Source organism: Leucoraja erinacea, chromosome 4 (genome assembly GCF_028641065.1).
Source record: "Leucoraja erinacea ecotype New England chromosome 4, Leri_hhj_1, whole genome shotgun sequence".
In the NCBI taxonomy this organism is placed as follows: Eukaryota; Metazoa; Chordata; class Chondrichthyes; order Rajiformes; family Rajidae; genus Leucoraja; species Leucoraja erinaceus.
Window position 1 is genome coordinate 8,952,538 of NC_073380.1, and position 288,358 is coordinate 9,240,895.

At 45.2% G+C, this 288,358-nt stretch overlaps 1 protein-coding gene across 3 annotated transcripts; it reads left to right on the forward strand.

Annotated features, from left to right (window-relative positions):
- The first annotated feature begins 11,342 nt into the window (after positions 1-11,342).
- Positions 11,343-220,327, forward strand: LOC129696137 (matrix metalloproteinase-16-like). 3 transcript variants are annotated; one of them, XM_055633637.1, is made up of 10 exons: positions 11,343-11,730; positions 75,050-75,096; positions 107,165-107,287; positions 120,784-121,088; positions 158,819-158,980; positions 165,773-165,969; positions 199,419-199,557; positions 207,686-207,836; positions 213,109-213,224; positions 219,692-220,327. In XM_055633637.1, exons 1-10 carry the CDS (start codon positions 11,587-11,589, stop codon positions 220,024-220,026), a joined length of 1,719 nt encoding a protein of 572 aa, XP_055489612.1. In that variant the 5' UTR covers positions 11,343-11,586; the 3' UTR covers positions 220,027-220,327. The 3 variants fall into 3 exon arrangements, with proteins under 3 accessions (XP_055489612.1, XP_055489611.1, XP_055489614.1); XM_055633636.1 differs by having other exon boundaries at positions 11,344-11,730; positions 75,050-75,198; XM_055633639.1 differs by lacking the exon at positions 75,050-75,096 and having other exon boundaries at positions 11,593-11,730.
- The last annotated feature ends 68,031 nt before the right edge of the window (positions 220,328-288,358 follow it).

Here is a 288,358-nt window from a genome sequence, read left to right on the forward strand (position 1 = left end):
TGGATAATGTGTATCTGATTACACCTACATAACGTTCAATTGTTAGCCCAAAGGTAATTTGCCTCTCCCTGCAGGTGCAGGAGTTGGACATTCGGCCCTTCGACCCAACACCACCATTCAATATGATCATGGCTGATCATCCAAAATCAGTGCCCTGTTCCTGCTTTACCCCCCATATCCCTTTAGCCCTAAGAGTTAAATCTAAATCTCTCTTGAAAACATCCAGCGATTTGGCCTCCACTGACTTCTGTGGCAGAGAATTCCACAGATTCATAATTCTCTGGGTGAAAAAATGTTTCCTTATCTCAGTTCTAAATGGCCAGCACCTTATTCCTAAACTGTGACCCCTGCTTCTGGACTCCTCCAATATCGGGACTTTTTTTCTTGTGTCTAGCAATGTCCAATCCTTTAAGAATTTTACATGTTTCTATAAGATAACCTCTCATCCTTCGAAATTCCAATGTAAAATAACATGTATTAGAACAAGTTGAGTCCCAAGAGTTGTTGCCTTACAGCGCCAGGGATCCAAGTTTGATCCTTACTACGGGTGCTGTCTGAACAGAGTTTGTACGTTGTCCCCTTGACCTGCATGGGTTTTCTCCGGGATCTCCGGTATCCTCCCACGCTCCAAAGACGTGCAAGTTTGTTGGTTAATTGGCTTGGTATAATGGTAAATTGTTCCTAGTGTGTGTAGGATAGTGTAAATGTGCGGGGAATGCTGGTCGGTGTGGAGGGCCAAAAGTCCAGTTTCCACATTGTATCTCTGAACTAAACTAAACTAAACAAAGAAATGAACATACATTAGGAACAGAAGATGACCACAAAAAAGCTGAAGTAACTCAATGGGAAAGGCAGCATCTCTGGAGAGAAGGAATAGGTGACGTTTCGGATCGAGGCCCTTCTTCAGACTGAGAGTCAGACTGAAGAAGGGTCTCGACCCGAAACGTCACCCATTCCTTTTTCCAGAGATCCTGTCTGACCCATTGAGTTACTCCAGCATTTTGTGTCTAATACACAGAGATTGTTGCCATAATTGTTAATGCACAAGAAATTATTTGGCTCTAAAAGCCCACTCCGTGATATTAATAATAACTTACTTTTAGGGAATTCTTCTGGCTTGCTAATTTATTGAAGGGTGGTGTCAGTTTAAAGGAAATCTGATACAGACTTTATTAGCACAGTGACATATGAAAGAGAAGATTTCCATTTATTCCTTGTGTAGAAAGGAACTGCAGATGCTGGTATAAACTGAAGATAGACACAAAATGCTGGAGTAACTCAGCGGGACAGAGAGTATCTCTGGAGAGAAGCATCATCATCATCATCATCATCGTTGAAAACATCAACGGGCACGGTGCATTACAACGCTATGTACGACAGCGATCGCAACTTCTACTGAAGTGTGGATGGCCGTTGGCTCGCTAGGAGCTCATCCGCCCTTTGACAGGTCTTGTTTTTGTTCCTGCTGGGGGTCCACAGCCCCCTCCGCACCTGGCAAACCAGGTGGGGGAGACGGTTTAGTCGCCGACTATCTGACCATGGAGCAGGTAGCACGTGATTACATGGTAACCGTGTCGGGGGGGGGAACTCCCCCTCCCGACCTGCTCCATGATGGGTTAGGTAATATTTCAGGTCGGAAGAAGGGTCTTGACCCGAAACGTCACCTATTCCTTTTTTCCAGGCATGCTGCCTGACCCGCTGAGTTGCTCCAGCTTTTTGTGTCTATCTTCCCTTCATTCCTTGTTGTTCCCGGAAATGACCTGTGCCAATCCAATCAACGATCACCTGGTCTTTGTCTTCTTTAGTAACTTTCTTGGGCACTTATCCACTTACTTCAAACGCAGCCTTCATCTCCGGATGCAGCTTAGATTTCCCTCGCACTTTCTCTTTCACTATTTCTATGATTATCTGCTTAGTTTAGTTTAGAGATAAAGGGCGGAAACAGGCCCTTCGGCCGGCTGAAGTCACACCGACCAACCATACCCGTACACTAACACTATTCTACACACACTGGGGACAAGTTACAATCTTTACCAAAGCCAATTAACCTACAAATGTGAACGTCTTTGGAATGTGAGGGAAAACCGAAGTATCGATGAAAACCGCGCAGGTCACGGGGAGACCGCACAGACACCACCCGTAGTCAGGATCGAACCCGGGTCTCTGGGGCAGTAAGGCAGCAACTCTACCGCTGTGGCACCATGCCGCCCCAGTTCTGATAAAAGTTTGCTGGTTATTAAACTTTCCTTTGACTTCCAAGCCCTTACGCACTTTAAGTGATTCTGCTGTCCACAAGGCAGCATGGAGTGTAGATGGAGGAGATGGCGGTAGGGGAAGGCTGGCTGATGTGATGGGCTGGGCTGCATCCACAATTCGCTGTGATTTTTGGCAGGCTTGGACAGAGCAATTTACTAAACCAAGCTGTGGTGCATCCCGATAGGATGTTTTTTTATGGTGCTTCTGTAAAGATTGGTGGGATTCATTGGGGACATGCCAAATTTTCTTGATCTTCTGAGGAAGTAAAGGCATTACTATGCCTTTTGTGATTTCCTGGTAATCACAAGATACGCCCAAATACTTCCAGATTTATGACTTCTTTTTTTTTCATTGTTCTAGGCTTAAGGATTTCCCTTTTAGTAATATTTACCGAGCCTTTCATTTCCTGACCACTACCTCAATATCTCTGTGTACCAACGTGCCTTTTCCAACTTTAGTTTAGAGATACAGTGTGGAAACAGGCCCTTCGGCCCACCGAGCCCGCACCGACCAGCGATCCCCGCACATTAACACTATCCAACACACACTAGGGACAATGTTACATTTATACCAAGCCGATTATCCTAAAAACCTGCATGTCTTTGGAGTGTGGAAGAAAACCCACACGGGAAAAAAGTACAAACTCTGTACAGACAGCACCCGTAGCCAGGTTCGAACCCGGATCACTGGCGCTGTAAGGCAGTAGCTCTAGTGGAGATAGGTATATTCTTGATTAGTACCCGTGTCTGGGATTATGGGGAGAAGGCAGGAGAATGGGGTTAGGAAGGAGAGATAGATCAGCCATGATTGAATGGCGGAATAGACTTGATGGGCCGAATGGCCTAATTCTACTGCTATCCCTTATGACCTCTGCCGCTGCGCCATCTTGCCGCCCCGCGGTTCATTTATATACATCTTCCCTTCTTGCAAAACTAAAACAAGAATTCTGGCATTTAAACAAATGAAATAAAACTGAATACTTAAATATAACTGATTGACAAAGATACATGTGATTAACTCCTGGGAAACTGGTCATGAATTTTTAATCAAAAACAACTACATCAAGGAAGGTCTTGACGTGTAGGAAGGAACTGCAGATGCTGGTTTACATTGAAGATAGACACAAAATGCTGGAGGGAAGGACTGGGTGACGTTTCGGGTCGAAGCCCTGCTTCAGACTGAGAGTCTGACAAGGTCTTGAGTCAGGTAGGAGCTTCCTGCCCACAGATTCAACTTCCCGCTGTCATGATTTATGTAATTATTTTCTGTCAGTATTTTCCTTTGTTAAATTGTTGATTCACTATTTCCCATTGTAGGTCAACTGTCAAGATGACGTTTTAAGGACTTCAACTATGAATCACGATTCTGAACTCTTCGAACATTGTTCTCATTTTTGCATATAACAAGGCAGAAATAAATTTACAGACCAAAGAAACATGCCTCCTTTATAATCGTTATAAACAGGTTGCCCCAGGATGATATATTATAAAATGCCCAAGCAATACTACTGGAAATTCATTATTACAAAATAAATGTTCTCTAGTGTGGGCTTATGTTCATTTCGCTGAACACCTCCACTCAGTCCATAGTAACCTATCTGATCTCACAGTGGTCCAGCACTTCAACTCCTCCTCCCATTCCCAATCTGACCTTTCTGTCCTGGACCTCCTCCATTGTCAGAGCAAATTGGTGGAACAGCACCTCATAGTTCGCTTGGGCAGCTTACACCCCAACGGTATGAACATTGACTTCTCCAACTTCAGATAGCCCTTGCTTTCTCTCTCCTTCCTTCCCCTTCCCCTTTCTAGTTCTCCCACTAATCTTACTGTCTCCGCCTACATTCTATCTCTGTCCCACCCCCTCCCCTGACATCAGTCTGAAGAAGGGTCTCGACGCGAAACATCGCCCATTCCTTCTCTCCATAGATGCTGCCTCATCCGCTGAGTTACTCCAGCATTTTGTGTCTCCCTCAGATCAAAGCACACAAGCAGGACATGTACAATGGTTCATCGTTGGATGAGGGAAATGTTTTTATAAACATTGTGATAGTACCTGCCTCAGCTACCTCCTCCGGCAGCTCGTTCTACATACCTACCACCGTTTGCGAAATAAAAAAAGTTGCCATGTGGGTTCCTATTAAATCGTTCCCCCCCCCCCTTACCTCAAAATTTGTCTTTAAGAACACAGGAAATCTGAAGTAAATGCAAAGTATGCTGCAAATGCACAATGTTATCTGTAAAATGACGGCTGGAGTAAGTGATGGAGTGCTCATTGCTTTCTCATTAGGACGGAACACTGAAAAAAGAGGGTGACCCTTTCTATAAAAAGAGAACTAAATGTTAACTAAACCTTTGGGAACCCGAGGACATAGGTTTAAGGGAGGGGGTGGAGGGAGGGGGTTATGGGGAGATGGCAGGAGAATGGGATTGAGCGGGAAAGATAGGTCAGCCATGGAACAGTCTTGATTAGGCCCGAATGGTGTGTTGGGAATCTGAGGGGTATATTTTTTTACACAAAGGGTGGTGGGCATAAGGAACAAGCTGCTGGAGGAGGTAGTTGAGGCAGGTACTATGGCAACGTTTAAGAATCATTTAGACGGGTACATGGATAGGACTGGTTTAGAGGGGTTTGAAGAAGGGTCTCGACCCGAAACATCACCTATTCCTTTTCTCCAGAGATGCTGCCTGACCCACTGAGTTACTCCAGCATTTTGTGTCTCTCTTAGATTGAGAGGGATATGGGATAAAAACAGTCAGGTAAGACTAGTGTAGATAGGGCATGTCGGACAGCATGGGCAAGTTGGGCTGAAGGGCCTGTTTCCACGCTGTATAATTCTAAAATAGCGTGTGAAGTTTACCCCAAATTGATTAAATGACTTGCACAATGTGCATTTCTGATGGTTTTCTAACATTATTTTAATAGTCCCATTTCAATTCACACAGCAAACATTGTGCTTGGCCTCTCCTTATACAGTGCCCCCACATAATATTTGGGACAAAGACCCATCATTTATTTATTTATTTGCCTCTGTACTCCACAATTTGAGATTTGTAATAGAAAAAAATCACATGTGGTTGAAGTGCACATTGTCAGATTTTATTAAAGGTTTTTTATACATGTTGATTTTGCCATGTAGAAATTACAGCTGTGTTTATACATAGTCCCCCCATTTCAGGGCACCATAATGTTTGGGACACATGGCTTAACGTGCATTTGTAATTGCTCAGGTGTGTTTAAATGCCTCCTTAATGCAGGTATAAGAGAGCTCTCAGCACCTAGTCTTTCCTCCAGTCTTTCCATCACCTTTGGAAACTTTTATTGCTGTTTATCAACATGAGGACCAAAGTTGTGCCAATGTAAGTCAAATAACCCATTATGAGTCTGAGAAACAAGAATAAAACTGTTAGAGACATCAGCCAAACCTTATGCTTGCTAAAATCAACTGTTTGGAACGTCATTAAGGAGAAAGAAAGCACTGGTGAGCTTACTAATCAATCACGAAGGGACTGGCAGGCCAAGGAAGACCTCCACAGCTGAGGAGAGAAGAATTCTCTCTATAATAAAGAAAAAAAACCCACCTGTCTGACAGATCAGAAACACTCTTCAGGGGTCAGGTATGGATTTGTCAATGACCACTGTCCGCAGAAGACTTCATGAACAGAAATACAGAGGCTACACTGCAAGATGCAAACCACTGGATGGCTGGGTTACAGTTTGCCAAGAAGTACTCAAAAGAGCAACCACAGTTCTGGAAAAAGGTCTTGTGGACAGATGAGACGAAGATTAACTTATATCAGAGTGATGGCAAGAGCAAAGTATGGAGGAGAGAAGGAACTGCCCAAGATCCAAAGCATGCCACCTCATCTGTGAAACACGGTGGTGGGGGTGTTATGGCCTGGGCGTGTATGGCTACTGAAGGTACCGGCTCATTTATCTTCATTGATGATACAACTGCTGATGGTAGTAGCATAATGAATTCTGAAGTGTATAGACACATCCTATCTGCTCAAGTTCAAACAAATGCATCAAAACTCATTGGCCGGTGATTCATTCTACAGCAAGACAATGATCCAAAACATACTGTTACAGTAACAAAGGAGTTTTTCAAAGCTAAAAAATGGTTAATTCTTGAGTGGTAAAGTCAATCACCCGATCTGAACCTAATTGTGCAGTCTTTTATATGCTGAAGAGAAAACTGAAGGATCTAGACCCCAAAACAAGCATGAGCTAAAGATGGCTATAGTACAGAGCATCACCAGAGAAGGCACCCAGCAACTGTGAATCGCAGACTTCAAGCAGTCATTGCATGCTAAAGATATGCAACAAAATACTAAACATGACTACTTTAATTTACATGACATTGCTGTGTCCCAAACACTATGGTGCCCTGAAATGGGTGGGACTATGTATAAACACTGCTGTCATTTCTACATGGTACCTTGCACGTGGTAGTCAATATTTCCGAAGAGTCCACCAGGAACTATACCGGAAGTTGGACAATTTATACTGGACATTTTTTTAAATATTGATCAAGCCAATAAACCTACAAAATCTATAGAATTATTAAAATCTGACAATGTGCTCTTTAACCACACGTGATTTTTTCTATTACAAATCTCAAATTGTGAAGTGCAGAGGCAAATAAATAAATTGTAGCGGCACCTGCTGGTGCTCATCAATATCGATCCCTGCGGTCGGAAGCCGCGCGCACGTAACTCTGGGAGGGGTCGTGTTTTCGCGCGGTTTCTGGGCTCTGCCCATCAGTCGTTGAGACCACCGTGGTGGTCGGTCGCATTTCAATTACAGAGTGTTTGATCAGTGAATCTAATGCTGAATAAATTCTATTACAACCTACCGACTATTGGCTTTGTTTCGCCAAATTGGTGACCCCGACGAGTCTAACCATTGTTAGAAGTTGGAACATGCAGTGTAATTATTTTCCCGTAGGCGCCCAACAGGACTCAGTGTGCCTTTGGCTTCCTCTGTTTTGGCCTGATCAGCCACAGGTTTGGTTTGCGCAGGTCGAGGCGCAATTCGACCTGCACCACATCGTAGGCAACGAGACGCGGTATTTCCATGTGGTGGGGGCCCTACCACAAGAATCGGCCTCCCGTTTGCTGCCTTACCTGAGGGACCTACCTGCGACGGCCAAGTACGATGGCCTCAAGGCCTTGTTGCTGCACACCTTCAGACTCTGTTGTCGAGACCGCGCAGAACGAATCCTGCACATGGACGGTATGGGTGATCGAAGACTCTCTGCCCTGATGGCCCAGATGCTGGCCCTGATGGATGCAGGCTTTTCTCGAGCAGATGCCCGACGACGTCCGCCTGATGCTCGTTGGAGCTGATCTCAATGATTTCCAATAGCTAGGTATGTCACAAAACTTACCTTCAGCGGCGTTGCAGTTCTGCCACTGGCCGTGTGCATGACTTTAGCTCCTTTGAGAGGGGGGCAGGATTAAAATGCCGTTTTCTCCTGCCTGTTGGAATCGATCTTTCTCAGGCTGTTCAGCTGCTGCAGAGAAATCGCTCCGACATCCGTTCTATGAAGTTTTTTTAAAACATCGCTGGATAATTTAATCGCAGGAGTAAAATAAAAGTCGACTTCTAACGCCGTCAACGCCGACAACGGGACGGATCTCACGTACGGGACAAATAAAGGTAAGCCGTTTATTTTACATATAAACTTGCTTCTTAGGATTACTTTAATCCAAATTTTACGTTGCGAAAAGGTGATTTAGGCCCCATACGAACTGGCAGTGTTTTTCCTGCCGATATGGGGTTTAAATTCACCGCAAACCGCAACGTTCCAAACGATCGCGTTCCACAAAATCCCACTCGCAGGATGATTTAAATGGCCATTAATTTACGGGAATTAAACACTAAATTCCTTCCATTTGGCCTATAAATTCATGACAATGAGATTTAAAAATCACGTTATATTGTGAATTCTTGTGTGAATGTTATTTGGACAATTAGGCTATTTAAAAATGTTAACCTTTTCTTAAGAAATGGATAGATGTTTAGATCTAGTAATTGAATTTTGTACTTAGCTACAATTAGGTAACTAACTAATTATATGCTTTAATTTCAGATCATCCAAGTAAGATTGTTTCATATTTGTTTCAAAATGCTTCAATCAATAATAATAATCCATTCAGTTCTTTTAATTTTTAAGAAAGTTATGGGCTTTTGACTGTCCTCGATCACAGCTTTTGAGTTAAGTCAATGGAAAAGCAAAAGGGAACAAGATGCCAATTTCAGAGTATGAAAATGGCCATAATTTTTTTAAAACTGATGATATGAAAGTGAATTAGGTGACAAATTAAACTTCTTTTTATGCTTTATCTGATGGGATAAATTGCAGACTTGATTTTTAAAATCTCAAAATTTTGTAACATTGCTACAATAGCTTGCGGATAGGGCCAATGAACAGTGGACCACGAGGTACCAGGAGGTCTGCGCGATCAGCCGCCCGGCTGCACTGGCTCGACTACCGCCGCGGTGGTTGTGCGAGGAAGGTCCGCCACCGGCCCCCTCTGAGGATCCGCAGCAACACCCGGAGGCTTTTGGTAGACGCCGTTGGCATTACTACCATCTCCGTTTCGGAGCGGAGATTTGACACTGCCGAAGTTCGTGTACGTTTCAGGGAAATGCCTCAGCTGATCGCATGAAGAGGCGACCGCGATCGGCCCGAACGAAGACCTCTACATCAGTGACACCGCTCTGGCCACCGTTTTCTTGTGGACTCCGGGTCCAACGTCAGCATCCTTCCACCGACCGGCCGTGATACCCGCGTCGGTAAGATAGGCCCATTAACGGGACTGACATCCGAATGTACGGTACGTGGACCCTTAACCTCACCTTCGACTCTCACCCGTACACGTGGAAGTTTATCATTGCTAACGTCGCCCAGCCGATCTTGGGTGCTGATTTCCTGCGCATCTCCCTCCTCATCGATGTGCAAGGTGGTCGTATGGTCCCGTAGCCAGACCTCCGCCCCGCCGAACCGCGCAGCTCGCCCCGCCCGAACAACAACGTGACGCCATCGCGGAGGTTGAAGGCCCTTTCGCCGCTCTGCTGTCGGAGTTCTCCGAGCTCCTTACACCCTGTTTCAACGGGGCCGTGCCCCGTCACAGAGCGGTGCACCACATCCCTACCGAAGGCCAACCAGTGCACGCCCGCACGCGCCGTCTGCCACCGGACAAGCTACGCATTGCCCGCGATGAGTTCCAGTTGATGGAAGACAATGGCATTGTTCGGCGTTCCGATAGCCTGTGGGCTTCCCCGCTCCATATGGTCCCAAAGGCATCTGGGGGTTGGAGGCCGTGCGGTGATTACAGGCGGCTTAACGCGGTAATCACGGCGGACTGTTACCCGGTGCCCCATATTCAGGATTTTTCGGTGCATCTCGAGGACACCAGTTTTTATTCGAAAGTGGACTTGGTCCGGGGTTATAACCAGATCCCTGTCCACCCCGACGATGTCCCCAAGACGGTCACCATCACCCCGTTCGGCCTGTTCGGATGCCATTTGGCCTGAAGAACGCCGCTCAGGCATTCCAGTGGCTCATGGATCAGGTCGGACGGGGATTGCCTTTTGTCTTCATTTATTTAGACGACATCCTGGTGGCCAGCAGTTCGCAGGCGGAATACGTTAGTCACCTTCACCTTTTGTTTGAGCGCTTGCGCGACCACGGCCTAGTGATTAACCCTGCGTAGTGTCAGTTCGGCCTGCGCTCCTCCTTCTTAGGGCATCAGTTTACCCCCGATTGGGTGGACCAATTGCCCTGGGTCCTCCTTGGCATCAGAATGACACCTAAGGAGGACCTAGACGCCTCCTCGGCCTAGCTCGTCCTTACGTGTACCTGGAGATTTTCTGCCCACCGCCCGTGGTCAGGGGGTTTCGGCTTCAGCGGTGGTAGCTGAGCTTCGTGAACGGGTGCGCACGTTTGCTCCTGTTCCCACTTCCAGGCATGGGTCAGCCTCGGTGCATGTGCCAGCGGCATTACAGAATTGTGCTTATGTTTTCCTTCGCAGGGAGGCTCAACACTCGCCACTGCAGAGGGGCCGTTTCGGCTGTTTCGAACCGGAGTCGCCAGGTTCACGTTGGACGTTGGTGGCCGGGAAGAGTTTTGTCTCCGTGGACGAGGACAGCCCAGTGGTAGTGGCTACACCGCGGTGTAGAAGTCGTCCGCCGACCGTTCGGTTTTCCCGTGGCCCTACTGTCCCCGGTTCTGTTTCACCGGCCCCTGTTGTTACGCCCGTCCTGCGTTTGAGGACCGTACCATTCGGCTCCTGGTTCGTTTCCGTACCTCGGTTTCTGGGGGGGAGCCATGTGGGGTGAAGCCGCACGCACGTGACTCTGTGAGGGCTCGTGTTTTCGCGCGGTTTCTGGGCTCTGCCCATCAGTCGTTGTGAGACCACCGTTGTGGCTGGTTGCATTTCAATGACAGAGTGTTTGATCGGTGAATCTGATTCCGAATAAATTTGATTTGAACCTACCGACTATTCTTTGATGTGGCAAAAAATAATAAATAATATCCCAAACATTATGGTGGGCACTGTATATCATAGCTGAGGACTTGGAATTCAATAAAAGGAAGGAGGTGGGGTGGTATTAGACAAATTATTTTCCATCGAAGAAAATATAATAGTGGACTGTGATAACAATGAATTAAGGCTGCCTGTCCCGCTGAGTTACTCCAGCATTTTGTGCCTATCGTCAGTGTTAACAGCCAGCATCTGCAGTTCCTTCCAACACAATGAATTGAGGATTGGGCTTCGAGTTAAAGATCAGTGTCAGTTATTTTTTAAAAAAAGCTGTTCGGATTTAAGACGTTTTTATCACTTGGGCGGGAGCTCAGTTTTGCATTTGTTTTAACCAGTGGAAAATAGACCATTCTTTCGCCTCCCGGAGCACAGGGCGAGGCATTCGTAGTAATCTTCTGCTCAGCTTCCGTCTGCATAATGACCAGAGGACTGAGTGTGTCTGTGGCAGACTTTGAGCTCTCGGTGGGGGTGGGTGGGGGGAGTTTCTCTCTCTCTCTCTCCCGCGTAGTGAAAGGGGAGGAGGACTGACTGTGCCAGTTGGACGGGGGTAAAAGCTGGTTAGCGAGTGCGCAGGCTCCTCTTGGAGCTGTTACACACAGTAGGAAGCGAGAGGATGCAGAGAGTGGAACCGCTCCCGGGGAATGAACAGCGTCAGTAACATCAGCAGCAGCAGCTCGGCGCAGCTCCCCGGCTCCAACCCCACACACACACATACACACTCCGCCACTCCAGACCCAGCTCAGCTCTCCTTACAAATGACCTCCTCCTTCTCTGAAAGATGGCAAACGGCTTCCCCAAACCTTTAGACACGCTGTACAGAGAGAGGCTACTCGCGGCTGTATATACCGGGGTTTTCTATTTGCAAACCTTGCTGTGGATTGTTTGTTTCGTCTGTGGCGAAGAACACCCGTTCAGCGTGGAGGTAAGTTTGTAAGACTTGATTTTTTGTTCCTATGCTGCTAATATCTCGCTGCCTGCACAATGCATTTTGAATCCGCTGACGCTCCTATACCGAACCACACACACACACACACAGGCTTCTTGCCCATATATTACTGAATGAAGTAAGTAGGCAAAGGTTCTTCCCGATGCATGCATGCCTGGTTTTCATTTGATTGGGGCTATTTTTGTTTGTGAATTAGAAGAGCTAAGAATGAAGGCGGCGGTCGGTGTGGAAGGACTTTTATTCTCCCTATTCAGCCCATACTATTACTTCGTGAATGCCTCTATCTTGAGCAATTCTGTGCACATGTGTGTGTGTGTGGGGGGGTTCCAACGGATTCATAATTCAATATTCCTCTAATGAGAATCAACCGGATTTGGGAATGGGTCCAATCTATACGAGGAAGACTGTGTAAGTAGGAACAGCAGATGCTGCTTTAAACCGAAGAATAGAGTCCAAAGAAAGGTCTCGACCCGAAATGTCGCCCATTCCTTCTCTCCAGAGATGCTGCCCGGCCCGCTGAGTTACTCCAGCGTTTTGTGTCTAACGTTTGTATGAGGAAGAGTCGCGTTTTTGAACCAACAACTAACTCGACTACAATCACCCTTCAACCCTCTCCAGAATCTGTGGGGTTTAGGATACACTCCCAAAATCACTCTTTGTGTAACTTCAAACGATTTGGCAAGGGAAACCTACTTCAAGAACTAACCGCTTTTTAAAAAATCTCCTTGCCACCACCCCCCAAAAAAAACACTTCAAAGATTTCTTAAAAGTTGCCACAGTAAGTGCCTTTGTAACTACCATGCACGTAATGCTAATTGTTCCGTTCTTTGGCTCTTCTGTCTGGAGTCCTTTATGTTTTACTAAAATCACCCATTTGTAGGGTCAAATCCAATTGGCATCAAGTCCTTAATGTTGGCTCGTTGTGTCCACGTTGTTTAATCTGACGATTGATATATATATATATATATATATATGGCAAAGTGACGGGTCACACTGAGTTCAATATCTTGGCGTGTCGCTTTTTTTGTGACCTCGATAATTTAAGCCAGATGTATCGTCTTTTTGCATAATTACCCCCCTATCCCCCTCTTCCCCCCTCCTCCACTTTGGATCTCCCGGCCTTACTACATTGAGTCGGAACATAACTGCCCCCTCCATCGACTCCTTTAAGTCGAGACTGAACTCGTCTTTACTCTCAAGCCTTTCTTGACGTCCTCCGAGTGAGGGCTATGTATTTATGTATGTACATAATCTATGAACCAATGTTGTATAACGTTAGCACCTCCACCAGTGTAAAGCACTTGGCAAACGAGAGTTGTTTTTTAATTGTGCTATAGAAATAAAGTGACTTGACTTGACTAGGAAGGAACTTCAGATGTTGGTTGAGACAGACAAAAAAAACTGGAGTAACTCAGCGGGACAGGCAGCTTCTCTGGGGAAAAGGAACAGGCGACGTTTCGGGTCGAGACCACCCTTCAGTCTGAATCGTCACCTATTCCTTATGTCCAGAGATGCTGTCTGACCAGCTGAGTTACTCCAGCTTTTTGTGTCTGTCTTGCTACATTCAGCTTTGTCGGTAAGGGAATAATAACAGGCTGCGAGGTGATTCTGAACCTGCCCCGGGGCAACTGAACAGCAGTTTGAACGTTTGCCTCCCAAGTTTGAGCGTACAGCGTTATTATAATACATATTCCAAGCAGCTCGGGAGAACCCGCTTTCCATTTTTATTTATTTTAGTTTAGAGATACAGCAGGGAAATTGGCCCTTCGGCTCACCGTGTCCACACCGGCCATCGATCACCCATCCACACTCGTTCTGCGTATATTATCCCACTTTCTCACCCACTCACTTCAGTACTAGGGAACAATTTACAGAGGCCAATTAACCTACAAAGCCGGAGGAAGGAACTACAGATGCTGGTTTCTACTGAAGGTAGACACAAAACGCTGCAGTAACTCAGCGGGGTCAGGCAGCATCTCTGAAGGAAAGGAATGGGCCACCCTTCTTCTGACGTCTTCGGGATGTGGGAGGAAACCGGAGCACCCGGAGGGAAACCCCTTGCGGTCACATGGAGAAGGTGCAACCTCCACAAACAAGATAGCACCCGAGGTTGGGGGCTCGAACCCGGGTCTCTGGCGCTGTGGTTGCCGACTCAGCAATCCCACGGTGCAGTCCCAACATAGCAGGGCGCCACTACTATAGAACCTAAAATTTGTCAGAGGCGATCTCAGTGGAGTCTGTGCATAGATCAATATATCTTTATTTTTCAGAATTCAGACAAATATGGCTAATTAGTCTTTTGGGGGTTGCTTGATTTCCATTCACGATAGAATTAGGGTTAGGAAGAAGGATCTCGACCCGAAACGTCACCCATTCCTTCTCTCCAGAGACGCTGCCTGTCCCGCTGAGTTACTCCAGCTTTTTGTGTCTATCTTGGGTTTAAACACAGCATCTGCAGTTCGTTTCTACACAATAGAATGAATGCGACTGACTTCCGTGGTTTACGCGTGAAATGTTATTGTGAGTGCAGGGCATGGGAAAATATACCCACCAAGGGTTTTCTATTATGATGAGTGCCACCATCCGTCCCTATGTGTCACTGCCGGACCATTGTCCTGTGCATTGCAAAATAAAGGAAGCAAATTCATCGTGTTTTAAACTAAGCTTCCACAATTATTTTTGGCTGACGGGTGGGCAATTTTTTTCCCCCCAAATTAATTTATAATTGAAATGTAACTTCTTGACACTATCGAATGTCCTCGGGTAAATGGTTATGAGCTGCCTGCCTCCGGAGCTCGTGTATACAAAGTAATTGGATGGTGCTGCTACTATAGCTCTGTGTGTTCGGAGACTGATTCCCTGTAGACCTTGTGTCGGAGGGCAGGAAACTCAGCGGGTCAGGCCGCATCCCTGGGGAACATGGACATGCGACATATAACATATAACATGCTTAAGGGATTGGACAGGCTAGAGGCAAGATCAAGGTAATGTTCCTCGTGTTGGGGGAGTCCAGAACCAGGGGTCACAGTTTAAGAATAAGCAGGTAGGCCATTTAGGACTGAGATGAGGACAAACTGTTTCAGCCAAAGAGTTGTGAATCTGTGGATTTCTCTGCCCCAGAAGGCAGTTGAGGCCAATTCACTGGATGTATTCAAGAGAGAGTTAGATATAGCTCTTATTGGTATGACTGTATGGCAAATGAAATTCCTCATATGTTTCCAAACATACTTGGCGTGTAAAATATGATTATGATTAGGGCTAAAGGAATCAAGGGATATGGGGAGAAAGAAGGAACAGGTTACTGATTCTGGATGATCTGACATGATCATACTAGATGGCGGTGCTGGCTCAAAGGGCGGAATGGCCTATTCCGGCACCTATTTTCTATGTGATGTCTCGGGTCGAGACCTTTATAACAACAGGGCAAGCTGGGGAAAACAAAGAAGGTGAACCAGACACAATTGAATTGAATGGAATACTTTATTGTTACATATTTTGACAGGTCACAACGCAAAAAGCAATGATAATCAATCAATCAATAATAGGCCATTGTGGGCTGTGGGGTAGGTGATAACGAGTAAACAGAGGAACTCAACAGGACAACAGTAAAACTAGTATGACGATTAGGGTGGGGAGGGATGAAGAGAGAGGGGAGGGATGCAAGGCTTACTTGAAGATTGAGAAATCAATGGTCTGAAGAAGGGTCTCGACCCGAAACATCACCATTCCTTCTCTCCAGAGATGCTGCCTGAGCTTTTGGGTTATTCCAGCACTTTGTGTCTACAATTGTTCTTTCAGCGTTATCAAGAAAACCCTTCAGTATTGTTTCCATAATTTATTTAAATGACTTGCGTGTCACTGACAAAGTAAACCATGCTAACATGCTATTTTAACAACAATTTGCTAGATTGTTTACTTATTCATAATGCATGGTTTAACATTTTCTGTCACATTTGTATTAAAGTGAGTATCTTTGTTGAGTGTAGCCAACTAGTATTGAAGATTGCCAACTTTGCCTGGAGGTGGTTAAAGCAGTTTGACTGTGTGCCATTCTGATCACCTAATAACAGACCACATGTAGCCTGACGTGTGTGTGTGTGTGTGTGTGTGTGTGTGTGTGTGTGTGTGTGTGTGTGTGTGTGTGGTGTGTGTGTGTGTGTGTGTGTGTGTGTGTGTGTGTGTGTGTGTGTGTGTGTGTGTGTGTGTGTGTGTGTGTGTGTGTGTACTTACATACACACTGCACTTTTTTTCACTTGTTTATCATATTGTTTACAGTGTACAATGTTTATATATTCTGTTGTGCTGCAGCAAGTAAGAATTTCATTGTTCTACCTGGGACATTTGAGAATAAAGCACTCTTGACTCTTGACATTTGACTGCCCTTTTTGGGTACCATTGGCTCCAAACATCCTGGCAGCGTTATTTCACGAGGTCAATTCCCGGGATGGCAGGACTGACATATGATGGAAGAACGGGTCGACTGGGCTTATATTCACTGGAGTTTAGAAGGATGAGAGGGGATCTTACAGAAACATATCAAATTCTTAATGGGTTGGAAAGGCTAGATGCAGGAAAAATGTTCCCTATTTTGGGGGAGTCCAGAACTGGGGTCAAAGTTTAAGAATAAAGGGTCGGCCATTTAGGACTGAGATGAGTAACAACGTTTTCACCCAGAGAGTTGTGAATCTGTGGAATTCACTGCCACAGAAGGCAGTGGAGGCCAATTCAATGGACGTTTTCAAGAGAGAGATTTAGCTCTTGGGGTAAACATAGAAATATAGAAAATTGGTGCAGGAGTAGGCCATTCGGCCCTTCGAGCCTGCACCGCCATTCAATATGATCATGGCTGATCATCCAACTCTGTATCCAGTACCTGCCTTCTCACCATACCCCCTGGTCCCTTTAGCCACAAGGGCCACATCTAACCCTCTTAAATATAGCCAATGAACTGGCCTCAAATACCTTCTGTGGCAGAGAATTCCAGAGATTCACCACTCTCTGCGTGAAAAATGTTTTTCTCATCTCAGTCCTAAAAGATATTCTTAAACCCCCAGTTCTGGCCTCCCCAAAATAGGGAACTTATGGACTCCCCCAAAATAGGGAACAGTGACCCCTTGTTCTGGACTTCCCCAACACTCCGGGAACCAGTTCTTCCTGCATCATAGCCTGTCCAAGAATGAAATTGTAAGTTTCTATAAGATCCCAAAAATCAATCTGTCAAGAGTCAATTCTAGCGTCCCAGTCCCAATCCTAAAAGTCTTATCCCCCCTGTGACCCCTTGTTTCTGGACTTTCTTCATATGAAAGTCCTGACATCCCAGGAATCAGTCGGGTGAACCTTCTCTGTACTCCCTCTATGGCAAGAATGTATTTTCTCAGATTAGGAGACCAAAACAGATTAGGAGACTAAAGAGATATGGGGGAAAAGTAGGAATGGGGTAGTAATTTTGGATGATCGGCCATGATCATATTGAATGGCTGATCACCCAAGGGTGGATCAGCTTTTGGCTTGAAGGGCCGAATTGCCTGCTCCTGCACTTATTTTCTATGTTTCTATGGAAGAAGTGGCATTTGTGGTGCCATTTTACCATTCCAGCTAGCCACAAAGGTACGTTGGCCCACTTCAGCCCGTGTTCGCAGGGGGGCACCACCCGCAGCCAACCTTGAGGGCACAGAAGGTAACCCCCCCCCCCCCCCCCCCCCCCCCCCCCCCCCCCCCACCCATTCTTACCTTTGTTCATTCCTACATTATGCTCCGACTATTTTCCCGGGCCTCTCTTTGCCCCACCAGCCTCTCTTGCCCCCTAGCCTCAAAGCAATCCTGTTTGCAGATAACCCCTCAATACAGAGCCCTCAGAAAACCAGTGACTTGCCAACCGAATACCTAAGCCTCCCCTTGGCTAACTCCCTAGTCTCCCTCTTAACTAGACTCCACATGACCATGCCTCTTTCTGGCAATGCTCTAGTGATATCACTGAGACACTGTTTTCAAGAGAGAGTTAGATTTAGCTCTTAGGGCTAAGGGAATCAAGGGATGTGGGGAAAAAGACGGAACGGGGTACTGATTTTTGAGGATCAGCCATGGTCATATTGAATGGTGGTGCTGGCTCGAAGGGACTCTACCAACAATAATTGGCTATGTACATCTGGGGTTAAAGGTTTGGGAAGAGGGGGGTGGAGATGGCATGTGGACTGTGATGAAACAATCCAACTTTGGTAGAAACCAGCAAAAACAATTCTTTGTGTCCACAATTGTTCTTTTAGCCTTATCAAGAAAACATTTCAGTCTTGTTTCCATAAATTACTAAAAGGACTTGCATGTCACTGAAAAATAAACAAAGCTAAAATGTTATTTTAACAGCAATTTGCTGGATTGTTGTCATATTCATAAAAAGTGGTTTAACATTTTCTGTCACAGTTGTATAAAAGTGAGTGTCTTGGTCGAGTGCAGCCGAGTAGTATTTAAGATTGCCAACATTGCCTGGAGGTAGTCATGACACTTTGACCATGTGCCATTCTGATCATCTAATAACAGAGCACATGTGGCCTGACCACATGACATTTGACTGTCTTTTCACCCCTGAGTTAAAAGTTTTGGGCTCCATTTCCAAGAAGCAAGCACGACAAAACATGTCAAAGTCAAACACCAGTGAATTAATGAGACGGCGTTAGATTGCCAGTGGTCCTGTCTTTTGGATGGAGGGTTAAGTCAATCTCTTGTCCTCTGGCCAATCCTTCAAATGAGAAGATTAACTGTATGTAATCACGTTTCTGCATGTGGACTGTGGTAAAAAATCCGAATTGCGCACTGCTAGAGGCAGAATTTGGGTAAGACATCGTCAACCCAGATGTGCTGGTTATCTCCAAGAGAGTTGGGAGTTCTATGTTTAGCTTAGAGATACAGTGGGGCAACAGGCCCTTCGGCCCACTGAGTCAATGCCGACCAGCGATCCCCATACACAAATGCTATTTTACACACACCAGGGACAATTTACAATTTTACCAAGACAATTAGCCTACAAACCTATACATCTTTGGAGTGTGGGTGACTACTGACGACAATAGATGGCGACATCGCGGGGTGACGCTGTATGGTCGCGAGTAGTCGCCCAAAGAGTCGTACCTTTTCCTGGTCGCCGCTGGATTTTCAACATGTTGAACATTTTCGGCGACCTGCTGCGACTGTGACGGGTGCCGGCATTCGCCGAAAAAAATCGCGTAAGTGGGACAGGCCCTTTAGTATTTCATTTAACGTGTCTTCCTTTACATGGAAGACATGGAAATGGTGTCAGGCTGCACAATGTCTAAGTTTGTAGTGTGTCACATTCAGCATCCTGTATGTGCAGTGAGTGATTGGGATGTCACTGGAAGGTGATTAGAGACAGGAACCAAGAGTTCTGAATACAACACTGAATCAACATGCTTCCTGGCCTAAGTTGCTGATTGCAGTATCTGTTGACAGTACTAGTGGGTAACACCCAATAATTCAAGGATTCTGTTTTAATTCTTCCCCAGGAAGTCTGATGACTACCATGTCATTAACAGACTCTTGGCTAATTGCAGACTTCCCACCGAGCTGTATTCTTTGCTTACAATTGCATGACCAGAGAGATAAATCTTTTGACCGGCAGCGTAGTGCAAACATGTGGAATCCATTAAACGGAGACGATTGTTTTAACAGCAATAGTTGGAGCTGTAAGCATTGCTAATTAACCAGAAGATAGACACAGAATGCTGGAGTAATTCAGCGGGAAAGGCAGCATCTATGGAGTGAAGGAATGGGTGACGTTTGCGGTCGAGATCCTTCTTCAGACTGAGAGTCAGGGGAGAGGTCATGTTGCAGTTGTATAAGATATTGGTGAGGACACATTTAGAGAATAGTGGTCGGTTCTGGGCACCATGTTATAGGAAAGGTGTTGTCAAGCTGGAAAGAACATAGAGAAGCCTTACGAGGATGTTGCCAGGACTTGAGGGTCTGAGCTACAGGAAGAGGTTGAATAGGCTGAGACTCTATTCCTTGGAGCGCAGGAGGAAGAGGGGTGATCTTATAGAGGTGTATAAAATCATGAGAGGAATAGGTCTGGTAGATACAGTCTCTTGCCCCGAGTAGATGAATCGAGGACCAGAGGACATAGGTTTAAGGTAAAGGGGGAAAGATTTAATAGGAATCTGAGGGGTCTTTTTTTCACACACATGGTGGTGGGTGTATGGAACGAGCTGCCAGAGGAAGTAGTTGAGGCAGGACAATCCCAACGTTTAAGAAACAGTTAGACAGGTACATGGATAGAACAGGTTTGGATGGATATTGAACAAACGCGGGCAGGTGGGACGAGGGTAGCAGGGACATGTTGGCCGGTGTGGGCAAATTGGGCCGAAGGGCCTGTTTCCACCTTGTATCACTATGGCTATGAGAGGGAGACACGGAGATAAGGAAGGGTAAGGTGTGAAAATGAGACATCAAAGGGATATGGATGAAGGAAAATGTTGAATAGATCATTGTTATGGAATCTTTTAGCTTATGAAAAAGTTTATAAATGAAATGTCTCATTTGTGAAGGTGCTTTGTTTGCCTACATTTGGGAAAATACTGTATATTCAGCACTCCCGCACATTACTTGAATCAAATTATAGAGGCTTCTTTGTTGGCACAGCTTTTGCCTTTCTGCAGAAACATCGTTAGTTGTATTCAGTTAAGCGTTCATGAAGACACGTTCCAATTAAACTGTATTTATTAACATAATAGAATTAAGCATGGTGCCATTCGATAGCCAAGCTTTCAAATGGCACAATCATCAACATTAATTCAGATATTTGTTATTGTGAAACCAATAACAGCAAGTCTGGTCTAACCTGATTTCTGTATTTTGTTGTTTATCTGATTTATAATTGCATTAAATAGATGTGGGAAGTAATGTAAAATATACATGTGCTCATTCAATTATATAATTGAATCGTTCAATTGGATTATTTTATTACCGCATGTACCTAGGGGTGGTGAAATGCTTCGCCTTGCACGCAACCCGGTAAACTCGTACAATAGGCCTCGCCACGTTTCTGGTCCCGATAACGTTACAAAATTTCATTGAACATTCCTATCTACTGCCTGCCCATGTTCATAAGTGATGGGAGCAGAATTTAGGCCATTCGGCCCATCAATTCTATTCCACGTGGCAGCAGCCCCTCACAATCCCTGCATTGTCCCCCTTGAATCTCAGCGTCCCCTTTGTTCTCGGCAGTTCCCCCCGCCCACCGGGTTCTATTTTGGATCTCGGCGGCCCCCATTACGGGTCCCCCTTCGTTATAGACGGTCCCCTGCTGGAACCCCCACATGTTGTTCCCGGCGGTCCCCCCTGCCGAGTTCCCCTTCATTCTCGGCGGCCTCCATTCCCGGACCCCCCTCGTTTTCGGGTGGCCCCCATTCCGGGTCCTCCCCGTTCTCGATGGCCCTCCTCATTCTCAGGCCCCTCCTTGCTCTCAGCGGCGTGGGTCCTCTCGTCGCTGGTGGCTCGGGGCCGGGTTCCGAGTCCGCAGTGGGAGAGCCGGGCCACATGGCGGGTCCTCCATCGTCGGTCCGTCGGACGGGTCCTTCTATAAAATTAATCTTGTGGACATGCAATATTTTATATTTCACCGCACTGACTGTAAACTTCACAGCTATTACGCAAAATAGAACATTCACGTTTCTGGAAGTTGAGTCTGAATATGATACTTAGTTTTTCGTTTCATTTAGAGATACAGGGTGGAAACAGGCCCTTCAGCCCACAGAGTCCGTGCCGACCAGCGACCCCCGCACATTAACACTATCCTACACACACCAGGGACAATTTACAGTTATACAAAGCCAATTAACCTACAAACCCGTACGTTGTAGGATTATAAAGGTGACTGATAGTCAATCAAGTGAGAAGAGAAAGTTCTAGAAGTTATCAGCAGGGCGGTCAGTGGCCGTGGAGAGAGAAACATGTCAGGTCAATGACCTCTCATCAAAACTAATGATGGGTGTTCTGATATGCAAATGAAAAGTAGTCAGCCTGAATTGGTAATGCAGCTATCTCTCCGCAGATGCCGCCTGACTTAGTGTATTTAAGCATTTTCTGATTTTTGTTTTAAATGTTTAAAACATCATAGTTGTTTGTCTGTGTTTCAAATGTTGAAATCCTTCCTGCTGTGTCCCTGCTTTAATTTCCAATAAAAAGCAACTTGCAGCATAGCAATTATATTTCCAACAGATTCATAAAAATAACATTTATCTATTAGTGTTATATATGCTGTAAGCACATTTAGGATGATGCTGCTCAGACGTGTTTGAATTAATTGAAACACACAGCTTGGAAACTGGTCCTTTGGCCCACCGAGTCATAGAAACATAGAAACAGAGAAAATAGGTACAGGAGAAGGCCACTCGGCCCTTCGAGCCAGCATCACCATTCATTGTGATCATGGCTGATCGTCTCCAATCAATAACCCGTGCCTGCCTTCTCCCCATATCCCATGAGTCCACTAGCCCTAGAGCTCTATCTAACTCTCCCTTAAATCCATCCAGCGATTTGGCCTCCAATTCCACAAACTTACAACTCTCAGGGTGAAAAAGATTTTTCTCACCTCAGTCTTAAATGGCTTTCCCTTTATTCTAAGACTGTGGCCCCTGGTTCTGGACTCGCCCAATATAGGGAACATTTTTCCTGCATCTAGATTGTCTAGTCCTTTTATAATTTTATATGCTTCTATAAGATCCTCCACCCCCTCATCCTTCTAAACTCCAGTGAATACAAGCCTAGTCTTTTCAATCTTTCCTCATCTAGTCCACGCCAACTATCGATCACCTGTTCACACTAATAAAATGTGATCCCATTTTCATATCCACTCACTGCACACTATGGGTAATTGAAACATGCAGCGTGGAAACAGGCCCTTCGGCCCACCGAGTCCGCGCTGACAAGCGATCACCCCTACACTAGTTGCGTCCTACACCCGAGGGACAATGTACAGAAGACAATGAACCTACAAACGCACATATTTTTGCAATAAGGGAAGAATCAAGAGCACCCCAAGGAAACTAACCTGGTCACAGGGAGAACGTGCAAACTCCAACCAGACAGCACCCGAGGTCAAGATCGAGCCTGGTCTCTGGTGCTGTGAGTTGGCAGTTCTACCAGCTGCACCATTGTGCCACCCGAGAATATTTTGTACTTATTGTATCACATAGAGTTCATAAGTTCATGATTGATGGGAGCAGAATTAGGCCATTTGGTCCGTCGAGTCTACTCCCCCATTCAATCATGGCTGATCTATCTCTCCCTCTCAACCTCATCCTCTTGCCTTCTCCCCATAACCCCTGACACTCGTACTAATCAGGAATCTATGCATCTCTGCCTTAAAAATATCCACTAACTTGGCCTCCACAGCCTTCTGTGGCAATAAATGCCACAGATTCACCACCCTCTGACTAAAGAAATTCCTCCTCGTCTCCTTCCTAAAGGAACATCCTTTAATTCTGAGGCTATGACCTCTGGTCCTAGACTCTCCCACAAGTGGAAACATCATCTCCACGTTCACTCTATCCAGGCATTTTACTAGTCAGTTAATTTCAATGAGAACCCCCCCTTCTCCTGCTAAACTCCAATGAGTACAGGCCCAGTGTCGTTAAAACGAGTTGGTTGGGATAAAACTTTCAAATTGATAATGCTAAGTAATTTACCATATCTTCAATGGAAAGGCATCACTAGTTTCAACTGCTTTGAGGAAGAAACATGTACCATAGTTAAAATTACTCAAATTATTGCTGCTTCTTGTGATAAATTGAATTGGCTAGGATATTACACAATGGATTCTAAGTGTCATTTCAATGACATTTTGTTTTGACAATTTTTTTCTAAATCCTTGTTTAATTTGTGGTTAATACATCGCATGGAATGCAAGTCATGAGATATGAAAGTCACAATCCGTCATCTCCAAAATATTATATTAATTAACAGCTTTGAGTACTCCTGGCATCTTGTTCAAGATGAACAGTGTGGTCCTAAGGACCTGCTCCTGTGATGTACTTTTTCTATGTTCTTAGTTTGAAAGCACATGTCACCAGATTGCACTAAATGTTATTCCCTTATCCTGTATCTAAACACTGTAAATGCATTGATTGTAATCATGTGTGGCTTTCCGCTGACTGGTTAGCACGCCACAAAATATTTTCACTGTACCTCGGCACACGTGACAATAAACTAAGCTGAACTGAAATACAGAACATATTCCTCCCCGCTGTTATCAGACTTGAAAGGACCTCCCAAATGCTAAAGATATGTTCTCAATCTTCCAGTCAACCTCGTTGCAGCTATTGTACTTTTTTAACCTGCACTTTCTCTATAGCTATAACACTTTATTCTGCACTCTCTTTATTTTCTCTTTTGCAATCCCTGTTGTACTTGTGTATGGTATGATTGCACTTGTGCATGGCATGATCTGTCTGGAGAGCATGCAAAACAAATGTTTCCAATGATTCTCGGTACTCATGACCATAATAAAACAATACCTGGACAATAATATATCAAAGGTAGACACAAAATGCTGGAGTAATTCAGCGGGTCAGGCAGCATCTGTGGAGAGAAGGAATGGGTGACGTTTCGGGTCGTGACCCTTCTTCAGACATTTCCTGCACAATAATCTATCTCTATACCTGTACTTGTAAAACTCTGATCGTGTGTGTGTTCGTGTGCGTTTCACATCTCCTCGAAAACACGACACGCTAACAGTGAAATTTTTACATATTCTGATAGAGATTTACGCCATGATGTCAAAAATTGCCTTATCTGAAAATTTCATGCATTATTTCTCGAGATTCATGAAAATGTTCACAAATGAGCAGAAACTTGGAAAAAATAACTGCTTTTTCCCTGTGCTTACAGTTGTGACGTCACAATGCGATTGTAGCCCTGCTCGCCACATTGTTGCTATATAAGTACACTGTTCTGCATGTGCAAATGTATTTTTTTAAGTCACAGTACACCGAGTTCTGTTAGCTAGCAAGTGCAATTGTTTTTTTTAAAGTTTAAAAATGAGGGAGGGTGCATAGAGTAAAATGAGCAGCCCCTGCGCAGTTGTCGGCTATGGGTGGTGGAACATTGCGTTGGGGAACAGGATATGTTGGGGGACCAAGCCTCCCGTGGGGGCTATGGGTGAGTGGTGGAATATTGCGTTGGGGGACCGGGCCTCCCGTGTGACAGGAACCCAACGGGTCCCACTTGGTCCAGTATATCAATAAAGCTATTGGTCTCCAGTACCAATACCAATTACTGCTTTACCAAATGAGTTCAATAGCTTGTACACAAAAAAGCTGGAGAAACTCAGCGGGTGCAGCAGCATCTATGGAGCGAAGGAAATAGGCAACGTTTCGGGCCGAAACCCTTCTTCAGACTGATCGGGGGGGCGGGGACAAGAAAGGAAAAAGGAGGAGGAGCCCGAAGGCTGGGGGATGGGAGGCTGCACCCGCCGAGTTTCTCCAGCTTTTTTGTGTACCTTCGATTTTCCAGCATCTGCAGTTCCTTCTTAAAAACGAGTTCAATAGTTTATTGTTTAGTCAAGATTCCAGCATGTGCGGTCTCTAAAGTCAATACTAATATACAAATTGAATACAAAGTATAATTTCTTGCACTCTGCATCACCTATTTAAAATGTATGCAAAACTTTTCTCTGAAAAAAGCATTAAAAATATTTTTTTTCTAACAACCAATGCTTTATAGAATTTGATTTAGCAAGGTTCTGCATGGTAGGCTGCTCTGGAAGGTTAGATCCTATGGGATTTAAGGAGAGATAGCTGAATGGATAGAAAATTGGCTTCATGGAAGGAAGCAGTGGGTGATGGTGGAAGGTTGTTTGTCAGACTGGAGGGACTGGTGGTGTGCCTCAGTGTTCAGTGCTGGGCACATTGCCGTTTGTCATCTATATCAATTGTTTGGATGAGAAGATACATGGTATGATTAACAAGTTTGCAGATGACACAAAAGTCGGTGGTATTGTAGATAGTGAAGATGGCTGTCAAAAATTGTAGCAGGATCTTGATCGGTTGGGCAGGTGGGCTGAGGAATGGTTGATGGAATTTAACACGGAGAAATGTGAGGTGTTGCGTTTTGGGAACACTAAAGGGCCTGTCCCACTGTACAAGGTAATTCAAGAGTTCTCCCGAGTTTCCCCTGATTCGGACTCGGAGAATTATGGTAATAGCTGCTTGTAGGTACTCGTGGCTCTGGTGGACATTTTTCAACATGTTGAAAAAACTTCACGAGCTTACCGCATTTCCCGAGTACCTGCCGTTAGTGTTACGAACCGCTAAGACACGTCCCGAGCTCCGACGTATCCGCTACGTAATTCTACATATTTACCACGAGTTTGATTTTTTTTTCATTCGGGAGAGCTCTTGGGTAAACTCGTATAGTGGGACAGGCCCGTTACAGGGGCAGAACCTACACAGTAAACAGTAGGGCTCTGGGGAGTGTTGTAGAGCAGACGGATCTAGGAGTGCAGGTACATTGTTCTTTGAAAGTGGCATCTCAGGTAGATAGGGTGATGTTCCATTATATAGAGTTTCAGATTGAAATGTTGTTGTCAAAACAAAATTTAATGATCAATTTGAAATAAATAGCCATAGAATCATTGTCATTAAGTAATTCAGTATGGAAACAGGCTCTTCGGCCTAATTTGCCCACACCGACCAACATGTCACATCTACACTAGTCCCACCTGCCTGCATTTGGCCCAAATTCCTCTAATCCTGTCCTGTCCTTGTACCTTCCCAAATGTTTCCTAAATGTTGCAATAGTACCTGCCTTAACTACCTGCTCCGGCAGCTCGTTCCATTCATCCACCACCCTTGCTGTAAAAAAAGTTATCCCCCAGATTCCTATTAAATCTTTCCCCCCTCACCTTGAACCTATCTACCTGTCTAAATGTTTCTTAAACATTGCTATAGTACCTGCCTCAAATGTTTCTGAAAGAGCTGGGATTGTCCAGCAGATAAATCAAATACAATATATAATATGTTATTGCGTAACAAAATCGTAATTTATTTAAAAACATTCAAGTTGAGAACAACCGGTTTTTGTTTATTCCTACCCAAATGGGCATATATTTGAGGACGTGAACTCAATGAGGGCAAAGTAATAGTCAAGTTGCTGCATTTGGCTGTCTGACCCGCTGAGTTACTCCATCTTTTTGTGTCGGGTTTCATTGGCTGTAACTCGTTTTCAACCAGTCCACAGCTAACAATAGCCTGTTTCCTTTACCACTGTTACCTTTTTGCATATCTCTCATTCATTTGTTCTATATCTCTCTACATCACAGTCTATATCTCTCAGAAAATGCTGACAGAAAATAATTGCATAAATCACGGCAACAGGAAGTTGAATCTGTGGGCAGGAAGTTCCTCCCTGACTCACCTTGTCTGACTCTCAGTCTGAAAAAGGGTCTCAACCCAAAACGTCATCTATTCCTTTTCTCCAGAGATGTTGTCTGACCCGCTGAGTTACTACAGCTTTTTGTGTTAAAGCTGTGTTACAACTTTACTGAATGTTTTTCCTTCCAATATTTAATATGTAAAAGAATATGTGTGTGTTTATTATTGTGTTTATACAGGTGCACAACCTTTTATCTGAAAGCCTTGGGACCAGACACTTTTCGTAATTCAGAATTTGTCGGTCTTCGGAATGGAAATTTTTTAGCGTAGATTTTAATGGCTGGCTCAGTGGTAGAGTGTTCGGCTCATATCCGCAAGGTTGCGAGTTTGCGCCTTGATCCCGGCAGTTACTCGGTCGCGAGTTTGAGTCTTCAATGTCGTTTTTTCTTGCAGAATAAATGTTTGAATGAAATGCAGTGTAGGAGAGGTGTACTGACTGTGTGGGCAGAACTTTGGAAGTGATTGCCCACCAGTCTAAAAAGCCGCTGTGTCTCCCTGACCCTGGGATAGCAGGGGGCGATCAAACAGTACAATACCCCCCTCCCCCTCCAATTCCAGAGGAATCCGCTCCCCGATGGGCGCTACGGCGACAAGTGGCAGTTTGCCCACAGCCCGAGCTGCGCCACCCCAAGAACAAGAAAGACGTACCTTGCACACCATCAGCTTCTGCCCCTACGTGTTCCTCTGGAGTTGGAGCGGGGCTGGGCTGGAGTTGCTGCTGGCTGTGGGTCTCTGGGATCTCCGTGCTTGCAGTGGGCCTGGGGGTCGCTGTCCCGTTGGTCCTGACGTCTCCGGCCACCCCCCTGGACTGGAGCTGAGACTGGGAACTGTACCGGCCTTGCCCCCTCCCTCTGCAACTGCAAACAACCCCACTCTCCTGCAAGGGCGGTGCAGTTCCCGGAGGATAGCAGGTGGCCGGAGACGTCAGGACCAACAGGAACCCGCTCCCTGATGCGCCCCTACGACGCCCCGAGCTGCACCCCGTCATCCGCAACCCAGGTTCCTCTGTAGTTGGAGCGGGGCTGGGCTGCTGCAGGCTGTGGGTCTCTGGGTTCTCCGTGCTTGCGGTGGGCCTGGTGGTCGACGTCCAATTGGTCCTGACGTCTCCGGTGACTGCACTAGCCTGCTGGCTGCCATCGCCGACGTGAAGACAGTACAAAGCCCCCGCGCCGGTGCAATGAGTGGGGAGCTGGAGAGGGGAGGGATGGGGTCACACACATGGCCGGGGAGCAGAGAGGTGTAGGTGGGGTGAAACTGAAGGGAGCGACAATCTGCTGCTGCCTGCACGCTGAATTAAAAAGTTCCCACGCAAGACTCACGATACACTGTGTATCGTGTCTACCGTGGGAACGTTTTAACTCAGCGGGCAGGTAGCAGCAGATTGTCAATTATTAACCCTCCCGCGCAATATACCCTCACCTTCTCTTTTATGGATGGCGATTTAGTTCCCCTTTCTTCGAGGACCGACCGGAGGTTCCGCTGTCACCTCTGCGGGCCGCCCTCGGTGAACGTCCTGTCTCCCTGTCCCTGGAATAGTAGGGGGCGATCAAACAGCACAATACCCCCCTCCCCCTCCAACTCCAGAGGAATCCGCTCCCCGATGGGCCGCTATGGCGACAAGTGGCAGTTCGCCCACAGCCCGAGCTGCGCGACCCCAAGAACAAGACGTACCCCTTGCACACCATCAGCTTCTGCCCATACGGGGAGCGTGTTCCTCTGGAGTTGGAACGGGGCTGGGCTGGAGTTGCTGATCTGGGATCTCCGTGCTTGCAGTGGGCCTGGGGGTCGGTGTTCCGTTGGTCCTCACGTCTCCGGTGACTGGCATTGTATGCTGGCATCGCGACGTGAAGACAGTACAAAGCCCCCGCGCCGGTGCAATGAGAGGGGAGCTGGAGAGGGGAGGGAAGGGGTCACACACATGGCCGGGAAGCAGAGGGGTGTAGGTGGGGTGAAACTGAAGGGAGCGACAATCTACTGCTGCCTGCACGCTGAGTTAAAAAGTTCCCACGCAAGACTCACGATACACTGTGTATCGTGTCTACCATGGGAACTTTTTAACTCAGCGGGCAGGTAGCAGCATATTGTCAATTATTAACCCTCCCGCGCAATATAACCTCACCTTCTCTTTTATGAATGGGGATTTAGTTCCCCTTTCTTCGAGGACCGACTGGAGGTTCCGCTGTCACCTCTGCGGGCCGCCCTCGGTGAACGTTTTCAAGGACCTTTCTTCAAGGACCGAAAAAATGTCGCTATTCGGAGGTTTTCGTTATTTGGATCTTCGGATAAAAGGTTGTGCACCTGTAGTTTGTTTGGTTGTTTGTTTGTTTGTCTTTTTGCACAAAGTCCGTGAGCATTGCCACTTTTCATTTCACTGCACATCTCGTATGTGTATGTGACGAATAAACTTGACTTGACTTGTGTCTATTTTTGGTGTAAACCAGCGTACTAGTTTTAGTTTTAGAGATACAGTGCGGAAATAGGCCCTTCAGCCCATCGACCAGCGATCCCCGCACTTTAAAACTACCCTATGCACACTGGGGACAATTTTACATTTATACCAAGCCAATTAGCTTACAAACCTGTATGTCTCTGGAGTGTGGGAGGAAACCAAAGATCTCGGAGAAAACCCATGCAGGTCATGGGGAGAACGTAAAACTCCGTACAGACAGCACCCGTAGGCAGGGTCGAACCCGGGTCTCTGGGACTGTAGGTCTACCACTGCGCCATCATGCCACCCATCCTGCACATCAACTACATTGGCAGTAAGATGTAGAGCCTTGACTAAGAGCAGTAGGTTAATAGCCAAATAACATCTTGTTAAATCTTGTTCTTGTGTCTATCTTCAGTTTAAACAAGCATCTGTCCTTCCTTCCTGCACATTCATGAAGCAATCAATGGCAGGCCGTTGGGTTATAGGACTGCTTTAAGGATCAAATGTTGCGAGTTAAGTTCAGAGCTCATACAATGAAATAAAATGTTGGAGGAGACTCAATACATAATGCCCAGGGTTTAGTAATGAAGGAAATCCAAATCCGACATATCAGCTGTCGTGTTAGGTTTAGCATCACTCTCTTTAAAGTAAAAAAAAAAAAAGCACTGCCTTATTTTAAGCGCTTTATTATACTTGACTACTGTCACAATGATTAGTACTAACTCTGGATTAACCACAGTTTCTGTCAGATAAATCACTCCATACCATGGACCCAATGGCCTACATATTGGAGCACAAGATTATTCATTACTATCGGTAGCTCTCTTGTGGTGAAAACTAATTCATTTTAAGTGATTCATATTTTAGCCATTCAGAAATCCAGCCCCAGGGTACAATAAACTATTGTTCTATAAACTAAATGTACGCCAATCATTCCTCAAGTGAGTAGTGGTGAATGTTTGAAGTGTGGCTGAATTTCTGGAGAAGGTTAGTTCACCAGGACGGCACGGTGGTGCAGCGGTAGAGTTGCTGCCTTAAGGGCCTGTTGGGCTGTTGCCACATGGTCGCCGGTGGGTGTCGCCTGTATGGTCGTGAGTCGTCCCCTCAGTCGCCCAATTACTCGTAGCGTCTTTCTGGTCACCGCTGGATTTTCAACATGTTCAAACATTTTCGGCGACAGTGGGTTGACGCCAATGAGCGTAGCTTGACTTCTCCTGACGTAGGAGCTGTCGTAGGTTGTCGCCAGGTGAAGTAGGTTACCGCCAGTGCTGACCAGAAAATTCCATTGGCGACTACCTACGTCAATTGTCGACAGGTACCGGCGACTGAATTGTCTTCAGTTGTCGCTGACAGGGTCGTAGTTTGTCGGGGGGGGTGGATGTAGGTTGACCGGTTGTCGTAGGTTGTCGCCTGTGTGGTGTAGGTGGATGTTCTAATGGGTAACCAGTTGTCCGTAGCTTGACGTTGACTAGGTGGTAGGTTGTTGTAGCTTGTCGTAGACATTGTCATAGGAGGTTCCAGTTGCCGATTTTTCAGTGACCTGCTGCGATTATGACAGTCGCCTAAAAAAAATCGCCTAAGTGGGACAGGCCCTTTACAGCGCCAGAGACCCGAGTTCAATCCTGACTACGGGTGCTGTCTGTACGGAGTTTCCACTTTCTCCCCATGACCTGCGCGGGTTTTCACCGGGACCTCTGGTTTCCTCCCAAACTCCAGGGACGTACAGGTTTGTAGGTTAATTGGCTTGGTATAATCGTAAGTTGTCCCTAGTGTGTAGGATAGTGTTAGTGTGTGGGGGATTGCTGGCCGGCACGGACTCGATGGGCCAAAGGGTCTGTTTCCATGCTGTGTCTCAAAACCAAACTGAGCTAAACTAGATTGTTTGGAGGTCAAACCAAAAAAAGCAAGATGGTTGTTATTTCACATGGGGTTCAACAATACTTTGTGGGGACTGTTACAAGATTGAATCATTACGTGGTTAACAGGTTAAATAAATAATGAACTTGAATTCCATGGACTCAAACTAAGTGGTAGTAACAGATTATGTGTATACTGCCCGTTCCAATAGAGGACTGCCTGAATGATTGATGGAGTTTGCCTGAAAGATTGATGGACTAGATCTTTAGTCCTGTCCTTCAGCTGTTGGCCTGTGCTCAATTGGGCAAACTACACACAGGCACGTCAATTAGTTTTGAGATAATTGCTGGCAAACAGAATAAAGCATTGCCTCTGGTATGATCCACCGAGTGCAGATTAAAAACTATCATTTGTATTAGTGAAAGATCACTTCGAGGGTCAATATTCGGCTGCAAGACTAATCTCCCTTTGGAAAATGCGGTGTTCCTCACAAGATCAACACCCTAAGGAGCACGTGTAAGGTCAACTTGATTATGGATTTGGAAAGAATGATCATTACAGTCAGTACATCAGAAAGATCAAAGCAATAGACTACTAATATGTAGAATGAAGTTATCTTTGGGATCATAAACATTTTCCAGGAATAGTCGTACCTCTTTTAGAATATACACTGTGCCTCATTGCCCAATGATGCTGAGGATACAAGCTCGGAGTGTATCCTATTTATTCACATCACTGCATGTCATTTACATTCAAATTCAAAATTAGGAGAGCCAGGAAAATTTCTGTCAATTTGCATATGAAAGATCTCCCCATCGACTTCAGAGATTTGACTCTTAAAGATGTCTTGCTGAGGTTTAAAAAAAAAACAGTGCGTATATAAAGAATTTATGGTTTATTTTGGTACTGAAGTCGAGGATGTGTTAACAATAACCTTAAGCAGTCTGCCCGCTGATAAGTGTAGGAAGGAACTGCAGATGCTGGTTTAAGCCGAAGATAGACACAAAAAGCTGGAGTAACCCAGTCTGAAGAAGGGTCTCGACCTGAAAGGTCACTCATTCTTTATCTCCAGAGATGCTGCCTGTCCCGCTGAGTTACTCCAGAGCTTTGTGTCTATCTTCTGCCCACTGGTAAGGTTGCTCACTGAAAATCGAGACCTTGTGTCAGGAGCTCGGGAAATGTTGACCAATGCACTCTTGAGCCCAAACACAAGTAACTCAAGTCTGGCAGCATCTCAATCATATAACCATATAACAATTACAGCACGGAAACAGGCCATCTCGGCCCTACAAGTCCGTGCCGAACAACTTTTTTTCCCTTAGTCCCACCTGCCTGCACTCATACCATAACCCTCCATTCCCTTCTCATCCATATGCCTATCCAATTTATTTTTAAATGATACCAAAGAACCTGCCTCCACCACTTCCACTGGAAGCTCATTCCACACAGCTACCACTCTGAGTAAAGAAGTTCCCCCTCATATTACCCCTAAACTTCTGTCCCTTAATTCTGAAGTCATGTCCTCTTGTTTGAATCTTCCCTATTCTCAAAGGGAAAAGCTTGTCCACATCAACTCTGTCCATCCCTCTCATCATTTTAAAGACCTCTATCAAGTCCCCCCCTTAACCTTCTGCGCTCCAGAGAATAAAGACCTAATTTATTCAACCTATCTCTGTAACTTAGTTGTTTAAACCCAGGCAACATTCTAGTAAAAATCAATCAAAGACATTATTGGCATTCAAAAATACACCAATAAATGCAAGTCTGAATAAAATTTTGTTGCATCTGGCTCACCATGCAACATAAAATAACAAAAGGATAAAAAGATAAAATAGAAAAAAAGATAAAATAGATAATGGTGGCGGCACATTATATGGAATTCAAGAGACTGATGGCTCGGGAGAAGAAGCTGTTGCAAAACCTGGCCGCTCTGCTCCTTATACTGCGATACCTTTTGCCCGAGGGCAGCAGAGTGAACAGTCCGTGATGGCGATGTGTGGGGTCTTGTATAATGCTGTTGGCCTTGGACAAGCAACGTTTGCAAGCAATGTCCCGGATTGAAGGAAGAGAAGTCCCGATGATTTTTTTTCAGCCGTCCTCACCACTCTCTGCACGGACTTCCAGTCGGAGGCTTTGCAGTCCCCAAACCATACAGAGATGCAGCTGGTCAAAATGCTCCCTATGGTGCCCCTGTAGAAAGTGGTGAGGACGGGATGGGGGAAGTTGAGCTCTTCTCATCCAGCGCAGAAAGTGCAACCGCTGCTGCGCTCTCTTAACTAATGATGCGATGTTTTGTGACCAGGTCAGACTGTTCGTGATCTGCACCCCCAGGAACTTAGTGCTACTGACCAACTCCACATCGATGTCATTAATGTGTAGTGGTGTGTGACTGTGCCGGTTTCTCCTGAAGTCAACGATGACCTTTGTTTTGTCACCATTCAGGATCAGATTGTTCATGTTGCACCAGTGAGGGGAACCGGCCACCTGTTGTTTCAACCTGACCTCCCTGTAGCCAGTTACACCGGATAAGGCCCCACCACTGTTGTGTCATCTGCGTACAGGTCACCTTTTGATCCGGTGGTTTGTACTAAAAACTGGCACAGAACAGTCGCGTGGGAATCAGGGTAAACAGCAGTGCCTCCTTCCCGGAGAGGACGCAGCTTAAATGTTAGCCTGAGGGGGAACCAGGGGTAAACTTTAATTCGTTCAGAGAGATGGGTCGCCGTGCAGTTGGAGCGGTGTTGTTTCCAATCCGCACTCTACCCCTGCGGTCCGTCAGTGCGGGACGCCCCAGCTCCCAGTTAGTCGCAGCGCTTACACAGCGGGGGGTCGCCGTGCGGCAAGCTCCGGAGCCGCCCAATCGGAACCCAATAGAGTTGCTCTGAAGGACAGGTTGGGGTCGCCGACCAGGTGGAAAGTTAAAATCCCTCCCCACTGTTGAATTACTCCAGACTTTTCAAGCCGCCCGGTGTATACTTCCAAAGTTCCTCGTCGAAGATAAATTAATTGGGATTACCTGAGAGCATCATCCAAAGTTCCTCGTCGAAGATAAATTAATTGGGATTACCTGAGAGATCATATAAACGCAAGTCTTTCTTTCATTTCTTACTAGTACACCCCCAGTTTCATTTGTTCAAATATTAGCAATCTGACTTCAGCAACTTTGCCGTTTGTCTCTATAATTCACTAAAACATTATATCTGTTTATCTCATCACCTTATTTTAAAATACCGTAAAATAGCAGCACAAAATCGCAAACGTGCCTTTGCTGTCCTAAGAAGTCCTGTTGTGGCTTAATATGTTTTGTTTTTTAAGGATTCTACTAAGGATTTTGGGATTGGCATTGGTATTGGTTTAGTGTTTAGTCTAGTTGATTGTCACGTGTACCGGGATACAGTGAAAAGCTTTTGTTGCGTGCTATCCAGTTCAGGAAGACAATACATGATTGCAATAAGCCATTTACAGTGTACAGGTACATGATACGAGAATACCGTTTAGTGCAAGGTAAAGCCAGCAAAGTCCGATCAAGGATAGTCCGATGGTCACCAATGAGGTAGATAGTAGTTCATGACTACTCTCTGGTGATGTTAGGATGATTCAGTTGCCTGGTAACAGCTAGAAAGAAACAGTCCCTGAATCTGGAGGTGTGCGTTTTCACGCATGGTTTTTATTGTTGTCACGTGTATCGAGGTACAGTGCAAAGCTTTTGTTTGCATACTTAGTTTAGTTTGGAGATACAGAGCGGAAACAGGCCCTTCGGCCCACCGAGTCCACACCGACCAGCGATCCCCGCACATGAACACTAATCTACACACACTAGGGACAATTTACACTTATACCAAGCCAATTAAGCCACAAACCTGTTCGTCTTTGGAGCGTAGGAGTAAACCGAAGATCTCAGTGGAAGCCCACGCAGGTCACGGAGAGAACGTACAAACTCCGTCCAGACAGCACCTGTAGTCGGGATTGAACCCGGGTCTCTGGCGCTGCAAGCGCTGTAAGGCAGCAACTCTACCGCTGCGCCACTGTGCCGTCCTGTCCAATTAAATCTGACCAAACTACACATAAATACAATCGTGCCATACACAAGGGCGAAAAGAAACAAGATGACTGCAAGAAAGATGTGGAATAAATCCAAGATATTACTATTTAAACTATTCCTCATTTGTGTGCTAAAGTTATACCATACAAGTTCTTCAATTATACCAGTTTCACATAAGGAACATTTGAAATAAGAGCCATTCATCAAAGTGATGGCTAATCCTCTCCACATCAGTTTTCTGCACTATTCCTATATATCTGGATTGCCTTAATATCCAGAGGTCTATCAATCACTTAACTCAATTATTAAGGTTCTGCAGCTCGGGCGGGATGCAGAATTCCAAAGATTCACCGCTCTCTGAATGAGGCCACTTTCCCCCCATCTCAGTATACCCTTCATTCTGAGACCAGGAACCCTGGTTCTGGATTTCTCAACTAAGGGAAACATTTTCGGGGCGGTACAGTGGTGCAGCGATAGATTTGTTACCTTACAGTGCAGGTGAGCCGGGTTCGATTTTGACGATGTGTGCCGTCTGTGCGGAGTTTGTGCTCCCTATAACTGCGTGGGGTTTCTCCAGCTGTTTGGTTTAGTCTCGAGATACAGCGCAGAAACAGGCCCTTCGTACCAGCGGACCTAAGAGGGCCGAAGGGCCGGTTTCTGCGCTGTATCTCTAAACTAATCTAAACAAAAGGAGGTTATTTGCCCATCAAATCCATGTTGACCCCCTGATAGAGCAATTTCATCAGAGCCTTTCCTCTTTCAGTAGCCCTTCAAATTAAACCCTCTCACTTACCTCTCAACTCTCCATGGATTATTTTGCCACTTCACCACATTAAGGGTTTAGTTTAGTTTAGTTTGGAGATACAGCGTGGAATATGGTTGCCAACTTTCTCACTCCCAAATAAGGGACAAGAGGTCAAAATTGGGGACAAATTCCTGGTGGCATTTCGTTGACCGACTCGGCCGTGGCTGGGTGAATGCTGAGTTGGCCCGGGTGCTGGACTGCACACAAAGCCCCAGCCAATGGGCCAGCTGAGGAGTTTTGGCCATGCACCCCATCCAACTCATAAAGCGATGATCGGCCATGAGAAGGAGGGTTGGTGGTGTCGGCGGTGAGCTAAAGTCCGAAGGTCGGACAGCTGGCTGGGCTGCTGACTGACGGGCCACGGACAAGGTGCTGCTGATACACTCCATGGGCTGCACTACGTCGGGATGGGTGAAGCGTGGCTGGAGACGGCGCTCTGACCCGACAGTCCCCTCGACCCGAGTAGTAGCAGTCAAATACATGACAAGGACGGTCCCGTTTGTGACAAACCAATTTAGCCCAATATACGGGAAGTCCCGGCTAATACGGGACAGTTGAAAACCCTAGCGTGGAAACAAGCCCTTCAGCCCAACAAGTCTGTGTCCCCGCACACTAACACTATCCTGCAGATAAGGGGCAATTTACAATTAATATCCACACTGATCTGTTCGGATAGCATGCAAAACAAAGCTACTGTACTGCGGAACATGTGACAATAATAAACCTAAATATGCTGACAGCATCCAAGTATGAGAATGGAACCCAGGTTGCTGGAGTCTGTCAGTCACACTTCAGATGAGATCAAGTTCTTGGAAGCTCTCAGGATTAATCATTGTTTCTTCTGTGTGTTTTCCCATAGAATGAGTGTAGATATGTTCTAGGCACTGGGCAATGAGGATTCCCAGCAGTGAATATGTCAACAGGCATTGTCAAAGTGGCAGAACAAAAGCTGATGCAAAGCTTTTGTAGATTTTTACCATCTTCCACATATACTTTGTAGCTCAGTTTAGTTTATTGTCACGTATACTGAGGTACAGTATTGCATTCTAACCAGTCAGCGGAAAGAGCGTACAGTTACGTGATAAAGGGAATAACATTTAGCGCAAGAAAAAACTAGTGAAGATAGTCTGAAGGTCTCCAATGAGATGGATGATAGGTCAGGATCGCTGACTCGGTGTTGGTAGGATGGTTTGGTTATCTGAAAACTGCTGGGAAGAAACTGCCCATGAGTCTGCCTGGAAGTGTGTGTCTTCACACTTGTGTGCCTTTTGCCCAATGGGAGAGGGAAGAAGAGGGAGTGGCCAGGGTGCAACTGGTCCTTGATTATCTGCTGGCCTTGCTGAGGCAGCGTGAGGCATAAATGAAGTAAATGGAAGGGAGGTTGGTTTGCGTGAAGGTCTGGGCCTCGTCCACAATTCCTTGCAATTTCTTACGGTAGAGGATGGAGCTGTTCCCAAACTATGGTGTGATGCATCCTGATAAAATGCTTTCTACGGCGCATCTGTAGAAGGTGGTGAGAGTTGCCGCGAACATGCCAAACTTACTAAACCTTTCTTAGCCATTGCTTTGATATATGTGGTCCAGGACAAGTTGCTGGTGATATTCACTCCTAGGAACTCAAAGCTTTTCAACCTTTGAGTTAGATTTAGCTCTTTGGGCTAATGGAATCAAGGGATATGTGGAAAAAGCAGGAATGGGGTACTGATTTTGGATGATCAGCCATGATCATATTGATCTGTTCTGGAAGGGCCGAATGGCCTACTCCTGCACCTATTTTCTATGTTTCTATCTCTGCTTTGGCACGATTGATGCATACCAGGGTAGATCACCATCTCCTTTGTCTTGCCGACGAGAGAGAGGTTGTTGTGTTGGCACAAAGTCACGAGGTTCTTGAACATGTGTATGAATATGCCTTTTTGAAATTTTGGTGTGATGAGAGAAAAAAAAGGTTTTATGGTACAGCCAACCAGGCAACCAAGTGGAGAAAATATGATCAGTTTGGTGAAAAGGACATGTCCCACGAATTAAACAGGATCTATTGAATAGGTTTATGTATTCTATTGATTTGGCAGCAATCAGTGAGAAATGGTGCATCATATGTCAAGTACTGTGGGAGGTCACTGAAATTTAAACAGGTGTTTTATTTAATCGTGAGATGGACTTGACTTGGTCCAACAGACACAAAATAATTTTAAGTAAGTGTGTTTTAAGTCCAATTATAAGAAATGCTTCTCATTTCCCCCCTCTCTTTTCCCTGAGACCCCCTTTACCCTGGTACACACCCATTTCTCACCCTATCCAGTCCCTCTTTTTAGGAATAGAGAAAGTGGGTTTAATTGTACTTTATTGCCACATACACCTAGGTAGAGGGAAATTTGTTTTTTGCTTATAATTCAGTAAAATCCTACCACATGTGACGTTTCGAGAGATTCAAGATAGATTTAATTGTCACATGTGCCAGATGGCACAGTGAAATGAATTCCCATACAGCCATACAATAAAAATAAACAGGACTCAACACACTATAGAATTTAACATAAAACATCCCCACACAGCAGGATCAAAATTTCCCACTGTGTGGGAAGGCACTAAAGTCAGTCTTCTTCCTCCACTGTTCCCCGTGACATCGTCTTGCGGATATCAAGTGCAACTTGTGCCGATGAACTGTTTTGGGCGGCACGGTGACGCAGGGTTAGAGTTGTGGCCTCACAGCACCGGAGACCCGGGTTCGATCCTGACTTCGGGCGCTGTCTGTACGGAGTTTGTACATTCTCCCCGTGACCGGCGTGGGTTTTCTCCGGGTGCTCCGCTTTCCTTCCACACTCCACAGACGTACAGGTTTTTATAAATTGTCCTTAGTGTGTAGGATAGTGCTAGTGTATGGGGTGATCGCTGGTCGACATGTACTCAGTGGGCTGCAGGGCCTGTTTCTGCGCTGTATCTGTAATCTAAACTAAACTACCTGTCAAACAGCATATAAGAGAGAGAAGTGCTTTACTCCAAAGACGTTCAGATTGTAGGCTAATTGGTTTGGTAAAATTGTAAATTGTCCCTGGTGTGTGATAGTGTCAGCGTGCGGGGATCACTGGTTGGCATGGACACAGTGGGCCGAAGGGCCTGTTTCCACACTGTACCTCTAAAGTAATCCCCCAGAGAAAACCCAAAGAGAACGTGCAAACTCCATACCGCCAGTACCAAAGGGTCTGTTTCTGCGCTGTATCTCTAAACTAAATGACAAAAAAAGTAGATCAATCGATCTACGCATCAGTATCCCAATTAAGTCTGAAGTGGATTAAGATCGCAAGGAAGGACAAGTCTTTCATTATTTAAAATGACCTTGGCACTGCCTCGTTGCTTTCTGTTTTGTCTGTATACAAAGCCGAGCCGCACCGCACTAAATTATTTAAACACATTGTGGGGGAAACAAATCGCATCAGAGATCCAATATGTAATCGGAGAGAGCTCCAGCATGACGTCAAAAAGACTTAACTGGTGTCAAGTTCTCAACAACCTCATGTGGTTTGGTCGGGTATTGTGGCTCCACTGATGTGTTTGTTTTCTGACAGTATTAGTACCGCCCTGTGAGCACAATATTTTATAGATTACAAAGTTGAGTACAAGATACATCTCCTGACATTCGTCCACAATTGTCAATTCAATCGTGTTGTGAAAAACGAAACTGTTTCACATAATGATTTCAGTCTATGAATTTGTATTAGGTTTTCCCACAGAGATTAAATACATGAGAAGATAGTAAATGGGGACCAGTGTTGCACAGTCTACCGCGGCTTGCAACGGAAGGGAGATGTCTATTAAAAATAGTGGAGCCAGGGGATATGGGGAGAAGGCAGGAACGGGGTACTGATTGGGTATGATCAGCCATGATCACATTGAATGGCGGTGCTGGCTCGAAGGACCAAATGGCCTAATCCTGCACCTATTGTCTATTGTCTATTGTATTGTAAAAATACGGACTGTTCAAAAGAAACAGAGTGCATTTCATTGTCTCTGTACTGTACACTGACAATGACAATTAAAATTGAATCTGAATCTGAAACACAAAGGTTACCAGTTTATTTTAGCACAGTCAGCACAACATAGAGATACAGTGTAGAAACAGGCCCTTCGGCCCACCGAGTCCACGCCGACCAGCGATCCCCACACACTAACACTAACCTACACACAATGGGGACAATTTACAATTTCACCAAAGCCAATTAACCTACAAACCTGTACATCTTTGGAGTGCGGGAAGAAACCGGAGCACCCGGAGAAATCCCACGCAGAGAGCGTACAAACTCCGCACAGACAGCATCCGTGGTCAGGATGGAACCTGGGTCTCTGATGCTGGAAGGCAGCAACTCTACCGCTGCACCACCAGACTTTTGTCTTTTATAATTCAACGTAACTCTTTCACAAACATAATTGTTCAAAGACAAAGTCTCTCAACCAAAAAAATGTATGGTACTTTATTATATACCGATGTACAGGGAGATTCATTTTTGTACACAGATTAGTTCAAGTATTACTAAACAAGAGCACTTAGATACATATTAAATAAGCATCTCAGATACAGTACAAGTGTGTACAGTGCCCTCCATAATGTTTGGGACAAAGGCCCATCATTTATTTATATGCGTCTGTACTCCACAATTTAAGATTTGTAACAGAAAAAAAATCAGATGTGGTTAAAGTGCACATTGTCGGATTTTATCAAAGGCCATTTTTTATACATTTTGGTTTCACTATGTAGAAATTACAGCAGCGTTTTGTACATAGTCCCCCCCATTTCAGGGCACCATAATGTTTGGGACACATGGCTTCACAGGTGTTTGTAATTGCTCAGGTGTGTTTAAATGCCTCCTTAATGCAGGTATAAGAGAGCTCTCAGCACCTAGTCTTTCCTCCAGTCTTTCCATCACCTTTCGAAACTTTTATTGCTGTTTATCAACATGGGGACCAAAGTTGTGCCAATGGAAGTCAAAGAAGCCATTATGAGACTGAGAAACAAGAATATAACTGTTAGAGACATCAGCCAAACCCTGGGCTTACCAAAATCAACTGTTTGGAATATCATTAAGAAGAAAGAGAGCACTGGCGAGCTTACTAATTGCAAGGGGCAAGGAAGACCTCCACAGCTGATGACCGTAGAATTCTCTATAGTAAAGAAAAATCCCCAAACACCTGTCCAACAGATCAGAAACACTCTTCAGGAGTCAGGTCTAGGCTTGTCAATGACCACTGTCCACAGAAGAGATCATGAACAGAAATACAGAGGCTACACTGCAAGATGCAAACCACTGGTTAGCCGCAAAAATAGGATGGCCAGGTTACAGTTTGCCAAGAAGTACTTAAAAGAGCAACCACAGTTCTGGAAAAAGGTCTTGTGGACAGATGAGATGAAGATGAACTTATATCAGAGTGATGGCAAGAGCAAAATATGGAGGACAGAAGGAACTGCCCAAGATCCAAGGCAGACCACCTCATCTGTGAAACACGGTGGTGGGAGTGTTATGGCCTGGGCATGTATGGCTGCTGAAGGTACTGGCTCACTTATCTTCATTGATGCTGATGGTAGTAGCATAATGAATTCTTAAGTGTATAGACATAGTATCTGTTCAAACAAATGCCTCAAAACTCATTGGCCGGCATTTCATTCTACAGCAAGACAATAAACCCAAGCATACTGCTAAAGCAACAAAGGAGTTTTTCAAAGCTAAAAAATGGTCAATTCTTGATTGACTAAGTCAATCACCCGATCTGAACCCTATTGAGCATGCCTTTTATATGCTGAAGAGAAAACTGAAGGGGACTAGCATGCCTACTATGTTCTGTTGTGCTGAAGCAAAGCAAGAATTTCATTGTCCTATCAGGGACACATGACAATAAACTCTATTGACTTGACTAGAAAACAAGCATAAACTAAAGATGGCTGCAATACAGGCCTGGCAGAGCATCACCAGAGAGGACACCCAGCAACTGGTGATGTCCATGAATCGCAGACTTCAAGCAGTCATTGCATGCAAAGGTAATGCAACAAAATACTAAACATGACTACTTTCATTTAGATGACATTGCTGTGTCTCAAACATTATGGTGCCCTGAAATGGGGGGGGGGGGGGGGGGGGGGGGGCTATGTATAAACAGTGCTGTAATCTCTACATGGTGAAACCAAAATGTATAAAAATTGCCTTTATTAAAATCTGACAATTGGCACTTTAACCACATGTGATTTTTTTTCTTTTCTTTTTTTTTCTTCTTTTTTTTTTCCCCCTTACCAATCTCAAATGGTGGAGTACTGAGGCAAATAAATAAATGACGGGTCTTTGTCCCAAACATTATGGAGGGCCCTGTAGCAGTAGTACACTAAGACAGTGTACAGAGTCGCCAGGTTTAGGGGTAGAGTGCATGATTTGTACCACGTTTTTAACGTCAGGAAAATCGTCTGCCTGCAGCTCTCCAGCTGCACACTTGAGTTGTGCATTTTCCTGTTGATGGCAGAAGAAGGGTCTTGATCCGAAACGTCACCCATTCCTTCTCTGCAGAGATGTTGCCTGTCCCGCTGAGTAACTCCAGCTTTTTGAGTCTATCTTTGGTTGAAACCAGCGTCTGCAGTTCCTTCCCACACATTCCTGTTGCAAATGCAGGGCTCTTTTGCTCTCACTCCTAGCCGATGGGAAAATTCAGTGACTTGTGGGCTCTGGCTGTCGGTCTCAATTTCAAGCCACTTCACTAACCTTACATAGTTTTTTTTTTCCAAATTTGGATCAAATTACATTTCCAATGCTGGAAGGTTGCGGTTTTCTTTTGATGGCCTTTGTGTTCCGCAGAGTGAGGGTTGTTTGCAGGTATCTACTAAGGAAGTCTAGTGGTAAAATTGCTGCCTTACTGTGCCAGAGACCCAGTTCGATCATGCTACCTGTACGGAGTTTGTACGTTCTCCCCATGACCTGTGTGAGTTTTCTCCAGTATCCTCCCACACTCCATAGACGTGCAGGTCTGTAGGTTGATTGGCTTTGGTAAAATTGTAAAAAAAAAAAATTGTCTCTCATGTGTAGGATAGGGTTAGTGCACAGGGGGATTGCTGGTCGGCATGGACTTGGTGGGCCGAAGGGCCTGTTTCCACGCTGCATTTCTAAAGTCAGAGCTCTTTCATTTTACAAAGCTCACTGTTGATATTTGAGTCGGTCAGATGCAGAATAAAGCTCTTTTTTTTCCCTCGGCTTAATAGCATTCCTTGGCCTCTTGCCTCAAAAGTGCATCCCTATTACACCCGTATCACAGTTTCAATTTCCCACATCAATGATCCGTCCTCTCCAAGTGAGTCGGCCAATTCTAGGCTACAGGTTCGGAATGTGCTGTTTCTACTGAGCGCCAGGATCAAGCATCACAAAGTAACATCCTCGCCTCTGGAGAGTTTATAAACATTAATCGGATAAATGGGGAATTGTGGGCCCAAGAGTGTGTGACATTTGCTGCAGTGAATGCCCCCAAGCAAGAGCGGAACTCGCTATCAATACATGGAGGGGACATGTCCCCTCTGGCCCCCCTGAGTTTTCCGTCCCTGCCCCTAAGCATATCATGTGGGAAGATTCCTAACTCCTAAATATGGACACCTTTGCCGTATCTGAGGAATGATGTGTTTGGCTCTGGAGAGGGTCCAGAGGAGGCTTACAAGAATGATCCCAGGAATGAGTGGGTTAACCTATGATGAGCGTTTGACAGCACTGGGCCTGTACTCGCTGGTGTTTAGAAGAATTGGGTGGGGTGGGGGGGCGGGAAACCTAATTGAAACATACAGAATAGCGAAAGGCTTGGATAGACTGGATGTGGAGAGGATGATTCCATTAGTCGAAGAGTCTGGAATTAGACGTCATAGCCTCAGAATTAAAGGACGTTCTTTTAGGAAGGAGATGAGGGGACATTTATTTAGTCAGAGGGTGGTGAATCTGTGGAATTCTTTGCCACAGAAGGCTGTAGAGGCTGTCAGTGGATATTTTTAAGGCAGAAATAGATAGATTCTTGATGAGTACAGGTGTCACAGGTTATGGGGAGAAGTCAGGAGAATGGGGTTATGCGGGAGAGATAGATCAGCCATGATTGAATAGCAGAGCAGACTTGATGGGCCGAATGGCCTAATTCTACTCCTATTCCTTATGACCTTAAATGGCTGGCGTAGCCGGAAGTGCTGCTGCCCCACAGCGCAGGAGACCCAAGTTCGATCCTGATCTTGGGCGCTGTCTGTGTGGAGTTTGCACGTTGTGGCTCCGGTTTCCTCCCACATTACCAAGACGTGTGGGGTTGGTATTTTTGCCTTTTGTAAATTCCCCCTGAAGTGCAGGGAATGGATGGGAAATTGGGATAACGGAGCAAGTGTGAATGGGTGACTGATTGTCGGTGTGGACTCTGAGCCAGAGGGTTTGTTTCCATGCTGTACCTCTAAAACTGAAACAAAAAACAAATACTAATGATGGTAGTATTTAATCATTGTACTCTGTCCATTTCATTCACATATATGGGTCTCTGGCAGTGCATTCTGGAAGGGGAGGGAGAAGAGCCCGAGGTTGCAATGTAGACCTCGTTGACACTCATGACAACGTTAAGTGGAGGCTGCACGGTGGTGCAGCGGTAGAGTTGCTGCCTTACAGCTCTAGAGACCCGGGTTCGATCCTGACTACGGGTGCTGTCTGTACAGAGTTTGTATGTTCTCCCCGTGACCTATGTGGGTTTTCTCCGGTACATTTGGCTCATCGAGCCTACTCCGCCATTCGATCATGGCTGATCTATCTTTCCCTCTCAACCGCATTCTCCCAATACCTTTTGACACTCTTACTAATCAAGAGCCCATCAATCTCCCTTGCAAAAATACCCAATGACCTGGCTTCCAACGCCTTCTGTGGCAATGAATTTCACAGAGTTCACCACTCCCTGACCAAAGAAATTCCTCCTCAACTCCATTCTAGCCGCACGCCCTGTTTGTTCTGAGGCTGTGGCCTCTGGTCCAGGATTCTCCCACAAGTGGAAACATTCTCTCCGCATTCACTCTATCCAGGCCTTTTACTGTTTGTTAAGTTTCAATGAGTTCCCTCTTCATCCTTCTAACTCCAGCGAGTACAGGCCCAGAGCCAACAAATGCTCCTGCTGCATTAACCCAACCATCCCTGTGATCATTCTCGTAATCCTCTTGTGGACCCTCTCCAACACCAGCACACAACCTTCCTCCGGGAAATATGGGCAATGTTTTTTAAACGATTATTTTTAAATCAATGATGTTGTCAAGCTGGAAAGGGTACAGAGAAGATTTACAAGAATGTTGCCTAGGCTAGAGGATGCGAGGATGAGGGAGTGATCTTATAGAGGTGTATAAAATCGTGAGAGATACTGTAGATCGTGTAGTCTCTTGCTCAGAGAAGGTGAATGGAGGACCAGAAGACTTATGTTTACGGTGAAGGGATAAATGTGTAATAGGAATCTAAGGGGTAACGTTTTCACACAAAGGGTGATGGAACAAGCTGCCAGAGGAGGGAGTTGAGGCTGGGACTATCCCAACGTTTAAGAAACGGTTAGACAGAATCATGGATAGGACCGGTTTGGAGGGATATGGTGGGATGAGTGTGGATGGGACATGTTGGCCGGCGTGGGCAAGTTGGGCCGAAGGGCCTGTTTCCATGCTGCATCATTCGATGACTCTGATTACAATAGTGAAAGCCTCTACGTGTATTTCATCTTCATTTCCGTTCATGAGATTGGACGCACTTCATCTCGAGCCCTGGAGGCTCCTCTGTAGCTGTGTCCTTGGCTCCTTTGGATTGAAGGATAGAAAGTTTATACCCAAGGCTGTTGAGTGCTGCTTGTAATTAAGGTTTTCTTTGCATGAGAATGAGACTAATTAAAATAGTGATTAATTTAGAGTCCCCTGTTTTTTACTCTCCTCAATGGACTCCTTCAATGGAACATTTTTTAGTTTAGTTCAGAGACACAGCGCGGAAACAGGCCCTTTGGCCCACCGTGTCCGCGCCGACCAGCGATCCCCGCACATTAACTCTATCAAGGTTTCAAGTTCTGTTTATTGTCACGTGTACCAATGAAGGTACAGTGAAACTCGATTACCATGCAGCCATACTAAAAAAAACAAGACACACAACTACATACAAGTTAACATAAACATCCACCACAGCGGATTCCCTACATTCCCCTCTGTGATGGAAGGCAATAAGGTCTAATCTTCTTCCCTCTTTATTCTCCGCGGCCGGTCCTCCACTAGGGACATTTTCTATACTCATATCAAGCCGATTAATCTACGAACCTGTACGTCTTTAGAGCGTGTGAGGAAAGCGAAGATCTCGGGGGGGGGGGGGGGGGGGGGGGGGGGAAGGGGGAAAACCTGGGAGTCAAGAGTTACGGGGAGAAGGTAGGAAAATTGGACTAGGAGGCAGAGATCAGTTATGATTGTTTGGTGGAGTGGACTCGATGGGCCGAATGGCCTAATTCTACTCCTATAACTTGTACATTCTCCCCATGCGCAGGTCACGGGGAGAACGTACAAATTCTGTACAGACAAGCACCCGTAGCCAGGATCGAACCTGGGTCTCCGGGGCTCTTCAGCAGCAACTCTACCGCTGCACCAACATGCCGCTGTTTGGCTCCATCTATACATTCACTTCTTTCGAAGCATCTTGAATCTAACCCAGGTACATTCAGCTGGGTCTGACTGCTGTAAATTGAATTCCATATGTGTGCACTCTGTTCAATCCCACGTCGCTTTAATCTCATGTCCTTTTGTAGACGTTACCTCTCCACCTGCAGTAATGCGTATGTGGCAGATAGGCTGAATTAAATCAATAGCAATGGGGAAATAGGTTTCATTTGTTTGCTTCTGTACAAAGAGCTTGGAAAGGAATGAAAGGATTGTTGTAACTGAAGTGTACCACCTTTGAATGGTGGCAATGTTGTTTGCAGTTATCAAAAAAACATTTATCGGCCATTGGCCCTAATATGTACACAGAGGCAACGGGAGAAGCCATTTGCAGAGAATAAACTCGGAGATCTGAGAGGATTTTTAATGGCAGGAAATCTTTTAACCTCATTTTAATAGAGGTGTCCAGAATCTCGAGGGGAATAGATAGGGTAGAGGCACTGAGTCTCTCGCCCAGAGTAGGGGAATCCAGAACCAGAGGACATAAGGGTTAATGTGAGGGGGGTGGTGGGGGGGAAGATTTAATAGGAAACTGAGGGGTAACCTGTTCACACAAAGTGTGCTGGGTGTATGGAACGAGCTGCCGGAAAATCCGGTTTTGAACCTGACACGGTTGCTGGCTGTTTGGAGTTTGCACGTTCTCCCTACGTGCAAACGATCCCTACGACCGCGTGGGTTTTCTCCAGGTGCTCCGGATTCCTCCCACACTCCAAAGATGTGCAGGTTTGTAGGTTAATTGGCTTCTGTAAATTATCTCTAGTGCATAGGCCAGAATTAGTTTACCAGGCGATCGCTGGTTGGCATGGACTCGACGGGCCGAACGGCCTGTTTAAAAGACATTTAGATAGGTATGATAGATAAGAAAGATTTTGAGGAATTTGGGCCAAGTTAGAAGGAACATGATGAAACCTCCTAGTTTGTGACATAAGATGTGAGCATGGTGCCTTGATATTGATACATTTATCCTGTAAAACACATCCGATTCCTGGAATCTGTTGCTGAGCAGAGATGATGATGCTGCTGGGAGATGAGGAACTTCTCCTAATTATCTGTTTCTTGAATTCCCTGTAGCCTGTCTCTCCGTCAGATATAACTACTTTAGACCATAAGATTATTACTCGTATCCCTGTAGGGCTATGGAAGGAGATTCAGGTACCTCGACAATTATTGGATTCCTGCAATCTTTACTTACAAAGAGGCTTTTACAGCAGACTTTATACTTTATGGATACAGAAACAGCTCACCGAGTCCGTGCCGGCCAGCGATCACCCCGTACACTAGCACCATACTACACATTAGTGACAATTTACAATTTGATCGGAGCTCATTAATCTACAAAGTCTAACAAGGCTCCACAACTGTCATATGAGGAAAGATTGGAAAGATTGGGCTTTTATTCACTGGAATTTAGTTGGAATCTCATAGAAATGTATAAAATTATAAAAGGACCTGGACAAGCTAGATGCAGGGAAAATGTTCCCAAATGTTGGGGGAGCCCAGAACCAGGGGCCACAGTCAAAGAATAAAGGAGAGGCCATTTAAAACTGAGATGAGAAAAAAACAGGGAGTTGTGAATTTGTGGAATTCTCTGCCACAGAAGGCAGTAGAGGTCAATTAACTGGATGAAATTAAAAGAGAGTTAGATAGAGCCACAGGGGCTAGCGGAATCAAGGGATATGGGGAGATGGCAGGCACGGGTTATTGATTGTGGATTATCAGCCATGATCACAATGAATGGCGGTGTTGGCTCGAAGGGCACGTATTGCACGTATTTTCTATGTTTATGTCTTTGGTGTGTGGGAGGAAAGAGGAGCACCCGGAGAAAACCCTACGCAGTTACAGGGAGAACGTGCAAACTCCGTACAGACAGCACCCTTGGTCAGGGTCGAAACCCGGATCCATGGCAACTCTACCACTGCACCACTGTGCTGCCAGTCATGTGTTGAAGATGGGTCTCGACCTGAAACATCACCCATTCCTTCTCTCTAGAGATGCTACCTGTCCCGCTGAGTTACTCCAGCATTTTGTGTTCATCTTTGTTGAATATTACCCAATATCTTGCAATTTTATTAACATTTTGGCTATGCATAAATGAAAATGATACAATATGATAGAACTTTATTTACCCTAGGAGGAAAATTGATCTGCCAACATGTCATAAAACACAAAATGCATGAAATGTGAAATTAAAGCGATGAGTGGAAAGGATTGGGGATGTGCAAAGATTGGGGAGGGGGTACTCAGTCTACCCCACAAGACAGAAGGGGGAGGGGTTGTACAGTTTGATAGCCACAGGGAAGAAGGTTCTCCTGTGGCGTTCTGTCCTGCATCTTGGTAGAACCAGTCTGTTGCTGAAGGTACTCCTCAGGTTGACCAGTGTGTCATGGAGGGGGTGAGCTGTTATTTATCCAAGATGCTCCGCAGTTTGCTGAGCATCCTCCCCTCCAAGATCACCTCCCGTGAATTCAACCCCGCCCCCATGACGGAGCCAGCATTCGTGATGAGTTTGTTAATCCTATTGGCGTGCGCGCCCTTCGCCCTGCCGCCCCTGCACACGGCAGTGGTGAAGATGGCACCAGCTACCACCGATTGGTGGAACATCTGCAGCATCTTACTGCAGATGTTGAAGGAGCAGAGCCCTCTCACAAAGCACAGCCGGCTCTGTCCCTTCTTGTACAAGATTAGTGCAAGTAATACCTACATTCCAAATTTTCACTCAATAATTATTCTATATGCCCCTGTTTTTTTCACTGTGTTACACTCAGTTAATAACTAAATCATTCTTAAAGCACACAGAGGATGGAGGGTGCATGTAATGAGCTGCCGGTGGAGGTAGAATCTATAACATTGAAATTACATTTGGACAGGTGCATGGATAGGAAAGGTCAAATGCGGACAAATGGGACTGGTGTAGATTGGTCAGCTTGGTCGGTATGGGCAAGCTGAGACGAAGAGCCTATTTGTTCCATACACCTACCACCCTTGGTTTAAAATAAAAAGTTGCCCGTCGGGTTCCAATTTCCGATCAAAACAGCGTTCAGTCTGCCCATTGCTGGAGTCACTGACTAAAACAGAAATTTTACTTCGGAGTCACTTGAGTGACTACATGAAGAACCCGTCCAGCACGCATGCGTGACATGAGCGTTCACTCAGTGCAACAGCGACGAACGGGAGTACAGTCGCTCCTGCTACAAGCTTAAAAAGGCGGACCGTCAGGTAAGTACTTACTCTGAGGTCGTAGTTACAAAACTTTGCTCTGCTTTGTGGTCTTTTTGGGTTGGGGGTTTGCGCATCTTCCAGAAAGGCCGGTCTGGGCTATGGTCTAAAAGACCGCTGTCCTGTATGCCCGGCCTTTGAGCTTTCACCAGCTTCTCTTGTTCTGCTGGTGGGTGCATAAGGGTGCTGTCTTTGGCTGTAGGAGATCCTTAATGTTGTCGCCTTTATGAGCCCCAGGGCTTTCCTAAGTCCTGCTCCGACATGTTTCCAGATGCTATTTCCACGACTGGAACATTCAGGGATGCGCAGTTTCCTGATCCCAAGTATTTTTGCAGTGGTGTCCATCGTGGACTGGCTGTATGTATTTGGACACCATGACCAGGACACCATGCAGCGACTGAACCCTCTGAGCTGAGACAAGCGCCATGAGCATGAGGGTCTTATAAGTGGACTGTTCCAGGCTCAGGGATCCCACCGGAGGCCAACCTCGAAGGTGTGACAATACTACACTTACATCCCACATATGGGTGTATCTAGGTGTAGGGGGTTTGGTGTTATAGATCCCTTTAAGGAGTTTGATAACCAGAGGGTGGGATCCCACACTATGCTGTCCTATGGGCATAAGGTATGCGGACAGGGCGCTCCGAGCTGTATTGATGGCACTGTAGCTCATCTTTAGGTCATGGTGCAGGTGGGCCAGGAACTCCAGCACATCCGAGATCGAAGCCGTCTTGTAGGATGTCCCTGCTTCCAGACAGTACTGTTCCCATTTCCTGATGTAGGTCAGGTACTGTTTTTTTGGTGGAAACTCGCAGGGATGCCGACATGGTGGTGATTGTTCTCTCTGATAACCCCAATCCCCGGTAAGGTCTGTTCAGAATCTGGAAACCAGGAGGTTCAATTTTTGGTGGCATGGATGACTAATGCCAGTTACTGCGGTTGAGTCAATAATTGAGGGTGGTTGTGAAGGACCATAGGTGTCTCTACCACCATGTCGTTTAAACATTGGGAACCATGGTTGGGTAGGCCAGTCGGGCACGACCAGATTCCGGCCGGAGGCTGAGTCTGCCTGAATTTTCTGGAGTACCCGACTGATGAGGCAGATGGGGGAGGGAAAGCATAGAAAAAAGAATTTTCCCCAATCCAGCGTGAAGGCATCTACCGCTGCTGCCTCTGGGTCTGGTTCCCAAGCCACATACATGGGTAGTTGGTGATTTAGTCTAGACGCAAACAAATCTATATCTGGCGTTCCATATTGCTTGACAATTCTAGCAAATAGTTTTGGGTCCAACATCCATTCGATGTTGTCATTGAATTTTCGTGACCTGGTGTCCGCCACTAAATTTAGCTTGCCTGGTAAATAGGCAGCTGATAGCCAAATATGTCTCTCGACACACCATTGCCAGATTATAGCAGTTAATTTGTCGCATGATACTGATTTTATGCCACCCATGTGCTGGATATAAGATACCGCCGTAGTGTTGTCGATCATAATCCTAACATGCACATGCCGCATATCAGATGTATATGCTTTTAGCCCATAAAAGGCGGCGAGCATTTCCAAGAAGTTAATGCCCAGTGATTGTAGTAGCGATGCCTCTGAGTTAGTCCATCTGCCACCTGTGCTGTCTATGGAGTTAGTAGCTCCCCAGCCTAAAGCACTGGCATCCGTTGTAATGGTTATGTTAGGATTGGTTACGGCGATAGGACTGTGACTGTGCCAAATATTATCAACCCACCACTGAAGTTCTAATTTGGCTTCAGTGGGTAACTCCATTTTGCGGTCATAATGCCCCCTATTAAGACGTAATACATGAGTCCTTGCTCTTTGCAAATTTTGATAATGCAAGGGCCCATGTTGGGCAGCCGGGAATGCTGCTACTATAGAGCCAATGACTCTGGCTACGTGCCGTATCCTTGGTTGCGGTGTAGCAATTAAATGGTTGCAAGCTTCGATGAGTGAAACTTTTTTGTCTCTGGGCAGAGTGACAGTCATATGGACAGTGTCAATAGTGAAGCCTAGGTAATCCATGTTAGTAGTAGGCTCCAATATTGATTTATCTGGGTGAAGGATGAATCCCAAAGTTTCAAGGAGTTGTTTAGTGGCTAAAACTCCTGCGACAGCTAGTTCCCTTGTTCTCCCTAATATGAGAACATCGTCCAGATAGGCCACGACTAAATGTTTTAGTTCTCTCAATTTTTTCATGGCCACTTTGAGAATTTTTGTAAATAATCTGGGAGCTGTCGTTAAACCATTGGGCAAGGCTCTGTACTGCCATAGCTGGCCCATCCAGATAAATTTCAGATATTTGTAATAATCTCTATGAATGGGTACCAAATAGTAAGCATCCTTGATATCTATGCTTGCCATGTAGTATCCCTTGGAGATCAGTTGTCTGGCAGTGACAAATGTCTCCATTTTGAAATGTTGATACTCAACAGACTGATTAAGTGACGTCAGATCAATAATAATGCGACATCCACCATCTTTTTTGGATTTGAGAAAAATATTTGATACAAATTCTTGCGGCTCGTGTGTGGTCATTTCTATGATGCCTTTAGCCACGAGCCGATCTAGTTCAGCTTGTCCTTCTACCTTCTCAACTGCTGAGGGAAGGAATACCCTTTGGGGCATGTGCTGAACTGGCGGTTCTATGCCTGGTTTGAATTCAATTTTGTATCCACTGATACTGTTGAGTATAAACTTATTGTTAGTAAGGGAGCACCAAACATGCTTGAAGAACCTCAAACGTCCTCCCGTTAATACAACACCCTTTGTCTGTGCATGTTGGCAGGAACCAGACCCACCTACCTCCATGTTTATTTGTGGGGCCGTTTTCGGTAGGTTTGGCCCAAGGTTGTCCGTGTTGGTGCTGCGGTGGGGCGGCGCATCTTCCCATGGCTCCGCCCTGGGCCCCGCTCTAAAAAAGAGCTCTGGGGGTAGTGGGAGGCGGTCACCAGGCTTTCACCAGCTCGGTACCTGCTGGTGGATGCTGAGGCGTGCTGCCAACTGGGTGTCTTCACCCTGCTCGGTCCTGGCGCTGCCCTCATGAGGCCTACAGGTTTTGCCGCCTCTTCCAACTCTTTTAGTTTTTTGGCCAGGTCTGCACCAAATAGCAGCGCCTCCCGTTCGGGCGCTGGGGCTTTGCAGAGGCCTGCGTATTTTGGATTGAGGGCAGGCCTGATGTTATCCCGCCGTAGGCTGTTAAGCTCGTACGTGGTGTTGCACATCAACGCCAGTGCATCCTGCTGGGGTATGGAAAGCTCTTCGTTCCCGACGGACCGAGCTAAGGCGGTGACGGCTGCAGAGTGGAGCTTCAGGACCCGCTGCATTTTTACTTCTTGAGTCCTTATCTGCTGCCCCAGCTGGTTCCATATTTGCCCGTTGACTGTTTTCACCCGCAGCGCCTCGCAATTCTCTGGCGCTGTATAGGTTTCAAGGGCCTGCTGTACGACCTTCTCCAGCAGCGGCTTGTTGGAAAGCCTATTGATGCTGGCCGCCAGTCGAGGTGGTAGTACCATCCCGGTCGTTGGGGGCGCAGCGTACCGACCCACTACACCCAGTAGCTCTTCTTCCAGCACGCCCGGCACACTGATGTTGTCGTCCGCCTGCCCTTGGGATAGGCCAGCCCAGTCCTGGCCTCCCTTACTGCCCTCGAACATAGAGGGTACAGAACGGTGTGGAGATGGTAAGGAGGAGGCCAAAGCCCGTCCTCCTGGGAGATGCCTAGCCTGCATCTCCTCATCGATCATTTGTTCCACCAGCTGCCTCATGCAGCTGATGCGGGCGTCTCCCCGTTTCGGCGGTGGAGAGCGTTCCCGTTCCTCCGACGAATCGGAGGACACCGGCCGGTCCGTTTTATGGGTCGCCTTCCTCCCTGTGCGGGGCGTTGATATCGGCAGCACAGGGGGCGGCTCGGTGTCGGGTGAGCGGGAGCGTTGAAATGGCTCCTCTGCTACGAGTGGCTGCCGCCCAGCTATGGACCCCTCCTTGGGTGGAGTAGGGCAGGCAGTCCTTCTGGCTGGTCGCTTTCTGGTGGCCATATTCTCCACCGTTGAGCGACTCTGTAACACAAAAAAGGCACTTACCTGAGGTCTTGACTTTATGCTGCCGCTGGAGAGCCTGGCTCCAGCTGCTGCCACTGTTGCACTGCTGACGTAATGCCGCGCCTGCGCGCTGGGTGGGTTCTTCACGTAGTCACTCACGTGACTCCGAAGTAAAATCTGTGGCACTCATTGTCACAGAGGGCTGTGGAGGCTGTCAGTGGATATTTTGAAGGCAGAGATAGACAAATTCTTGATTAGAACAGGTGTCAAGGGTTATGGGGAGATGGCAAGAAAATGGGATTAGGAGGCAGATATCAGCCACATTTGAATAGTGGAGTAGACGCAATGGGCCGTTTGGCCTAATTCTACTCCTAAAACATGTGAACTTGTTCAACATTCCAACATCTGAAGTTCCTTGTCTCCAGATGTTGCCACAGTAAAATGTTGCTTTTGGAAATTGTCCAAATATTAAAACTTGCGTTTCTCAGCACTATTGTTCGTGTGTGTAACTACCTACACGTGCTAATCTCATGGTCTTCTTATTTGCTGGGCCTTTTGAATATCTCTTGATTGAATTACTTAAGCTAATAAGCGCTTATTAGAAATATGAATGAATTTATCATTTTAATGAAGCTCTTGGTTCATTCAGACCCTGGCAATTCATCAGCAAAATTGTAGGCGTGAGCAATAAATGAAATTGTAATTTAAACTGAAGAAGCATTGCAGTGATTTTTAAGGGTTTCGGCAATGTGGAAATAGCACAGCAGTTCACCATTGATACCACAACTGTGGCTCGTGACGGCGTCCAGATTCAGATTGTTTTCTTTGTACTTTTGGAGGCAGAAGTTTATTTAAAATTATGAGAGGCATTAGGTCATAAGTGATAGGAGCAGAATTAGGCCATTCGGCCCATCAAGTCTACTCCGCCAATCCCATCGTAACTGATCTATCTCTCCCTCCTAACCGCATTCTCCAGCCTTCTCCCCATATGAGGGGGGTCAGAAACAGGGAAGAGCATCAGATAGAGGGGATTGCTGTGCGGCCAGAGGCGGGCACGTTTCAAGGTGAGGTGCGGGGCAAGGCATTGTTTTACACGGAGAGCGGTGGGTGCCTGGAGCGCACTTCTAAAGTAGGGTTGCTATCGCTCTCACTCCCAAATAACGGGTCAAAAGGTCAAAATACGGGACAAATTCCCCACGGTAATTCGTTGACCGACTCGACCGTGGCTGGGTGAATGATGAGTTGGCCCGGGTGCTGGACTGTGCGCACACAGCCCAGCCAGCTGAGGGGTTTTGGCCCGGGTCGCGCGACGTCGCTCGGAAAGTCCGGCACCCCATCCAACTAATGAACCGATGATCAGTCTTTTCAATTCAATTCAATTTAATTGTTTTGGCCGGTCCAAACGGCCGTTTCCAGCGCGATTACATTTTACATAAACATCCATCACATCGCTGTGAAAGGTCCGGCTCTCCCCCCCCCCCCCCCCGATGTCAGACTCATGGCTGGCGATGGCGATGATCAGTGGTGCTTGAGAGTCTTGGTGGAGCCCCCGGCGTGCGGCGGCGGCCGGTGATGTCAGGCCCGGCGAGCTCTTCAACCCCGCAAAGAGAAGTCGCCGTGCAGGAGCCCGAAAAGGTCCAGGGACAGCTGGCGCAGTTGCGCTGCTGCTGCTACTGCTGCACTCCGGATGGGCTGTACTACGTCGGGATGAGCGAGGCGGGGCTGGACGTGACGCCCCGACCCGACAGTCCCCTCGACCCAAGTAGTAGCGGTCAAATACGGGACAAGGGCGGTGTCGTACGGGACAAACCAATTTAGCCCAAAATACGGGATGTCCCGGCTAATAAGGGACAGTTGGCGACCCTACTTCCAAGGGTGGTGGTGGAGGCAGGTACCATTTGAGAGGTTTTTAGATGGGCACATGAATAGTCAGGGAATGAAGGAAAATGGATCATGTGCAGGCAGAGGGGATCTGTTTAACTTGGCATCATGTTCGGCATGAACATCATAGGCTGAAGGGCCTGTTCCCGTTCTGTGTTTCAAAGAGGATCCTTCAGCTGTGTTTCATGTCAGGGAGTTGAGGAGGAACAAGAGTTCACATTATAACCCCTCATGTCCAATGCTGGCAATTGCTGCTAAATCTTCCCCTTGTAGGTCAAAGCCATCGGAGGGATCTCACATTGCCCATTTTGGACCAACTCCAATCCAGTGGTTCAGGCAATGTTGGGGGAAGTCCAGAATTAGGGGTCACACTTTAGGAATAAGGGGTAGGCCATTTTGGACTGAGATGAGGAAAAACATTTTCACCCAGAGAGTTGTGACTGGAATTCTCTGCCGCAGAATGCAGTGGAGGCCAATTCACTGGATGTTTTCAAGAGAGTTAGATTTAGCTCTTGGGGCTAATGGAATCAAGGGATATGTGGGGAGAAAGCAGGAACGGGGTACTGATTTTGGATGATCAGCCATGATCATATTGAATTGCGGTGCTGGCTCGAAGGGCCGAATGGCCTACTCCTGCACCTATTTTCTGTGTTTCTATGTTTCTATGTCATACAACGTGTTTGCAATCTGATCATCTGTTTAGTTTAGTTTAAATTAGAGATACAGTCCCTTTGGCCCATCAGGTCCGCACTAACCAGCATTCCCAGCATAATTACACTATCCTTAACACACTAGGGGCAATTTTACCTTCATACCAAGCCAATTAACCTACAAACATGTACGTCTTTGGAGTGTGGGAGGAAACCGAAGATCTCGGAGAGACCTCACGCAGGTCGGGGGGGGAAAACAGACAAACACCCGTAGTCAGGATTGAACCTGGGTCTCTGGCGTGGCAAGGCAGCAACTCTACCGCTGCGCCACCGTGCCGCCCGAATTCGCTTCTTCAGCATAACAACCTTTTTTTCCCTTTTCAAGCGCTCTGAAATAGCCTGAAGCTGTCTTTGCAGCTGAAAAGTGCTGACGCTCATATTTCTCAATGATCCATTGAAGATGATTTGTTCTGAGTTTAAAAAGCGTAGCGTTTAGTGTGATCAAACACAACGGCAGACACGCTGAAGATTTCATTTGCTTTCTATTGGTAGCAAAAAGAATCATGTACTCCCACGTAAAGAATGTGTTATTAAATGTGCCAGAAATGGTGAAGGGAGACTGAATGATCGTTGTAGCAGGGAAATTCCTGAGTTTGCTTTATCTTTTCCTGAAACATGTTGGGCACATTTAGGCCTCATTCACAGAAGCAACACCTTCCTCCTGTCGGAAGTTTTCCATCCGTTTGCCAAAGCCGACAAATACCTTGTCAAACTGTCAGCTCTTTAATTAAGCCTCTTGGGTGAGATGAAAAATGAGTGCAAATGTCTGTTGTGATGGTGACAGTTTTTGCAAAATCCCTGACTCTATAAACTAGACGTTGGGCGAAAATAACATAGTGACACATTGTGGAAACAGGCCCTTCAGCCCAACTTGTCCACATCGGCCACCATGTCCCAGCTACACTAACCCCAGCTGACTGCATTTGGTCCATATCCCTCCAAACCTGTCCTATCCATGTACCTGTCTAACTGTTTCTTAAACGTTGGCATTGTCCCTGCCTCAACTACTTCCTCTGGCAGCTTGTTCCATACATCCACCACCCTTTGTGTGGAAAAAGGTAATCCTCAGATTCCTATTAAATCATTTCCCCTTCACGATAAACCGATGTCCAAACTATCCGACAACATTCAACAAGACTAAAACACACACACACACACACACACACACACACACACACACACACACACACACACACACACACACACACACACACACACACACACACACACACACACACACACACACACACACACACACACACACACACACACAGGAAACACCCCTTCGGCCCACCAAGTCCGACCAGCGATCCCTGCACACTAACACTATCCTACACACACTGTGGACAAATTTACATTTATACCAAGCCAATTAACCTACAAACCTGTACATCTTTGGAGTGTGGGAGGAACCCGAATATTTCGGAAAAAAAACCTACGCAGGTTACGGGGAGAACGTAAAAAATTTGGAAAGATAGCACCTGTGGTCAGAATCGAACGCAGATCTCTGGCGCTGTCGCCCAGTTCGGGAGTGAATCAGTCTGGCAGCATCTCGGGTGAACGTGGATAGGTGACGTTTTGGGTCGGGACCTTTCTTCAATCCCAACCCGCAACATCACCTATCTAAATAATCCCAATGTTATTGTGTCAACGGTTATGGGGAGAAGGCAGGAGAATGTGGATTGGAGAGGGAGATCGATCAGCCATGATTGAATGGCACAGTAGATATGATGCTCGTATCACTTCTGAACATGAAATAGAACACAAAGAGTTGGAATAAATCAAAGGTTTAGGTAGCATCTCCAGAGAACATGGATAGGCAAATCTCAGATCGGGTGCCTTTTGCTGTCTCAACTCAAACTATCGTTTATTCAAACCATGCCAACATTGTTAAATTGGACACTAAGTGTTGGAATAAATGAACGGGTTAGGCAGCATCTCTGGAGAACGTGAATGGCTGATGTTTTGGTTCGGGACCCTTCTACAGTCCCAACCCGAAAAGTCGTCATCCATGCCCTCCCAAGATACCGAGTGACTTCAGCACTTCAACAAGATTTCAACAAAACACCCCTGACCCACAAATATACCTCTCCCGTGTCACTAAAGCACCATATACTGCAAGAAACTTGGCAAAAATTAAATGTAAATGACATTTACAGCGACACTTGCATCTCTTACACGGGCAGCCCAGTGTGGGAGGAACCCGGAGCACCCAGACAAAAAACCATGCAGGTCACGGGGAGATCGTGCAAACTCCGTACAGTCAGCACATGTAGACAGGATCGAACCCGGGTCTCTGGTGCTGTAAGGCAGCAACTCTACCGCTGCGCCATCGTGCCACCCCAAGCCTTTGGATGACAGTTTGACAGCACTGGGTCTTTACTTGCTGGAGTTTAGAAGGTTAAGGGGGGACCTCATTGAATCTTACACAATAATGAAAGGCATAGATAGAATGGATGTGGAAAGGATGTTTCCACTGGTGGGGAGTCTAGGACCAGAGGTCAAAGCCTCAGAATTAAAGGGCGCTCTTTTAGAAATGAGGCGAGGAGGAATTTCTTTGGTCGGAGGGTAGTTAATCTGTGGAGCTCATTGGCACAGAGGGCTGTGGAGGCCGAGTCTAATGTGGATATTTTTAAAGCCGAGATTGGCACTTTTTTGATTAAAATGGGTGTCAAGGATTACGGGGAGAAGGCAGGAAAATGGGATTAGGAGGCAGAGATCAGACATGATTGAATGGCGGAGTATGGGCATTCGATGGGCCGAATGGCCTAATTCTACTCCTATAACTTGTGCACTTGTGAAATGTGACACCAACAGGGGATGTCTGAAGGACACAAATGCATTAGCGTAGTCCTGTACCCCACCTGCTCACTGCAAGATAACCCCCCCTGCAAACAGCACTGCACACATGCAACCGTACCACATAGAATAGTACAGCACGGGAACAGGCTCTTCGGCCCATAATTTCAGTGCCAAACAGACGTCAAGATAAACAATGTATAGGAAGGAACTGCAGATGCTGGCTTAAACCAAAGGTAGGCACAAAAAAGCTGGAGTAACTCGGTGCCATTTCAAGCTATCAAGCCATTTACAGTGTACAGATACAGGAAATAACATTTAGTGCAAGGTAAAGCCAGCAAAGTCCGATCAAAGATAGTTCGAGGGGTCACCAAGAAAGTGGTTCAGGACTGCTCTCTAGTTATGGTAGGATGATTCCGTTGTATGACACAGCTAGGAAGAAAGTTCTGGGCTTATGTTATTTCCTGCTTTCTTTGTATTCTTCAAAGGTCCTGTCTGATCTCATGTTCCTAAACCTTGCATATGCTTCCTATTATTTTGTTAACTAAATTTACAACCTCTCTTGACATCTGACTTTGCCTTTCCTTGAACCTCCTACTTAGTAGAACATGCTGATCCTGAACTCTGAACAGCTGCTTTTGAAACAACTCCCACATGTTGGACACAACAAGCCAGAGTAGCTCAGCGGGTCAGGCAGCATCTCTGGAGAGAAGGAATAGGTGACGCCCTATTTTGACAAACTTTTCAAAACGTTTGGTGAGGGCAAGGCCACAGACATTGTCTATATGGACTTCAGCAAGTCATTTGATGGAGTTCCACATGGTAGGCTGCTATGGAAGGTGAGATGGCATGATCCATGTCATCGACTAGAAACATCACCTATCCATGTCCTCCAGAGATGCTGCCTGAACCGATGAGTTACTCCAGCACTTTGAGTCTTTTTTTTGTAGAAATCAGCATCGGCAGTTCCTTGTAATCCATTATCTTGTACACATTTTACAGAGTTTTGCATTTAATCCCTCTTTGCTGATATTTTTACATTTATTTTGAACATTCTGCAATTAGCAGCCAATTCTTGTTGAAGAAGAATAGTTAAGAGAAGCTCTAATGCACTCCAGCGTATTTAACTAAAGCAACAAATGCTCCTATCTGCACTCATTGGTCTTTTACTTAAGATCGAGACAAAAAGCTGGAGTAACTCAGCAGGACAGGCAGTATCTCTGGAGAGAAGGAATGGGTGAAGGGCCTGTCCCACTTGCATGCGATTGCGTGCGTTTGGCGCGACCAACCGGAAGCGCAGTTCGCGCTAAGTACGCGCGTGACGTAATCTACGTCATGCTTACCAATCAGCTGGGCAGGAGGCGGGTCGACTGAATTTGGGCGTCGCACTGCGTCGGGCGGTGACGTCATCGTTAAAACGCTAGGCGTACACCGTCGAGACGCTTCGTACGCCGTCAAGAAGCTGCATCCGACGTCAAGCCGCGTACGACTGCAATGCGCCCGCGTGCCGACAGGCCGTTGGCGCGCGAAAATTTTGGTCACTGCAAGAATTTCGGAGCCCCGCGCTATGTCGGAACCAGCCCCGCCCAACTCAGCGCTTCTAAGTGTGACCGGCCCCGCGCTGCCAAACGGTGCCCGTTCGCCTCAAGTGACCACGAGGTCACGTAATTTGCGAGCCAAGGTCGCGTGAGGGGGACAGGCCCTTGACGTTTTCGGGTTTAAACCAGCATTTGCAGTTTCTTCCTACACATTTGGTCTTTTAGAAACATAGAAACATAGAAACATAGAAATTAGGTGCAGGAGTAGGCCATTCGGCCCTTCGAGCCTGCACCGCCATTTAATATGATCATGGCTGATCATCCAACTCAGTATCCCGTACCTGCCTTTTCTCCATACCCTCTGATCCCCTTGGCCACAAGGGCCACATCTAACTCCCTCTTAAATATAGCCAATGAACTGGCCTCAACTACCCTCTGTGGCAGAGAGTTCCAGAGATTCACCACTCTCTGTGTGAAAAAAGTTCTCCTCATCTCGGTTTTAAAGGCACAACCTTAAGGGATCTTGTCCAGGACTTCAACATCGGAAACAATCTTTTTCTGTGAAGTAGAATTTTGTTTTCTTGTCTGCCCTCTCAAGATCCTAGACTGCTAGAGAGTATAGCCAAGTCTATCCAGTCTCGGCTTCATAAGACAGTCCTGCAGAGGGAATGTCTGGTGAACCTTCTAGACATAAAAAAACTTTGGCAGTAATGTCCTCCTAGATTTGGAGACCAAAACTGCACGCAATACTCCAGATGTGGTCTCACCAAGACCCTGTACAACTGCAGTAGAACCTCCCTGCTCCTATACTCAAATCCTTTTGCAATGAAAGCTAACATGCCATTCGCTTTCTTTACTGCCTGCTGCACCTGCATGCCTACCTTTTACTTTTACTACGACTTTAAAACTGGCCTAAATTTATGGAACCAATATCATTTTACCACTTGAAATGTACTTGGGTTTTTTCTTGATCTATAATATATAACACTGCATCAGAATTAATAAACAGTCTCACAGGACTCATTGTGACATAAGAAAATGTCACATTTTGCACAACCAGGGATCTATCAGCATTCAAGGAGAAAATAATTTTTTCGTGAAGTAATTTTTTGTTCTTGGCTGCCTTGGAAGATTAGATTGCATGGGAGTGCTAGCCGACTGGATAGAGAATCGGCTTCATGGAAAGAAGCAGAGGGTGATGGTGGAAGATAGACATTAAAAACTGGAGTAACTTAGCGGGTCAGTCAGCATCTCTGGAGAAAAGGGATAGATGACCTTTCGGGTTGAGACCCTTCTTCGGACTGATTGTCAGGGAAAAGAGTGCAGCGTAGGTTCACAAGGTTAATTCCCGGGATGGCGGGAATGGAGCGGCTGGGTGTGTATACTCTGGAATTTAGATGGATGAGTGGGAATCGTATTGAAACATATTTCTTAAGGGTTTGGACGTGCTAGAGGCAGGAAACATGTTCATCACATTGGGGTAGTCTAGCAGGGGCCACTCCAACATGAGGGGGTAGTCCATTTCGAGGCTCAGTCAGAGTGGCGACTCGCCTGCAGGACTTTTCCTTCGTGTGTGTGTGTGTGTGACTTCGGTCTCCGTCTGCGCTGTGGCCTGCTGGGGCTGGCGGCCCTCCTTCTGAGCCTCGGAGGCTTCGGCCGCGGTCCCAGTGGACGACAACATTGAATTGAACTGAATCCTTTATTTGTCATTCAGACCTTTCGGGCTGAACGAAATGTCGTTGCCTGCAGTCATACATGTAATAATAAACAACACACAATTAACACAAATTAACATCCACCACTGTGAGTTCACCAAGCACCTCCTCACTGTGATGGAGGCAAAAGTGTTAGGGTTACTGTCTCTTCTCTTCTCCCTCTGCGCTGAGGCGATACCCCACCAGGCGATGGTAAGTCAGTCCTGTGGTTCAAGCTCCGCGGCCCGGGGGTGGTCGAAGCTGCTGCCCTCCAGTCCAGCGGACGTAGCTGTTGCCACGGGAGCTCCGGAAAACAGGCATCAGCCTGTGACCTGCGAGCTTCTGACGATGTTGTCCACTGGCCCGCGGCCGAGCCCCGGTTAGAGGTCGCCGCCGCCAGAACGCCGCCTCAGCCATCGGAGCACAGTCTCAGCCCCGCACCGGGCCGCCCACACGGGAGCGTCTCAGCCCCGCACCGGGCTGCCCGCACGTGAGCGTCTCAGCCCCGCACCGGTCCGCTCACACGGGAGCGTCTCTTCCAGCCGGGAGTCGTCAGTCCGCCCTCACGGGAGTGTCTCAGCCCCGCGCCGTCCGCCCTCATCGTGAGCTCGCAGGTCCCAGGTTGGTGACTGATTCTCCAGAGATCCCGCAACAACAGCTTCGTCTGCTGGACTGGAAGGTGGCAGCTTCGTCCACCCCGGGTCGCGGAATTTGAACCGACCTGTTCGCGGAGCTTGGATTTGGCCGCGGGACTTACCATCACCCCGCGGGGGGCCCCAACATCGAAAGCCTGCATCGCCTCAAAGCAGAGGGAGAACAAGGAAGGAAGAGACAAGGACTAAGACTTTTGCCATCCATCACAGTGAGGAGGTGCTGGTAGACTCACTGTGATGGATGTTAAACTGTATTAATTGTGTGTCTGTTATTTTATTTTTTTGTTGTGACTGCAGGGTATGCAATTTCATTCAAACTGGAGACAGTTTGAGTGACAATAAAGGATACTTTCCTTTTTTCTCTGTATATTTTCAAGAGAGCGCTAGATAGGGCTCTTTAAGATAGCGGAGTCAGGGGATATGAGGAAAAGGCAGGGACGGGGTACTGATTGTGGATGATCAGCCATGGTCACATTGAATGGCAGTGCTGGCTTGAAGAGCCGAATGACCTACTCCTGCACCTATTATCTATTGAAAGGGAACCGAGGGATATAGGGCAGTGATAGAACAAACTAATGGAAGATATGCAAAACAGTAATGATGATCAAGTAAACGGGTCCATTGTGGTAATGGGCTGGGTGATAACGAGTTATACAGGGAATGGAACAACCGGACGACAGTGAAACTAGTATGACGATTAGGGTGGGGGAGGGACAGAGAGAGAGAGAGGGGATGCAAGGGTTACTTGAAGTTTGAAAGATCAATGTTCATGCAGCTGGGGTGTAAGCTGCGAGGTGATGCTTCTCAAATTTGCGTTTGGCCACTCTCTGACAATGGAGGAGGCCCAGGACAGGGAGGTCAGTGTGGGAATGGGAGGGGGAGTTAAAGTGTTTGGCAACCAGGAGATCACGTGTGCCAAGGCGGACTGAGCAAAGGTTTTCAACAAAACGATTGATGGAAGGTTATTTTTCGGACTGGGGGCATGTGACTAGTAATATGCCTTGGGGATCGGTGCTGAGCCCATTGCTATTTGTCATCAATATCAACACTTTGGGTGACAATGTTGAAAGCCATTGGGTGGGGACCCTTCGTTAGTCTGATGAAGGGTCCTGGCCTGAAACACCACCTGTGCATGGTCTCCTGAGATGCTGCCTGACCTCCTGAGTTAGAAACATAGAAAGTAGGTGCATGTAGGCCAATCAGCCCTTCTAGCCAGCACCACCATTCAATATGATCATGGCTGATCATCCAGAATCAGTACCCAGAGTTACTCTAGCATTTTATATTTTTTTATTTTTTGTAAACCATCATCTATCTGTATTTCCCTGTAGTCCATTTTGAACTCCAAAAATGAAAGACGAGATCTTTAGCAGGGTTAGCTACTTTAGATTTTTCGCTGACTGGTTAGCATGCAACAAAATGCTTTTCACTGTACCTCGGTACATGTGAGAATGATAAACTCAACTCAACTGTCCATCTTCCTGACATGGTAACACCTTCACCTCTCGGTCAGGGTCACTGCTATCTAGAGGTTCTGCCAATTACTCTGAGAAGTTACAGCAGTAAAGTAGGGCACAAAATGCTGGAGTAACTCAGTGGGGCAGGCAGCATCTCTGGAGAGAAGGAATGGGTGATGTTTCGGTACTCCTCTCCAGAGATGATGCCTGTCCCGCTGAGTTTTAAACCAGTTCGATTTAAACCAGCATCTGCAGTTCTTTCCTATGCAGTAAAGTAGGAATTCCATTGCTGAGTGAATAACTCAAACTGACCTGAAAAGAGAATAAACAGACTACAAAATCGACACGCTTGTATATCTTCGACACAGTAGAGTTGCTGCCTCACAGAGCCAGAGACATGGCTTCCATCCCGACTATGATTGCTGTCTGTGCGGAGTTTTGAACCTTCTCCCCGTGACCTGCATGCATTTTCTCCTGAATCGCCGGTTTCCTCCCACACTCCAAAGACGTAGAGGTTTGTAGGATAATTGGCTTGGTGTAAATGTAAATTGTCCCCAGTGTGTTAATGTGCGGGCATCGCTGGTCAGCGCGGACTCGCAGGGCCGAGTGATCAGTTTCCCCGCTGAATGTCGAAACTAAACTAAACTAAACTGATGCATGAACCACCCCCTTTCACCACTCAACATTCACCGAACTATGCCAAGCTACAAGCATCCCTGAGAATAATAATGAAATATAAGGATAGGACAAGGTCAGGTAATGTTTGAGTCAATGTTCAGACCATAGGATTAATTATATACTTGAGTACTCTGCAGAGCCTTGACTTTGATAACTTTCACGTTGCTCCCATTTTGCAAATGCTGCTGAGAACTGAGGAATGCAGCCAACTTGGCTCTAGCCATGTGTGGGATTAATGTTGAATATAACAAACCTGTAGAACTATCTTCTTTGAAGCTTGACATTGCATTTTTGGCAAGGGGAATGCTTTAATGGAAAATACTTTATTTTCCACCACCAACCTATATCATTGGCATGTCCTTTAAAACAGCAGAACAGCTCTTAATTGTTGTTTATTATATATTTGAGTCGTACAAAATGGAAACGGGCCCTTCAGCCCAACTTGTCCATGCTGACCAAGATGTTACCAAATGCTTGTTGGAACCCCATTAAACATATAAACCCTACATTTCCATAATCTACCTAGTGGGTCACTTCACACAAGATCTGTTAACTTTGACAAACACAATCCAATTTGATTATCACCAATTTTAATTTTCTCCACTGGAACTCATAACTACAGTTCCTAAGCCATAGGTTCTGGAGTTATATCTCAAAACTCATTATCACAATCCCTCTCCATCATCGGTTTAGTTCAGTTTAGTTTATTGTCACGTGTACCGAGGTACATTGAAAAGCTTTTTGTTGCGTGCTAACCAGTCAGCAGAAAGGCAATACATGATTAAAGTCAATCCATTTACAGTGTATAGCCTTTAGTGCAAAGTAAAGCCAGCGAAGTCTGGTCAAGGATAGTCTGAGGGACATCAGAGGTAGATAGTAGTTCAGCACTGCTCTCTGGTTGCGGTTGGTTTAGTTTAGAGATACTGCGCGGAAACAGGCCATTCGGCCTGCCGAGTCCGCACCGACCAGCGATCCCCACACATTAATACTATCCTACACACACTAGGAATAATTTACACATACAGCAAGCCAATTAACCGACAAACCTGTACATCTTTGGAGTGTGGGAGGAAACCTAAGATCTCTGAGAAAACCATCGCAGTCACGGGAAGAATGTACAAACAGGCAGCACACGTAGTCGGGATCAAACGCGGGTCTCCGGCGCTGCAAGCGCTGTAAGGCAGCAACTCTACTACTGCGCCACCGTGTCGCACAATGGATTACCAATGGAAATCTTCAATTATGCAATGCAAGAAGTATGAAATAAAGTTAGTTAGCTTATTGTCGCATGTACCGAGGTCCAGCAAGAAGCTTTTGTTGCATGCTAACCAGTCAGCGGAAAGACAATACATGATTACAATCAAGCTGTCTACAGATTCATGATGAGGTTTGGGCACCATCTTAGATCATTCTGAGATGCAAACTGACAAAGATTTTCTTCAAACAATACATTTTCTGAGTAAGCAGGTAGATCGAAGCTATACTGACATGTAAGCTAGACATGTCATAAACATTAGACTGGCATTGAAAGTGATAATGAAAACCTTTCCAAAATCTATCAGGATCGCAAAAGAGTAAGACGTCTAAAAGGAATTGTAAATAAAGGTCGATAATATAAAAGAAATAAAAAGAGCTCTTAAAACATAGTACTGAAAAAGAAGTTAGGGTAGACTGAGTTCATAAAGTGCGGAGGAAGGAATCAAAATAACGAGGACAAAATTAGCCCAGTGGTCAGTATAAATGTTTTAACTAATTGTCACATATGGTAGGAGACGACACAACATCGGAGCACCAAAGGAAAATATGAACCAATTTACTGACCCCCAATAGATTTTTCAATCATAAAGGAATTTGGGGGGATTTTGGGTTTCGTGCAGAAAAGCAAATTGGATCTGAGGTAAAAATTGAGCCATGGTTTTATTGATTGAGAAAGCCAAAGAGGCCAACAGGTTGTAGTTGTTGCACCACTCAACCAGGCACTCTGTCTCTCTGTGTAGGAAGGAACTGCAGATGCTGGTTTAAATCCAAGATAGACACAAAATGCTGGAGTAACTCAGCGGGACAGGCAGCATCTCTGGAGAGCAACAATGGGTGACGTTTTGGGTCGAGACCCCTCTTCAGAGTGTCTGACTTCAAAGAGTCTGAATAAGGGTCTCGACCCAAAACATCACCCATTCCTTCTCTCCAGAGATGCTGCCTGTCCCACTGGGTTACACCAGCATTTTCTGTCCACACTCTATCTCTCTCCTATGCACTGACTATTGATTAGTTCATAGAAAAATAGGCGCAGGAGTAGGTGATTTGGCCCTTCGAGCCAGCACCGCCATTCAATATGATGCGGCTGATCATATAGAACCAGTACCCCGTTCCTGCTTTCTCCCCATATCCCTTGATTCCTTCAGCCCTAAGAGCTAAATCGAACTTTCTCTAGAAAACATCCAGTGACTTGGCCTCCACTGCATTGCCTCCATTGGCAGAGAATTCCACAGATTCACAACTAAGTTTGTCCTCATCTCAGTCCTAAATGGCCGACCTCTTATTCTTAAAATGTGACCCCTGGTTCTGGACTCCCTGTGTGTCAGAGGTTATGGGGAGAAGGCAGGGGAATGGGGTTAGGAGGGAGAGATAGATCAGCCATTATTGAATGGTGGCGTAGACTTGATGGGCCGAATGACCTAAGTCTACTCCTGTTCCTTATGACCTTATCACCTTATGACCCATCACCACCTGGGATTCAACACCGAGGTTACCACGCCAAGCACACCTGAGGCAAAATGGCAAGTGGCGATGTCTATGATTTCTGCCACCCACTTTGCAGCACATCACCTCAGCTGCTGTTTTTCTCTTCTTTTCTTTCCTCCATATTTCACTACAATGCCTCACATTTTCTTCTGCTTAATTTATTTAGTGTGAAAGAGCATTTTTTGTCATTCAAGACTGCGCTACCTATGTAGTTTCCGACATATTAAAACAAATCTGATGATCCCTTGTATACAAAAACCTGTCTTTGTAAATAGCTCACTCTAAGCTTCCCCCCAGTCAAGTTTCAGTCAATAAAATACTGAGTCAAGCACTTGCACATCTAAACTTTATTTTGGATAAACACAATAACAGTTCCCCACTACTATATCTAACCACCACGGGTTTGATCCTTGTATCTGCCTGGTCAAGCCTTCCTAGCCTCGTGCAAGCAGACACTCCAAAAGGTCACACAGTCCAGGGCATTCTTCCAGAAGATCGACATTGAACCTCGTGGAAGCTACCTTTTATAGGTCCCTGAACCTTGAGGGGCCGAACCACATGAGGGTGGTCTCTATACAGTTCAATAACAGATATCGATTAACACAGTACATGATAGACATTTCCCTAATGCAATAATATAGTAACTAATACATTGTATTCAAAAGGAGCTTCTGGAAGGAAGCAAACATAGCAACATTTGCCTAGATATTCATGAAACCCAGACAAGGCTCAACACTTAACCCAATCAACATCTAGCAAAGTAAAGCTTTGCAACAAGATTTACAATGTCTGGTTTGCATTCACCCAATCCGTTTCATGCATTTGACACCTAATTATAAGAATCTGCAGATGTCCCATTCTTTCCCTGCAACTCTTATCTGGGCTCCAGACCAGCCGACACCATTCTGCAGCTTGTCCGATTTCTGCCGAAGGCATATTTAAATTGAACAAATGGCCTAGCACAGAAGCCTTTACTCAACTTTAGTGTCCTGGCATCTCCAATTTGGCCAGAATTATCATTTTCATCTACGGTGCTGGCTTGAAGGGATACAGTAGAGAGCCCATTGACTAGTTGGATCCCAGTCTGGTTCGGCAACAGGAATAAAGAAGACTGCAAAAAAAATGGTGAACACTGCCCAGTCCATCACGGGTACTGACAGCCCCACCATCGAAGGGATCTACAGGAGTCTCTGCCTCAAAAAGGCAACCAGCATCATGATAGACCCACACCACTCTGGCCATGCTCTCATTTCACTCCTGTTATCGGGAAGAAGGTACAGGAGACTGAAAACTGTAATATTCAGGAACAGCTTCTTCCCTACAACCATTAGGCTATTAAATGCTATAACCTCCAAATAAACTCCAAACTATATAGACTTGGGGACATTATTTTTGATTTTGCTCTGATATCTGTCTGATTTTTTTTAATATATCCAGAACTTTTTGCTGTTGTTTATTAAGGATTTTACAGAGTGCTGTCTTTACTTATCTGTTGTGATGCAAGTAAAAGCTTCATTATTCCAATTAGGGACATTTAATAATAAAACACTCTTGACTCTAATGACAGGTTAACCTATGATTAGCGTTTGTCGGCACTGGGCCTGTACCCGCTGGAGTTTAGAAGAATGAGGAGGGGCCTCATTGAAACGTACAGAATAGTAAAAGGCTTGGATAGAGTGGATGTGGGAGTAGTCTAGGACTAGAGGTCATAGCCTCAGAATGAAAAAAATATATATTTTTACGAAGGGGATGAAAAATTTCTCCAGTCAGAGGGTGGTAAATATGTGAAATTCTGCCACAGGAGGCTGTCAGTGGATATTTCTAGATCGATTCTTGATTAGTACAGGTATCAGAGATTATGCGGAGAAGGCAGGAGAATGGGGTTAGGAGGGAGAGATAGATCAGCCATGGCGGAGTAGACTTGCTGGGCCGAATGGCCTAATCTACTCCTATCACATGACCTTATGACACTTGGGACTAACTCACAATTCCTATAGCGGAGAGAATTTAAAAAATTCCCATGGGTAAAGAATTTATTTTCTGGCTGGAATGTGCGACCCTTATTTTGAAACTGTGATTCCTGTTTCGGAACACTGCTAGTAGGGTTTACATGGGATGCATATATCTATCCTTCAACCCCTAAGGAATTTTGTACGTTTCTCCTCATTATTCTTAACTGAAAAGATGACAGAACTCTTTTGTGTAATCTTCCCTCATCCAACAAAGCTGCCACGCCAGAAATCAATCTGCTCACCCTTCATTCCCTCGTTCGTAATAGGAAAAGCCCAAAGGAAAATAATGGCAGTCCTACAATAAATCTCTACCTCTTTTTGTCTGTCATTTGCACCTGAGAAGTGAATAATTCGTGGTTAGAGATCGGAGGAAAATCACTTCTGATTTATATCTTTTCAGCCCTTTGAACATGTGCAACGGTGAAGCAGATCACCATTGAGTATTTCTTAAGAAACATAGAAACATAGAAAATAGGTGCAGGAGTAGGCCATTCGGCCCTTCGAGCCAGCACCATCATTCAATATGATCATGGCTGATCATCCAGAATCAGTACCCCGTTCCTGCTTTCTCCCCATTTCCTAAGAGCCATTTATCTAACTCTCTCTTGAATACATCCAGTGAATTGGTCTTCACTGCCTTCTGTGGCAGAGAATTCTACAGATTCAAAACTTTCTCATCTCAGTCCTAAATGGCGTCCCCCATATTCTTAAACTGTGACCCCTGGTTCTGGACTCCCCCAACTTCGGGAACATTTTCCTGGCCTCTCCAATCCCTTAATAATTTTATATGTTTCTGTAAGATCTCCTCTCATCCATCCAAATTCCAGTGAGTAAAAAGCCAGCCGATCCATTCTTTCATCATATGTCAGTCCCGTAATCCCGGGAATTAACCTGGTGAACCTACGCTGCACTCCCTCAATAGCAAGACTGTCCTTCCTCAAATTAGCAGACCAAAACTGCACACAATACTCCAGGTGCGGTCTCACCAGCAAGGAGTATAGGACCTCCTTGCTCCTATACTCAAATCCTCGCGCTATGAACAGATTGACACAAATGTAGCTACAAATGTTGTTAAGATGCCCTTTCAAAAAAATTAATCACTGAATCTTAAAAACCTTGTTGCATATATTGAGCCATGGTTTCAGGGACATAGAGTCACACGGCACGGGAACAGGCCGACAAATCCCTGCCGATCAAAGATGCAGCATCTAAAGGGCCTGTCCCACTAACGCGACTTTTCAGCGAATGTCTTCGACCTTCAATCTCGAGGGCACTCGCCTGAAAAACCTCGAGCTGGATCGACCGTCAGCGATGAAACCGTGAGCCGGATCGACTGCCACACACAGAGACACACAGACAGACACACACCAAAGGCAGGGGCCAGGGAAAGCGGGGGAGCGCTATCTGAAATTCACACCCGCGATGAACAGGAAGGTAAAAGATGGCTGGCACAGTTCGGTAAGTCCTTTAGAGAGCCTGGTGAGGGGAGGGTGGTGGGAGAGAAGTGGGGGGGAAAGGAGTGGAGACACTTTTAAGAAGCCAGACAACGTTTAATAAAGTTTAGCGGGCATTTAACATTACCAGTCGGTTTACTTACCTTTTTTCTCAACAAGCTTTACCTTCGACTACCTTCGATTAACTTTGATTAACTTCGACTACCTACAAATAGCATTATGACCTACTAGGACCTACCTCGACTAAACCCACGAGTAAAGAAAATATTGTTTTTTTTTCCATGACGACCTTTTTTTTACTCGCGGGCATTTTTCAGCATGTTGAAACATACGCCGCGACCTAGCTGAGGCCTGACGTATACGGGGACTATTCCCGAGCATGAAGGAAAGTTACAAAGACCTCCTAGGACCTCGTGTCGACCATGCTGCGAATATGAGTCGAGGGCAAACTAGACTAAACTCGGGAATTATGTTGCCGCAGTGGGACAGCCCCTTTTGTGTGTGAAAACGCACACCTCCAGATTCAGGGGCAGTTTCTTCCCCATTGTTATCAGGCAACTGAACCATACAACTGTAACCAGAGAGCAGTCCTGAACTACTATCTGCCTCAGAGTGGACCCTCTGATAGCTTTACCTTGCACTAAACATTAGTCCCTTATCATGCGAATGGCTTGATTGTAATCATGTATTGTCTTTCTGCTGGCTGGATAGCACGCAACAACATGTGTACATGTGACAATAAAATAAACTGTGACAATAAAATAAGTTATTCCCATTTGCCCGAAATTGGCCCATTTCCCTGTAAATGTTTCCTATTCATGAACCCAATCAAATGGTGTGAAAAGGCTACCCCTCGTGTTCCTATTACATCTATCCCACTCACCCTGAAGGCGGCATGGTGGTACAGTGGTAGAGTTGCTTCCTAATGCCCCTGTCCCACTTAGGAAACCTGAACGGAAACCTCTGGAGACTTTGCGCCCCACCCAAGGTTTCCGTGCGGTTCCCGCAGGTTGTGGAAGGTAAGACCTCCCTGGTGGAATAAAACTGGGTGAAAAAAAGTCTTACCTTCCACTACCTGCAACCTCCGGCAACCACCTACAACCTCCGGCAACCAGCTTCAACTAGCATCGCAACCGGCTTCGACTAAAAAATCACCGATTTTTAAAACGGCAACCTATTTTTAGTTGAGGCCGGTTTTTAATTTTTTGAAATAATCGCCGGAACATAGAAGAAGCGGAAACCACTTTCGACCATTAAGGAGACTGACAAAAACCTCCGGGAACTTCCGGGAACCACACGGAAACCTTGGGTGGGTCGCAAAGTCTCCAGAGGTTTCCGTTCAGGTTTCCTAAGTGGGACAGGGGCATTAGAGCTCTTCCAGCTATAGAAAACCGGGTTCGATCCTGGCTACAGGTGCTTGTCTGTACAAGGTTTGTATATTCTCCCTGTGACCTGCATGGGTTTTCTCCGAGATCTTCGGTTTCCTCCCACACTCCAAAGACGTACAGGTTTGTAGGTTAATTGGCTTGGTATAAATGTAAATTGTCCCTAAATTGTAGGATAGTGTTAATACGCTTGGATCGCTGGTCGGCATGGACTCAGTGGGCCTGTTTCCACTCTGTATCTCTAAACTAAACAGATCCTCTGGTTCTTGATTTTCCTACTGTGTGTAATACATTCAGGGCATCCACCTTATCTATTCCCCTTGTAAAGTTTTACACCTCTACAAGATCACCTCTATAAGATGCATCTCTATAAGATCACTTCTCATCCTCCTGCACTCCAAGGAATAAAGTCTCATCATTGGATGAACACTTGACATTATATGGAGTAATATTTGGTTGTAATCACAATTGTAGGTTGACCTTACAGAAAGGTGGAATAAGCTTTTTGGTCTGAAGCCTGAGACCCATTTTGTTTTCCTGGTATTTAACTTTTAATGCCAATTCCATATACTTTCTCCAAACCTATAACATCTTCCTTAACTAAGTAATTCCATTTTAAACATCAGGAGGTGATTTTCTTTGGAGTAGGGCGGAGCGGCACGGTGGTGCAGTGGTAGAGTTGCTGTCTTACAGCGCCAGAGGCCCGGGTTCGATCCTGACTGCAGATGCTGTCTATACAGAGTTTGTACGCTCTCCCCGTGACCTGGTTGAGTTTTTTCCAGGTGCGCCAGTTTCCTCCCACACTCCAAAGACGTACAGGTTTGTAGGTTGATTGGCTTTGGTAAAATTGTAAATAGCCCCTAGTGTGTAACAAAGAATTAGTGTACGGGGTGATCACTGGTCGGCGTGGGCTAAAGAGCCTGTTTACACACGTTATCTCTAAACTAAACTAAACTCATGGATCTTGCCTAAAGAATAAGTTTTGGGCTTGAATCTGATTCAAAGATTGGACTGAAACAGTCAGGAACACATGCTTCTAGAGGGGAAGAGAGACAAACCATCTGATCACTACATTGGATCCTTCTGGGCTTGCTTTTGTATCTTCAATGCTGTTATCTATGATCTCTAGTTTCCACAGCATTCTGTCTCTCTCATCCAACAATGGTTGATGTTAGATAGACATAAAATGCTGGATTAACTCAGCGGGTCAGACAGCATCTCTGGAGATAAAGAATAGGCGACGTTTCGGCTCGGAAACCCATCCTAAGAAGGGTTTAGACACGAAACGTCAACTATTCCTTTTCTCCAGAGATGCTGCCTGACCCGCTGAGTTACTCCAGCCTTTTGTGTCAACCTACAAACCTGCACCTCTTTGGAGTGTGGGAGAAAACCGGAGCACCAGGAGGAAACCCACGAGGTCACAGGGAGAAGGTACAAACTCCGCACTGCCAAGCAACCTTACGGTTTAGATTGGCATCAAACTGAGTGGAGCCATGATGAAGTTATTCCTGTGCTGCACTCTTCTATGTAGTTAAACAAAGGAGGACTCGGCGTGGGAGTACTTTGTAACTTTGTCAGTGCCCTTTATGGGCGACTATTTGCATACCTTGGATATGCGAGCAAAGAATTTCTCTGTGACAATAAAGTATTCCGTTCAATTGCAATGTATGGGTTTTTGTTTTCTAATGTGATTACGTTGAATGCTTTTTGCTGTGCATGTCATGGGCTGACCAACCTGCATCTCTTATTTCTTCGCAGATATGGTTGCAGAAGTACGGCTACCTTCAAGCTAGTGGACCCAGAATGTCAGTATTGCGTTCTTCACAGTCCATGCACACAGCTGTAGCTGCTATGCAGCAATTCTATGGAATTAAAGTTACGGGGACTTTGGATGAAAACACAATAGAGTAAGGAATGTCTGTTTTCCTCTTCAACCAGCACCAGCTCCTAAGTGCTGCACACGTCTGCTTGAAGAAGCCAAACAACTCCTGCTTGTAACTCACAGAGCACCATAGCCGTCATTTACAATAACGTCAGAAAATATAAGGTTTCTCCACTCCGCATTAAAGGAAAATGCCACCTCTTAACGTGGCGGCTACAGTGTTTGGAGCTTGCATGAAATGTAAAATAATCCTTTGTATTCAGAAGGTACCTTTCAATTGCATGGATAGATAAACTTACTGAATAGTGAAAGGCATAGATAGAGTGGACGTGGAAAGGATGTTTCCACTGGTGGGAGAGTCTAGGACCAGAGGTCGTAGCATCAGAATTAAAGGGCGCTCTTTTAGAAAGGAGGTGAGGGAGAACTACTTTAGTCAGAGGGCGGTTAATCTGTGAAACTCATTGCCGCAGAGGGCTGTGGAGGCCAAATCAGTGGATATTTTTAAAAGTGCTGGAGTAACTCAGCGGGTGAGGCAGCATCTATGGAGCAAAGGAAATAGGCAATGTTTCGGGCCGAAACCCTTCCTCAGACAGAGGCAGAGATGGACACAAAGTCTTGGTGTCAAGGGTTATGGGGAGAAGGCAGGAAAATGGGATTTGGAGGCCGAGATCATCCATGATTAAATGGCGGAGTTTCTCGATGGGCCGAATGGCCTAATTCTACTCCTAAAACTTGTGAATTTGTGAATGGTCTCTGCGATTCTGATGCATGGTTCTGTACAGCCATCCTCTAGATGGGTCTAAATGCTGATAAAAACATATAGAGGTGAGGGGTAAATGTGTGCAATTCAAAGAAGTTTTGACTTTGTTGAATCTGCAGAGCGTGCCGTTGATAACGAGTGAGAACATTCATGGTGTCGGAGAGGGTCCAGACGAGGTTGATGAGAATGATCCCGGGCATGATTGGGTTAATGTATGATGAGCACTGGGCCTGTACTCGCTGGAGTTTAGAAGGATGAGGGGGACCCTCATTGAAACTTATCGAATCGTGAAAGGCCTGGATAGAGTGGAGAATATGTTTTCACTTGTGGGACAGTCTAGGACGAGAGGCCACAGCCTCAGAATAAAAGGACTTGCCTTTAGGAAGGAAATGAGGAATTTCCTTAGTCAGTGGGTGGTGAATCTGTGGAATTAATTGCCACAGACGGTTGTGGAGGTCTAGTCAACGGATAATTTTAAGGCGGAGATTGTCAGCTTGACTAATGCGGGTGTTAAGGGTTGTGGGGAGAAAGGAGAACGATAGATCAGGCATGATTAAATGGCAGAGTAGACTCGAAGGGCCGAGTGGCCTAATTCTGTTCCTCTGTCTGATGAACTTTAGAATGCTCTTTTGGACCAAGGCTGTTTCCAGTCAACAAGGACGAATCACTGACAGTGGTGTTGGAACTAACGAACAAGGTCATATTTTTGGCAAACAACTCAGTGTCCTAGACGGCAACATAATCAGCGGTATTCATTTATATTTATTCCAGAAAGGTATTGAAAAAAATCCTTTACGAATCCCAGTAGTTGAAACAGCTCTTGCAATTAGAGAAGTGTTTGTTCTTGGTGCTACTTTCCATTCGGCACATGGGCCACAGGTCATGTGAAGCAGCATTGTGAAAACTACATTTAGATATATGCACTTGGAACCTTGCCAAAACCACCATTAAGGTAATCTCCGAGCATGGATTAATGCTGTCTTTTAATAAAGTTGATGGATTAAGGATTGGAAATGTACCTGCCTGGAGCTGAGTCAACGTTATTGCAGCGATACGGTACACAAGAGCCCAAATGTGCTGCATAACAAGGTGATAGAACGTAGTTCTTTGCATTCACTGATCGGCCCATCTCATCAACAGGGAATTACCGACCACAGTTCACAGAGGAAGTGGGAAATCAGGTTTTAATCAATCTCAAGTGTTTCTTACTGCTTATATTGTGGGCTGGCGCGGTGGTAGAGTTGCTGCCTTACAGCGCTTGCAGCGCCGGGGACCCAGGTTCGATCCCGACTACGGGTGCTGTCTGTACGAAGTTTGTACGTTCTCCCCGTAACCGCGTAGGTTTTCTCCGAGATTTTCAGGTTTCCTCCCACGCTCCAAAGACATACAGGTATGCAGGTAAATTGGCTTGGCACTTATACATTGTCCCTCGGATAGTGTTAATGTGCAGGGATCGCTGGTCGGCGCGGACTCGGTTGTCTCCGCGTTGTATCGCTAAACTAACTTTCATTGCCAGCCTTACTATACAGCATATTAAGAGTAAATACAAAATAATTGCAAAGAAATTAGATAAATTACAGCTTCTTGTGCTTTGTAACATTGATCATTTAATTTAAGGGCAGCACGGTGGTGCAGCGGTAGAGTTGCTGCCTTACCATGCCAGAGACCCGGGTTCGATCCTGACTGTGGGTGTACAGAGTTTACATATTCTCCCTGTGACCGCGTGGTTTTTCTCCGGGTGCTCCGGTTTCCTCCCACACTTCAAAGACTCACCGATTTGTAGGTTAATTGGCTTTTGTAAATTGTAATTCGGCCCTCGTGTGTGGAACAGTGCTAGTGTATGGGGGGATCGCTGGTCGGCATGGACTCAGTGGGCTGAAAGGCCAGTTTGAGCTCTAAAGTGTTTGAGCAGATTAATTTCACTCTTGATGGCCCTGATTTTTATCGATAAAGGCTGTTGAATGCATCCACTGAAATCTACCTTATTAAATGCATGCAAATCCTTGCATGTAGAGTCCAAAGCTGCAATCCCAAACATACTTGAAACAAGGGGTTACAAATGCAAAAGAAGTCTCAAAGTGCTGGAGTAACTCATGTCGACACAAGGAACTGCAACTAGGAAAACAAGGGAGAGTCCAGGACCAGAGAATTAAAGGACTTTCCTTTAGGAAGGAGATGAGGTTGATAGCCCCTCCTCCTCCCCTCGGTCATGACTGACCATGGGTGATGCATCCTAGCTGTTGGCTGCTTGCTCCAAACCTCGGCTAGAGCAGCGTTGCTTGTGGCTGAAGAGACCAATGCGGGAGTGACAGTCTCTGTCGCAAAGGTCACATTTGTATGTGGTCTCTGGTCTTTTGAAGTTGCTGCGCTCCTTTCTGCGCGCCCGCTTGTCTGCCGCTGTGTTCAACAGTTTCTCTTCCCCCGTTTTGAAATGCTGGTTCAGGGTATGGAGATGAGGGGGGATTTCTTTATAGTCAGACGGTTGTAAGTCTGTGGAATTCATTGCCACAGAAGGGTATGGATGCCAAGTCAATGGATATTTTTAAGGCAGAGGTTGATAGATTCTTGACTCGTACGGTTGTCAGGGGTTATGGGAAGAAGGCAGGAGAATGGGGTTGGGAGGTAGAGATAGATCAGCCACGATTGAATGAGTAGATTTGATGAGCTGAATGGCCTAATTCTGCTCCTATCACTTTTGAAAGAACGAACTTATAAACTTTGTATCTGTGCCATTTCCGCTGAAACAATCAAAACTAAATTTTGCTATCACACTCTGTGGCTTGATTTGGTTGAGAAATTTTGGCTGTTAAAAATTGCAGCAGGACTTTGATCAACTGGCCAGGTGGGCTGAGGAAAGCTCGGTGGAATTTAATACCCGGCGGTGTAGCGGTAGAGTTGCTTCCTTACAGCGCCAGCCACCTGGGTTCGATCCTGACTATGGGTGCTGTCTGTCTGGAGTTTGTACGATCTCTCCGTGACCTGTGTGGGTTTTCTCCGAGATCTTCGGTTTCCTCTCACACTCCAGAGACACGTAGATTTGTAGGTTAATTGGCTTGGTAACAATGTAAAATTGTCCCAAGTGTGTGTAGGGTAATGTAAAGGGCCTGTCCCGCTATCACGGCCTAATTCATGACCTCTGTCGAGTTTGCCCTTGACTCGTACTCGCAACATGGTCGTCACAAGGTCGTAGCAGGCTGCGATGCAGTGCCGGATTTAGATGAAGAGAGGCCCTAAGCTGTTCCACTTATGAGGCCCCCTCCGCGTTGGTTTGCAGCGCTGGCGGCCATGGCGGCCAAATCTCCCACAATTCAAAGCGAGGGAGAAAGTGCCCAGCGCCGACCAGTTGCCGTTGCAGTGCGCATGCGCAGGGCGGCCGATGCTGTGCTGGCCGTGGTTGTGCGCATGTGCAGGGGGAGGACGTGTAGGCCGCAGCAATGCGCACGTGCAAGGCGACCTGCCGTGCCGGCGGATGAAGAGCAAGTGGAGCCCGGCGGCCCGGACACGGATAGCAGGGGGGAGATGGAGAGAGAGAGATAGAGAGGGGGGCCGCCCAGAGTTGAACAGTAAGTGTTCTGCCTTGGCCGGAGGCCCCCCTAGACCTCGAGGCCCTAAGCTTAAGCTTGTCTAGCTTATAGGTAAATCCGGCCCTGCTGTGATGCTAGTGGTAGGTAATCACTGCATCAAGTGGGTCGGGGCGTTTTTTCTAGCCTGATGAAAAATGTCCACGAGTAAAAAAAGTCATGAATTAGGTCGTGAAAGTGGGACAGGCCCTTTAGTGTGCAGGGATCGCTGGTCGGCGCTGTGAACCGGTGAACCGAAGGTCCTGTTTCCGTGCTGTATCTCTAAACTAAACTAAAAGCAAACTATTTCATCAGGCAAGCAATAAAAAAACCTGTAGTCGCATACCACCAGATTCAGGATCAGCTTCTTCCCCGTTGTTGTCAGGCTACTGAATGAACCTCTCTTATGCAAAGATAGACACACAGTAACTCAACGGGACTGGCAGCATCTTTGGAGAGAAGAAACGAGACCCTTCTTCCGATGCGCTCATAAGCTAAGGGCATAGTCCTGATCTCGCAACCTGACCTCATTGAAGCTCCTGCACTATTCTATTGGCACTTTCTTTGCAGCTGTAACCCTGTAACATCATGTTGTGCACGCTGGTCATTTATCCCTTTACATAACCTGTTGTATGTGCATGGTTTGAATGTACTCATGCATTGTATGATTTTATTAGATAGCATGCAAACACAGTTTTTCGCTACATCTGGGTACATGTGACAATTATAAAAATTTTTTTTTTTTTTTTTTTTTTTTTTAAATTTTACGGCGGAGAAAGTGTTCCACCGGGCAGACTGAGTGTCGAGATGCCCCCGGGGTGTGAATCCCGGCACCATCTCGCTACCATCCCCCTGCTGGAGCACCGCCACCACGGCAGCCCACCAATTATAAACAATTTCTAACCTCCCAAAGTAAGACGTTGTTCTCAATGACTAGTGCTGGAGGATATCAGCCGGTCAGGCGGCATCTCCGGAGAATATGGATAGGCGACATTTTGGGTTCCCTTCTTCACACTGATTCAAGAGTCCCAATCCAAAACCTCACCTCTCCATGTTCTCCTGCGATGCTGCCTGACCCGTTGAGTTACTCCTGCACTTTGTGTCAATATCTGTGGAAAGAGTTTTGACTTGAAGCATTAACTCAGTTTCTCTTTCCGCAGATACGGGCTGACCTGCTGAGTGTTTCCAGCAGTTTCTGTTTTAATTTCAGATTCTCAGTGTCTGCACTTTTTGCTTGTTATCGTCATTGAACACTCATTATTGAAGCAGGCGGGAATATAACTGATCACAAGGTTAGGAATTGTAGCAAAATACAATTCTACTACTGCTGATTAGTGATTTCATTGTGGAGACTGAATTTGTCAGCAGAATGACTGTGTTGTGGTCACAACTACCAATGCAATCATGGACAGTGTATTGGAATAGATTAGTTTAGTTTAGAGATGCAGCAGGGAAATAGGACCTTCGGCCCACCGAGTCCACACTGACCGGCGATTCCCGTAAACCAGCACCATCCTACACACTGGGGACAATTTACAATTTTTACTGAAGCCAATTAACCTACAAACTTGTACGTTTGTGGAGTGTGGGAGGAATTCGGAACACCCGGGGGAAAACCCACTTGGTCATGGGGAGAACTTACAAACACTGTACAGACAACAACCGTAGTCAGGATCGACCCGGGTCTCTGGCGCTATAAGGTGGCAACCCTACCACTGCTCTACCATACCACCTCAATCATGGAATGGTGAGATGAAGTTTAAGATTTACCCTCTATGTTGGTAGACAAGAATGCTGGAGAAACTCAGCGGGTGAAGCAGCATCTATGGAGTGAAGTAATAGGCGACATTTTTCGGGTCGAGGTCCTTCTTCATAGAAGAAACATAGAAACATAGAAATTAGGTGCAGGAGTAGGCCATTCGGCCCTTCGAGCCTGCACCGCCATTCAATATGATCATGGCTGATCATCCAACTCAGTATCCCGTACCTGCCTTCTCTCTATACCCCCTGATCCCCTTAGCCACCAAGGGCCACATCTAACTCCCTCTTAAATATAGCCAATGAACTCTGGCCTCAACTACCCTCTGTGGCAGAGAGTTCTAGAGATTCACCACTCTCTGCGTGAAAAAAGTTCTTCTCATCTCGGTTTTAAAGGATTTCCCCTTTATCCTTAAGCTGTGACCCCTTGTCCTGGACTTCCCTAACATCGGGAACAATCTTCCTGCATCTAGCCTGTCCAACCCCTTAAGAATTTTGTAAGTTTCTATAAGATCCCCTCTCAATCTTCTAAATTCTAGAGAGTATAAACCAAGTCTATCCAGTCTTTCTTCATAAGACAGTCCCGACATCCCAGGAATCAGTCTGGTGAACCGTCTCTGCACTCCCTCTATGGCAATAATGTCCTTCCTCAGATTTGGAGACCAAAACTGTACGCAATACTCCAGGTGTGGTCTCACCAAGACCCTGTACAACTGCAGTAGAACCTCTCTGCTCCTATACTCAAATCCTTTTGCAATGAAAGCTAACATACCATTCGCTTTCTTTACTGCCTGCTGCACCTGCATGCCTACCTTCAATGACTGGTGTACCATGACACCCAGGTCTCGCTGCATCTCCCCCTTTCCCAATCGGCCACTATTTAGATAATAGTCTGCTTTCCTGTTTTAACCTCACATTTATCCACATTATACTGCATCTGCCAAACATTTGCCCACTCACCCAGCCTATCCAAGTCACCCTGCAGTCTCCTAGCATCCTCCTCACAGCTAACACTGCCCCCCAGCTTAGTGTCATCCGCAAACTTGGAGATATTGCCTTCAATTCCCTCATCCAGATCATTAATATATATTGTAAATAGCTGGGGTCCCAGTACTGAGACTTGGGGTACCCCACTAGTCACTGCCTGCCATTGTGAAAAGGACCCGTTTACTCCTACTCTTTGCTTCCTGTTTGCCAGCCAGTTCTCTATCCACATCAATACTGAACCCCCAATGCCTTGTGCTTTAAGTTTGTATACTAATTTCTTATGTGGGACCTTGTCGAAAGCCTTCTGGAAGTCCAGATACACCACATCCACTGGTTCTCCCTATCCACGCTACTAGTTACATCCTCGAAAAATTCTATAAGATTCGTCAGACATGATTTACCTTTCGTAAATCCATGCTGACTTTGTCCAATGATTTCACCACTTTCCAAATGTGCTGCTATCCCATCTTTAATAACTGACTCTAGCAGTTCCCCCACTACCGATGTTAGACTAACTGGTCTGTAATTCCCCATTTTCTCTCTCCCTCCCTTCTTAAAAAGTGGGGTTACGTTTGCTACCCGCCAATCTTCAGGAACTACTCCAGAATCTAAAGAGTTTTGAAAGATTATTACTAATGCATCCACTATTTCTGGAGCTACTTCCTTAAGTACTCTGGGATGCAGCCTATCTGGCCCTGGCGATTTATCGGCCTCTAATCCATTCAATTTACCCAACACCACTTCCCGGCTAACCTGGATTTCACTCAATTCCTCCGACTCCTTTCACCCGCGGTCCCCTGCTATTTCCGGCAAATTATTTATGTCTTCCTTAGTGAAAACGGAACCAAAGTAGTTATTCAATTGGTCCGCCATATCCTTGTTCCCAATGATCAACTCCCCTGTTTCTGACTGCAAGGGACCTACATTTGTTTTAACTAATCTCTTTCTTTTCACATATCTATAAAAACTTTTGCAGTCAGTTTTTATGTTCCCTGCCAGTTTTCTTTCATAATCTATTTTTCCTTTCCTAATTAAGCCCTTTGTCCTCCTCTGCTGGTCTTTGAATTTCTCCCAGTCCTCCGGTATGCTGCTTTTTCTGGCTAATTTGTACGCATCATCCTTCGCTTTGATACTATCCCTGATTTCCCTTGTTATCCATGGATGTACTACCTTCCCTGATTTATTCTTTTGCCAAAAAAGTGTAATCCAGCATATCTCATCTATATTTGTATGGATGTTTTTACCATCAGGGCTAGGAATTTGAGTACAGGAATTAATCTTACTGAAAATCGTGAGGTAAATGGTCCATTTTTTGGCTGTTTGTCCATTATTAGTTAGACTTAAAAAAGACAGTGGTGAAGTAACTCAGCAGATCAGGCAGCATCCCTGGAGAACATGGATAGGTGAAATCTCTGGTTGGGACACTTCTCAATGCTGTCTGACCCGCTGAGTTACTCCAGCATTTGGGTCTTTTTTGTAACGGAGACAAGGAAACACTTTTTCTCACAGAGAGCAGTGAGTCTGTGGAGTTCTCTGCCTCAGAGGGCGGTGGAGGCAGGTTCTCTGGATGCTTTCAAGAGAGAGTTAGATAGGGCTCTTAAAAATAGTGGAGTCAGGGGATATGGGGAGAAGGCAGCAACGGGGTACTGATTGGGGATGATCAGCCATGATCACATTGAATGGCGGCGCTGGCTCGAAGGGCCGAATGGCCTACTCCTGCACCTATTGTCTATTGTGTATTGTAAACCAGCATCTGCAGTTTCTTGTTTCTACATTAGTCAAAAGATCATAAGTGATAGCAGTAGAATTCGACCCATCAAGTTACTCTTGCCTTCTCCCCATAACCTCCGACACCTGTACTAATCAAGAATCTATCTCTGCCTTAAAAAATATCCTTTGACTTTGCCTTCACAGCCTTCTGTGGCAAAGAATTCCACAGATTCACCACCGCCACTGACTAAATAAATTTCTCCTAATCTCCCTCCTAAAAGAACGTCCTTTAATTCTGAGGCTATAACCTCTAGTCCTAGACTCTCCCACTAGTGGAAACATCCTCTCCACATCCATTCTATCAAAGCCTTTCACTATTCTGTACATTTCAATGAGGTCCCCCCTCATTCTTCTAAACTCCAGCTAGTACAGGCCCAGTGCCGACAAACGCTCATCCTTTGTATGCTTAACCTACTCATTCCTGGGATCATTCTTGTAAACAGTAAGACTTATAAATCTTGTATTTAGTGAGACTTACCCCCTGAAGTAGCGAAAATGTGGACTGCCTGCTGAATTGTTGAATGTAAAACTAATAACTTTGTACGGAGGTGATATATCGGAATGGACAGAACTGCTTCCTAATCGAACAGTGAAAATTAATTGATGCAGTTAGAATATGGCTTTATTCAACGGCTAATCAAGTGCTAAAATGAGATAAAGAAAGGGAAATAAATTTTGGCTTGAAAGGAACCAGAAAGGAAAGGCAAAAATGTATTTACATTTTTAATTTTATTTAAGAGAATTTCACAATTATTGTGCCTCCATGCCTGTTAAAGTTAATTTCAGTGTCAGTGCATGACAATAAGAATATCATATCATATTAATAAAGTTCTTCCAATTGACTTGACTGGAATTAATGTTCCAAGTCAGTTAATCAATTTCCGGACCTCCAGTATATGTCAAAAATGAGGCAGATAACAAATTGCCTTTTTGTAAAGCTACTGAGAGAGTTGGGCAACTCAGCAATTTTTTGAAAATTGGCAAAGAACACACATCCGTTCTTTACTCTCTCGGAGTAAAATTGAGCACTTTTAGCCTTTCAATAGCAGGGTTCAGGGGCTGTCCCACTGCGGCGACCTAATCCGCGAGTTCAGAAGAGTGTCTTCGATCTTCAAGCTCGAGGGCACTCGCCTGAAATAGCTTGAGCTGGATCGATCGTCTGCGATGAAACTGCGAGCTGTATCGACCGACTGCGCGCGCACACGCACGTGCACACACACACACACACACACACACACACACACACACACACACACACACACACACACACACACACACACACACACACACACACACACACACACACACATATCACAAAGGCGGGGGCCAGGGAAAGCGGGGGAGCGCTGTCTGAAAATCACACCCACGATGAAGAGGAAGGTAAAAGATGGCTGCACAGTAAGCCTTTAGAGAGAGCGCGGGGGGGGGGGGGGGGGGGAGAGGGGGTAGGGGTAGAAGGAGTGGAGGACACTTTTAAGAAGTCAGACAACGTTTAATAAAGTTTAGCAGGCATTTAACCTACCGGTCGGTTTTCCTGGGTCCTGAAAACTCCAGTGAGCCAATTAAAATGCCCGGTCAGCGAAGGAGATTGCCTACGGCTGTTGTCGACTACATAGCAACTCCACTCCACTGCACCACGAGTTCAAAAGAACCATGCCGACCAATTTTTACTCGCGGAAACTTTTTCAACATGCTGAAACATTTCCCGCGGCCTAGCTGAGGCCGTGAGTATTCGAGAACTTCTCTCGAGCATGAAGGAGAGTTCCAGTGGCCTCATAGGACCTCCTAGGACCACATGTCGGCTATGCTGCGAGTTTGAGTCGAGGGTAGTGGGACAGCCCCTTAAGGTTCAATGAGGATTTCTGACTCTCACCGGGAGTTGAGGCAGCTAATATAATAGTAAGGTTAAACGAGAACTTACTAGTTCAAAGTTTGATCGTCATTTTATGAGGAGTAACGTTGAGGGATTACGTGAAGAACCTGCCAGGACGCACGCGTGTCATTCTTCAAAGCAGCGGTGTGAAATCACAGATAACAGCAATGACTGAACATAGTAAGATTAGAGAAGAGAACACCAGTTGAACTTTATGATCAAGGGTGGGAGCGGAGGGCACGTAATCCCTCAACGTTACTCCTCATAAAATGACGATCAAACTTCGAACTGGTAAGTTCTCGTTTAATCTTACTATTTTACTTCGGAGTCACGTGAGCGACTACGTGAAGATTTCAAAGCTCTGTGATTTCATGCCGTGGAAACGAGTCCATGCATCACATCTGCCTTAATTGACTAAGGGAGGAATTGTGTTAACATATTTAAACATGAATCCGACATTGAAAACCCATGATAAATGTATTAACAACAATTTATAGCCCCTATTTCATGGGGTGAAATCATAATACAGAACTTAAAATTGTTTCTGCAAAAGTTCCAGGTTTAACCACTGGTTTATAGTAGAATTGTTGGAACGTTTTTTCCCTAGACCATCCTGCTGTCTCCAGGATTTGGTCCATCGGTACGTCCAATTCCATAGCTGCCGATGTAGCTGCAGCCCTGGTGGAATGAGATTTGAATATGTTAGTATCCACCCCAGCTGTTGTTAAAACCTGTTTCAGCCATCTGGAAATAGTTTGAACTGACACCTTTTTGTGGGGTTGTTTGTGGCTGATTAGTAGTGCCATCTCATTGCCTCTGATATTTTTGGTGTTCTATATGTATAACAATAAATGTCTTATTATACAGAGAAGATCATCTATAGGGTAAGCACTAAATTCTATTTTGAGGCCTGATGATCCCGGTCTGTTCTGTTTGACTAATTTGTGAATATGAAAAATTATATTTCTTGTTGAAGAAGTCATATCGTCCAGCCTTAACTTATGTAAAGACTGTACCCTTTGTGCTGAGACCAAAGCCATCAGCATTCCTGTTTTGTGCGTCAGTTTTTGCAGGGACAGAGCTGTTGCTGGAGACCAGTTCCTTAGCAACGTTAGGACAATACTCACATCCCATATATGAGAGTACCTGGTTCTTGGGGGATTGGTATTAAAAATTCCCCTCATAAGTTTGGTTACCAGGGGGTGAGTCCCAACAGAATGACGCTCTGATCCTCGCCACAGATATGCTGAAAGGGCACTTCTGGCGCAGTTAATGGCACTGTAACTGAGCACCTCATCATAATGGGGGCCTGCCAGGAATTCCAGAACAGACGTTATGTTCATCGTGCTGTAAGTGATGTTGTTTTTGAAACAATATATCTCCCATTTCCTGATGTATACCAGATATTGTTTTTTGGTGGACTGCCTGTGAGCCGCTGAGATAATGTTCAATGTTCGGTCCGTCAGTCCCAGTTCCAGTAGAGGTTTCTTTAGACTCTACAAATTAATAAGTTTGTCGTATTATGACATGGATGGCTATCCCCCGTTACGGGATGAACCAACAAATCTGGTTGTTTCAGGATGGTGATACATGGTTCTAAGACCACATCGAGTATCACAGGGAACCATGGTTGAGTAGGCCAATCGGGCACTACCAAAATACCAGACGCCGAGTCTTGTTGTATTTTGCGTAATACCCGGCTGATGAGGCAGAAAGGAGGGAATGCATAGAAAAACAATTTCCCCCAATGCAGCGAAAAGGCATCTATCACTGATGCCCCAGGGTCTGGTTCCCAAGAAACATAGTTTGGTAATTGGTGATTGAGTCTAGATGCAAATAGATCGATATCTGGTATTCCGTACCGTGCTACAATATCAGCAAATACTTTTTGATCCAACATCCATTCGATGTTTTCATTCAATTTGCGTGACCTGGTGTCTGCCACTGAATTGAGGTTACCTGGTAGGTAAGTAGCTGATATTCAAATATTTTTCTGAATACACCATTGCCAAATTGTATTAGCCAGATTGTCACATGATGTCGATTTGATTTCACCCATAGAGTTAATATATGCTACCACGGTGGTATTGTCAATCTGTAGTCTAACATGGTGATATATTCCAGAACAGTATGATTTTAAGCCATAGAACGCACCCAACATTTCCAGGTAGTTTATGCCAAGTGTCTGAGGTAATGATGCCTCCTGTGCATTCCATCTACCTCCACAGCTAGAGATGGAGTTGGTAGCACCCCAACCAAGTGCACTGGCATCAGTTTGTAGCACCACTGAGGGGTTGCTGACAATGATAGGGTTGGAACAATGCTGAATGTTATCCCTCCACCATTTTAATTCCATAATTGCTTTGATTGGTAGCTTCATTGGTCTGTCGAAATGACCAGCATTAATTTTGAGTGCTTGTATTTTTGCCCTTTGTAAATATTGGTAATACAAAGGTCCAAATTGTGTGGCTGGAAAAGCAGCCACTATTTTGCCAATTACCCTTGCTACCAATCTGATAGATGGTTCACTGATGTCAATGAGGTTGTTGCAGGCCTCAGTTAAGACTGTAGCCTTGTCCTCTGGTAAAGTCACCGACATGTGAACTGAGTCATTTGTGAACCCCAAATAATCCATTATGGTGGAAGGCGTTAGTTTAGATTTAACAATTAAACCCCAGTTTCTCAAACATTGTTTGGTGGCTGATACAACTAGTTTAGCTAATTCCAAAGTTTTGCCCACAATTAATATATCATCCAGGTAGGCCATGACCATATGTTTTTGTTTCCGAAGAAACGCTAGGGCTGGTTTCAAAATTTTGGTAAACAGCCTGGGGCTGATGTAAACCCATTGGGAAGAGCTCTATACTGCCAGAGCTGCCCCATCCAGTTGAATTTTCAATAACGTCTGTGATCAGTCCGTATAGGCACTGAATAGTAAGCATCTTTTAGGTCAATGCTAGCCATGAAGTAGCCTGTGGAAATCGATTGTTTGGCAGTAACAAAGGTTTCCATTTTGAAATGAATATACTGCACAAATGTATTCAATTTGGTCAAATCTATGATGATGCGAAAACCACCATCTTTTTTGTTTTTGGTAAAGATATTAGACACAAATTCCAGAGAATCGTGTTAGGTTTTTTCAATAACCCCCTTAGCGTGGAGTCTCACCAGTTCAGCATGTGCTTCCAATTTTTCTTTTCGTGAAAGTACGATCGTTCGGTTCGGTACATGCTGAACTGGGGGCTATTTTTGTGCACAAATTCAATGGTATATCCCTGGATACTGTTTAGGATATAAGTGTCTGTTGTTAATGCACTCCATGCCTCCCAAAAGAAGTGTAATCTCCCACCGATATGTGTATTATCCACACTTCCTATAATTTGTAAGGGACCAGACCCACCTACCTCCATGGTTACCAGTGGAAAGTTTAATTCTTCCTGTGTAGTCTTCAAGGAGGTTGAGGCGCCGGTGTCTGGGTTTGGGTTTGGGGTTTGCGCATTTTCCACGAAGGCCGGTCTGGGCCATGGCCTAAAAAAGACCGCTGTCCTGTATGTCCGGCCTTTGAGCTTTCACCAGCTTCTGATTGTCTTGCTCTGCTGGTGGGTGCGTAAGGGTGCTGTCTTTGAGTGCAGGATGTCCTTCCTATTGTCGCCTCCACTGTGATCAGCAAATGCTGTGATCCCTGCTGTTAGTAATTTTAGTACTTTCTGGAGTTTTACATCCAGGCTTCTAACTCCTGCTCCGACGTGTTTCCAAATACAATTGTTCACCACTGGAACATTCAGGGATACACAATTTCCTGGTGCCAAATATTTGGCAGTGGTGTCCATCGCAGCTTGTTCCTGTAGTTGCTTGAATGATAGGAAGTCAATGCTGGGTGCTAGTTTTTGTTCTAGATATTTTCCAGTCTGATCTGGCTGTATGTAATTGGACACCATGTCCAGTAGGTTTTCTCCTTCCTGCACCCCCTGCACACTTGTTGTTTGTTCAGCAAACCCCCCTTCAGAGTCAGCCCAGAATTGACCCCCAGTACTCCCCTCTGACGAGGGAAATGCACTGTGCAGCCCTACATAAGGTGCTGCTGTGGGTGTTTTGTATAACCCATGGTGACTAGACCCCATCTCCCGGAGTCTGTCACGTTCTTGCAGTCCAACTTGTCAGAGTCAACGGCTCTGTTCTGTATAGCCTTCCCGCCCGGCCGTGATGTTGATCTGGCCGGCGCGGGTGCCAAGTCGGGCACAGCTGATCCCACTCACGGTGATGCTGGTGCCGTCAGCCGCTGCTAGCTGCCCGCAACTCCGCGGTTCTTCCCAGCCAGTGCAGCCCTTGTGGACTCTTGTCCATAGTTTCCCCTGTGAAAAACAGCACAGGAAACAACCGCAGAATAATTCCCATACCTGTCGGTCTCGGTTTTAAACTTGCCGCTGCGGGGGAACGCTCCCCCCGCCTGCCGTTTCGACTTGTCAGAGTCAACGGCTCTGTTCTGTATAGGCTTCCCGCCCGGCCGTGGTGGTGATCTGGCCGGCGCGGGTGCCAAGTCGGGCACAGCTGATCCCACTCACGGTGATGCTGGTGCCGTCAGCCGCTGCTAGCTGCCCGCAACTCCGCGGTCCTCCCCAGCCAGCTTAGACGCAGCCCTTGTGGACCCTATTTTTGTCCATAGTTTCCCCCTGAAAAAAACAGCACGGGAAACAAAGAACGACCGCAGAGTAATTCACTTACCTGTCGGTCTCGGTTTCAAAATTACCGCTGCGGGGGAACGCTCCACCCCGCCTGTCGTTTCGCAATGCATGAAGCGATATGACACGCATGCGTCCTGGCGGGTTCTTCACTTAGTCACTCACGTGACTCCGAACTAAAATGGCATTTAAAAGACACTTGGACTGCACATGGATAGGAAATGTTTCGAGGTATATGGGCCAATGGTATTAGCTTAGATGGGGCATCTTGGTCAGCATGGACTATTTGGGCCGAATGTTCTGATTCCGTGCTCGTGCCTTTAGGGCGGCACTGTGGCACAACGGTATAGTTGCTGCCTTGCAGCGCCAGAGACCCGGGTTCGATCCTGATGAAGGGTGCTATTCAGTGTGGAGTTTGTACGTTCTCCCTATGATCATGTGGGTTTTCTCCAGGTGCTCCGGTTTCCTCCCACACTCTAAAGACAAACAGATTTGTAGGTTAATTGGCTTCTGAAAAATTGCAAATTGTACCTAGTACTTTTTTAATTTTATTTAGGAGAATTTCACAATTATTGTGCCTCCATGCCAGTTAAAGTTAATTTCAGTATCAGACTGCATGACAATAAGAAATAGCTATTTCTTTGTGTCGGATAGTGCTAGTGTACAGGGTAATTACTGGTCGGCCCTGACGCAGAGGGCCGAAGGGCCTGTTCCCACACTGTATGTCTAAACTAAGTTGTGCTGACTGCGCTAAAATCAATTGATGACCTTTGTGTTTATTTTTCCCAGCTTGGGAAAATAGTGGATGATCAGCCATGATCACAATGAATGGCGGTGCAGACTCGAAGGGCCAAATGGCCGCCTCCTGCACCTATTTTCTATGTTTGTGATATCTTTGTAACCTGGTAACTTTGTAACATCTTAGCAACTTGGTAAAGTTATAGATATCTTCTATCTTAGTGATTAATTCAGCTGTACACTTGGCCTACAAGATTTTTTTTGCAATTTCAATGCCTGTCTCACAAGGTATGAAACCATATGCCCCGTAGATCTTACCTATGCCAAATATCGAATGTTTAATCAAGCCCTGTGTTCTGCTATGGATGGTCTTGGCCCAAAACATTTTTAGAACATTGATTATCCTCAATTTGATCCTTAGAATGAACTATTCCCATCTTTTCAGCCTGAATGGCTTCAATATTTTCAGCACTTAAATGGATGTTTTGCCATTATTGCATTGAACTTATCGGCTATTTTCCCACTTTTAAAGACTTTTACTTTGTTACTGCATTAAATCTCAACAATTGTTTTTAAGTTATGAAGTTCGTAAGACATAGGAGCAGAATGAGGCTATTTGGCCCATCGCGTCTATTCCTCCATGGCTGGCAAGTCATATCTTTCCCTCCCAATCCGATTGAATGAATGAATGTATGAATGAATGAATGAATCAATGAATCAATGAATCAATGAATGATGGAATAAGTTTATTGGCCAAGCATTCACATACAAGGAATTTGTCTTTATGCTCCGCCCACAAGTGACAACATGACATACAGTGACAGTTAGGAATTACACGTTAAATATTAATAATAAAACATTATGGATTAAACTTGTGAATTAAATAAAATACCAGAGCAAAAGGAGGCTACAGATGTTTGGTTATTGAGTAGAGCTACTACTCGTGGAAACAAATCTGTTTTTATGTCTGGCTGTGGCAGCTTTAGTCCAGAGTCACCTTCTGGGAGGAAGTGATTCAAAGAGTTTGTGGCCAGGGTGAGGGGTCAGAGATGATCTTACCCGCTCGCTTCCTGGCCCTTGCAGTGTACAGTTCGTCAATGGAGGGAAGGTTGCAGCCAACAACCTTCTCAGCTAATCGGACGATTCGCTGCAGCCTCCGGATGTCGTGCTTGGTGGCTGAGCCAAACCAGACAATGATGGAGAAGGTGAGGACAGACTCTACGATGGCCATATAGAATTGGACCATCATTGCCTGTGGCAGCTCGTGCTTCCTCAGCTGCCGCAGGAAGTACATCCTCTGTTGTGCCTTTTTGACTGGAGTCGATGGTAACCCCCATTTAAGGTCCTTGGAGATGATGGCTCCAGGAACTTAAAAGACTACACAGATTCTCCTAACTTCTCCCATAATAAGGTCATAAGTGATAGGAGCAGAATTAGGCCATGCGGCCCATCAAGTCAATTCCACCATTCAATCATGGCAGATCTATCTTTCCCTCGTAACCCCATCCTCCTGCCTTCTCCCCATAACCCATGACACCTGTATGTCCAAGGACCTCAATGTCCCTTAAGATCCTCTGAAATCTCTCCCCTCTTAAATTAAACCCATGGCATGTAGTTCTTGATTCTCCTACTCTGGGGAAATAAGGACACTGTGCATTCACCCTATCAATTCCTCTCATGATCCATAATCTTAGACACCGTTACTAACCCAATAAACTATCATGATGCAAGTTCTATGCCCTTAAAGGTCTTGGTGGGATGATTTTCTTGGCTGCAATGTTGAAATGCAAAATAGTTTCCTGAGTTCACATCACATCTTCAAGTATTTTATGGAAACAAAAGGAAATAAGGCGTGAGTCTGTTATTGTCTGGTTTACAGGCAAAACCACCCGTCTTTGTACTGGCACTTGCCCCTTTATACCAGAGGGTAAAACAACTTAAATTTGCTGGCGACACAAGGAACTGCAGAGGCTGGAATCGAGAACAGAACACAAAGTGCTGGAGGATGTGCAGGGACATGAGGAATGTGGATCATATAACATATAACCATATAACAATTACAGCACAGTAAACAGGCCATCTCGACCCTACAAGTCCGTGCCGAACAACTTTTTTCCCTTAGTCCCACCTGCCTGCACTCATACCATAACCCTCCATTCCCTTCTCATCCATATGCCTATCCAATTTATTTTTAAATGATACCAACGAACGTGCCGCCACCACTTCCACTGGAACCTCATTCCACACCGCTACCACTCCCTGAGTAAAGAAGTTCCCCCTCATGTTACCCCTAAACTTCTGTCCCTTAATTCTGAAGTCATGTCCTCTTGTTTGAATCTTCCCTATTCTCAAAGGGAAAAGCTTGTCCACATCAACTCTGTCTATCCCTCTCATCATTTTAAAGACCTCTATCAAGTCCCCCTTTAACCTTCTGCGCTCCAGAGAATAAAGACCTAACTTATTCAACCTATCTCTGTAACTTAGTTGTTGAAACCCAGGCAACATTCTAGTAAATCTCCTCTGTACTCTCTCTATTTTGTTGACATCCTTCCTATAATTGGGCGACCAAAATTGTACACCATACTCCAGATTTGGTCTCACCAATGCCTTGTACAATTTTAACATTACATCCCAGCTTCTATACTCAATGCTCTGATTTATAAAGGCTAGCATACCAAAAGCTTTCTTTACCACCCTATCTATATGAGATTCCACCTTCAAGGAACTATGCACGGTTATTCCCAGATCCCTCTGTTCAACTGTATTCTTCAATTCCCTACCATTTACCATGTACGTCCTATTTTGATTTGTCCTGCCAAGGTGTAGCACCTTTATCAGCATTAAACTCCATCTGCCATCTTTCAGCCCATTTTTCCAAAGGGCCTAAATCACTCTGTAGACTTTGGAAATCCTCTTCATTATCCACAATCTTGGTATCATCTGCATACTTACTAATCCAATTTACCACCCCTTCATCCAGATCATTGATGTACATGACAAACAACAAAGGACCCAACACAGATCCCTGAGGCACCCCACTAGTCACCTGCCTCCAACCCGACAAACAGCCATCCACCATTACCCTCTGGCTTCTCTCATTCAGCCACTGTTGAATCCATCTTGCTATTCCTGCATTTATACCCAACAGTTTAACCTTCTTAACCAACCTTCCATGAGGAACCTTGTCAAAGGCCTTACTAAAGTCCATATAGACAACATCCATTGCTTCACCCTCGTCAATTTGCCTAGTAACCTCTTCAAAAAATTCAAGAAGATTAGTCAAACATGACCTTCCAGGCACAAATCCATGTTGACTGTTCCTAATCAGACCCTGTTTATCCAGATGCTTATATATATTATCTCTAAGTATCTTTTCCATTAATTTGCCCACCACTGAAGTCAAACTAACAGGTCTATAATTGCTAGGTTTACTCTTAGAGCCCTTTTTAAACAATGGAACAACATGCGCAGTACGCCAATCCTCGGGGACTATTCCCGTTTCTAATGACATTTGAAATATTTCTGTCATAGCCCCAGCTATTTCTACACTAACTTCCCTCAGTGTCCTAGGGAATATCCTGTCAGGACCTGGAGACTTATCCACTTTTATATTTTTCAAAAGTGTCAGTACTTCTTTTACTTTGAAACTGATAGTATCCATAGCTACTCTACTCGTTTCCCTTACCTCACATAATTCAATATCCTTCTCCTTGGTGAATACCGAAGAAAATAAATTGTTCAATATCTCCCCCATCTCTTTTGGCTCTGCAGATAGCTGTCCACTCTGTCTCTCCAATGGACCAATTTTATTCCTCATTATCCTTTTGCTATTAATATAGCTGTAGAAACCCTTTGGATTTACTTTCACCTTACTTGCCAAAGCAACCTCATATCTTCTTTTAGCTTTTCTAATTTATTTCTTAAGATTCTTTTTACATTCCTTATACTCCACAAGCACCTCATTTACTTCATGCTGCCTATAATTATTCTAGATCTCCCTCTTTTTCCGAACAAGATGTCCAATTTCCCTTGAAAACCATGGCTCTTTCCAATTTTTACTGTTTCCTTTCAACCGAACAGGAACATAAAGATTCTGTACTCTTAAAATTTCCACTTTAAATGTCCTCCATTTCTCTTCTACATCCTTCCCATAAAACAAAATGTCCCAGTTCACTCCTTTTAAATCATCTCGCATCTCATCAAAGTTAGCCTTTCTCCAATCAAAAATCTCAACCCTAGGTCCAGTTCTGACCTTCTCCATAATTATATTGAAACTAATGGTATTGTGATCACTGGACCCGAAGTGCTCCCCAACGCAAACCTCCGCCATCTGTCCCGTCTCATTTCCTAACAGGAGGTCCAGCACTGCCCCTCCTCTAGTAGGTACCTCTATGTATTGCTGCAAAAAACTATCCTGCACACATTTTACAAACTCCAAACCATCCAGCCCATTTACAGAATGTGTTTCCCAGTCTATGTGTGGAAAATTGAAATCTCCCACAATCACTACCTTGTGCTTACTACTAATATCTGCGATCTCCTTACATATTTGCTCTTCCAATTCTCGTTCTCCATTTGGCAGTCTATAATACACCCCTATAAGTGTTGCTAACCCTTTCCCACTTCTCAGTTCCACCCAAATAGCCTCCCTAGATGAGCCCTCCAATCTATCCTGCCAAAGCACTGCTGTAATATCTTCCCTGACTAGCAATGCAACACCTCCACCTCTTGCCCCTCCAATTCTATCACACCTGAAGCAACGAAATCCTGGAATATTTAGTTTCCAATCACAGCCCTCCTGCAACCATGTTTCACTGATCGCCACAACGTCATACTTCCAGGTGTCTATCCAGGCTCTAGAAACATAGAAATTAGGTGCAGGAGTAGGCCATTCAGCCCTTCGAGCCTGCACCGCCATTCAATATGATCATGGCTGATCATCCAACTCAGTATCCTGTACCTGCTTTCACTCCACACCCCCTGATCCCCTTAGCCACAAGGGCCACATCTAACTCCCTCTTAAATATAGCCAATGAACTGGCCTCAACTACTCTCTGTGGCAGAGAGTTCCAGAGATTCACCACTCTCTGTGTGAAAAAAGTTCTTCACATCTCAGTTTTAAAGGATTTCCCCCTTATCCTTAAGCTGTGACCCCTTGTCCTGGACTTCCCTAACATCAGGAACAATCTTCCTGCATCTAGCCTGTCCAACCCCTTAAGAATTTTGTAAGTTTCTATAAGATCCCCTCTCAATCTCCTAAATTCTAGAGAGTATAAACCAAGTCTATCCAGTCTTTCTTCATAAGACAGTCCTGACATCCCAGGAATCAGACTGGTGAACCGTCTCGGCACTCCCTCTATGGCAATAATGTCCTTCCTCAGATTTGGAGACCAAAACTGTACGCAATACTCCAGGTGTGGTCTCACCAAGACCCTGTACAACTGCAGTAGAAACTCCCTGCTCCTATACTCAAATCCTTTTGCAATGAAAGCTAACATACCATTCGCTTTCTTTACTGCCTGCTGCACCTGCATGCCTACCTTTAATGACTGGTGTACCATGACACCCAGGTCTCGCTGCATCTCCCCCTTTCCCAATCGGCCACCATTTAGATAATACTCTGCTTTCCCGTTTTTGCCACCAAAATGGATAACCTCACATTTATCCACATTATACTGCATCTGCCAAACATTTGCCCACTCACCCAGCCTATCCAAGTCACCTTGCAGTCTCCTAGCATCCTCCTCCCACCTAACACTGCCCCCCAGCTTAGTGTCATCCGCAAACTTGGAGATATTGCCTTCAATTCCCTCATCCAGATCATTAATATATATTGTAAATAGCTGGGGTCCCAGCACTGAGCCTTGCGGTACCCCACTCGTCACTGCCTGCCATTGTGAAAAGGACCCGTTTACTCCTACTCTTTGCTTCCTGTTTGCCAGCCAGTTCTCTATCCACATCATGTGCAGTCTCATGTGCAGGCAGATGAGATTAGTTTATCTTGGCATCACTTTCAGTACAGCCAAAGGGCCTGTTCTAGTGTTGAACTGTTCTACGTTCTACGTAAACCCAATAAGTGGTAGTTTTGTTGAAGTATAAGACAATTTCAGTGCAGTTCAAACAAAATATTTCTCTTTATAGTTCAAGAAAATCGGAGATAAATCCATTTTTTCAGCAGCATAAATTCTCAATCCCATCATCAGTTGTCATAAGCGATAGGAGTAGGTTGACACAAAATGCTGGAGTAACGAGGGCCTTCTTCTTGCGTATGGTGTGCACAGCCTAAAGTTGTTCTGTTTGATCTTTTGTTTGTGCTCGGCAGGTTGATTGCATTCATCAAAACAGGGTGGACCACGTGAAGGTTGCAATCTCCCACCTCACAAAGAAGGGTCAGGCAGCACCACAGAAGAAAAGGAATAGATAATGTTTTGCATCAAGATCCTTCTTTTGACATCACCTATTGCTTTTCTCCAAGATGCTGCCTGACCCGCTGAGTTGCTCCAGAATTTTGTGTAATCCGGCATCTGCAGTTCCATCCTACATGTTAGTTAATTGGCTTCTGTAACATTATCCCCAGTGTGTAGGATAGAACTAGTGTCTGTGGACTGAGTGGGCCAAAGGGCCTGTTTCCACGCTGTATCACTAAACTAAATACTGTGGGATTCGGAGTATATTGTTGTAAAATATTGTACTTGTCTCGCCGACGAAACAGACTGTGCTCAAAAATTAAAAGACATTACAGACAAGCACTGTTCTATTTGACAATAGATGCAGGAGTAGGTCATTTGGCCCTTCAAGCCAGCACCGCCATTCAATGTGATCATGGCTGATCACAATCAGTACCCTGTTCCTGCCTTCTCCCCATATCCCCTGACTCCGCTATTTTTAAGAGCCCTATCTAGCTTACTCCTTATTCTTAAACTGTGGCCCCTGGTTCTAGGCTCCCCTAACATCAGGAACATGTTTCCTGCCTCTAGTGTGTCCAAGCCCTTAACAATCTTATATGTTTCAATGAGAGTCCCTCTCATCCTTCTAAACTCCAGAGTGTGCAGGCCCAGCTGCTCCATTCTCTCAACATATGACGGTCCCGCCATCCCGGGAATTAACCTTGTAAACCTACGCTGTACTCCCTCAATAGCAAAAATGTCCTTCCTCAAATTAGGGGACCAAAATTGCACACAATACTCCAGGTGTGGTCTCACTAGGGCTATGTACAACTGCAGAAGGACCTCTTTGCTCCTATATTCGATTCCTCTTGTTATAAAGGCCAACATGCCATTCGCTTTCTTCACTGCCTGCTGTACCTGCATGCTTACTTTCATAGACTGATGTACAAGGACCCCCAGATCCCATTGTACTTCCTCTTTTCCCAACCTGACGCCATTTAGATAGTAATCTGCCTTCTTGTTTTTGCTACCAAAGTGGATAACCTCACATTTATCCGCATTAAACTTCATCTGCCATGCATCTGCCCACTCCCCCAACCTGTCCAAGTCACCCTGCATTTTCAAAGCATCCTCCTCACAGTTCACACTGCCACCCAGCTTTGTGTCATCTGCAAATTTGCTAATGTTACTTTGAATACCTTCATCCAAATCATTGATGTATATGTAAATGGCTGCGGTCCCAGCATCGAGCCTTGTGGTACCCCACTAATCACTGCCTGCCATTCTGAAAGGGACCCGTTAATCCCTACACTTTGTTTCCTGTCTGCCAACCACTTCTCTATCCATGTCAGCACTCTACCCCCAATACCATGTGCCCTAATTTTGCCCACTAATCTCCTATGTGGGACCTTATCAAATGCTTTCTGAAAGTCCATGTACACCACATCCACTGGCTCTCCCTTGTCCATTTTCCGAGTTATATCTTCAAAAAATTCCGGAAGATCAGTCAAGCATGATTTCCCCTTTGTAAATCCATGCTGACTCGGACCGATCCTGTTACTGCTATCCAAATGTGCAGCTATCTCATCTTTTATAATTGACTCCAGCATCTTCCCCACCACCGATGTCAGGCTAACTGGTCTATAAGTTCAGAACCTGGTCTATTTGAAGTTCAGAATCTGGAAAATGGGGATACCTCACGGCCAATTCGAACATTGCAACACTATCTTGGTCAGAGAACTTGAATGTGCTCCCATTGCCATCGCTGCCCTGGGTAAGACACATTGATTGGTCAGGAGATGGAAGGCTCAAAGCACAGGGCAGTGATTCCACCTTCTTCTGAAGGGGCAAACTGTGGGAGGCGTGCTGATTTCATGGGATTGGTTTCTCCATTGAGAATGAGTTAGTCTGGTGTTTTGGTGACTTGTCGGGTGGGATAGGTAGGAATAAAGGCAAAGACTATTTTCTGAATGGGTTGAAAATCAGGAAATCGGAGGTTTAAAAGGACTTGGGAGTGCTGGTGCAGGATTCCCATAATGTTAATCTGCAAGACGAATCAGTAGTAAAGAAAGCAAGCTCAATGCTAGCATTTATTTCAAGAGTCAAGTCAAGTCTAGCAAGTTTATTGTCATGTGTCCCAGATAGGACAAAGGCATTCTTGCTTGCTGCTGCACAACAGAATATTGTAAGCAAAAATACAGAACAGTTCAGTTCAATATACACATAAATAAGCAGATAAAGTGCAATAGGCTGTTATAGTTCAGAGTCTGTTTGATGGTGAGTTTAATAGCCTGATGGCTGTGGGGAAGAAGCTGTTCTTGAACCTGGATGTACCAGTTTTCAGGCTCCTGTACCTTCTGCCCGATGGCAGCGGAGAGATGAGAGCGTGGCCAGGATGGTGTGGGTCCTTGATGATGTTGGCTGCCTTTTTGATGCAGTGACTGTGATAGATCCCTTCGATGGTGGGGAGGTCAGAACCGATGATGGACTGGGCAGTGGTCACAACTTTCTGCATCTTTTCCGCTCCTGGACGCTCAGGTTGCCGAACCAAGCCACGATGCAACCAATCAGCATGCTCTCTACTGTGCACCTGTAGATGTTCGAGAGAGTCCTCTTTGACATACCGACTCTCTGTAATCTTCTCAGTAAGTAGAGGCGCTGATGTGCTTTCTTTATAATTGCATCAGTGTGCTGGGATCAGGAAAGATTTTTGGAAGTATGCACGCCCAGGAATTTGAAATTCTTGACCCTTTCCACCATCTGATGTAAACCGTTGATGTAAACAGGATTGTGGGTCCCTATCCTACCCCTTCCAAAGTCCACAATCAGTTCCTTGGTTTTGCTGGTGTTGAGAGCCAGGTTATCATGTTGGCACCATTTGTTCAATCGGTCGATCTGACTTGTGCTTATATACAAAAACAAGAGTGATTATATACAAAAATAGGGATGGAATGTTGAGGCTCTATAAAGCGCTGGTAAGGTCATAAGGAATAGTAGTAGAATTAGACCATTTGGCCAATCAAGTCTACTCCGCCATTCAATCATGGCTGATCTATCTCTCCCTCATCTTAATAGGAACCGGTACAGTATCACCATCAGGCTAACCATCTGACTCGTGGAAGGCGAGTATGGAAAAGGGGGAAACTACTCTAACCTTGGGGGGGGGGACAATCTTGCCTCTGACTGTATGAAGTTCATGCACTTCTGAAGATACCTGATTGTGCAGGCAGGATTCTTGATTAGAACGGGTGTCAAGGGTTATGGGGAGAAGGCAGGAAAAGGGGATTAGGCGGCAGAAATCAGCCATGATTGAATGTCGGAGTAGACTTGATGGGCCGAATGGCCTAATTCTACTCCTATAACCTGTGAACCTGTGAGTAGTGAATGTGATCTCCAATGGTGTCATCCACCAGACAGCACGAATGGCAATCCGATATTTCTTCAGCTTAATGTCAAAGGCATCAAACGTGGCCAGTATTGAATCGAGTGCTCTCTCACACTGTTGAGCAAACTTGCTCATTTGAAATCTGACACATTGCCTGGTGTGATACTTTGAATGAAAAGCATTTTACTCACACAGCTAACAATTTGCCATTTGCCATTAACTTTGAGCACTTTGCACAATTATTAGATTGTCTTGAGAACTTCTCTTCATCTAGATTAAACTGTATTTGCATAACGATTAATGAATGATTATATTTATTTGCAATAATAGTTAGCCACAATGAATCTCATGTTATATTAAGGTTATGTGTAACGTCACCTATCCGTGTTCTCCGGGGATGCTGCCTGACCCGCTGAGTTACGCCAGCACATTGTGACATTTTAATGTTATATTAAGCTCTGATTTATTCTAAAAAGTGCGTCATCTTGGCATTTAAATGTGTTTAGTTTAGTTTAGATTAGATCAGTGTAGATTAGTTTAGTTTAGATTAGTTCCGAGACATAGCGTGGAAACAGGCCCTTTGGCCCACTGAGTCCATGCCAACCAACAATCACCCATATACTAATTCTATCCCACACCTTAAGAACAATTTACAGAAGCCAATTAACCTTGAAATCTGCATGTCTTGCAAGGGTGGGAGGAAACCGGAGCACCTGGAGAAAACCCACACTGTCAGAGAGAGAACGTACAAACTCAGTAATCAGGATCGACCCGGGTCTCTGGTACTGTGCCATTGTGCCGCCCGTTATTTAGTTATTTAAGATAAAGAGGAACATGAAATGAATATAAAATCAAGAGCTTTTCAAATTCAATGCACGACCAAGAAAATTAAGAGGTTGGAATGATTGTTTCCCTGGGATACAAGTGGTATATTAATTCAGTGCCGAATCTGTCTACTTATTAAAATGAATAAACAAAGGCTGATACTGCACAAGGCAATAGAAAGTTAGGCAATTGGTTTGAAATAAATTTGGTGCTTGCAAAGTTTACTTTAGTTCACTTAACTTTGTAATAATTACATCTTAATAGCTTTATTTTTTTTGTTCTGTCCCTTGCTTCTATCACGTGATGTAGCAATATCACATTGAGGTGAGAGTTTGGAGTGTGTTTTAAATTTCTCCTCAGTTTTTAAATTACGTTTTAGTTTTGCCGTGGTGTGATCTCAGTTATTGTTAACTGTAACGCCTGCCTTTAACTCAGCGGGTCAGGCAGCATCTCTGGAGCGTAGTTGAGGCCAGTTCATTGGCTATATTTAAGAGGGAGTTAGATGTGGCCCTTGTGGCTAAAGGGATCAGGGGGTGTGGAGAGAAGGCAATACAGGACACTGAGTTGGATGATCAGCCACGATCATATCAAATGGTGGTGCAGGCTCGAAGGGCCGAATGGCCTACTCTTGCACCTATATTTCTATGTTTCTATGAATAGGTGATGTTTTGGGTCGAGACCTTTTGACTGTAAACGCCACCTATACCTTTCCTCCAGAGATGCTGCCTAACCTGCTGTGTTACTTCAGCATTTTGTGTCTATCTTTGGTGTAAAGCAGCATCTGCAGTTCACAAATTGATAGATGATTAGGAGCAGAATTAGGCCATTCGACCCAACAGGTTCATTCCTACACATTACGCCTGCTTCTAAGACGTGTCGGTTCTCCAGGTATATTGTGTTTGGAAAACTGCCAATAATGAACAAACATATTTAGGAGAGTTAGAGAAATTTTACCCTGAAGAAGGGTTTCGGCCCGAAACGTTGCCTATTTCCTTCGCTCCATAGATGCTGCTGCACCCGCTGAGTTTCTCCAGCTTTTTTGTGTAAACATATTTAGGATCTGGTCAATGCTTTCAATTCCAAAATAGTGCTAGAAAATGCAAGGGGATTGGATCAAGAAATCTGTCCAGAAAGTATGATTTTTTTATAAATCAATTTAACACTGCAAACTTTTAGCTGTAGCAAATTGGAAAGTGGTCATTAGTGGGTGATTAAAGCACTTAGTCCAGGGTCAGGAAGGATTAATTATGAACTGATCATCCTGCTAAATACACTACTTCTGAATTACACTGCATGGTTATTTTCTGTCAGGTAATCAGTAGCAATGTTACAAAATTTTGAGATTTTAAAAATCAAGCCTGCAATTTATCCCATCAGATAAAGCATAAAAATAAGTTTAATTTGACACCTAATTCACTTTCATATCTCAAGTATTTAAAAGGTTATGGCCATTTTCATACTCGGAAATTAGCATCTTATTCCCTATTGATTTTCTATGGACAAAACAAAAAAGCTGTGATCGTGGAGAGTCAAAAGCCCATAACTTTCTTAAAAATTAAGAGAACTGAATGAAATTTTCAGTTATCATAGATTGAAGCATTCTGAAACAAATATAAAATAATATTACTTGGATGACCTGAAATTAAAGCATATAATTAGTTAGTTACCTAATTGTAGCTAATTCCAAACTTCAATTACTAGATCTAAACATCTATCCATTTCTTAATAAATGATTAACATTTTTAAATAGCCTAAGTGTCCAAATAATATTCACAAACAATTCACAATAAAACATGATTTTTAAATCTAATTTACATTAATTTATAGGCCAAATGGAAGGAATTTAGTGTTTAATTGCTGTAATTAAAGTCAATTTAAATCAGCTTTCTAGTGGGATCCTGTGAACGCGCTGGTTTAGAATGTTCACATTGCGGTAGATTTGTGCCCTCAAATGCCCAGAAAAATACTGCGAGATATAATGGGCCCAAAATTAGCTACTCACAACATTAAACTTTGTATAAAGGCATCTTAAGAAGCCCTTTTTAACGTGAAAATAAACAGCCTACCTTCTGTTTTCCCCTGTATGAGATCTGGCCCGTTGTCGGCGGTTGGGGGTTTAGAGGTTAATTTTTAACCTCCTATAACAATTAAATAAAACCCTTAAAACTAATAATAGCTCAAGCGAGGGAATCTTCCAGCGATTTTTTGTTAATAATTAACTAGGCTGAAAAACCTCCATTAGAACAGCCTAGGGAAAATCGCGTTTTAAACCTGCCCCCCTCTAAACGGCGCCAAAATCACACACACGGGGCTGGGACAGATTTTCAGCGACGCTTCAGGTACGTTTTGCAACATACCTATAATCAGAATTAATATTCAGACCGTGATTACTAAAAATCCTGCTTTTGGCTTCCGTTCTTTATAATTCATCCTTTATAAGAATTTATAGTGGCTAGTGGGGTGCCTCAGGTATCTGTGTTGGGTCCACTGTTGTTTGTCATATACATCAATGATCTGGATGATGGTGTGGTAAATTGGATTAGTAAGTATGCAGATGATACTAAGATAGGTGGTGTTGTGGATGATGAAGTAGATTTTCAAAGTCTACAGAGAGATTTAGGCCATTTGGAAGAGTGGGCTGAAAGATGGCAGATGGAGTTTAATGCTGATAATTGTGAGGTGCTACATCTTGGCAGGACAAATCAAAATAGGACGTACATAGTAAATGGTAGAGAATTGAGGAATGCAGTTGAACAGAGGGATCTAGGAATAACTGTGCATAGTTGCCTGAAGGTGGAATCTCATGTAGATAGGGTGGTAAAGAAAACTTTTGGTGTGCTGGCCTTTATAAATCAGAGCCTTGAGTATAGAAGCTGGGATGTAATGTTAAAAGTGTACAAGGCATTGGTGAGGCCTATTCTGGAATATGGTGTACAATTCTGGTCGGCAAATTATAGGAAAGATGTCAACAAAATAGAGAGAGTACAGAGGAGATTTACTAGAATGTTGCCTGTGTTTCAGCACCTAAGTTACAGGGAAGGGTTGAACAAGATAGGTCTTTATTCTTTGGAGTGCAGAAAGTTAAGGGGGGACTTGATAGAGGTCTTTAAAATTATGAGAGGGATGGACAGAGTTGACGTGGATAAGCTTTTTCCATTGAGAGTAGGGAAGATTCAAACAAGAGGACATGATTTGAGAATTAAGGGACAAACGTTTAGGGGTAACATGAAGGGGAACTTCTTTACTCAGAGAGTGGTAGCTGTGTGGAATGAGCTTCCAATGGAAGTGGTGAAGGCAGGTTCGATTTTATCATTTAAAAATAAATTGGATAGGTATATGGACGAGAAAGGAATGGAGGGTTATGGTCTGAGTGCAGGTAGATGGGACTAGGTGAGAGTAAGTGTTCGGCATGGACTAGAAGGCCCGTTTCCGTGCTGTAATTGTTATATGGTTCTATGGTTATCTCCACTTTCAACCGTGAAGTTTAGTTTATTATCACGTGTACCGAGGTGCAGTGATAAGCTTTTGTGGCGTGCTAACCAGTCAGCGGAAATACAATACATGATTACAATCGAGCCATCCACAGTTTACAGATACATGATAAGGGAATAACATTTAGTGCAAGATCAAGCCAGTAAAGTCCAATCAAAGATAATCCGAAGGTCACCAAAGAGGTAGATGGTAGTTCAGGACTGCTCTCTAGTTGTGGTAAGATGGTCAGTTGCCTGATAATGGCTGGGAAGAAACTGTCCCTGAATCTGGAGTGTGTGTTTTCACACTTCTATACTTTTGTCGGATGGGAGAGGGGAGAAGAGGGTGTGACATCCTTTATTATGCTGCTGGCCTTGCCGAGGCAGTGTGAGGTGTGTGTGAGTGTGAAAGATACGTCTTCTAGATGCACTGGGATGCATCCTCAATAATGTGGAGTCAATGTGGAGGTTGGTTTGTGTGATGGTCTGGGCAGCTTACCATTCCACACAATTTAAGCTTTTCGACCTGAAGGCCTTTCTAAGCTTGTACATAAGACAAAAACGGAGATGAATGTAACAGCATTAATCAAACAGAGTTTAGAAATTGAGCTTCAGTTGCATGCATTCAAAGTACAACAAGCTTGGCTTTTATACATTCTACCCTGCTTCTAAAGTTCATTATCATTAGTGCCCAAGAGAGCAGAATTACAGCGACAGGGCCCAACATTTATCCCATTTGACTGAGGTTGGAATTCTAACTGGGAAGTTATTATTAGATTTAATTTAACAGAGCGAAAAAACACGTTATTTGCAATAATGTTTAACAGATACAGATACTCAAAGTCTCATGACGACTCACAAATAAATTCATGAAGAATAAATAGCAGATAAATCTTGAATCTGCTGGAAATATTTAGTTGATTGACAAATGTGATGTAATTACAGGCAAGGCCACTGCATCAGTGAAGTCTTAAATCTGCACAAGATTCTTGAGATTTCCAGGTATAAGTTCATGTGATAGGAGCAGAATTAGTTCATTCAGCCCATCACGTCTACTGCGCCATTCAATTATGGCTGATTTATCTCTCTCTCTCTCTCTCTTTCTCTCTCCCCTGACCCCATTCTCCTGCCTGCTCCCCATAACCCCCGACACCCGTACTAATCAAGAATCTATCAATCTTTGCTGAAACCTAAAATTGATCAAGTTTATTTTAAAATGTGACAACCATTGTGTGGGATGGAACTGCGGATGCTGGTTTACTCCGAAGATAGACACAAAATGCTGGAGTATCACACCGGGACAGGGGGTGTCTTTGGAGAGAAGGAATGGGTGTCGTTTCGGGATGGGTCCGAAGAAGGGTCTCGCCCCCCGAAACATCACACATTCCGTCTCTCTAGCGATGCCGCCTGCCCCGCTGAGTTACTCCAGCATTTTGTGTCTACAACCATTGTGCCTATTGGAAGTCACGGGGCTGATGTGAATTGTTCGCAACAGGTAGCAAAGGTTGAGTACAGTTTTGTGCCATATTTTACCATTAACTTCACTGGAAAGAGGAACGGAGTGAGAATCGTGTCATGCAGAGAACGCAACGCTGCCTATTTCCCATCCGGAGAAAGCAGTTCAGATCCAGTGCACGACTTCTGTTGAAAGAGCTGGGAGATTTTGTTCTGTCACAGTCTGCATGATCTGTGCAGCGGAGATTTTTTTAACATTACAAAGAAATGAAGCAATAAATCTCATTATGTATAAAATAATTACGATGCAGCAGTTTAAAGCGTGTATTCTTTTATCTTTCACAGTTGGATGAAGAGACCTCGATGTGGCGTGCCTGATCAGTTGGGCAGCAACGTTAGATTTAACATTAGACAGAAGCGGTACGCATTAACGGGCCAGAAGTGGCATCACAAACACATCACTTACAGGTAACTGCGTTCATACGTTGCTTTGCTTAATGTGCATTAGGAAACGACTTTTAGTTTAGTTTAAGAAAGAACTGCAGATGCTGGAGAAATCGAAGATAGACAAAAATGCTGGAGAAACTCAGCGGGTGAGACAGCATCTATGGAGCGAAGGAATAGGTGACGTTTCGGCTCGAGACCCGCCTTCATGCTATTTAAGGGTCTCGACCCGAAACGTCACCTATTCCTTCGCTCCATAGATGCTGCCTCACCCGCTGAGTTTCTCCAGCATTTTTGTCCACCTTTAGTTTAGTTTAGAAATACAGCGCGGAAACAGGCCGTTCGGCACACCGAGTCCACACCGTCCAGTCATCCCCGCACACTAGCACTATCCTACACGCATTAGGGACAATTTAAGCTTATACCAAGCCAATGAATCTACAAACCTGTACGACTTTGGAGTGTGGGAGGAAACCGAAGATCTCGGAGAAAACCCACGCAGGTCACAGGGAGAACGTACAAACTCCGTACTACAGTCGGGATCGAACTCGGGTCTCCGACGCTGTAAGGCAGTAACTCTACCGCTGCGCCACTGTGCCACACACTTGTAAGATAAAAAAGGAAAATATCTAGACGTGAAATAGAAAATTCAGTAACGCATATCTAGACTTTAGAGATAGAGCGAGGAAACTGTCCTTCTGCCCACTGAGGCCGCGTCTACAAGCGATCCCCATACACAAACACTATCCTACACACTAGGAACAATAGAAATTCTTGATAAGTATAGGTGTCAGGGGAGAAGGCAGGAGAATGGGGTTAGGAGGGAGAGAGATAGATCAGCCATGATTGAAAGTCGGAGTAGGCTTGATGGGCCGAATGACCTAATTCTGCTCTTATCACATGATCTTATGACCTTATGATTACTATTTGCAAAGGGCTTATCATTGAGTCCACACCGACCAGCAATCACCCTGTTCACTATCACTATCCTACAATTTACAATTTTACCAAAGCCAGTTGACCTACAAACCTGGATGTCTTTGGAGTGCGGGAGGAAACCGGAGGAAACTCACATGGTCACAGGGAGAACGTACAAACTCCATACAAACAGCACCCATAGTCGGGATCGAATCCGGGTCTCTGGCGCTGTAAGGCAGCAACTTTACTGCTACGTCAATGTGCTGCCCCTAAACTTGAACTCGAACTTGAAACAAATGTTTCTATCCATTTCCGCCTGTCCCCTAATTTGAGGAAGGACATTCTTGCTATTGCAGTGTAGTTTTACAACGTTAATTCCCGGGATGGCGGGACTGTCATATGCTGAGAGAATGGAGCGGCTGGGCTTGTATACTCTGGAATTTAGAAGGATGAAAGGGCATCTTATTGAAACATATAAGATTATTAAGGGTTTGGACACGCTAGAGGCAGGAAACATGTTCCCAATGTTGGGGGACTCCAGAGCCAGGGGCCACAGTTTAAGAATAAGGGGTAAGCCATTTAGAACGGAGATGAGGAAACACTTTTTCACACAGAGAATTGTGAGTCTGTGGAATTCTCTGCCTCAGAGGGCGGTGGAGGCCGGTTCTCTGAATACTTTCAAGAGAGATATAGATAGGGCTCTTAAAGACAGCGGAGTCAGGGGATATGGGGAGAAGGCAGGAACGGGGTACTAATTGGGGATGATCAGCCATGATCACATTGAATGGCGGTGCTGGCTCGAAGGGTCGAATGGTCTACTCCTGCACCTATTGTCTATTGTCTATTGTCTATTGACCTATTGAGTTACTCTAGCACTTTGTGTCGTTCCTTTGAAATGAAGGTCCTACTTAAAATGTTATTCTATTCTTCAATTTTTGGCGTTAACTTGGTATTTTCCTAGCTATTATCAGTATATTTTTTGCTGGGACGTTAGGAGCCTGTTTGTCTCTGACAAATGCAAATTGATTTTCTTTCGCATTCTGTGGGTAATGGTGAATGGATGCCAAACAAGATTTATATCAAGTTTCATATTTACTATTTTAAGAAGTAAATAAAATTGTCAATTGCCAGAGTAAATATATCATTGCTGTCCAGCTTTGCTGCTGGTATTTCCATTCAGTTGTGTGAGAATGAAGTTGTTTGAGTCATTTTCACAAGAAGACATAGCATGACACCACGGTGGCGCAGCGGTAGAGTTGCTGCCTTACAGCGCTTGCAGCGCCGGAGACGTAGGTTCGACCCCGACTACGGGTGCTGTCGGTACAGAGTTTGTACGTTCTCCCCGTGACCGTGTGGGTTTTCTCCGAGATCTCCGGTTTCCTCCCTCACTCCAAGTACGTACAGGTTTGTAGGTTAATTGGCTTGGTGTATGTGTAAATTGTCCCTAGTGTGTGTAGAATAGTGTTAATGTGCAGGGATCGCTGGTCGGTGTGGACTTGGTGGGCCATGGGGCCTGTTTCCACGCTTTATCTCAAAACTAAATGACCTATCTCCCAAGACTAGAAGCTGTGTAAACCATTGACATCTTTACTTGGAGAGTTGTTTTCTCACTTTGCATTCCCAGCTTGAAGCTTAATCTGCTGTTAGTTCATAACGGAAAATTTCATGTGCAATTTTGAATAAATTAAATTCATAATCATATTTTCATAGCCAAGTATGTTTTGCAATATACGAAGAATTCGATTTGCCTTATAGTCATATTAATCAAAAGCAACAGAACACACAAAATACATTTTAACATGAACATCCACCACAGTGACCCCTCCACATTACTCACCGTGATGGAAGGCGAAAAAAATTCAATCTCTCCCTTCTATGTCCTCCAGCGGTTGTGGGCCTCTGAGCTTCAGTTGACGGGACGATCTTACTCCCTCAAGCTCCTGCATCGGGGGGGGGGGGAATCTCAGCTCCCCTGTGCTGGGCGATATATCCCGGGTCAGGGCTAGTCAAACATCATGCAGTTTTGGAGCTTCCCGACTTCAGTCTCTTACCCAAGACCGCGAGCTGCTTGATGTTAATGTCCACAAGCAGGGGTTGGAGTGTCGACCTCAGGCAAGGGATCGGCTCCGATGGTAAGTGGGGCTCAAATTCAGTCCTGAGCAAGGACTCCAGCTCCACGATGTTAGAAAGGGAACCCAATGAAATGGATGTTCAGCAGTCAATAATTCTTCTTTAGAGTAAGATTGCGCATCGAACATTGGTCCAACATGGCTAGTAAACTGTCAACTTTTTTGACAGGCTTTTTAGAGATACAGGGCAGAAACAGGCCTTTTGGCCACCGTGTCTGAACTGACCAGCAATTCCCGCACACTAATGGTATCAGACACACTAGGGACAATTTACAATTATACCAAGCCAATTAGCATATAATCCTGTGCAGGAAGGAACTGCAGATGCCGGTTTACACCAAAGGTAGGCACAAAAAGCTGGAGTAACTCAGCGGGTCAGAGCATTTCTGGTAAATGGAATAGGTGATCTTTTGGGTCAAGTCTGAAGAAGAGTCTCGACACAAAAAGGCACCTATTCCTTTTCTCCGCTGAGTTACTCCTGCTTTTTGTGTCTTATCTTCAGCCTATAAACCTGTACATCTTTGGAGTGTGGGAGGAAACCGGAGCTTCCTGGAGAAAACCTATGTGGTCACAGGGAGAAGGTACAAACTCCGTACAGACAGTACCTGTAGTCAGGATTGAACTCGGGTCTCTTGCGCTGTAAGGTAGCAACTTTACCACTGTGCCACCATGCTGCCCTGTGTGGTACATTTTTTTCCGAAGTTCCAGTGTAAAACAGATCATTCTATGGTTGTGGCTGACCACGGGTGTCTCCAGGGTGCTATTCCCTATATGGAGGACGCCTGTTTAACGTGAGGAGACTGGTGCACAGACAGCCACCCCACGGTCCTTGTCAGATCTGGGTTAGGATCCAGTGGCATGGAATCCAAGACGACCGGAGACCCTTTTCTGCTGCAGCCTTCATCCGCCTTCCCAGCCGTTGTGACGCTCCACTAAGGTCAGCCATCGTCCTTCGCCTATTCCACCGTTGAGGTCTTGGTAACAGATTATTGTTTCAGTACGTGGTATGGTTGAGAAAGGAAAATATAAATTAATGAAATATCTGAGGTGCTTTTTATCGATAATGGCTAAATCCAAACCATTATGGATCTTTCTCTCTTAAATCAAGGGAGATAACAAGGAAGGCTGTCATAGGATACATGATACATACCATTGGTATATAAAAATAATGTGAGACATAGACAGGGAGGATAGTCAGTACTTTTGTGTCCCATGCTGGAGAAACTCAGTGGGTGCAGCAGCATCTATGGAGCGAAGGAAATAGGCATCGTTTCGGGCCGAACCCCTTCTTCAGACTGATGGGGGGTGGCGGGGAGAAGAAAGGAAAAAGGAGGAGGATGAGCCCAAGGGCTGAAGGATGGCAGGAGACAGCCCGAGGGCTGAGGAAGGGGAGGAGACAGCAAGGGCTAACAAAATTGGGAGAATTCAATGCTCATGGCCGCAGGATGCAGACTCCTCAAGCGGAATATGAGGTGCTGTTCCTCCAATTTCCGGTGTTGCTCACTCTGGCCATGGAGGAGACCCAGGACAAAGAGGTCGGACGGGGAATGGGAGGGGGAGTTGAAGTGCTGAGCCACCGGGAGGTCAGGTAGGTTCTTGCGGACCGAGCAGAGGTGTTCGGCGAAACGATCGCCCAACCTCCGTTTAGTCTCACCGATGTAGATCAGCTGACATCTAGAGCAGCGGATGCAATAGATGAGGTTGGAGGAGATACAGGTGAACCTCTGTCGCACCTGGAACGACTGCTAGGGTCCTTGAATGGAGTCGAGGGGGGGAGGTAAAGGGACAAGTGGTGCATCTCTTGCGGTTGTGTCCCAAGGTGGCAATGTCAGACTGGGGGGGGGGGAGGGGGGCACACCTTAAGGTAAAAGGAGCAAAGTTTAAAGAAGATGTGTGGTTGTTTTACACAGAGGCTCTATAAGGTGCTGGCCAGGCCGCATTTGGAGTTTGTGTGCCGATTTGGGCCCAACATCTGAGGAAGGATGTGTTGGCTTAGGAGAGGGTCCAAAGGACGTTTACAAGAATGATTCCAGGAATGAGTAGGTTAGCCTAGGATGGGCATTTGAGCGCACTGGACCTGTACTTGCTGGAGGTTAGAAGGTTGAAGGTTGAATTCATTGAAACTTACAGAAACGTACAGAATAATGAAAGGCATAAATAGAGTGGATGTAGAATGGATGTTTCCACTGGTGGGAGAGTCTTGGACCAGAGATCAGAGCCTCAGAATTAAAGGGCTCTCTTTTAGAAAAGAGGTCAGGAGGAACGTCTTTAGTCAGAGGGTAGTTAATCTGTGGAACTCATTGCCACAGAGGGCTGTGGAGGCCAAGTCAGTGGATAATTTTGAGGCAGAAATAAACAAATTCTGGATTAGAATGGGTGTCGAGGGTTATGGGGAGAAGGCAGGAAAGTGGGATTAGGAGGCAGAGAATTCCACAGACACCTAAAACTTAACTTGTGAACTTGTGAACAGAGGGTGGTGAGTCCCTGGTGTGGATGGTAGAGTAATTGGTCTGTCCCACTTAGGCGATTTTTTGGGCGACTATAGGCAATTGCCGCAAAATTTTCAACATGTCGCAAAACCAAGGAGCTGATTGTGGACTTTAGAAGGACTCAACATTCGAGGACGTACACACCACTGGAGACTAAGGGAACTACTGTGGATAGGGCGAGCACATTTAAATACCTGAGAGTCCACATCACAGAGGATCTGACATGGACAACACACACTGCCGCACTGGTGAGTAAGGCAAGGCAGCGCCTTTACCACCTCAGGCAGCTGAGTCTCTCTGACGATCCTTTACCTTCTACTGTGGGGCTGTAGAAAGTATCTTATCCGACAACATCTCAATCTGGTTTGGGAACAGCTCTGCCCAAGACAGGAAGGCTCTGCAGAGAGTAGTGCGTTCGGCCAAACGCACTATGGGAACAACACTCACCTCCCTGCAGGACCTATACACCAGGAGGTGCAGATCCGGAGCCAGCAACAGAATGAGGGACCCCTACCACCCCAGCAAAGTTTATCATTTATCATTTAAAAATAAATTGGATAGTTATATGGACGGGAAGAGAATGGAGGGTTATGGTCTGAGCGCAGGTATATGGGACTAGGGGAGAATACGTGTTCGGCACGGACTAGAAGGGTCGAGATGGCCTGTTTCCGTGCTGTAATTGTTATATGGTTATAAAGGATTATTCCAGCTGCTACGGTCAGGCAAGCACCTCCGTCGCCACGCTGTGAAAACAGAGAGGATGAGACGGAGTTTCTTCCCACAGACCATCAGGACTGTAAACTCTTATCTCACCAGGGACTAATTTACTGTTGAGTCAAGAGTCAATTTAATTGTCATTTGGACCCCTTGACGTCCAAACGAAATGCCGTTTCTGCAGCCATACATTACAAACAAATAGACCCAAAACACAACATAATTTACATTTTACATAAACATCCATCACATTGCTGTGATGGAAGGCCAAAAAAAACTTATCTCCCCACTGCACTCTCCCCCCCCCCCCCCCCCGATGTCAGAGTCAAAGTCAAAGCCCCCGGCTGGCGATGGCGATTGTCCCGCGGCCATTAAAGCCACGCCGGGTGGTGCAAGATCGCACACCGGGTTCTTAATGTTGGAGCCCCCGGCGTGCGCTCGCAGAGTCCCGCGGCCATTCCAAGCCGCGCGGGGCGGTGATGTTAGATGATGTTGCGTCGTGCCTTTAAAAAAACAAAACATCTAAAATGTAAATACTGGTTCTGTTCTATTCTGTTCTGTTCTGTTGTTTTTGCACAATCCGCAGGCATTGCCACTTTCATTTCACTGCACATCTTGTATGTGAGAAGCAAACTAGACTTGTTGAAAACTTTTCGGCGACAGTGGCGACAATTTTTCCTGTCGTAATTTGTCGCAGTTTGACGTAGGTGCTATCGTATGTTGTCGCCATTTGTCGTAGGTGAATTCCATTAAAACTAGTTCCTGGCAGTCGCCTAAAGAGTCGCCTAAGTGGGACAGGCCCTTAAACAGATACAAAAGTGGAGTTTAAAGGGCTTTTATATATCCAATAATAATAATAATGAACTTTATTACGGATTCGAGGTCCAGACAAGGGGCAACATTACATTAAAAATACATTGCATATTAAATATCATAAAGTACATATAAAATCTTGGTATATCACTTATAAAAGCATCATAAATTATATATTTTTTTAAAACACAATACATAAGTTAAAAATCCAGATTAAAAGAATGATCAATGTCCTACAATGAGACAACGATACCAGTGTCTCCACAACTGGGGTTCGTAGCGTGTAGTGCTAACCCTTATGTTTGACAAGGCCACAATAATTACATTTTTAGAGTCATTTATCCTGCAAATGAATTTATACATGTGATGTCTTAGGATAGCTTCTAAAGTACTGACTCCTGCAGCCACAATCATATTACTGGCACTACACCATCTAGGTTTCCTTAGCAGTGTTCTCATGGCATCGTTATATGCCACCTTTAGTCTCTGCAAACTTGTCTTTCCATAGTTCAACCACAGGTGCGCAGTGTAGAGTGGTGTGCAGTATGCTCTAAATAGCGACATCTTCACCACATCTGCACACGCACCAAATTTACGCAAGAGAATATTCGCCTGTACATACAGCATGCGTCGTTGCCTATAAATATCCTCATCATCTGTCATTTGTTCTGTAATAATATGCCCTAGATATTTTGCCTTATTACAGTCACTAAGATTATTGTCAGACAATTTAAAATCAGGAAATGTTAGACATTAATCCTCTTTGGTTCTACAGAGCATAACAGCACTCTTACAAACATTATATTTAATGTCGTTCCACACCATACACAGAACATATAGTAAGGAGCTGCTGGAGACCAGCGTTAGATGGACTAAAGACTACAAGATCAACTGCATACATAATATGGTTCACTAAAATATTACCAATCATGCACTCAGTGTTACAGGCTTTCAATGGTTCAGATCATCAATATCTAGATTAAAAAGGACTGGGAACAAAATTCCCCCTTGTCTAACACCATTGCTAACCCCAAATGGGGTTGAGACCCTATTGCCCCATTTTATTTGCATAGTCTGGTGGGCATACCAGTAGGCCAGAATTCTAACAATGTATTTGGGCACCCCTCTTTGACTCATTTTACCAAACAGCTTTCTGTGATTAACACGGTCAAAGGCTTTGGAAGCATCAATAAAGCACATTGAAGAGTTTTTGCCTCTATATTTGTTTACAATTTCCTTTATGGCATATATGCATGTCAGTGCCATGTTTAGCTTTAAAGCCAAACTGGTTATCTGTGGAGTTAACAAACTCACATATGGCGGGATATGGATTGCATGCAGGCAGATATTTGTTGGACTTGCACGATATTGTAGGTGAAGTTTGGCACAATGTTCCTGCTCTGTACTGTCTCAATGTTCAATGGTTAGTGAGCATTTCTCTTTTACGATCTCTGCTATTTTGGGAACTGTAAAGGAATGCAAGAAGCTTAGTAAGAAACTGCAAATGGATTGAGATTACAACGTTTTTCGTGAGATTTTGCTCCAACTTTAACAAATTTGTTAATGCACAAATGTAGAAAAATACCTTCATTTGATTATTTAACATATTAACCACCAGCATTACACAGTCCAATTCTAAATCAATAGGTTCATCTGGTTAATGCTATCAACAGTTGGCTCCGAGGGCGGCTGGTGTTTACTTGAAGCTTAACTCTATTTAAATGAATAGCCGATAATGAGAAAGGTATTCCTGGAAGGCTACATGCTGAGTCCTAGCCATTTATTGAAGTGGAGTCATTGTTGTTCGGTAAACATACACAGCTCACATTTTGCACACACAGCAAGGAGCCTTCAGCACCAGTCATCCAATTAGTTTCACTTTTACTGGAATTGAGGGATAAATGTCGGCCAGCACGGTGGCGCAGCGGTAGAGTTGCTGCATTTCAGCGCCAGAGACCCAGGTTCGATCCTGACCACGGGCACTGTCCGGAAGAGTTTGTACGTTCTCCCCGTGGGTTTTCTCCAGGATACGATACGATACAACTTTATTCATCCCCGGAGGGAAATTGGTCTGCCGGCAGTCCTAACACTCGACAACGTACACGGAAACTTGAAATTAAAATTGAGTTAAAAGTAAACAAAAATGAAAAAGGCAAGCGATTGTTGGCTGGCTGCCGTGTGCACAGCACCTTAACCGGAATGAACGAACAAACAAACAAACGGATGCATGCTTATCCCCCGGGCAGAGGATTCTAAACTAGAGTGCCCCCCCCCCCCCCCCCCCCCCCCCCCACACCGTCCCTCACGACAGTGCCCCCACACCGGGTCATCCATTGTTCTTCATGATGGCCCCCCCTCCACTGTCGCCCCCTCCTGGATCTCCAGTTTCCTCCCACACTACAATGACGTAAAGGCTTGAAGGCTAATTGGTTTGGTATCATTGATATAATCGTACATTTTCCCTAGTGTATATAGAATAGAGTTTGTGTGCCGGGTTGCTGGTCAGCGCGGACTCGGAGGGCCGAAGTGCCTGTTTCCATGCTATATCTCTAAATTGAATATTAAAAGTACAAATCAATAAAAAAAACAACTATAAGATTTTATAGAATACTAGACCAAGTGGGACCCGTTGGGCCCCGTTCCCCCAATGCAATATTCCACCACTCACCCATTCCCCCAACGCAACCCGTTTCCCCGAACGCAATATTCCACCCCTCACCCATAGCCCCCAACTGCACAGGCGCGGCTCATTTGCACTCATCCCCCAACACTCCCTCCCCCTCCTCTTCACCCTCCCTCGTCTCTCCCCCCTCTCCTCTCCCTGCTCCCCACTCCTCACCTCTCCCTTATCGCACTTCCCCCCCTCTAAACACAATGTTTAAATAACATTTCTCCTCCTCCTCCCCCTCCTTACAACAACGTACACATCCCTCATTGCACTGGGTTGAACACTGTAGATGGGCAGTTTATGTAAATGAACAATACAGCACAGGATCAGGCCATTCAACCCACACAATGTCAAGACTATTTCAAGACATGATGCCGACCGACTTTATCTGCTTACACATAATCCATTCTTCTCCATTCCCTCCACATCCAAGTGATTCCCTGCTATACATTTGTACAACTGTTACTTGCAAGATGACAATAAAGGTTGATTGATTGATTGATATACCCTTTGGATTTTTTGCATATTGATATGCAGTGGGAAAAATGAATCTTACACTGCAGGAGAGAAATTAATCGTTAACCATAGGTAAACACAAATGCTGGATTAACTCAGTGGGTCAGGCAGCAATTGGTGGCGCCTCTCACCCGTTGCAGCGGCCCCTACAGCCTGTCTGTCTTTTTTTTAATTTTGTGTCTAGTTAAATGTAGTGGTGGTGTTTTTTAATACTGGTTTTAAATGTGTATATGTAGGGTGTGGGGGGGAGGGGGAAACCGTTTAAAATCTCTTCACTGTCCGGGAGACACGACCTTTTCCCTGTCGGGTCTCCGTTGTCGTTGGGGCCTAGCACCGTGGAGCGGCCTCCAACCTGAACGACCCGGGGGCTCGGGAGACGCGGAGCTGCGGACTACTCACCATCGTGGGGCTGGCCGGCCTCGGAGCGTGGGGAGCGGCGGTGACTCGTTGCTGCGACTCGACTCCTGGGGCTCGGAGGCTCCAGCTGCAGCTGCAGGTCCGGTGGACTGGGACATCGGGAGCTCGCGGGTCCGGGGGGAAAGAGACCGCATCCCGGAGCTCCCACAACGCGACTTCTCCAGCCCGTGTCACGGGGTTGGAACGACCCGGAGCGGGGACGTACATCGCCCGGCGCGGCTTCATGGCTGTGGGACATTCCAGCGCCCGACGGGGGCTCCAACATTGTGACATTTAGACCGGGAACGGGGCCGTAAATCGCCCGGCACGGCCTAAAATGGCCGTGGGACTTATCATCGCCCGCCTGGGGCTTGGACATCGGGAGAGAAATGGAGAACAGGGGAAAGAAAAGACTTTGCCTTCCATCACAGTGGGTTCACTGTGATGGATGTTTGTGTGAATTAAATTGTGTGTATGTCTGTAGAAATTGTCTTTGTTTGTATGGCTGTGGAAGCGGAATTTCGTTTGAGCCTCGCTGAGGCTCAAATGACAATAAATATTGTATTGTATTGTATTCTGGAGAGGAGGGGTCTGTGACATTTCGGGTAGGAACCGTTCTTTAGATCCTGCAGATGCTGATTTAAACCGACGATAGACACAAAACGCTGTCGAAACTCCGAGGATCAGGCCGCAACGCTGGAGAAAAGGAGCAGGTGATAGGTCCCTTCTTCCGACGTCCAACTTGAAACATCACCTACTCTTTTTCTCCAGGGGTGCTGCCTGATCCTCCGAGTTACTCCAGTGTTTATGTCTATCTCCAGTGTAAACCAGCACCTGCAATTCCTTCTTACACATATTAATATTTATTTACACATGTATTATTAAATATCATGTGCAGACAGCTTGCATTAACGTATGGGTCACGTGCTTGAAATGTAGCGCATAATTCAAAAATGTGTAAATTAAACGTATACGCTGTCGGTAGTAAATTAGAGCATGTTATTCCAAAAATAACAGCATTTAAATCAAGCTTTTGTATTATGGGAACAAAGTGCGGTATCTTATAAATGCATAAAACACGAGGCAATTATTATTATAAACCATGATGTCAGGACGCTGTTTGCATGGTGTAACACCAGAAAGCACCATCTGAAAAAGTACCATATCTGGGGAAGGATGTGCTGGCTCTGGAGAGGGTCCAGAGGAGGTTTACAAGAATGATCCCAGGAGTGGGTTAACCTAAGATGAGCGTTTGTCGGCACTGGGCCCGTACTCGCTGGAGTTTAGACGAATGAGGGGTGGGGACCTCATTGAAACGTACAGACTAGTGAAAGGCTTGGATGGAGTGGATGTGGAGAGGATGTTTCCACTAGTGGGAGAGTCTAGGACTGGAGGTCGTAGCCTCAGAATTAAAGGACGTTCTTTTAGGAAGGAGAAAATTTCTTTAGTCAGAGGGAGGTAAATGCGTGGAATTCTTTGCCACAGAAGGCTATAGAGGCCAAGTCAGTGGATATTTTTAAGGCAGAGATGGATCGATTTTTGATTAGTGCAGGAATCAGAGGTTGTGGGGAGAAGGCAGGAGAATGGGGTTTGGAGGGAGAGATAGATCAGCCATGATTGAATGGCGGAGTAGACTTAATGGGTTGAATGGCCTAATGCTATTTCTTTTCCTTATGTAAGGGTGCTTAAGTAATAGTCATCAGCCTCAGTAGCTCTCTCTTTTTGGTTACCTTGGGCAACCGTCTCCTCCCCGCAGCAGCCGTCCTGAAGACAGGCATGACAGACACCATTATATGCAGATGCCGAGAAGTGTGTTCAGGTCTGGCTGAACAATTTCTAATCTTGTGATGTTGACTCGATAAGAAGAAGAAGCAGCCAATGAGTTCAGAACAGGTCCACCCAAGACCACACTAAACTGTAGGGAATTGTGGACGCAGCCCAGACCATCACACAAACCACAAACCAACCTCTCTTCCATTGACTCCATTTGCACCTCACGCTTCCTCGGCAAGGCCACCATCATAAACAAGGACCAGTCTTACCCCCGCCACTCCCTCTTCTCCGCTCTCCCATCAGGGGTCAAAATACCGAAATGTAAAGCGCACACCTCTAGATTCAGGGTCAGTTTCTTCCCAGCTGTTATCAGGCAACTGAACCATCCTACCAACAACTAGAGAGCGGTCCTGAGCTGCCATCTACCTCATTGGAGACCATCTGACTATCTTTAATCAGACTTTACAGGCCTTTTTCTTGCAGTAATTCACATTGTTCCCTTGATCATGTTTCCGTAAACTGTGGATGGCTCAATTGCAATCTGTGTTGTCCTTCCGCTGACTGGTTGGCAAGCAACATAGGTTTTTCACTATACCTCGGTACACGTGACAATAAACTGAACTCAACTCAAAATCCAAAAGAAATGATTTTAAACAGTGCCAGAGTTGTGAACATTTTACCATAGCATGGGCGGCACTATGTGGTAGAGCTACTGCCTTACAGCGCCAGCGATCCCAGGTTCGATCCTGTCGAACCGACGGGTGCTGTCTATACGGAGTTTTTACGTTCTCCCCATGACCTTTTTACGTTCTCCAGGATCTTCCGTTTCCTCCCGCACTCCAAAGACTTAGAGGTTTGTAGGTTAATCGGCTTGGTGTAATTGTAAATTGTCCCGAGTGTGTGTAGGATAGTGCTAGTGTGTGGGGATCGCTGGTTTGGAGGTTAATTGGCTCAGTATAAGTGTACAATTGCCCTGGGCGTGTGTAGGATAGTGTCAGGATTGCTGGTCGGTGCGGACTCGGTGGGCCGAAGGGCCCGTTTCCGTAACTGTATCCCTAAACTCATCTAAAACAATCGCCTTCTTTTTCTTTATTTGGCCGTCAGCATCAAGAACTTCACCCCTAAAGTAGGGAAGATGGAGACACACAGAGCGATTCGGCGAGCCTTTGACGTTTGGCAGAACGTAACTCCGCTGACCTTTGAAGAAATCGCCTACGACGAGCTGGGGAACAAGAAAAGGGACGTGGACATTACAATTATTTTTGCGTCTGGCTTCCATGGCGATAGCTCGCCCTTTGATGGAGAAGGTGGCTTCCTTGCACATGCTTATTTCCCGGGGCCTGGCATTGGCGGGGACACTCACTTCGACTCCGACGAGCCTTGGACGCTAGGAAACCCGAATCACGACGGTAAGAATCTGTTTCTCATATTTAATCTGCAGAGTTTGTTGAGGTTCCACATGCATGCACAGGCTTATTATACCCAGTATTGAAACAGCCATGACCAGGGCGGCACGCTGGCCTGGCGGGTAGAGTTGCTGCCTTACAGCGCCGGAGACCCGGGTTCGATCCCGACTATGGGTGCTTGTCTGTACGGAGTTTGTACGTTCTCCCTGTGACCTGAGTGTGTTTTCTAGAGATCTTTGGTTTCCTACCATACTCCAAAGATGTACAGGTTTGTAGGTTAATTGGCTTGGTGTAATTGTAAAACAAATTGCCCCTAGTGTGTGTAGGACAGTGTTAATGTGCAGGGATCACTGGTTGGCGCAGACTCGGTGGACCGAAGGGCCTGTTTTCATGCTGTATCTCGAAACTAAACTAAAAAACGTTCCATGGTTTGAATCACACTTGATGTTTATGTCATGCCTTGCAAACTGCGATGAAACGGATGTAAAAGGAGGACACAAAGTGAAGTGTTTAAGAAGGAACTGCAGATGCTGGAAAAATCGAAGGTAGATTAAAATTTACGGTGGGAACTCACTCTGGCCATGGAGGAGGCCCACGCCACAAAGGTCGGATTCGTAAATGGGAGGGGGAGTTGAACTGCTGAGCCACCGGGAGATCAGGTTGGTTATTGCAAACTGAGCAAAGGTGTTGGGCGAAGCGATCGCCAAGCCTACGCTTGGTCTCACTGATGTAGAGCAGCTGACACCTAGAGCAGTGGATGCAATAGATGAGGTTGGAGGAGATGCAGGTGAACCTCTGCTGCACCTGGAAAGACTGCTTAGGTCCTTGGATGGAGTCAAGGGGGGAGGTAAAGCGACAAATGCCAGGGGAGGGGGTGGTTTTGGTGGGATGGGACGAATTGACCAGGGATTACGGAGGGAGCTCCCCCTCCCCTGCTCCCCCTCCCCAGGGGAAAGCCGAAAGGGGAAGAGATGGGAAGATGTGGCCAGTGGTGGGATCAGCTGGTAGGGTGGAAGGTGAGAACAAGAGGGACTCTGCCCTTGTTACCAGTAGGGAGATGGGGAGTGAGAGCAGAGTTGTGCGGGGTATAGAAGAGACCCTGGTGAGAGCCTCATCTATAGTCGAAGAGGGGAACCCCCATTCACTAAAGAATGAGGACATCTCAGATGCCCAGGTGTGGAACACCTCATCCTGGGAGCAGATGCAGCGTAGACGGAGGAATTGGGAGTAGGGGATGGAGTCCTTACAGGAAGCAGGGTGGGAGGAAGTGAGTCCAGATAGCCATGGGAGTCAGTGGGTTTATAGTATATGTCGGTCTGTAGTCTGTTACCTGCGATGGAGATAGTGAGGTCTAGAAACGGTGGGGAGATGTCGGAACTGGTCCAGGTGAATTTGAGTGCCGGATGTAGCAATGTTACAAAATTTTGAGATTTAAAAAATCAAGTCTGCAATTTATCCCATCAGATAAAGCATAACAATAAGTTTAATTTGACACCTAATTCACTTTCATATCTCAAGTAATAAAAAAGTTATGGCCATGTTTATACTCGAAAATTAGCATCTTGTTCCCTATTGATTTTCTATGGACACAACAAAAATGCTGTGATCGTGGACAGTCAAAAGCCCGTAACCTTCTTAAAAATTAAGAGAACTGAATGAAATTTTCAGTTATCATAGATTGAAGCATTCTGAAACAAATATAAAATAATCTTACTTGGATGACCTGAAATTAAAGCATATAATTAGTTAGTTACCCAATTGTAGCTAATTTCAAACTTCAATTTACTAGATCTAAACATCTATCCATTTCTTAATAAATGATTAACATTTTTAAATAGCCCAAGTGTCCAAATAATATTCACAAATAATTCACAATAAAACATGATTTTTAAATCTCATTTACATCAATTTATAGGCCAAATGGAAGGAATTTAGTGTTCATTTGCTGTAAATAAAAGTCAATTTAAATCGGCTTTCTAGTGGGTTCCTGTGAACACGCTGGTTTAGAACGTTCACATTGCGCTGGATTTGTGCCCTCAAGTGCCCAGAAAAATACTGCGGGATATAAGGAGCCCAAAATGAACTACTCGCTATAGAAAACTTTAATAACAGGGTTATATACAAGCCCCATTTAATGTAAAAATAAGGTACATACCTTTAATTGTTTGCTTTATAAAACCTTGGGGCTGCGAGAGGTTGCGGAGTGAGAGAGTGATTTTTAAACTACTATAAATATTATACAAGGCCATAAAAACTAATAATACCTTTTGCGACGGAGTCTTTCAGCGATTTTCCGTTAATGATTTACTAGGCTGAACATTTTCGATTGGAACAGCCTAGTAAAAATCGCGTTTTAAACCCGCCCCCTCTAAACAGCGCCAAAATCGCGTACACGGGGTAGGGCAGATGCTCAGCCACGATTCAGGTAGGTTTTGTAACATACCTACCGGATGGAAGTTAGTCGTGAAATGGATGAAGTCAGCGAGTTGTGTGTGGGTGCAGGAGGTGGCACCAATGCAGTCGTCAATGTAGTGGAGGTAGAGTTCGAGGATAGGGCCACGGTACATCCCGAACAAGGATTGTTCGACGTACCCTACAAAGAGGCAGGCATAGCTAGGGCCCATGCGTGTGCCCGTAGCTACGCCTTGGATTTGGAGGAGATGGGAGGAGTCAAACGAAAAGTTGTTGCGGGTAAGGACCAGCTCTGCTAGGCGGAGGAGAGTATCGGTAAACGGGGATTGGTTGGTTCTGCGGTCGATTAAGAAACGGAGGGCTTTAAGAGGGTGGTGATTCTGTGGAATTCCTTGCCACAAGCGGCTGTGGAGGCCAAGTCAACAAATATTTTTAAGGTGGAGATTGACCAGTAAGGATGTCAAGGGGCGAAGGCAGGAGAATGGGGTTGAGAGGGAAAGATGATTGAATGACGGAGGAGACTTGATGGGCCGAATGGCCTAATTCTGCTCCTGGAACTTATGAAGTTCGGAACTCCTGACACCCCAGCACTTTGTTACTCTGGCACTTTGTGTCCTTTTGTGTAAACCAGCACCTGCAGTTCTTTGTTTCCACATACTTTAAAAGGTGGCTTGACCTTGCAGGTAGTTGATAAACCATATTAGGAATTGATCCTATAAATACATCAGACACTGACTGACTGGGTTACTTTTTAATCTTGAGGGACAACACTAAAATAAAGAGAAAACCCAGGCCACAGCTGCTTCATTTCAAAGGATGCTGTTCATTAAGATGCATTACCCTGACATCTCTTTGATGCCTACATTATCCATATATAGTCTCTTCCACAATTCACTTAACTGGGAGGCATTGCTGCATAGCCTGACCAGTTTAATTGATATATCAGAATAAGAAAGTCCATAAGGTCATGAGTAATAGGAGCAGAATTAGGCCATTCAGCCCATCTAGTCTACTCTGGCATTCAATCATGGCTGATATATATCGCTCCCTCCTAACCCCATTCTCCTACCTTCTCCCCATTGTCCCTGACACCCATACTAATCAAGAATCTATCCATCTCTGCCTTAAAAATATCCATTGGCTTGGCCTCCACAGCCGTCTGTGGCAAAGAATTCCACAGATTCACCACCCTTGGACTAAAGAAATTCCTTCTCATCTCCTTCCCAAAGGAATGTCCTTTAATTCTGAGGCTGTGACGTCTAGACCAAGACTCTCCACTCGTGGAAACATCCTCTCCACATCCACTCTATCCAAGCCTTTCACTATTCGGTAAGTTTCAATGAGGTCCCCCGTCATTCTTCTGAACTCCAGCGAGTACAGGCCTAGTGCCGTCAAACGCTCATCACAAGTCATCCCACACATTCCTGGGATCATTCTTGTAAACCTCCCCTGGACCCTCTCCAGCGCCAGCACATCCCTCTTCAGATATGGTGTTCAGTATTGCTCACAATACTCCAAATGCGGCCTGACCAAAGACCTATAGAGCCTCAGCATTACATCACTGTTTATGTACTCCAGCCCTCTTGAAATAAATGCTAGCGGTTTGACATGATGAAAAGCTTTTTACAAATTATTGCGCATGTTGATGTACCTGATATCTTTAGCCACAAGGGCCACATCTAGCTCCCTCTTAAATATAGTCAATGAACTGGCCTCAACTACCTTCTGTGGCAGATAATTCCAGAGATTCACCACTCTCTGTGTGAAAAATGTTTTTCTCATCTCGGTCCTAAAAAATTTCCCCCTTATCCTTAAACTGTGACTTCCACAACATCGGGACAATCTTCCTGCATCTAGCCTGTCCAACCCCTTAAGAATACTCCAATCCTTGGATAATGTATAATTTTATACATTTATTTTACACCTCAACCCATACACTTCCTTTTCTCTGTATCTCCCTCTCACCTGACTCTGTCAGAAGAAGGGTCTCGACTTGAAACGTCACCCATTCTTTCTATCCAAAGATGCTGCCTATCCTGCTGAGTTACTTGGGCATTTTGCGTCTATCTTCGGTGTGAACCAGTATCTGTCGTTCCTTCCTACCTATTATTCTGCATGCGATTGGGATCACCTGCAGGAAGTCATGTTCAGAAATTCGTAAGTGCTAGTAGCAGAATTAGGCCGCTCACCCCATCAAGTCTCCTCCTCCATTCAATCATGGCTGATCTATCTCTCCATCCTAATCCCATTCTCCTGCCTTCTTCCTATAACCCCTGACACCCGAACTAATCAAGAACCTATCAATCTCTGCCTTAAAAATATCCATTGACTTGGCCTCCACATCCGTGCCAAGATCCAGTCAAACAAACATTAAAATAAAAAATGTGAAGCCATTAAGGTGTCATTATCCACGTAATAAAATGAAGTGAAGCGAGCTCGACACACACCGAACAACTACGTCCAACTAATAGCAGTGAGAAACAGTGCAAACTGATGACCTTGAGGAAAGCAAGAGACAAAGATCTGATCATCTCTACTGTGCAAAAGGGAATCTCTGTTGCACAGTGGCGCAGCGGTAGAGCTGCTGCCTTACAGCGCCAGAGAACCAGGTTCGACCTCGGGTGCTTGTCTGTACGGTGTTTGTACGTTCTCCCTGTGACCGCGACGGTTTTCTCCGGGTGATCCGGTTTCCTCCCACACTCGAAAGACGTGCGGGTTTGTAGGTGAATTCGACTCTGTAAATTGTACCTAGTGCGTAGGACAGAACTAGTGTTGCACGTTTAAACCGAAGGTAGACACGAAATGCTGGAGTAACTCAGCGGGACATGTGGCATCTCTGGATAGAAGGAACAGGTGACTTTTCGGATCGAGACCTTTCTTCGGACTGAATCAGGGGAGAGGGAGATACAGAGATAAGGAAAAGTAAGGTGTGAAAACGAGTTAAAGGAACATGTAGAATAGATCATTGTTAGCTAGGAGAAGGTAACAACAAAGCAAAGAGATTAAAAAAATGTAAACAAGGACAGTCAGTCTAGTCGGAGAACTGGTAAGGGGGGAGCGATGGAGAGAGACGGAAGGCATAGAAACATAGAAAATAGGTGCAGGAGTAGGCCATTCGGCCCTTCGAGCCTGCACGCCATTCAATATGATCATGGCTGATCATCCAACTCAGTATCCTGTACCTGCCTTTTCTCCATACCCCCTGATCCCTTTAGCCACAAGGGCCACATCTAACTCCCTCTTAAATATAGCCAATGAACTGGCCTCAACTACCTTCTGTGGCAGAGAATTCCAGAGCAAGGGTTACTTGAAGTTAGAGAAGTCAATATTCATACCGCTGGGGTGTAAGCTGCCCAAGCGAAATATGAGGTGCTGTTCCTCCAATTTTCGCTGGGCCTCACTCTGACAATGGAGGAGGCCCAGGACAGAAAGGTCAGTGTGGGAATGGGTGGAATTAAGGTGATTAGCAACTAGTTCCGCTGCCTGTTCCTCCAGCATTTTATGTCTATCTTTGGATAGAACTAGTGTATGGTTGATCGTTGGTCTGTTCAAACCTGGTGGGCCGAAGGGCCTGTTTCCACGCTTTATCTCTAAAAAAAAAAATCATCAGGTAAGAATGTTCAAAGGTACTATGTAGAAACCAGTCTAAAGAAGGGTTCTGACCCAAAACGTCACCTACTCTTTTTCCCAGGAGATGCTGCCTGGCCCGCTGAGTTACTCCAGCAATTTGTGTCTATCTTCGGTGTTATCCAACATTTATGGTTCCTCCCTACACAGTACAGATGCTGGTTTAGGACACAAAGTGTTGGAGTAACTCAGTGGATCCGGCAGCATCACTGGAGAACCTGACTAGATGACGTTAGACATTAGACTTTAGAGATAGTATGGAAACAGGCCCTTCAGCCGGTGTTGTGCCTGTGTGCTGGAGTAACTCAGCAGGTCAGGCAGCATCTCTGGAGAACATGGGTAGAAGAGGTTTCGGGTCAGGTCCCCTTCTTCAGATTGATGAGGCACGGGGCGAAAGCTGGAGGGAGGTGGTGGCAGCACAAAGTCGGGCAAGTGATAGGTGGATACAGGTGCAGGGGAATGCCTCTTTGCACCAGGGAGACCAATTGTAGATAGAAACACAGAGAATAGGTGCAGGAGGAGGCCATTCGGCCCTTCGAGCCAGCACCGCCATTCATTGTGATCATGGCAAACTTTTACGTCGAGCGCGGTCCACCAAGGCCTGCTGGTTATCCGGGTTGCAAACCATTTTAACTCCGCTTCCCATTCCCACACTGTCCCTTCTGTCCTGGGCCTCCTCCATTGCCAGAGTGAGGCCCAGCAGAAATTGGAGGAACAGCACCTTGTATTCTCCTCGGATTAGCTTATAACCAAATGGCATGAACGTTGAATTGTCCAATTTTAGGTAGGAATCTACAAATAACACCCCCCCCCCCCGCTTTCTCCTCCCCAGTTTTCTCCCATTCTAGATCCACACCCATTTCTCTCCGTCCTCCTCCCCCTGCCCCTTCCACCTCTCTTCCTGTTTAGTTTTGTTTCATTTTTCCATCTGCCACTTCTCTGCCCACTCTCCCAAGCTGTCCAAGTCCTTCTGCAAGAGTCCCTGCTTTCTCTACGCTACCTTCCCCTCCACCCTGTTTCGTATTATCCGCAAACTTGGCCACAAAGCCTTCAATATCGTCCTCATTGATGTCAAGTAATGCAAAGAAGAATGAATTGAGCAGAAAAATGTGGTCATTCTGGAGGCCACATTTCTGAGAGAGTTAGTTTAGCTCAGTTTAGAGATATATAGCGTGGGAAACAGGCCCTTCAGTCCACCGAGTCCGCACCGGCCATTAATATTACCCAACACACACTAGGAACAATTTTACATTTACATCAAGCCAATTAACCTGCAAACCTGTATGTCTTTGGAACGTGGGAAGAAACCGGAGGTCCCAGCGAAAACCCACCCAGGTCACGGGGAGAAAACACAAACTCCCTCCAGACAAGTCAGGATTGAAATCTGGTCTCGGGCATTGTAAGGCAGCAACTCTACTGTACACCATCTTTTTCTGCTTTCACAATTTGCACCTGTTCTATCCTCACCTCCTTAGCTCACCTTTTTTGTCTTTTGATTTCTGGCCTTTGTCTTACCTTTTGCCAAACCAAACCCTCATCACCTGTATTCACCTAACACTCCCCACCCAGGCCATGCCGTGCCTCCACCTCTGTTCTAGCTTTCCCCACCTCTTCCCCCCCGCCCCTTCCTGACCACATCAGTCTGAAGAAGGACCACGAACCGAAACGTCATCTATCCATGTTCTCCAGAGATGCTGCCTGATCCACTGAGTTACTCCAGCACTTTGTATCTATTGTTATGAACCAGCATCTGCAGTTCATAGAAACATAGAAAATAGGTGCAGGAGTAGGCCATTCGGCCCTTTGAGCCAGCACCGCCATTCAATATGATCACACGATACAATACGATTCGATAGAACATTACTTATCCCAGGATTATGCTAATCGTCATAAAAACACAAAATACATGAAACATGAAATTAAAGTGACGAGCGGAACAGATTGGGGATGTGCAAAGATCGGGGGGGGTGGGGGGGGGGGGGGTGAGAGTCACTCGGTCTACCCCATGACCGAAGGGGGAGGAATTGGATAACCACATCTCCTATGGCATTCTGTCCTGCATCTTGCTGGAACCAGCCTGTTGCTGAAGGTGCTCCTCAGGTTGACTAGTGTGTCCAAAATCATACAACATCAGTAAGTGTACTCATGCTAGTTCCTAGTGAAACCATTTCTATTGTATCTCTAGCAGTATCTCTACAGACCTGGGCAATTTGTGACATTAAGTGGCTAGAACTATACTAATGCCGCTGCAGTCTTTGCGCTGATTGCTCTTTTTCTGTTTTCTGTCTGCCTTGGATAAATAAGCACCAAACTTAATGTACGCAGAAGATATTTTAATTCCCTCAGTCTGAGGAAAGTAATCCCATGCTCCCTGTTATTAACTGAACTGATTGCTAGCTAGAGCACTCTGCTTTTTGTTGAGCTATCAGCTTCATTGTTGTCTCATTTCAAGGCCAATTACTCAATCTTGGTGGATGCTGAGTTACAAAGCAGATTGTGATTTTGAGATAAGCAATGGGAATGAAAGCAGAAAATGTAATTTTTTTTTAATGCACTGAAATGGAGAAAACTATTTCAGGCCATTGTCACTCAATAGTTCCTTGAAAGGTGCGTCACGGTGGCACAATAGTGGAGGTGCTGCCTCACAGCGTCAGAGACGATCTTGACTACGGGTGCTCTCCGTATGGAGTTTGACTTTCTCCCTGTGACCACGCAGGTTTTCTCCGGGTGCTCCGGTTTCCTCCCGTCTGCCTGACCAGCTGAGTTAAGGGCCTGTCCCACTTCGGAGACCTAAACAGCAGCCTCTGGTGACCTTGCCCGCCACACAAGGTCTCCATGAGGTCACAGGAGGTTTTGGTCACTCTCCCTAATGGTCGAAAGTGGTTTCCGCGTGGTCGAGGCTTCATCTAGGTTGCTGCTATTTTTTCATCATGATTCAAACCGGCCTCGACTAAAAATAGGTTGTTGCTGTTTTAAAAATCGATAATTTTTTAGTCGCAGGTCTAGTTGAAGCTGGTTTTCTTCATAATCGAGGAAGGTTTTCAACATATGCGTGGGAGGTGGTAGGAGGTTGCAGGTAACCTCGACCTTGATTTTTTTTTGGGTGGTGGGCAAGGTCACCAGAGGTTGCTGTTTAGGTCTCCTAAGTGTGACAGGCCTTTTACTCCAGCATTTTGTGCCTATCTAATGTGGGAATTAAGCCCAGCTTGTAAACTCAAGTTGCACGTGTGAAAGTCAGGGATGAGCTGTGTCAAAGAAACTACTGATCATTACATTTTGTTGGCATTTACCGTATATATTAAGTTGTTCTTGTAGTCCTTTCACGGATCAGTATCATTACATTATTGCCAAGAGTGAACAATACTCTTTCCTTCAAATACGGGCTATATCATAAGATCATAAAGTCATAAGTGATAGGAGTAGAATTAGGCCATTCAGCCCATCACGTCTACTCCGCCATTCAATCATGGCTGATATATCTCTCCCTCCTAACCCCATTCTCCTGTCTTTTCCCCATAATCTGACACCTGGACTAATCAAGAATCTATCTATCTCAGCCTTAAAAATATCCACTGATGCCTGCACAGCCTTCTGTGGCAAAGAATTCCCCGGATGAACCTTTTGGGAATCCTGGACCAGCACACCCAAGTCCCTTTGCGCCTCCGATTTCTGGATTCTCTCCCCATTTAGAAAATAGTCCAGGCCGTTATTCCTCCTACCAAAATGCATGACTCCACACTTTGCTACACTATATTCCATCTGCCACTTCTCCGCCCACTCTCCCAAGCTGTCCAAGTCCTTCTGCAGACTCCCTGCTTTCTCTACACTTCCTTCCCTTCTACCTAGTTTCGTATCATCCGCAAACTTGGCCACAAAGCCTTCAATATCATTCTCATTAATGTGAAGTAATGCAACGAAGAATGAAGTGAGCACAAAATTTGGTGTCGTTCTGGAGGCCACATTTCTGAGAGAGTTAGTTTACCTTAGTTTAAAGATATGTCATGGAAACAGGCCCTTCAGCCCATCGAGTCCGCACCGTCCAGTAATCCCCGGACATTAACACCACCCTACACACACTAGGGACAATTTTACATTTACACCAAGCCAATTAACCTACAAACCTGTACGTCTTTGGAGTGTGGGAAGAAACCGAAGATCTTGGAGAAAACCTACGCAGGTCACGGGGAGAACGTACAGTGCTGGATTTACGTATAAGCTAAACAAGCTATAGCTTAGGGCCCCCACTTTCTAGGGGGCCCCCCGAAAAATTTGATGGGCCTCGAGGTCTAGGGGGTCCTCTGGCCAAGGCAGAACACCTACCGTTCAACTCTGGGCGGCCCCCCTCTCTATCTCTCTCTCTCCATCTCCCCCCGCTATCCGTGTCCGGGCCGCCGGGCTCCGCTCGCTCCTCATCCACCGGCACGGCAGGCCGCCTTGCGCATGCGCACAACCACGGCCAGCACATCATCTGCCACCCTGCGCATGCGCACTGCAACGGCAACTGGTCGGCGCTGGGCACTTTCTCCCTCGCTTTGAATTGTGGGAGATTTGGCCACCATGGCTGTCCGGTCGTTGGGGGCCTCACAAGTGGAACAGCTTAGGGCCTCTCTTCATCTAAATCCGGCACTGGAGATGTACATACTCCGTACAGACAAGCACCCGTGACCAGGATCGAACCCGGGTCTCTGGCGCTGTAAGACAGCAACTCCACTGCTGCACCACCGAAAGGTATCAAGTTAGAACACCATTGGCAGATTTCGGTTTTGCAATATAGTTACCCGCCTTGGAGTGGGGACATGAAATATAATCTGTCTGAGTACAAGAAGAACGAAAGATTAAGTTTCCAGAATTATTGCTAATAAGCTTGTATTCTCAGATGATAACCACAACACCAATTTGATAAGCAATATCAATGTATCAATAATAAGCCACAAGGATCTGCAAAACTACCAGCCAACAATCATGCCAATTTGTGGGTACTTTTCAACAGCATAACAGAGTTAGACCATCAAAACTGAAATACAGGAAATGTCCACAAGTTACTGGAGTAGAATTAGGCCATTCGGCCCATCGAGTCTACTTGCTATTCAATCATGGACAGACAACCCGAAATGTTGTCTGTCCATTTGTCTGGGCTTATATTCACTGGAATTTAAAAGGATGAGAGGATATCTTATAGAAACATAAAATTCTTAAGGGACTGGACAGGCTAGATGCAGGAAAAATGTTCTCAATTGTTGGGGGAGTCCAAAACCAGGGGTCACGGTTTAAGAATAAGGGGTAGGCCATTTAGGACTGAGATGAGGAAAAACCTTTTCACCCAGAGAGTTGTGAATCTGTGGAATTCTCTGCCACAGAAGGCAGTGGAGGCCAATTCACTGGATGTATTCAAGAAAGAGTTAGATTTAGCTCTTTGGGCTAACGGAATCAAGGGATATAGGGAGAAAGCCGGAACAGACTACTGATTGTGGAGAATCAGCCATGATCATATTGAATGGCGGTGCTGGCTCTAAGGGCCAAATGGCCTACACCTGCACCTATTTTCTATGTTTCTATGTTTAATTTCCCTCCACAGAGGCTGCCTTGCCCGCTGACTTCCTCCAGCACTTTGTTTTAGGACCTGTTGATCAGTCATAGAGTGATATTGTGTGGAAACAGGCTCTTCGGCCCAACTCGCCCACACCACCACCGATGTCCCACTTGCCTGCGCTTGGTCCATATACCTCCAAACCTGTCCTATCAATGTATCTGTCTAACTGTTTCTTAAACAATGGGATAGTCCCAGCCTCAACTATCTGCTCTGGCAGCTCGTTCCATACACCCACACTGTGTGGAAAAAGTTATCCCTCAGATTCCTATTAACTCTTCTCCCCTTCACCTTGAACCTATGTCCTCTGGTCCTCGATTCCCCTACCCTGGGCAAAAGACTCTGAGCATCTACCCGATCTCACCAACGTCTTGTACAACTGCAACATGATCTCCCAACGTCTGTATTCAATACTCTGACTAATGAAGGCCAAAGTGCCAAAAGCCTTTTTGACTACCTTATCTACCTGCGACTCGATCTCCAAGGAACCATGCACCTGTACTCCTGGATCCCTCTGCTCTACAACACTACCCAGAGACCTGCCATTTATCGTTGGGTCCTGCCTTTGTTCGGCATCCCAAAATGCAACACCTCACACTTCTCTGTATTAAATTCCATCAACCATTCCTCCGCCCATCTGGCCAATCGATCCAGATCCTGCTGCAACCTTTCACAACCATCTTCACTATCTGCAAAACCACTAATCAGCAAACTGTGTCATCAGCAAACTTGCTAATCGTGCCCTGTATGTTCTCATCCAAGTCATTGATCAGTGTGGGCAAGTTGGGCCAAAGGGCCTGTTTCCATGCTGAATGACTACGACTCAGGGACAGCATCACTGTTCTTCATCTGGTAGAGCTGGACAGGAGCATATACAGTATACAGCTTGACTTTTATGCCGTTGCAATGTAGTGACATTTATTGTCTACCAGGCAGCAAGGAACTGCAGATGCTGGCTTACATTTTTTTAAAGTGCTGGGCTGGAGACTCTGCGTCTACCCGATCTATTCTTCTCATGATTTGATATAACTCATCATCCCTAGATATTCATAACGATGATTGTATTGAATAGATGTGTCAGCTACGTTTAATTTTTTTTAAATCTTTCCTACAAAAAAACGATGAAATCCAATTAATTGTTCTCAAGATCATACTTCATATCAGTACTGACTAGAAGCAACAGATAGTTATTACTAGTATAGACAATTCAATCATATGTGCTTTTTTTTGTTCATAATTACCATTGATTCTCTTTCTTTCGTTTTAATTAGACTGAGATATTGAATATCACACTTTGTTGTAGAGTGGAGTAGTTCATACTATGTTGCTTATGTTACTTCATTAATTATCATTTATAATTTGGAGAGTGCTCAGCTGTTTTTCCTCACAGTGGCAATTGTGGCCAGACACGCTAGAGGCAGGAAACATGTTCCAGATGTTGGTGGAGTCCAGAACCAGGGGCCACAGTTTAAGAATAAGGGGAAGGCCATTTAGAATGGAGACGAGGAAAAACTTCTTCACCCAGCGAGTTGTGAATCTGTGGAATTGCCTGCCTCAGAAGGCAGTGGAGGCAAATTATCTGTATGCTTTCAAGTACGTTAGATGGACCTCTTAAAGATAGCGGAGTCAAAGGATATGGGGAGAAGGCAGGAACCGGGTACTGATTGTGGATGATCAGCCATGATCACATTGAATGGCAGTGCTGTCTCGAGGGGCCGAATGGCCTACTCCTGCAGCTATTGTCTATTCTATTGCAACTGAGGAGGGAAAGAGTTGGAAACATGTACAAGGTGCAGCTTTTTCTTTAGTTTGATAGCAACACATAAGTGCAGCCATGCAGAGTGAAGGCACACGAGTGCTAACGACCTTATCACCGATCATTAGCAGGCTGTTCGGCCCAACTAGCCCACACCAACCAACATGTCCCATCTGCACTAGTCCCACCTGCCTGCATTTCCCACATATCCCTCTAAACCAGTCTGATTCAAGTACCTGCCTAATTATTTCTTAAACATTGCAATAGTCCCTGCCTCAACGACCTCCTCTGGCAGCTCGTTCCATACGCCCAGCACTCTTTGTGTGAAAAAATTAAACCTCTCAGTTTCCTATTAAAACTTTCCCCCTTCACATAGAAACATAGAACATAGAAAAACAGTTCTATGTTTCCATGTGAAGGGGAAAAGATTTAAAAGGAATCACCAATTCACCTCTGGTTATCGATTCTCTTACTCTGGGCAAGAGACTCTGTGCGTCTACCCGATCTATTCCCAAATAGATCGCACAGTTTAAGAATAAGGAGTAAGCCATTTAGAACGGAGACGAGGAAACACTTTTTCTCACACAGAGTTGTGAGTCTGTGGAATTCTCTGCCTCAGAGTGCGGTGGAGGCGGGTTCTCTGGATGCTTTCAAGAGAGATCTAGATAGGGCTCTTAAAAATAGCGGAGTCAGGGGATATGGGGAAAAGGCAGGAACGGGGTACTGATTGGGGATGATCCCGGTGCTGGCTCGAAGGGCCGAATGGCCTACTCCTGCACTTATTGTCTATTGTCTATTGTCAAATAATTGGGACAAATGGGAAATTGACTGCACGGAAGAGTGACACATGGGAATCTTGCTCCTTACACAGGAGTTTGGTGATTGTCAAATGGAGACTGCGTGTTGTGCTGTTGTTCATTGCATAGTGTGATAGCTGAATCATTTGCCAGTAACTTAGCTATTAGTCACGAAGATCACTCCCTTTTGGATTGAGCTAATTAGCGACTAAACAATTCAGTTAATTCCTTTGGAGAAAACTGCAGTCTCTTCGAGCGTTATTGAGCATCCCAGTGAAATAGCATCTGCTATCGAGGAGAATGAGTCCCTCAGACAGCCGAACCCCCTCTCAAACGGAGGTCTTCATGTGTGTGATGATGATACTTTAATGTCACTGGGCACCTAGGTAGAGTGAAATTCTTTGTTCTTCCAAACAAAGTACACAAAGACGTCACCACAAAGACACCTGAAAAAGTTACAAAAAGTACTGTGTAGGAAGGAACTGCAGATGCAGGTTTGCACTGAAGCCAGAAGCAAAATGCTGGAGTAACTCAGCGGGACAGGCAGCATCTCTAGAGAGAAGGAATAGTTCTGAAGAAGGGTCTCGCCCGAAGCGTCACCCATTCCTTCTGTCCCGAGATGCTGCCTGTGCTGTTGAGTTACTCCATAACAAAAAGTACTCATCCCTTCTCCATTTCCCCCCCCCCCCCCCCCTGTCCCCACCCCAGCCAAGTCCCCAGATGGGGTTAGGAGGGAAAGATCAGCCACGGTTGAATGGCGGAGTAGACTTGATGGGCCGAATGGCCTAATTCTGCTCCTATCACATGAACGTAGGGAGGGTAAAAAAAAAATATAGCATTCATTACGTTCTGTTAATGCAATGCCCTTGCTGATAATAGTCACTGAAGAACCCTTTGGAGAAATAACAAAACGCTGCAGAAGTATAGCAACAGGCCCAAATCTCACATTTGAGCATTAGCATTGACAATTCACTGCTTTAGATAATAAATGATGATGGTCAAACATAATGAACAGTATAAATAACACGACACCACTCGCTCTTTTGGATGGATTGTAAATATTCTACATCATTCCCGGCCTGCGCGGTGGCACAGCGGTAGAGTTGCTGCGTTTGCAGTGCTTTCAGCGCCGGAGACCCAGGTTCGATCCCGACTACGGGTGCTGTTCTGTATGGAGTTTGTACGTTCCTCCCGTTACCACGTGGGTTTTCTCTGAGATCTTCGGTTTCCGCCCACACTCGTATAGGTTTTTAGGTTCATTGGCTTGGTGTATGTGTAGGATCGCTGGGCGACGCAGACTCGGTGGGCCGAAAGGCCTGTTTCCACGCTGTATCAATAAACAAAACTAAACTAAATCATTCCTATGTAGTAAGTCTCATGGGATTGCTAGTGTATTGAATGATTGAACTAATAGTCAGTTTAGGACAGCACAACGGTGAGTTACTGCTTTACAGCCACAGAGACCCGGATTTAATCCTGACTACGGGTGCTGTCTGCACGGAGTTTGTATGTTCCCCCTGTTACTGTGTGGATTTTCTCCGGGTGCTCCGGATTCAATAGACAATAGACAATAGGTGCAGGAGTAGGCCATTTGGCCCTTCGAGCCAGCACCGCCATTCAATGTGATCATGGCTGATCATCCCCAATCAGTGCCCCGTTCCTGCCTTCTCCCCATAATCCCCTGACTCCGCTATTTTTAAGAGCCCGATCTAGCTCTCTCTTGAAAGCCTCCAGAGAACCTGCCTCCACCCCCCTCTGAGGCAGAGAATTCCACAGACAGGCAGAGAATTCCACAGATTCCTCCCAGATTCCAAAGATGTGTAAGATTGGAGGTTAATTGGCTTCTGTAAATTGCCCCCAGTGTACAGGATGGAACTAGTGAATGGGTGATTATTGGTCGGCGCGGACTTGGTGGGCCGAAGGGCCTGTTTGCACGCTGCATCTCTAAACTAATAGCCAGTGTCTAGCATTCGTGGATATCCATGACAATAATCTATGCAGGGCTCTGATCTTACTTTGGTATGAAAGATGAGACCATAAAGGATTGAGATGAAAAGTTGATATATTTACTGGTTTCTCCGGCTCAGTTATTGAAGAGGGAAATTTATCCCAATATAATTTTGAGTGCATTGTGACAAGTCTTCATTGATTAATAGAGCTCTGCGTATTTTCTTGGTGAATCCAGATAAAGCAGAGATATTATTTATGTATTTAGATCCACAGAGCTTTCTTTAATATAAATACAGAACATGTTTGGTTTAGTTTAGAGGTACAACGCAGAAACAGGCCCTTCGGCCCACCGAGCCACGCCGACCAGCGATCCCCGCACACTAAGGCTAAGTACAATTTTGTTGTTTTACCAAGCCAATTAACCTACAAAACTGTACGCCTTTGGAGCGTGGGAGGAACCCGGAGATTGTGGAGAAAACCCACGCAGGTCACAGGGAGAAAGTACAAACTCGGTACAGACAGCACCCATAGTCGGGATGGAACCCGGGTCTCTGGTGCAGTAAGGCAGCAACTCTATCGCTGCGCCACCGTGCCACTCAGCAGGTCAGCCAGTCAGCATCTAAGCAAGGGTTGGAATAAATGATCTAGGTCTAACGATGTTTATCAGAACTAGCATAGCGAAAAGAAGTTAGTTTTAAGTTGCAGAGGGAATATCTTTGAGAGAGTGAGGTCAGGGGTAAAATGTGGAGGTCATAGCATTGTAAATATGATAATAATTTAGTTCAGTTCCATTTATTGTCACGTGTATCGAGGTACAATTTAAAGGTTTTGTTACGTGCAAAAAACAGTCAGCGGAAAGACATTACATGATTGCAATCGAGCCATTCACAGTGTATGGATCCACGATAATGACGTTTCGAAAACGTAGAAAACATAGACAATAGGTGCAGGAGTAGGCCATTCGGCCCTTCGAGCCAGCACCGCCTTTCAATCTGATCGTGGCTGATCATCCACAATCAGTACCCCATTCCTGCCTTCTCCCCATACCCCTTGATTCCGCTAGCCCTAAGAGGTCTATCTAACTCCCTCTTGAATGCATCCAGTGAACCGGTCTCCACTGCCTTCTGAGGCAGAGAATTCCACAGATTCACAACTCTCTGCGTGAAAAAATGTTTCCTCATCTCAATTCCAAATGGCCTACCCCTTATTCTTAAACTGTGGCCCCTGGTTCTGGATTCCCCCAACATCGGGAACATGTTTCCTGCACCTAGCCTGCCCAATCCCTTAAGAATTTTATATGCATCCACGATTTCTGGAGTCATCTCCTTGCATACCCTGGGATGCAGACCGCCAGGCCCTGAGGATTTATCAGCCTTCAGTCCCATCAGTCTACCCAACATCATTTCCTGACTAATGTGACTTTCCTTCAGTTCCTACGTCACCCCAGATCCTCTGTCCCCTAGTACATCAGGTAGATAGTTTGTGGGTACACAAAAAAGCTGGAGAAACTCAGCGGGTGCAGCAGCATCTATGGAGCGAAGGAAATAGGCAACGTTTCGGGCCGAAACCCTTCTTCAGACTGGAATAGGCAACGTTTCGGGCCGAAACCCTTCTTCAGACTGGATAGTTTGTGTCCTTCTTAGTGAAGACAGAACCAAAGTACCTGTTCAACTCGTCTGTCCTTGTTACCTATAATAAATTCACCTGTGTCTGTCTTCAAGGGACTCACACTTGTCTTAACTAATCTTTTCCTCTTCACATACCTAAAGAAGCTTTTACTACCCTCCTTTATATTGTTGGCTAGCTTGCCTTCGTACTTCATCTTTTCTCCCCATATAGCCTTTTTAGTTATCTTCCATTGTTCTTTAAAAGTGTCCCAATCCTCTGGCTTTCCGCTCATCTTTGCTATGTTATATGTCTTCTCTTTTACTGTCCTTGATTTCCCTTGTCAGCCACAGTCGCCTCTTACTCCCCTTAGAATCTTTCTTCCTCTTTGGAATGAAATGATCCTGCATCTTCTGGATTATTCCCAGCGGAGCATTTAGTGCAAAGTAAAGCCAGTAAAGTCTGCTCAATGATAGTCCGTGGTCACCAATGGCATAAATAGTAGTTCAGGACTTCTCTCTAGTTGTGGTAGGATGGTTCAGTTGCCTGATCACAGCTCTCCACAGCATGGTTCAGATAGGTCCAGAAGCAGCAATAAATTGTGTCGGAAGGAACTGCAGATGCTGGTTTAAACCGAAGATAGACACAAAATGCTGGAGTAACTCAACCAGGACAGGCAGCATCTCAGGAGAGAAGGAATAGGTGACGTTTTGGGTCGAGAAAAATGGTCTGAAGAAGGGTCTTCACCAGAAACGTTACCTATTCCTTCTCTCCAGAGATGCTGCCTGTCACGCTGAGTTACTCCAGAATTTTGTGTCTACCTATAAGCAGTTATAAATTCCTAGATAACAGATCATGAGATGCAGGTAAGTCAGAAATCCAAGCAGGCCCTATCATGTTCAATATTGTCCATAATTCACAGTGAGAATTCTAAATCTCTTTGGTGTATCCACAGATGTTGAAACAAGGGGATTACTCTTGTCCTGTTTTCCTCCAAGATAAGGTTTCTGCAATGGTCATTTTTCTCCAACTGACCCAATATTACCATGGTAACAGGATCCCCTTCAAGGATGTTATATCAGTTACTGCACTTGGCTAAAGGCGCATTATATTCTCTCAGTTCTTCCTCCGCACTTGGCTTAAGATATGGTCAGGATACAATCTAAATGATTCCAGCATAGGGAGCAACATGAAATCTTCCACATCTCTTTAAAATAGAAAGCAGTTAACTTTTCAACGAAAAAATGTACACATGCCAAGTTTTTACTAATGTAAGCACTTAATGCATAACAAGTTTTGAATATACAAGCAACATTATAAATCAATTACAGACACAAAATACTGGAGTAATTCAGCGGATGTAACTAGTAGCGTGGATAGGGGAGAACCAGTGGATGTGGTGTATCTGGACTTCCAGAAGGCTTTCGACAAGGTCCCACATAAGAGATTAGTATACAAACTTAAAGCACACGGCATTGGGGGTTCAGTATTGATGTGGATAGAGAACTGGCTGGCAAATAGGAAGCAAAGAGTAGGAGTAAACGGGTCCTTTTCACAATGGCAGGCAGTGACTAGTGGGGTACCGCAAGGCTCAGTGCTGGGACCCCAGCTATTTACAATATATATTATTAATCTGGATGAGGGAATTGAAGGCAATATCTCCAAGTTTGCGGATGACACTAAGCTGGGGGGCAGTGTTAGCTGTGAGGGGGATGCTAGGGGACTGCAAGGCGACTTGGATAGGCTGGGTGAGTGGGCAAATGTTTGGCAGATGGAGTATAATGTGGATAAATGTGAGGTTATCCATTTTGGTGGCAAAAACGGGAAAGCAGACTATTATCTAAATGGTGGCCGATTGGGAAAGGGGGAGATGCAGCGAGACCTGGGTGTCATGGTACACCAGTCATTGAAGGTAGGCATGCAGGTGCAGCAGGCAGTAAAGAAAGCGAATGGTATGTTAGCTTTCATTGCAAAAGGATTTGAGTATAGGAGCAGGGAGGTTCTACTGCAGTTGTACAGGGTCTTGGTGAGACCACACCTGGAGTATTGTGTACAGTTTTCGTCTCCAAATCTGAGGAAGGACATTATTGCCATAGAGGGAGTGCAGAGACGGTTCACCAGACTGATTCCTGGGATGTCAGGACTGTCTTATGAAGAAAGACTGGATAGACTTGGTTTATACTCTCTAGAATTTAGGAGATTGAGAGGGGATCTTATAGAAACTTACAAAATTCTTAAGGGGTTGGACAGGCTAGATGCAGGAAGATTGTTCCCGATGTTAGGGAAGTCCAGGACAAGGGGTCACAGCTTAAGGATAAGGGGGAAATCCTTTAAAAACCGTGATGCGAAGACCTTTTTTAACACAGGGAGTGGTGATTCGCTGGAACTCTCTGCCACAAAGGGTAGTTGAGGCCAGTTCATTGGCTATATTTAAGAGAGAGTTAGATGTGCCCCTTGTGGCTAAGGGGATCAGGGGGTATGGAGAGAAGGCAGGTACGGGATACTGAGTTGGATGATCAGCCATGATCATATTGAATGGCGGTGCAGGCTCGAAGGGCCGAATGGCCTACTCCTGCACCTAATTTCTATGTTCTATGTTTCTATGAATGGTGGTACTGGCACGAAGGGCCGAATGGCCTTCTCCTGCACCTATTGTCTGTTGCCATTCACTCACGCCTGATCTATCACTCCCTGTTAACTCCATTCTCCTACCTTCCACCCATAACCCCCGACACCCGTACTAGTCAAGAATCTCGCAATCTCTGCCTTAAAAAGATCCATTGACTTGGCCTCCACAGCGTTCTGTGGCAATTCCGTGACATAAGCAGCCAACCCAAAATAATTTGGAAATATTGTCTTAATTTTCTGAAATGTTTCCATTTGGGTTCAGTGGTTGGTGGGTTAACATGAGGAAGCTGGAGGATGAGAAACATCCTGTTCAATCTTCAGGCTCTGCTGGGTGAACAAAGATCATCTGGTACTTATGTCATGGTTCACTCGCCCAACCATGCTCAATTGAACCCACTGAAACCATTGACACTTACAGAATAATGAAAGGCTTAAATAGAGTGGATGTGGCAAGGATGTTTCCACTGGTGGGAGAGTCTAGGACCAGAGGTCATAGGCTCAGAATTAAAGGGCGCTCTTTTAGAAAGGAGGTGAGGAGGGACTTCTTTAGTCAGAGGGTAGTTAATCTGTGGCACTCATTGCCAAGAGGCCAAGTCAGTGGATATTTTTAAGGCAGAGATAGAGAAATTCTTGAATAGAACGGGTGTGAAGGGTGATGGAGGGGAGGCAGGAAAATGGGATTAGGAGACAGAGATCAGCCATGATTGAATAGTGGAATAGACCCGATGGGCCGAACGGCCTATTTCTATTTCTTTGACTTGTGAAAGGTACAGTACAGAAACAGGCCCTTTGGCTTACCTTGTCCTTGCCCATCCACTCCACCATCTGCCCAGCAAAGCTCCCTATCACTTGCCGGGCTTTGTCCTGCCCCCACCTCTCTTTTCCAGCCTCCCCCCACCCACCCCAACTGCGATGTCTGAAGAAGGCTCCCGACCTGAAACATTGCCTGACCATTAGCTCCACTGGTGTTGCCTGACACATTGAGTTCCTCCAGCACTTTGTGCTACTTTAATCTCATTTTTCCACACTAGGCCTTTATGCCTCGTATGCTTTTCTTCACAAAATACTTGTTCCAACACCTATTAAACATTGTAATTGCATCTGCCTCCTCCGGCAGCTCTTTCCAAATATTCACCCTCTGTGAGGAAAAACTCTCGAATTTCCTTTCAATTTCTCCCCTCCCACGTTAAATCTGTGCCCTCTATTTCTAGAATCCTCATCCATGAAAAATACTTTATGTACTGTATGTACTTTTTGTACCTTATGTACAATATTATGAGAGGGATAGATTGGTTAGACACACAAAGTCCCTTGCCCAGAATAGGGGAGTCAAGAACCAGTGGACATAGGTTTAAGGTGAGGGGGAAAAGATTTTATAGGAACCTTAGGGGTAACATTTTCACACAATGGGGGGTAGGTGCATGAAATTAGCTGCCAGAGGAAGTAGTTGAGGCAGGTACTATTGCAGTGTTTAAGAAACATTTAGATAGGTACATGGATAGGACAGGTTCGGAGGGATATGAGCCAAACGCAGGCAGGTGGGACTAGTGTAGCTGGGACATGTTGGCCAGTGTGGGCAAGTTGGGCCGAAGAGCCTGTTTCCATGCTGTAAGACTATGACCAACTTTATAGACCTCCTAGACGAAACATGACCTGTTGGGCCCCGTTCCCAATGCAATATTCCACCACTCACTCATAGCCCCCAACTGTGGCAATAACTTGTAAAAAAATAAGATGCATGTGAACGCATCTCTCTCTCCCTCGTCAGTCCACTATTCCCCACCTCCATTATCCTCCCTCTCTCCACCCTCCACTAACCCCCCTCTGCTTCCTCCCGTCACCCCCTCCCTCCTCTCCTCCCTCTTCCCCCACCCCTCCTCCATTATCTCGCCATCCCTCTCCCCTACCCCTATCCTCCTCCATTTCCCCTCATCCCAAGCACTTCCTACCCCTCCTGTTCACCATCCCTTTTCTTTTCCCTTTCCTCCTCCCCTCCCCCACTCCTCCCCTCTCCTCCTCCCCCCCCCTCAGTCACTCCTTCCCTCCCTCCATAACCCCTCTCCCCTCCCTACCCCCCTCCTCTCTGTCTATCCCGCTGCTCCCCCATTCCTCACCTTCCCCCCTATCCCACCCCCCCCACTCTCCCTCCTCAGCTCCCCCACTGCCCTCTCTCCCTCTATCCCCCACTCCCTACCTCCCCATTCCTCCCTCCTCTCCCTCTATCCCCCCCCCTCTCCCACACTCCCTCCTCACCTCCCCCACTTTTTCCTCCCCCCCCCTCCCCTTCTATCCCCCCTACGATGTTTTTTTAAAACAGTTTTTTTTAGCCATATTTTATGTAAATGGAAAAACCTAGCCCCCTAGCCCCCTATTCCCCCCCCCCCCCCCCCCCTCCACAATTAAACTTGTGTTCAAAAAAAAAAAACTTCCCCCAATAATGCTGGAATAACTCAACAGGACAGGCAGCATCTCTGGAGAGAAGGATTTGGTGACGTTTCAGGTCAAGACCCTACCTTCAGTCTGAAGAAAGGTCTTGACCCGAAATGTCACCCATTCCTTCTCCTCGCTAATAATGATCTATTCTACATTATCCTTGATCTGCAACCCCTTTGTTTCATATTCACGCCTTACATTTCCTTATCTCTGTATCTCCCTCTCCCCTGATTCAGTCTGAAGAAGGGTCTCGACCCGAAACGTTACCTATTCCTTCCTACCAGAGAAGCTGCCTGTCCCGCTGAGTTATTCCAGCATTTTGTGTCTATCTTTAGTATGGTTATGATTCAAGGGCAAGAAAGTAACAGAAAAAAGTTCAGACTGAGCTGAACAGAAGTTTTAACTCTTCCAAACAAAATTTGACAAGTGTGTAACACGAGCAATATGCCTAATGAACATTCAAAAACCTAAGGTAACAGGAAAGAAACTCAGAACAGATATGACAGAAATATGATGCCTTGATACGGACAAAACCACTAAAACCACTTGGATGATAACATAACTAAAAAAAAAAACTGATGGAGGAACTGAACAGGTCAGGAGGGAATTACACGGAAGACATTTTCGGGTTGGGACCCTTTTTTTTTTCGTTTTGGTTTTAAAGATACAGCGTGGAAACAGGCCCTTCGGACACCGAGTCCCCACAGACCAGCGATCACCCCGTCCGTTCACTAGTCCTAACCTACACACTAAGGACAATTTACAGGAGCCAATGAACCTATAAACCGGAACGTCTTTTGAATGTGGGAGGAAACTGGAGCACCCAGTGAAAACTCACTCAGTCACAGGGAGAACGTACAAACTCCATAGGTTCACACCCGTAGTTAGGATCGAACCCGGGTCTCTGGCGCTGTAAGGCAGCAACTCTACTACTGCACCACCGTCCTGACCCATCTACACACTCTGGAATAACTAAACAGGAAGCATTTGTGAAGGGAAATGAACATATGACATTGCAGAGATGGACACAAAAATACTGGAGTAACTCAGCAGGTCAAGCAGCGTCTCTGGAGAAAATGGAAAAGTGACATTTTGGGTTGGGACCCATCGTCGTATTTTGCATCCATCTTTGATATAAGCCAGCATCTGCAAATCCTTTTTTATTACATGTGATATTTCGGATTGGGTCCTTCCTTCAGCCAATGGAAACACCGAGCAGGTCAGGCAGCATCTGTGGAGGGAAATAGACCCAGACCATTTCAGGTTGAGATCATTCTCCAGTCTCTGGAAACGCTTGTTAGGCACCATCTGTGGAGGGAATTGGACAGACGACATTTCAGGTTGAGACCTTTCTTCAGGGACTCTAGATACACTGAGCAGGTCAAGCAGCATCCGTGAAAACAGAGAGAGTTCATAGATATAGATATGCCATTTATTGTCACTATACATGTACAGTGAAACTGAAAGCTGCTCGTACTCAGTGCATACATACAATTTTACACAAAAAACAAGAAACAGAAAAACAAAACAGAAGGGAGATGGGGGGGGGGGAATAGGTGCACAAATTCTACGGCGCTACATACATATATACATATATACAGATGGAAGTCCGTGTTGGGCGGTGTAGTCAGTGCATGTGTGGATTTGAATTTATGGTAGATATAATTCTCGGGAAGCAGCTATTCCTGAGTCTGTTTGTCCTGGATTTGATGCACCTATAGCGCCTTCCAGAGGGCAGTAGGTCGAACAGTCCAAACGCAGGATGGGAGCTGTCTTTGGTGATCTTCTTTGCCCTGCTAAGGCAGCGGGAGGTGTAGATGTCCATCAGGGAGGGGAGAGGGCAACCAATGATCCTCTGCGCTGTCCTGGTTACCCTCTGAAGCCTCTCCCTGTCTGCCATGGTGCAGCTGCCATACCATGCTGTAATGCAGTATGTCAGCAGGCTCTCGATGGACGAGCGGTAGAAGGTCAGCAGCAGGTTAGAGTCCAGGTTGTGCTTCCTGAGGACCCTCAGGAAGTGCAGCCGCTGCTGAGCCTTCTTGATGACCGCTGTCGTGTTGTCCGTCCAGGAGATGTCAGCCGCGATATGGACGCCGAGAAACCGGAAGGTGTTGACCCTCTCCACACACTCGCCGTTAATGTGTAGGGGGACTAAGTCGGTGCTGTTCCTCCTGAAGTCGACAATGAGCTCTTTTGTTTTCCTGGTGTTCAGAGCCAGATTGTTTTCTGAGCACCAGGTTGTCAACTTCAGGACTTCCTCTCTGTAGGCTGCCTCGTCTCCCTTTGAAATAAGTCCGACCACAGTAGTGTCGTCAGCAAATTTGACGATGCGGTTGTTGTTGTGGGCCGGACTACAGTCGTAGGTGTAGAGACAGTATACCATGTTTCCTGGTTTATCAGTAAGCTGGAAAGAGAAAACTATAATTAGTTTTCAGTAATGAAGAAGATGGAGGAGGAACAGGAATTACAAAGGGAATACCTCTGTTAGACAATAGGTGCAGTAGTAGGCTATTTGGCCCTTCGAGCCAGCACCACCATTCACTGTGATCATGGCTGATCATCGACTTTCAGTAACCCGTTCCTGCATTTCTCACCATATTCCCCGGCTCCACTGTCTTTAAGAGCTCTATCTAGGGTAAGACTGAATGTGATAAATGTAAAGGGCCTGTCCCACTTGGGTGTCATTTGCGCGTCATGTACGCAACATCATTTACGCGTCACGACACACGTCGCGAGCGGTGCCCCAGGATTTTGGGATGTACAAAATCTTTGCGCACCATCTGCGTGACGCGCATATGACGCCCAAGTGGGACAGGCCCTTGAGTTCATAAGTGATAAGAGCATAATTAGGCCATTCGGCCCATCGAGTCTACTCTGCCATTCAATCTCTGAGCTACCTCTCCCTCCTAACTCCATTCTCCTGCCTTCTCCCCATAACCCCTGACACCCATACAAATCCAGAATCTATCTATCTCTGCCTTAAAAATATCCACTGACTTGGCCTCCACAGCCTTCAGTGGCAAAGAATCCCACAGATTCACTACCCTCTGACTAAACAAATTCCTCCTCATCTCCTTCCTAAAGGAACGTCCTTTAATTCTGAGGCTATGACCTCAGGTCCTAGACTCTCCCACTAGTGGAAACATCCTCTCCACATACACTCTATCCAGGCCTTTCACTATTCAGTAATGTAGTAATAGTAATGGCAAATGGGATCAGACATCGCTTGGATATTTCTCTGCTCGGCCCACCACTATGTCAAGTCATTTTTCCTCTGTTTTTATTTTATTCCAGACTTTAGTAGCACCAATAAACTGCAGACCCATTTGGTAATTGCAAATTTATATTTTCAGTGCAAACTTGCGCACTGAAACCATTCCTCTCCCAAAGGGAGTTAGGGAATGGTGCAGAACAGCATGGCTCATTAAACAATTGTAGAGTCATAGCTTATGTGTGGGTTGTCAAATGGTGAATGATTCTGCAAGGGTCTGGCATTCTGAGACATCCAAAAACCATTAAAATTAATTAAGTTTTACACAAAATAATAGAGAATTCATGATAAAATAAATGAAAAAAAAAAATTAAAACACTGAAGACAAATCAAAACATTTAACCAAACTCCATTAATTATGAAATTATGTAAGCAAACTGATACAATGGTAGATGTTCTCTTATCTCGCATCTGTGCTCCTCTCCATTGATATGAGGACTTATTCTCCCTAAATCAGGTCTAATCTGACACAAATTTCCCAAGATGAGTCTCGCCCCAGACACTCCCTCTTCTCCTCTCCCCCATCAGGCAAGAGGCGCAGGAGTATGAAAATGCACACCTCCAGATTCAGGGATAGTTTCTTCCCAACTGTTATCAGGCAACTGAACCATCCCATCAACAACTAGAGAACGGTTCTGAACTAACATCCACCTCATTGGAGACGCTCGGACTATATTTAATCGGACTTTATCTTGCACTAAATGTTATCCCCTTTATCCTGTACCTGCACACTGTGGACGACTTGATTGCAATCAAGTGTAACCTTTCCGCTGACCTGATAGCACGCAACAAAAAATGGCTTATCACTGGACCTCGGCACGCTTGACAATAAACTAAACTAAAGTTAAATCCTAACCACAGTGTTTGCAGACCTGTGATTCTTGCTGCAAGTAAGAATGGCATTGTTGCTTTGTCAGTACAAATGGCAATGAATCTTTCGTGACTCTCTTGACCCTTGACCCTGGGAAGATATCTGGAGTGATTACAGAGGTGTCCAGATTCAGATTCAATTTAATTGTCATTGTCAGTGTACAGTACAGAGACAACGAAATGCATTAATTACAGAGTGATTACAGAGGTGTCCAGTGGTCCGGGTGGAGGTCGGAATTTGCCCTGGAAGAGGGACCAGAAAGTTTGGCACACGCATCATGCAAAAATTCATTGTCAGTGATACTGACGGGAAGGCAGTGTGGCGCAGCGGTAGGGTTGCTGTCTTTCAGCGTTGGAGACCCAGGTTCAATCCTGACTACGGGTGTCACCTGTATGGAGTTTGTACACTCTCCCCATGACCTGCGTGGGTTTTCTCCAAGTGCTCCGTTTCCTCCCCCACACCAAAGACGTGCAGGTTTGTAGGTTAATTGGCTTTGGTAAAATTGTAAATTGTCCCTAGTTTGTGTGAGGTAGTCTTATGCCCCTGTCCAGCTTGGGAAACCTGAACGGAAACCTCTGGTGACTTTTCGCCCCACCCAAGGTTTCCGTGCGGTTCCCGGAGGTTTTTGTCAGTCTCCCTACCTGCTTCCACTACCTGCAACCTCCGGCAACCACCTGCAACCTCCAGGAGCCGCACGGAAACCTTGGGTGGGGCGCAAAATCTCCAGAGGTTTCCGTTCAGGTTTCCTAAGTGGGACAGGGGCATTAGTGTGCGGGGATCGCTGGTCAGCGCGGACTCGCTGTGTCTCTGAACTGAACTAAAAAGCAAAGAACTCCAGGCTATTCCCAGCAAATTGCAGCGCATTGTTATGATCTTAGCAAGGCTTATGAAAGAGGATATGAATGAGTGCCAAATTTTAATATGGAGGAAAGATTTTGATCCTTGGATCACTGATACATGTCTTGCAGTAGATGTTTATGGAACCTATAAATAAAGCTGGATGCAGATTATCCTTCAGGCTGTGGTGAATTTAGATTGTACTTCATTATCAGACAAATGTTGTTATATTAATGCTATTAAATTTTAAATGTTTTACTTCAGATTTGATTGTGGGACATTTCACTTTAAATGTCCATACCTTGTGGTACCTGAAAAAGAAAGAAAACAAAACATTAGGGAGATAGGATTTTTGCTCATTATTCTCAGAAAGTAATTAAGTTGATGAGTCCATTATAATTCACAATGAGATTTGTGAATCAATTGTTGCTAATGAAAACACTGTGTATTCATTGCCACAGAAGGCTGTGGTGGCCAAGTCGATGGATATTTCTAAGGCAGAGATAGATAGATTCTTGATTAATGTGGGTGTTGGGGGTTGTGGGGAGAAGTCGGGAGAGTGGGGTTGAGAAGGGAAGATAGACCAGCCACGATTGAATGGCGGAGTAGACTTGATGAGCCAAATGTGTTAATTCTATTCCTGAAACCTATGAACTAGATACCTCTGGGGAAGCGTGGAATTGTCTGCTGATGATTTTCCCTCTGCTGCTTTACATTGGGAGATGTTGACAACAATTAACTCAGTAAATGTGAAATCCATGAAATGCAATCAGTAAATATACTGATATCTACTGATATGATATAAGGGGCGTGATGGTGGCGCAGCGGTAGAGTTGCAGCCTTACAACGCTAGAGACCCGGGTCCGATCGTGACCTCGGGTGCTGCCTGTACAGAGTCCGTACGTTTTCTCTGTGACCGTGTGGGTTTTCTTCAGGAGTTCCACTTCCAAATCCCACGTGCAGGTTTGTAGGTTAATTGGCTTCTGTAAAATGGTAAATTGTCCCTCGTGTGTAGGATAGTGTTAGTACACTGGTGATCGCTGGTCAGTGCGGACTCATTGGGCGGTAGGGCCCGTTTCCACGCTGTAGCTCCAAATTAAACTAAACTAAACTCACAACACACTTAGTGGATGGAACCATTCTCAAATGCATTAAACTGACTTTAAATGTATTGAACCAGGTTTACCAGGAAGGAGTTAAGGAAGAATATGGGATTTGAGATGCCTGGAGAACATTTGTTTTTTTGTCAGTTAACAAATAGCAATGATATTACATTGTAGTTATGAACAATACTCAGTGCTTTCTTTTTTTTTCCATTATGTTACTTTTCAAATGTATGATTTGGGTAATTACTGAATCTGACAAAACAGAAGAGGCCCATTATGTTTGAATGTGTTGTGGATTGCAGTACCACTCTTCAGCTTACTCACCATAACATAGCAAATACATTATCTTCAATTGTTTGTCTTATTATGGAGTCATAAGTCACACAGCATGGCAACAGGCCCTTCAGCCCAACTTGTCCACACCAACCAACATGCCCCATCTAAGATCATAAGTGAAAGGAGCAGAATTCGGCCATTAGTCCATCAAGTCTACTCCACCATTCAATCCTGGTCGATCTATCTCTCCCTCCTAACCCCATTCTCCAGCCAGGGATGAGAAGGTTAACCTACGAAGAGTGTTTGTCAGCACTGGGCCTGTACTCACTGGAGTTTAGAAGAATGAGGGGGACCTCATTGAAACGTACAGAACAGTGAAAGGCTTGGATAGAATGGATGTGGAGATGATGTTTCCACTAGGCACTGGACCTGTACTCATTGGAGTTTAGAAGAATGAGGGGGGACATCATTGAAACATACAGAATAGTGAAAGGCTTTGATCGAGTTGATGTGGAGAGGATATTTCCACTAGTGGGAGAGTCTAGGACTAGAGGTCGTAGCCTCAGAATTAAAGGACGTTCTTGTAGGAAGGAGATGGAGAGAAATTTAGTTAGTCAGAAGGTGGTGAATCTGTGGAATTCTTTGTCGCAGAAGGCTGTGGAGGCCAAGAATGGATATTATTAAGACAGAAAGATAGATTCTTGATTAGTACGGGTGTCAGAGGTTATTGGGAGAAGATAGGAGAATGGGGTTAGAAGGGATAGATCCGCCTTCTTCTGTTGTATGTCTTTTAGCCCTGCAGCTCCGTTGAGGCGAGCCAGGCCAACGTGTCATCGTCCAGGTCAATCAGACCTTGTTCACCATTTGGTGGCCGGTGTTTGGGGCAACTGGTGACTATGTGCTCCACTGTCTGTGTTGGGTCCCCGCACTCGCAGGAGGCGCTGTCCACGAGGCCCCACCTCTTCATCGCTACTCCATAGCGCCCGATGCCTGTCCTCAAGCGGTTGAGGGTTGTCCACTGCTTTCGGGGCAGGTCCTGGCCAGGGACGTCCATGGGGTCATTGATGTAATGGTGTAGCCTAGATGGTTCCGCTGACTTCCACTGGTCTCTCCATCTCGTCTTGACCCAGGCGGCCTTAGAAACGTCAGCCGGTGTTGTGCAGAGCAGCTCTTGGGCTTGCGTGGCAAAGGGGCACCGTGACTTGAGGCGCACTCGTCGTGGTGTCTCTGTGACCATCTGATGGAGGAGGTGGGATTCACTGGTCTGTGACTTTCGAGAGAGGGCCAGCGTGGCTGCTTCTCGTCTGATGTTGCCTGGGGCGATGCCAGCGAGGACGGGCAGTTGGTTTACTGGGGTGGCTCGCCTCAATGGAGGATTTTAAAGGGATAGATAGATCAACCATGATTGAATTGCGGAATAGACGTGATGGGCCAAATGGCCTAATGCTACTCCCCATAACCCCAGACACCCAGGACGACACTAGTCCCACCTGTCTGCATTTGCCCCATATCATTCTTAACAGGGATGTAATGCTGAGGCTCTATAAAGCACTGGATAGACCGCATTTGGAGCATTATGAGCGGTTTTGGGCCTTATATCTGAGGAAGGATGTGCTAGTATTGGAGAGGGTCCACAGGAGGTTTTTGAGAATGATCCCATAGATGATTGGGTTAACATATAATGAGCGTTTGAAGGCTCTGTGCCTGTAGTCGCTGGAGTTTAGAAGGTTGATTGGGGACCTCATTGAAAATGTGTGAAAAGTGAAAGGGCTGGATAGGGGGGATGTGGAGAGGATGGTACTCCTAGTGGGAGAGTCTAGGACCAGAGAGCATAACCTCAGAATAAAAGGATATTCCTTCAGAAAGGCAATGAGGAGGAATTCCTTTAGTCAGAGGGGTGTGGAGGCCGAGTCAATGGACATTTTTAAGGAGATTGACAGATTCCTGATTAGTACGGGTGTCAGGGGTTATGTGGAGAAGGCAGGAGAATGGTGTTGAGGCAGAGATAGATCAGCTACGATTGAATGGCGGAGTAGACTTGATGGGCCGAATGGCCTATCCATGTAACTGTATCTTTTGAAACAATGGAATTTGCATAGAAAATATGTGCAGGAAGAGGCCATTCGGCCCTTCGAGCCAACATCGCCATTCATTGTGATCATGGCTGATCGTTTTTAATCACTATAGAATTTAATCACGTTAATCACATTAGCAAGGAATGATGATGTTCCAGCTCCTTCCAACTCCGTTTTTTCTTTATTTCCTCTCTGTGATTTATTGCCACAAAACGCATAGTAAAGTAAAATGCTTTTCCTGCATTTCCTACATAATCACCATAACTTTGCAAACCTTCACCCCTTTATCTCCTCAGTTTAAAGGAAAAAGTTCAAACGTTTCCATTGCTCAACATTACCAAAGTTGCTCGTCTGTGAACGACTCCTGTTAAATCTCTTATCCAGCCTACTCAAGGTGACATTTAGTTCCTGCGTTATAAGAAACTGAACCGAATAAGTGAGATAAGTTGCGTAGGAAGGAACTGCAGATGCTGGTTTACACCAAAGATAGACACCAAATGTTGGAGTAACTCAACAGGACAGGCAGCATCTCAGGAGAGAAGGAATGGGTGACCTTTCGAGTCGAGAGACGTCTTCAGACCCGAAACGTCACCCGTTCCTTCTCTCCAGAGATGCTGCCAAGTGAGATAGGTTTTGAGTTTAGTTTAGAGATGCAGCATGGAAACCGAGACATTGCCACACCGACCAGCGATCCATGTACACTAGCTTTATCTTACACACTAGGGACAGTTTACAATTTTACCGAAGGCAATTAACTTACAAACCTGTATGTCTTTGGAGTGTGGAAGGAAACCGGATCACCCAGAGAAAACCCACAACGTCACAGGGAGAACGTACAGACAAGCACCCCAAGCCTCAGGATAGACGCAAAAAGCTGGAGCAACTCAGCGGGACAGGCAGCATCTCTGGAGAGAAGGAATGGGTGACGTTTTCTGATCGAGACCCTTCTTCAGACGCTTTTTCTCGACCCAAAACATCACCCATTCCTTCTCTCCAGAGATGCTGCCTGTCCCGTTGAGTTATTCCAGCTTTTTGTGTCTATCATCGGTTTAAATTTGAGTATAAGAGCAGGGAGATTCTACTGCAGTTGTACAGGGTCTTGGTGAGACCACACCTGGAGTATTGCATATAGTTTTGGTCTCCTAATCTGAGGAAAGACATTCTTGCCATAGAGGGAGTACAGAGAAGGTTCACCAGATTGATTCCTGGGATGGCAGGACTTTCATATCAAGAAAGACTGGATAGACTCGGCTTGTACACGTTAGAATTTAGAAGATTGAGGGGGGGATCTTATAGAAACTTACAAAATTCTTAAGGGGTTGGACAGGCTAGAGGCAGGATGATTATTCCCGATGTTGGGGAAGTCCAGAACTAGGGGCCACCCTATTTATGCGGCTAACCAGTGGTTTGCATCTTGCAGCGTAGCCTCTGTATTTCTGTTCATGAAGTCTTCTGCAGACAGTGGTCATTGACAAATCCATACCTGACTCCGGAAGAGTGTTTCTGATCTGTCGGACAGGTGTTTGGGGATTTTTCTTTATTATAGAGAGATTTCTTCTGTCATCAGCTGTGGAGGTCTTCCTTGGCCTGCCAGTCCCTTGGCGATTGGTAAGCTCGCAAATGCTGTCTTTCTTCTTAATGATGTTCCAAACAGTTGATTTTTGGTAAGCCCAAAGTTTGGCTGATGTCTCTATACCGGTTTTACTCTTGTTTCTCAGTCTCATAATGTCTTCTTTGACTTTCATTGGCACAACTTCGGTCCTCATGTTGATAAACAGCAATAAAAGTTTCCAAAGGTGATGGAAAGCTAGGTGCTGAGAGCTCTCTTAAACCTGCATTGAGGAGGCATTTAAACACACCTGAGTAATTACAAAGTGTTAAAGAAGGAACTGCAGATGCTGGAAAATCGAAGGTACACAAAAATGCTGGAGAAACTCAGCGGGTGCAGCAGCATCTATGGAGCGAAGGAAATGGGCAACGTTTCTGGCCGAAACCCTTCTTCAGACTGAACTTAGTTAAACTTAGTCATACTGCATGGAAACAGGCTCTTCAGCCCAACGTGTCCCATCTACACTAGTCCCACCTGCCTGCGTTCAGCCCATATCTCCTATCCAAGTATCTGTCCGAATGTCTTTTGAATGTTGTGACATTACCTGCCTCAACTCCCTCCTCTGGCAGCTCATTATATATACCCACCACCCACTCTGTGAAACATTTTCCCTTCAGGTTCCTGTTAAATCTTTCCTCTCTCACCATAAACCTTTGTTTAAGAACATACCTTTAGGAGTGAGATGAGGAGGAATTTCTTCAGCCAGAGGATGGCCAATCTGTGGAATTCATTGCCACGGGATATTTTTACGGCAGATATTGATAGATTCTTGATTGGTACTGGTGTCGGGGGTTATGGAGAGAAGGCGGGTGAATGGGGTTGAGAGAGAAAGATAGATGAGCCATGATTGAATGGCGGAGTAGTCTCGATGGGCCGAATGGCCAAGTTTTGCTCCTATCACTTATGAACATATGTGCTGCGGTTCTTGATTTCCCTACTCTGGGTAAAATAGTTTCTATATTTGCCCTATCTATTCCCCTCATGATTTTGTACAGTATATTTCTATCAGATCACCCCTCATCTTTCGATACTCCACGGAATAAAGCCTTAGCCTGGGTTTAGCGGGTTCAGTGCAGGCAGGCTGGGCTAGTGTGGATGGGGCATGTTGGTGGTGTGGCCAAGTTGGTCTGAAGGGCCTGTTTCCATGCTGTATGACACTATGATCCGAGGGATCCTGATGCAAAAGCTCACCTGTCCATGTTCTCCAGAGATGCTGGCTGACCCACTAAGTAACTCCAGCACTTTGTGTCTTTTCTTGTAATCCAGCATCTGCAGTTCCTTGTTTCTAAATAAAAAGGGAAATTGTCAAATGAGATCTGCCAGGGTTTCCCCTCAGGATTAATCTTTGATTCACAAGAGTAACAAATGCAAGTAAACTCAAGCCTCCGTCCCAGTACCAAGCAAAGAAATCACATCAGATCAGGTTGACAGCATCTAGTCCAGAAACTAATCACTTCTGAAAACCAGATTCAAATGCAACAGGAATGGATGTTTCTTCCTTCTGCTTGCTAGGAGAATCTCAGGTGACAGAGATGTGAGGAGACTTGGCTTACAAAACGTCTGCACGCTCTCTGACCACTTGGATGCCCCCTGCGAGAAGCAACAATTTTTTGATGTTGGTTGTTCTAATTTATTTATGTATTAAGTTGTTCTAATTTTCATCTTCAAGACTGGCCCTTGCTGCACGGAGGCAGGGGAGTGGAGATCACAAGCCATTCATTGCTCAGTGTACTGGGTTAGTTGAAACAATCCCACTGGTTATACATTATGAACCATGGATTATTGTCCTCCTGAAGTCTCCTACAATGCCGCTCATTACATTGCCAAGTTTTATATTATTTGCCAGTTTTAAAAGCATTAATAATAATAAAAATAATAAATTTTATTTATGTGCGCCTTTCAAGAGTCTCAAGGACACCTTACAAAAATTTAGCAGGTAGGGAGGAAAAACATGTAAGGGGAATTAAATAAATAGTAGAGACATGACTAGTACACAAAGTAAAGACAGAATTCAATACAAAACACAATATGAGGCAATTAATGCACAGATGAAAAGGGAGGGGGACGTGGGGCTAAGGATAGGCAGAGGTGAAGAGATGGGTCTTGAGGCGGGACTGGAAGATGGTGAGGGACATGGAATTGCGGATCAGTTGGGGGAGGGAGTTCCAGAGCCTGGGACTCCCTACACACAGGTCCACATGTGTGTGTGTGTGTGTGTGTGTGTGTGTGTGTGTGTGTGTGTGTGTGTGTGTGTGTGTATATATATATATATATATATATATATTTGTTATATATTAAAACTGGGTGTATGTGTGTGTGTTGTGTGTGTGTGTATGTGTGTTTCTGTGTGTGTGTGTGTTTATGTGTGTGTGTGTGTATGTGTTTGTGGGTGCCAGATTTGGCGTTTGATTCCTTGGTCCGCCAGCACTCCATCATGAAACCCCGTCATTTTTTCCATTTCGCTAGCTCACTCACTTTTACATTCAAGTATTCACTCCTCAAAACATTTTTTCTTTTTTATGTACCCATTTTAAAATAAAATGGGCGAAATCAAAAAGTACATCAGTTTGCCACTGGGTATTTCTATTCGGAGAACCAAATCACATTTGTGCAATTTCAGATGTTGTCAGGATCTTGACATTCTTTTAATGGTCGTTATTTTGTAGCTCTGTGAGGTTTATGTCCCGACCATATGTTCAAGTCTGCGTGGCCTTTTCTTTTCCTGCGTGTGATTCATCGGTTTGAGTTGCTGCTGGAACTCTGACATTTTTATGTGTAAGAAGGAACTGCAGATGCTGGTTTAAACTGAAGATAGACACAAATGCTGGAGTAACTAACTCAGCGGGACAGACGGCATCACTGGACAGAAGGAATGGATGACGTTTCGGGTCGAGACCAGTCCGGCTGAGTTACTCCAGCATTTTGTATCTATCCTCTGACATGTTTATGTTTGTTTGACTCCTGCATTCAAAGACAGCAGCATGAATTTGTTCAGCCGTATAGCGCGCATCTTACGTGGTTAGAGGGGCATGAAGGTTTGTGCGTATACATCTATAGAAGAAAAAAAAGAGGATCTGATAACTATCTGAATAGGATGCAGTTCATCTTGCTAGTTACTTCATAAATATTAATAGCAACATCCTGAACGATTCTACGTAAAAGCACATAATGGTTCACCAAGTAGTTCATGGTCATTCATGCGTATCCCTGATTTTATATTCCAATTTTCACTCTTTCATCCTGAAGATAATGACTCATACCTTGGTTTTCATCACAGGCTCTGTGTCTCTTCAATGACTCAGCAGACCATCCTGTTCTTCATTTCTCAGTGTGTGTATCTGAAGCCTACTTGAATATATTGAGTTTGACAGGGCCTTACACTCATTCTGCTTTAGTTTAGTTTAGAGATACATGTGCGGAAACAGGCCCTTCGGCCCACCGAGTCCTCGCTGACGAGTGATCCCCGCACATTAACTCCATCCTGCATACACAAGGGACAATTTTACATCTATATCAAGCCAATTAGCCTACAAACCTGTACCGTCTTTGGAGTGTGCAAGGAAACGAAAGATCTGGGTGAAAACCCACCCAGGTCACGGGGAGAACGTACAAACTCCGTACAGACAAGCACCAATAGTCAGGATCGAACCCGTGTCTCTGGCGTTGTAAGGTAGCAGCTCTACCGCTATGCCACTGTGCTGCTCTCAAGGCATTCATTCTACCGCAACCAGAGAGCGGTTCTCAACTACTATCGGACTATCTTTGATCAGATCACACTGGCTTTACCTTGCACTAAACGTTATTCTCTTATCATGTATCTGCACTCTGTGAATGGCTCGATTGTAATCGTGTGTTGTCTGTCCGCTGGCTTGTTAGCACGCAGCTAAAGCTTTTCACTGTACCTCGGTACACGTGACAATAAAATGAACTGAACTGAAACTGGATGTCGATTAGAAGAGGAAAACTTTCACAAGGTTTCTTCCTCCTGCTTTGGATGCAAGGACCAGAGATGTATTTGAGGCTTGTCTTTTAATACTCACTGTGCCAGAGACCCAGGTTCGAACCTGACATCCGGTGCTGTCTGTGTGGAGTTTGCATGTTCTCCCTGTGACCGTGTGTATTCCACGCCTGTCTGTGGCATTTTTTATCAAGAACTCCCCTTCCGAGGTAATTCAATTTCATCCTACGCCCCAAAGACGTGCAGGTTTGTGGGTTAATTGGCCTCTACTTTAGTCATAATTAAATTTATAAGCATTAGATAATAAAAAATAATCCTCCTGCTAATATGGGTCCTCGTGAAGGATTAATCCTACTTTATTCCTTCTGGTTATTCAATAGACAATAGTCAATGAGTGCAGGAGTAGGCCATTCGGCCCTTCAATGTGATCATGGCTGATCATCCCCAATCAGTACCCTGTTCCTGCCTTCTCCCCATATCCCCTAACTCTGCTATCTTTAAGAGCCCTATCTAGCTTAATTTTAACTTAAACTACATTATTGTGTCCTATAGGTTATTTAAATAACATTTTATCATTTAATATTATCAAATATTAATCATTAAGTTATCGTTGAATAACTTTTTAGGAAAGAACTGCAGATGCTGGTTTAAATCGAAGATAGACACCAAATGCTGGAGTCACTCAGCGGGACAGGCAGCATCTCTGGAGAGGAGGAATGGGTGACGTTTCAGGTCGAGACCCTTCCTCTGTCCGAAGCGTCACCCATTCCTACTCTCCAGAGATGCTACCTGTCCCGCTGAGTTACCCCAGCATTTTGTGTCTATCTTCTATTGAATGATTATTGTTTCAACTTAGTTGAATAACTGAGTTGTTTTTGCCATGAGACGGATCAGTCATTTCGGATCTTTTTTTAATCTTTTTTCTCCTTCCGTAGGAAATGATTTATTTCTGGTCGCAGTTCATGAGCTTGGCCACGCCCTTGGCTTGGAACACTCCAATGATCCCTGCGCAATAATGGCTCCATTCTACCAGTACATGGACACGGAACATTTCCAGCTTCCGCAAGATGACTTGCAGGGCATCCAGAAGATTTATGGTTTGTAGCTGTACTTTCTGATCTAGATATTCACCTCTGCCACCCAGACATGATATTAACATTGCCCATGGGGAAGTTCAGGATAAAAATGCCACAGACGGCCGTGGAGGCCAAGTCAATGGAGATTTCCAAGGCGGGGATTAGCAGATTATTCATTGGTACGGGTGTCAGGGGTTATGGGGAGAAGGCAGGAGAATGGGGCTGAGAGGGAAAGATAGATAGACATAGACATAGACATAGAAAATAGGTGCAGGAGTAGGCCATTCGGCCCTTCGAGCCTGCATCGCCATTCGATATGATCATGGCTGATCATCCAACCCAGTATCCTGTACCTGCCTTCTCCCCATACACCCTGATCCCTTTAGCCACAAGGGCCATATCTCACTCCCTCTTAAATATAGCCAATGAACTGGCCCTCAACTACCTTCTGTGGCAGAGAATTCCACAGATTCACCACTCTCTGTGTAAAAAAATGATTTTCTCATCTCGGTCCTAAAAGACATCCCTCTTATCCTTAAACTATGACCCCTTAGGCTCCTATGATTATGGACTTCCCCAACATCGGGAATAATCTTCCTGCATCTAGCCTGTCCAACCCCTTAAGAATTTTGTAAGTTTCTATAAGATCCCCCCTCAATCTTCTAAATTCTAGCGTGTACAAGCAGAGTCTATCCAGTCTTTCTACATATGAAAGTCCTGCCATCCCAGGAATCAGTCTGGCGAACCTTCTCTGTACTCCCTGTGGATCAGCCATGATCGAATGGCCCAGTAGACTTGATGGGTCGAATGGGCTAATTCTGCTTCTGTCAGTTATGACATTAGGAAATGAACAGTAGGCAGTTTTTAAAACTTGTGGAACTCACCACTTGACTCAGAAACAACGTCTGTTCATCTGTTGTGAGGCTTCTGAACCGTCCTTCCATAAGTGGGGGAACAATCCAATTTTAATCTATACCATTGCGAACATTGGACTTTGTCTCTGGTACTGGTGCCCTACAAGGCTTTAGTTTAGTTGAGTTTAGTTTATTGTCACCTGTACCGAGGTACTGTGAAAAGCTTTTGTTGCGTGCGAACCTGTCAGCAGTAAGACAATACACGATTACAATCTACCCACCCGCAGTGTACGGGTACATGATAAAGGGAATAATGATGAATAACATTTAGTGCAAGTTAAAGTCCAGTGAAGACAGATCAAAGATAGTCCAAGGGTCTCCGATGAGATAGATCGTAGCTCGGGACTGTTCTCTAGTTGTTGGGAGGATGGTTCAGTTGCCTGATAAAAGCTGGAGAGGAAACTGTCCCTGAATCTGGAGGTGTGTGCCTTCACACTTCTATACCTCATGCCTGAGGGGAGAGTGGAGACGAGGGAGTGGCTGAGATGGGACTGAGAACTATATTCTGCATTCTGTACCTTTCCCTTTGCACTTGAGTTGGGCTCAATTGTATTTATGTGTAGTATTATCTGATTTGATGGGATAGCAGGCAAAACCTATCTTAACCTATAACCATATAACAATTAACCATATAACAATTACAGCACGGAAACAGGCCATCTCGGCCCTTCTAGTCCGTGCCGAAACACTTATTCTACCCTAGTCCCATCTACCTGCACTCAGACCATAACCCTCTATTCCTTTCCCGTCCATGTAACTATCCAATTTATTTTTAAATGATAAAATCAAACCTGCCTCCACCACCTCCACTGGAAGCTCATTCCACACAGCTACCACTCTCTGAGTAAAGAAGTTCCCTCTCATGTTACCCCTAAACTTCTGTCCCTTAATTCTCAAGTCATGTCCTCTTGTTTGAATCTTCCCTACTCTCAGTGGGAAAAGCTTATCCACGTCAACTCTGTCTATCCCTCTCATCATTTTAAAGACCTCTATCAAGTCCCCCCCCCTTAACCTTCTGCACTCCAAAGAATAAAGACCTAACTTGTTCAACATTTCTCTGTAACTTAGTTGCTGAAACCCAGGCAACATTCTAGTAAATCTCCTCTGTACTCTCTCTATTTTGTTGACATCCTTCCTAAAATTAGGCGACCAAAATTGTACACCATACACCAGAATTGGCCTCACCAATGCCTTGTAAAATTTTAACATAACATCCCAACTTCTATACTCAATGCTCTGATTTATAAAGGCCAGCACACCAAAAGCTTTCTTTACCACCCTATCTACATGTGATTCCACCTTCAGGGAATTATGCACAGTTATTCCCAGATCCCTCTGTTCAACTGCATTCCTCAATTCACTACCATTTACCATGCACATCCTATTTTGATTTGACCTGCCAAGATGTAGCACCTCACACTTATCAGCATTAAACTCCATCTGCCATCTTTCAGCCCACTCTTCCAAATGGCCTAAATCTCTTTGTAGACTTTGAAAATCTACTTAATTATCCACAACACCACCTATCTTAGTATCATCTGCATACTTACTAATCCAATTTACCACACCATCATCCAGATCATTGATGTACATGACAAACAGCAGTGGACCCAACACAGATCTCTGTGGCACCCCACTAGTCACTGGCCTCCAACCACACAAACAGCCATCCACCATTACTCTCTGGCATCTCCCATTCAGCCACTGTTGAATCCATCTTGCTACTCCACCATTAATACCAAACAATTGAACCTTCTTAACCAACCTTCCATGAGGAACCTTGTCAAAGGCCTTACTGTAGTCCATATATACAACATCCACTGCTTTACCCTCATCAATTTCCCGAGTAACCTCTTCAAAAAATTCAAGAAGATTAGTCAAACATGACCTTCCAGGCACAAATCCATGTTGACTGTTCCTAATCACACCCTGTTTAATATAGCTGCAGAAACCCTTTGGATTTACTTTCACCTTACTTGCCAAAGCAACCTAATATCTTCTTTTAGCTTTTCTAATTTATTTCTTAAGATTCCTTTTACATTCTTTATACTCCTCAAGCATCTCATTACTCCATGCTGCCTATAATTATTGTAGATCTCCCTCTTTTTCCGAACCGTGTCCAATTTCCCTTGAAAACCATGGCTCTTAACAATTTTTACTATTTCCTTTCAACCGAAAAGGGACATAAAGATTCTGTACTCTTAAAATTTCACCTTTAAAGGTCCCCCATTTCTCTTCCACATCTTGCCCATAAAACAAAATGTCCCAATTCACTCCTTTTAAATCCTTTCGCATCTCCTCAAAGTTAGCCTTTCTCTAATCAAAAATCTCAACCCTAGGTCCAGTTCTGACCCTCTCCATAATTATATTGAAACTAATGGTATTGTGATCACTGGACCCGAATTGTTCCCCAACACATACCTCTGCCACCTGACCTGTCTCATTTCCTAACAGGAGGTCCAGCCACGCCCCTTCTCTACAATACAATACAATATAATACAATATGGTTTATTTGTCACATTGCACATAAGTGCAAGTGGAATGAATATGTCAGCAGCGGTACAATTAGAAAGAACACACACAAAAACACAATAAAAATTTAACACAAACATCTACCACAGTATTCATCACTGTGGTGGAAGGCCAACAATTTGGCCAGTCCTCCTCCATTTTCCCCCGTGGTCGGGACCTCAACCCTCCGCAGCCGTTGCTGCGGGCGTCCAGATGGTAAAAGGACAAGGTACAAGTCCAGGTAAGTCCAGAGTCGGCTCTTCCCCACCGGAGACCGCGGCTTTAAGTTGGTGTAGGCCGCAGGCCGGCGGCTGAAGATTTAAAGTCCCCGCCACGCCGCAGGCAGAAGCACCGCAGACCGCAGGGCTGGCAGTCGAAGCTTCCCTCCAGGGGTGTTGGTAAGTACACACCAGGCCTGCGGTAGAAGTGGGCCGGCAGTGATGGCTTCTTCTTCCCCCGGGTCCCCCATGAGGGATCCCGGGCTGTAGACGCCGCGCCAGCTGGAGCTCTGCAGACTGCGTGCGGCTTCAGGCTGCCGGCTGCCGCGGGCCAGCAAAACGAAGCGCTCCCCTCCAGCGAGCCCCAGTGAGAGCTCACCCGCTCCACGCCAAGAGTCCACGCTGCGCCCGCCGCTGAAGCCCCGAGCGTGTCTCCGGGAAAGGCCACGCCGATCCTTGCTGTTAGGCCACGGTGAGGCGACCTGGAAAAAGTCGCCTCTCCATGGAGGAGGCGGCCAAAACGGTTTCCCCCTTACCCCCCCACACCACCCCCCACACAAAACACACAAAGAAACATTAAAAACATACTTTAAAACATACTAAAAAAATTTAAAAAGTTGAAAAAACTAACGCGCTGCTGACAGGGCTGCTGCCATTGCAGCGCCCCCACCTACCCTGGTAGGTACCTCTATGTATTGCTGCAAAAAAACTATCCTGCACACATTTTACAATCTCCAAACCATCCAGCCCATTTACAGAATGTTTCCCAGTCTATGTGTGGAAAATTGAAATCTCCCACAATCACTACCTTGTGCTTCCTACTAATATCTGCGATCTCCTTACATATTTGCTCTTCCAATTCTCGTTCCCCATTTGGCGGTCTATAATACACCCCTATAAGTGTTGCTACCCCTTTCCCATTTCTCAGTTCCACCCAAATAGCCTCCCTAGACGAGCCCTCTAATCTATCCTGCCAAAGCACTGCTGTAATATCTTCCCTGACAAGCAATGCAACACCTCCACCTCTTGCCCCTCCAATTCTGTACAACCTGCAGCAACAAAATCCTGGAATATTTAGTTTCCAATCACAGCCCTCCTGCAACCATGTTTCACTGATCGCCACAACATCATACTTCCAGGTGTCAATCCAGGCTCTAAGCTCATCCACCTTTCTTACAATGCTCCTAGCATTAAAATATACACATTTAAGAAACCCACCCTCTCTTATTCTCTGTTTATTATCTTTTTCTTCTTTCTCTCCTACATTTTGGGTCCGAGTGCTACCCTTCTCTGCCTCCTGTCTCACACACTGACTGCTAGCTTTCCCTATTTGAGCCCCTGTCCCCAACCGTTCTAGTTTAAAGTCTCCCCAGTAGCCTTTACAAATCTCCCCGCCAAGATATTGGTCCCCCTCGGGTTCAAGTGCAACCCGTCCTTTCTGTACAAGTCACACCTTCCCCAAAAGAGGTCCCAATGATCCAGAAACTTGAATCCCTGCCCACTGCACCAGTCCCTCAGCCACGCATTTATCCTCCACCTCCCGCCATTCCTACTCTCACTGTCACGTGGCACAGGCAGTAATCCTGAGATTGTTACCTTTGCGGTCCTTCTCCTTAACTCTCTTCCTAACTCCCTAAATTCTCCTTTCAGGACCTCTTCTCTTTTTCTACCTATGTCGTTGGTACCTATATGTGCCACGACCTCGGGCTCCTCTCCCTCCCATTTCAGGATATCTTGGACACGTTCAGACACATCCCTGACCCTGGCACCAGGGAGGCAAACTACCATCCGGGCCTCCTGACTGCGTCCACAGAATCGCCTGTCCGACCCCCTGACTATAGAGTTCCCTATTACTATTGTCCTCCCCTTCTTTTCCTTACCCTTCTGAGCAACAGGGCCAGTCTTAGTGCCGGAGGCCCGGCCGCTGTCGCTACCCCCAAATAGGCTGTCTCCCCTAACCGTACTCAAGAGTACTTATTTTCAAGGTGTACAGCCACCGGGGTACTCACTAGTCCCTGCCACTGCCCATTGTCCTTCCTAACCGTGACCCAGTTGTCTGCCGCCTGTGGTCTTGGAGTGACCACCTCTCTGTAACTCCTCTCTATGACCTCCTCGCTCTCCCTGACCAGACAGAGGTCATCGAGCTGCTGCTCCAGGTTCCTAACACGGTCCCTTAGGAGCCCCATCTCGACGCACCTGGCGCAGATGTGAACGTCTGGACCATTCAGCGGCTTCCTCAAGCCCACTTAATAAGTGTGATCTGCGAATGGAACGTTGCAGATTTTGGCTCCTCCTCCCTCTGTAACGGCTCCTGGGCCTCTGCTGAAACAAGCCACGCGCTGGGTTTTTACACTCACCGCTCGAACGTCGCTCCTCCTTCTGCAACGGCTCCTGGGCCTATGATAAGCGTTTGATGGCACTTGGCCTGAACTGGCTGGAGTTTAGAAGAATGAGGGGCGACCTCATTGAAACATACAGAATGGTGAAAGGCTTGAATAGAGTGGATGTGGAGAGGATGTTTCCAGTCTCGGACTAGAGGTCATTGAATTAAAGGACGTTTTTTTAGGAAAGAGACGAGGAGAAATTTCTTTAGTCAGAGGGTGGCGAATCTGTGGAATTCTTTGCCACAGAAGGCTGTGGAGGCCGTCAGTGGATATTTTTGAGGCAGAGATAGATAGATTCTTGATTAGTACAAATGTCAGAGGTTATGGGGAGAAAGCAGAAGAATGGGGTTAGGAGAGATAGATTAGCCATCATTGAATGGCGGAGTAGACTTGATGGGTCGAATGGCCTAATTCTACTCCTATCACATAACCTGAAAAAACAAAGTTTATCGTGTATCTGTACACTGCGGACGGCTGAATTGTAACATGTATTGTCTCCCCGCTGACTGGTTAGCATCCGACAAAAGCTTTTCACTGTATCTCGATGCACGTGACAATAATAAACGTAAACGAATGTAGGTCATGTAAAGTCATCTCTGAATGTTTGCAGGTGAATGTTTAGTTTAATTTGTCTTCGTTTAGTTTATTGTCACATGTGTAGAGTGAAAATAATATCAGTTTGTTGTCCCCTGTGGCAAATGGAAAAATTGTGACCTGCGTTCATGCTCAAAGGTTATTGGCTGTTGTTACACAATGTAATGAAGTTCCGTCAACCGTTTTACACAGGTCCTCCAGACAAGATTCCCCACCCTACAAAGTCGCTGCCCACTGTGCCGCCACACCGCTCCAATCCACCATTAGACCCTCGGAAACCGAACAGACTACCGCGACCTCCACGCCCACCAGCCAGGGATAAACCCAATATCTGCGATGGAAACTTCAACACCTTGGCTATTCTACGGGGTGAAATGTTTGTATTCAAGGTAAGAGGTTTTCAATATGGATACGTGACGCGCCGCGCATGCGTATTTCACAGCATTTCCTTTCAAAACGTTTGCGTCAAGCTTGCCAGGAGGCGTGGCATGTTTAAATCTGCAGGTGCTGGTTTGCACCTAAGATAGACACAAAAAGCTAGAGTAACTCAACGGGTCAGGCAGCCTCTCTGGAGATAAAGAAATAGGTGATGTTACGGATCTGAAGAAGGGTCCCGGATCTCTGCCGCTGTAAGGCAGCAGCTCGAGTAAGGCAATCCCAAATTTTCAGAATGGCTCCCTATTCATTGTATCATCTACTGTGAACAGCCTACAGTAGTATATCCTACCTAAAAAAACTGTTTAAAACAATCGGCACTAGCAATTAGACACAAGGAACTACAGATGCTGGAATCTTATGTAGAACACAAAGTTCAGGAGTAACTCAACAGGCCAGGCAGCATCTCTGGAGGATATAGATATACTGGAGTGAAGAAGGGTCTTGACCCGAAACGTCACCTATTCCTGTTCTCCAGTGATGCTACCTGATCCGCTGAGTTACTCCAGCGTTTTGTGTCTCTAAACAGGAAGTGTTTCACACAACCAAAGAGTAGTCCTGAACTTCTATCTACGTCATTGGAGACCCTCGGACTATTCTTGTTCGGACTTTTCTGGCTTTACCTTGCACGAAAATGTTACATAGAAACATAGAAAATAGGTGCAGGAGTAGGCCATTCGGCCCTTCGAGCCTGCACCGCCATTCAATGTGATCATGGCTGATCATCCAACTCAGTATCCTGTACCTGCCTTCTCTCCATACCCCCTGATCCCTTTAGCCACAAGGGCCACGTCTAACTCCCTCTTAAATATAGCCAATGAACTGGCCTCAACTACCCTCTGTGGCAGAGAGTTCCAGAGATTCACCACTCTCTGTGTGAGAAATGTTTTTCTCATCTCGGTCCTAAAAGATTTCCCCCTTATCCTTAAATTGTGACCCCTTGTTCTGGACTTCCCCAACATCGGGTACAATCTTCCTGCATCTAGCCGTTCCAATCCCTTAAGAATTTTGTAAGTTTCTATAAGATCTCCCCTCAATCTTCTAAATTCTAGCGAGTACAAGTCGGGTCTATCCAGTTTTTCTTCATATGAAAGTCCTGACATCCCAGGAATCAGTCTGGTGAACCTTCTCTGTACTCCCTCTATGGCAAGAATGTCTTTCCTCAGATTTGGAGACCAAAACTGTACGCAATACTCCAGGTGTGGTCTCACCAAGGCCCTGTACAACTGCAGTAGAACCTCCCTGCTCCTGTACTCAAATCCTTTTGCTATGAATGTCAACATACCATTCGCTTTCTTCACTGCCTGCTGCACCCGCATGCCTACTTTCAATGACTGGTGTACCATGACACCCAGGTCTCGTTGCATCTCCCCTTTTCCTAATCGGCCACCATTCAGATAATAGTCTACTTTCCTGTTTTTGCCACCAAAGTGGATAACCTCACATTTATCCACATTATACTGCATTATGTTATCATGTATCTATGAACTGTAAATGGCTCGATTGTAATCATGAATTGCCTTTCCGTCGACTGGATAGCACGCAACAAAAGCTTTTCACTGTACCTCGGTACACGTGGCAATCAACTAAACAGAAATGAACTGATTTCCTTTGGTATTTGCAGCCTTAAAAAGATAGTCAGTACTCAGACTAAGCTGTAACTGAGAGACCACAGAACTTTGCTGAGAATGACAACAGAATTAATGGCATATTATTCTCAGCAGTGGCCAATCTTTCATATCAAAAATGTCAGATCTCCTGTGTTGGAACTCGGTTTGCTTATGTATTGACAAACCCAGTTACTTCCACGGTACTCAAAAGAAGAAAAGAAACAAGAAGGTATAATATTTCACCATTTTGTTTTACTAGTTTAGTTTGGTTTAGAGACACAGCGCAGAAACAGGCCCTTCGACCCACCTGGTCCGCACCGACCAGCGATCCCTGAACATTAACACTGTCCACCACACACTAGGGTCAACTTACATTCGTACCAAGCCAATTAACCTACAAACCTGTACGTCTTTGTAGTGTGGGAGGAAACTGATGATCTCGGTGAAAATCCACACAGGTCACGGGGAGAACTCCGTACAGATAGCACCCGCAGTCAGAATCGAACCCAGGTCTCTGGCGCTGTAAGGCAGCAGCTCTAACGCCATGCCACCGTGCCACCCCAATTACTAACCCAATCTGTCCTCTTTCACCCCTTCTTCTGCAGCACCCGCCCCTCGTACTGATTGCCCAGGTTTTTTTTGCTATCCGCGAGGTATTAAAATTCTGGCCAATATGTATGGTTGTAAGGAGAAACAGGCAAGTGATGCATATGTGACCTGACATACAGTATAAAATGGAATGCAAAAATGATGGGTGCTGGTACTATGTGCTGGCCCACAATAAACACTTGGGCAGCTTTCAACCCAGCGGTATGAATATTGATTTCTCTAACTTCAAGTAACCCTTGCTTTCCCTCTCTCTCCATCCCCCCCCCCCCCCCCTCCCACACCAGTTCTCCTACTACTTTCACTGTCCTCCTGATTAATTTGACTGTATGCCTAGTTGGCACCTTCCCCTTAGCCAACTGAACCAGTTTACATGTCCTTGATCGTCTTCTGCTTTGATCTGTCCTTTTCACACCTTACGTTCCCTTTGTACCCTTCTGTTTCTCTGGTCTTCCCCTCCCCTGACGTTCAGTCTGAAGAAGGGTCTCGACCCGAAACATCGCCGATTCCTTCTCTCCAGAGATGCTGCCTGTCACGCTGAGTTACTCCAGCATTTTGTGTCTATCCAGATCACGTTAAGATGAAAAGGTGGATAAGACAAGGCTATTTTGATATCAGAAGCATTTCCATTACTTTGAAGTGCATTTCAAAGATTGCGTAGTTTGAGATGAAACTTTGAAGGGAAAAGAGTTGGACTTGGTGGTGTTGAAAGAAATAACCTACAGAGATGACATAAATAATTCCTTTGATGAGACTTTGGGAAATGCCAAAATATTGCTGCATAGTTTTTTTTCAGGTCTTCAATGGATGGGGACCTGTAAACATACAGCCCCTAATGGACTTTAGTTTAATTTAGAGATACAGTGCGGAAACAGGCCAACCGGGCTCGTACCGACCAGCGTTCCCCGTACGCTAGTACTATCCTACACACCAGGGACAATTTACAAAAGCTAAACTTGTACATCGCGTACATGAGTGTGGGAGGAAACCGGAGCACCTGGAGAAAACCCGCGCAGATCACGAGGAGAATGTACCAACTCTGTACAGGAGTCAGGACCGAACCCGGGTCTCTGGCGCTGTAAGGCAGCAACTCTACCGCTGCGCCACCGTGCCCGCATCTTGTAAGACAATCCTAAATTTTCCAAGTTGCTCCCTGTTGAATGAATGAATGAATGAATGAAAACTTTATTGTCATTCAGATATACACCTAGACACAGTGCACCTTGAACGAAATTTCGTTGCATTTTACTCTCCAAAATCAGTTAATAGTTAAAAGTTCTAGGTGCGTCCATAAAAATGCCTCATGCGCATGGTTCTGTAAAATAAATATATATAAAAAAGTTTTTAAAAGTGACGATATTTAAAAAGTTCTAGCCTCGGTTTTTTGATTGTTCAGTAATCTTATGGCCTGGGGGATGAAGCTGTTGCAGAACCTGGTTGTCCCGCTCTTCATGCTGCGGTACCTCCTCCCAGAGTTAAGCAGTATGAACAGTCCAAATTGTGGGTATGTGGGGGCCCTTAGCTCTTGTTAACAGGTGCGGGGATGTATCATCCATCGGTGAACAGATTACAGTAGTATATCTCCTGTCGGAGAAAAATGCAACTGTGTCTCTAAACTGAGCAAAACAGTGGATATTCATAGAAACATGTGGACCTGTGGGTACATACATAAAACATTAACATGTTACAGAAGGGTACAGAAAATATCAACTGGTCTAAAGGAAAGCAGCCTTCGATTGCCGAGGGACTGGAGTCAGCCATAGAAGACTACATTAGAAGAAACATGAGCAGTTCTGTGCACCACACCTTAGAAAGTATATATTGCCCTTGGAAGAAGTGCTGTGTAAAATTACCAGAATAATAACGACTCCAAATTCAGTGGGGGAAAGGTTGCATAAACACAGATTGTATTCCAAGGAATTTGCAAGTTTAAGCAAATCCAATCACGTAGATCGAGAGGGACTGTTTCTCCTCTCGGGGAATCTCGGACTAACTTTACGAATGTTTTCCGAACCAAAGTCTAGAAATTTGATTGTGCCATTATTCTACAGCTGAAGGTACAATAGTGATCTGCTTTGTGGTATTTCATAAAAATCTAAAATTAAATAAAGTGAAATTGAATCATGCCAGATCAAAAACGTTACTGGTGAGCTCTCTTCTGTAAATTGTTGCTCACATTTCCCACAACAGTAATACTGTCCCTCACACCTCTCAACTCGGGAATTTTACCCTTAAAGGATAACGCGAAAACACACCACCACTCCTCAGCTTTGCTTTAGAGATACAGAGTGGAAACAGGACCTTCGGCCCAAGGAGTACGCGCCGACCAGCATTCCCTGTACACTAACACTATCCGACACGCTCGTGAAAATTTACAATTTTACTGAAGCCAATTAACCTACAAACCGGTACGTCTTTTGATTGTGGGAGGAAACCGGAGCACCCAGAGAAACCCCATGCGGTCACAGGGAGAATGTACACGGTGGCGCAGCGGTAGAGTTGCTGCGTTACAGCGCCAGGCACCCAGGTTCGATCCTGACTACATGTGCTGTCGGTACGGAGTTTGCACGTCCTCCCCGTGATCTGCGTGGATTTTGTCCGGGTGCTCCGGTTTCCTCCTATACTACAAAGGTGTGCAGATGTGTGCATTAATTGGCTTTGGTAAAAAATTGCAAATTGTCCCCAGTGTGTAGGATAGTGATGGTGTGTGGGGATTGCTGGACGGCATGAACTCGGTGGGCTGAAGGGCCTGATTCCACTCTGTATCTCTAAACTAAGCTCAACGGTGGAGATCATACTGACTGGTTGTATCACAGCCTGGTTCGGAAAATCGAACACCCAGGAATAAAGTAGGCTGCAGAAAGTGCCTGGTTTGTCGTGAGTAATGAAACTCCCCACTATCATTGGGATCTACAGGATGTGCTGCCACATAAAGGCACCCATTACCATCAAAGACCCACACCGTCCGAGCCACACCCTCATTAGAGTCAAGAGACCCGTACCACCTTGGTCACTCTCTCATCTTGCTACTATCATCGGGATAAAGGTACAAGTGCCAGGAATCCATGATAGACAATAGACCAGTGGGCCCCAACCATTCTTTAGCTCATGGCCCCCTTGGGCTCTTGAATTTTTCCGTGGCCCCCCCTGACATTATTAGTGGATAAAAGGCGGCCCCCTTCATTGAACCTGTGGCCCCCTAAATCGCCAAATGTTTCTGTGGCCCCCCTGAGATTTGCCATGGAAGGGGCCATATGGCCCCAGGTTGCGAATCACTGCAATAGACAATAGGTGCAGGAATAGGCCATTCGGCCCTTCGAGCCAGCACCGCCATTCAATGTGATCATGGCTGATCATCCCCGATCAGTACCCCGTTCCTGCCTTCTCCCCATATCCCGTGACTCCGCTATCTTTAAGATCTCCAGGTTCAAGAACAGCTTCTTCCCAGCAATATCAGGCTCTTGAACACCGCACACCATTAGCAACAACCCTACCTCAGAAACTATGGTCTTTGTTTTGGTTGCATTATTTTGGCTTTGCACCATTATGGTCTGGTTATCTATTATTAATCATTATCAGTCAAGGTGGCACGGTGGCGCAGCGGTAGATTTGCTGCCCCACAGCGCCAGAGACCCGAGTTCGATCCTGACAACAGGTGCTGTCTGTATGGAGTTTGTACATCCTACCAATGACCTGTGTGGGAATTTTCCAGGTGCTCCGGCTTCCTCCCACATTCCAAAGACATACAGGTTTGTAGACTAATTGGCTTCGGTGAAATTGTAAATTGTCCGCAGTGTGTGTAGGACAATGTTAATGTGCGAGGATCGCTAGTTGTAACGGACTCAGTGGGAGGTAGTTGAGGGAGGGACTATTCCAACATTTAAGAAACATTTAGACAGGTACATGGATAGGACAGGTTTAGAGGGATATGGGCCAAATGCAGGCAGGTGGGACTAGTGTAGATGGGACATGTTGGTCAGAGTGGGCAAGTTGGGCAGAAGGGCCTGTTTCCATGCTGTAAGACTCTAACTCTATGGCAGAAAGAAACATATTATTCTCCAATTTTGCATGATAGCCTCCAGCAGACATGAATCTTGCAGTATGTAGTCATTTCCAAGCTTCCATCTTTTACGGAGTGTTAAGTCGTTCTACTGGAGGAAATTTGCATAATTTGCTGCAATCTTCAGTTTCCAATACCACAATTAAAGTGACATTGTGGGAATTATCGTTGCCTGCAGTAGTCACTCTCCTTCTGATGCACGATGGCAAATTGTAAATTAGAATCTGTTTAGTTTTAACAGTGTTTCCCTGAGTAACAGTAGCCTGTGGCAGAAATATTCATTGCTTGACGATGGGGGCGGCACGGTGGCGCAGCGGCAGTGGTAGAGTTGCTGCCTCACAGCGCCAGTGACCCGGGTTCAGTCCTGACTGTGGAGTGCCGTCTGTATGGAGTTCGTACGTTCTCCCCGTGACCTGCGTGGGGTTTCTCCGAGATCTTTGGTTTCCTCCCACACTCCAAAGACATACAGGTTTGTACAGGTTAATTGACCAGGTTTAAATATACAAATGTAACAAAAAAAAATTGCCCCTAGTGTGTGTAGGGTAGTGTTAATGTGTGGGGATCGCTGGTCAGAGCGGACTCGGTGGGCCGAAGGGCGTATTTCCGCGATGAACCTTTAAACTAAACTAAAACTATGCTTGGGTGAAGTGGTAAGGCTGTGGATTCATCACGAGACTTTGTTACCCTGAAAGTGAATTTAGGAATGTAACTTGATATGGAAATATGCATTTCTGTTCACTTTTGTTGAGACTCTGCTTTGCAACTTGAGCTCGAGACATTCTTGAGTTTTGAGTTCACTTCCTCCATCTTCTCTGGGAAAAATGGTAATAAGCGCCATTTCTTTCCTATATAAATAAAATAACAAACCTTGGAGACGTTCGCATTTTTTAACCTCATATGTTAATCGGAGAATCGGGGGTCATTTATAAAGCATCCTTTCAACCGCACTCTAGATCAGCAGTGCATAAATGGAAAACTACAAAAATGCATTGCAAATTCATTCAGTATTACAGAGTAAAAGTTATCCTTTGTATAGAAGATAGACACAAATTGCTGGAGTAACTGAGCGGGTCAGGCAGCATCTCTGGATAAAATGAATAGGTGATGTTTTGGGTCGTGACCCATCTTCGGATTCTTTTATATCCTGTTTTCACTTTTCTGCTATTGTTGCTCCCACTGACCAAGTGTATTTTTTCTCCATTGGTTTTGAGTAGAAATCCTTGGTTACTGCCACAATCACGTAGCAGCCTTCTGAATATTTTGAGGTAAGGGGGGCGAATTATATAGGAGATGGGCTTGCCTGGTGGCACAGTGGTAGAGTTGCTGCCTTAAGGGCCTGTCCCACTTTCACCACCTAATTCACGACCTCTGCCGAGTTTGCCCTTGACTCATACTCGCACTGAACGTTTTTCCTTCCATTATTTATTATGTAAAAGAATAGTCAATAGTCAATAGTCTATTTATTTGTCATTTGGACCCCTGGAGGTCCAAATGAAATGCTGTTTCTGCAGCCATACATTACACACAAATAGACCCCAGACACAACATAATTTACATTTTACATAAACATCCATCACATAGCTGTGATGGAAGGCCAAAAAAAAACTTATCTCTCCACTGCCCTCCCCCCCCCCCCGATGTTAGAGTCAAAGTCAAAGCCCCGGCTGGCGATGGCGATTGTCCCGCGGCCATTAAAGCCATGCCGGGTGGTGCGAGGTCGCACACCGGGTCTTGGTGTTAGAGACCCCGGCGTGCGCTCGCAGAGTCCCGCGGCCATTCCAAGCCGCGCGGGGCAGTGGTGTTAGGCTCCGCTCCAGGAGCTCTTCGACCCCGCAACTCGGGCGGGAGAAGTCGCCGTTGCAGGAGCCCCGAAAAGCGGTCTCCCTCCAGGGATCCGCGGGCTCCCGGTGCCGCCGTCCGCAGACCCGCAGTAGCAGCCTCCGCATCAGCAGCAGCAGCGGCAGCAGCAGCAGCAGCAGCGGCAGCGCTCCACCACCGCTCCACCCGCTCCGGACTCGGCCAGCTCCGCGACGGTGAGGTGAGTCGGCACCAGAGTCCCCGGCTTCTTCTGTTGGAGGCCGCTCCTCGTTGCGGCCCCAACGACAACTGAGACCCGACGAGAAAAGGTGGGGTCTCCAGTGCAGGGAGAGATTCAAAAGTTTCCCCCCCCCTCCCACCCCACCCCCACCCCCCCACACACACACCCCAACATAAAATAACAAAAACTACATATAAACATAGACAAAAAATAATAAAAACGCGGACAGGCTGCAGAGGCCGCTGCTGACCAGAGTCGCGCCGCCTACCGCCTACCGCCGACTGTTTTGATTGTGTTTATAATTTGTTTGGTTGTTTTGTTGTTTGTCTTTTGCACAAAAGTCCGCGAGCATTGCCACTTTCATTTCACGGCACATCTCGTATGTGTATGTGACAAATAAACTTGACTTGACTTGACTTGCAGCATGGTCATCACGAGGTCGTAGGGAAGTTGTGATGCTAGTCGTAGGTACTCGTGGCATCAAGTGGGTCAGGACGTTTATCTAGCCTGATGAAAAATGTCCACGAGTAAAAAAGGTCGTGAATTAGGTCATGAAAGTGGGACATGCCCTTTACTGAGCCAGAGGCCCGGGTTTGGTCCTGACTAGGGGTGCTGTCTGTACGGTGTTTGTACGTCCTCCACGTGAGCACGTGGGTTTCCCCCGGGTGCTCCGGTTTCCTCCCCCACTCCAAAGATGTGCAGGCTAATTGGCTTTGGTAAATTGTCCCTAGTGTGCAGGTGATCGTTGGTTGGCGTGGTTTCGCTGGGCCGAAGGGGGGGGGGGGGGGTCTGTTTCCACACACTGTATCTCTAAAACTAAAACCAAGATGAGCAGTACAAGTTTATAACTTGGAGGATAGGTGGGCGCATGAAACATGCCACTAGTCGGGGTGCAGATACGATAGTGCCATTTTGTCGGCTTTTAGGTAGGCACTTGCATATGCAGGGATGGAGGGCTGGAGTTCATGTACAAGCAGAGGATATTAGTTCAACCTGGCACCACGTTTAGTACAGACGTCATGAGCCAAAGAGCCTGTTTCTATTTTCTCCCTGTTACCCTCTATTGACCCTACTAACTCAATAGATTATCAACTGACATGACCAACAGAAGAACTCCAAACTAAAATGTTAGTATAAGTTCATTAGATCATGAATGATAGGAGCAGGATTAGGTCATTTGGCCCATCAAGTCTACTCTACCATTCAATCATGGCAGATTTATCTGTCCCTCTCAACCCCATTCTCCTGCCTTCTTCGCATCACCCCTGACACCCGTACTAATCAAGAATCTATCAATCTCTGCTTTAAAAATATCCATTGATGACCTCCACAGCCTTCTGTGGCAATGAATTCCACCCTCTGATTGAAGATATTCCTCCTCATCTCCTGCCTAAAGGTATGTCCCAGCTAGGTGTTGGGTTTTTCCATGTGCTATGACTCTATGTCTCTCATCAACATTTAAAGTGCAAAAAATATCACTGGTACCAAATTTTGGAAATGAAGAAAAATGTACAAAGGATTCTACTCCATGCATTTAGCATAAGTGACAGAGGACAACTTTTGCCCAATTACATCTGTACAGCAAAAAGTATTGTTGCACCAGGGGGTAGAATGAACGCCACCATCACTGTCTTCCAGAATAACATCTTGTAACATAGATCTGCCACAGATGTGACATAGAAAGCATTTTATTGGGATGTATCACAGTCTGGTTTGGGAAACAGCTCCATCCAAGACCGGAAGAAATTGCAGAGAATTGTGGACGCAGCCCAGACCATCACACAAACTAACCTCCCTTCCATTGACTCCATTTACACTTCACGCTGCCTCGGCAAGGCCAGCAGCATAATCATAGACGTGTCGCACCCTGGCCACTCTCTTCTTCTCCCCGCTCCCATCGGACAAGAGGTACAGAAGGGTGAAAACGCACAGCTACAGATTCAGGGACAGTTTCTTCCCAGCTGTTATCAGGCAACTGAACCATCCTATCAACAACTAGAGTGTGCGTTCCTGAGCTACCATCTACCTCACTGGAGACCCTCAGACTTTCCTTAATCTGACTTTACTAGACTTTATCTTGCACTAGATGTGATACCCTTTATTATGGATCTGTACGCTGGATTATACTCATGTGTGGTCTTTCTGCTGACTGGTTAGCACGCAACAAAAGCCTTTCATTGTACCTCGGTACACGTGGCAACAAACTAAACTAAATGAAGATCTTTTTCAGGACACAAAATGAACGAAGCTCGATGTAAGTTTTTGCAAAGTGCCTTTACAATGATTAAGTGTTCTGACAGGGATATTTATTTTTGAGCGAGACTATTGCTATTTTATTTGATGAAACTGATGCCGTTATATGTTATGTTAATCTGTGCAATTGCAGATTTAATTTGAACAAGTACGTTTATTCCTAACCAATATTCATTTATCCCAATAAAATTGCAATTAAACAGATTAATGCCTAGATTAGTCAGTGATTCCAAAGACTATAATTAGCTAATTTGTACCTGTATGCCAATATCAGTATTAACGCAACGCTAATATATAAATGATATAAATGGAAACAATGCCCACTTACAAAAAGCTTTTCTCTTTGTTGTGCCTCACAGCTATCCACCATAAATGACATTTTTCATTGTAGTTGCTTACAATGTAGAGAAATAAAAGATATCCATTTTATTCCAGAAGGGATCTCCCTTTTACAATAAGTGCTGGAACTCTGCAGTTTGATGTTTTAATGCTGCCAAGCTTCAAGTTCCTAAATCCATAAGTTCTAGGAGCAGAATTAGGCTGTTTGGCCCATCAAGTCTACTCCGCCATTCAATCATGGCTGATCTATCTTTCCCTCTCCTGCCTTCTCCCCATAACCCCTGAACACCCGTACTAATCAAGAATCTATCAATCTCCACCCTAAACTTATCCATTGTCTTGGCCTCCACAGCCTTCTGTGGCAATGAATTCCACAGATTCACTACCCTCTGACTAAAGAAATTCTTCCTCATCTCCTTTCTACGGGTGCTTACTTTTATTCTGATGCTATGGCCTCATTAATCTAAATGGCATTTTCCAATCTAAAGGGCCCTGACCCTAAATGTCGCTTATCTATGTTTAGTTTAGTTTAGAGATGCCGACCAGCGATCCCCGCACATTAACACTATCCCACATCCACTAGGGACACTTTATACATTTACCAAGCCAATCGACCTACTAACCTGTATGTCTTTGGAGTGTGGGAGGAAACCGATCTCGGAGAAAACCCATGCACTCCACGGGGAGAATGTACAAACTCCAAATGTTCTTCAGAGATGCTGCCTGACCCCGTGTCACTTAAAAAAAATAAAACTAAACCTTTGACCAGGTAACAGAAACTTAAAATGGCAGTCAGATTCTGCCATTAACTTTGGCATTTCCTTAGACTAAAAATTCCTACTCTCTTCCTGCCTCCAAACAGATATTAACCGTAAACCCTGTCTTGTGAATACTTGTGTGCATTCCCCCAAATAACTATGTACCATGGAATAAAGCATAGACTAATCCTAGAATGGCAGAATGATGTGTTGAATGGACCCTGTCAATTTGGCTGGATTGTCTCAGGATTCCACTGTTGAATACTCATCTCTAACAAATGCCATTTAGATTAATGGGCAGCACAGTGGTGCAGTGGTAGAGCTGCTGCCTTACGGCATCAGAAACCTGGGTTTGATCCTGACCGCTGTCTGTACGGAGTTTGTACGTTCTCCCTGTGCTCTGGTTTCCATCCACACTGCAGAGATTGCAGGTTTGTAGATTAATCGTTCCTGATGACAGGGCTGCCAACTCTCACGCTTTGAGCGTGAGACTCACGCCCTCAAGCAAACTCTCACACCCTCACACTCATCAGAAATTTCTCACGCTCAGTGGTGAAACATTTTGTGATCAACCAAAATTTCAAAACTCGGATAAACTGCATGGTCCGCGGGTGTTGGAGAGCCGGGGCGGCGGGAGGGATGGGAGCAGAACCAGCAGCCAGAACAGATGCGGGGAGCCGGGACGGACGAGTGTTTGCGAGTGTCTCGGGTGTCGGAGGCGTCGGAAGCGTTGCGCCGCTGCCGCGAGAGTCTCTGTGCCGAAGGGACAGACTCTCAAAGGGAGATGGAGAGAGAGAGAGGGGAAGGAGACAGCGGGGAGACAGAGGGGAACGAGAGAGCTGGGGGGGGTGAGAGGATGGAGAGAGGGGGGAGACGGGGGGGGGGGGTGAATGGAGAGAGAGAAGAGGGGCGGAGAGAGGGGGGAGAGAGATGGAGGGGAAGGAGTGAGGTGGGAGAGGGGGGCAGTGAGAGAGGGGTGAGAGGGAAGAAAGATTGAAGAGAGAGGGGGGTGGAGAGAGAGGAAGAGGGAGGAGAGGGTAGGAGAGAATGGAGAGAGAGAAGGGGAAGAGAGAGGGGTGGTAAAAGAGAGAGGGGGAGAAGAGGGGGAGGGGGAAGAGAGAAACAGGGGAAAAAGAGAGATAGGAGTGCAAACAAAAAGAGTTAGACAGAGGAGGGAGAGAGGGCAATGGGAAGAGTGAGGTAGGATGGAGAAATGGGGAAGAGAGGAGGAGAGAGGTGAGACAGAGAGAGAGGGGAGAGTGTGGAGAGGGGGGAGTGTGTGGAGAGGGAGAGAGGGGGGGAAGAGAAGAGGGGGGGAGAGAGAGAAGAAAGAGAGGGGGGAGAGCGAGTAAAGAGAGGGGAGAGAGAGTGAGGGGAAAGAGAGGGAGGGAGAGGGGGGGGGAGAGAGAGGAGAGAGGGGGAGAGGGGGGGGGAGGGAGGGGGGGGGGGAGAGAGAGAGAGAGAGAGAGAGGGGGGGAGAGAGAGAGAGGAGAGAGGAGAGAGGCGAGAGGAGAGAGGGGAAAGAGAGGTGAGGGTAGAGATAGAGAGAGGGGGAAAAGAGAGAGGGGAGGGGGGTTTGAGAGAGGGAGAGAGAGCGGAAGAGAGGGGGGAGAGAGAGAGAGTCTCTGTGTCAAATTTGCCCAGGTGATCGGCATGGATCAGGCAGCGGCTCGGTGCATCCTGGAGGACAACCAGTGGCTGCTGGAAGTAAGTACCAAGCACTGGGCAGAAACGGTGGAAGGTAGTGGACTTCAAATGGGGGTGGTTGGAGAAATCATCCTGCTTGCCTGCTAGATTTTCACTTACTGTAACTGCAGGAAAAATGTTCCCGATGTTGGGGGCGTTCAGAACCAGGGGTCACTGTTTAAGAATAAAGGGGGGGGGGGGCAGTTAGGACGGAGATGAGGACAAACTTTCTTCACGTTTTGAGTTGTGAATCTGTGGAATTCTCTGCCACAGAAGGCAGTGCAGGCCAATTCACTGGATGTTTTCAAGAGAGAGTTACATTTAGTTCTTGGGGCTAACGACATCAAGGGATATGGGGGGGAAAACAGGAAAGAGGTGCTGATTTTAGATGAATAGCCATGATCATATTGAATGGTAGTGCTGGTTCGATGGGCCGAATGGCCTATTCCTGCACCTATTTTCTATGTTTCTATGCTTGAGTATATGGCAATAAAACTCGATCACTTGATTTTGAAGCATTCATGCATGGTGGAGGTATAATGTAGTCATAGAGTGATACAGTGTGAAAACAGGCCCTTCGGTGCAACTTGCCCACACCCGCCAACATGTCCCAGCTATGCTACCTGCTTTTGTTCCATACCTCCAAACCTGTCCTATCCATGTATCAGTCTAACTTTTTCTTAAATGTTGGGATGGTCCCTGCCTCAACTACCTCCTCTGGCAGCTTGTTCCATACACCCATCACCCTTTGTGTGGATAAAGTTACCCCTTAAAAAGTTACCTCTTAAAAATACTTCATACAAAAAACAATGAAATCATACTTCTACAGTGCACTAAAATATGATTTTAATACATCAAATTTCAAAAAGATGCTACCCTTCTTCCACACCCTCTTCCCACTCGGTTGCTCCACTCCCCCAAGGCCAGTGATCAGTGATCGCACAGCCTCCCCCCTTTCAAAAACGCTCCAATCCAATTTAAAGCATATATATTGCATTCAAGTGTAAGTTATAAGACTCGCTACAGTATGCACCATATTGCACAATTTCAAGCTGAAAAATGCAAATGTTCCATACCAATTTGGACAGGTATATGGATAAGAAAGGTAGACGGATATGGGTCAAACACAGGCAGGTGGGACCAGTGTAGATACGGCATGTTGGTGGACATCGGCCAAAAGGTCTGTTTCTATGCTCGGCTGTATGACTTTATGACTCTATAATAACTTCAAACCTAATGCTGAGGCTTTACTGTACAAGGCACTGGTCAGACCCATTTGGAATATTGTGAGCAGTTTTGGGCCCCATATCTGAGGAGGATGTGCTGCCGTTGGAGAAGGTCCAGAGGAGGTTTACGAGAATGATCCCAGGAATGATTGGGTTAACATCTGATGAGTGTTTGACGGCACTGGGCCTATACTCGCTGGAGTTTAGAATGCTGGGGAGGGGAGGGGACCTCATTGAAACATACCGAATAGTGAAAGGCCTGGATTAGAGTGGATGTGGAATGGATGTTTCCACTAGTGGTAGAGTCTAGGACCAGAGGTCATAGCCTCAGAATAAATGGATGCACCTTTAGAAAGGAGATGAGAAGGGATTTCTTTACTAAGAGGATAGTGAATGTGTGGAATTTGTTGCCACAGAGGGCTGTGGAGGCCAAGGCAATGGATATTTCCAAGGGCAGAGATTGATAGATTCCTCATTAGTGCGGGTGTCGGGTTATGGGGAGGAGGCAGGAGAATGGGATTAGGAGGGAGAGATAGATCAGCCATGATTGAATGGCGGAGTGGACTTGATGGGCCGAATGGCCTAATTCTTCTCCTAGAACTCATGAAAATGAAAATTAAATATTGAATATTCTCCACACGTATCCCATGGGTTAATGAACAAATCTTGGGGAAAATTTGTCATCTACATCACGACCACAGAGATTCCAGTTTAGCTGTGTCTACCACACATTTATTATAAGTACAACCAACGGTGATAGCAATGAGGTATGGCAACTGTTGGCTGGACTGTTTTGCTGCCTGATTTAAACCTCCATTAAAAATATTACATTTTCCATTTTGCTTCCCAGGCTTGTGGGAATGTGTTTGTTTGGTGAGTCTGCAGATGATTGAGGAACACACGTGCAAATGTAGCACAGTAGCTGATTAGATTCCACCAGGTGCCTGTTTAATAGTGGTGCCTGACTCCACTATTGAAGCCAGTGAATACTGTGCTTTAATTATGATGGATGGCCATCAGCTAATTCAAGTTTAAGTAAGGTTGAATTTGAACTGTAGTCTAGCAGGGGGCAACGGTTGAGTTGCTGCCTAACAACGGGTTCGATCCCAACCATGGGTGCTGTCGGTACGGAGTTTGTACCATCTCCCCGTGACCTGCGTGGGTTTTCACCGGGTGCTCCGGTTTTCTCCCACACTCCAAAGACGTCCAGGGCTGCCGGTAAATTGACTGCGGTAAAATTGTAAATTGCCCCTGGTGTGTGTAGGATAGCGTTAGTGTGCGGGGATCGCTGGACGGCGCGGACTCGGTGGGCCGACGGGCCCGTTTCCGCGCTGTATCTCTAAACTAAATGTTCGGGAAGGAACTGCAGATGCTGGTTTAAACAGAAGATAGTCACAAAAAGCAGCAGTAGCTTAGTAGGTCGGAAGGGTCTCGACCCGAAAAGTCACCTATTCCTTTTCTCCTGAGATGCCGTCTGACCCGCTGAGTTACACTTTTTGTGTCTAAACCATATGTTCTCCTGAGTGAAATGGGAATGAGTGGCAACTACTCAGTTGGCTTTTTGCATTACTAAGTCTTTGCTGGGCAGGTCCCAACCTGAACGACGAGGCCATTGGGCCCTTCACAGTGCAGGCTCGAAGGGCTCAATGGCCTCCTCGTGCACCTATTTTCTTTTTTTTTTTCTTCTACCCTGAAACTATTTGTTGGAGCTCTGCCTCGGGGTGTGCAGCACATCCTTCAGGAGGAACAACTGTTACAAGATCACACCTTGTTCCTTTGCGTCGTTGCGATGATTTGCTTATACAAAGATTAATCATGAATGAAGGTGGCCCTTGAGACTAAAATGTTTCAAAATCTGTGTCATTGTGTGCAGTTAAGGCAGGCTTACATCCCAGTCCCTGTCCTTGCCTTGATCAGACCATAAAGCATACAACTTGAAAGTGAATAATGAGAAATGCTTTGGGAAAGCCCATTCATCACGATGTGGATGAATGAACACACTAATCCCAGTGGCCCAGTTCTGCCACCCGACAGTAAGTGAAGCACATAGTGTGACGTGATTCCTCCACATTGTGCAGCGTAGCTTTGAGATGCACGATTTTTGACAGAGATATCAGATTTGACCGCTGTTGCACAATTGTGGGGGAAGGGCAGCGCGGTGGCGCAGCGGTAGAGTTGCTGCCTCACAGCGACAGAGGCCTAGCTTTGATCCTGACCGCAGGTACTGTCCAATGCGAAATTTTTTGTACATTCTCCCCGTGACCACGTGGGTTTTCTCCGGCTGCCCCGGTTTCCTCCCACACCAAAGACGTGCAGGTTTGTAGGTTAATTGGCTCCCGTGGATTATCCCTAGTGTGTAGGATACAACTAGTGTACTAGTGTACAGAATCAGTGGGCCGAAGGGCCTGTTTCCATGCTGTATCTCTAAAACTAAAAACACATGTGATTTACAGAACTCCAGTTGCAGAACCCATTAGGAATTTCACTTTCTTTACGCAAGTTCCTTATTTATACAGTCTAGTAAAACAATTTTCAAGAGAGGGACACAAGGAACTGCAGATGCTGGAATCATGAGTAAAATGCAAAGTGCTGGTGTAACTCAGCGAGTCAGGAAGCATCCGTGGAAGGAATAGACAGGTGACGTTTCAGGTCAGGACCCTTCTTAATGACAGTTTGCAAAGTAAACATGGAGATCAAAAATGCCAGATTAGCGAGTACCAAACTGATTTCTTCTTTAAAGAAAATGTTCAGAGAAATAAGTTATTAAAAAGCCACGGGAACAATATCTAATTGCAAGTTGGCCAACTCCATAGCCACCTTTAAGCTGTTTTTAACTACCCTAGAGAGCTCAGTTACCCTAAGAAAGACTTTAGGCTTTAGAGATACAGCGAGCAAACAAGCCATTCGACGCACTGAGTTGACGCCGACCAGCAGTCAACCCGTACACTGACACCATCATACACACTAGGGACAATTTGTAATGTTACTAAAGCCAAATCATCCCACAAACCCGTCCATCTTTGGAGTGTTGGAAACCGGAGAAAACCCACGCGGACACCAGGAGCTCGTAAAACTCCATATAGACAGCCCCTGTAGTCGGGGTCGAACCCGAGGATCTCTGGGGCTGTAAGGTTGCAACTCTACCACTCTAATAGAAACATAGAAAAATAGAAAATAGGTGCAGGAGTAGGTCTTCGAGCCTGCACCGCCATTCAATATGATCATGGCTGATCACCCAACTCAGTATCCTGTACCTGCCTTCTCTCCATATCCCTTGATCCCTTTAGCCACAAGGGCCACATCTAACTCCCTCTAAAATATAGCCAATGAACTGGCCTCAACTACCTTCTGTGGCAGAGAATTCCAGAGATTCACCACTCTCTGTGTGAAAAATGTTTTCCTCATCTCGGTCCTAAAAGATTTCCCCCTTATCCTTAAACTGTGACCCCTTGTTCTGGACTTCCCCAACATCGGGAACAATCTTCCTGCATCTAGCCTGTCCAACCCCTTAAGAATTTTGTAAGTTTCTATAATCTAGTGCTAAGTGCGAGGGTTTGTACATTCTCGCTCTCTGACTGTGGTTTCCCCCACAATCACAATTTTGAGCAAGTTGGCAGGTTAATTGCTGTTGTAAATTCCCATTAATGTAAAGCTGAGTGGCAGAAACTGGGGGAAGCTGATGGGAATGTAGGGAGAATGAAATGGGATCAATGTACGATTTGTGACAATAGGTATGTGTTGGTCAGCGCAGACTCGGTGGGCTAAACGGCTTATTTCAGTGTTTAACTCTCTGTCTCAGGTGAGCGTCAGAAAGCTTTGGAGAAGCTGGAGAGGAATTGAAAGTGATTTTAGTAATTGAGCATGAAATCTAGGTTGACACACCAGGGAGAAGTACTGAGCGGGTGTCGGAGGTTATGGGGAGAAGGCAGGAGAATGGGGTTAGGAGGGAGAGATAGATCAGCCATGATTGAATGGCAGTAGACTTGATGGGCCAAATGGCCTAAATCTGTTCCTATCACTTATGACCTTATGATCTTATCTGTAGGGGGATGTTGGTATAAACCAAAGGTAGACACAAAAAGCTGGAGTAACTCAGTGGGTCAGGTAGCATCTCTGGAGAAAAGGTCTCGATGACGTTTTGGGTCAGAAGAAAGGTCTCGACCCGAAACGTCACTAAGGTTTTGGACGATGGTTGTTTTGGGGCCAACTTCATGCCCACTGTTTGTCAATGATCTGCTTATACAATGCTATGTCTGGCATTGCAAACTGGCATAGTTTAAGTCAATCTCTCCGTTCCTCGAATAAGAAAAGTGGTACATGATATATTTTGCTTCGGAGTCATGTGAGTGATTCCGTGAAGACCCCGCCCGTCCGCATGCACGTCAATTCGTCATTTGCATGGCGCATGGTAAGTTTAAACCTACAGGTAAGTTTTGTATTTCTTACCAGGTTGCGTTTTTCTTGCAGGAACCTCTTCTTACAGAGGTTTCCTGCTGGATATTGTAGCGAAGTCTGGACGAGCCGCGGGGAAACCGGTTTTGGGGTGTAGGGAGACTCCGGTCCGGACCGCGGAACATGGGTAGCCGGCGAACATCGGGTTCGCTACTCCAGTCGCTGACAAGGCGGTCAACGGCTTCCATGGTTCCCGTGGAGGGGTAAATCTAGGGGGAAGGAGGTATCACCACCAGAGTCACTGACAGTGTGGTCAGCGGCTCCCAGACCGCTGTGGTCCCCAGGGCATGGGGTAAAACCAACAATAAGTCGGCCAGGCCTATGGACTGGGCGAGTCGGACCAGGCCGGAATGGATACCGTTTTTTGCACGGTTGTCCAAAAAGGAGCTCCTAATGGAGAGGATGCTCCATCAAGATACACTCCAACAAGGGAGTCGTGTCAGCGCCGGCCTATGGGAGAGCCCGCACCAGCGGCACGTGTCTGGGCTGCTTAACCTCTGCCTCTTGGAGGATGAGAGCATGCAGGGGCCTGAGCCAGCACCTGTTTCAGGGCTGCCTACGATTATCCCTCTCTGTGGAGGGGAGTGTGAGTGGTTAGCATGGAACTGACTTCAAATTCTAAAGTATGTCCATGGAACATATTGGAGCACATGCGAATGGCTTCAATGGAATCCTTGCAAACGAAGGTGTTGCTGCCAGAAGAGTTGGTTACCAGCCGTTGGCAGAAAACCCGGAAGGGGCCAGAGTTCCCCTCATGCTACAAATGTCGGCAGAGAACAGCGCTAACAGGGGGACATTAGAACCAGCCGCCGAATCTTCTATTCAGGTAAGACTTATTCAACAGGCAAAACCTGGATGAGGAAGCAAAAGCTGTCGGAACAAACAAGGCACCAACGACGAGCAAAGCTTCATCGATTCGGCAGCAACACACCCCACGCCTCCATTGGCAGTAAACATAGAAACATAGAAATTAGGTGCAGGAGTAGGCCATTCGGCCCTTCGAGCCTGCACCGCCATTCAATATGATCATGGCTGATCATCCAACTCAGTATCCCGTACCTGCCTCCTCTCCATACCCCTTAGCCACAAGGGCCACATCTAACTCCCTCTTAAATATAGCCAATGAACTGGCCTCAACTACCCTCTGTGGCAGAGAGTTCCAGAGATTTACCACTCTCTGTGTGAAAAAAGTTCTTCTCATCTCGGTTTTAAAGGATTTCCCCCTTATCCTTAAGCTGTGACCCCTTGTCCTGGACTTCCCCAACATCGGGAACAATCTTCCTGCATCTAGCCTGTTTAACCCCTTAAGAATTTTGTAAGTTTCTATAAGATCCCCTCTCAATCTCCTAAATTCTAGCGAGTATAAACCAAGTCTATCCAGTCTTTCTTCATAAGACAGTTCTGACATCCCAGGAATCAGTCTGGTGAACCTTCTCTGCACTCCCTCTATGGCAATAATGTCCTTCCTCAGATTTGGAGACCAAAACTGTACGCAATACTCCAGGTGTGGTCTCACCAAGACCCTGTATAACTGCAGTAGAACCTCCCTGCTCCTATACTCAAATCCTTTTGCAATGAAAGTTAACATACCATTCACTTTCTTTACTGCCTGCTGCACCTGCATGCCTACCTTCAATGACTGGTGTACCATGACACCCAGGTCTTGCTGCATCTCCCCCTTTCCCAGTCGGCCACCATTTAGATAATAGTCTGCTTTCCCGTTTTTGCTACCAAAATGGATAACCTCACATTTATCCACATTATACTGCATCTGCCAAACATTTGCCCACTCACCCAGCCTACCCAAGTCACCTTGCAGTCTCCTAGCATCCTCCTCACAGCTAACACTGCCCCCCAGCTTAGTGTCATCCGCAAACTTGGAGATATTGCCTTCAATTCCCTCATCCAGATCATTAATATATATTGTAAATAGCTGGGGTCGCAGCACTGAGCCTTGCGGTACCCCCACTAGTCACTGCCTGACATTGTGAAAAGGACCAAAGAACCCAGTAAGCGGTTCACTGAAGCTGATGGCAGCATAAAAGCTGGACAGACGTTCCACGCACCCTACCAGTCCTACTCTACAACCAAGGTAACCAGGCTGGTACATCCGAAACATGGGGTAAGTGGACCAACTACAAGTTGGTAATATTTACACTTGTCTGTACAACACACAAATGGTTAAGGCATTTTCATCTACTTAGCGGCATCTAACCATGTAAAACTGCACAATACTAGCATTCCAAGCAGATTTGGAATTAGGGCCAGAATTGTCTTTTGAAGCAGGCTCAGTATTATGGCCAGAGTTGCCTTTAGAGGCAGATTCAGGATTATGAGGCAGGCTCAGTATTATGGCCAGAATTGTCTTTTAAGACAGGCTGGGAAATCGGGCCAGAGTTGTCGTTCGAGGCAAGCATGGGAGGATGGCAGGCATGGCCTGTTCATTGTGAAATATGGAGAATGTCGTTTAACTCACATGTGCAGTATAAACATTTCCAAATAGGAAACTTTGTTACTGACTAACAACTGATTTTCATAACGATCTCAATGATACATTCTATGCAGTTCGCATTTACAGGGATCACCGGAGACACTTGAAATTATCAGGAGGAGGCAATGATAACTGTGATGATAACAGTAAAGCATTGCAAAATGGGCTAAGTTATTTACCCAGGGTATTTACCAAATTACTAAAAGCGGTACTTGGACTACTCAGAGTTCAAAACACTTATGTCTTGTCTGGATGATATTCTAAAGTTGTATTTTGTTAAAATCAACTGTTTCAGCCTCAAACTATATTTGTGAAATTGGGCCTCATCCATCCAGTGAATTTAAGTTGTTACCAAATAGACTTGTTGGTCATTGGGATTTACCTTTAGCTATTAATTAACCTATGATTCTGCCCTGGAGCAAGAGATTGTCGTTAATAGAAACCTGTAACAACCTTGTTGTTATAAGCAGCCTTCAATCAAGAGTAATTGGCAATATAGTAGCTGTGATTCAGCTGTGCAAGTGGGGGAAACTGACATTGTGCAAAGTAGCAACCTCTCAAGTGCCATGTAGGTCATTGTTAACAGACCTATGCTATTATCAGCTGAAGCTACCAAAGTCACAATGATGGACGAACAGTATTCAGCATGACTCCAGTAGTTTGGTCAGTAACATTTCAGTTATATTACAAACTGATGCTAAGGGCTCTAATGTGGAAAATTGTAAATGTCATCTCTAGTTTGGAGGTGGAGGAGATTTGCATGAGTTGCCAATTCTTCAGTTATTGGTATCAACTATCTATAGACACTAGGTGCATTCTATGGGTAAAGGATTATTGAGCGAATATGCATAATCTGCATGCTCAACTTCAAGTTGGTACACTATAGTGGTGGCATATGTTTGGCACATGGGTGCAATCAAGTAAAGGTATCCTGTAATAATTTACCTAATTTCATTTGCCACTGGTATATCATCAAGTACAGATCAATGACAACACAGAATGGGTGTTGGATCACAAAATATTTATGAAATTATGGTTCGATGAAACACCGAATATCGATATGTTGCTTTCATGCTTATTCACCGGTTGCAAAAATATGTGGCATAACAGTGGCGAGAGATACGTTCTCACTACAAGGAGAAGGAATGTTTCTTTTATGTCTTCCTCCATTTTGCCTCATCAATCGGGTCTTGAAATAAAGTCAGCAAGATCCCGTTATACGTTTTCATACTGTCTGTCGGACCTATGTAGCCATGATTCTCGCTTTTGTCAGGAATAATAATATAACCGTATATGGTTATTCTAAAGGTAAAACTTTGCTGGTTCAGCCTGTGGCTCGGGAAACCAGCCTCTGCATGATAAAATCAATTTATTGACTTCCAGATTCTGAGTAGATTGCTCCTACGGATCGGGTTGTCACACTGATCCATGTATGTGCTCACTACAGAGTGCAGGGATAGAACCAAAAAAGCAGTATAGTTCTTCAGGAGATGGGAAGCGTTTTGTTTAATGCTAATGTTACATTTAATACGTTACAGATTACTGACGTCTTGGAGTTCATTTTTAAATGGTCTGTTGACAATAATTGAGTTATAGGACTAATAACTGTGCCCAACGTGCCTTCCCATTATATTTGCTGCAGCAAACGGGATCCACTGTCGGGTTTCACCCCTGGATATCGAGTTTATAAAGGATATCATTAACACAAGTTCTCCCAGGGCAAGTACAGGGCAGTATGGGATATTGACATTGTGTTAACACTACTCACCAGGGGGCTCCAGCTACATCCTTAGGTTTGGCCTGTTCTCATAATGTAGTTATCCTCATGGCGCTGGTTTCAGTGCAACGGGTTCAGTCGCTACATAATTGCGACTGGACAGGATGATTACATCTGTAAATAATATATATAATATTTAATGTTATGATTTAATTAAGCAGAGCAGAAGGGGCATCGGGTCTCAAACTAGTTTCATGGCATACCCAGGGACCTTCGGTTATGTGAGGGCACACATATACAACAATACTTCAAGGTCGCCAAGGGCCTTCGAGGCTCTGAACTAGCAATGCTTGTTAGTTACAAAAAACTTTATAAGAAGGTATCCTTTCAGACCATCTCCAGGTGATAAAACGGGGTTTGATTTATGCAGGAGTAGAAGCTGATTTTCAAATCTCACTCCACCAGGGTTATTTAATAACCAGCAGCGAGGGTTATTTAAGTTCCGCTGGACCACATCCGAACGGCTGCAGCGTGGTCAAACGAACGAATTTTCCAAACATTTTATAATAACCCATTACCAGACTAGGGGTATTTGCCAACTCTATTTTAGGTTCTATTTATAGTTTCCCTTCGGATGAGAGGAGTTACTATTATTATTATATGTTCATTAAACAGCATTAGCATGTCTTAAATCTATGTCATGTCTGCATGCATTATGAATGTTTCCCTCATCTATCAATGAAGCAGTTGTGGTTGTGTAGACTCGCTTCTCACGGCATGAAATCACAGAGCTTTGAAATCTTCACGGAATCACTCACGTGACTCCGAAGTAAAATAGTAAGATTAAATGAGAACTTGCCAGTTTGAAGTTTGATCTTTATTTTATGAGGAGTTACGTTGGTGAATACGTGCCCTCCACTCCCAACCCTCTCTCACAAAGGTCATCTGGTAGTTCTAGGTTTCTGATCTTACTATGTTACTTCAATTACTGTTACCTGTGATTTCACACCGCTGCCTTGAAGATTGACGCGCATGCGGACTGACGTAATCACCAACTCGTAAAATAAAGACCAAACTTTAAACTGGTAAGTTCTCGTTCAATCTTACTATTGTACATGATATATTGCACATGATACATCTCTAGAGCTATTTTGTGTGGATTTTAGCTCTAAAGGGCCTGTCCCACTTAGGCGATTTTTTAGGCGACTACTGGCGACTAGGCTGTCACCACATGGTCGCCGGGGTGTTGCCTGTATGGTCGTGAGTCGTCTCCTCAGTCGCCCAAAGAGACGTAGCATCTTTCTGGTCGCCGCTGAATTTTCAACATGTTGAAAATTTTTTGGAGACAGTCGGCGACAGTGGGTTTGACGCCAATGAGCGTAGCTTGACTTCTCCTGACGTAGGTGCTGTCGTAGGTTGTCGCCAGGTGACGTAGATTGTCGCCGGTGCTGACTTTTTTTTTTTGTTAAAGTAATGATTCTATTTCATGTCGAAGGGGGGTCTAGTTGCTGGATTTTTTTGGCGACCTGCTACGACTATGACAGTCACTGGCAGTCGCCTAAAAAATAGCCTAACTGGGACATGTGTTTATCAAGGGTGGCTTCAAGTGGATTATGAAGTAAATTCACTTATCCTGTTCCCTCAGCATGGAACCATTCTTGAAAAGAGATGAAACATTGTTGCTGCAAAACTTGAAGCCTTCCTTCCTGCAAATACATCTCCCCGTGGAGAATGTGGTTTTAAAAATGTACGGTAGCAAGTCAATAGCTGATTGGAAAGCCACTGAAAACAACCAAACTGAAAAATAGTGAACTGTTAAAATGATGTTAGAATGCACTGAAATATTCCAGTGGCTCCATTAACATATTAAAGAAAGGATGTGGTTTTTTACATTTAGGAAGGATTTTTTTGATAGGAATGTGAGAAATTACTACTTAAATATTTGTAAATTGAAATACTTTATATATGTATTTAATGCAGCATTTTCAGCCTTGTGAAGACTCAAAAATTATTTGTCAAAATTATTGCTTTCATTTTGCTTTTTATCCTTTTATTAGTCCTTTTATTATTTGCTTATTGAGTTTCTAATTTCACATGCGATGTGTTAAAATCTTAAACTGGAACTTGTTCAATTTGGAAGAATTTCTGATTGATGATTTGCCCTCGGGGATTAATATGATATGTGTGTGGGGGGGAGGTTATAAATGTTTAGTGGAAACACATGGAATTGCTGTCTATTGCTGTTAGTTCCGTTTAGTGTATTATCACATACCGAAGTACAGTGACAAGCTTTTTTTGTTGCGTGTTATCCAGTCAGCTGAAAGACTAGATACATGATTACAATCAGGGCGTTCACAGTGAACAGCTACAGGTTAGTTCAGTCAGACATCAGTAAATGATAACAGAAACAGGTCATTCAGCTCAACTCATCCACAATGGACACCCTTCCATATCAATCCAATAGTCTAGTTGCCCAGCACTTGGCCGATAGTCCTATATACCGAAATGATACAAGAGCTCATCTAGACACTTCTTAATTGCTTAAGGGCCTGTCCCACTTTCATGACCTAATTCACGACCTCTGCCGAGTTTGCCCTTGACATACTCGCAGCATGGTCGTTACAAGGTCGAAGGTAGGTCGTAGCAGGTCGTGATGCTAATCGTAGGTACTCGTGGCATCAAGTAGGTCAGGGCGGTTTTCCAACATGATGAAAAATGTCCACGAGTAAGAAAGGTCGTGAATTTGGTTGTGAAAGTGGGACAGGCCCTTCAGGAAAGAACTGCAGATGCTGGTTTAAATCGAAGATAGACACAAAATTGTTGGAGTAACTCAGCGGGACAGGCAGCATCTCTGGAGAAAAGGAATGGGTGACGTTTTGGGTTGAGATCCTTCTACAGACTGATGTCAGGGGTGTGGGCGGTACAGAGATAAAATGTAGCTGGAGACAGTAAGACTGGTCGGAGAACTGGGAATGCTGTCGGCAACTCAAGTTCACCCGCTCTATCATGCAGTACATTCCAGGTACTCACCACTCTCTGGGTGAAGAAGGTCCTCCTCATATCCCTTCCAAATCTCTCCGTCACACCATGTCCTCTGGTTGTGACAGCCTCTGACTTGGGTAAACGTTTTGTGCAGTCTGCCCTATCCATGCCCCTCACAATTTTCAATAATGTTTCTCTTCACCTCCTCCGGTTTGGTGAGAACACATCTAGCTCCTCCTCCATTCCTGGCGAATCTTGCCTGCACCCTCTCTGGTGCTTCCATGTTCTTCCATTACAGGAGGGACCACTGGTTCATGCAGTACTCCAGTTGGTATCTTCTTCTTGCGTATGGCGTGCACAGCCTAAAGTTGTAGGTCAACTTGTTCTATTTGATCTATTGCTTGTGCACGTCAGGTTGATTGCATTAGTTGAAACAGGGCGGACCACGTGAAGGTTGCAATCTCCCACCCCAGTTGATATCTGACCATGTTGGATAATGTAGGAGCATAACTTCCCTACTTCTATAATGAAGGCCACTATCCAGTCCACCTTCTTAGATCTGTTGTCTACCTGTGTTGCTACCATCAAGGATCTATACAGAACTGTAGAAGATACTAGACTAAGTGGGACCCATTGGGTCCCAGCATCACACAGGAGGGCTGGTCAACCAATGCAATATTCCACCTCTCCACCAATTCTAATATTGGTGGCCAGTTGGGGGAGGGGGGGGGGGGGGCTTTCTGGAGCGCTAGTATGGGTGTTATGGGCTGAAGGGACTGGTTTCCAGAGGGCTAGTATGCAAATTGTGCGTCAAATGGATTCTTGGGCTGGCGCCTCAGTCAATCAAGCTTGTTGTGCTGGCAACTCACTCACTCACGGCTGGTGGGCTGGTAGTTGACTCACGGCTAATCCTTGAAATTCTATTTCAAGCAGGGTATAATGCCACCAAATTCAAGTGCAGTTTCTTACCACTTCTAGCAGGGTGTAAGGCCACCAAATTCAAGTGCAGTTTCATACCATTTGAAGTAGGGTGCAAACCCACTAAAGACAGCGAGTCGTGAACTCTCCCTCCCCCATCATGCAGAGACTGAGCCACACCCACATTTCCGGGTTTTATAACCCCTCCCTCTTCCCCCCCACCAGAAAAGGTGTGGCTTTCATGGAGTGATTGACAGGAGAGAGATTCTCAACATTTTTTAAAAACTAATAACACTTTTATTTTTCATTGATGGGAAGAATTCTCTGCACCTGCTCAGCGGAGGGGGACTGAGTAAGATGGCCAAAAATCACAGCCGTAAGTGGTAGCGTTTTATCTAAAATCAATGTACAGTGCAAACGGGAAGTAAGTGCATTTACAGTGGTACTTTTTAACTTCAAGCCAAAGCACCCAAACCACCATTTGCAGTAAGTAGTGCCTTTCAACTTCAAGCCAATGCACCCAAGCCACCATTTGCAGTAAGTAGTGCCTTTCAACTTCAAGCCACACCCAAGCCACCATTAGCAGTAAGAGGTGCCTTTCAACTTCAAGTCAAAGCTCCCAAGCCACCATTTTCAGTAAGTAATGCCTTTCAACTTCAAGCCCAACCAAGCCACCATTTGCAGTAAGTAGTGCCTTTCAACTTAATACCAAAGCACCCAAGCTACAATTTGCAGTAAGTAGTGCCTTTCAACATGTAGCCAAAGCACCCAAGCCACCATTTGCAGCAAGTAGTGCATTTCAACTTAAAGCCAAAGCACCCGCCACCATTTGCAGTAAGTAGTGCCTTTCAACTTCAAGCCACAATTTGCAGTAAGTAGTGCCTTTCAACTTCAAGCCAATGTACCCACGCCCCCATTTTCAGTAAGTAATGCCTTTCAACTTCAAGCCATTGCACCCAAGCCACCATCTGCAGTAAGTAGTGCCTTTCAACTTCAAACCAAAGCTCCCAAGCCACCATTTGCAGTAAGTGGTGTCTTTCAACTTCAAGCCACACCCAAGCCACAATTTGCAGTAAGTAGTGCCTTTCAACTTCATGCCACCATTTGCAGTAAGTAGTGCCTTTCAACTTCAAGCCACACCCAAGCCACCATTTGCAGAAAGTAGTGCCTTTCAAATTCAAGCCAAAGTAACCAATCCACCATTTGCAGTAAGTAGTGTCTTTCAACTTCATGCCACCATTTGCAGTAAGTAGTGTCTTTCAATTTCAAGACACACCCAAGCCAACCAGGGGAGGGGAGCGTTTTCTGGAGCGCTAGTATGAACCATTTTAGAACCAATAGACGTTTTTTTGCAAGCTTTAGAACCAATAGAGACACTTTTTGCAAGTTTTAGAACCAATAGACTTTTTTTTGCAAGCTTTAGAACCAATAGACATTTTTTTGCAAGCTTTAGAACCAATAGACATTTTTTTTGCAAGCTTGAGAACCAATAGACATTTTTTTTGCAAGGTTTAGAACCAATAGACATTATTTTGCAAGCTTTAGAACGTACTTCAAACATTCAAAGATTAAAAAACATGAAAAAGATACCGGACTGAAGGCGGAGGCAGCCAGTAACAGCGCCACCGGATGTCCAGGAACAGGTGGGACTAGTGTAGTTGGGACATGTTGCCGATGTGGGCAAGTTGAGCCGAAGGGTCTGTTTCCACAATGTTTCCATAATGTAATTTTTAATCCAATTTTTTATTTTTATTTTGTTCACTAATGTTAGCAAAATATTATGTGGGGAGATATAAGTGAGGTCACTAGGTTGTGTGGTGATTAAATAAATCACTGATATCAGAACTCTGCTTTTTAAACACATAGACAGCATATTTTAGCAAGGCAATGAATTATTTAGAGGTATATGTAGTAAAGGATTTTCTGCAACATCAGGTTTTCAAAACCTGTGCGCTGGGAAGAGAACTGACATTGTCACGTTAAGCTCTCTTCACCGCTTCAAGGGATGAAACGTCCATTGTAATTCAGTTAAAGATCCACTGTCAATTTTTCTCTGTCACAAGGTCTTCCGTAATATTGAAGCAAAGTGTCTTTCAGTTTGTGACATGTGCATCAGTGAGTCAAACATTTCAAAAGAGGACGAGGGGAAAGTAGGATGGATCATCTACGGTCCATCTCCACAGACACAGGGCGGCACGGTGGCACAGCGGTAGAGTTGCTGCCTTACAGCGTCAGAGACCCGGGTTCGATCATGCTCCTGGTGCTTGTCTGTACGGAGTTTGTACGTTCTCCCCGTGACCTGTGTGGGTTTTCTCCGGGATCTTTGGTTTATTCCCACACTCCAAAGACGTACAGGTTTGTAGGTTAATTTGTAGGTCTGAGTTTAGTTTAGAGATGCAGCATGGAAACAGGCCCTTCGGCCCACCGGGTCCGCGCCGACCAAGATTACTGCAGTTGTACAGGGTCTTGGTGAGACCACACGTGGAGTATTGCATGCAGTTTTGGTCTCCAAATCTGAGGAAAGACATTCTTGCCATAGAGAGAGTACAGAGAAGGTTCACCAGACTGATTCCTGGGATGTCAGGACTTTCATATGAAGAAAGACTGGATAGACTCTGCTTGTACTCGCTAGAATTTAGAAGATTGAGGGGGGATCTTATAGAAACTTACACAATTCTTAAGGGGTTGGACAGGCTAGATGCAGGAAGATTGTTCCCGGTGTTGGGGAAGCCCAGGACAAGGGGTCACAGTTTAAGGATAAGGGGGAAATGCTTTAGGCCCGAGATGAGAAAAACATTTTTCACACAGAGAGTGGTGAATCTCTGGAACTCTCTGCCACAGAAGGTAGTTGAGGCCAGTTCATTGGCTATATTTAAGAGGGAGTTAGATGTGGCCCTTGTGGCTCAAGGGATCAGGGAGTATGGAAAGAAGGCAGGTACGGGATACTGAGTTGGATGATCAGCCATGATCATATTGAATGGCGGTGCAGGCTCGAAGGGCCGAATGGCCTACTCCTGCACCTATTTTCTATGTTTCTATGTTTCTATGACCTGCCAGCTCCGCATATTAACACCATCCTACACCCACTTGGGACAATTTTTAAATTTTTAATCCTATGGTTTACTTTAATTTTACAGCTTGGTGAATCAGTGGAATTCTTTGTCACCGAAGGCTGTGGAGGCCGACAATAGATATTTTTTAAGCCAGAGATTGATAGATTCAAGTTCAAGTTACATTTGTTGTCACATGCAACAATCGGTACACTGAGATTTGAGTTACAAAATACAGCCATACAAATAAAAGGACACAATACACAATAGGATTCAACATAATCATCCCCCACAGTGGAATCAATGGTTCCCACTGTGAGGGAAGGCAATAAAGGGCATTCTTGATTAGTACGGGTGTCTTGGGTTATGGGGAGAAGGCAGGAGAATGGGGTTTGGAGGGAAAGATAGATCAGCCATGATTGGATGGCGGAGAAGACTTGATGGGCCAAATGACCTAATTCTGCTCTTATCTCTTATGAACATGAACTTTGAACAACACACAAAGTACTGGAGGAACTCAATGAGCCACTGAGTTCCTCCAGTACTTTGTGTTTTGTTCAAGGTTCCAGCATTGCAGTTCCTTGCATCTCCTGTTCAAGAAGGAATTGCAGAAAAGGTACACAAAAAAGCTGGAGAAACTCAGCGGGTGCAGCAGCATTTATGGAGCGAAGGAAATAGGCAACGTTTCGGGCCGAAACCCTTCTTCAGACTCTGAAACGTTGCCTATTTCCTTCGCTCCATAGATGCTGCTGCACCCGCTGAGATTCTCCAGCTTTTTTGTGTACCTTCCCTGTATCTCCTGTTGACTTTTAACTTCAGGTGTCCTCCTATTCAGTCATGAAATAATTACGCTTGCATGTGCATGGTAAAGCAGTCTTGAAAGGAGTCCAGAAGTTTCAGTTCTGTCCTTTCTGTTAAGAGATTGTCAGAATGTTATTATTCTTAAGCACAAATTCTTAATAATAATAATAGGCGCCGTTTTGATTATGAATGAAAACATATAATTGTAAAGGCAGTAGAAATAAAAAATCAAGAGAAGTGTGAAAAGACACATCTCCAGATTCAGGGACAGCTTCTTCTCAGCTGTAAATCAGGCAACTGAACCATTCCAAAATGGAACAATGAATTTCTTACTTGCAGTAGTGCCACAGAGACCCGGATTCGATCCTGACTTCGGGTGCTGTCTGTGCGGAGTTTGTAAGATTTCCCTGTGCCCGCGTGGGTTTTCTCCGGGTGCTCTGGTTTCCTACCACATCCCAAAGACTTGCAGGTTAGTAGGCAATTGGCTTCTGTAAAGTGTCCCTAGGGTACAACTAATGTAGGGGGTAGACAAAAATGCTGGCGAAACTCAGCGGGTGAGGCAGCATCGATGGAACGAAGGAATAGGTTGCCTGAAATGTCACCTATTCCTTCGCTCCCTAGATGTTGCCTCAACCGCTGAGTTTCTCCAGCATTTTGTGTCTATCTTCGGTGTAAACCAGCATCTGCAGTTCCGTCCTGCAGCTTTGGCCCTTCAAGCCTGCTCTGCCGTCTGTCAGGGCCGTGGTGGATCATCACTGTGTCCTCCCTGGCTTACGTCCATCATTCGAGAACGAGCGCGTCGCGCCTAACCCAGGCTGCGGCGGCAAATAGGCTGTCATGACTCTGGCTGCTATGCTCCTAACCTCTGGAATTTTCTCCTCGTCTTCTACTTTGCCTTCTCCTGCAAATGTCTTTAATGCTATGCCTTAGATCAAGCTTGCGATCATTCTCTCAGTACCGTTGTCAGTGTCAGCTGTGTTCAGCGGTTCACTAAAACGTGTCTCACTGCTGACTCACCATGACCCGACACTTTCATCATTGGTCACAAGGACCGTACAAAGTCATAATGTCATATGGAATAGGAGTAGAATTGGGCCATTCGGCCCATCAAGCTCACTCCGCCATTCAATCATGGCTGATCTATCTCTCCCTCCCAACCCCATTCTCCTGCCTCCTCCCCATAACCCCTGACACCTGTATTAATCAAGAATCTATCGATCTCTGCCTTAAAAATATCTACTGACTTGGCCTCCACAGCCTTCTGTGGCAAAGAATTCCACTGGTTCACAAGCCTCCCACTCAAGAAATTCCTCCTCATCTCCTTCCTAAAAGAACGTCCTTTAATTCTGAGGCTATGACCTCTAGTTCCAGACTCTCCCACTAGTGGGAACATTCTCTCCACATCCACTCTATCAAGCCTTTCACTATTCTGTATGTTTCAATGAGGTCCCCCCTCATTCTATTAAATGTACCAACGAGTACAGGCCCAGTGCGGACAAGCACTCATCGTAGATCAACCTACTAATCCTTGTAGTCCTCAGGCAAAGGGAAATGCGGCAGTGGCTGCCTTCTTGGCCAATGTATCTGTACGCTGTGGATGACTCGATTGTAATCATGTACTGTCTTTCTGCTGGCTGGTTAGCGCGCAACATAAGCTTTTCACTGTACCTCGGAACATGTGACTATAACATAAACTAAACTAAACTAATCACTTATTTCATCCCGCCTTCCTGGAGGTGCCTCCTAATACTCTTACACTTAACTTTACCTTATTCAGTTATGCCATTAATGTGCTTCAAATAGTTTTACACCACTTCATATTCCATTACAATCTTACACCATTGTGTGAGGTTTTATGTTAATTCCCTCCATAGACGCAGACTGACCCATTGCATTCCTCCAGCACATTGCTTTTCTCTCTCTCATGATTCCAGCATCTGCAGTTTCTTATATTTCCCCCTGTAATCTTGTGTTCAAACATAGCCGTACCAAAGGCCATCCCGCCAATTAGTTTTTTTTTTCTTCCTTGCTCACGCTGTCAAATGCGGACGGATGAAGTAAAGAACAATTATACGGGCGGCAGGGTGGCTCAGTGGTAGAGTTGCTGCTTTACAGTGCCAGAGACCCGGGTTCGATCTCGACTATGGGTGCTGTCTGTACGGAGTTTGTACTTTCTCCCCGTGACCCGCGTTGTTTTTCTCCGAGATTTTCGGTTTCCGCCCACACTCCAAAAACGTGCAGGTTTGCAAGTTAATTGGCTTGGTATAAATGTAAATTGTTCCTAGTGTGTGTGGGGTAGAATCAGTGTTTGGGGATCGCTGGTCGGTGCGGTCCCGGTGAGCCAACAGGCATGTTTCCGCACTGTACCTCTAAACGAAATTAAACTTTACTTAACAAATAAACTCTTCCATTTCAGGACCAATGGTTTTGGCGAGTTCGGAACAACAAGGTATTAGATGGGTACCCGATGCAAATTGTCTTTTTCTGGAGGGGTTTACCATCTAACATCGACGCAGTTTATGAACGGCCCGATGGAAGATTTGTGTTCTTCAAAGGTTAGTGCGAATTATTTGTTCAATTACAAAAGCTATTTATACCGCCTGCAAGGAAAAGTCAATTTAAAACTACGCAAATGCCTGAAATAACTTTGCACTGGATATCTACATATGGTTTTATATTCATTGCATTTTAACAGTGCATTACACAATGTTATTTAAACACATCTATATATTACTAAAGCTCTCTGTTTATTTGTTTGTGTGTTTGTGTTCGCACGTATGTGTGATATTCCAAAACCCCACCAAAACGGTACACGATAGCGCTACAATGTCTGGCCCACCTTACCATTGTCCTGGGATGTAAAAGAAACAAGTTTTGTTCAGATTGATGTTATATTTTACAAGTTATTGACATTTTAAACTTTACAAAAAACACATTCAAACCACTTTTGCACTTGCCCTGCCCATCAGCACCTTTCAATGTCACAATGACAACACAATGGGAACCCGGATCTAATTTACATTAAAAAATCACGAATTAAAATAAAACTCAGTTTTAATCAAATTCTTCAGTTTTCCTTAACACCTGACATTTTTGTTTAGGTTATTTTACAGAAAAACTGCAATTTTCATGGGGGGGTGGGGGGTGTGGGGGGGGGGGGGGGGGGGGTGGAATAAGGAGAAGGTTTTTTTTTTTTTAAACGTGATTTTCATTGTAGGGGGTGGGGTAGGGGGGATAGAGGAGTGGGGAGCAGGGAGATAGAGGGAGAGGAGGGGGGTAGGGAGGGGCGAGGGAGGGAAAGGTGGGATGGGAGAGTGGGGAAGTGGGATGGGGAGGTGAGGAGTGGGGGAGCAGGGACATAGAAGGAGAGGAGGGGGGTAGGGAGGGGATAGGGGTTATAGAGGGAGGGAGGGAGTGACTGAGGGTAGGGGAAAGGAGAGGGATGGCAAGACGCTGTTGGGGGAGGGTTGCCGTTACGCACGTCACAAAGGGGATCTCTGGCATCACAACGGGAACCCCTCAGCCGTGCCTGCGCAGTGGGGCGCTAAGGGTCAGTGGTGGAATATTTTGTTAGGGGACGGGACCCAACGGGTCCACACTTGGTCTAGCTATAAATTATAATTCGCACAGCCATATATTGATCATATGGGATACTATCCTGCAGGATCCTTTTGGTGAAAGGCCTACATAGTGGATGTGGAGAGGATGCTTTCACTGGTGGGAGAGACTAGAACCAGAGGCCATAGCCTCAGAATAAAAGGACGTACCTTTAGAAAGGAATTGGAAGGAATCTCTTTAGTTGCAAATTGGTGAATCTGTGGAATTCATTGCCACGGACGGCTGTGGAAGCCACGTCAATGGATATTTTTAAGGCAGACATTGACAGATACTTGATTGATACGGGTGTCAGGGGTTATGAGGAGAATGGAGTTGAGAGGGAGAGATAGATCAGCAATTATTGAATTGCGGAATAGGCTTGATGGGATGAATGACCTAATTCTGCTCTGAGAACTTACAAAGTTATGAACCAGTTGCATTTGTTTTAATATGTAGGAAAGAACTGCGGATGCTGGTTTAAATCGAAGATAGACACAAATGCTGGAGTAACTCAGCATCTCTGGAGAGAAGGAATGGGTGAAGTTTTGGGTCGAAACCCTTCCTGTTTTCGCTCTCCTATGAAATCTGCCGTTGAAATGGTTTAATTTTTTTTCATGCAACTCTGCAATATGAGGCTTCTTCATGCTTGATACACCCATCAGTTGTTCAGCTTAAATGCCCATTAGGCTCCAGATGGGTCTGCTGCCTCACACAGACCATTTGCCACAACATTAATGCATCAGTAAGGAGGCTCAGAAGTACAGCTTGCCACTGACTTGCTATTTACTGTACTTTATCACAAGATGTTTCCTTTGTCAGTTTGATGAAATGGAAAACCACTTTACGCTATTACTCAGGTGCGGGGAAGATGCTTCGAGTGCAGGACTGGGAACAAATTCGAACGTACTGCTGCCTTTTCTTTCTCTAAAAGCTCACACATTCCAGGAGTGGAATTCGGCCCATCGAGTCCACTCTGCCTTTCAATCATGGCTGATCTCTGCCTCCTAAACCCATTTTCCTGCCTTCTCCCCATAACCCTAAACACCCGTGCTAATCAAGAATTTGTCTATCTCTGCCTTAAAAAATATCCACTGACGATCTCCACAGCCCTCTGTGGCAATGAGTTCCAAAGATTAATCACCCTCTGACTAAAGAGATTCCCTCACCTTACTAAAAGAGCGCCTTTTACTTCTCAGGCTAAGACCTCTGGTCCTAGACTCTCCCGCCAGTGGAAACATCAATCAATCAATCAATCAACCTTTATTGTCATCTTGCAAAGCAACAATTGCACAGTGCAAAATGAGAAGACGTTTCCCAGGGAATACCGGAGCATCGCACATGAAACTTAAACATTTCACACATAACAGTAAAAACAATCCAGTCCCTGATGAAATGGTATAAATAGTTAAAAGCAGGTAAAACAGCAACATTCAAATACAGTAAAACCAATCATTAAAATGTCCAAGGCCAGAGTTATTAATTTGTGTATTGAGTGGCCAGTGCCAGAGTTATTAAATTGTGAGTGCAAAGCAGCAGAATTGGGTGGAGTGACTGTTTAGCAGCCTCACAGCCTGTGGCAGGAAGTTGTTTGGCACTGGTAGTCCGGGCTTTGATGCTACGGTATCTCTTGCCTGATGGCATGAGATCCAGGTGTGTGTGGAGGGGGTGCAGTTTGTCCTTAGCTATTCTCAGAGCTTTTTTTCGGACAGCGGTTCTGGAACAGTTCTTGTACCGAGGGTAGGGAGACGCCAATGATCCTCTCTGCTCCCCTCACTACCCTCTGCAGAGACTTCCTGTCTGAGCAGTCCTTTCCACATCCACTCTATCTATGCTTTTCATTATTCTGGAAGTTTCAATGACGTGCCCACCTCAACCTTCTAAACTCCAGCGAGTAGAGGCTCAGTGCTGTCAAGTGCTCATCATATGCTAACATATGCAAAAAGGAAGCCAGCGCTCTCTCCGAGTATAACAAACCTGCTGGAAAATGAGTTTGAGGAAAGTTAAGCAGAATGACAGGATGTTCTTTACTGAACTGCCGACCGTGAGCAGTCTAACTTCCAACTTCTGCTGATGCTGAGAAAAATACTCAACAGCTCAGTGGCTTGGAAACCCTCTCCCAGAAGCAACTGCCACAGTCCAGCAGTCACTGATGTGTAGGAAGGAACTGCAGATGCTGGTTTAAACCGAAGATAGACGCAAAAAGCTGGAGTAACTGAACGGGACAGGCAGCATCTCTGGAGAGAAGGAATGGGTAACGTTTCGGGTCGAGACCTTACCTTCAGGCTGAAGAAAAGAATAAAAGATAACTTCATCCAAAATGCTCTGGGCATTGATGTGATGCTTTGTTAAGGTACTGAATCAGAGTTTGTTACTCTTCATTTGTATAGGTTTCCTAGGTTTAAGCAGGTTAAAGGTGAAGGGGAAAAGTTTAATAGGAATCTAAGGGGTAATTATCTTCACACAAGGGATGAAAGTGGGTGTATGGAACAAGCTGCCAGAGTTGAGGCAGGGACTATTACAACGTTTAAGAAACAATTAGACAGGTACATGGATAGGACAGGTTTGGAGAGATATGGACCAAAAGCAGGCAGCTGAGACTAGTGTAGATGGGACGGGTTGGTTGGTGGGGGCAGGTTGGGCCAAAGGGTCTGTTTCAATAGACAATAGACAATAGGTGCAGGAGAAGGCCCTTTGAGCCAGCACCGCCATTCAATGTGATCATGGCTGATCATCCCCAATCAGTACCCCGTTCCTGCCTTCTCCCCATAACCCCTGACTCCGCTATTTTTAAGAGCCCTATCTAGCTCTCTCTTGAAAGCATCTAGAGAACCGGCCTCCACCGCCATCAGTTTCCACCCTGTATGATTCTATCAGTTTTACTTCAACAGATTCAATGTTTCCCCTTGAGAGGTTTTTTTTTTCAATTTTGCAGCATTTTCAGATTCTTGTGAAAGGGGATTGTTTTTCAGCTGTTGGACTTTGCCTTCAGATCTTGATCTGTTTTAGTGTACTTGGAGTGCCCCTGGACAAGAGGTGCCGAAGTGTGAAAACACATACCTTCTGATTCAGGGACAGTTTCTTCCCAGCTGTTATCAGGGAACTGAACCTTCCCTATCACCAGCTAGAGAGCGGGCCTGACCTACCATCTACCTCATTGGTAGGGTTGCCAACGTTCTCACTCCCAAATAAGGGACAAAAGGTCAAAATAAGGGACAAATTCCCGACGGCAATTTGTTGACTGACGTCTATGGCTGGGTGAATGATGAGTTGGCCCGGGTGCTGGACTGTATACAAAGCCCAGCCGGCAGGCCAGCTGGGGAGCTTTAGCCCGGGGGCGTCCGGTACCTCATCCAGATGCATGGATAGGAAGGAAGACACAAAAGGCTGGAGTAACTCAACGGGTCAGGCAGCATCTCTGGAGAAAAATAATAGATGATGGTTTTCGGGTCGAGACCCTTCTTAAGACTGAGATAATGTATATGGATAGGAAGGGTTTAAAGGAATATGGGTCTGTATGGTGACTAGATCAGCATGGACAAGGTGGGCCATAGGGCCTGTTCCCATGCTCTTTAACTCTACATTACTTTATATTTGAGGGCATCCGTTAATACTCCATAATAACTCTCGGCTGGTTGGCTGTTCGACCAAGTTTCCCCTCATGAACTCCTCATTACTTAATTTCCTAAGACTCGGAAGCCTAATAATTTTTGATCAACATTATTATTGACCAAGCTCGTGGTCTCGGACACATTATACATTTGTGTATGATGATAACATTCTGGGTATGATGATTAACATTTATCCGCAATCTAAAAAGAACACAAAGGTGCTGGAGTAACACAGCAGGTCAGGCAGCATCGCTGGGGAACATGGATAGGCGACGTTTCGGGTCGAGACTCTTCTCGATGGATAGGCAACATTCGAGCTCCTTCTCCAGAGATGCTGCCTGTCCTGCTGATTTACTCCAGCACTTTGTGTCCTTTTGTGTCATAACCAGCATCTGAGAGTCAAGAGTGTTTTATTGTCACATGTCCCAGATAGGACAATGAAATTCTTGCTTGCTGCAGCACAACAGAATATGTAAACATAGTACATTTTTTTTTTTTTTTTTTTAATTTTATTAGAAGCAAGCAGTCATATGGCACCAAAGTGCCTAATATATATTTTCATAATACATTTTATGTACAACTTCTTTTTTTTTTTGTTACATTGAAAAAAGATGAGAATAAGAAAAAGAAGTTAGATAGTAAAGGATAGAAAAATGTGAAATATATAGTGTGTGAAGAAAGAAAACGAGTAAATGAAGAAAGTTGAGAGAGAAAATAGTGAAAAGAAAAGGAGATCATTATTTATAGTCTTGACCAACCGTCGTCCAGTCCTGAAACAGTTATTTTTTACAATTGTGTTGCACCATATGATTCCAAAAAAACGACGAATGGAGACCAACTCGTTATGAATTGGTCTGATTTATCCATTAGGAGGAATCGCATTTCCTCAAGATGAGCGGTGTCCAACATACTTGCAATCCACATTTTAAGCGTTGGTAAACATAGTACATAACGGGAGAAAAAAATGTCAGTGTGTGTACAGATACAATATAAAATGGAATTATGTTGCAAATTATATTCTTATACCTTATTGGTAAGATAAGTACAGCAGCTGCTGAGAGAATGACCAAGTTTAAATGGGCGGCACAGTGGCGTATGTCACCAGGGACCCAGGTTTGATCCTGACTGCGGGTGCTGTCCATACGGAGTTTATACATTCTCCCTGTGACCGCGTGGACTCTCTCCGGTTTCCTCCACACTCCAAAGACGTGCAGGTTTGCAGGTTAATTGGCTTCTGCAAATTGTCCCTAGGATGTCGGATGGAACTAGTACACGGGTGATCGTTGGTCAGCGCGGACCCGGTGGACCGAAGTTGCCGGTTTCCTCTTTGTATCTTTAAAGTCTGAAGTCTAAAGTCAAGTCTAAAATTACTTTTTAACGTCAAGTGCAATTAAAACAGTGATGCTCAGTCATACTGGGGAAACTGCTGTTCTCCACACAGTACGATCTCCCACTTGTGTGACCTTTGCAGTCAAATAACTATATGTCGGTCGGTGACCTTCCACAGCCTGTTTCTGATAGAAAGGAGAGAAAATTAGCTGGTGATTCACCATAGGCCCCAACATATACCTCAGATGCAGCTTAAGAATTGCAATGTTTCTGCTGGTGTTAAAAAAAACATCCATTTACACTTGCACCAGGTAGCCCCAGCATTCCGTCTCTCTCTATCCCTCCCCCACCCAAGTTGCACGAGCTTCTCATTTTCACCCAATAGTTAACAATGGCCTGTTTCCTTTATTATCATCATTACTTTTTTGCATATCTTTTATTCGTTGTTCTTTATCTCTCTGCATCATCGTCTGTATCTCTTGTTTCCCTAATCCCAAACCAATCTGAAGAAAGGTCTCGACCCGAAACCTCACCCATTCCTTCTCTCCAAAGATGCTGCCTGTTAACTCCAGCTTTTTGTGTCTATCTTCTGTTTAAACCAGCATCTGCAGTTCCTTTCTACACATACATTTATAAGTATGGAAAAAGTCTAATTTCCATCCCTTTGAATGATTTGATGAGAGATACGATATTATTTGCTAATGTTGTCATTTTGAAGTACTCTGGTCCCATATGGTCTGTCATGCCTATATTAGTTGCCGCTTAATTAATCTTGAAAATTTGAGGCTTTAAACCTCAGGCAAACTATGCATTGTGATCACAACAAATGTTTAAATATTAATAACACAATAAAGCCTGCTGGGACATTCTCTGTGTGTACATTATATGAAGCAATTTTAATCATAATCTGACTAGAACTGTGAATATGATAAAACATAAAGAAGCCGAACTCTATTTATCAGAGGGAGACCGTTTGGCCCATCTGGTCCATGCCAGCCCTAAGGGGAGTTTAGTTTAGTTTATTATTGTCACATGTACCGAGGTACAGTGAAAAGCCTTTGCTCGTGTGCTATCCAGTCAAAGAAAAGACTGGACATGAATAAAATAAAGTCACTCATAGTGCACAGATAAGGGATAGCGGGTACAACATTCACTAGGATGTTGCCAGGACTCGAGGGCCTCAGCTATAGATCATAAGGTCATGTATAGATCATCAGGTCAGGAGTAGAATTACACCAATCGGCCCATCAAGTCTACTATGCCATTCAATCCTGGCTGATTTATCTCTCCCTCCTAACCCCATTCTCCTGCCTTCTCCCCATAGCCCCTGACACCCCTCTGACAGGGAGAGGTTGAGCAGGCTAGGACTTTATTCCTTGGAGCGCAGGAGGATGAGGCGAGATCTTATAAAGGTGTATGGAACCACAAGGGAATGGATAGGGTGAATCCATAGCCTTTTACCCATAGAAGGGGAATCAAGAACCAGGGAACATACACTGCAGGTTTAAGGTGAGAGGGGAAGGTTCAGGAGCAACCTTTTCACACAGGGGGTGGTGAGTATATGGAATGAGCTGCCGGAGAGAGCAATTGAGGGAGGCATAATAACAACATATAAAAGACTTTTGGACATGTACATGGGCAGGAAAGGTTTAGAAGATTATGGACCAAACACGGGCAGGTGGGACTAGTGTAAATGTGACATCTTGGGCAGCATGGGCAAGTTGGGCTGAAGGGCCTATTTTCATGCTGCATGTCTCTATGACTCCTAACTTTCAAATGATTTATGAAGAGAAAGCTTTGCCAAACAAATTGTTTCATGACACATTTCATGATCATTTCTGATCATAGGTTTTTAACGATAGAAAGATAATTCACTTTTTATTTATTTATGTGTTTTTTCACCTGATGGATCTGGCACGTGGGACAAAATTGTGAAGACTTAATTAACCAGAATTTTTTTGTTTCTCTTTGTAATTGTAAAACAAATTGCTGGGGAGAAAACGTGGAGTTTCAAATGAATGAATGAATGAATGTAAATTTGAATTTATCTTGCAATTATCAAAATGAAGCCTGACTCTTGATAATATCAGTATAAAGTCGTTGACTCAACTGAATTAAACTAAAAATGTTACCAATTATTTTCTCGTAGGAAGTAAATATTGGGTCTTTAAGGAAGCCACATTGGAATTGGGATATCCTCAGAATGTGGTGGAACTTGGCAGCGGAGTTCCCCCTCAGGGCATTGACACAGCGGTGTGGTGGGAAGACGTTGGGAAAACCTACTTCTTCAAAGGAGACAGGTGAGTGTCTTTACCTGCGCAAGGTAGTTTGGCTTAGGTTAGAGATACAGTGTGGAAACAGGCCCTTCAGCCCACTCAGTCCGTGCCGACCAAAATGTTGGCGCCCAACCCAGGCGATTTAGTTTAGAGATACAGCGCGGAACAGACCCTTCGCCCACCGAGTCTGCACCGACCCCCGCACATTAACACTATCCTACACACACGAGTGGCAAATTACACAAACACCAAGCCAATTAACCTACGTATGGTGTGTGGGAGGAAACCGAAGATCTCGGAGAAAATTCACGGGTCACGGGGAGAACGTACAAATTCCGCGCAGACAACACCGTAATCGGAATCGAACCCGGGTCTCTGGCGCCTTGAGGCAGCAACTCTACCGCTGCACCGACGTGCCGCCTATCAGGCAAATCAATGACAGTCAGCACAGAGGATGGAAACATTTAATAATAGAGGGGGGAGCTTTAAGGTGAGAGGGGCAAAGTTTACAGGTGAGCGGGTCAACAATGTTTACACAGACGGTGGTGAGTGCCTGGAATACGCTGCCAGGGGCTGGTGGTTGGGGCAGATGCGACAGTGGCATTTAAGAGGCTTTTGGATCGGCACAATGGATGGGGAGGGAATGGAGGGATATTGGTTATGTGCAGGTGGATTAGAGATGGCCTTGACATCATAAATAAGAAAATAAGACGCGTGTCCATTCCAGGCGGGGCACCACGCTGACCTCGGCCCCCGTATCAACCAAATATCTTCGGCCTGAACACCGGTCCCAGGCTTAAAGGCGATGAACTTTGCCGACCGCTGCGGTGATTACTGGCGGCCAGTCCCAGCGTTTCCCGGAAACGCACGGGGTGGGCTGCATTGGCGGGCTGCCGAGCCCCAACGCTGGTGGTAAAAGTCCCCTTTGAGGACTTCCCCTTTAAGGGCAGGCTCCAGATGCTCCGTGGAGCCCCTGGTGGACGTGGTTTTAGGCCTCTGCACCTTCCTGGACACTGCACACCCGATCCAGCCTGCCCACTTGCTGCCCTCTGGACAGCCACAGCTCGTCGGCACGCTCCGCTAGAGCCCGGGTGTTTTCAAAACTTACCCCTGTGAGGAGCGGGCAGATGTCGTCTGGAAGTTGTTGCAGGTAGGCACATCCAAAAAATATACAGCGGTGGTGGCCATCCAACATCTCGCTCATTAAGACCGATAGTTTACGGCTGCAGAGCCCGCCCATGTTGTAAATGTCGGGCCGCTCACTCCATCCGACTGAGGCCGATGGTTTGGAGCAGCAGCGCCTTCAGGCCGCCGGTGGATCCTGCAGGAAGGGGATGATTCGCCCGGACGTTTCCTGGTTGAGCGCGCCGACCGCGTAATGGTAGCGCGTTCTCATCGTTGTCCCTTTAAAGAATGAGGCAGACACGAAGTTTGTCCGAAATTCTTGTTCTTTATTACTACACTAATTATCCTCACTCACCAACACCGTGAGCGCGCGCGATTAACCCTTAATATTGGTAGCCTGCGAATGAAGAATTGTGATTCGGCCTGCTGGAACCATACATCTATGGAGTGAAGGAATAGGAGCGGCACCTATTTCCTTCGCACCATAGATGCTGCCTCACCCCCTGAGTTTCTCCAGCATTTTCGCCTACCTTCGATTCTTCCAGCAGTTCCTTCTTAAACTGTATATGTAAATGCCGTTTTTAATTAATTTAGAGGTACAGCGCAGAAACAGGCCCTTCGTCCCACCCAGTCCACACTGACCAGCCATCCCCGCACATTAACACTACCCCACACACACACGAGGGACAATTTACAATTACACAAAGCCAATTAACCTACGAACCTGTGCAACTTTGAGTGTGGGTGGAAGCCGAAGATCTCAGAGAAAACCCACGCAGGTCACAGGGAGAGCGTACAAAACTCCGTACAGACAAGCACCCGCAGTCAGGATTGAACCCGGGTCTCTGGCGCTGTAAGGCAGTAGTTCTAACACTGTGCCACATTTTTCAAGTGAGGAGGGATGAAAACCTTGTTTACGACTTTTGTGCAGATCCTTCACATTTATGGAATAGTGAACCAACAACAGGTTATTCTATGGTGTATTTAGCTCATCATTCCGTGCACACGCTGAGCTTTGGTGGAAGCTTAATCCCTTTTAAATTGCGTAGTACAAATGTCAGCAGTTGCTTTAAATATTTAGTGTGCTTTGTGTGCTAAAGGTCTCTCAAAGTGTTCCTATAGATAATTCTCAAATACAGCTCAAATAGAATGAGTCTTGCATTGTTATTTGTCCCTGGCTTTACAAAATTAAAAAAAAAATACTTTGCGTCATCTATATTACACAGAGCTCAGTCAAGGTGCAGGTTTACAGGACTTTGGTTAGGGGTCGGCACGGTGGCGCAGCGGTAGAGTTGCTGCCTTGCAGCACCTGCAGCGCCGGAGACCCGGGTTTGATCCCGACTACGGGTGCTTGTCTGTACTGAGTTTGGACGTTCTCCCCGTGACCGCGTGGGTTTTCTCCAAGATCTTCGGTTTCCTCCCACACTCCAAAGACGTACAGGTATGTAGGTAAATTGGCTTGGTAAATGTAAAAATTGTCCTTAGTGTGTGTAGGATAGCGTTAATATGCGGGGATCGCTAGTCGGCGCGGACCCGTGGGTCGGTGGGCCTGTTTCGGAGATGTATCTCTAAACTAAACTAAATTAGGCTTCATTTGGTAGACAAATATGCTGGAGAAACTCAGCGGGTGAGGCAGCATTTATGGAGCGAAGGAATAGGTGACGTTTCGGGTTGAGACCCTTCTCCTATTCCTTCGCTCCATAGATGCTGCCTCACCTGCTGAGTTTCTCCAGCATTTTTTTTCTTCCTTCGATTTTTGGCAGCATCTGCAGTTCTTTCTTGGGCTTCATTTGGAGTATTGCGTGCAGTTCGAGGTGCCCCCATTGCACGGAGGACATGGAGGTTTGCGAAAGGGTGCAGAGGTTTACCAGAATCTTGCCTGTATTAGGGGGTATTAGCCACAGGGACAGGTTGGACAGGCTAGATCTGTTTTCTCTGGAACTTCCAAGGGGTGCAAGAAGACCTGACAGAAGTATGGATAGGGTAGACAGTCAGAACCTTTCTCCCAGGACAGAAATATATCAAATATGAGGGGGCATATCTTTAAAGTAAAAATGGCAACGTTTAAAGGCGATGTGCGGGGCAAGTTTCACAGTTCCTCACAGTTCCAAGTGCTACGCCAATACTTTGATACATCGGAAGTGCAGTGCAATTCCTGTTTATGTCCGAACAAGATTTTCACTACAAAGTGCGTGAAGGAACCGCAGGATACTGGTTTAAACCAAAGGTAGGTACAAAAAGCTGGAGTAACTCGGCGGGACAGGCAGCATCTCTGGAGAGAAGGAATGGGTGATGTTTCGGGTCGGGACTGAAGAAGGGTCTCGACCAGAAACATCACCCATTCACTCTCTCCGGAAATGCTGCCTGTCCCGTTGAGTTACTCCAGCTTTTTGTGTCTATTTTCACTACAATGCCAGGTATCGGAGAGAAGAGAACCCATTTTGGCTTGCATTGTTCCAAAGTTACCAACCTGGTACTAGGGCGGCACAGTGGCATAACGGTAGAGTTGCTGCCTTGGAGACCAGATATTCAATTTAGCCAAATAATCTTACACCTTAGATAGACACAAAGTGCTGGAGTAACTCAGCGGGTCAGGCAGCATCTCTGGAGAAATTCAACCTACAAGCCTGTACGTCTTTGGAGTGTGGGAGGAAACTCCGAGCATCTGGAGAAATCCACGCGGTCACAGGGAGAACGTACAAACTCCGTACAGACAGCAGCCGTAGTCGGGATCAAACCGGGGTCTCTGGTGGTGTAAGTCAGCAGCTCTACCGCTGCGCCGTTATAATGGGCCTGTCCCACTTTACTTACGCCATTTTTTCGGCGACTGCCGGTACCCGTTGCAGGTCGTCGAAAATGTTCAACATGCTGACAATCCAGCGGCGACCAGAATAAGGCACGACTCTTTGGGCGACTACTCATGACCCAGAGTAGGCATCACCCCGCGACATGTCGCCAGGGTGTCGCCTGTATGGTTGTGAGTCGTCTCCTCAGTCGCCCAAAGAGGCGTAGCGTCCTTCTGGTCGCCGCTGGATTTTCAACATGTTGCACATTTCCAGCGACCTGCGACAACCTATGACGGGTGCCGGCAGTCGCTGGAAAAGTCACGTAGGTGGGACAAGTCCATTATAATCATCACTTTTTAAATATGTTTTTTGACCTTGATTTATTTACATTTGAAACTTGGAGGAAAAAATGTCTCAGCAGTTATTCTTATTGTACCATACAAATTCCCCAGCATTGTACTGTTTCTTATCTTCCTTCCTCTTGCAGTTTTGTTTCGACTCCTTCAGTGTTTTTATTCTTTCTCAGTATTTTTTTTTTTTTTTTTTGTTCTCCTTCCTCTTTCTTTTTGCTGCTTATTTTTAATTCAATTCCTGGCCATTTCGTGATTGCCTGGTGCACTTCCACACGCTCACATATTGCCATCGTTTATTGTCCCTGCAACAAAAGGAGATTGTTTAATGCTTCCCAATCTATTCTGAAGTAAAACAGCGTCGTAAACCTAACGCTTGGTCATTGTCTCACGGATGCCAGTGGAAAGGTTTATTTAGAAAAGGTATAAACTCGCAAGCATTTCGTGTCCTTTTATAAACGGAGTAATTTAAGAATTGTGAATTAATGGCTATTCCATCGAGGCTAAGTTAACATTTTAGGTCTGAAATGTTCTCCGGAGTTAATTTAACAAAATAATTGGGCTGAGTACAAATGTGAAATGCTGATTTCTTCCTGTAAAACCTACCGTTCAGAACAAATTGAACCTCTTTGCTTCCAGCGGCAAATAAATCTCACAATGAAAGTCAAATGGTTAGAACTGGATTTGCCTGAATGCTGGCTGGATTCGAGAGTATTAGCTACAAGGAGAGATTGGACACACTTGAATTATTTTCTCTCAAGTGACAGTGACTGAGAGGAGTGGTGGACACTGTCTGGTCCATCACGGTTTCTGACCTCCCCACCATCCAAGGGAATTACAGGAGGCACAGCCAGCATCAACAGAGACCCACACCATCCTGGCCACACTCTCATTTCACTCCTGCTATCGGGAAGAAGGTACAGGAGCCTGAAAACTGTAATGTCCAGGTTCAGGGGCAGCAGCTTATTCCAACAACCATCAAGCTCTTGAGCGCCTCACACTGTTTGCATTTAATTATTTCCTTTCTCTCCACAGGTACTGGAGGTACAATGAAGAAACGCAGGTGGTGGACAGTGGTTATCCCAAATCCATTTCAATATGGAAAGGAATTCCTGAATCTCCACAAGGGGCCTTTGTCAGCAAAGAAAGTGGTAGGTACAAATTAAAAATATGGCAGTCCTGATATGGTGTTTCGATCCAAAATGTCGACCATTGCTTTCCACCCACAAAAGCTGTTTGATCCATTGACACACCCAGACCCAAGGGTCATAGTTGAAGAATATGGGGGTCGGCCATTTAGGACTGAGATGAGGAACAAAAAATTTAACCCAGCGAGTTGTGAATCTGTGGAATTCTCTGCCGTAGAAGGCAGTGGAGGCCAATTCACAGGATGTATTCAAGAGAGAGTTGGATATAGCTCTTGGGGCTAATAGAATCAAGGGATATGGGGAGAGAGCGGGGTACTGATTCTGGATGATCAGCCATGATCATATTGAATGGCGGTGCTGGCTCGAAGGGCCAAAAGACCCACTCCTGCACCTGTTTCTATGACTTCATCCTGAATATTGTTTGCTGTATACAGGTAAAAAGTTGATTAGGTGCTTCAGGTTTTATCTTAGAGTTGTAGAGTGATACAGCGTGGAAATAGGCCCAGTGGCCCAACTTGCCCACACTGCCCAACATGTCTCATCTACACCAGCCAAAATGTTTTTTTAAACATTGTGATAGTACCTGCCTCAACTACCTCCTCAAAATCGCATTGCCCATTGATTTTGGTGCACACATAGAATGTAAAAAGATAGAGTGGCAGCTAATTAATAATTTCTATTAATAATATTATTATTAATAATTATATAATGCTATATAATTATAATATAATAATTATATTAACTGTTAATTATTATTAATCTGCTAAATTCACTGATAAATAATTAAAACATTAATAAATACTTATTAATTTTAATAATTAAATTAATAATTTATAGTAATGAATAAGTAAACAACTCCAAATCATTCATGAGCGTTTTACAGATCATATTCACTCATAGCAGGCCCCAAATTGTCCTAAAGTGGATTAATATGATGGATACAAGGAACTACAGATGCAGGTTTCTAAAAAAAATTTCTGGAGTAACTCAACAGGCGGAGAACAAGGATACGTGGCGTTTCAGGTTGAGACCCTCCTTCAGACTCAAAGAAGGATCCCGACCCAAACTCTCCAGCACATTGTGTCTTTTTTTGGACTAATGTGAGTTTGAGTTTAATTTGTTGTCACGTGCGGCCGAGCACCCCGAGCAGCGGCCGAGCTCTGGCTGTACCACATCCTGCACAAAGCCGCCGGCGTAGCCGTGCACCTTCAGTGAACACGTTTAAGAAAGAACTGCAGACGGTCGAAGGTGGACAAAAATGCTGGGGAAACTCAGCGGGTGAGACATGCAAGGATTGCATGTTGTCTACCTGTGAACAGGTGATTTGATGCCTGCCATCGGGGCGGGATCCATGTGTAAACGTGATGGATGTGGCCCGCCATCCGCTCACAGACATGCGTCCTGGCCCCTATGCAGAACAAGGTTGCCGACCCCTGCAGTACATGGTTACAATCAAGCCATCCACAGTGTACAGATACATGATAAAGGGAATAACGCGAATAATGTTTAGCGCAAGATAAAGTCCAGGGTCTTCAATGAGGTCGGGACTGCACTCTAGTCATAAATTGGTTGGTTCAACTGCATGATGACAGCATGTATGTATCATACGATAACAGCGAAACATGATGTACCTTTCAGTCCTTGCACAAGGGGAACATAAGACAATGTGCAGGAGGAACTCAGCGTGTCTGGCAACGTCTGTGGAGGGAATAGACAGATGACATTTCAGCCTGAGATTACGTCTGTCCACAGACGCTGCCTGACCTTGCCGGGTTCCTCCAGCACTTTGTGTTTTGCTCAAGGTACCAGCATCTGCAGTTCCTTGTGCCTCGTGGCAAACATAAGATTGATGTGAAAGCATACCAGTGGCACGTAAATGACCCCACCTTTCTCATTCATACATGGCCATTGCTACAATCAATTGATTCCCCAGTCTCTTCACTTGCTGGAGTAGTTAACCTGAATTGAGTATTCAATATTTTCTCCATTATGGTACTGTATCCATAGTAACTACCCTAGCTACCAAATAGGACGTAATTCAATTTCCACTTAAGAAAGATATTGTCAACATGAATGTATTTAATTACATCCAATCAGACATTTTGTATTTACACATAAGTATCTGTGATTTATGATCCTACCAGGGATCCTCCCTCCTTCAGTACCCCCCACCACCCCCTCACCCCACCCCTCACCCTGCACCCCTCACCCTGCACCCCTCACCTTATTGCCCTCACCCCTCACCTTATTGCCCTCCCCCCCCCCCCCCCCCCCCCCCCCCCCCGCCTAACAACTCTCAATAGGGTTTAGGGATGCGGTTGTCCTTGTACAACCATCACTGAAAGCAAACACAAAGGGAGACTTGCCGATCATTTCACTGAAGCCAAACGTAGACTGGGCAATCATTTCGCTGAACACCTTTGCTCAGTCTACACGGGCTTACCTGATCTCCCGGTTGCCAAACACTTTAACTCCCCATCCCATTCCCACTGATCTTTCTGTCCTGGGCCAGAGTGAGGCCAAACGCAAATTGGAGGAACAGCACCTCGTATTTCACTTGGGCAGCTTACACCCCAGCAGTATGAGTATTGATTTTTCTAACTTCAAGTGACCCCTTGCATCCCCTCTCCCTCCTTCCCTTTACTAGTTTCGCTGTCGTCCTGGTGAGTTTCATTGTCTGTATAACTCGTTTCACCTAGCCAACAGCAAATGGCCTGTTTCCTTTATCATTGTTACTTTTTCTGCATATCTTTCATTCATTTATTCCATATCTCTGTACATTGTACATTGTCATCTATGTCTCTCGTTTCCCTTTCCCCTGACTCTCAGTCGGAAGAAGGGTTCTTGGCCCGAAACGTCGCCTATTCCTTTTCTCCAGGGATGCTGTCTGACCTGCTGAGTTACTGCGGCTTATTCTAGGGCCTGTCCCACTTAGGCGAATTTTCAGCGGACTGCCGGCGAACACACAGACAGACACAGACAGACACAGACAGACACACACACACACACAGCAAGAGAGGGGAGCGCTGTCTGCAATTCACACAGTGCAAAGCCAAGGTGATACAGACACACACAGCGATGAACAGGAAGGTTAAGACGGCTGTGTATGGTAAGTCCTTTAAAAGGGGGGGGGGGGGGGGGGGGGGGGGGGGGGGGGGGAAGGGGGAGAAGGAGGGGAGACACTTTTAAGAAGCCAGACAACTTTTAATAAACCAGAGATACACAGCTGTGAAGCTCGGTGGGCATTTAACATTGGTCGGTTATCCTTGGTTCTGAAAACTCGTGCTTACGTTTTTTTACCCCAATGAGCCAATGAACACAACCGTTCAGCATAAGCGATTAACTAAAACTACCTACGACTACTTCGACTACCTATAACTACGTGGCGATCCCACTACAACTGCACCTACGACTACAGGATTATCAATTATCTCCATGGTGTTCAATTTTTGGTCGAAGAAAAATTTTCAACACGTTGAAAAATTTGCGGCGACCATACTGCGGCCGCGACTATTTCCCAGAATGCGGGAACTCCTCGCGACCATGAAGGAGACTCACCAGAGACCACCAGCGAAACATGTGGCGAGCACAGAGTCTCCTGCACTCGCCTAAAAAGTCGCCTGAGTGGGACAGGCCCTTAAGTCTATCGCAGGTACAACAAGCAGTTAAGAAGGCAAATGGTATATTGACATTCTTTCCAAAAGCTTTTGCATATCGAGTAATCCATTATCTTTATGTACCTGTCAAACGTGGCTAATTTCTCGTCATGATCTGTAAAAAAAAATCAATGACAGAAAAATAATTATATACATTCTCTTTCTACTTTTGATTCTTTGCTAGTTGGGAAATCTCAAAGCTCACATTATTTCACGAAGAAACTTTGATTTACAGTAAATGGCGCCCATGCCAGTCGACCCTTGATGTGCTAATCACGGAACCGCATCTAGCAATCACATATTACAATTGCTGCACTCTTTTAAACATTAGTCATATTGTTCCCTCTGTCGTGTATCTGTACACTGTGGATGGCTTGATTGCAATCGTGTATTGTCTTTCCGCTGACTGAGCTCAGTCCGTCCAGGCCTACACGATCTCCTGGTTGCTAAACATTTCATCTTCCCCTCCCATACCCACACTGACCTTTCTGTCCTGGGCCTCCTCCATTGTCAGAGTGAGGCCCAATGTAAATTAGAGGAAAAGCACCTCATATTTCGCTTGGGCAGCTTAAATCTCAGTGGTATGAATATTGATTTCACTAACTACCTGTAACCTTTGCTTTTCCTCTCTCTCTCCATCCCTCCCTCACCCTAGTTCTCTGACTAGTTTCACTGTCCTCTTGATTAATCTTACTGTTTGCATGCCTCGTTGTCACCTCACCCTCAGCCAACAATGATCCATTTCCTTGGTAGGCAAAAATGCTGGAGAAACTCAGCGGGTGAGGTAGCATCTATGGAGCAAAGGAAATAGGTGACGTTTCGGGTCGAGACCCTTCTTCAGACTGATGGGGTGGGGGCAGGAAGAAGAAAGGAAGAGGCAGAGGGCTGAGGGGGAGCTGGGAAGGGGAGGGGAAAGAAGGAGAAAGCAGGTACTACCAAAAATTGGAGGTTAATGTTCATACCGCTGCGGTGTAAACTGCCCAAGCAAAATATGAGGTGCTGCTCCTCCAATTTACAGTGGGACTCACTCTGGCCATGGAGGAGGCCCAGGACAGAAAGGTTGGAATGGGAGGGGGAGGGGGAGTTGAAGTGCTGAGCCACCGGGAGATCAGGTTGGTTATTGCGAACCGAGCGGAGGTGTTGGGCGAAGCGATCGCCAAGCCTACGCTCGGTCTCACCGATGTAGAGCAGCTGACACCTAGAACAGCGGATGCAATAGATGAGGTTGGAGGAGGTGCAGGTGAACCTCTGCCGCACCTTGAAAGACTGCTTGGGTCCTTGAATGGAGTCAAGGGGGGGAGGTAAAGCGACAAGTGTAGCATTTCCTGCAGTTGCAAGGGAAAGTGCCAGGAGAGGGGGTGGTTTGGGTGGGAAGGGACCAGGGAGTTACGGGGGGAGCGGTCTCTGCGGAAAACCGAAAAGGGAGGGGATGGGAAGATGCAGCCAGTGGTGGGATCCCGTTGGTGGTGGCAAAAATAGCGGAGGATTATTTGTTGTATGTGACGACTGGTAGGGTGGAAGGTGAGGACAAGGGGGACTCTGCCCTTGTTACAAGTGGGGGTATGGGGAGTGAGAGCAGAGTTATGGGGTATAGAAGAGGCCCTGGTAAGAGCCTCATCTATAGTAGAAGAGGGGAACCCCCCTTCCCTAAAGAATGAGGACATCTCCGATGCCCTGGTTTGGGGAGTCCAGAACCAGAGGCCGCAGTTTAAGAATAAGGAGTAAGCCATTTAGAACGGAGACGAGGAAACACTTTTTCCTCACAGAGAGTGGTGAGTCTGTGGAATTCTCTGCCTCAGAGGGCGGTGGAGGCGGGTTCTCTGGATGCTTTCAAGAGAGAGCTGGATAGGGCTCCTAACAATAGCAGAGTCAGGGGATATGGGGAGAAGGCAGGAACGGGGTACTGATTGGGGATGATCAGCAATGATCACATTGAATGGTGGTGCTGGCTCGAAGGGCCGAATGGCCTACTCCTGCACCTATTGTCTATTGGAACACCTCAAGGAACATTTCCTTGATCACTGTCTGCTTTGATCTATTGCTTTCACACCTTTCCCTTCCATATCACTAGATTCCCTCTATCCTGACAATCTGAAGAAGGGGCTCGACCTGAAATGTCACCCATTCCCTCTCTCCAAAGATGCTGCCTGTCCCGCTGCATTACTCCCTTTAATGTCTATCTTCGGTGTAAACCAGCATCTACAGTTCCTTCCTATACACTCATTGTGAAATGAATCAGTTTGTGTTTAACTTCCATTTTAGAAACATAGAAAATAGGTGCAGGAGTAGGCCATTCAGCCCTTTGTGCCTGCACCGCCATTCAATATGATCAAGGCTGATCATCCAACTCAGTATCCTGTACCTGCCTTCTCTCCATAACCCCTGATCCCTTTAGCCACAAGGGCCACATCTTAAATATAGCCAATGAACTGGCCTCAACTACCTTCTGTGGCAGAGAATTCCACAGATTCACCACTCTCTGTGTGAAAAATGTTTTTCTCATCTCAGTCCTAAAAGATTTCCCCTTTATCCTTAAAGTGTGACCCCTTGTTCTGGACTTCCCCAACATCGGGAACAATCTTCCTGCACCCAGCGTGCCCAACCCCTTTTTAGATTCTTGGTTCAGCCCTAGAAAGACTCATCCCTCTGAGATCTAGAGATCCGACCATACAGCTTGACCCAAACTGTTGACTTCCTTCTTTTAGATATCGAGTGGCCTGTTGTACCGCTACTTTGCACAGCTTTGCTAGTTTTTGAGTTAGTGTTTACTGTGCTAACCCGTGAGATCGAATGACTTTGTTTTTGCATTTCCAGGGTACACGTTTTTTTACAAAGGAAAGGAGTACTGGAAATTCAATAACCACAAACTCAGGGTGGAGCCTAATTATCCAAGATCAATACTTACAGAATGGATGGGATGTGATCGAACTAAGACAGCAGAGGCCGACAGGCAAGATGCACAAGATGACGTTGACATTGTGATCAAAATGGATAACACTTCCAGCACTGTGAATGCCATAGCCATTGTTATCCCTTGCACATTGGCCTTGTGTTTCCTGGTATTGATTTACACAGTAGTTCAATTCAAGAGGAAAGGAACGCCACGGCACATACTATACTGCAAGCGGTCCATGCAGGAGTGGGTATGATCATTGCCGGCGAAGGCGATGTGGAATTTCAACAAGTGGGCGGTTACGCTAAAACCCAGCAACGGCACATTGGATCACGGCTGATTTTCTCAGAGTTGTCTGTTCTGAGCTCGAGTGGAGGTTATAAAAGAGAGAGGGGAAAGCTTTCATAATACACGGATCTATCACCTGTATTCCAGTCCCTTTGCCTTTCTTTGGTGCATCATTCCGTATAGGTCTTTTAATCCGCAAGCTTGATGCCCTCGTGGAATGTGACTCCACGTTAAGCAAATGGAAAAACCAAGAAGAAGAAAAAAGCAAACCTCTCGAGTGGTACTGGTGACGTGACCTCTTCCCTGTTTTTCTGGGACGGGAGGGGTCTTTGAGAATCCTTTCTCGACGGTGACTTAACCTTTTCTCTGAGCCAGGAATGCCCTTGAAACTGTGCATTCATCTTTTCAAAAGAGGATCGCTATCTATCTAATGGGGAAATATTGCTGCATTTGATCCTTTCATGCACCAGACTCGGGTTATAACACATAGTAAATTGGGTTGTCCAAGTAACAGGGGCCAAAATATCTGCAATATTGTTAACAGCCTTAAAATATATTTTTCATTTTTTGTTTTTGTTCAATCGGTTCTGAGAAAAACCAACTGCTATTGTACACATCGACTTAACTTCAGGAAATGTAGAAATTCATTCTAAAGACTTCTTCTAGATTGGTTGTCGTGATTCCGTGCACAGGGCTATTCAAACATCTATGAACGCATCAAAAGAGGGACTATTTTTCGCAAAGATGTTGAGGAATTGTAGAAATGCATTTGTTGAAACAAACTAACAGTGAAGTGACTGCTGTCCGAATAACATCAGCATTGATATAAATAAATATATATATATATTATATATTGTGTAATGTTATGGATGAACTCCTAACTGGTTGAAGTGATGTGCATTAATGGACTGTATACAATCAAAAATGTAGTTACTTTCCGAGTTGATTGTATTTTAATGCTCAAATGATATTTTTAACGAGGGATATTAAATAAGAAGATGCTTGTTGATTGTCACAGAGGTCAGTTTAAGCTGGGCATGTCTTAATTGCCAATAACTCCCTGCATTTTTATATTTATTCCTATGATATAAAGACAAGGCCTTCACTCAGTAGCAGTGCATTGCAGCACTGTTCACTCCATTCAGTGTTAAGTACATTCCATGTACAAGTAACCATTTACTGCATCGCAGTGTTCCGAATGTACCCCCACAGTAACTGACAGGTAGGTCATTAGTGAGAGGAGCAGAATTAGGCCACTCAATCGTGGCTGATCTATCTCTCCCTCCTAACCCCATTCTCCTGCCTTCTCCCCATAACCCCTGACACCCGTACTAATCAAAAATCTATCTACTTCTGCTTTAAAAATATCCATTGACTTGGCCTCCACAGCCTTCTGTGGCAAATAATTCCACAGATTCACCACCCCCAAGTGGACTAAGTCATTCCTTCTCATCTCCTTCCTAAAGGAACGTCCTTTAATTCTGAGGCTATGACCTCTAGTACGAGACTCGCATTTAGTGGAAACATCCTTTCCACATCCACTCTAATCATCATAGTGCTTGATCATAATAGTCCAACCTTTCACTATTCGGTAAGTTTCAATGAGGTCCTCCCTCATTCTTCTAAACTCCAGCGAGTACTAGCCCAGTGCCGACAAACGCACATCATAATTTAACACACTCATTACTGGGATTTCATCATTCTTGTAAACCTCCTCTGGACCCTCTCCAGGGCCAGCATATCCTTCCTCAGATATGGTGCTCAAAATTGCTCACAATAGTCCAAATGCGGCCTGACCAGCGCCTTATAGAGCCTCAACATTACATCCCTGTTTTTGTATTCTCACCCTCTTGAAATAAATGCTAGCATTCCGTTTGTCTTCTTTATTACTGATTCAACTTGCAGTTTAACTTTTTGGGAATCCTGCACCAGCACTCCCAAGTCCCTTTGCACCTCCGATTTCTGGATTCTCTCCCCATTTAGAAAATAAGTCTACGCCTTTATTCATACTACCAAAATGCATGACTCCACACTTTGCTCCACTATATTCCATCTGTCACTTGTCTGCCCACTCTCTCAACCTGTCTAAGTCCTTCTGCAGAGTCCCTGCTTTCTCTGCACTATCCGCCCCTCCACCTATTTTCGTATCATCTGCAAACTTGGCCACAAAGCCTTCAATCCCCTCGTCCAAATCATTACTGTACAAGGTGAAGAGTAGCGGCCCCAGCACCGACCCCTGCTGAACTCCACTAGTCACTGGCAGCCAGCCAGAAAAAAACCCCTTTATTTCCACTCTTTGCCTTCTGCCATCCAGCCAACCTGCTATCCATGCTAGTATCTGCCCTTTGATACCGTGGGCTCTCATCTTCCTTAGCAGCCTCAAGAGTGGCACCTTATCAAAGGCTTTCTGAAAATCCAATTCAGAAGATGTTTGCCGTTCTGTATGAAGTGAAGTGTTGGGTCAGTGGGAGGATCTCTGCACGTTAGTATTCCCACATTTCACTCTCCTCGTCCTTTGGCTGAAGAACAGTAACCCATCCTTCAACTTTGCTATTGTATCTACTCAGATCATTCGTTATTATGACAAAAGAAAAAAGTTAAAAAACTTCAGCAGTGGATTATTCATTGGGCAAAAAAATAATGATTCACAGGTTTCTTTCAACTTCTACCATAGAATACCACAGCGATTGTGTGTTGTGACGTAGCTTTCAGTGAACCTGAAGGTATGGTAGACACGAGGACCAGCAGATGCTGGTTTACAAGAAGTGACACAAAGTGCCGGAGTAACTCAGCAGGTCAGGCAGCATCTCCGGAGATGGCGCAGCGGTAGAGTTGCTGCCTCACAGCGAATGCAGTGCCGGAGACCGGGGTTCGATCCTGGCTACGGGCGCTGTCTGTACAGAGTTTGTACGTTCTCCCCGTGACATACGTGGGTTTTCTCCGCGATCTTCGGTTTCCTCCCACGCTCCAAAGACGTACAGGTTTGTAGGCTAATTGGCTTGGTAAATGTATAAATTGTCCCTAGTGTGTGTAGGATGGTGTTAATGTGCGGGGATCGCTGGTCGGCGCGGACCCGGTGGGCGGAAGGGCCTGTTTCCGCGCTGTATCTCTAAACTAAATTATACTAAACATGCGTAGGTGACCGACTGTACAATTAGTCTGAAGAAGGGTCTCAACCCAAAACATCGTCTGTTCAGGTTATCCAGAGATGCTGCCTAACCCTCTGAAATACTCCAACACTTTGTGTCTGAAGAAAAGTATTTTGTTTCCACAGTATTCCACTGTGGAGTCAACCAGGTGACGTAGTGATAGAATTGCTGCCTTACAGCGTCAGAGACCCGGGTTTGATCCTGACTACGGGTGCTTTCTGTACGGAGTTTGTCCGTTCTCCCCGTGACCTGCCTGGGTTTTCTCCGGGTACTCCGGTTTCCTCCCACACTCCAAAGAGGTTTGTAGGTTAATCGGCTTGGGAACTTTGTAAATTGTCCCTGGTGTGTGTAGGAGAGTGTTAGTCTATGGGGATTGCTTGTCAGCACTGACTCGATGGTCCAAAGCTGTATCTCTAAACTAAACTACACTAAAACTGAACTTTCAATAGGGTGTTGACAAACCTATATCTGACTCGGAAATCAAAGCTCGTGTCTGTTTGCAAATACAAGTTACCAGTGGCTTTGTAATACAATTAAAGGTTTGCCTTTAATATTGATCCAAGATTGGTTCAGCCTATTGCAACCTCTGAGCGTTTTAAATGTGTTAATTTGGAAAATGTAACAGTTCTACATCCTTAAATAGTTTTCACTTTCTTCCTGTCTGACCTTTTATCTGCCAACAAAAAAACCACAATTAACGAGAATGAAAATTAAGTTGGCATAATTGGCTGAGCTTACTATTTCCTGTTATTACTTATACTTGAACAGAATTGTACTTTTCAATGTGATCTACGCTGGTTGGAGTCAACACAATGCAACTTATAGATGCTCAAAGTCATCTTCAAAGGGTACTTTTGTATGAGCAAATGCTCTTTAAAGAGAACATAAAGAGATGTAAAGTACAATGCAATTAGTTGTACCCTTCTTTTTTCTTTAAGTGTTTCCATTTGGCCATTTTATTTTACTTTTGTAAACAGCGAGGACAAATGACTTGAAGCCTAGCTTGATGATACAATCTGTAAGAATGAACTGCAGGTGCTAGTTTACACTGAAGATAGGCACAAATCACTAGAGTAACTCAGCGGGTCAGACAACATCTCTGGAGAAAAGGAATAAGTGATATTTTGGGTCCAGACCCTTCAGTCTGTTGGAAGATCTCGACCCAAAACGTCACCTATTCCTTTTCGCAGCCTGACCCGCTGAGTTACTCCACCATTTTGTGTCTATCTTTGATATCCTATGATTGGCAAGTATTGATGGGTTTTGAGTTGATGTTCAGGAAAAGCCAACTTATTTTTCCCAAACTGAGTTGTTATCAGTTATTAATTTGCCGGTTCATTGCATGGTCCTAGTATTATATACGGAACTAAGATAGAGATGATTGCCTTTTTATTGTTTTCAGTTAATGATTACTTTGAGGTAGACTGAGGTGAAGGAAGCAGAAGCCCATGTTACTCCATATATGAACATAGCTAATGTCATAGGTAATGGAATATTTATGTTTACATTTCCCTGCTAGAACCCTTTGACTGCTATGGGTGGCCATCACTTAATTAAACATACATCATGTGTTTGACTCAAATCGACAGGGAGGGTAGGTGGCGCAGCGGCAGAGCTACTGCCTTACAGCGTCAGAGACCCAGGTTCGATCCTGACTACGGGTGCTTGCCTGTACGGAGTTTGTACGTTCTCCCTATGACCTGCGTGGGTTTTCTCCGAGATCTTGGGTTTCCTCCCACACTCCAAAGACGTACAGGTTTGTAGATTAATTGGCTTGGTATAAATGGAGAATTGTCCCGAGTGTGTGTAGGATAGTGTTAATGTGCGGGGATCACTGGTCAGCGGGGATCCGATGGGCTGAAGTACATGTTTCCGCGCTGCACCTCCAAACTAAACTGAAGACATCTCTTGCCTCACACACACACACACAACCATGGCAATCAAAGAGTTAAGGGCTGTGCGGTAAATGTTTTGTATTTATTGATTCATATTTATTTTCAGATTGTTCTTATTGTCAGCTGTATGTGTCTTTTCTCTGGAAGGCGTTTTATACTATTATCTATCTTGTGTATTCAGCATCACTGTTTCACCGTGTTGTATTAAAAAAAAAAAAAAAGAAAACAAAACTGTCAATAAATGGGAACCCAGACGGAAACGTTGGTTAAATTCATTTGCAAAATTGTCACGAGAGACTTCGTTTATGTGTGTTTCTAATTCATTAAACGATTGAATCCTGGAAACTTCTGACTCTCAATCTGAACTCAATTCAGGTGTAAAACTCAAAAGATAAGCAGACTTGGACCTAGTTAAATTCATAAGTTACAAGTGCAGAATTAGGCCATTTGTCGGCACCAGGCCTGTACTCGCTGGAGGGAGGACCTCATTGAAACATACAGAATAGTGAAAGGCCTGGATAGAATGGGTGTGGAGAAGATGTTCCCATTGGTGGAGAGTCTAGGACTAGAGGTCATAGCCTCAGAATTAAAGAACGTTCTTTTAGGAAGGAGATGAAGAGAAATTTCTTTAGTCAGAGGGTGGTGAAGCTGTGGAACTCTGCTCCAGAACGCTGTGGAGGCCAAGTCAGTGGATAATTTTAAGGCAGAGATAGATAGATTCTTGATTAGTACAGGTGTCAGGGGTTATGGGGAGAAGGCAGGAGAATGGGGTATTGAGGGAGAGATAGATCAGCCATGATTGAATGGCGGAGTAGACCTGATGGGCCGAATGGCCTAATTCTACTCCTATCACTTATGACCTTACGAAAAAAAACCCAACCGCTCGCTGTAGCTAATACTGCCTAATCAGCCATCATTCTGGCAAATTTCCTCTGCACCCCTTCCAAAGCTTCCACACCTTTCCTGTATTGGGAGACCAGAGGTGTAAGCAATACTTTTATGTGGCCATACCAGCTGTCTGAAGAAGGGTCTTGTCCCGAAACGTCACCTATTCCTTTTCTCCAGTGATGCTGCCTGTCCCGCTCAGTTACTCCAGCTTTTTGTATCCATCAAAGTACCATAAAGTTGTGTCATGACTTCCTGACACTCAATTCCCCAACCAATGAAGACGTGCATGCAATATGCCTCATATACATATAAAGAGAGTCAAGAGTGTTTAATCTTCATACATACCGAAACGGAACAGTGAAATTCTTATTTGCAGCAGCCCGGTAAACAACATGTTTAAGTAATACGGCCAGCCATGGAGGCGCAGCGGTAGAATTGCAGCGCGGAGACCCGGGTTCGATCCCAACTACGGGTGCTGTCTGTACGGAGTATGTACGTTCTCCCCGTGACCGCGTGGGTTTTCTACATGATCTTTGGTTCCCTCCCACACTCCAAAGGCGTACAGGTATGCAAGTTACGTAATTGGCTTGATGTATGTGGGAATTGTCCCTAGTGTGTGTAGGGCAGTGTTAACGTGCAGGGATCGTGGGTCGGTGCGGACTCGGTGGGCCGAAGGGTCTGTTTCCACGCTGTATCTCTAAAGTAAACTAAATGTAAAGTTAAATTTGGTGATATAAAGCGGCTAACAGATCTGCTTCTTTGCCATTTATTCATTGCACTCAAATTTCTGTAATTAATCATCCTACACCATGGACCATCCTTTTGGGTACAAAGAAACATAGAAAAAATAGGTGCCCTTCGAGGGGGAGGCCATTCAGCCCTTCAAGCCAGCACCGCCATTCACTGCGATCATGGCTGATCGTCCCCAATCAATAACCCGTGCCTGCCTTCTCCCCATCTCCCTTGATTCCACTAGCCCCATAGAGCTCTATCTAACTCTCTCTTAAATCCATCTAGTGATTTGGCCTCCACTGCCCTCTGTCTTAAATGGCCTCTCCTTTATTCTAATTGTTTCACCTGAATTCCACCTGAATGGTTTGATATAACATGTCACATCCAGTGAATCGGCCTCCACTGCCTTCTCTGGCAGAGAATTCCACAAATTCACAACTCTCTGGGTAAGGGTTATTGAAATTTTAAACTAGACCCATGGAAAGATAAGAATGACCGGGAGAGCGTTGAGAAGGAAACTCAGGAACCTTAAGCAAGGCTGAAGTAACAAGATATCAAAAGATAAAAAGTAACTATGAGAGTAGTAGAGATCGCAACTATAAAACTGATCAACACCATCGCAAAGTTCAAAATACAATGTGCTGGAGGGAACGAGTAGGCGATGTTTTGGATCAGAACCCTTCTTTCAAGTCAAGTTTTTAGGAGTAAATATAAACTTAAAAAATAGATGCAGGAGTAGGCCATTCGGCCGTTCGAGCCAGCATCGCCATTCAATATGTTCCTGCTTTCTCCCCATATCCCTTGATTTTATTCGCCCAAAGAGCTAAATCTAACTCTCTTGAAAACATCCAGTGAATTGGCCTCCACTGCCTTCTGTGGCAGAGAATAGTAAGATTAAACGAGAACTTACCAGTTTGAAATTTGATCTTTATTTTATGAGGAGTTACGTCGAGGGACTACGTGAAGACCCCGTCCAGGCGCACGCGCGTCAAACTTCAAAGCAGCGGTGTGAAATCACAGATGATATATACCGAAGCATAATAGTAGCTACGTGATACAAAACTTAACTTACCTTTGATCTTTATTAGGGTGGGAGCGGAGGGCACGTTGTCCCTCGACGTAACTCCTCATAAAATAAAGATCAAACTTCAAACTGGTAAGTTCTCGTTTAATCTTACTATTTTACTTCGGAGTCAAGTGAGTGACTACGTGAAGATTTTAAAGCTTCTGTGATTTCAGGCCTTAGATTCAATTCCGGTGTATCACTGCATTTTGATTGACTCTGTGAGTGAAAAACAGTCAATAACATGCAACCATAACATTTGTTTAATCAGTTAATGGTTTATTTTATGATAAACATTATGTGTCCCATTTTAATCACTAGGGACATTTAATACTGAATCCAAAACAGTACCACCAAATACACCAGGGTCTGCAATCTCTTTGTGGTAATACTTGTAAAACATCCTTTCATTTGCCCATCCTGCGGCCGCGAGGATATGGTCTATTGGAACGTCCAAATCCTTGGCCGCCGATGTTGCCGCCGCCCTGGTGGAATGAGATTTAAATTTGTCAGTATCAATTCCTGAATCCAATAGCACCTTCTTCAGCCATCTTGAAATTGTTTGTGTTGTCACTTTTTTGTGTGTTTTTTTATGGCTGATAAATAATGCGGATTCTACACCTCTAAGGTGCTTGGTGGTCTCAATGTAGTGTTTTAAATATGTAACTATGCATAGTCTTTGATCTGAAGGATATGCTGAAAAAAACAATTTACACCCCGAGACTCCTGGTCTGCTCTGTTTTAGCAGGTCATAGACATAGAATGTAATTTCCTCTATTGTCATTCCCATTCTGTTTACCCATAACTTGTGTAATGTTTGTACTCTTTGGGCTGAGACTAAAGCCATGACTACTTTCATGGTGATTTTGTCTAAAGACAAATTTGAGATGGGATCCCAATCCCTAAGCAGTGTTAGTACATCCCTCACATTCCAGATTTCCGTATATCTCGGTCTGGGAGGTTTAGCATTAAAGATGCCCTTCATATATTTACAAATCAACGGGTCTGATCCTAGAACTTGTTGTTCAGATGGTCTCGATAAATATGCCGACAAGGTACTCCTTGCCATGTTGGTCGCACTATAACTTAAATTAGCATCAAAATGTAATGTTGACAAGAATTCTACCACATCTGAAGTGTCTGCAGTGTGGTAAGAAATATTTTGTGTTGAACAAAACTGCTCCCATTTCTAAATGTAAGAAATGTACTGCTTCTGGGTACTATCCCTCCAGGATCCTGCAATTACATCCATAGTGCGATCTGATAGTCTTTTTTCAACATATGGTCTTTTTAGAATCTGCAAATCAACAAATCAATACGATCATGTAAAGGATGAAAATCACCAGTTACAGGTTGCACGAGTAGTTTTTCTTGTCTTGAGATATGCATTATAGGTTCGGTCATCATTTTTAACACTAGTGGGTACCATGGTTGTGTGGGCCAATCTGGAACCACCAACAATCCTGAAGCATTATCTTCGTTGATCTTCTGTAGACACCTACTGATCAGGCAGAAAGGAGGAAATGCATATAAGAACATTCCACCCCAATTTAACATAAATGCATCTACCCCTGTTGCACCTGGATCTGGTTCCCACAAAACGTATTGAGGTGTTCAAGAAGGAACTGCAGATGCTGGAAGATCGAAGGTACACAAAAATGCTGGAGAAACTCAGCGGGTGCAGCAGCATCTATGGAGCGAAGGAAATAGGCGACGTTTCGGGCTGAAATCCTTCTTCAGACTGATGGGGGGTGGGGGGGGAAAAGGAAGGAAAAAGAGAGGAGCCCGAGGGCGGGGGAATGGGAGGAGACAGCTTGAGGGTTAAGGAAGGGGAGGAGACAGCAAGGGCTAGCAAAACTGGGAGAATTCAACGTTCATGCCATCCGGACGCAAGCTACCCAGGCGGAATATGAGGTGCTGTTCCTCCAATTTCCGGTGTTGCTCACTCTGGCAATGGAGGAGATCCAGGACAGAGAGGTTGGATTGGGAATGGGAGGGGGAGTTGAAGTGCTGAGCCACCAGGAGTTCAGGTAGGTTATTGCGGACCGAGCGGAGGTGTTCGGCGAAACGATCGCCAACCTCTGCTTAGTCTCACTGATGTAAATCAGCTGACATCTAGAGCAGCGGATGCAGTAGATGAGGTTGGAGGAAATACAGGTGAACCTTTGTCGCACCTGGAACGACTGCTTGGGTCCTTGAATGGAGTCGAGGGGGGAGGTGAAGGGACAGGTGTTACATTTCTAGCGGTTGCAACGGAAAGTGCCCGGGGAGGGGGTGGTACGGGAGGGAAGGGAAGAATTGACAAGGGAGTTGCGGAGGGAGCGGTCTTTGCGGAAGGCAGACATAGGGAGAGATGGGAAGATGTGGCGAGTGGTGGGGTCACGTTGGAGGTGGCGGAAATGGCGGAGGATTATTTGTTGTATTTTCCAGCTGGTGGGGTGAAAGGCGAGGACTAGGGGGACTGTGCCCTTGTTGCGAGTGCGGGGATGGGGAGAGAGAGCAGTGTTGTGGGGTATGGATGAGACCCTGGTGCAAGCCTCATCTATGGTGGCAGAGGGGAATCCCCCTTCCCTGAAGAACGAGGACATTTCCGATACCCTGGTGTGGAACGTCTCATCCTGGGAGCAGATGCGGTGTAGGCAGAGGAATTGGGAGTAGGGGATGGAGTCTTTACAGGGGGCAGGGTGGGAAGACGTGTAGTCCAGATAGCCATGTGAGTCAGTGGGTTTGTAACTGGTAACTGGTGGTTCAATCTGGATGCAAACAAGTCAATTTCTGGTTTCTCAAATCTTTTCACAATTTTATGAAAAATGTCACGATTTATCATCCATTCTGTATTGTCATTAAAAGTTTGTGACCCAGTGTCTGCAATTATGTTGAATTTACCTGCTAGGTAAATTGCAGAAAGCCATATGTCTTTCTTAATGCACCAGTGCCAAATCATGTTTGCCAATCTGTCACATGCTTCTGACTTGATTCCACACATATGATTGACATATGCCACTACCGTAGTGTTGTCAATCTGAACCTGTACATGAAAAATGTTGTACCTTGCGGCAAAGTGCTTTCAACCCATGAAATACACTTAATAATTCAAGATAATTAATGCCATGTGTCTCGAGCAAAGGTTCTTCCTCTGCATTCCATCTACCTCCACAGATGTCATCAGCAGCTCCCCAACCTAGTGCACTTGCATCGGTTTGTAAGATGATAGCTGGTGATTCAATCAGAATTTTCCTGTAAGAACAATCAACATTTTTAATCCACCATTTTATATCCTCAATTGCTGTTTGGTAGTTGCATGGGTCTATCGAAATGACCAGAATGTCTTTTCAACCCCAATACCTTTGCTCGCTGCAGCTGCTGATAATGCAGTGGGCCAAGCTGAACAGCTAGAAAAGAAGCAATTAGTTTGCCAAGTAGCCCTGCCACTTGACTGATTGATGGTTGTTTGCCTGCAATTAGTTCCTTACAACACTCAATAAGCTGCAGCTTTTTGTCCTTGGGTAAGGTCACTATCATGTGGTTAAGAAGGTTCAACTGTTGGGTATAAATGCAGGAATAGCAAGATGGATTCAACAGTGGCTGAATGGGAGAAGCCAGAGGGTAATGGTGGATGGCTGTTTATCGGGTTGGAGGTAGGTGACTAGTGGGGTGCCTCAGGGATCTGTGTTGAGTCCTTTGTTGTTTGTCATGTACATCAATGATCTGGATGAAGGTGTGGTAAATTGGATTAGTAAGTATGCAGATGATACCAAGATAGGGGGTGTTGTGGATAATGAAGAGGATTTCCAAAGTCTACAGAGTGATTTAGGCCATTTGGAAAAATGGGCTGAAAGATGGCAGATGGAGTTTAATGCTGATAAATGTGAGGAGCTACACCTTGGCAGGACAAATCAAAATAGGACGTACATGGTAAATGGTAGGGAATTGAAGAATACAGTTGAACAGAGGGATCTGGGAATAACCATGCATAGTTCCTTGAAGGTGGAATCTCATATAGATAGGGTGGTAAAGAAAGCTTTTGGTATGCTAGCCTTTATAAATCAGAGCATTGAGTATAGAAGCTGGGATGTAATGTTAAAATTGTACAAGGCATTGGTGAGACCAAATCTGGAGTATGGTGTACAATTTTGGTCGCCCAATTATAGGAAGGATGTCAACAAAATAGAGAGAGAACAGAGGAGATTTACTAGAATGTTGCTTGGGTTTCAACAACTAAGTTACAGAGAAAGGTTGAATAAGTTAGGTCTTTATTCTCTGGAGCGCAGAAGGTTAAGGGGGGGGACTTGATAGACGTCTTTAAAATGATGAGAGGGATAGACAGAGTTGATGTGGACAAGCTTTTCCCTTTGAGAATAGGGAAGATTCAAACAAGAGGGCATGACTTCAGAATGAAGGGACAGAAGTTTAGGGGTAATATGAGGGGGAACCTCTTTACTCAGAGAGTGGTAGCAGTGTGGAATGAGCTTCCAGTGGAAGTGGTGGAGGCAGGTTCATTGGTATCATTTAAAAATAAATTGGATAGGCATATGGATGAGAAGGGAATGGAGGGTTATGGTATGAGTGCAGGCAGGTGGGACTAAGGGAAAAAAAGTTGTGTCGGCACGGACTTGTAGGGCCGAGATGGCCTGTTTCTGTGCTGTAATTGTTATATGGTTATATGGTTATTATATGTGCTCTGAATATAGTGAACCCCAAGTAATCAATTATTTTGTTGGGTGTCAGTTTGGATTTATCTGGGTGGATCACGAAGCCCAACTTTTGAAATGTTAGTTTGACTTTTAAAACTGATGCTGTTGTTATGGCTTCAGTGTCTTCCACTATTAAAATGTCATCCAAATAAGCCATTATCAAATGGCCTTGGGCTCTTAACAATGCTAAGATTGGTTTTAGCAGTTTTGTAAACAATCTAGGGGCTGAGGTTATCCATAACGCATTGCTTTGAATTGCCACATTGATTCATCCAGACAAATTTCAAATATCTACGATCTTTAACATGCACGGCCACAGAATAATATGCATCTTGAAGATCTATGCTTGCCATATAGCATTCTGTTGAAATTAATTGCTAAGCTTTAGTAAATGTCTCCATTTTGAAATGTTTATACTGTACAAAAGGGTTAAGACTTGTAAGGGGTCCAAAATGAGTCTACAGCCACCATCCTTTTTTGGTCTCGAGAAAATACTAGATATGAACTGGTGGTTTTGATAAGTTGTTTTCTCAATTACCCCTTTTTTACTCTGTCAATTTCTACTTGAATTATTCTAATCTCTTTTTTAGAGAAATAATGTATTCGTCTTCGAAAATGTTGAGTAGGGGGATTTTCATTTTGGTAGAATTCAATTCTAAACCCCATTATACTGCACAGTATATATGCATCAGATGTTATTAGTTGCCATTTTTTAAGGAAAAATTGTAACCTTCCCCCAATTTGTGAGTAGGACTCATCTGATATGTTTCTCTCAGAACCAGAACCACCTACCTCATGGTTTCCTGGTGTCACTTTTTGTACCTTGCCCCTTGTGGAAATACCATGTCCTCCACGTCCTGAGGTTGCATGCCAATATCGTGTATGCGGTTACGAGCGACTTGTTCCTTCACCAGTTCCCCTTCAATATGGATATTGCCTTCTAGCTGTGCTGCCAAACATCGGTGGTTTCATCATCCCGATAGTTTTTGATTCTTTGTTGAGAAACTTCAGCTTTTTGGCTAGCTCTTCTCCAAAGAGTAAGTATGGCAATTGTATATTAGATGGTTTACAGAGCCCTGCAAACTTAGGATGTATGTTAGGTCTTATTGCAGTTTTACGAATACAGTTTATTTCAAAATGTGCATTACACATCATTCCCATCACATCCTGCTGTGACGTTGTCACATTTCCTTCTTCCAGGTCTCTGGAAAATGCCGTAATGCTTGACCCAATTAATCTTAGTACCCGCTGTAACATATTTCTTGAGCACGTACTGTAGTGCCCATATAACTCCACACTTCACTGTTAACAGATGGAACTGCTAGCAGAGCACAATTTTGCGGGACTTCATATTTGTTCACAATATCATCCATCGTTGGTTCTTCCAAATGATGGGAAAGCAGGTAATTTATACTTTCTGCTATATCCTCTGGTAGAGGTTGTCCCTTGTGTCTGGGACTAGGGAACATTTGGGCCAGCCCTGGTACTTTTCTTTTTTTGTGTTGGGCTCTGGTTCTCAATAGATTAATTGTCAGAGTATTCTGGATATTCCTCCTCATAAAGGGTTTCACCTGGCATTTCTTCATCAGGTATTTCATGCGATGCCTCTCTTATCGGCCTCTGCTTTTTTTGCCCCTCCTTGGGGTATATCAAGCTCTTCCATTGAGCTGTATACTGGCAGCCCACGTTTGGGTGCTGCTCCATATTCTGGGTCTCCTGTAGACCAGCGTCTGTATTGTATTTCAGACATTTCTGTTGCTGCCTCCGTGCTAGGCCAGCCAACATATTCATCTTCATCATCAGGCATTTCGGTCACTGGCTCAAATCTGGGCCAGCGTTTCCCAGAACCTCTCCTGGGTGTTCCATGCGGTTGCTCTTTAAGCCCGCATTTTTTTTATACTCCTTCTGGAGTTTGCCTTTATAAATCATTTTACCCATGAGGAATTCCAGTTGAGAAACTCTGTCTGACATGATCTCTGGTTCAGACTCGCCCGAGTCTACAGGCCTATTAGTTTTCTTTTTGGCCGTGCTCCCTGTGGGAGTTTCAACGGGACTTTTTTCTACCGGTTTAGAAGTATTCGGTTTTTCTACCGTCGACTTTTTAGTCGGGCGCCCGCTACTCTCAGACATTTTGTCTTCTTGTGCTTACTGGTGTGCGCTTTCCCTTATTTCTCCCACCTTTCTCCATAAATGAAGCCTTGCCGTGTCTCTGCACGCAGTCTCCACGGAGAAAAGCAGCCTGAAAGTGAAAGTAAAATACTTGCGTCCAGGTTTTCTTTCACTCATCGCTTGGAGGTTGCGTACCTCCTTCCCGCGGTCGCCGCCCAATGCGTCTGACGAGATGACGTGCGTGCGCCTGGACGGCCTTCTTCACTTAGCCACTCACGGGACTCCGAAGTAAAATTCCACACATTCACTCTCTGGGTGAAGATGTTTTTCCTCATCTCAGACCTAAATAGAAACATAGAAAATAGGTGCAGGAGGAGTCCATTCGGCCTTTCGAGCCTAACCCTTATTCTTAAATTATGACCCCTGGTTCTGGACTCCCCCAACATCGGGAAAGATTTTTCCTGCATCTAGCCTGACCAATTCCTTAAGTGTTCTATATGTTTTATACAAGTTCCCCTCGCATCCTTCTAAATTCCAATGAATATAAGCCCAATCTACCCATTCTTTCATCTGGTATCACTATGTTAAAATATTCATATTGCAATCCTCTGAACAAATTCTGGATCTGACTTTTCTTATCCAGGTTTTGTGAATTACTTTCTCTAACATTATTACCAGCTGCAGTAGCTTCAATGGCATCTTCGCACAAAGTTTGGTGGCGTGAGAGAAAAGACAGCCCATGAAGTTGATCAACTAAAGTGCCCCTGTCCCTGAATTGTAACATGGAACATAATATAACATGTCATATTGTAATTGGATACTTTTGAGCAGCCCTCAATTTGCAATTAGATACATTTTAGACCATGGGTTTTGAGTTTGTCGCCAAGGTGCACTCTCGATATTAGTTATTAATAAATTATGAAGTGCTCTACTTTCCATACAAGGGTTTCAGTTACAGGATATAGATAACAATTGACAATAGGTGCAGGAGAAGGCAATTCGGCCCTTCGAGCCAGCACCGCCATTCAATGTGATCACGGCTGTTCATCCCCAATCAGTACCCCGTTCCTGCCTTCTCCCCATATCCCCCGACTCCGCTATCTGACGGATGATCAGCCATGATCACAATGAATGGCGGTGCTGGCTCGAAGGGCTGAATGGCCTACTCCTACACCTATTGTCCATAGTCTATCTTTAAGAGCCCTATTTAGCTCTCTCTTGAAAGTATTCAGAGAACCGGCCTCCACTACCCTCTGAGGCAGTGAATTCTACAGACTCACAACTCTCTTTAATTAAAAAGCGTTTCCTCATCTCCGTTCTAAATGGCTTACACGTTATTCTTAAACTGTGGCCCTCCAATATCGGGAACATAGAGGTTTCCTGCCTCTAGCGTGTCCAAACCCTTAATAATCTTATATGTTTCAATAAGAATCCCTCTCATCCTAAATTCCAGAGTATACAAGCCCAGCCGCTCCATTCTCTCAGCATATGACAGTCCCGCCATCCCGGGAATTAACTTTGTAAACCTACGCTGCACTCTCTCAATAGCAAGAATGTCCTTCCTCAAATTCGGCGACCAAAACTGTACACAATACTCCAGGTGTGGTCTCACTAGTGCCCTGTGCAACTGCAGAAGGACCCATTTGTTCCTATACTCAACTCCTCTTGTTATGAAGGCCAACATGCCATTATACATCGATGAATCATTGATGTATCATTGATGTATATTGTAAATAGCTGCTGACCCGGCAACGAGACTGCGATACCCCACTATTCACTGCCTGCCACTCTGAAACGGACCTGTTAATCCCTACTCTTTGTTTCCTCTCTGCCAACCACTTTTCTATCCATGTCAGCACTCTACCCCCAATACCATGTGCCCTAATTTTGCCCACGAATCTCCTATGTGGTGCCTTATTAAATGTTTTTTGAAAGTCCAGGTACACTACATCCACTGGCTCTCCCTTGTCCATTTTCCTAGTTACATCCTCAAAGAATTCCAGAAGATTAGTCAAGCATGATTTCTCCTTCGTAAATCTATGCCGACTTGGACCGATCCTGTTGCTGCTATCCAAATGTGCGGCTATTTCATCTTTTACGATTGACTCCAGCATCTTCCCCACCACTGATGTCAGGCTAACTGGTCTATAATTCCCAGTTTTCTCTCTCCCACCTTTCTTAAAAAGTGAGATAATATTAGCTACCCTCCAACCCACAGGAACTGATCCTGATTCTATAGAACATTGGAAAATTATCGCCAATGCGTCCAGTGGTCTATATATCTAAATCCTTGCTCCCTGCACCAGCCCCTCAGCCACACATTCAGATCCCCTATCTCCCTGTTCCTGTCCTAGCACGAGGTACTGGAAGCAATCCAGAGATAACCACCCTAGACGTCCGGCTTTTCAGTCTACTTCCTAACTCTCTAAACTCGCGTTGCAGAACCTCCTTCCTCTCCGATGTTGTTTGTGCCCACGAGCAACAACTACTGCCCGCTGTTCACCTTCTCTCTCTCGAGGATGTTCTGAATTCAGTTCCTGACATCTTGAACCCTGGCACCAGGGAGGAAACAGACCATCCTCGCATCTCATCTGCCGCCACAGAATCTCCAGTCCGCATCTCGGACAATGGCTATTCCACTAGGGCTCTGCCCGACATCAGTCTCGCCAGTCGAGTCCCATCTCCATGATTGGAGCCACCGACCTGTCCGCCACTGGGACTGGAAGCGTCGATTTCCCCGGCAGCTCCCAAGAGGGCGTACCCGTTTTCATTAGGCACGGCCACCTGGGTCTCCTGCACCCCACAGTTACTCCCCTTTCTCTCAGTCACACACCTTCATTCATCCCGTATCCTCAGCGTGACAACCTCACTGTAGGTCCTGTCCAGGAAACTCTCATTAGTCCAGATGAGGTCATCAAGCTGCTTCTCCAACACGGTCCTTCAGGAGCTGAACCTGAACACACTGACCACAGCTGTAGCAGCCAGAGGCTCCATCAGTGTCCCTGGCCACCAACATCCTGCAAGCATTGCACTGAATCATCCTAGCCATCATGCGTTCACCGCGTCCCGTCCTCTCCAGCTGTTTGCGTGGGCTACTCTCCTCAGCCTCCTCGCCGAAGACTCTCGAGCCAAAGACTCGCACTTTTCTCACAAGTAACTTCCCTCGATAGGGCGCTCCCCAACAGCAAACCTTGCTTATATTGGCTGACAAATTGCCCAATTTTGCCACTTAACCAATTTGCGAATTGAATTGCTCAGCCAATCACCGAACTCCCTCCTGCCACTCCCGAACTTGAAGGAATGTGTTCCTAGCTGGTCGCGCCCGGTTTTAAACTAACCACTCCTGAGAGGGAACACAAAGAAACTCCATATCACACAGCAACAGGCCTTTATAGAGTTTCCATGTTACATTTTGGGATGTGGACATGCTACATATGTTGTTATGGTAACAAAGCCTAACGACTCTCGTGATCTCAAACTGTTGGGAGTAAATTTCGGAATAAGAGAGAATGTCGGAATACTTGACTATGTGGACACTGCTAACTGCTTTCAGAAAATTAACTTTGTTGGTTAGATGAGAATTAGACATAGCTAAGGGCGGCCATGGTGGAGCAGCGGTAGAGTTGCTGCCTTACAGCTCTTGCAGCGTCGGAGACCCGGGTTCGATCCCGACTACGGGAGACCCGGGTTGTCCGGCCCCTCACCCAGATAATGTAAACACCTGCCGTTGTTTGTACAGAAAAAATATATAAACCAGCTGACTGTATGCTTTCAACGGTGCATCTGTAGAAGTTTCTAAGAGTCACTGAAGTCATGACGCATTTCTTCACCCTCTGAGGGAGTAAAAACATCGGTGTGCCTTCTTGGCTGTCTTATCACGACAGTTCGTTGGTAATGCCAATGTTAATGTTAATATTAATGTTAATGTTAATGACAAGGAACTTGACGCTCTCGACCATTATTAGTCCCCCACGCTCCCTGACATTGATAAACAGCTCCTTCGTCTTCTTGATGTTGAGAGAGAGGTTATTGACCTGACACCATGTTACCAAATATAGGCACAAAAAGCTGGAGTAACTCAGCGGGACAGGCAGCATCTATGGAGGGAAGGAATGGGTGCTGTTTCGGGTCGAGATACTTCTTCAGACCTGAAGTCTTTAGTCTGAAGAATGGTCTCGAACAGAAACATCACCCATTCCCTCTCTCCACAGATGCTGCCTGTCCCATCCAAAAAGTTACTCCAGCTTTTTGTGTCTATCTTCGGTTTAAGCCAGCATCTGCAGTTCCTTCCTACACCATGTTACTAGGTCCTCTATCTCCTCCCTGTATTCTGTCCCATCATTGTACATGATTCTGCCTACCATTGATGTGAATAGGGCCATGTGTTTGGTAAGTAGTTAAATTTCCCTCAGACTTGTCTGAGCTCAAAGAATTCACTGAATGGACTCTATAGATTTCTTCTTTCAACTTGAGTTTGAGTGGAGTATACTAGACAGAACTGCGTGGGTTTTAATAATAATAATAATAAATTTTATTTAATGGGCCCCTTTCAGACATCTCAAGGACACCTTACATAGATTAATAGGAATAAAAACATATAATCAGAATAAAATAAGTAATAAAGACATCACAGAGACACAAATTAAAAACAGAATTCAGTCCAAAAACAGAAAATCAAAAACACAATGTGAAGAGAGAGCAGCGGCAGCCAAAGCGCGCCAGCGTCCACTCTCTCTTCAGGGCAGCCATCTTGGACACAGACTTACAGGATTACATTAGACAAAAAAATCATCCCCCCACAGTGGATAGCACTGTGGGGGAAGGCACAATGTCCAGTCCCCACCCCAAGTTCACCCCAAAGTCAGGCCTATTGAGGCCACCGCAATTGCCTCTACGGAGGCCCGATGTTCCTGGCCGTTCTCACCGGGTGGTCTTGCCCTGGCGTCGGGAGAGTTGTCTCAGCGGCTGGGCCACCTGGAACGGCCGCTTCCTAGCTGGAGACCGCGGCTTCCAAAGCCGAGAAGGCCGCGCCGGTTTGGAGCTCCCAGGATCCCGATGATAAAGTCAGCGCCGCCTCTCCGCACTGCCGCCACTCCGCTCCGCAGACCCGCAGCCCGGAGATGTTGCTCTCGGCAGTCCAGCTCACCAGAGCTCCAGTGCGTTGCTCCAGCGCGGTGACCCAGGCAAGGCATCGCCCGCTCCACTCCGCTCCGCGATAGCGCTCCAGCACTGTGCCGCCACCGAGGACGAGCTGCTGGGCTGTCCCCACCAGGAAACGGCGCTCCAAGCCCACGTAGGCCACGAGGACGGGTCGACGGGCAGCCCGGAGAAAAAGCTGCTTCACCGACCAGGTAGGGACCTAGAAATAACGTTTACACCTACCCCCCACATTTAAAAAGTCCATATCCCCTATAAACAAAAAACTGGACTCACTAAAAACTATTAAAAAAAACGAATTAAAACGGACGGCTGCTGGCTAGCAGCAGTTCACCAAGATGGCTCCTCCTCCAGGAGCTCCTCCAGTTTTCTCCAGGTGCTCCGTTTCCTCCCTCACTCCAAAGACATGCAGGTTTGTAGGTTAATTGGCTTCAGTAAAATTGTAAATTGTCCCTTGTGTGTCGGATAGTGCTAATGTACGGGGGTTGGTCGCTGGTCAGCCGAAGGGCCTGTTTCCGCGCTGTATCTTTCAAATGAAAAGTAAAACGTAAATTCCTGACATCAATCCGCGTGCAATGTTGCTGTCAAACTCAAAGTCAAATGTGTGGCTACCATGAAGATAGACACAAAAAGCTGGAGTAACTCAGCGGGTCAGGCAGCTTCTCTGGAGAAAAGGAATAGGCGACGTTTCGGGTCGAGACCCTTCATCAGATTACCATCATCAGTTAAGCATGTACCAAAGATACAACTTTTATCAGCAACGAGGGTACATCATAAAAACATAGAAACATAGAAAATAGGTGCAGGAGTAGGCCATTCGGCCCTTCGAGCCTGCACCGCCATTCAATATGATCATGGTTGATCATCCAGAATCAGTACCCCGTTCCTGCTTTCTCCCCATACCCCGAGATTCCATTTGCCCTAAGAGCTATATCTAACTCTCTTTAAAACATCCAGTGAATTGGCCTCCATTGCTTATGTGGCAGGGAATTCCACAGTTGCACAACTCTCTGGGTGAAAAAGTTTTTCCTCAACTCTCTGGGTGAAAATGTTTGACCTCCCATCAGCATCCATTGCACCTCACATGTACTATTTAAAAAGGTTGTCACTCTTTACAGCTGCCTCGTTAAATGATTTCTAAGGTGTTCTTTGATGGAAGGTAGTTTGTAAGGACAAATGAGTCATGGGTTGATTTCTCAAGGCTGGGCTGGTGAGGCTCCAATTTAAAGAAGAAGGAGTCATCTTCCTCCCTAAGTAAGAGCCAACACCTACCTCTTTTCTCTTATTAATTATTTCAAGGTTATGCAACAAATTGTTTGATATCTCTCGATATCAGCACCTACATCTCTCGTTTCCCTTTCCCCTGACTCTCAGTCTGAAGAAAGGTCTCGACCCGAAACGTCACCTATTCCTTTTCTCCAGCGATGCTGTCGGACCCGTTGAGTTACACCAGCTTTATGTGTCCATCTTCTGTTGTAAAAAGAACACTAAATCACCGTACTGAAGTTTTAACGTCAGTGCAGGTCATTAATAATGAGATCAAAACATATAAACTTAGTGGAAACATTAACCATATCATTATTACCAGCTGCTAATTATTAAAACAATTACCTTCCAACTGCACAGTCAACTCAATTTTTAATTGCTTTGCTGTAACTATTTTATACCGGATATAGGATTCATTTTAAACTGTATCTTAATGACTTTCACTCTGAGAATTTCTCATATTCAAACACCGCAACTAGATAGTCACAGAGTTTGGGGACAGAGTAGGGCGGCACGGTGGTCTAGCGGGAGAGTTGCTGCCTAAAACCCCTGTCCCACGGTACGAATTCATTCCAAGAGTTCTCCCGAGTTTTCCCTGATTCGACTCGGAGATTTACGGTAATGGCCACTCGTCGGTACTCGGGACTCTCGTGGACATTTTTCATCATGTTGAAAAATCTTCACGAGTCTTCCCGTGCTTACCTGCCGTTAGCGAGTCTCCCCGAATACCTGCCGTTAGCGCTAAGAGTCATCCCCGAGCTCCGACGTACCCGCTACGTTCATTCTCCGTGCTTACCACGAGTTTGATTTTTTTTAAACTCGGGAGAGCTCTTGGAATGAACTCGTACCGTGGGACAGGGCTATTACAGCGATTGCAGTGCCAGAGACCCGTGTTCGATCCCGACAGCGGGCGCTGCCCGTACGGAGTTTGTAGTGACATGCGTGGGTTTTCTCCGAGATCTTTGGTTTCCTCCCACACCCCAAAGACATTAAGGTATGTAGGTAAATTGAGCTGGTAAATGTAAAAATTGCTCCAAGTGTGTCTAGGATAGGGTTAGTATGCGGGGATCGCTGGTTGGCGTGGACTCGGGCTGTATTTCTAAAAAAAAAGAGAACAAGGAATTGCGGGGAATTGGGGACGCAAACCATCACAAACCATCCCTCCTATTGACTCTATTTACACTTCACACATGTTTCTCGGCAAGGACAGCAGCATAATCAAGGATGAGCCTCACCCTGGCCGCTCCCATCTGGTAAAACGTACAGAAGTGTGAAAACGCACACCTCCAGATTCAGGGACTGTTTTGTCCCAGCTATGATCAGGCAACTGACCCATCCTGACCCACCCTACCACAACTAGAGACCAGTCCTGAGCCACTATGTACATGATTGGAGACTCTCAGACTATCTTTAATTTGACATTACTGGACTTTTCCCTTTATCATGTATCTGCACCCTGTGGATGTTTCGATTGTAATCATGTTTTGTCTTTCCGCTGACTGGCTAGCACGCAACAAAAATCTTTTCATTGTAAACATTTGAAGACATTTAAAGACTGCATGGATGAACTACAAAAATTGTTCATCCCAGTTTGGCAAAAGAATAAATCAGGGAAGGAAGTAAATCCATGGATAACAAGGGAAAACAGGGATAGTATCAAAGCGAAGGATGATGCGTACAAATTAGCCAGAAAAAGCAGCATACCGGAGGACTGGGAGAAGTTCAAAGACCAGCAGAGGAGGGCAAAGGGCTTAATTAGGACAAGGGAAAATAGCATTATGACCACCAAACTGGCAGGGAACATAAAAGCTGACTGCAAAAGTTTTTCTAGTTGTGAAAAGAAAGAGATTAGTTTTAGGTAAACTAGGGTAACATGAGTTAATCACCTCTACAAGGATATGGCGGACAATTGAATAACTACTTTGGTTCCGTCTTGATACGCTGCAATGTTGAGGGCCGGAAATAGCAAGGGACCGCGGGTCAAAGAAACATCACCCATTCCTTCTCTCCAGAGATGCTGCCTGTCCCGTTGAGTTACTCCAGCATTTTGTGTGTCTCTTCGATGTAAACCAGCATCTGCAGTTCCTTCCTAAACTATATTCTGCAGTCTGTATCTAGGCTCTTTGCAGAGTACCTGTTGAACGTGAGTTTGATTTGATTGCATTAGTAATAATCTTTCAAAACTGATTGGTATATCTGGATAGTTCCTGAAGATAACATGCAAAACAAAACCCCATTTCACTAAGTACAGGGAGATACAAAATGACAATAACAGACCAGTAGTCTAACATCGGTAGTGGGGAAACTTTCCCTTTGCTCTACCTATTGGATAGCTTCAGTTTGCTTGTGAAATATTGACCTGAAGAAGGTTGGATTTACGAAAACATGTCTGACTATTTCCTTATAGAATTTTTCCATAGACTAGTGCTGGATAGGGGAGAACCACTGGATGTGGTTTGGACTTCCAGAAGACTTTTTGTGTACACTTCGATTTTCCAGTATCTGCAGTTCCTTCTTAAATGCTTTGTAATATTATCTGGTTTCATTGGATGGCATGCAAAATAGCTTTTCACTCTATCTTGGTGCACGTGACAATAATAAACCTATTTCATTAGCAATTAGCGATGGTCAGTAAACATTGATCTAGCCAGTGGTGACCCAGCCCATGAATGAATACATTTGGAAAAACATGTGAAGAATTTAATACATTTTTGCAAGTCTTTGCTTGGCATAAAATGTCGACTTTCCTTTACTTTAGTCTTTAGAGATACAGCGTGTGGAAACAGGCCTTTCGGCCACTGAGTCCGTGCTGACCATGTGAGGTTATCCCTTTGGTGGCCCCCCCCCCCCCCCCCTTATCTAAATGGTGCCATTGGGCAATGATGCAGCAGACCTTGGTGACATGGTTTACAACTCATTGAATGGTAGGCATGCAGGGACAGGCATTGACACTGTAAATGTATGTTACCGTTCATTACCAAGCCAATTAACCTACAAACCTGTTTACTGCTTTGGAGTGTGGGAGACCAACCAGAGGACCCGGAGGAAACCCACGCGGTCACAGGGAGAACATGCAAACTGCACACGGAGAGTACTCGTAGTCGGGATCAAACCCGGGTCTCTGAAGCTGTGAGGCAGTAACTCCATCGTTGCGCCACCATGCCACCCCTTTTAATGCTGGTTGAAGCTGAGAGATCTCTTAGCTGAGAAATCTAAAGTTTAATAATAACCAGTCCTCAATAACTATTGTTCATGCATACTTCCTTTCTATCCCAACTGACACGTGCTTTTGTTCTGTGATTAATGCTCAGTTTTGATTACAGTAAGTCCAAAGTGTCAATTGTCAAGTGAGTTAGATTTCAGTTCACATTTTAACAGCTTATTAAAAAGCCTTCGATTCCACAGGGCAAGGTAATGTATTTATTAAATTACAGAAAAATTAATCCAATTATATTCGAGTAGACCTCTGTTTTATTGTGTTGATGAACCTGTCAGAATTTACCACATTGAAGTGATCGTGTGGGTTTCACTTCCCTCTGTTCAAATCTCAGTGGCTTCAAGCTGAGGATGCAGTTATGGAGACAGGAAAATGCTGACCTAGATCTCCTCAAGCTTATTTTTTCGCTGTATAAGATTTTTCTGCTAACAAAATGCATTACCGTTACTATTGTGTCAATGTGGCATTTTACATGGTTGGCACAAATTCAAGTGCTCTTCCCATCTGCTCTTCGTGTTGGAGATTGATTGCTATTCCTTAAGATCTGTAAATGTCATCGAATAGTATAATGTGAAATTTGCGGATCTAAAGTGTTAATGAAACATTTAATTCTGTTTGAGGTATAAAGCTTCTCTTCTCAAGAAACCAGAAGGTTGTCCATCTTTCAGCTGAAGAAGGGTCTCGACCTGAAACGTCGCCCATTCCTTCTCTCCAGTGATGCTGCCTGCCCCACTGAGTTACTCCAGCATTTTGTGTCTCTCTTCATCCGTAACACATTGCAATATTCAGAGAGGAAAAGGCCTGCTTGTATTGTTTCTCAAATCAGGTTAAGTACTTCATCACATTGGGGCAGCACAGTGGCACAGCTAGTGGAGTTGCTGCTTCACACCACCAGAGACCCGGTTTCGATCCTGACCTCGAGTGCTGTCCGTATGAATTCTGAACGTTCTCCCGGTGACCGTTTGATTTTCCTCTGGTCCTCTGGTTTCTCCCCACATCCTAAAGGTGTACGGGAAGAAGGGTCTCGCCCCGAAAAGTCACCCATTCCTTCTCTCCAGAGATGCTGCCTGTCCTGCTGAGTTACTCCAGCATTTTGTGTCTGTCCTCAATGATGTTGAAATCCAGATTACAAATCTATCATCGTTCAGAGAGAGGCGCTAAATGTCTTAGATAATCACCAGTTTCACTGCTCACAATGTTGTACAAATAGTGACTATTATTTCCTCATGACATTATTAGTCACCTGGATAGGGAACCAATTTCCATCTTTCTATGCGACCCAATTTTTCTTACAGCAAAGAATTTTACTTGATAAAAATAGTATTATAAAATGCTAATTCTGTCTTTTCTCATTTAGTTTAGTTTAGTTTAGAAATATAGTGTGGAAACAGGCCCTTCGGCCCACCGAGTCCACACCAACCAGCGATCCCCACACATTAACACTACACACACCAGGGACAATTTAAATTACATTTATACCAAGTCAATTAACTTTCAAACCTGTGCGTCTTTGGAGTGTGGGAGGAAACCAAAGTTCTCAGAGAAAACCCATGCAGGTCATGGGAAGAACGTACAAACTCCGTACAGACAATTTGGACGAGGGGATTTAAGGCTTTTTGGCCAAATTTGTGGATGATAAGAAAATAGGTGAAGGGGGAGGTAATGTACATAAAGCAGGGACTCTCCAAAAGGACTTGGACAGGTTGGGAGGTTGGGCAGAGAAGTAGCAGATGGAATATAATGTAGCAAAGTGTGGTCATGCATTTTGGTAGTAGGAATAAAGTAGTAGACTATTTTACAAATGACGAGATAATCCAAAAATCGGAGGTGTAAAGGGGCTTGCGAGTGCTGGTGCAGGATTCCCAAAAAGTTAATTTGCAAGTCAAATCAGTAGTAAAGAAAGCAAACTCAATGCTAGCATTTATTTGAAGAGGGCTTGCAAAGAATTCCACAGATTCACTACCCTCTGACTGAATAAGTTTAACCATATAACAACGATATAACAATTACAGCATGGAAACAGGCCATCTCGGCCCTACAAGTCCGTGCCGAACAACTTTTTTCCCTTAGTCCCACCTGCCTGCACTCATACCATAACCCTCCATTCCCTTCTCATCCATATGCCTATCCAATTTATTTTTAAATAATACCAACGAACCTGCCGCCACCACTTCCACTGGAAGCTTATTCCACACCGCTACCACTCTCTGAGTAAAGAAGTTCCCCCTCATGTTATCCCTATCTTTTCTGTCCCTACAGCAAAATTCTGAAGTCATGTCCTCTTGTTTGAATCTTCCCTATTCTCAAAGGGAAAAGCTTGTCCACATCAACTCTGTCTATCCCTCTCATCATTTTAAAGACCTCTATCAAGTCCCCCCTTAACCTTCTGCGCTCCAGAGAATAAAGACCTAACTTATTCAACCTTTCTCTGTAACTTAGTTGTTGAAACCCAGGCAACATTCTAGTAAATTCTAGTAACATTTCTCCTCAACTTCTTCCAAAAATAATGTCCTTTAATTCTGAGGCTATGACCTCTAATTCTAGATTCTCGCACTAGTGGAAACATCCCTTCCACATCCACTCGATGCAAGCCTTTCATTGTTCTGTATATTTCAATTAGGTCCTCCATCATTCTTCTAAACTCCAGCGAGTACAAGCCTAGTGCCGACAAATGCTCATCATATGTTAACCTCCTCATTCCTGGGATCATTCGTGTAAACCTCCTCTGGACTGTATAACAAAGGATTTGAGTATAGGAGCAGGGAGGTTCTACTGCAGTTGTACAGGGTCTTGGTGAGACCACACCTGGAGTATTGCGTACAGTTTTGGTCTCCAAATCTGAGGAAGGACATTATTGCCATAGAGGGAGTGCAGAGACAGTTCACCAGACTGATTCCTGGGATGTCAGGACTGTCTTATGAAGAAAGACTGGATAGACTTGGTTTATACTCGCTAGAATTTAGAAGATTGACCGAGGGGATCTTATAGAAACTTTTATCCAAAATTCTTAAGGGGTAATTGGACAGGCTAGATCCTCAGGAAGAATGTTCCCGATTCTTGGGAAAAGCTTGTCCAGGACAACTCTTTCATCCCAGCTTATTTTAAATAAGGGGGAAGTCCCCCTTAACCTTCTGCCTCCAGATGATAAGAACTTTTTTCAACCTTTCACAGTAAGAGTGGTGAATCTCTGGAACTCTCTCTGCCACAGAGGGTTCTTGAGGCCAGTTCATAATGGCTATATTTAAGAGGGACCTTAAGATAGATTCTGGCCCTTGTGGCTAAGGGGATCAGGGGGTATGGATGAGAAGCCTTTACGGGATACTGATATTTTGGATGGTCTCCCTCATGATCTATACTCCAGCGAGTACAGGCTCGAAGGGCCGACAATGCTCCTACTCCTGCATTCCTATCATTCGTCTAACCTTCTATGGACCCTCTCCAGAGCCAGCACATCCTTCTTCAGATATGGTGCCCAAAATTGCTCTCATTACCAGTGCTTTACTGAGCCTCAACATTACATCCCTGTTTATGTATACAAGCCCTCATGGTCTAGGCACAAAATGCTGGAGCAACGTTGCCTATCCCTTCCCTCCAGATATGCTGTTCACCTGCTGAGTTACTCCAGCATGTTGTGTCTACCTTTGATTTAAACCAGCATCTGCAGTTCTTTCTCACACACAGCCCTAATGACTTTATGATTCAAGCACCCGTAGCAGGCCCATACGAAGCTTTTCAAAAAAGGGGGGGGGGTGGCATGACAGGATTACCAAAATTTTATGTGAAAAAATGTGCGCGGAGCACACATCACATGCTCAAAGTCCCTCGCAGTTGGGATCCAGGGCCCTTAAGCGGGCCGTGGAATCTCTGGGGCTTTAGATGCTCTCTGGTGCATTCAGAGCCTTATTTTGGAGCATTTTTGCACCAAATTTATGCCCAATATTTCAGAAATAATTTTGGTTGAGTCAAGAGTAATGAGTGGGTGGAATGGGATGATTGAGGTCATTGTTGGATACATTTTTTTCAATCAAGAATTGAAGTTGTCCTTGTTTTAATAATCAAGTTGTACTGTTGTAAAATATTATGTAAAAATTCTAGTTCCATGATGACTCATAAACAAGATCACAAATCACATTTTGAATTCTCAAACGCAATGTGATTTGAATAACTGCAGAGCCGTCAAGTTTCACCGAGCATTTCAGCATTTTGATGGCTGAAAATCAGTACTTTGTTGGGGAAATCGGTATTTCACACATAAGTGCAATATAACGTACCGCACAGAAACTGGATTTTTGAAAATCTGTATTTTGCATGCAACCTCATGTATTCTCAAATATCAGTGTGGAATACTGAAAATCAGTACTACTGAATTGTGAAAACAATTTTGAAATGTGAATTTATAATTCTTGATCTTGATCCAATCATATCTTTATAACTGTAAAACCCTGATCTTGGATGCGTGTGTGTGCGTGTGTGTGCGTGTGTGTGTGTGTGTGTTCATATCTTCTCGAACAAACGATGCGCTAACGGAATTTATTTTACATATTCCGGTAGAGATTTTCCCTCTGGAGTCCAAATCGTCTTATCTGAAAATGTCATGCTTTATTTCTCGAGTTATTAATGAACTATTATTATAGTTGAAAAAATAAAATGTATTAATCAAATTAGGTGGCAGGGCCTTAAACAGCTTAAGCAGATGATAGTTGGTCACAGCAGCAGCTGGATATGATTATTTGATGTAGAGCAGTCGACAGTTATGCCTGAACTGTTATATTGAAGTCTGTAAGTATCAACATCAGTATTTTGTTTTCCAGCAATGTGAACAGACAGCAGCGGTAGAGTTGATGCCTTACAGCGCCAAAGACCTGGGTTCGACCCCGACTAGGGGTGCTGCCTGTGCGGAGTTTGTACGTTCTCCCTATGACAGCGTGGGTTTACTCTGGTTGCTCCGATTTCCTCCCACACTCCAAAGACGTGCAGGTTTGTAGGTTAATTGGCTTCGGTAAATCATCCCTAGAATAGAGCGAGTGTACGGGTGATGGCTGGTCGGCGCGGACTCGGAGGGCCTGTTTTCACGCTGTAACGCCTGATGTCCAAAGTCAAGTCTAAATGACTTTTTAACATCCATGCCAATCGCAATTAAATACTGAGGCCCAGTAATACTGGGGAACTGCAATTCTCCACACAACACAATTTCCCACGTGTGACCTTTGCAGGCAAGTGAATATATCGGTTGGCAATGTAAGCATCTCGAAACTAAACTAAACTAAAAGTATGTTTGGTAAATTCTTAAGTTTATATACTTTTACTAATATGTCCAAATTCTAACGCATTCATTTTATACTTTTTAGTTATTTGTTTATTTGTTGATTGGTCGCAAGAATTAAAATGTGTATAAAAATGGAAAAATGGTTGATTGTTGAAAATTGTTGAACGCAGTTTAATTTTTAGTTGATACCTTTTTGTCAAACGAAAAAGCCACAAGGTAGAAGTATTATTTAACACTAAATAATTTTGCAATTCAGCTCCGAGCAGCTTTCAAAGATGTAATTCCTGTGGCATTAATTCATTGAACTGCCATTACAAGGAGAGTAGGTGGACAAAAAGCTGGAGAAACTCAGCGGGTGAGGCAGCATCTATGGAGCGAAGAAATGCGTGACTTTCGGGTCGAGACCCTACTTCAGACTGATACAGGGGCCAGAAGAAGAAAGGAATAGGCGGAGGCAGTAGGTTGTGGGAAAGCTGGGAATGGGATGGGAAGGAGGGAGAAAGCAAGGACTACCTGAAATTGGAGAAGTCAATGTTCATACCGCTGGGGTGTAAACTACCCAAGCGAAATATGAGGTGTTGCTCTCCAATTTGCGGTGGGACTCACTCTGGCCATGGAGGAGGCCCAGGACAGAAAGGTCGGATTCGGAATGGGAGGGGGAGTTGAAGTCCTGAGCCACCGGGAGTTCAGTTTGGTTAATACATCTTCAGTGTCATACCAATCAATATAAAATATTGCATCAGTTGATAATAGCTTCAGGCTATTTGCAGTGGAATTGGTAATTAAGACTGCACTTTTAATTTAATACGATCCATAATATAACCAAAATAGTAATATATGGCTTTGAGGATTAAAAATGAGCTGAATGCTGACCTATATTACACCTTTGTAAACCAGATCATCCCTATTTTTTGGAGACCAATACCTACTTGAATCATGTGCTGTGGTTTAGAAACATAGAAACATAGAAAATAGGTGCAGGAGTAGGCCATTCGGCCCTTCGAGCCTGCACCGTCGTTCAATATGATCATGGCTGAGCATCCAAAGTCAATACACCGTTCCTGCTTTCTCCCCATACCCCTTGATTCCGTTAGCCCTAAGAGCTAAATCTAACTCTCCCTTGAAAACGTCCAGTGAATTGGCATGCACTGCCTTCTGTGGCGGAGAATTTCACAGATTCACAACTCTCTGGGTCAAAAAGTTTTTTCTCATTTCAGTCCTAAATAGCTTACTCCTTATCCTTAAACTGTGACCCCTGGTTCAGGACTCCCCGAACATCGGGATCTTTTTTCCTGCATCGAGCCTGTCCAATCTCTTTAGAATGTCATATGTTTTTATAAGATACCCTCTCATCCTTCTAAACAAGCCCTCAAGCCCCTTTGTTTAGCCTAATCCAACAAAAACTCATTTGAAGCCAGGTCCAGCGCTGCTAAAAAAGTTCAAACCTGGAGCAGCCTTGATGATACACTGTATTACACAGTTGAACGATACTGGTAGCCAGTATCGTGTTGGGGTTTAGTTCATAGCTTTGATTCTGAATGCTGTTGAAAGCATTTTTTAGTTTTAGAACATCTATATATTCTGGCATGTTTAACACTACGTTGTTCCTGTACATAGACACAATGTTGGAGTAACAACGGGACAGGCAGCATCTGCGGGCTTGTGGTTGGAGCACTAAGGCAAATTCCTTGTATGTGAATATTTGGCCAATAAACATATTCATTCATTCATTCTTTCATTCATCTCTGGAGAGAAGGAATGGGTGACGTTTCGGGTCGAGACACTTCTTCAGTCTATCTTCGGTTTAAACCAGCATCTGCAGTTCCTTCCAGCACATTGTTCCTATACATGTTCTCCACAGATGGTACCTAACCCACTGACTAACTCCAGCACTTTGTGTCTTTTTTTTGTAAACCAGCATCTGCAGTTCTTTCTATCTCCAGACTAAACTAGTTGTTTACTATGTTTTCAGATGGCGATATTGGCCTCAACTTTTCAGGTATATTTCCTTTGTCCTTTACTCTCCCTCCATAAATGCTGTCTGACGTGCCTTACTTGAACAGGTAACATGGATAGAAAGGTTTAGAGGGATATGGCCCAAACATAGGCAAATGGGACTAGTTTAGATGGAGTGTCTAGGTCAGCATGGATGAGTTGGTCCATCACCCTGCTTCCGTGCTGAATGACTCCATCACACGCTGAGCTTCTCCATCACTTTGTGTGTTGCCTACACCATACTAATTGTTTCCCCTAATCTCCAAAAGTTTATTAACCTTTGTCTTAAAACATACTCGGCAACTGAGCCTCTATATCCCTCTTTGGTAGCAAATTCTGGGTGAATAAATGACTTTCTCATCTCAATCCTAACCTTTCGTTTTCCTTTGGCCCCAGGTCAAGGTATCAAAACTAGGAGAAGGTCATAAGGTCAGAAGGTCCGAAGGAATTAGGCCATTTGGCCCATCAAGTCTACTCCACCATTCAATCATGGCTGATATATCTCTCCCTCCTAACCCCATTCTCCTGTCTTCTCCCCATAAACTCTGACACCCGTACTAATCAAGAATCTATCTATCTCTGCCTTAAATATATCCACTAACTTTGCCTCCGCAGCCATCTGTGGCAAAGAATTCCACAGATTGACCACCCTCTGACTAAAGAAATTCCTCCGCATCTCCTTCCTAAAAGAACATCCTTTCATTCTGAGGCTATGACCTAGTCCTAGACTCTCCCACTAGTGGAAACATCCTCTCCAAGTCCATTCTATCCAAGCCTTTCACTATTCTACGTTTCAATGAGGTCCCCCCTCATTCTTCTAAACCCCAGCGAATATTGGCCCAGTGCCGTCAAAAGTTCCAGGATTTTGACCTGGCTACATTGAAGTAACAATTGTCTTTAACTTTTCGGAAAATGTTCATCTTGTCTTTAGAGAATTGGGCGGCATTCATATAAATATTGTTATCAGTGGAAAGCACATCAGATAGCATTAGTCGCAATATCGCACCATTAATTGGCACTAATAAACAATGACTGCTCAACTAATGCCAGATAGTTAAAATGAATAGCTGAAATTTCCCTGGAGATTCAGCTGATGCCCTGCCTTCATTTCACAGAAGTCAGTGGAAAACAATAGAGAAACAGTGAAAATAGCCTGTTCCTGTTCTGGTTTTACAGTAAGTTTCTGATTATTCTACCGTTGCACCATGAAAGTATGCTGTTGCTTTGCATCGCAGCTTGGTTTGGGAACAGCTCTGTTCAAGACCTCAAATGGAAATGTCATAGAGGGCACAGCTTTAGGAAGCGAGGGGCAAAATCTAAAGGAGATGTGTGGGGCATTCCTTATATAGAGAGAGTGGCGGGAGCTTGGAACGCCCTGGCAAGGATAGTGTTGGAGGTAGACACAATGGTGGCATTTAAGAGGCTTTTAGATAGGCACATGGATGTGCAGGGAATGGAGGGATATGGATCACGTGCAGGCAGAGGAGATTAGGCAAGGGCACTGTGTTTGAAACTGTTTGTCTGCTGTGGTGTTCAACGTTCTATATCCCATTGTGCCAACACTACTGCTGCTGGTACAGATAAGCTTGGGAGAAGCATCAGCCAAGTGCTGAGAGACCTTTAACCAGATGGTCATCCTTCAATATAAACCTTTGTGCTAAAATAAAGACCCCAAGTGCTGGGGTAACTCAACAGATCAAGCAGCATCTCAGGAGAACATGGATAGGCGAAGCTTGTGGTTGGGACCCTTCTTCAGACCCGACACAAAGCATCACCTATTCATGTTCTCCAGAGATGCTGCCTGACCTGTTGAGTTACTCCAGCAGGTTAGACAGGTACATGGATAGGGCAGGTTTGGAGGGATATGGGCCAAGCGCAGGCAAGTGGGACTAGTGTAGCTGGGAACATTGTTGACTGGTGTGGGCGAGTTGGGCCAAAGGGCCTGTTTCCACCCTGCATCACTCCATGACTCTATGACTCCAGCACTTTGTGTCTTTGTTTGCAAACCGGCATCTGCAATTCCTTGTGTTTGCGTTGCGTTTGACGGGCCTGGGCCTGTACTCGCTGGAGTTTTGAAGGATGAGGGGACACCTCATTGAAACTTACTGAATAGTGAAAGGCCTGGATAGAGTGAATGTAGAGAGGATGTTTCCACTGGTGGAAGATTTGGAGGACCTCTATAGCCTCAGAATAAAAGGACGGACCTTTTAGGAAAGGAGGAATATTCTTTAGTTAGAGGGTGGTGAATCTGTGGATTCTTTGCCACAGAAGGCTGTGGAGGCCAAGTCAATGTATATTTTTAAGGTGGAGATTGATAGGTTCTTGATTAGTACGGGTGTTAGGGGTTATGGGGAGAAGGCAGGAGAATGGGGTTTAGAGGGAAAGATAGATCAGCCATGGTTGTATGGCAGTGATGAGCTGACTGGCCTAATTCTGCTCCTTTGACATGAATATATGAACCTGTGAATCTTCGAGCTGTTTACGATGTTCCTTGGCACATTCTGCAGGATGTAGTCGGCAAGAATTGCTCGTAGTTCTTGCAACTCGTGAGTGAATTGCGTGAGTGCTTCATTTTGCAACAGCAGTCATTCTGTAAACCAGATAATTATAATGTCATGCTGGATTGACGGCTGAAAAATCCCAAGTGCATTTTGAATCAATTAATTATTTTACACATTAACATATTGCACTGCAAGATTTTGAGAGTGCATGTTCTGACTTTGCAGATATCAGTTCTAGATCTATGCTGAAGATGAGTGCAAACACTGAATATGGATATTTGCCACCACAGCTAAAATTGTTGCAAGCTGTCAAGCACCGCTTCCTCTAATCTGGGAGCAGCTAAACAGAAGCATTTTATCCAAAACTCGCTGTTAAACATAAATACATAAAGTACATTTCCATCTGACAAAGAAGTAATCTCACTGAATGTCACTTCTAATGTGCATCATCCCCCCCCCCCTCTTGAATGCACATGGGTATTGCCAGGAGATTGAAGGTCTGAGCTACAGGGAGAGGTTGGGCAGGCTAGGACTTCATTCCTTAGAGCGCAGAAGGATGAGGGGTGATCTTAGAGTCATAGAGTCATAGAGTACTACAATGTAGAAACAGGCCCTTCGGCCCATCTCGCCCCCGCCGCCCAACAATGTCCCAGCTACCGTTGTGCCACTTGCCTGCGCTTGGTCCATAACCCTCCAAACCCGTCCTATCCATGTACCTGTCCAACTGTTTCTTAAGCGATGGGATAGTCCAAGCCTCAACTACCTCCTCTGGCAGCTTGTTCCATACACCCACCACCCTCTGTGTGAAAAAGTTCCCTCTCTGACTCCTATTCAATCTTTTCCCCTTCACCTTGAACCTATGTCCTCTGATCCTCGATTCCCCTACTCTGGGTAAAAGACTCTGTGCATTTACCCGATCTATTCGTCTCATGATTTTGTATACTTCTCTAAGATCTCCCCTCATCCTCCTGCGCTCCATGGAATAGAGACCCAGCCGACTCAACCTCTCCCTGTAGCTCACACCCTCTAGTCCTGGCAACATCCTCATAAATCTTTTCCCTTGCAAGCTTGACAATATCTTTCCTATAACATGGTGCCCAGAACTGAACACAATATTCTAAATGCGGTCTCACCAACGTCTTATACAACTGCAACAAGACCTCCCAACCTCTATACTCACTACTCTGACTGATGAAGGCCAAAGTGCCAAAAGCCTTTTTGACCACCTTATCTACCTGCGACTCGAGGTATATAGAGGTGTACTCGAGGTTATAGCACTGTACAAAAATAATGATGGGAATAGAATGGGTGAATGCACAGGGTCTTTTATCCAGAGTAGGGGAATCAAGAACCGAAAGACATACTGTAGGTGTAAGGTGAGAAGTGAGTGGTGGCTGTGTGGAATGAGCTTCCAGTGAAGGTGGTGGAGGCAGGTTCGTTTTTATCATTTAAAAATAAATTGGATAGTTATATGGACGGGAAAGTCAAGTCAAGTCAAGTTTATTTGTCACATACACATACGAGATGTGCAGTGAAATGAAAGTGGCAATGCTCGTGGAACAACAAAACAACCAAACAAATTATAAACACAATCATAACACACATATTATTTTACATAATAAATAATAGAAGGAAAAACGTTCTGTACAGTTAGTCCCTGGTGAGAAAGGCGTTTACAGTCCGAATTGCCTCTGGGAAGAAACTCCTTCTCAACCTCTCCGTTCTCACTGCATGGCACTGGAGGCGTTTGCCTGACCGTAGCGGCTGGAACAGTCTGTTGCAGGGGTGGAAGAGGTCTCTCATGATTTTGTTTGCTCTGGAGTTGCACCTCCTGTTGTATAGTTCCTGCAGGGGGGTGAGTGAAGTTCCCATAGTGCGTTTGGCCGAACGCACTACTCTCTGCAGAGCATTCTTGTCCTTGGCAGAGCAATTCCCGAACCAGATGGTAATGTTCCCGGACAAGATGCTTTCCACCGCCGCTGCGTAGAAGCACTGGAGGATCCTCGGAGACACTCTGAATTTCCTCAATTGCCTGAGGTGGTAAAGGCGCTGCCTTGCCTTACTCACCAGTGCTGAGGCATGTGATGACCATGTCATATCCTCAGAGATGTGGACTCCCAGATATTTAAAACAGTTCACCCTATCCACGGGATCCCCATTTATACTCAATGGAGTGTACGTCCTCGGATGATGTGCCCTCCTAAAGTCCATGATCAGCTCCTTCGTTTTTTTGATGTTCAAGAGGAGGCTGTTCTCCTGGCACCAGAGTGCTAGATCAGCCACCTCCTCCCGGTAGGCCCTCTCATCATTGTCTGAGATCAGGCCCACCACCACAGTGTCATCAGCAAACTTAATTATTGAATTGGAGCTGAACCTAGCCACACAGTCATGTGTGTACAGGGAGTACAATAGGGGGCTGAGGACGCAACCCTGGGGCGATCCTGTGCTCAGGGTGAGGGACTTCGATGTATTCCCTCCCAAGGAATGGAGGGTTATGGTCTGAGCGCAGGTATATGGGACTAGGGGAGAATACGTGTTCGGCACGGACTAGAATAGTTGAGATGGCGTGTTTCCGTGCTGTAATTGTTATATGGTTATATGGTTATAAGGGAAAGATTTAATAGGAATCCGAGGGGCAACTTATTCACATGGAGGGTGGTGGGTATCTGGAACGTGCTGCCAGAGGAGGTAGTTGTGGCAGATACTATAACAACATTTAAAAGACATGTGGCCAGGTACATAGGTAGGAAAGGTTTAGAGTGAAATGAGCCAAACTTGGACTGGTTGGACTCGCATAGATGGGGCATCTTGGTCAGTATGGGCAATTTTGGCCGAAGGGGTGTGTTTCCATGTTGTGTGACTATGACAATTTGCTCTCTTCTTCTTCTTGCATATGGCGTACACAGCCTAAAGTTGTAGGACAACTTGTTCTATTTGATTGTGCACGCCAGGTTGATTGCATTCGTCGAAACAAGGCGGACCACGTGAAGGTTGCAATCTCCCTCCCCATTGCGCACTGAGACCATGGAGAAGCCTCTGGGCTAAGAGGAAAGAGCTCGGCTATTGAGCAGTGTCTGACACAGAAGCTCCTAATGGACTAAGCGATTGCCCTGAAATTCTGTTACCATTTCCTTCATCTCCCGTTGTAACTTCTAAAGATGATCCTACTTTTGAAAAAATATATTTCTCTTTCACTAGCTTCTTTCAGGCTTCTGCCAGCCTCCTACTAACTCTGGCAGGAATCAAGAACCAGTATTAGGGTGAATCCTAGGCCTTTCTTTCTAATCCAGGAAATGCAATTTGTTGACACAAGGAACGGCAGATGCTGGTTTACAAATAAATGCCACAAAGTGCTGGAGTAATTCAACGGGTGGGGCATCATCACCTGAGAACATAGACAGGTGACATTTCAGGTCTGGACCCTTCTTCAGACTTATTTAAAATACATTTAGACAGGGACATGGATAGGAAAGGTTTAGAAAGATAAGGGTCAAACACATGCAGGTGGAACTAGTGTCAATCTGGCCTATTGGTTGGCATGGGCAAGTTGGGCTGAAGGCCCCATTTCCATACTGTACAGTATGTCTCTATGATTTTATGACGATGATTGTATTAGTGGGTTGAAAGCGAGAAGAGAGGTGGGACAAATGCTATTTCTCGATGACCTCTCATTGATTCTGTCACAGTGAGGTAAAAAGGATTGGATTCCATGGGTGTGGCTAGAAAAAGATGCTGCTCAGTAATGAATAGAAACTCATAAGGTGACACCTTAGTCTTTCAAATAGCTATACCTGGGGCAGGAACATTGTTGCTGTTGTTCCACAGATGGATGTGGATGTCAAGACATCGGATATTTTTAAAGCGGAGATTGATAGATTCTTGATTAGTACGGGTATCAAAGGTTACGGGGAGAAGGCAGGAGAATGGGAGTGAGAGGGAAAAATAGATCAGCCTTAATGGAATGGTGGAGTAGACTCGATAGGGGTGAATGGTCTAATTCTGCTCCTAGAACATGAACTTGTGGGGTTATCAAACATCCTCCCCAATGTTAAAATGCAATGAATATTCTCTTCTAGTCGCTCCTATGTCTTATGGCCTCATGGGTTTGTTCTGACTATCTGCTGCACCTTCAGCTGCAGATCTACGGAATGGAGATCTTCGGGGGCTCCTCGGAATTTCCATCGATGTTCTGAAAGATGATCAGGACAATCTCTGCTGAAATCAACTCCACAGATAGTTGTTGGGGTGGTGCCAAAGTGATAGGAAAACAATTAGGCCATTCGGCCCATCATGTTTACCCCGCCATTCAATCATGGCTGATCTATCTCTCCCTCCTAACCCCATTCTCCTGCCTTCTCCCCATAACCTCTGACACCTGTACTAATCAAACATCTATCTATCTCTGCCTAAAAAATGACCACTGACTTGATCTCCACAGCCTTCTGGGGCAAAGAATTCCACAGATTCACCACCCTCTGACGAAAGAAATTCCTTCTCATCTCCTTCCTAAAGGAACATCCTTTAATGACCTCTAGTCCTAGACTCCCCCACTAGTGGAAACATCCTCTCCACATCTATTCTATCCAGGCCTTTCACTGTTCTGTATATTTCAATTAGGTCCCCCTCATTCTTCTAAACTCCAGCGAGTACAGGCCCAGTGCCGACAAATGCTCATCATAGGTTAACCTACTCATTCCTGGGATCATTCTTGTAAACCTCCTGTGGACCCTCTCCAGATGCAGATATGGGGTCCAAAATTGCTCACAAGTCTCATCAAGTTTATTCCGCCATTCAATCACGCCTAATCTATCTTTCCCTCTCAACACCATTCTCCTGCCTTTCCCAATAACCTCTGACACCCGTGCTAATCAAGAATCTATCAATCTCTGCCTTAAAAATATACATTGACTTTTGGAGTACTGTGAGCAAATCTAGGCCCCATATCTGAGGAAGGGTGTGCTGGCTCTGGAGAGGGTCCAGAAGAGTGATTCCAGGAATGAGTGGGTTAACATATGATGAGCGTTTTACAACACTGGGCCTCTACTCGCTGGAGTTGAGAAGGTTGAAGGGGGACCTCATTGAAACTTACAGAATAATGAAAGGCGCAGATAGAGAGGATGTGGAAAGGATGTTTCCACTGGTGAGAGAGTCTGGGACCAGAGGTCACAGCCTCAGAATTACAGGGCGCTCTTTTAGAAAGGAGGTGAGGAGGAACTCATTTGGTCAGAGGGTAGTTAATCTGTGGAACTAATTGCCACAAGAGGGCTGTGGAGGCCAAGTCAGTGGATATTTTTAAAGCAGCGATAGACAAATTCTTGATTAGGTGACAAGGGTTAAAGGGAGAAGGCAGGAAAATGGCATTAGGAGGCAGAGATCAGCCATGATAGAATGGCAGAGTAGACTCGATGGGCCGAATGGCCTAATTCTACTCCTATAACGTGAACGTGACCTGGCCTCCACAGCCTTCGGTGGCGATGAATTCCACAGATTTACCACGCTGTGATTAAAGGAAGTGATTTGCATAGTGCCTCTGAAGCACCCTGCCCATGCTGAACAAAATCAGTTCCATGTGCCAATTAGAATTGTTTCAGAAAATACATCTGAGACTTCAGGTCTAATCAGCGAGTCAAGTGCTCCCACGGTCTGGTTAAAACCAGTGACACAGGAGAGATGCCGTCTCTGTATAATTCTTTTCACATTATTTCAAGTTTGCAGTCTGGCCCTAATGCGTTTTAACATCTGTGCCTCAACCAGTAATCTGAGAATATATAAACAGAAGATGATTTTTGCCTTTAAACTTTCTCTTTGAATTCCTGATTAATTTCATTTGAAGCTTTTGTTTTCACTCTGCCTGAGACTTCCTGATAATATGTGGACTTCATGCAGCAGAATGAATTTCACAGTTGTGTATTTTGAATGGCTTTGGTTACCAAATGATCAGGAGCACTGCCGACCAGCCAGCATGATATTTGTGCTTCATTCAAACAGGAGTAACATATATTAATATGTTTGTGAATAGAAGGGAAAATATCCAAATGTGTAGACATTCCAAGACTTGATAACATTCATGAGACCAAAAGGCCATAAAACACAGGAGCAGAATTAGGCTATTTTGCCCATCGAGTCTACTCCGCCATTCAATCACGGCTGATCTATGTTTCCCTCTCAACCCAATTCTCCTGCCTTCTCCCCGTAACCTTTGACATAATCGTTGACGTACCTCAGTATCAGTTGTGTCTTTGCACATGAGAAGCAAGCTGCACTTTAGGATGCTGACAACAGAGATCCAGATATTATGCTTGGTATTGTCTGAGACTAGACCTCGTAATGAATTGATGACAATGTTCCTGGACCATCTTTAACTCAGTTCAGTTTAGTTTATTGTCATGTGCACCGAGGTACAGTGAAAAGGTTTCATTGCGTGCTAACCAGTCAGCGGAAAGGCAATACATGATTACAATCAAACCATTTACAGATACATGATAAGGGAATAATGTTTAGTGCAAGGTAAAGCCAGTAAAATTTGAACAAACATAGTCCCAGGGTCACCAATAAGGTAGATAGTCGTTCAAGACTGCTCTCTGGTTGTGGTAGGATGGTTCAGTTGCCTGATAATAGCTGGGAAGAAACTGTCCCTGAATCTGGAGGTGTGCGTTTTCACGCTTCTATATCTTTTGCCCGATGGGAGAGGGGAGAAGAGGGAGTGGCCAGGTTGCGACGTCCTTGATTATGATCTGGAGCAAATGAGGTGCTTGAGGAGTATAAAGAATGTAAAAAGAATCTTAAGAAAGAAATTAGAAAAGCTAAAAGAAGATATGAGGTTGCTTTGGCAAGTGAGGTGAAAGTAAATCCAAAGGGTTTCTACAGCTATATTAATAGCAAAAGGATAACGAGGGATAAAATTGGTCCATTAGAGAGTCAGAGTGGACAGCTATCTGCAGAGCCAAAAGAGATGGGGGAGATATTAAACAATTTATTTTCTTCGGTATTCACCAAGGAGAAGGATATTGAATTATGTGAGGTAAGGGGAACAAGTAGAGTAGCTATGGAAACTGTGAGATTCAAAAAAGAGGAAGTACTGACACTTTTGAGAAATATAAAAGTGGATAAGTCTCCAGGTCCGGAAAGGATATTCCCTAGGACATTGAGGGAGGTTAGTGTAGAAATAGCAGGAGCTATGACAGAAATATTTCAAATGTCATTAGAAACGGGAATAGTGTCGGAGGATTGGCGTACTGCGCATGTTGTTCCATTGTTTAAAAAGGGTTCTAAGAGTAAACCTAGCAATTCTAGACCTGTTAGTTTGACGTCAGTGGTGGGCAAATTAATGGAAAGGATACTTAAAGATAATATATATATAAGCATCTGGATAAACAGGGTCTGATTAGGAACAGTCAACATGGATTTGTGCCTGGAAGGTCATGTTTGACTAATCTTCTTAAATTTTTTGAAGAGGTTACTCGGGAAATTGATGAGGGTAAAGCAGTGGATGTTGTATATGTGGACTTCAGTAAGGCCTTTGACAAGGTTCGTCATGGAAGGTTGGTTAAGAAGGTTCAATGGTTGGGTATTAATGGTGGAGTAGCAAGATGGATTCAACAGTGGCTAAATGGGAGATGCCAGAGAGTAATGGTGGATGGTTGTTTGTCAGGTTGGAGGCCGGTGACTAGTGGGGTGCCACAGGGATCTGTATTGGGTCCACTGTTGTTTGTCATGTACATCAATGATCTGGATGATGGTGTGGTAAATTGGATTAGTAAGTATGCAGATGATACTAAGATAGGTGGTGTTGTGGATAATGAAGTAGATTTTCAAAGTCTACAGAGAGATTTATGCCAGTTGGAAGAGTGGGCTGAAAGATGGCAGATGGAGTTTAATGCTGATAAGTGTGAGGTGCTACATCTTGGCAGGACAAATCAAAATAGGACGTACATGGTAAATGGTAGGGAATTGAAGAATGCAGGTGACCAGAGGGATCTGAGAATAACTGTGCACAGTTCCCTGAAAGTGGAATCTCATGTAGATAGGGTGGTAAAGAAAGCTTTTGGTGTGCTGGCCTTTATAAATCAGAGCATTGAGTATAGAAGTTGGGATGTAATGTTAAAATTGTACAAGGCATTGGTGAGGCCAATTCTGGAGTATGGTGTACAATTTTGGTCGCCTAATTATAGGAAGGATGTCAACAAAATAGAGAGAGTACAGAGGAGATTTACTAGAATGTTGCCTGGGTTTCAGCAACTAAGTTACAGAGAAAGGTTGAACAAGTTAGGGCTTTATTCTTTGTAGCGCAGAAGGTTAAGGGGGGACTTGATAGAAGTCTTTAAAATGATGAGAGGGATAGACAGAGTTGACGTGGATAAGCTTTTCCCACTGAGAGTAGGGAAGATTCAAACAAGAGGACATGACTTGAGAATTAAGGGACAGAAGTGTAGGGGTAACATGAGGGGGAACCTCTTTACTCAGAGAGTGGTGGCTGTGTGCAATGAGCTTCCAGTGAAGGTGGGGGAGGCAGGTTCGTTTTTATCATTTAAAAATAAATTGGATAGTTATATGGACAGGAAAGGAATGGAGGGTTATGGTCTGAGCGCAGGTATATGGGACTAGTGGAGAATAAGTGTTTGGCACGGACTAGAAGGGTCGAGATGGCCTGTTTCCGTGCTGTAATTGTTATATGGTTATATGGTTATATGTTGCTGGCCTTGCCGAGGCAGGGTGAGGTATGTCAATAGAAGCCAGGTTGGTTTGTGTGATGCGTCCACAGTTTGTCGTAATTGTTCTTGTGGTCTTGGATGGAGCTGTTCCCAAACCAAGCTGTGATGCATCCCAATAAAATGCATTCTATGGTGCATCTGTCGTAGTTGGTGAGAGTCGTCGGGGACATGCCGAACTTCCTAAACCTTCTAAGGAACTAGAGATGTTGGTGTGCTTTCATGGTCATTGCTTCAATATGGGTGGTCCAGGAGAAGTTGTTGTTGACTTTGGCTCCTGGGAACTTGAAGCTTTCATATTAAACTCACCAGCAATTATGTGTTAAGGTGTTTTCATGCCTAAATCAGCCTGTATTTATCATTACGTGGGACGACAGATGGCGCAATGGGCTAAGTGTTCGGTTGGCGACCGGAAGGTAGCCGGTTCGAATCCCGCTTGGAGTGCATACTGTCGTTGTGTCCTTGGGGCAAGACACTTCACCCACCTTTGACTGTGAGTAAAATGTAATGTAATTATGTGAAGCACTTTGGGGTCAATGCAAGTTGACTAAAAATGTGCTATATAAATACGATTATTTATTTATTTATTATTAATATATGTGTAACTGGTTGAACTTCAAGCTGCCTATATATATATTTCACTGATGTTAATTGTACACCTTGTAACAACTGCCTTTGCTACAAGATCTCCGGTACAATTAGTGTGCAGGCAAGTCAGAAGCACAGGAGCAGCTTATCCAAACCATTTTATTGCACGATATTCGGAGGAAAATTCTGATCAGATTTCAATAATCAATTTCACATTCAACTCATACGATACGAAACGATATCGATAACGAAAGGGCAGCCACGGTGGGGCAGCGGTCGAGTTGCTGCCTTACAGTGCAGTGCCGGTTACCCGGGTTCGATCCCGACTATGGGTGCTGTCTATACGTAATTTGTATGTTCTCCCCGTCACCGCGTGGGTTTTCCCCGAGATCTTCGGTTTCCTCCCGCACTCCAAAGACGTACAGGTTTGTAGGTTAATTGGCTTGGGTTTGTATACTTGGTACAAGTGTAAATTGTCCCTAGTGTGTGTGGGCTCATGTTAGTGTGCGGGGATCGCTGGTTGGCGTGGACTCGGTGGGCCGAAGGGCCTGTTTCTGCACTGTATCTCTAAACTAAACTGAACTTTAATTCAGGAGGGAAATTGATCTGCCAACAGTCACGTAACACAAGATACATGAAACATTAAATTAAAGTGACGAGTGGAAAGGATTGGTGATGTGCAAAGATTGTGTGTGGGGGGGGCGGGGGAGTCGGTCTCAGTCTCAGTCTACCCCACGACAGACGGGGGAGGATTTGTACGGTTTGATAGCCACTGGGAAGAAACATCTCCTGCGGCGTTCTGTACTGCATCTTGGTGGAACCAGTCTGTTGTTGAAGGTCCTCCTCAGGTTGACCAGTGTATCATGGAAGAGAGTGAGCTGTATCAACACACTACATCTAAACAAATATGCTGTGTAATTTAATTTCTGTATTTTATTCCAATTGCTTCCTTTAAATAAAGGACAATGCCATATACCTACTGATATCTACTTGATTACAGCAACAAAAGAAGCCAATTGCTGACTTGAGTCCGTCCCGCCATCCGAGCTTTTTGTGAGCATCTTCTGATCTCCTGTGTCCTTCTCGAGGCACAGAGCTCCATCAAGCATGTGCGGCACGGTGGTGCAGTGTTAGAGTTGCTGCCTTACAACGCCAGAGACCCGGGTTCGATCGTGACTACAGGCTCTGTCTCTATGGTGTTTGCACGTTCTCCCCATGGCCACGTGAATTTTTCCTCCCACACTTAAAAGTTTGCAGATTAAGCCCCTGACCCACTTTTCCGAGTTACTCACGAATTTTCCCGAGTTTTCCCCTTGATTCAAACTCGGAGAATGTCCGTAGCGAGTCCATAGGAGGCCGTAGGAGTCCATAGAGATATATCGTAGCGGCTCATTATGCCAGCCGTAGGTACTCGGGGCATCAGGTAAGTCGGGACGTTTTTTCCAGCATGACCAAAAAGTCCACGAGTAAACGGATAGTCGGGAGGAGTAGTTCGTAGATCACAAAAATCCTGATTTTTTTTTTAAGGTCCTTTTAACTCGGCAGAGGACTCGGGAAAGTGGGACAGTTCCTTTAATTGGCTTCAGTAAAATTGTAAATTACCATCGTGAGTAGGATAGTGCTAGTGTACAGGGATCTCTGGGTCTGCACAGATTTGGTGGGCCGAAGGGCCTGTTTCCGTGCTGTATCACTAAACTAAACTACATTTGTTATTCTTAATTCGGAAACTTTGTAAATCCAGGAAACATATTTCTTCTGCTGCCATCTATAACATTTTTAGGAAATAGTCTGAGAATTTAGTCAAAACTTATGTTGCAATTTAGCTTTATTGAATAAGTTTATTCGCATACAAGGAATTTGCCTTGGTGCTCTGCCCACAAGTGACAACATGACATACAGTGACAGTTTATTATTGTCACATGTACTAAACCGTTCAAATCGTTAATATATGTCATACCCTAGTGATTTTTATGCTGCACATGTTTCAGCTACCTCGAAAAGCTAATCTTTTATTTCTTCTTCAGTATTAGTTCAGTTTCCGTTGAGTTTATTGCCAATGCTAACCGAGGTACAGTGAAAAGCTTTTGTTGCGTGCTAACCAGTCAGTCGAAAGACAATACATGATTACAATGGAGCCATCCACGGTGTACAGATACACAATAAGGGAATAACGTTTAGTGCAAGGTAAAGGCAGGAAAGTCCAATCAGTTAGTCCGAGGGTCACCAATGAGGTAGATAGTGGTTCAACACTGCTCTCTGGTCGGGGGACTGCTCTCCAGAGACAAAACTTAGGTCGCTCGTTATGTGGTTCTCATGAGCAGCAGGCTGATGAGACTTTCCATCGTATTTGTAGCCTAGCATCTTAAAGCAGCCTAATACTATAATGAAGATAGACACAAAATGCTGGAGTAACTCAGCGGGTCAGGCAGCATCTCAGGATGGAAGGAATGGCTGGCGTTTCAGGTCGAGACCCTTCTTCGGTCTCGATCCGAAACGTCACCCATTCCTTTTCTCCAGAGATGCTACCTGACCCGCTGAGTTACTCCAGCATTTTGTGCCTATCTTCGATGTAAACTAGCACCAGCACTTCCTTCCTGCACCAATACCTTTTGGTTCAATGGATATTTATTGTCACATATGCAATGAGACATTCCACAGTGAAATTCATTTGACATATAAATCCAGCGCTGCCATGTTTGTTGCCATGTCATCAAGTTCACAGTCCTGGCCCGACCAAGCATAGCCGTGGTGTCCTTCACCGCTGCTCCACCATTTTGGTTTAAGTTTAGGTGTCACGTGTTAAACTGTTCAAATCGTTAATATATGTCATGTGCTGGTAATTTTCATGCTGCACAGATGTTCCAGCTACCTCCAACAGCTAATCCACAAATTGGAAGAACAGCATCTCATATTTCGCTTGGGCAGCTTACAGACAAGTGGTATGAATATTGATTTTTCTCACTTCAGGTAGCCCTGGCATTCCCTTTCTCTCTCTCTCTATCCCTCCCCATCCAAGTCGCACCAGCTTCTTGTTTTCACCCAACAATGGCCTGTTTCCTTTATCATTGTTACTTTTTTACATTTCTTTCATGCATAGTTCTTTATCTCCCTACATCATCGTCTATATGTCTCGTTTCCCTTATCCCTAACCGGTCTGAAGAAGGATCTCGACCTGAAATGTCACCCATTCCTTCTCTCCAGAAATTCCGCCTGTCCTGCTGAGTTATTCCAGCTTTTTGTGTCTATCTTCAGTGTAAACCGGCGTCCGCAGTTCCCTCCCACAAAGCTCATCTTGTATTTCTTGTTCAACGAGGCAGACAGAGAAACCGCTAGGTCCTGGAGAGCTTGTCTGTCTCATTATTATTGAAGGTGCTGTCTGCTTAATAAATTATGCAAAGCCCCCACTGCTTTAATTTTAATCAGATACTAGATGAAAGTCTGTGCTCTTAAAAAGTAATTTGCTCTATTATCACCAAAGGAGCAATGAAATAAACTCTAATGCTGGAACAATTGTCACTGGAGTGTGAAGTACATCAAAAAAAGATTTATCCTGCAATTACTGAAACATGGAAATAGCAGCTAAATAAAAATAGGGAGTGATTGATGCAATATGCCGCTGTGATGTACAATGCCCAATAGACAATAGACAACAGGTGCAGGAGTAGGCCATTCGGCCATTCAATGTGATCATGGCTGATCATCCCCAATCAGTACCCCGTTCCTGCCTTCTCCCCATATCCCCAGACTCCGCTATCTATAAGAGCCCTATCTTTAAGAGCCCTATCAGCCCATCAAGTCTACACCGCCATTCAATCATGACTGATCTATCTCTTCCTCCTAACCCCATTCTCCAGCCTTCTCCCCATAACCCCTGACACCTGTACTAATCAAGAATCTATCTATCTATGCCTTAAAAATATCCATTGACTTTGCCTCCACAGCCTTTTGCGGCAATGAATTCCACAGGTTCACCACCCTCTGACTAAAGTTGTGTGATCTCTTACTTCAGATATCACCTTTTGTGGCTCTGGTCCCATGCTCTATTAGATAAAGGACCTGTCCCACTTGGGAGTCATTTGCGCGTCATTTGCGCAACAGGCCGGTAATGACTGCGGCTTGACTGTCGCGCGAAAATCGTTTAGCAGTACGACAGTCGCGTGCAAAGTGCTCTTGAGGGCCCTGCTTCTTTTGTGAGCCATTTGCGATGTCGTTCGTATTTAGTCCGATCTCCGTGGCAAGGATTTTCCCAGTGAAAAATGAAACCCGCGACTTATACCCGGGTGGTCACGTCGTGCGGCGCTCAAATGATGCGCAAATGGCGTGTTGATGACGTACGGGCAGCGCATGGTTACGGACGTTGACGCACGGTGACACATAATAAATCAGCATAGGCAATGTTCGTGCGTCACCGTGCGTAACCATGCGTCACGACGCGCTACACGTACGCCGTCAGTACATCAGCGTGCACAAGGGACACGTCATGCTGATGACGCGCAAGGGTTTTGAGCATTCCAAAATCCTGGGATGCCGCGCGTAACCGTGCGTCACTGCATACGCCACCACACCTCACCACACGCCAGTCAGCGCGTCACGACGTGCCAACTAAATTTTAGGACGCTGCATAAATGACGCGCAAATGACGCCCAAGTGGGACAGTCCCTATACTATCCCCATCACCTGCATTTACTTGAGAATAGGTGTAACAACGATGTCTCCCAATCCGTTGCTATTACATACTTTGTCTAAGTGACTTGGATAGGTTGGGTGAGTAGGCAAATGCATGGCAGATACAGTATAATGTGGATAAATGTGAGGTTATCCACTTTGGTGGCAAAAACAGGAAAGTAGACTATTATCTGAATGGTGGCCGATTAGGAAAAGGGGAGATGAAACGAGACCTGGGTGTCATGGTACACCCGTCATTGAAAGTAGGCATGCAGGTGCAGCAGGCAGTGAAGAAAGCAAATTGTATGTTAACATTCATAGCAAAAGGATTTGAGTGTAGGAGCAGGAAGGTTCTACTGCAGTTGTACAGGGCCTTGGTGAGACCACACCTGGAATATTGTGTACAGTTTTGGTCTCCTAATCTGAGGAAAGACATTCTTGCCATAGAGGGAGTACAGAGAAGGTTAACCAGACTGATTCCTGGGATGGCAGGACTTTCATATGAAGAAAGACTGGACAAACTCAGCTTGTACTCGCTAAAATTTAGAAGATTGAGGGGCGATCTTATAGAAACTTACAAAATTCTTGAGGGGTTGGACAGTAGTGTTTGCCTAGGTGCAGGAAGATTGTTCCCGATGTTGGGGAAGTCCAAAACAAGGGGTCACAGTTTAAGGATAAGGGGGAAGTCTTTTAGGACCAAGATGAGAAAAACATTTTTCACACAGAGAGTGGTGAATCTGTGGAATTCTCTGCTTGTTGAGGTTAGTTCATTGGCTATATTTAAGAGGGAGTTAGATGTGGCCCTTGTGGCTAAAGGGATCAGGGGGTATGGAGAAAAGGCAGGTACAGGATACTGAGTTGGATGATTAGCCATGATCATATTGAATGGCGGTGCAGGCTTGAAGGGCCGAATGGCCTACTCCTGCACCTAATTTCTATGTTTCTATATTTCTAAGTGACTATGTCAGGCCCACGCTCTGTCTTAGGCCCCTGGTTATCATTAAGACTATCCTACACACACTGAGGACAATTTTACATTTACACCAAGCCAATTAACCTACAAACCTGCACGTCTTTTGAGTGTGGGAGCAAGCCGAAGCTCTCGGAGTAAAACCAACGCAGGTCATGGGGAGAAGATACAAACTCCGTACAGACAGCACCCATAGTCGGGGTCGAACCCGGGTCCCTGTAAGACAACAACTCTACCGCTGTGCCACCGTGCCGTCGTTATGTGAGCATAAACGCGGTTTGGCCTCCACGTAGTCAGCGGTCATGAGTTCGATTAATGCTGAGGAGGTCACGTGTGCCACCTCTTACAGCGAGCACTTACACACCCGCCCTTTTTCTTCAGACCGCCCGGGACCTTTATTGGGTTCAGCAGACTGATATCTCTCCAGTTACAGTACATCCACTCAAGAGTTTTGAATGTCAACGTTCCATCTGGTCTCCATTATCCCTGGAGATTTGTGATTTTTTTACCATCTGCACACTTCAAGCAGGATGTCACGCCATGGTGGCTCACCTCCCTTTTCAAAGGCGGATAGCTCATAGTGTGCTTTACTTTCCTCTTTCACACACACACACACACACAAACACCGTTCACAGTTGCAAGTTTAAAATGCCAGTGGGGCTTTGGGAATGCACATATTGTATATCTCGACTTCCTTGGTTTAATAACTTGATTAAATTGATGAGATGACAATGTGATCATCGTTATCGGGGGAGTGCTGAACTTTCTTGGCTGGGAATTCCCAACGGTGGTCGCATCAGGTTATTCATTTTCCATCACAAAGGCAGCATCCGTGGAACCCGATTCCTCACTAAGAGGCATTTTTCTCACGTTTCAGCAGATTCTCGATTGGAGAGCATTTGTCTTCAGTGTGATGTTTGTGGGTATCGACTATAGATGAGGCTGTCACCAAGGTCTCCTCTGTATCCCGCAGCTCCGCTCTCGCTCCCCATCCCCCCACAAGGGGCAGAGTCCCCCCTTGTCCTCACCTTCCACCCTACCAGCCGTCACATACAACAGATAATCCTCCGACATTTTCGCCACCTCCAACGGGATCCCACCACTGGCCACATCTTCCCATCGCCGCCCCTTTCGGCTTTCTGCAGAGACCGCTCACTCCGTAACTCCCTGGTCAATTTGTCCCTTCCCACCCAAACCACCCTCTCCCCGGGTACTTTCCCTTGCAACCGCAGGAAATGCTACACTTGTCGCTTTACCTCCCCCCTCGAATCCATCCAAGGACCCAAGCCGTCTTTCCAGGTGTGGCAGAGGTTCACCTGCACCTCCTCCAACCTCATCTATTGCATCCGCTGTTCTAGGTGCCAACTGTTGTACATCGGTGAGACCAAGCGTAGGCTTGGCGATCGCTTTGCTCAACACCTCCGCTCAGTTCACATTAACCAACCTGATCTCCCGGTGGCTCAGCACTTCAACTCCCCCTCCCATTCCGAATCCGACCTTTCTGTTCTGGGCCTCCTCCATGGGTAGAGTGAGACCCACCGCAAATTGGAGGAGCAGCACCTCATATTTCACTTGGGTAGTTTACACCGCAGCGGTATGAACATTGACTTCTCCAATTTCAGGTAGTCCTTGCCTTCTCCCTCCTTCTCCTCCCCTTCCCAGCTCTCCCACAGCCCACTGTCTCCGCCTCTTCCTTTCTTCTTTCCGCACCCCCCTCCAAAACCCCACTTCAGTCTGAAGACGGGTCTCGACCCAAAACGGCACCTATTCCTTCGCTCCATAGATGCTGCCTCACCCACTGAGTTTCTCCAGCATTTTTGTCTACCTACGATTTTTCCAGCATCTGCAGTTCTTTCTTAAACAAAGATATATTTTGGCTCTACGATGCAGAATTCAAGTACCGCACTATGTGAGGTGCGTCTTTCAATTAATACATTACACTAAGGTGCTGGAGACTGTTTATAAGTTCATAAGTTATGAGTGTGTCAGAGGTTATGGGGAGATGGCAGGAGAATGGGGTTAGGATTCTGGGGATCGATCAGCCGTGATTGAATGGTAGAGTAGACTTGACGGGCTGAATGGCCTAATTCTGCTCCTGTCACATGATCTTATGAAGGGCAGAATTAGGCCATTCAGCCCATCAAGTCTACACTATTCAATCTTCTCCCCATAACCCCTGACACCCTTACTAATCACAAATCTGTCAATCTCCATCTGACGGTCTCCACAGTCATCTGTGGCAATGAATTCCACAGATTCACCACCCTTTGACTAAAGAAGTTCTCCTTCATCTTCATTCTCAAGGTATGTCCTTTTATTCAGAATCTATGGCCTCTGATCCTAGACTCTCCCATTAGTGAAAACATCCTCTGCACGTTCCCTCTGTCTAGGATTGTTATCCCTTATCTTTCAACCTGTATCTTGGTTTAGCCTAAAAAAGAACGAAAGTACTGGAATGACTGGTCATGAGGTCATATGATAGGAGCATAATTAGGCCATTCGGCCCATCACGTCTACTCCGCCATTCAATCATGGCTGATCTATCTACACCCCCCCCAATCCCATTCTTCTGCCTTCTCCCCATAACCCCTGACCCCATGACTCAGCTAGTCAGGCCACATCCATGGAGAATATGGGTAGGTGGCGTTTTGAATCGGGTCCTTCTCAGATTGATTTGTTTTATTCTATTTGTTCATATCACAATATTACTTGTGAGTACCTGATGTGGGCAATTTTGCCACAGATTAGTTTTGTGTAGGTTTATTATTGTCAAGCATACTGAGGCACAGCAAAAAGCTTTTATTTAAGAGGGAACTGCAGATGCTGGAGAATCGAAGGTTACACAGAAAAGCTGGAGAAACTCAGCGGGTGCAGCAGCATCTATGGAGCGAAGGAAATAGGCAACGTTTCGGGCCGAAAACCTTCTTCAGACTGATCGGGGGTGGGGGTGGGTGGGGACAAGAAAGGGAAAAGGAGGAGTAGCCAGAAGGCTGGAGGGTGGGAGGAGACAGCAGGGGAGCTGAGGAAGGGGAGGAGACAGCAAGGACTAACAGAATTGGGAGAATTCGATGTTCATGCCCCGGGGGTGCAGACTCCCCAAACGGAATATGAGGTGCTGTTCCTCCAATTTCCGGTGCTGCTCGCTGCTTTTATTGTTGCGTGCTATCCAGTCAGTGAAAAAACAATATACATGTTTTAATCAAGCCGTCCACAGTGTACAGAAACAGGACAGATGGAATAATGTTTAGTGCAAGATAAAGTCCAGTAAAATCCAAATAAAACCTATCAGATGAGAGTAACACCTTAAAGAACTGTTATGAAGAATGTTAGGATTTCCCCAAGGTCTTGAAATATAGTATCAATCTTTCTCTTTGTGATGCTGGAAAAATCTAACCTACATTCATTGTACTTTTGTAGTTTAGTCTTGAGTAACTAGCCACATAAAGCTAGACATAAATGAATAATACGTATGTATTTTACTGAGATTATTATTGGAATTATTAGTTATCCTGTGCTGTTTTCACCTTGGTTTTGAGAGAGAGGGAAAGGGGACATTTCATAAGGTAAAATTTTGCATATTGGCTTTCATCAGTCTTGAGTATTGAGTATCATAAGATCATAAGTGATAGGAGTAGAATTAGGCCATTCGGCCCATCGAGTCTACTCCGCCATTCAATAGACAATAGACAATAGACAATGGGTGCAGGAGTAGGCCATTCAGCCCTTCGAGCCAGCACTGCCATTCAATGTGATCATGGCTGATCATCCCCAACCAGTACCCCATTCCTGCCTTCTCCCCATATCCCCTGACTCCGTTATTTTTAAGAGCCCTATCTAGCTCTCTCTTGAAAGCATCCAGAGAACCTGCCTCCACCACCCTCTGAGGCAGAGAATTCCACACTCACCACTCTCTGTGAGAAAAAGTGTTTCCTCGTCTCATTCAATCATGCCTGATCTATCTCTCCCTCCTAACCCCATTCTCCTGACTTCTCCCCATAATCTCTGACACCCGTACTAATCAAGAATCTATCTATCCCTTATTAAATATATACACTGAATTTGCCTCCATATCCTCTGTGACAAAGAAATCCACAGATTCACCACCCTATAGAAGTTGGGAGGTCATGTTGCAGTCATATAAGATGATGTTGAGGCAGCATTGAGAGTATAGTGTTCAGTTCTGGGCACCATGTTATGGGAAAGATGTTGTCAAGCTGGAAAGGGTGCAGAGAAGATTTACGAGGGTGTTGCCAGGACTCGAGGGTCTGAGCTATAGGGAGAGGTTCAGCAGGCTGGGACTCTATTCCTTGGAGCACAGGAGGACTGTATACGGTATATTATCCCAGTATCATGCGCTCTAATCTTTTAAATAATTTGGTGAGGCACATTATCAAAGTCCTCTCTCAATGCCCAAAGCTGCTTTTCATTAACTTAATGTACAATCTCGACACACTTCAGTAAAAGTCTTGATCGTGTAACAGCTGCTGCATGATCACCTTACTCACGTTACACAGCTCAGACTTTTTAAAATTTGATTAATCACCACGGGGATAAAGTAACAAAAAGCCGTATAGATTTGAGGGCGGTCATGGTGGCGCAGCGGTAGAGTTGCTGCCTTATAGTGAATGCAGCACCGGAGACCCGGGTTCGATCCTGACTACGGGTGCTGGTCTGTACGGAATTTGTACGTTCTCCCTGTGACCTCCCCGCTGTATCTCTAAAATTAAACCAAACTAAACTATTTCATGGCGAGCAAGTATTAAACCTCTCATTAGATGGTCAGAAAGATATACGTTAACTGTAGATTATCCAGGCCTAGATATACGTTAACCGTAGATTATCCAGGCTTGGACATTACCACAAATAAGCTGGACTCCCCACCTTCCTATCCAAAGCACCACCAACCATGCCTTTCCCACCGCAGATGCTGCTCAGCCCACTGTGTTCCTCGAGCATGTTGCATTTTACACAAACCATTCAAGTCTGAGCTGCACCTAGAATTAAAATGGCGGACAGTGCAAGTATTCAACGACAAACAGTGCGCCGAGTCACTCCTGTTTGCTTTTGAAATGAAATCGCCGATGAAAATGAAATGTAATGATTCAATTTATTCACTTGCCTGGTAAAGTATGCATTTTTGAACAGGAGATTTCAGTGGCTTGCATTTTTTAGCATCTCCCTTGAAAGGGAGACACTGCGGTGTTTTCCCACTTCCTACAGTCACATTATTGTGCTAGACCAAGCAAATATGTACACTCATGTTCTGCTTTTACTCATGCAAGGATGTCCTGCAGATATTGCTCTCATTTTCGGAGGGTGACGACAGCAAACACTGTCTTTACAGTGTGGCACAGCAGCGCAGTGCTAGAATTGATGCTGTACAGCGCTTTCAGCACCAGAGACCGGCGTTTGATCCCAAATACAGGCACTGTCTACGTGGAGTTTGAACGTTCTCCCCGTGACCTGCGTGGGTTTGCTCCAAGATCTTCAATTTCCTCCCACACTGCAAAGACGAACAGGTTTATAGGTTACTTGGCTTTCTATAAATATAAATTGTTCCTGGTGTGTGTAGGATAGTGTTAATGCACGGGGATCGCTGATCAGCGCGGACTCGGTGGGCCGAAGGGCCTGTTTCTGCGCTGGTTCTCTAAATCTAAAACAACTACAACATTTCATCGTCATTAAAAGCCCAAAATCTGGGCCCTTCGATTCAGATCAAAGTGCCGAGATGATTAATATGCAGATCTAGTTTATAGTTTATCCCAATCAAATAAAGCAGCCAGCCACAAAGAGGTGTTCAAGAAGGAACTGCAGATGCTGGAAAATCGAAGGTACACAAAGATGCTGGAGAAACTCAGTGGGTGCAGCAGCATCTATGGAGCGAAGGAAATAGGTAATGTTTCGGGCCAAAACCCTTCTTCAGACTGATAGGGGGTGGCGGGCAGAAGGAAGGAAAAAGGAGGAGGAGTAGCCCGAGGGTTGGGGGATGGGAGGAGACAGCCCGAGGGCTAAGGAAGGGGAGGAGACAGCAAGGCCTAACAAAATTGGGAGAATTCAATGTTCAAGCCCGTAGGATGCAGACTCCCCAAGCGAAATATGAGGTGCTGTTCCTCCAATTTCCGGTGTTGCTCACTCTGGCCATGGAGGACAGAGAGGTCAGATTGGGAATGGGAGGGGGAGTTGAAGTGCTGAGCCACCTAGCCACAAAGAGGTTGCTAAAGCAAAATCAGCCTCGATACAAGAGCATTCTCAGATCAGAATCAGTGCAACTATCCCATCGTAAATCAAACCTTTGGCGTGACAGTCCCTGTTTTATTAATAATCGCAGGTACTGCCAGCATTGCACTTTTATTGGTTTTGGCTGTTTACCCTCTCAAGGGTTTTAATTATTGATAGATGAAATGGTGGCATAACTCTAGCGGGACAGGCAGCATCTCTGGAGAGAAGGAATGGGTGACGTTTCGGGTCGAGACCCTTCTTCAGACTGAGAGTCAGGGGAGAGGGAGACTAGAGATATGGAAGGGCTAGGTGTGAAAATGACAGATCAAAGCAGATGCTGCAAAGGAAATGTAGAATGGTTCAATGTTAGCTGAGGGGAAGGTGACAGCATGGCATACAATGAGTAATATCAAATCAGGAGGACAGTAGAACTAGTCGGAGAACTAGGATGGGGGAGGGATGGAGAGAGAGCGAAAGCAAGGTTAATTGAAGTTGTATAGTTGTGTGTTGGTGTACTATCTTGACCCAGTAGTGTCTGTGTGAAAGCCCTGTCCCACTGTACGAGTTCATTCAAGAGCTCTTTAACAAAAATCAAACTCGTGGAACCAGGTAGAATGTAAGTAGCGGAGCTCGGGTACGTCTAATAGCGGCTCGTAACGCTAACGGCAGGGACTCGGGAAACGCGGTAAGCTCGGGAAGACTCGGGAAGATTTTTCAACATGTTGAAAAATGTCCACGAGAGCCCCAAGTACCTACGAGCGGCGATTACCGTAAATCTCCGAGTTCGAATCAGGGCAAACTCGGGAGAACTCTTGAACGAACTCGTACAGTGTGACAGGGCTATGAATGTGGGTGTATCGTATTCAAATAATGAAATCCAAGCTGTCTGCTTCCTTTAGGTAGGAATTAATATTCTTTACCTTGCTACTACTATGCAGTTTGAAAATAACACTTGTTGTCAACCAGTCCATTTAAATGTATAATGAAAAGCAAAGCGAAGTGCGCTCTGTTCATGCACAGTGTCTATTCTCAGTAATGAAACCTCAGGGAACATTTTGGTTGCTACTAAGAAGATCAGCTAACTACAGATGTTCAATTCTGGAAATGACCGCCATCACGCACTAAAAATAGGAATTCCAAACAATCCATGCGCAGCCTCCTTGGTTTAACGTTGTAGATTTGCACACATGAAACTACACCAATGTCCTCCTGCATGAGATGGCACAGCTTACCACAGAGTTGCACAGTGCCCTAGTGAGACCGCACCTGGAGTATTGTGTGCAGTTTTGGTCCCCTGATTTGAGGAAGGACATTCTTGCTATTGAGGGAGTGCAGCGTAGGTTTACAAGGTTAATGCGGAGATTTTGGGGTAGCACATTGGCGCAGCTGGTAGAGCTGCTGCCTCATTGCGATACAGCTTCATTCAAGACCTGAAGAAATTGCGGAGAATTGTGGACGCAGCCCAGACCATCAGGCAAACCAACCTCCCTTCTTTGAATTGGCTCCATCTACACCTCACGCTGCCTCGGCAAGGCCAGCAGCATCATCAAGGACGAGCCGCTCCCTGGCCATTCCCTCTTCTCCCCTCTCCCATCAGGCATGAGGTACACACCAGACTGAGATTCAGGGACAGTTTCTTCCCAATTGTTATCAGGCATCTGAACCATCCCACCAATAATTAGAGAGTCCTGAGCTACGATTTATCTCATTGGCCACCCTCTGACTATCTTTGGTTGGAGTTTACTGGACTTCATCTTCCACTAAACATTATTCATGTTATTCCCTTTATCATGTATTTGTACACTGTGGACGGTTTGGTTGTAATCATGTATTGTCTTTCTGCTGACTGGTTAGCATGCAACAAAAGCCTTTCACTGTGACAATAAAACTAAACTCAAAATCAGGGCTCCCAGACACCTGGGTTTGATTCTGACCTTGGAGGCTGTCTGTATGGAGTCTGCATGTTAGTTTAGTTTATGGATAGGATAGGTTTGGAGGGATATGGGGCAAACAGGGACAGACGGGACTAGTGTAGATGGGGCATGTTGGTCGGTGTGGGCAAGTTGAGCCAAAGGGCCTGTTATCACGCTGTCTCACTATGACTCTAAAGGGCCTGTCCCAATGTACGAGGTAATTCAAGAGTTCTCCCGAGTTTCCCCTGATTCGAACTCGGAGAATTACGGTAATAGCCGTTCATAGGTACTCTGGGCTCTCGTGGACATTTTTCACAGTGCTGAAAAAACTTCACGAGTTACTGCGTTTCCCAAGTACCTGCCGTTAGCATTACGAGCCACTACGAGACAGCCACGAGCTCCGACGTGGCCGCTATGTACAGATGGCGCAATGGGCTAACTGTTCGGCTGGCGACCGGAAGGTAGCCGGTTCGAATCCCGCTTGGAGTGCATACTGTCGTTGTGTCCTTGGGGCAAGACACTTCACCCACCTTTGCCTGTGTGTAAATGTAATGTAATTATGTGAAGCACTTTGGGGTCAATGCAAGTTGACTAAAAATGTGCTATATAAATAAGATTATTATTATGATTATTATTCTACGTACTTACCATGAGTTTGATTTTTTTTAAACTCGGGAGAGCTCTTGAATTACCTCGTACAGTGGGACGGGCCCTTAACTCTACAATGTAATGGACCAAATCTTGGGTACCCATAAATCACGGTTACCCAACTTGGTGACTTTGAAGGAGAAACAATGAATCGCAGATGTCGATTTACAAAAAAAAAGACACAAAGTGCTGGAGTAATTCACCAGGTCGGGCAGCATCTCTGGGAATATGGATGTGTACTTTAAAGGTCTGTATGGATATGGCCTATCTCAATGACCCAGAGCATCCAAAACTCCAGCAGTGAGATCTGAGTGTCAGCTGGGTCACCAAAGGTAAACAGGGCAAGTCCAACCCCAAATCCCTCTCAGAGCCCTGACAACCAGCTACATCCTACACTCAGTCTGAAGAAGGGTCTCACCCCAAAACGTCACCCATTCCTTCTGTCCAGGGGTGCTGCCTGGCCCGCTGCGTTACTCCAGCATTTTGTGACCGTATCCTGCACTCAGTATCCTTGAATACACAACTTGCATTCAGATTCATTAAACATCTTTAAAAATCAAGTCGTTTTGAATTTATAAATATACTGATGAAGAAAAAAGTCAGTTTAGCTTTGTTTACTGTAGGCGCATGTAACGGGGTTCAGTGAAAATTAAAATTAGGGCGGTCATGGTGACGCAGCGGTAGAGTTGCTGCCTTACAGCGAATGCAGCGCTGGAGACCCGGGTTCGATCCCGACTACGGGTGCTGTCTGCACGGAGTTTGTACCTTCTCTTAGTGACCTGCGTGGTTTTTCTCCGAGATCTTCGGTTTCCTCCCACACTCCAAAGACGTACAGATTTGTAGGTTAATTGGCTGGGTAAATGTAAAAATTGTCCCTAGTGGGTGTAGGATAGTGTATATAGACAATAGACAATAGACAATAGGTGCAGGAGTAGGCCATTCGGCCCTTCGAGCCATTCAATGTGATCATGGCTGATCATCCCCAATCAGTACCCCGTTCCTGCCTTCTCCGCTATTTTTAAGAGTAGTGTGCGTGGATCGCTGGTCGGCAGGGACCCGGTGGGCCAAAAGGCCCGTTTTCGCGCTGTATCTCTAAACTAAACTAAACTATAAACTAAACTAAAAGCTTTTTTGGTGCTTGTTATCCAGTCAGCGAATGACTATACTGAAATAAACTTAAAAGAAAAGGTTCTCCCCCCTTTATTTTGTATTCCAAGTTTCCAAGTTCCATAGAGGTCTGTTTGAGAAATAGGAAGATAGCCCAATTTCTTCTAGTGTCATAGAGTCACAGAAAAAGGCCCTTCAGCCTGCCATGTCCATGCCAGCCAGGTTGACATTCTGGGCTAGTCCCATCTGCTTGCATTTGACCTGTATCCCTCTCAAACCTTCCTATCCATGTATCTGTCCAAATGTCTCTTAAAAGTCATAATTGCATCTGCTTCCATAGCTTCCTCTGGCAGTGTATTCCAGACACGGACTATCCTCTGAATGAAAAAGTTGCTCCTGAGGTCTCTCATAAATCTCTCCCTTCTCACCTAAAACATATTCCCTCAGTTTTTAGAATCCTCTAACTTGGGGAAAAAACTGTGAGCATTCACCTGATCCAAGAGCCTCATGATCTAGTTCTCCTCAATGAGGTTACACATCAGCCTCCTGTACTCTGAGGTATAAAGTCCCAGCCTGTCCAACTTGTCCGTATAACCCAAGCCCACAAGCCCAGGTAACATTCTGGAGAAACTCAGCGGGTGCAGCAGCATCTATTGAGCGAAGGAAATAGGCAACGTTTCGGGCCGAAACCCTTCGAAACGAAGGGTTTCGGCCGGAAACGTTGCCTATTTCCTTCACTCCATAGATGCTGCTGCACCCGCTGAGTTTCTCCAGCTTTTTTGTGTACCTTTGATTCTCCAGCATCTGCAGTTCCTTCTTAAACGTTCTGGAGAATCTCTTCTGCACTCTTTCTAAATTAATGACATCCTTCTTAGTTTGAAGCAAGGTCCCGATCCCAAAGGTCACCTATTTATGTTCTCCAGAGATGCTGCCTGACCCGTCGAGTTATTCCAGCACTTTGTGTCCTTTCTTACAATATATCATACACTTGTAAGAGTTAAAATTCCATTTGCCAATCCATGGACCTTTTCCAACTGATCTTGATCTTGTTGTAAACTTTGATTTCCTTCCTCAAGGTCCACTATACCGCAAATTTGAGAAATAGATACATTGACAGCATTTGCAATGTTACCATTTCTCCATTGTATAATTCAAATTAATTAGTCTATAATTGTGTAAAACATCAAAGCAGAATAATGATGGTCTCAACATTGTGTGAGTGGATTTTAGATCACCAGGGGTGTTTATTGTATACCAGCTGAAATGATCCTGCTTTAAGGTATTAGTCGTAAATCACTCAAGATGTCATCTTATCCAGGTTAGACCATGTCTGGTTTAAATTGTGCAGGTTGGGAATTTGGTGTGGATACCTCTGTGAGCGGTTTCATTCCCCTGGTGTCCGTCTCATGTCTAACGATGTTGTCAGTCAAACAGCACACATTTCCTTCGTTGTCAGCTGAAACTGCAGCTTTTAACTGCACCGTTCAACCATCAATGAGCACTCAACAAAAAAAAAATCTAGCGGAACATCGTGCTGAGATCAGCAGTGGAAAGTCAATTAAAAGGTCTCCACTCTGACATCGAAGTCTTACACACGGGAATCGCACGCCTTAGTTACCAGTGCTTGGGTAATGGAAGCCACGCTGTTCCTTCACTGCTCATAGCCTTTTTATAAAAATCACATCAGAGCGGCAAGCTATGACATGTGCCCCCTTCATCACCGAAGGTGGCGCAGTGGTGCAGCAGGAGAGTTGCTGCCTTACAACGCCGGAGACCCAGGTTCGATCCCGACTACGGGTTCTGTCCGTACGGAGTTTGTACGTTCGCCCCGTGCCCTGCGTGGGTTTTCTCCAAGATCTCCGGTTTCCTCCCACACTCCAAAGACGTACAGGTGTGTAGGTTAATTGGCTTGGTAAAATTGTAAATTGTCCCTAGAGTGTGTCGGATAGCGTTAGTGTACGGGGATCGCTGGTCAGCACGGACTCAATGTCTGAAGGGTCTGTTTCGGCGCTGTATCTCTAAACTAAACTAAACCTCATGGTAGTGTACGGCCATTTGATGAAGATGCAGCGGCTTGTCCAGAAGCTACTGGCACACACAGGAGATCACCATGTTCCTTTCCCCTCGTGCTGTTCCTGACCTCCACTTCAGCCTCTTATGCAGCTGTGACCATTTTCCAGTTATCGGTAGAGCAAAGACCTGGCCACCATGAGCTTCACGTGGGAATCAGATAGGGTTCATTTTGGTGTGATTTTGTCAGTACTCCACCACCATGAGCAATGCTGAACTACTATCTACCTCACCGAGGGCCCTCAGACTATCTTTGATTGGACTTTACTGGCTTTGCCTTGCACTAAACGATACTCCCTTATCATTGAGGAGCTGGCGGCCTCCAACTAGAATCGACCTGAGGACTCCGGTCGCAGAGCCTGTGGATTTACCATCACGGAGCTGGCTGACTTTCGGAGGTTGTGGTGGCGCTGCGATTGCGGCTGCGACTTGACTTTGGAGGCTTCGGCCGTGGGCCCTGTGGACTGCAATATCGTGACTTTGCAGGTCCCTGGTTGGCGACCGATTTTCGGGAGCTCCAGCAACAGCAACTTCATCCGCCCCGACTCACAAGGCTTGAATCGGCCCATTCACAGGAACTTTCATCGTCCGGCGTGGCTTAAAATTGGCCACGGGATCGTCCATCGCCCAGCGGGAGCTTCAATATCGGGAGCCTCGATCGCCTCGATCACCTCGACGCAGCAGTATGACTGCCTGACCGCGGGAGAAGAAGAAAGGAAGAGTTAAGACCATTTGCCTTCCATCACAGTGAGGAGGTGCCAGGAGGAGAGTCACTGCGATGGATGTTTATGTTAAATTTATGTAATTGTGCGTTTTGTTGCTTTTTTTATTGTTATGACTGCATGGGAACCTTTTTTTTGAATGACAAATATAGAAATTCAATTCAATGTACCTTTACCCTGTGTATGGCTCGATTGTAATCGTGTATTGTCCTTCTGCTGGCTGCTCTGCATGCAATAAGAGCTTTTCACTGTACCTCGGCACACGTGACAATAAACTAAACTGAACGTAAGCTAGGGTGTTGATTCATAAGTTTTCAAGTTCATAAATTATAGGAATTATGCCATTCGGCCTATCAAGTCTACTCCGCCATTCAATCATGGCTGATCTAACTTTCCCTTTCAACTCCATTCTCCTGCCTTCTCCCCATAACCCCTGACACCCGTATTAATCAATAATTAATCAATCTCCATCTTAAAAATATCCATTGACTTGGCCTCCGCAGTCGTCTGTGGCAATGAATTCCACAGAAGCACGTGACCCATATCCTTCCATTCCCTTTATAACCATGTGCCTATCTCAAAGCCTTATGCAACACTATTGTATCTGCCTATACTACCACTCCCGGCAGCGTGTTCCAGGCACTCACCACTCTGTATAAAATCCACTGACTTTGCCTCCGCAGCCGTCTGTGGCAATGAATTCCACAGATTCCACTAAATAAATTCCATCTCATCCCCTTTCAGGGACAGTCCTTTTATTCTGAGGCCATGGCCTCTGATCCTAGACTCTCCCACTGATGGAAGATAGGGCACTCTCCGATTCACCCATTAGCCAGGGGAGACTATAAAACCATAAGGCATAGCAGCAGAACTAAGCCATTCGGCCCATCAGGCCAATCCGCCATTCTGTCATGACCAATCTAATTTTCCATCTCAACCCCATTCTCCTGCCTTCTCCCCTTAATGTTTGACGCCATGACTAATTATACTGTGCTTTAAAAATACCACACCCAAGTTCCTCCCCAACCGTCTGTGGCAATAAATTACATAGATTCATCACCCTCTGGCTAAAGAAATTCTTCCTCATCTCCATTCCATTATATAATTCTCTCATAAGCTAGGATACTGTCCGACTCACCTCTACCCCATTGTGGTCATTGGACTTTGTCTATGGGGAAGGACATTCGTGATATTGAGGGAGTGCAGCGTAGGTTTACAAGGTTAATTCCCGGGATGGCGGGACTGTCATATGCTGAGAGAATGGAGCAGCTGGGCTTTGGAGTTTAGAAGGATGAGAGGAGATCTCATTGAAACATATAAGATTGTTAAGGGTTTGGACACGCTGGAGGCAGAAAACATGTTCCCGATGTTGGGGGAGTCCAGAAACCAGGGGCCACAGTTTAAGAATAAGGAGTAAGCCGTTTAGAACAGAGATGAGGAAACACTTGTCTCACAGAGAGTGGTGAGTCTGTGGAATTCTCTGCCTCGGAGGGCGGTGGAGGCAGGTTCTCTGGATGCTTTCAAGAGAGAGTTAGATAGGGCTCTTAAAAATAGCGGAGTCAAGAGATATGGGGAGAAGGCAGGAACGGGGTACTGATTGGGGATGATCAGCCATGATCACATTGAATGGCGATGCTGGCTCGAAGGGCCTATTGTCTATTGTCTATTGTCTATTGACTTTTCCCTGTCCTTCGATGTACGTGACAGTAATAATCCAAAACCTAAACCTTGAGCCAAGTAGTTCTAAGCTAGGATGGTGAATAGTCAAGTTTCTCCGCTTTCGGCCATCAATTGACTTCAAGTTCAAATTCCTTTCATCCTTATCAACCGGTAACAAGCAAACCTCATCTAACTCCTTCAAGTTTACATTTACTTTCACTGTACCAATTGTTACAGCGGGATTTGGGTTGCCATACAGCCATACAAATAAAAATACATTGAATTTGTGTGCATTGTGTTATACAATCTGCATGCATTGTGTTATATAAACAAGCTTACATGTGAAGGGTTGGTGAAGTAAATAGAGCTTCCAAGCACAGCGAGAAATAACCTTGCTTGACAAATGGACTGGTCTCAATCGGTCGCATGAAAAGTGAAGTTAGTGAAGCGAAATGAAACCATTTGGACAAAGATAAAATGCTGGAAACAGCAGGGAAATTCAAGACCATTGCAGCCTCAATTTATCACCGGGACCTGTCGCTGAGAGAGAATTCTGTTGTCAGCTACACAACACATCTGAGCCTTATCTCTACTACACATGAGAAAATTCTCATGATGCAGACAACCTTACCAGCTTCGGTGTTGTTGCTATCATGTTACTTTGTTCTTAGGACCCCAATAACCTGCCTCTGAATTCTGCTGCAAACCAGAACAACTTTGTTCATTGGAGCCTTAAATAAGTTTGCAACCAACAGTTCATTGGTGGATTTCAGTCTCCGTGTTGCTGCCAAACTGAGGCATATTTCTCTCTGTAATCTAATTGGGTTGCAAATGTAAAATGCTCCAAGTCGTGTTTCAGTGCCTGAGCTTCAACTGTTCTATTCAAGGACACCTTACCCCCGTTTTCTGTGAAGGGAAAAAATCACCCTCTTCTGCAGTTTGATCCTAACCATTGCCCAAATACAGGAATAACAATATTATAAAAATGTCATAGGGTCATGCAGCTCCTTCAGCCCAACTCATTCATGCTGAGCATGATGTCCCACCTCAGCTCCTCCGGCAGCTTGTTTCATATACCCACCACCTTTGCCTTAAGATGTTGATGTAAATTAATGAATCTTTTACAAAGATTCATCCAACCTGTCTCAGTATAAGAAATGTACACAAAAAAGCTGGAGAAACTCAGCGGGTGCAGCAGCATCTATGAAGCGAAGGAAAAAGGCAACGTTTCGGCCCGAAACGTTGCCTTTTTCCTTCGCTCCATAGATGCTGCTGCACCCGCTGAGTTTCTCCAACTTTTTTGTGTACCTTCCATTTTCCAGCATCTGCAGTTCCTTCTTAAACTCAATCTAAGAAAGGATTTGTTTTGTGGAGCAATTCACGAAAGGTTTAGAGGGATATAGGCCAAACGCGGGCCAAAAGGTGGGACTAGTGTAGATGGGGCATTTTGGTTGGCATGGGCAAGTTGGGCTGAAGAGCCTGTTTCCGTGTTGTACGATTCTATGACTCTATGGCCAGGTTGCTTCTCATAGCTTGATGGTCCTTGGCGATGATGCGTTATCAACATTTACCCTTCACCTTTGGAAGTAAGAAAAGTGGGAGCAATAAGATGTTTCTTTTTCTTTGTTCCTGACTCCCTTGATCATCTTCAGGCATCCTTCATCTCTCCTTGAAGTAGCATCAAAGTCTTCACTCTGTTGAATATTCTGCAGGGCAAAGGTACATTCGGGTTTAAAACCTTTCCACTCATGAAACATCTTTTTCTCACAGGTTTGTGACCCCCATGACGCACTTGCTTCACATGCCTTGTTTGATGTTCCCACCCAATGCACATCATTGCGGCTATTGCAGAAAGTAAGTGGCTACATTACAGATATATCAACCAGCACTGAGGTCCAGATCTATGTTAGCAATTAACACTACACCCTCTCATTCTGGGTAGACTGCCATATTGATCATAGTGAACTGAATTGAATTGACTACTTTATTGTCACATGTGACAAGTTAAGGTGAAATTAGAGTGATAGAGTCATAGATTGATACAGTGTGGAAACAGGCCCTTCGGCCCAACTCGCCCACACTGGCCAACAATGTCCCAGCTACCATAGTCCCACTTGCCTGCGCTTGGTCCATAACCCTCCAAACCCTGTCCTATCCATGTACCTCTCCAACTGTTTCTTAAATGATAAGATAGTCCCAGCCTCATCTACCTCCCCTGGCAACTTGTTCCACACACCCACCACCCTCTGTGCGAGAAAGTTACCCCTCGGATTCCTATTAAATCTTTTCCCCTTCACCTTGAACCTATGTCCTCTGGTCTTTGATTTACCACTGGGTAAAAGACTGTGCATCTACCCGATCTATTCCTCTCATGATTTTGTACACCTCTATAAGATCTCCCCTCATCCTCCTGCACTCCATGTAATAGAGACCCAGCCTACTCAACCTCTCCCGACAGCTCACACCCTCTGGTCCTGGCAACATCACGTAAATCTTTTCTGAACCCTTTCAAGCTTGACAATATCCTATATTGTGGTGCCCAGAACTGAACACAATATTGTGGTCTCACCAACGTCTTATACAACTGCAACAAGACCACCCAACCTCTGTACTCAATACTCTGACTGATGCTTGGTTACCCAAGGTATGCAAATAGTTGTCCATAAAGGGCATTGACAAAGATACAAATTATCCCGTGCCAGGTCCACCATTGTTCTCCCCCCCCCCCACCCCTCTTCACGATGGTCCCCCACACTGGGTCGTCCATTGTTCTTCCTCCCCCCGCCCCCAGCCCCCTCCCTCCATCGCTCCTGACAGCACGACCCCTGACTCCCACGTGGCCCATCCACGACCACTGATGCCCTCAATGATCGACCCTCGCCGACCGGCACCCTTATCCCCCTTTTAGGTGCAAGTGATTGGTGTCTATGGTGGCGATGGGGCCTTTAACCCTGTATCAGCAAGTTACCCGAGTTATCTTCCATTTCATTTTGAAAATACAATACATCCACATCCAGCAGCGATGCATAATTTCAAAGGAGACGTGGGATGGAGAAATCTGTCCAGCACACGCCTCATCCTGATTGCCATTCATCAGTCAGGGAATTGAGTGTAGAAATAGGGATGTGTAGGAAGGAACTGCAGATGCTGGTTTACACTGAGGATGGAAACAAAAAGCTGGGATCAGGCAGCATCTCTGGAGAAAATGGATGGGTGGCGTATCGGAAAGAAACCCTTCTTCAGATTGAGAGTCAGGGGGGAGGGAAACTAGACATATGAAAAGGTTCAGAACACATCGGCACCAAAGACTAAGGAAAGGTGGAGCCCACAATGATCCATTGTTGGCTGTGGAAGAGGTGGTAACGAAGGGGTATATGGATGTGAGCAGTGGAACCAGCAGGACGGCTGGAGTGGGGGATGGGCAGGGAGAGAGAGAGAGAGAATGCAAGGGTTACTTGAAGTTAGAGAAATCAACAGTCATACTGCTGGGTTGTAAGCTGCCCAAGCAAAATATGAGGTGCTATTCCATCAATTCGCATGTGGCCTCACACTGACAGTGGAGGAGGCCCAGGACAGAAAGGTCAGTGTAGGAATGGGGAAGCATTGTTAAGTTAGAGTTGTTTAAATCATTGGTGCCTGAAGAAGGGGTCCGACCGGAAACATCACCTGCCTGAACCGTTGAGTTACTCCAGCGCTTTGTGTCCTTTTCATGAACTAGCATCTGCAGTTCCTTGTTTCTACAAGTGGAGTATGGTATTCAGTTTTGGTCGTCCAGCTATTGGAAGGATGCCATGAAGCTGGAAAGGGTGCAGGGAAGATTTGACAAGGATTTTGCCAGCACTTGAGGGCCTGAGCTATAAGGAGAGCTGGAAAATTATTCCTTGGAGGATATGAGGCTGAGGAGTGTTCTGACAGAGTTGTACAAACTCATGAGGGGAATAGTACAACTGACCATGTGAAGTGTTCCCTGTTCAGAACCTACATCACACCGTTATATACTGCTCAATTGTGGTCTAAGTATAAGAAAAAGAGTATGCAGAGGCTTAAGGTAGCATACAATGATGCAATGAGGTTGCTACTTCGTGTCCCTAGGTGGCATAGTGCCAGTCAATTGTTTGTGTCCACTAGGGTGCCAACCTGTGAGGCACTCTTAAGACAGCTGATGTTTAGTTTTATGTGTCGCCTGGACAAGTCAGAGAACCACATAATTGAAGCCTTAGTCAGCCCTCTGAAAAGCTGCTATAGATTCACTTATAGGCTAAGATGGCATTGGTGCAATAGCTTATATATATTTTAGGCTAATATGCAATTTCTTAAAGTATCTTTGTAATTCTTTGTACTGTTTGATGTATATATGGACCTGTGTCTGAAATAAAGCTTTAATAATAATAGATGGGCTGAATGTACACAGTCTTTTCCAGAGGGTAGGGGAGCAGAGGTCTTAGGTTTAATGTAATAGGGGAAAGATTTAATAGAAACCCAAAGGGCAACTTTTTTACACCAAGAGTGGTGGGTGCATGACACGAGCTGCCAGAGGAAATAGTTGAGGCAGGAGAATAATAACATTTAAAAGGCATTAAAAGGAGGTGCATGGATAGAGAAGGTTTAGAGGCATATGGGCCAACTGCAGACAAATGGGGATTAGGTTAGATTGGGCACCTTGGTCAGCATGGACTGGTTGGGCCGAAGGGTTTTTTTTCCATGCTGTCTGGCTCTAGGATGGCTACTGTTGTGAACAGCTACAACTACACTTACTCTGAGTACTCCCAGATCAGCGGTCACTACATGTTGAAAATCATAGATTCATAGATTTTACTTCGGTGTCACGTAAGTGACTACGTGAAGACCCCACCAGCACGCATGCGCGACATATCATCTCACGTAATGCACCAGCGACGGGCGAGGGAAGAGCGCTCCCGCGGCAAAATTGAAAAATACGGACCTACAGGTAAGTAATTTTATTCTAAGGTCGACAGAGGGGAGCATTGCGGGCAAGGGCTGGGCTGGTCCTGAAGAAGGGGGCGTGGCTGAAGAAAATGGCAGTGCTGGGGGTAAAACCTGCACTAAACCCCAAATTTGCAGGGTTGTGCGAAACAGCT

Bases quoted from the DNA above. Each gene is read 5' to 3' on its own strand.
- LOC129696137 (XM_055633636.1), top strand. From the start codon at position 11,587: ATGGCAAACGGCTTCCCCAAACCTTTAGACACGCTGTACAGAGAGAGG. The intron at 11,731-75,049 runs GTAAGTTTGTAA...ATTTCTTCGCAG, and splicing joins AACACCCGTTCAGCGTGGAG to ATATGGTTGCAGAAGTACGG. The intron at 213,225-219,691 runs GTAGGTACAAAT...TTGCATTTCCAG, and splicing joins CTTTGTCAGCAAAGAAAGTG to GGTACACGTTTTTTTACAAA.